The sequence below is a fragment of the Pseudorasbora parva genome, chromosome 10 (genome assembly GCF_024679245.1).
Source record: "Pseudorasbora parva isolate DD20220531a chromosome 10, ASM2467924v1, whole genome shotgun sequence".
NCBI lineage: Eukaryota > Metazoa > Chordata > Actinopteri > Cypriniformes > Gobionidae > Pseudorasbora > Pseudorasbora parva.
In genome coordinates this window covers 8,324,852-8,597,691 of record NC_090181.1, presented here as the reverse complement: position 1 = coordinate 8,597,691, position 272,840 = coordinate 8,324,852, and the positions used below count along the sequence as shown (strand labels likewise).

Genomic DNA, 272,840 nt, shown 5'->3' with positions numbered 1-272,840 from the left:
GCAAAGTTCGATATTCAGCATCATTCTATTCTTTTTTGGTGTCACATGATCCCTCAGATATCATTCTAATATGCAGATTATGTGCTCAGTAAACATTTCTTATTATTAACAGTGTTGAAAACAGTTGTACTGCTTAATATTTTTGAGAAAACACGTTGTTGTTGTTGTTTTTTTTTTTTGATGAATACATGCATCCAAAAAGGCACACTCAGACATTGAAATATTGTGAATAATATATAGTAGGCTACTTGCTCTGGCATCTTGACTTGTCCAGCTTCATTACCCATCTGAATCCGAGGACAAGATAAGCCTCAACATATGCCTTCTGCCAGACCGCCTTCCGTATTCAACTTACGGAAAAAGTGTACACTGTAACAAAAAGTCTGTAAAAATATATATAAAACTATATAAATATGAAGGAATTTTTACTTGTATTTTGATGTGTAAGGGTTAACGGAAATTTTTGTAAAATTACTGGATAATTGTCAGACACAGACGAGGACACAGAGGGTTAGTGCTAGTGCAAGGTTTATTAAACAGAGGTAACGGACACAGGGAATACTTAAGGTGAATCTTGACACAGAGACGATGGACGAGGATGGTGATCACAGTGACGATGAAGAGGATGAAGAAGACGATGAGGATGACGAAGAAGGATAATGATCAGGCTTCAGGTAGGGACAGGTAGTCGTGGTGTTGATCGCTGCTAGACCAGACGAGGACTGTGAGGATGAGGAGTGTCTTTATGTGTTGCTGGTGATGGTGCACAGGTGACTAGTATTCTGGTGATTGTGAACGAGGGGGTGTGGTGTGAGTGTCCGTGTCCGTGTCAGAAGGGCTGTGCAGCCATGAAAATAATGTACTGGCAGAAAATTACCAGTACATTTTCCATTTTTATTTTTTACAGTGTAACTGGCGCAACGCATGATATCAGACATAAGCATTTTGAACTGCGTGAGGTGTAAGTTGAATACTGAAGCCGTCTGGTAAAAGCTGGATACTTCATACAACTTTACTTCATAAAGTTGTAGGTGGCCTTAAGTAATAAGTACTTACATCAAAAAATAAGTACAATGTACTTACTGTGTTCAAATTGTATAGCAAATAATTTTTGCTGATATTCAGGTAGGAAAGGGGTAGCGTTAGGCACAGGTGTGGTGGTGTGGGTCAGTTTGGTTTAAGGGAAGTGTGAACTGTGTAATTACAAATGTAACTACAGAAAGTAATTAAAGACGTAATTACATGCAGGTATTTTTTCAAATGTAAGTACAATGCAAAAACATGTATGTACACAATAAGTGCATTGTATCAAATGATTAATTACAATGTTAGTACATAGTAGTTAAGGCCACCTAATATAAAGTGGGTCCATATTAATATTTTTCTTACACAAACCCCTCAAATCGCTGCAGAAGGCCTTCATTAACCCTCAGAGCTGTGTGCATTACTTTTATAATGGATGGATACACTTTTTTGGGATTAAAATGTTGGGCTACCTTTCACTGCCAGGACTTGGATTAGCCAGGACATTTTTTAATATAACTCTGATTAAATGTGCCTAAAATAAGAATGTCATATTCACCTAGGATGACTTGAGGGTGAGTAAATCATGGGGTAATGTTCATTTTTGGGTGAACTATCCCTTTAAGTGCTATCAAAATAGATTGTAAAATCTTTCGGATGAGACGTTAAACCGAGGTCCCGACTCTCTGTGGTCATTAAAAATCCCAGGATGTCCTTCGATAAAGAGTAGGGGTGTAACCAAATTTGCCCAATGACCTCTGTCCAACATGGCCTCCTAATAAATCCCATATCCTGATTGGCTTAATCACTCGGTCTCCTCTCCACCAATCAGCTGGTGTGTGGTGAGCGTTCTGGCGCAATATGGCTGCCGTCGCATCATCCAGGTGGATGCACATTGGTGGTGGATGAGGAGATTCCCCCCTTCAATGTAAAGCGCTTTGAGTGCCTAGAAAAACTCTATATAAATGTTATGAATTATTATTATTATTATTTTATTATTATAAGATTTTAATTGACAACTCCAAAGTAAAGCCATGTTTATTGTACTATATTATATTACATCTTCATTTGCAAAAAAGTTTGCCCAAAAATAAAAAAATCTAGTTTGACTCACAAGTGCCAAATTCTTAAAAATTTACTATTTGAATTCATGCGGCTTTGATAGTTTTTGGAGTCAAAACTGTAAGGTGTATTTGAGCAAGGCACCAAAACCCCAATCGCTCCCCAGGTGCCACACAGAATCGCTGCCCACTGCTCCGGGTGTGTGTGTCCATGGTTTGCAGAGTGTGTGTGTGTTCACTGCTCCTAATGTGTGTGCAGAGTTACTAAATGCAGAGGACAAATTCTGAGTAAGAGTTACCATACTGGCCTGCACGTCACTTAACCATCAAATGAAATGTATTTTCTTTACTCCTTGAATACATGTGAGTGTCATATCTGAATCATTATTTTTTATAACAGATTTAAAATATACATAAGATAAAACTTTTCTTTTAACAAATATCAATTAATTATTAATGTATTATTATTATGTTAATGTATTAAGCATTTCTAGTGCTATTGGGATTTGAACTCGTAAACTTTGGTGTGTACCTTGCATCTCACTGTTTATGCTACAGACATAAATGATATATCAAATTATGTGGTTTGCTTAGAAGTGTGCTATTACTTTCATAAGCGACATCTACTACATACATGAAGTTCAATTTAATACGTTCAGGCTTCCTCTGTGATGAACGGTTTCTGCAGGTGCACAGGGGCGGAGAGCTGGCAGAGAGAGATTGTGGGGGGAGTTGGAGAAGTAATTGCGAATATGCCTTACCTTACATTCATTCTAAGAAAGGACAGAAGTTCCAGAGCTATAAAAAAATACCATAGCTGACAGGTCTCAAGACAGTATAATGGCCTCATAAGCAGTTATCCTGAAATATGCACACACATTTCCATTTCCTAACATTTAAAGATGACTAAAAAAAGATTTTTCCTCCAGGAAGATGGTGAATTTCAAGGTCATACAAGTTGGGGAACGAAAGTGCTTTTAAAAATTTGATTTCTCATAGTAAGAATTAATTTATAACTCACAAGAACCTACGTTGAGGCCTGCTCGTAACTACATAAAATGCACTGCAGTTTCCAGCTCAAATGAGCATTACAGTAACAGTAAAACATAAGTAATTAGCCTGATAAAGACTTGTTTTGCATGGTTCCTTGCACAGCCTCAAAACAGTTCCATCATAGATCAAATACATTTTGACATTTGCATCACAAAACTAGCTCCATATGGCTTTTCTGTTTTCTGATTAAATACACTTGCTCGTAGATCACTTGGTACTCTACATCATTGCACTCGGGTACAAATCCTGTGAAACATGAGTCATGATAACTGAGCTCAAAGAGAAGCAATCATCTAATGGGAAGATGATTAACTTTATTTAATTCTGTTTTAATTTCAGTTTTTGGTAATGTAAAGTAAAGTATGTACGATTTTGTTTGCTTCTTGAAAGTTTGCTTTTTTTTCCTCCTCTTTGGATGACCGAATAAACTAATAAACTAAACTAAAAGCTAAATTACATAGGCGTAGAGTACACTGCACTTTTTTTTGGGGGGGGGGGGGGGGGGGATGTGTTCATGTATACTCGTAGAGGTTTCAGTTTAATGTCAGTTTAAAGTCAGTTTAATCTTTAAATTGAAATTAATTTTTTTTACAGTGTGTGGTAGGGATGGCTCGATACCACAATTTTGGCTTCGGTACGGTACCACAATCTAATACCGAAGTACCGATATTAAATCGATACCACACAGTCTAATATTAGCGCGGGTTTATTGCACGCGAATGAGAACAATTATGCACGTTTTGAGTTTATAAAGTGGGAAATTACCACAAATGTTTATTAGTAAATTAATTAGCAAAGCTTATCACATCAAATCAGTCATTTGAAAACTTTCTTGTGAGAAATAATTTCAGCAAAAATCTCTCAAAATTAGCAAAATGCTTCTGGTTTCAAAAGACATCCCACTACACTAAAGCAATCTGCATAATCCGATTCAACATTTCACGCTCGTCTCGGGATGGAGAACGGAAATCATTTGAACACGCAAGAGATTTTATAGCATTTCGTAAGTTACAGGAGATATGAGCTCATACGACACACACACACACACACACACACACACACACACACCTGTCACTTAGTCACGCTCGCACATTACACATTAAGTTTCCTTAAACAGTTAAATACACAGAATTATGTACAAATGTCCGTCTTTAGTGAGTATTCACATAAACACAGGCGGTTGTGTCTAACGCGAATGTAAATAGTGCAATAGTACGCGTGCAAATATAATGAGATCTAAATGTCATTGGTTGAAACAAACGCTGGAGATTGTGATATTCGATCTTATGTTAGGCTATGTATGTGCGTTGATCAGTGTTAAAAGAAAATAAATGTCTAAATGAGATGGTTTGAATGATTCACTGACCTGTCGATCTCTTCAGAAGTCTTAAAGTCAGGATAGTGACAGATGCTTCTTGGCTAGGTTTGATGGTTCTTCATCAGTTTTATAAGCAAAGTCATTACAAATGTCACTTCTACTCCTCTCTTTATTAATTCGTTTTGGGCATCTTGAGTGAGATTCAACTGCTTTATCCATTTTGTCCGTCTATGTTGTTGTCACATTTGCCGGTTGTTTCGGGTCAGTTTGGGTAGAGCGCTGCCATCTAGCGGTGAACTTCGGAAAAGCAGCATATACCGAAATGTGCCAAATCATGATATAGTACCGTTTTAAATAAAATATATACCGGTATTTTTCCAGTACCGGTATATCGCGCATCCCTAGTGTGTGGTCTGTTTTAGTCTTATCCAAAAACTGGTAGGCTACTGTTAACATTATGTAATAGAGTGCTAAACAATCTAGCCTTATGTATTTTCCATTCATACTCAAAGCCAGAGGGCGCTGTCGTGCAGAGAGTTAATAACTTATGACGTTCCAGGAAATCCTTAGTATCGACACAGGCATTCAGCTATCACTGTAGCTGTTAGGGATAATTATAAAGCCGAATAGCTACCTTGTTTGGAAAGCCATGGATAATGGCTTCAAAGTGAATAATGAATTCTACCGAATAATAGGACAAATATTTGGCAGACACAGTCGCTCCTTGTGTTGGCTGGATGAATAAGGTGAGTCGGGGATCATAGCACGATATTATACATAAACCTCTAAAATCACTATGCAAAAATGAGTGTATTAAGTGAATGAGGGTAAACGTTATGAATTAAATGAACAGCACGATCGCAAATCAAATTGCCGTGTTTCTGTTGAGCATATCTCAGAAATCAGAGCTTTGACAAGACTGATAATAACTAGCATCATATATTGTCTACTAGGCCCACATGATATGTTTATTTAAATGTTTTAAACCTTGTATGATATATGTTTCTCTCTCTCACTCTCTCCAAGAGAGCATCTATGTATCCTATTCTTTATCATTTGTTCAGATTTGCATTATTACAAATTTTGTATGCATAGTAAAAGCTGTTTGAAGAATTTTCCACCAATATTTTCTTTAAACTTCCATGTTTAACCAACTCTAATCAGCTATTTTATATATTGTCTTTTTATTTGATGATGTAGACAATTGTCCTGACTATAATTCGGTAGGCTACATAAAGTTTCTTTGGAACGTTCTTATTTAACGAACTTCCAGTTAAAGCCACGCCCACTTCGGGAATTATCCTAAGGCAAATGATTTTGAGACTGTTACAGATATAGATATTGGCACACCCATATTGACACACCCCTAGTAGCTGAATAAAAAGCAGACACGTTTTTGACTGATGAAACGTGAAGCCAATAAACACACAATCGCGATAATATATGGTTTATGCAATTTTAAAGTCATTGGTATTTTCATAACAATAAAGCAGACATATTACATCATCTGTCTTATTCTGTGATTTTTTTTTTTTTACATTGTATACATTTTCTTATGTGTTTGTAGTACATAAACCATACAATTCTCATTAGGAAAATATAGGAAAAAATATATAATACAGATAATTGGCTTTTGGTTCAGCAGTATATTTCATTTCTTAGCCATTAAAAAGCAACAGATAAGAAAAAATAAAACCTGACAATTAGACAAAGGTCAGAAACTGGTATTACCCTTGACATTTCAGTCCCCCTCACTTCTGAAATGATGTCTGAACTTTCACAATTCATTTAACAGATAAAACTGACCTCACTTTTACATCCACTCACTGGACAATTTCAAAAGTGTGCAAGAAGCAACGTAATGTTGTTGTTGTTGTTGTTTTTGGAAAGGTTGCCACAGACTTTTTTTCCAATTAACCTGGTTGGCTGTTTCACCCATAAATGCATTACATCATGGAAGTAAAATGGTTTGCAACTCACCATTTTAGTGGTTACCATTCAGCATTACAGATGTTAAAATGTTTAAAGTGAAAATATGAAACTATACCTTGAGTTTGGCATCACATTGGCATGGTCTCATCAGATCCAAATCCATCATTTCTTTAGATCCATTACCATCCAAGATGCCTATTTGCTGTTACTAACTCTGGCTTTTCCTGGATTGTCTTTCTCCACCTCCACTACCTTTTCTTCTATTGCCCCCTCATCCATCATTCCAGTAGTGGGAGAGGCAGGGGGTGTTCAGTTTGACCTTAGAGACTTCTAAATATGTTATAACTCCTCATACCCTCCAACTAAAGGTGTGTTCAACTGAGGAGACAGCTGCCAACAACAGCATCATGTAACCCTCCTTGTACACAATGAGATCCATGAGATTAAAATGTATAATTCCTATCCAGTGTGTACAGAACTCCAACTCTGCATAGTATCTGTCCTGTTTCCTTTCAACAATGTGCATCAACATCTGGGGAGTGAGGCTCATTTTGTGGTCTTAACATAATTGTAATGTTGCAGTATGACCATGGGGTTGTAAAAAAATAAATAAAGAAACTGCATAAACTTTTGTTATCACAAAATTAGCCCTACAACGATGTCTAATGTTTCCCTACTGGTTTTGGTAAAAGTAAGCAAAGCAAATTCTCGTTGTATACAGTTCCAAAGGATGAGATTGTGAAGAGTCACATTGATACTACAACAGTACAACTCCTGCGTTTTGTTCTGTTTGACTGCTTCTCAAATCTTGGTGAGTTCAACATGGGGTTTGTGAATGCTTATCCACCTAACTCCAATCCTTATCCACCATATTGACGCTTGGTCAGGACCCTTCGCCGTCACTTTATTCGGACCAGCTTGCTGCTCTGAATTACAACCTGTAAGTTTGATTAATTATTAATGTATATATTTTTTACTAAGTGCTCAAAATATATTCAAACCCGATTCCAAAAAAATTGGGACACTGTACAAATTGTGAATAAAAACAGAATGCAATGATGTGGAAGTTTCAAATTTCAATATTTTTACAACTTAGATGACATATCAAATGTTTAAATTGAGAAAATGTATAATTTTAAGGAAAAAAATACATTGAATTTATATTTCATGTCATCAGCACATCTCAAAAAAATTGGGACAATTCCCCTCTTACTTTTTTAACAGTCTGCAAACATCTGGGGACTGAGGAGACAAGTTGCTCAAGTTTAGGAATAGGAATATTGTCCCATTCTTGGCTTCTAGTTGTTCAACTGTCTTATGTCTTCTTTGTTGCATCTTCCTCTTTATGATGCGTCAAATGTTGTCTATGGGTGAAAGATCTGGACTGCAGGCTGGCCATTTCAGTACCCAGATCCTTCTTACGCAGCCATAATGTTGTAATCGATGCAGTTTGTAGTCTGGCATTGTCATGTTGGAAAATGCAAGGTCTTCCCTGAAAGAGATGACATCTGGATGGGAGCATATGTTGTTCTAGAACTTGGATATACCTTTTTAGCATTGATGGTGCCTTTCCAGATGTGTAAGCTGCTCATGCCACATGCACTCATGAAACCCCATACCATCAGAGATGCAGGCTTCTGAACTGAGCGTTGATAGCAACTTGGGTTGTCCTTGTCCTCTTCAGTCCGGATGACAAGGTGTCCCAAAAAAAAACTTCTAATTTTGATTTGTCTGACCACAGAACAGTTATCCACTTTGCCCCAGTCCATTTTAAATGAGCTTTAGCCCAGAGAAAACGCCTGCGCTTCTGGATCGTGTTTAGATAGGGCTTCTTTTTTGACCTATAGAGCTTTAGCTGGCAACGGCGAATAGCACGGTGGATTGTGTTTACAGATAATTTTTTCGGGAAATATTCCTGAGCCCATGTTGTGATTTCCATTACAGTAGCATTGGAGGCCTGAAGATCACAGGCATCCAGTATGGTTTTCTGCCCTTGACCCTTACGCACAGAGATCCAGATTCCAGATTCTGTAAATCTTTGGATGATATTATACACTGTAGATGATGATAACTTCAAACTCTTTGCAATTTTCTCTAAGAAACTCCTTTCTGATATTGCTCCAGTATTTTTCGCTGCAGTATTGGAGGAATTGGTGATCCTCTGCCCATCTTGACTACTGAGAGACACTGGCACTCTGAGAGGCTCTTTTTATACCAAATCATGTTGCCAATTTACCTTATAAATTGCAAATTGGTCCTCAAGCTGTTCCTTATATTTACATTGAATTTTTTTGGCCTCTTATTGCTACCTGTCCCAACTTTTTTGGAATGTGTAGCTCTCATGAAATCCAAAATGAGCCAATATCTGGCATGACATTTAAAAATGTCTTACTTTCAACATTTAACATGTTATCCATATTCTATTGTGAATAACATATACGTTTATGAGATTTGTAAATTATTGCATTCCTTTTTTATTCACAATTTGTACAGCGTCCCAACTTTTTTGGAATCGGGTTTGTAGTTTTTTTGCGTTTTACATTGTGTACACTTAGTGCACAGCTGTACGTCTCTGCTAACCAAGAGTAGGCAGAAGGAGGGATTTAGAGAGACCAAATCTTCAAACAAACTGTTTCAGACAGTTGTTTTTGACGAGCAGAAGATGAACAATAGTCTTATGGGTTTTGGAACGTGTGTAATTGATGATGGAATTTACATTTTTGGGTGAACTAACCCTTTAAAGTCTATCTAAACATGGAGAGAAAGGAACATTTAAGAGAAATGACCCATATGCAAAACTGGCCGCGTTCACACAGAAGCAGAGTATGGTTGTCAGTCTTGAGTCCTTAATATCGTTACGTTCACACACAATACAGTTTTTTACGGGAGTGACAACCGCATTCTATAACCAAACTCACACCCATACGTTTTTATTAGGACTCACAACTGCATTCTCGCAAATAGCTTGCTATTGCTCCAGCTGGCGTGTTTACATGGAAGCTTCTGTCGGTTAATGAAGACTTCACAGGTAAACTCACAGCTCAATTGGATTATTGTGTCAAAAGCAATACCTTTCAGTTTTATAGACATCACCATCTTTGATATCACTGTCGCTACAGGCTTGATCCGTTGCATGTTCAATCAGACAATTACTGTAAGTTACTGTGTGAACGGAACAAGACTGACACCTGTAAGTAAAAGCGATTGTCAATCCCAAAAATGAATAGTGTGAACATAGCCTGTCTAAATAAAGTTGCCTGTACAATTCATTTCCTACATTTGCAAGATTTATATTGCTCTTGGAAGAGCTGCAGGCACTAAGAAGCAACATGCTCTAAAGTGCTTGTAGGTTCGAGGAAAGGAAAGAGCCATTCAGGGCTTTCATTCAAATCCCCATAGGAATTCATAAAAGGTTTAAAATCACAGCTGTTTCTTCTCCCTATCCTTGTTGTGTCCACCAGATTGCTGACCTGTACACAACAGTAAAAGACAACCCATCTGAACAACATGATTTTTTTTGTTTGGGAAGTTTTCCAAACTAAAGGCCATTTTCGATGATAAGCTACTGCTGTTCTGTTGGTTTAAGGCACACTGTAATAGTCACTAATGTCAACATGCAGCTAAAAGTACACATCTCAGGTCTTGTATTGCACAATTCATAAAAATTGATGGTAAATGTTTGTCTGCCTCTGAAACGGCTTTTATTTTCGTCTGACATCATCTACGCTGCACAGATTATTGGCCATTACCTAATTGCCATCTGGATTTTTAGGCATGCTATGTGCTGGCTTCCATTGTAGCCAGTTAAACCATCAAGACATCCATCCATAGTCAACCAGATTTGTTAACATAAATGCTGAAACAGCAGATAGACAAGAAAAAACAGCTGGGCGATGATCTATGGCATGGGTTATTCCCTCAGTCAGATCATTCATGCAGACCTTCACTGTCCATGAAGCAAAGCGTCAGTTTTTGATGTATTCGAAGATGATTGGCTAGCATGTGAATAATGCATAATTCTGAGACGTTTCTTCAACGTTCCTCAATATTATTTAAAGCTACACTGTGTAACTTTTAGTTTATTCTTAGCTAAAAACACTTAGTTCTTTCAAAAATATATGTGCTCATTAATGTATACTTACTTCTTTCAAGTAATAAAGTATTCTCGTAAGTTTATAATATGCCATTGAAAATACATACGGGTGAGGGGTTCGAATGGTTCGAATGCTGGTCGCCATGTTGCCCCTCCATCTTGAAAGTACATTAACCAAAGAGGGACATACCCGTAAATTCAAGCTTCGCCTTTCGCGTTTTAACACTCGATGCCACCGTGTCATGTTAATCTTGTACTAAATCGGCCACCATAGGAGTTAAAACGAAATCAGAATTGAGAGGAACAGAAACTATTATTCACTGGCTGGTCATATACCTTTACACCGCTAGATGGGGGGAAATATCACACAGTGTAGCTTTAAAGGGGGGATGAAGCACTCAGTTTCAGTCAATCTCATGTCAATCTTGAGTACCTATAGAGTAGTATTGCATCCTTCATATCTCCGAAAAGTCTTTAGTTTTATTATATTTATAAAAGAAATATAGGCTGTACCGAGTCTTTCCAGAAAAAAACTGAGCGCCTGGAGGAGTATCGTGTGGGCGGAGCTAAAGAATGACGAGCGCACACAAGGCGGTGACGTCCTCAAGCGTGGAGAAGAAAACGTTACCCTAAATAAATCATGGCTATCCGATTCATATATGATCCAGAATCCAGAAAAAAAATTGAACAGGAGAAACAGCAACTGCAGGACGTCCGTCTCTGTGGTATGTACTGTATTTAGTGGCCTGTCAACATTTGCGTTTGTTTACTCGCAGTTTATGAGGACATGATTCGGTTTATGGACTATTGTATGCGACTAGCAGTACCTTAGCAGTAGCAAGCAAAACGGTTTTGCACGTCAGACTAGTGTAACGTTATACATAGAACAACAATGGAGTAACGTTAGCGCATTTGAATGACGAAGCACGCTTTGTGAGAACGCTAAGTTTATGTTTGGGTGGTTTTACAATAATCAAACTGACACCTATATTGGTCAGCTAAACAAATGTATTTAAACACACACCATAGATCGCATGCTCCATTGATAAATTAACTAACGTTATACACGATTGTATCGTTTACTGATGTTTACTCACGTGACGATAGCCAACAACAGACATTTGAAGCAGTTTTACTCACTGGCTGTTTCCAAAGCAGGACCGTGAACCTTTATCGTTGGGACCGCTCTGTCAAAAACACACTTCTTTGGTAAGTTAACTGTTGATTTCGTGAAGTCCTGACAGCAGAGACCGTGGAAATCCACTTTTGTGACCGAAGCGTATGTTGTGACGCTTCCCGTCATTTCTGCGTTCAAATCGGTTCAAATGCAGCGCTGCCTTCCCGGAATGCTGTGCTGAAGTGTTGAAGTCGCTTGATGTCACCCATAGGAATAAAGTGGAGCGTGGCGTGACAGAAGTGTTCACGGACGACTGGATCTGCTGCACCTGAAAGCAGTGTGAGCGGCGTGCATCTAGCCACGCGCGCGCACCCTTCCGGGAGAAGAGCCTGTACGGCCCTTACAAGGACCTTCCGCTCTATTAACGTCAAGCCGAGCCATACTCGAAAAAACTCTCCGAAACTTGTGAGAAACCGGAAGGAGTATTTTTGACAAAGAAATACTCCATCAAACGTCCAACTTAGTTTTTGAAACTTTGTCTATGTTTAGGATGGGAATCCAAGTCTTTAACAGTGTAAAAAGCTCAGTATGCATGAAACAGCATTTCACCCCCCCCCCCCCCCCCCCCCCCTTTAAGTGGAGGACAGCATTTAGGATCTGCATTGAGGACATACAGAAGGCAGAACACTTGTCTTTCAGAGAACTTTGTCTTTATGTGCATAATTTAAAGTATCTTGCCCACTATTTAAAAGCTTGTTCAATCTTACATGAAAGCACACTATAGGGCATGAGATGGAACTTTGATGCATTAACTGAGAGTAACACGGCATAATATCAGAATAACTGTCGTAAACAAACAACACCCAGGGACAGCGAGGGGATAGGAGTCTCTCCAATTATAATATTAAGAATGAGACAGGTTACTCTTTATATTATAAGGTACTGTCATCAAATAATAATAATAATAATAATAATAATAATGTTAGGGACAATGTTCTTATTGTGTTCGTGTTGTATTGCAAAACACAGTACTGTTACACTATTTTAAGGTGACATTGTTACAGTGTAATTACACAAATAAGTACTGACACGTGAACTATAGATTATTGATGATTTGGCAGTGTGTTACTGTGTCACATGTTGTGACGATGCCATTCTGAGTATTCATTCATTTGCAGCAATCAAAGTTTTTATGTTCTTTCCACTGTAGCCATGCTGATGCTAAACTAATAGACTTGAGTTCATTATAACTTTACATTAACCAAACTAAACTAGTGTGCTTAAGTTGACTATAGGAATTCATCTGGAATGGTTAATTGCAGTGTTAAAATTATATGAGACTGCAATGGCAGTTTATTTTACCATAATTTTTAACTTATATTAATTTATATATCATTGAACAATCATATGAGTGGCCTATACTCTGCAGCAATATATTTTGTAATCAGCTTTTTTTTCACACAGAAATCATTGCTCTAAGTTTGCATTGTTAGTCTATGTACATACTGTATGTCATATTTTCTTTTAACACATGTATATGTGGGTCAGGGATAATGATTAAATTAGTTATTTTTTAAATGTTATTTTATATTGTATTTAAATAACATTGTATTAAAGAAAATATATATGGCCACGGCTGACTTTAAAAAAAAATCAATGAGCATTTATTCCTCTTGTTTCACTCACTGCCCTTTATCAGCCATGCATAACTCTTGTCTGAGTGGATCAATACACCCCAAAATACCCCTGTCTGTCTTCTGGCACACCTCGAGGCATTATCCCAATGGCTCTTTACAATCACACCATGATGTATTTAATTAAAACCATACATTGCTACTATCTGTGTGTGCAAGTAGCCACACATATTAAATATTAATTTTATCACTGACCTTTGTTGGTTTCCTTGCCATAAAATGAACGTCCTGAGAGGGAAAAAAAACATAAAGAGGTAAGAGGTTTGTTCAAATTCCTAACCATATGAAGAAATATGAATGCTTGCCTTAACAAATGTCATTAATACATGTAAAATCTCTGCCTAAAAACATTCCCATTCTCTCTATAGCAGCTGAGCGTTATCTTTAGCACACATATTTATTCCAGCTGGAGGTGTCTGTGAAGACACTGATCGTGAAGGTGACCCAACAGGTCTGGGAAAGAGAGAAGAGACACTTCAGGTTACGGCTCTCCTTCAAGTGTCCCTGTACATGAAATTTTAGCCATACTGTATGACAGATATTAAATCCTCATAGTCGATACACGTGACGTCAGACAGCTGAAGTCAACAGAAGACGTTCTATGTAATGCATACATACGCTTGGAAATTGAATATAATGAAAAGCACAGCAATGCATTCCTGAATTTGCATAAATCATGTGAGGGCTGACTGATTAGAAAGGTTTGCCTGATTCATTTGCCTAAAAAGATTGCTTATTCAATATACAATGGCCCTGACAGTTCTAAATATAGAGGCTTAACAGCCACCTGCCTCATTAACCATGATAGCTTTGACCGAGGAACATGCTATTGGCTCCTGGAATCAATGAAAGTTGATTTTTAATCTCCTCACATTAGCGTTTTAGTCAAGTGCAAAAGAAGGGCGTATTTAGAGCTGATTATTTGAGCAGAGTTGTGATCTAATGCTAGTACTACAAAGAAAGCTATATTGTGAAGAAAAGAAAAAACCTATGTGCCCGTGGTGACATTTCTGTAAAATAATAGCACCTTTCTTGCACTACACTTTCAAATGATATAGGTAACGATAAAAACATGTTCTATGGCAATGTTTTATTATATCACAACAGTTCAGAAATTAAATGTCTGTTGAGTGGCTCTAGAAGGTTAATGCTTTCTCATTTGTAAATAATGTATCAATTACACTAAACCCATTTACCTGATGCACTAAACCCAGCATGTGTTGAAAACACATTTGCTGAAGCAACCATGGCATTTTATCTTGCTTCTACAAGTCTTTGAGGTTTTTTATTGTGACTAGTGTTTCATGGGAACCTTTACCCGAGGATCAAAAGTACAACCCTGTACATGGTAAGCTACAGGTTAAAGGTAGAGTAGGCAATTTCGGAGCAGCTAGCAATAGCAAGTTAGCTTTGAAAGCATGAGATCCCACCCTCAAAGCGTCTCCAAAGCCACGCCTCCTCCAAAACACATCAACACACACACAGCAGAGTTTGCAAAGCGGCACGAGACGAGGCAGCATTAGACTTTGAGTATAACGTCACAGGTTTTCATCTCTTCCAAATTACAGTAGCCTAGTTATGGCGTGAACGCAGCATAAGCTTATTATTTTTGTTCAGGAGGAACTGTAATAGGCTGCTTTTCGGTTGCAGATGCTCGGTGACTGACGTCTTTCTTAAGCCCATTTCGGACGGGATTAGTTTAACATGGAGAGCTGGGTTAAAGTAATTATTACCAGAGCTTCTCAGGGATTTTAGTCCCGTCCGAATGTGCCATCTCAGTAATCATTACGGACAATGTCAGACTTTTACCTTCTGGAAAAAGGTCCGGAAAAACAACCTCAGGTAATACTAATCCTGTAAGAACAGACCAGCTGTAAATATGGACATAAATATTTCCTGTTTAATAGTTTTTGTGTGTTTTTTCAAGTGTGGAAAAGCTTGAAAAGCATTCAGTCTGGTTCTAGGCAGAGGGACAAGTCTGTGGCAAACCTTAAGTGTTTTCTGCTTGAGGTCACACTTGTTAGAGGCACAACACTTCTTTTAGCTTTAGGTAAGTGCCTATTACCAACAGAATCCAATCAGAATTTAATTAATAAATAATTCAAACAGACCTATCTGTTTTTCATAGGTTATATAAAGATTATATTTGTTTGAGCACATGATATCAGGAAGCAAGTTGATACACATGACAACAGGGAGGTGACGACGGTGCGTAAATCAAGTTAGCCCACCCACTTCTGATAGTTTTACTGAGATGTATTTTCCTGTGCAAATTGGCCATTAATTACAGATGTCCTGTGGTAAAATTACAGTGCCTTGCGAAAGTATTCGGCCCTCTTGAACTTTGCGACCTTTTGCCACATTTCAGGCTTCAAACATAAAGACATAAAACTGTAATTTTTTGTGAAGATTCAACAACAAATGGGACACAATCATGAAGTGGAATGAAATTTATTGGATATTTCAAACAATTTGTTTTTAACAAATCAAAATGTTGACCTAAATGACTAATGATGATAAACAGAATCCACCTGTGTGTAAACAAGTCTCTGTATAAATGCACCTGCACTGTGATAGTCTCAGGGGTCCGTTTAAAGCGCAGAGAGCATCATGAAGAACAAGGAACACACCAGGCAGGTCCGAAAAAGATTTCCCAAGCTTTAAACATCCCAAGGAGCACTGTGCAAGCGATAATATTGAAATGGAAGGAGTATCAGACCACTGCAAATCTACCAAGACCTGGCCGTCCCTCTAAACTTTCAGCTCATACAAGGAGAAGACTGATCAGAGATACAGCCAAGAGGCCCATGATCACTCTGGATGAACTGCAGAGATCTACAGCTGAGGTGGGAGACTCTGTCCATAGGACAACAATATACAATATCGTATACTGCACAAATCTGGCCTTTATGGAAGAGTGGCAAGAAGAAAAAAAGTGTTGTTTAAAGTTTGCCACAAGCCACCTGGGAGACACACCAAACATGTGGAAGAAGATGGTCAGATGAAACCAAAATTGAACTTTTTGGCAACAATGCAAAACGTTATGTTTGGCGTAAAAGCAACACAGCTCATCACCCTGAACACACCATCCCCACTGTCAAACATGGTGGCGGCAGCATCATGGTTTGGGCCTGCTTTTCTTCAGCAGGGACAGGGAAGATGGTTAAAATTGATGGGAAGATGGATGGAGCCAAATACAGGACCATTCTGGAAGAAAACCTGATGGAGTCTGCAAGAGACCTGAGACTGGGTCGGAGATTTGTCTTCCAACAAGACAATGATCCAAAACAAAGGAAAATCTACAATGGAATGGTTCAAAAATAAACATATCCAGGTGTTAGAATGGCCAAGTCAAAGTCCAGACCTGAATCCAATCGAGAATCTGTGGAAAGAACTGAAAACTGCTGTTCACAAACGCTCTCCATCCAAACTCACTGAGCTCCAGCTGTTCTGCAAGGAAGAATAGGCAAAAATTTCAGTCTCTCGATGTGTAAAACTGATAGAGACATACCCCAAGCGACTTACAGCTGTAATCGCAGCAAAAGGTGGCGCTACAAAGGGTTAACTTAAGGGGGCCGAATAATTTTGCACACCCAATTTTTCAGTTTTTGATTTGTTAAAAAAGTTTGAAATATATCCAATATATATATCCAACAGCAACCTGTCCTCCAACCAATAGGTTTATAATAGCTGTCAACATTGAACACTGAAAATAAGGGAGATTTCCCGGAATCCATCCCCCAAATAAGGGATTTTTTAAAACACGATTTTTACCCACAAACTTAACAAACAAAAAAAGCATTATTATAATCATTATAACAGTCTAAAGAGTTTATAACTACACAATATATTACAGAATGACAGACCAATGGATATGTTTAAAGTGCTTTATTTATGAACAAAGTAAACTTTTCCCTCCATGACCAACACTGAAATTAAAATGACAAATTTTGTAGAAGGCATAATTTGGACCTATGGCTGCTTGCCCCCGGGTATGTGGTGTGACAGGCAGCGGGGCGAGGGACCGCGAGAGCGGGCCGGTGATTAATGTTGACAAGTGCCAGCTGCGTGGCACACCGGTCTCGTCTCGCGGCCATGTGACGGGAGCATAAAAGGAGGAACAAGAGCTGCGGAAGACGAGAGAGGACCAGGCCTGGATTGTATGTTATGTTTTGTTTGTGTGTTTGTGGGCAGACGTCCGTGAGGGGCTGCCCACGTTTTATTTTGTGTGTGTTTGCGGGCAGTCGTCCGTGAGGGGCTGCCCGCGGTTTTACTTTCATTTTGTTTATTTATTTTGAATAAATGTTTGTTGAACGTTCGCCGGTTCCCGCCTCCTTCCTTCCCATGAACGAACTGCGTTACACTCCCGTATTTTAACCTGCGTTATTAAAAAATAATAATACCGGAGTAAAAATACAAAAAAACATTTCCAATCTGAGCTCTGTAACTAGCCTCGCGATAACTGCCATCTGCAATACCCTACAGGTGGCCGTTGTTGCGAGGTTATAGTGTGTGAGGTCAGATGACGACAAGTGACAACGCGGGGAAAAACTAAACAGAGACGGATGATGGACGTAACTAACGATAGAGACGGAAGGCACTCCTGCCAATAAACCCAAACCCTCGTGTAAATACCGTGATCAATGGGACAGCGAATTTAATTTTCTGAAGAGGAGCAGGTGGGGGACAGTCACGCGTTTTGTAAGTTTTGTAACTGCGACTTCATCATGTGCGACAGCGGAAGATCTTTTAAAGTGACAGTATTCACTTATAATGTCAATGTAAAGAACAAAAGTAACTTCAGTCCCTTTAATAAGGATTAATCTATATATAATTCATAACTTATGCAGTGCAAACTGATAACAATTTATATATATTTCCCACTTGTTAAGTTGTTATACAGAAGAGCACAGGTACAAATAAAATGTATTATTATTATTATGGGTTTATGTGAGGATTTAAAACCCCCCCCCCCCCCCCCCCCAATACTGGATTTTGATACCCAAAAGTTGACAGGTATGGTATATTTCCCTTGTTCAGTGTCAGATGTTTCACTGTAGATGCTCTGTTCCTGGTTTCCCAGTGTGCTCCAGCTCTGTCTTTACCCATGTTTGCTGATAAACCTAATCTGCATGGATCCACCTCATCCTGCTTGTTATACAGCTGACCTAGCATTGCACCGATATACTTTAAGAGAAATTAAAGAATAGACTGGTGTGATAATTTCGAACAAAATCAGGCAAAAATGCACTTTGTTTGAAGTTTGGGAATTTGAAACAGCTTGCCAAAGCGAACTTTCCGGAAAAGTTTGCCAAGAGGCTAAATCAAATCAAAAATCAGCGTAATCTCAGACTTTCATAAGTAGTTTCTCTCTCACTAATTTAATTGGAATCAATGTAATGTTACTTCCGTATCTCATTACAATCTCTCTCTCTCTCTCTCTCTCTCTCTCTCTCTCTCTCTCTCTCTCTCTCTCTCTCTCTCTCTCTCTCTCTCTCTGACAGAATATCCTTCCTGCGACAGCTGGACAGACATCTCAGGCTCCAGTCACGCACTGACTGTCTGTTGATTTTTTTTATCCTTTCCCTCAGAGGGCAAATGTCAAAAAAAAGAAGAAATGAAAAAGAAAGAGCAGCTGAACTCTATTGCCTTCGAATAGATACAATATACCTAACCCATCTAGTAAGTTCACAGGGTGTTGGCGGCCTAGTGATTTATTGACAAAACCATGTCTCTTCTCTGGGCAGAGAATCCATGGTGAGCGAAGAGGACAGTCATTTACGTCCAACCTTTATTATCATGCTGAAGACCTCTTTACTGAAGCAATCTCTCTGACAGCACTCTTACAAAACAGACCAGAAAACCACTATTTCTGATTACTGCTGTTACTTTACACTTTTTTTTTCTAACCGATTGAGGGAAAAAAAACTACAATAAATTGTGTTACCAACATTGATTCAATCTAAATCACATCAAACTGTGCAAATTATTATTACTGTTATACTTTGATCTCAAATTGTTAATGTTAACAACATCAGCATTGTGTATTTGGGGGCGGCAGTGGCTCAGTGGTTCATGTAGGTTGTCTACAAACCAGAAGGTTGGTGGTTCGATCCCCGGTTCCACCTGACCAAGTGTCGAAGTGTCCATGAGCAAGACACCTAACCCCAGCTGCTCCCGACGAGCTGGATGGCGCCTTACATGGCTGACATCGCCGTCGGTGTATGAATGGGTGAATGTGAGGCAAAAATGTAAAGCGCTTTGGATAAAAGCGCTATATAAATGCAGTCCATTTATATAAATGCAGTCCATGTATTTAGAGTGCATTAGCGTTACCTGTAGATAAGAACAGTCTAATATTTTGCTTTTGACTGCGGGTAAATCTCCAGTTGTCACTGATAATTGTCATTTGGACCTTTCAGGAATACAAAAGGCTATAAATGATCCCCCACCTGCAGCATCCTCACATGCGATATAGCTTACTAGACCTGACGTGATGTAATGACACAAAGCTCGAATTTCCCAGGGCAAGCTACCAGTAAGGTAAGGAGATAGTTTTGAAAACTAGCTGGTTATGTACTTGTTCAAAAAATATTTTGGATCATTTTTAATCAAAAATATTTACAGACTGCAGCTTTAACTCATTTAATGCATCATCCATTTTTCGATCATCCTTTGGCTATAGCGTTACATTATATGATCACGCTTTTATTCGTGAATATGCTTTTAAACCATTCAAGCATGACAAAATAGAATACACTGTTTGGGAATGTCCCATCTATGTGACACACACAGCACACTAATGGCGAACCAGAATCAAGTTCACTTTTGCGCTTTAAAAAACAATAACACACTAGCCTGGATGCCAGCCGAACTTAGCCCCGACCACAGCATTTGAGAAGTTTTGTCTGGACTTGATCCACTGTGGAGCAACTATGCTCAAACAAATGCTGTTTGGACCAATCAAATTGTCAGGGCGGGCTTTATACAATGATTGACAAATGATCAACAGTAACATAATCATTTAAAGGGATAGTTCACTTAGAAATTAAATTTTGATATGTTTTAGCTTACCTCATGGGCATCCGAGATGTAGGAGTATTTGTTTTCCTAGTAGTTTCATTTTTTATCATTTTAGGTCAAACCGTTCTTGTCTGTGCCTCACATAATGCAGGTCTATGGTCACCCCCTCAAAGAGCATACACAGAGAAGTCCAAATTAAACAATCCTGAAGAAAACTACCAGTATTTATATAGTTTCTGTACACCACAGGAAACACGCACGTGCGCCCTCGGATCAGACGGACGTAGTGGTGTACAAGAGGTAAAAACGATATAAATACTGTTCGTATTCTCACACAAACCGCTCGTTTTGTGTCTTAGGCCATCAGTGTGTACTTACGATGGGGGATTGTTTAATTTGGACTTCTCTGTGTATGCTCTTTGAGGTGGTGACCATAGACTTATGTGAGGCACAGACAAGAACGGTTTGACCTAAAATGATTAAAATTGAAACTACTGGGGAAACAAATACTCCTACATCTCGGATGCCCATGAGGTAAGCTAAAACATATCAAAATTTAATTTCAAAGTGAACTATCCCTTTAAGTCACCAAAGATTGCTTGGATTGAATTCGTTCTAATTCATTCTTTACACTTATCTTCTTCTTCTACTTCTTCCAGTGTGCGTGCAGTAGAGTTCTGTAGACAACTATGCGTTAGTGATGTGTCGTTCATGAACTATTCAGGAGGATTCGAGTTTGGTTTAATTATGCCTAATTTATATACTATTTATTGGCTATGCAAAAAGTGAGCTTGGATGGAATATATATTTGAATGGTGCAGAAAAGTTCTGGGCTTGAGTGTTATAAGTTGCTGTTTTGGCCACTAAACAAGCACAACAAGTGTGAAGAATGGTACGAGACAGAGATGGCATATAGCAGGCTGGAAGGAGAACAAAAGGAAACAAAGCATTGTGCAGGGCAGATTGGTTTAGCCAAGAGTGAGGGAAGCGCATGCAGCTTATAGAGTCTGGCACTGTAATTGGGCCACATATGAAACTCAGCATGTGTCCTTCTCTCACAGAAAATCCGAGAGCACCGTGAGAAAATTCTCCTCCCTGTGCCGGAGATCGATTTCACACAAAGTGCTAAGGATTTGCTGCAGAACCATAGAGAAGTCACTTAAATAGACTTGGCTTGTGATATTGGACTGGGTTTGGCCTAAACCTCAGCACTTTTACTGGATGTTCTGGGCAAAAAGCATTGCTTTTGAGCAGAGGTGCTCGAAGCTGAGACCAGCAACTCAAAATTTGCATTCAGAGGCAATTTATAGTGCTTCACTCTAGATTTGAAGTTATGTTCCTACTTACTGGCATGGGAGAGATCCAAACTGTGAGGCTAAACAGAAGTGATAACACTTTACAACAACAAATGTGCCTCTGTGGTTATAGCTAAAACATGAATTAGACATTATTATCACTCACATTAACAATCAGGAGTGGAGAAATTACCCTTGAATGCAGATTACGGGAAGCTATAGCCGAATCTAATTTTCTTGGGCAAAATAGCCTTGTGGCACCATCTCAGAGCTACTACTCTCAAAGCCTCATAAATATTTGAAGAAAACAATAAATAGACACAGCCGCATGCCACTAAAGTATTAAAGTGTAACATATGTGCACTAAAACAGAGAGAGAGCTTTTCAAGCAAGGAATGGACAAACACTATCTATCTATCTATCTATCTATCTATCTATCTATCTATCTATCTATCTATCTATCTATCTATCTATCTATCTATCTATCTATCTATCCATCCATCCATCCATCCATCCATCCATCCATCCATCTATCCTCAAAATAATTCTGGGTTAAAAATAACCCAAGTTGGATTAATTATGGAAAAACCCAGCAATTGGGTTGTTTTGACCCACTAGTTGGGTTAATTGTTTGACCCAACCTGCTGGGTAAGGTTATTTAACTCAATGGTTGTTTAAAAAATACTGTCTTGCTTGCTTAAAATGAACCCAAAATAGGTTAAAAATGTACATTTATTAATATGTTTAATATATATTATCATTTATTCACAAGTAAAAATAAATAAATAAAAACTTAAATAATAAACATTTATTAAAGCTGCAGTTCCTAACTTTTTTGGGTTAAAAATATTTATTTGTTGGCATATGACGATTAGAAATTAGAATGCACAGAAATGGAAACTGAACTACAGGTGGCCCTGACGTTACACATTAAATTAGACAATGCTGATGTTAACTAACAATTTCAAACACGGTCGATCGTTAGATTTAAATTAATCATCCTGATTTATTCAGGTGCTGTTTTCCCTCTTAGTTGGGCACAACAAATGTGGATGTTAGCTACTTAATTGTTCAGATGACATTATGTAGGTCGTACTTTCATACTCTGTGATTCTGAATGAGTCCGTATCCACAGGGCTGGTGACTGACAGCCGCACATTCTCCTCAAAACATTGGATTCCTTCGCACTGTGCCTTGTTTAGGCACAACTCACTCATGTAAAGAGATGGTGACAAAGAGGAAAAACTACGGACTGCAGCTTTAAATTGCTTATTGATAAATGTTCACATTTTTATAGCTATGCTGTTGCCTCATGTGTCTGATTTTTAATTTCCAAACTATTTTTTGGTTCTTTTTATGTCAGCCATATAGTAATTTTAAACAATAGTTGAGTAAAATAAAACTGCCTAGCAGGTTGGTCAAACATTAACCCAACTGCTGGGACAAAACAACCCAATCGCTGAGTTTGTTCATTTTTAACCCATGCAACTTGGGTTGTTTTCAACCCCAAATTGTTAAAATCCATCCATCCATCCATCCAGACACAGTGATTAGCCAAGTAGACATCTTCATGGATCAAACTATTTTTTGAATAATATTGTTCAAAAATGTAGTATTAACCCTATCCCTAAACATAACCCCATACATTATCCCTAAAACCAGAGGGAAATGATAGTTGGATAACATGGGCATCAGAATTAACTTAACTTGACATAACCTGTAAACGTGTCCCTCAAATCTGATTGTTTGACTGAAAATTTGATCCAGGAACATGTTTTTCTTGGGTGAATCACCTTATCCATCCATCCATCCATCCATCCTTCAGTTCCATCCATCCGACCGTCTATTCCCCCACTATAACACAATGTTCACTGACATATCCACTTTTTCATTCCCACATTTTCTGTAGGCCCACTGATTATTTCAATGACTCCATAAGTCTTTAAGATTACAACCTAGCCTACCACTAGTTGTCATGCAATAGTAATGCAGATCATGATTTGTCACTGCATGATCAATGAACGCTGACATATTTTAGGGAGAAGACCAATCTCGTAACTCGTGTCTCCTCTTTTGTAGTAACGACTGCACTTCACTGCGTCCACTTCACCGTGATATCCGAATGTCTAGAGAATTGTTCTTTCGAACAGGTTATTTTAAATGATTCATTCGAACCGAATCGCACAACGTTTGTAAATCACATGAGTGAAACTGTGAGGTAGCTGACAGAGTCGTCGAAACACAGATAAGCCGTAAAAATGGAGTGACTAAAAATCAATTAACCACAAAAATAAAACGAGGATAAGTACTGTAGCGGTTCACTCACTGAAACGAACCGCTTAAATGAATCGGACCTCCCAGTGCTTCTACCATCTGTTCGGAGCGAGCATCGTGACGCCCTCTGCTGTCTGATGCACGAAAGGCGCCGGGCAAGTTTCACAACCCCGAGCGACTCCTCAAAGCAACGTGTGTTGGAATTTGATTCGGGTGATGCTTTCAGCAGCGTGTTTCGTATGGTTATCGCTTGTGACCTGATAGCTGCCGTTTTGCCCGTTCTGAGGTAAAATGAGCAGCACGGAGATCCAGGAGTTGGGAGAGGAGCCCTGCTTTCGCCTGGAGCACCTACCGGGCAAGAGCCCGCACCTAGCGGACAAGGCGTCTCCGCAGGTGAACAGCAGCTGGGATGCGCCTCAAGTGACGGCCAACGGGGTGCATGACATTGAGGATCGGATTTTACGAATTACAGGCTATTACGGTTATAACCCCGGGTACTCCAGCCACAGAAGTAAGTGTTTAAAAACACACGCAATAACATGTGATAGTAATGGTGTCGAGATCAAGTCTCGGCTGTCTGCTCACTGGTGGCCTTGAACGATGAGTCTATACGATGTGAATGAGGAAGAAACACATGCTGTGTGGACGGTCTCATTTTCTTTGTAGGTGCTTTGTGTACAAGTTATGTGCTTGCTGCATAAATTTGATCAACACGTTGAATTATTGGGTAAAACTTTCTAAGTTTTAGAACAAGATTGAATGTAGAATAAAACAGAATCGGTCCTGATTGACTGAAATAACACAGAGACAGACAGACAGACAGACAGACAGATAGATAGATAGATAGATAGATAGATAGATAGATAGATAGATAGATAGATAGATAGATAGGGAAAAGTTTGATTTGCGAAATCAGATTAAGACAAAAAAAGTAATAGTGTAAATATATTACTAAAATGCCACTTTGCTTTATAGATAGTAGATCCATCAGTGAAGTAATTTATGTCAACAAATATAAATATCTTACAAATGTCGGCAGACGATTGGTGATATAGGCTAAATGTACTTTTATTGGCTTATGAAATCATATAGCAATGATAATAAGCCATTGTGCAAACAAGTAAACAAACAATCCCGAGCTTTTAAAGCAAGATGTGTTGTCAGAAAATGCAACCGTAGAAGACACTGATTTACTGAACATTTATTAAAATGACAACGTGAAGGGAGTCATGATTGGACCCTAATTTAGGCTGTGCCTTTCCTGAATTTCAATACCCTCAGACTATTGCGATACAATCGACAGTCTTGACACAGGACAGATTTAAGGTTCCGCTTTTGTTAACAGCATGCAGTGTTTTAATTTAATACACGAGCTGTGGTGTAGCCTGTGTCTCTGGTGTGCCGTTATTACACTGCTGCAGTATGTAAGTACATGAATCACGTCTAATGAATATTAGTATGTATGTGTGCATGCTTTCGTGTCCCTGAGGACGATGGATGGTAACCATAACTATACTGCATTCATTGTCATGTGCATTACACATAATGGGCTGTGCCAGATATGCCAATTATAGCAAAAAAACAATGGGCACAATCATATTGAAATGGTTTTCAAATTAAGAAGTTGATTCACACACATACACACAAGTTATTTTTTATGAGCACTTAAAATGACTGTGCTCAGCCAAATATCACCTGAAAAGGGGTTTCAGAAGGGGTTTTTTTTATGCGAAAGGTGTCACGTTGATATGTTTCCTCTGAGTCTATGCTCATCACTGTTTTAAAACCTGACTCAGCACCAGTGTTAAAGAAAGTTACTTTGGTAGCACTTTATTTTACAGTCCTGTTCCCCATGTACATACGATGTACTTATAATAAGAATTAGAATAACTGGGTAACAACTATAGGTACAAATCCTGAACCTACAACTAAATCTAACCCATGTTATATTACCCAGTACTTTCTATACTTGCAAAATCAAGTACAACTGTCACTTTTTAAAAGTAATGTGTTAAAATATTGTGTTAATCCCTAAAAGTAACTAAGTACTATAATTAGTTACTTTTTTGTTGTTGTTGTTGTTGTTGATGCTGCTTTTTCTCAAGTGGGCTGGGCTTGTTAGTTGAACTGTTGAACATCAACTGAAAAATCAAATTGACATATAAGAGGTAATCATACTATAATGGCTTGTTTCCACCGAGCGGTGTTTCCATTGTCAGAAGTTGTGAATCGGACCCTAGCACAGTAGTCTGGTACTAGAGGGTGGAGTCTAGACTGCAGAACGTTAATTGGTTGACAGATAACTTTTCTTTGCAGCCTGCAGCCTTGGCTCAAACTAAGTGTCTTCTTCTTGTGACCACATCCACATGCCGAGAAGCAAGAACAAGATCTGCTGCATGTCCTTCATTGTTGTTTACTGTGTCGCTTTTTTCTTCGCACGAGAATGAAGTCGATCACTACACCAAGCTTATTTAAGGGTAATGTTCGTGATTTCACCGGAAAAAAATAGAAAGTCTCTGCAACGATGTTAAAGGGGGGGTGAAATGCTGTTTCATGCATACTGAGCTTTTTACACTGTTAAAGTCTTGGATTCCCATCCTAAACATAGTCAAAGTTTCAAAAACTAATGTTGGACGTTTGATAGAGTATTTCTGTGTCAAAAATACTCCTTCCGGTTTCTCACAAGTTTCGGAGAGTTTTTTTCGAGTATGGGTCTAGTTGACGTTAATAGATCGGAAGGTCCTTGTAAGGGCCGTATGGGCTCTTCTCCCGGTAGGGTGCGCGCACGCGTGACTAGAGCGAGAGAGGAAATGCACGCTGTAAACAGTAAACTGCTCTCAGCTGCAGATCCAGTCGTCCGTGAACACTAATTTCGGTTATAGTCCGCGCCGCACTCCACTTCATTCCTCCACTTTGACATTAGGCGACTTCAACGCTTCAGCACAGCCTTCCGGGAAGGCAGCGCTGCATTTGGACCGATTTGAACGCAGAAATGCTTCAGTCGCATCGCAAAGTGGATCTCCACACTCCAAGAAGTGTGTTTTTGACGGAGCCGTCCCAGCGATAAAGGTTCGGTCCTGCTTTGGAAGCAGCCTGTAAGTAAAACTGCTTCAAATGTCTGTGCTGTGCTTATCGTCGCGGATGTAAACATCAGTAAATGACACGATCGCGTGCTTCGTCATTCAAATGCACTAACGGACTTCATTGCTGTTCTATGTAACTTATAACGTTACACTACTCTGACGTGCAAAACCGTTTTGCTTGCTACTAAGGTTTGGTCGCATACAATAGTCCATAAACCGAATCATGTCATGTTGACAGGCCTCTAAATACAGTACATACCACAGAGACGGACGTCCTGCTGTTGCTGTTTCTATTTCAGCCTCCGAATTAGATTCTGGATCATATCTGTATTAGCTGAGATAGCGATGGGTTTCTCCACGCTTAAGGACGTCACCACTTTGCGCATATATCATTCTTTAGCTCCGCCCACACGATACGCCTCCAGGCGCTCGGTTTTTTCCGGAAAGACTCGGTACAGCCCATATTTCTTTTACAAATATAATAAAACGAAAGACTTTTGGGAGATATGAAGGATGCAATACTACTCTATAGGTATTCAAGATTGACATGAGATTGACTGAAACTGAGTGTTTCACCCCCCCTTTAAGCGATCGCCTCTTATTTAACAAACAAATGAAATGATGCTCTTCTAGTTAACCAGAGATGTTTTGTTTGTAGGTTCATCCGTGCAGCAAGATGTTTTAAAAAGTGGTGGGGACATGTCCCACCCGTCCCAGCCCGCAAATTACGCCGGTCAACTTCACATTGTTTCTCTTAGTAGGATAAAAATAATCTGTTTTTTAAACTGTGATTAAATTATATATAGAAAGCAAACAAAGAACGCTCCCATTGCAATTGCTGGAGCTGTCAATCGCACCAAAACTCCTGTTATAATCAACAAATCTCTTATTTTCATTGTGTTTGCATTGTTAGTTATGACGAAAGCATTTCGTTAGTGTGGAGTAATTGACAAGAACGCTGCATTCATGCACTCATCATGTTATAATGGTCACCACTGCACCTTTCACGATCATAGTTAACCTTTTAGAGTTGTAATAGTAAAAACGTGCTAAAAGTTTTTCGAGAGAGTTCAACATGTAACACTTAGCTTTCAATGGGCGTTTACACTGAAGTCTTACAGTAGACATGACCCTTTGCAGAGCATTCAAATCAGGGCTAAAATCAGGGTGTGAAAAATGTATTTTATTTCTAAATGATGACCTTTTTGATGTACAAAAATCATACTCGCATTATAAGCGCACCACAGGAAACATAAAACAATGCAGGCGGTTTGACTGGAACATGGAGGTCAAGAGCATCTCAAATAAAAATGTGATGGATATTTTCTTTTTTCAGTAGAAATTCATATTCCAGTTGTATTTGGTGATTGCAGTTTCAAAAAGCAACATTTGTGTATATACAGATATACTATAATTTATATGTATTTTTTTTATTAATTTACAAGTTAAACCTTTATTAATTAACATAATTTTCTGTGGATAATGTTCTCATTCAGTTCATTTTAAAGAATTAAAGCTAACTAAAATGCTAAGTATTAGATTGGCCAATTTGTGTGGGTGACACTCATAATTTCATAATGTAATATATGTGCATAGCTACACTACCCTGCAAAAGTTTGGAAAGGCCCCAGGCAAAAGTGGGATTTTGGACAACATCAGCATAAATACTTTTTTGTGAGGACTTTACATCGATAAGGGGCAACACCAACTATGATGTTTAATAACCATTTTATAAAAATAAAAAAAAGAGCTATTGATAAATCATCTCTCAACTGTGTTCTGATTGGTCTGTTGTCTACTAACTTCAATTGGAAAACAATCAGTTAAGCTATAAAGGTCTGTGACTCAAGATTTATTCTGACCAGTTGTCATTTTCTGAAGAAAAAATGGTCTTAATGAAAATATATTTAGTTGTCAGTAGTTAAAACATTACTCAGTAAAAACATTACTCAAACAGATACATATAAATAATATATCCAGAGAAACTGCACATTTTTAGTGTTCTCTTATTTTTTTTCAGAGCTGTATATATAACTCAATAGGATTTCTCCAGTGGCTTTTGGATTATACAAAATAAGCACACTGACCAGCAAAAGTTTACAATTCTTACGTGTTTTTCTTATTATGAAAATCTTTACAAATCTACACAACTTTTATGAATGTAAAAGCCTAAATATAATCGGCAGAAGTAAAAAGCTAAATGTAGGTAGGCTATAAACAAACTACACCATAGTTTCATGACTTGAGCGTCACCACAATTACACTTCCAACAACTTTCAACTGTTCAAGTTTTTATTTAATGACCATTTAATGACATTTAACTCCTGACTCCCTGAAAACCTCTGTGGTTCCATTACCAGCCACTTATTTGCAAAAAGTGAAAGCTTTAAAGAAAACATCACAAGAGAGTATCACCAGGACTTTAATTTGTTGAGGAACAAGCATAAATATATCTATATCTTGAGGGAGCTTGTTGTGATGGACTTATTTGTGGACAACATTTCATTAAACGCTACAAGGATACACAGAAGAACTGATGAAAGAGATTATATGGTGGGAGTAATAATTTGGAACAACACCGACAGTATTCAACTCTTATATATCTTAGTATTCTAAAGGTCATAAATGACTGTGACTAAAGTTTAAACTTCTGAATTCCTGACCTGGCTTAAAGGTGCTGTATGTAATTTTTTTGACTGTACTAAACTGACTTAGTCACTTGGGTTTAATGTTCGCTATATCAGAATTTATTTAGTAAATGCATTTCCATCTCTCATTTTTCCCGTGAACTCTTTTTCGCACAAGTCAAAACACCTCAAGCAGACGTAAAATCTTTTTTGCGAATTAAGAGTTTTTTAGTTTTTTATTTGCCATTTCCATCATTCCTTTTTAATGGGATACTTCAAAATGCACATAAAAACAGGGTGATGGAAACATAGTTATACAAACCCGATTCCAAAAAAGTTGGGACACTGTACAAATTGTGTTTCAGGGTGCGTTCACACTTTGGTTCGATCATGTTTGGTTCGATTAAAACGAACCCTGGTGCGATTGCTCGGTTAGTGTTGTTCATTTGAACACATGTGAACGCTGCCATCCGAACCCTGGTGTGATTGCTCGGTTAGTGCGGTTCATTTAAATAAGTGTAACGGCTGCCATCCGAACCCTGGTGTGATTGCTCGGTTAGTGCGGTTCATTTAAATAAGTGTAACGGCTGCCATCTGAACCCTGGTGCGCACCAAACAAGCGGACCGAGACCACTGAAAAGATGGGTCTTGGTCCGCTTCCAAACGAACTCTATATATATGAACGCAACACGGACCAAAGACGTGTAAACGAACCAAAAACGGGACGTGATGTCACAATGCGACACATAGTCAGCCGATTTGACGACGTGGAAAGATCAGTGTATCCAAAATAAATAACGTTAACGTTAGAGGGCAAACGCAGAACAATGAGGAAGTGCTTCATCAATATTTGGTGCAACGAGCATATTTCGAAAATGCTAGAAAAAACGCATAAAAAGCATACCTGGTTCTTCTCATCAAAGGACCTGTGTTGCCCATTTGTCGGTACAGACGACGGAACGGCCGTCTTTTTTCTGCACAACGGAGGAAATCCTAGTGCTGCTTTGAATGTTTTGAACATTTCATGAGCTCTTCATGAGTTCTCAGCTGGTAAAAATAATGCCATATGAACACGCATAAAATGATGGCGTTTAATCCAGCACACAGCATTGTTTTGAATGTTCGGTAAGCGAGCTCCTACGTCATATAAGCCGACCAATCAGGTTGTGAGCGTCTCCCTATGCCTTTGGTTCGGTAACTTTAGGGACGCTGTTAAAAATGCCAGTGTGAACGCTAAGCGAACCAGTACTATATGTTTTGTTTTTGTTTTTTGTTCTAGACCAAACTAACCGAACTACAAGTGTGGACACACCCTCAAATTCTGTACGATGATGCCTTTCCAGATGTGTAAGCTGCTCATGCCACACGCACTCATGTAACCCCATACCATCAGAGATGCAGGCTTCTGAACTGAGTGCTGATAACAACTTGGGTTGTCCTTGTCCTCTTTGGTCTGAATGACATGGTGTCCTAGTTTTCCAAAAAGAACTTCAAATTTTGATTCGTCTGACCACAGAACAGTTTTCCACTTTGCCACAGTCCATTTTAAATGAGCCTTGGCCCAGAGATAACGCCTGCGCTTCTGGATCATGATTAGATAGGGCTTCTTTTTTGACCTATAGAGTTTAGCTGGCAATGGCAAATGGCACGGTGGATTGTGTTTAATGTTTTAGAGATAATGATAATGTTTTCTGGAAATATTCCTGAGCCCATGTTGTGATTTCCATTACAGTAGCATTCCTGTATGTGATGCAGTGCCGTCTAAGGGCCCGAAGATCACAGGCATCCAGTATGGTTTTCTGCCCTTGACCCTTACACACAGAGATTGTTCCAGATTCTCTGAATCTTTGGATGATATTATGCACTGTAGATGATGAAAACTTCAAACTCTTTGCAATTTTTTCTCTGAGAAACTCCTTTCTGATATTGCTCCAGTATTTTTCGCTGCAGTATTGGGGGAATTGGTGATCCTCTGCCCATCTTGACTACTGAGAGACACTGCTATTCTGAGATGCTCTTTTTATACCCAATCATGTTGCCAATTTACCTAATAAGTTGCCAATTTAACTTTTCTGGCCTCTTATTGCTACCTGTCCCAACTTTTTTGGAATGTGTAGCTCTCATGAAATCCAAAATGAGCCGATATCTGGCATGAAATTTAAAAATGTCTTACTTTCAACATTTGATATGTTATCTATATTCTATTGTGTATAAAATATAAGTTTATGAGATTTGTAAATTATTGCATTCTTTTTTATTCACAATTTGTACAGCGTCCCAACTTTTTTGGAATCGGGTTTGTAGTATAAAAGAATGTTAGTCCTCCTTGGTCCATTCGGAAAAGGCACATTTATTTTAAATTGCCCGAGACCTGAGGCCATTAATACATTTTAGACCTCGAGTTTCCAGATCTAAGTGGTCCTGTGAAGACCAGAAACAACCCTCTCCAATATTTTGAATTTGGACTGCAGTACCAATTTCAACCACTAGCTGTCAATATTACAAACTGTGCATTTAAAAAATATTGCCATGGTGTCTCTTTGTTCCAGGACCTCAGAATTTAAAAATTAAGCACTGAGCATTCCCAATGTATTTTATGATGAAGAATAAAACGTGAAAATATCTTGAGCTTGTGTTAACCACAGGCCTTAATTCAAGCATAAGCCTCTTCAAAAACCTTTTGACTTTAGGATGATGGACCCAGAAGTGCTCTCATAAGTTCAGTGCTAGGGGAGTTTAGCTGATGTGTAACGGGAAGATTGAGCAGTGTACTGTGAACAAATGAGTCCCAGCAGCTCCTAACCAACCCATGATGATGCTTCTCTACCAGCTGGATGTAATTCGGATCAGACTGGCTGAAATAACCGCTGAAGCTGTATGCCTTCTTGCACAGATCCTACAAAGCTTGTGCTCTGGAAACTTTCTGCCGTTTGCTAATTGCCCGAAAAAAAACATTTTGTATAAGAGCATGAAAGAATCATCCCGCATAGCTTTTACCAGAAACAGTCTGTCTGTGTCATCTGTTGTCTTCTGACCTCTCATAGTGTACATGGAGATGCCAGAGTCAATGTGACCCAGTCATCTAAATGTATCTGCAGCGGGGCGCTCTGACTGCAGACCACCTCGCCTAGAGAGCTATTTTTAGCTACAGGGCTAATGGGACTCTTCTCATCTACTTAGCCAGAGAGGTGCTGTTGACTGTGAGCTCACATGGGAGCTTGACAGACTTCAGAAAAGACAGCTGACGTAGGTAATCGTCCTTGAGGCATTAACAACCCCCCGAAAAAAGAAGAAAAAAAACGTTTAGTCTGTATTATTTTAGTGGCATTCGCATCATATTTTATCATATTTTATAAGATACACTTTACAATAAGGTTTCATTAGTTAATTAAGTTAACCTGAACTAAGAATGAGCAATATTTCTACAGCATTTATTAATCTTAGTTAATTTTTCAACATTTACTAATAGATTAAAATAAAAAGTTGTATTTGTTACCATCAGTTAATGCACTGAGATTAATTAACAAGATTAATAAATTTTGTAACAAATGTTTTAACAAAAGCTTTACTCACTGTTTCACTATTTCGTGTTAGTTAATGCATTAACTAATGTTAACAAATGACCTTAGTGTAAAGTATCATTAAGGTTAATACACAACAGACCAATCAGAACAAAGTTTAGAGATGATTCATAAATAGCTCTAGTATTTTCAGTGTTGTAAATTCATTTCTACGTAATAAAATGTTTGCAAAATTTGCTTTATCCCTGGTTCATGCAAAGTCTTCACAAAAGGATGAGGATTCATGCTGATGTTGTCCAAAATCCCACTTTGCCTGGGGCCTTTCCAAACTTGACATCTCTGTAAACTTACAGTCTTTGACTTTTTCAGACATGTTTCTAACTTTTGTGGGTCAGTGAAGGTGATCTCAAGCCATTATCACAAAACCTCTGAAATCATTTTCAGTCTTAGTAAATCTTTGATAATAGATTATGTTCATATGCTGCAAGATCAGCACAAAACTGGCTGAAAGCACTCTTCTGCTGCCCCCATCTGGTCATTTGACATATATTTATTCAATCGTTCATTCATTCATTCATTCAGACAGACTGATGTAGTGATGATCCTTCTGACATGGACATATTGTGAGCCATTTTATGTCATATTTTACTTCATATGTGGCTGATTCTACTCTCAGAATCAGCCACATATGTAGTAAAATATGACATAAAATGGCTCACAATATGTCCATGTAATCTGCACATTTGCTGCTACCAAGGATCATTTAATGGTTAGCATTAGGGTTCGGCGATGACTATCTGGCCACATTAAATCATAAGGTTTGAGTTCAGAGAAGAGCTGCAACCCCTTTGCCTGGACACAAGGTGTCACTCTTCTCTTTTTACAGTGGTTGTACAGAGGTATAATTTTGGCAGAACTGTTATTCTAATTTGTGCAGCTCATAGACATGGGCGTTTTTGTTCATGGGCACTTTTTTGGTGATCTTATCACCTGAGCAATAAATATGATATATTATTTTTGCCTGTATTGTGCTGTAGTTACACCTGAAGGTAGAGTAGGCAATTTCGGAGGGCTAGCAATAGCAGTTTAGCTTTTGAGATCCCACCCCCCTTCACTCTCGCCTCCAAAGCCACGCCTCCTTCAAAACACATGAACACACAGATTCTGCAAAGTCACGAGAGACAGCTTTAAAGGTCCCGTTCTTCGCGTGTTTTTGAAGCTTTGATTATGTTTAAAGTGTGCAATATAACATGAGTTCATGTTTCGCGTGTAAAAAAACTGTATTTTTCACACAATTGACTTATCTGTACAGCGCTGTTTTTCTCTGTCCTAAAAACGGCCTGATGATTTCCTTGTTCTATGAAGTCCCTCCTTCAGAAACACGTAACGAGTTCTGATTGGGCCAGCGCTTCCCGTGTTGTGATTGGACAGCAGCTTAGCGCACTTTGCCCGGAAAGGTCCCGCCTCTTACCATAACGGGAAGATGCAAGCGCTGAATGCGCGCTCTTCTCCACGTGGGAGAGCAACAAGACCACGACCCCTATTTTGCGTGTTCTTGTGGGCGGAGGGTTAGTCAACAAATGGTTCTAGTGATGTCATTACATCCCTACACTTCCTGCTGTAGTCCAAACCGGCCGTTCGCTGTAGGCTTTGAAAGGGAACTACTGTTAAATAAAATAACTCGTTTGGCATTGAACTTTGAGCTTTATAATTTTACAGGTATTATTTATGCTCTAACAGCAACATTACACACTAACTAAAGTTTGAAAGATGAAATTGCGAAGAACGGGACCTTTAAAATACCTCATGTCTCGAAGCACATGTCAGTAATAATGAATGTAAATGAGAGAACTTGGACATGTACCATCTGACTGCTGCAGATTTATTTCAGCATTGATTAGTGTTGAACAAATCAAAAAAGATAGTTGTCCATTTAAACAGGACATTTTAAACTCAACATTAAGTCTTTTCATGTGCTCGAAGTAGATCGATCGGTCATTCACTTGTCCAAGTTAAAAAATTATTTTTTTGTGTCGTAAATATAACGAATTATCATTTATTCTTTTAAATTCTTAAATTTGATCAATAATTTTAATTAGAATAATAAGACACTATAGGGCTGTTACCAATCCAATTAAATTATTTACAACTGAAAAAAATTACAACTGCATTAAAAAATGTTATGAGATTGTTTTGAATATTTTTCTTAATATACAAATAAGACATTTTTGAAAGAATGATACTTTTAAGGAGGAAACTAAACCGCCAGTAGGTAGCGGCAGTCTAAATGAGTCATTCAATCAAACGATGAAATGAAATCAGTCCGCATCCTGGTCGTGTGATGTGGCTTAATTGTATCATATGTTAAAAATATAAAATCTCCACATTTTGAATTTTTTTCCGCAGTAAGTTAACTGAGTTTCTTTGTGCGAGCTGCTTCACTAGCAATCACCACTTACACTTAATGAATGCAGAATCATTCTCACGTTTTGGTGATTCCCTAGTTATTTTTTGTTATTGGTGTTTTAATCAGGCTACTTGTCCGGCTGGGCAAATAAAAATTATCTTTCACGTGCCCCTTAAAAAAATACACTTGTCCTGGACAAGTGTTAAAGGTGCACTATGTAGTATTTTTTCAGTAAATATCCAAAAACCACTAGGCCAGTGTTATATATTTTGTTCAGTTGTGTACTTATATCCCAAATGTTTCCAACTATTTGTAAATTGTGAGAAAACTGCTATTTTAACTAAGGACTGGGACGTTTCAGCATTGCGTCTGAGGAAGTCGGCTGTCAATTGCGTCATATCTGCGTTACCCTCGGTGTCGTGTTTTATTTCACTCTCTTAGCAGTGTGAACAAGTGAACGCACAGAGTACCGTCATAACATCATTTTCATCACACTTAAATGTATCTAATATGATAAACAGTGCTGCATTACCTCATAATCATAACCGGAAGAGCGGAAATACTGCAGGCGCCCGGCGAATGTATCCCTTCCCGTCATAATAAAAGTCCTGGTGTTTGCGAGGCGGTTATTTGTATAACAATGACTCCAGCGGCCGTGCTCAGGTCCACAACACTCGGTCCTGCTCTGCTTCACACTACAGTAACGTTAATAACTGCATCCATGAACATGATTTCTGCCAGAGTCCTATCCTGACTCTTTTCCACCGGCTGTGAGGTGAAGACCACATATCACCAAGATGCTGCGCTCAAACTTGATGTCATCAAACTACGCCTTTGTTTTGAATAGGTGCCCTCTAGTGGACGGAAAGTTGCATAGTGCACCTTTAATGTTGAGACCTGATTTAAAACTCATATTAATGAACATAAATATACGATTAGGAGATGGGATGTCAATTCGCCAATTGCTAGACATTTTCACAACCATAATCATTAAATTAAAGATTTTACTTGTATTGGTATTGAGGTGGGAAAAAAAACTTTTACAACGAGTCAAGAATACTGTATATACTGGATAATACTTTATACTGGATGTATTAATTAAAAACTATGGGCCCTATTTTAACGATCTGAGCACATAGATCTGTGCACTTGTCCGAATTTAGCTAGTTTAACAACAACAAAAAACAGTCGGCGTGCCAGAGTCATGGTCTAAAATAGTTGTATCTAGTCTCTTATTGAGTCATGGGTGTGTTGTAGGTGTAACGTGCAATAAACCAATCAGATTCATCTTTCATTTCCTTTAAAAGCTAGTTGCACTTGCACCATGGCGGGGAAAAAAATTGCCTACCTTAATTTTAACTACTGAAACTAACCGGCTGAACATTGACCTCCCACACATCCAATTTACTGATTCAAACCGCATGATGTTTTGATAGCTAATTATCAGAAAATTCAAGATATATCCAGCTACAGAACCACAGCACCAGCAGAACAGCAGCCACATGGAAGTGGGGATGGAGCTCATACAGTCCTAATAGAGTTGTGCTACCTAAGTTCCTACGCAAGCTATTTTAATATGGATTTTGATTGGATTGATATTTACAATATTTAATGACAAAGACAATACTTTTAAATGAGGTCACTTTTCAATTCTTACAAAGATATCATGATGTACAATGAGCATTATTTTAAAATCATGGTACAAAAACAATAGTTTGTGGCTAGTTCATTTAAAGTTTTGATATTAATAAATGTGTAACTGTATTGTAAAATGTATCCCGATTGACTGTATTATGTGATGTTATGTGTTGTTACAAATAATACGTAAAGACAGAGTATGGACATTTATTTAATCTCAAATATACTGCATTTATTCATATAAAAAATATTAAATAAACATTTAATGCAAACCCTCTATATGAAAACATTTGACAACAAGTATGAAAATTCAGATTAAAGGGCATAAAGTCTTAATTATGAGATACTAAGAGATAAACAAGTATTAAATAAAAAGTCAAACAATGTTGTCATAATTATGACTTAGTATCTCATAATTTAGAATTTGTATCTCATAATTGAATTAGTACATCATATTCTTGATCTCATAATGATGACTTATGTCATCATTTTGACTTTTTATACCATGTTGATTATTAGGGCATAAAAAGTCAAAATTATGAGATACTAAAAGATGCTAAGGTAACAATTATTACATAAAAGGTTGAACAATGTTGACATACTTATGACTTAGTATCTCATAAATTCAACTTTTTGTCATATTTGTCTTTTTACTCATAATTATTTCATCTAATAATAATTTGTATGCCATCATTTTGACTTTATAAATAGGACTTGGTATGTCTTCATTTTGGACTTTTTATCAAAAGAAATGTATGCGGCACATATTTATGGACAGGGTGGCGTCCAAACAGCGGAAGTCTGACCTTGAGAATTTCTTTGTGAAATCTTTAACAGTTAGTCTAAATTGATAAAGACAAGAAAGTTCATATTTATGAAAGTCATGCAGCTCCTCAGCAGTTTATATTTATGTAAATCACACAGCTCTTCGGCTCTTGTGAGTCTTTTATGGAGTTTTGACGGATTCGTTATGAAGTGTGTGTAACACTTATAGCGTGTGGGTGTACTATTCTACTCTCGTCTCATCTTGTCTCGCTGTCGTTTCAGAGAACGCAGCTAACAGACGTGGATAAAAGACGCAGCAGGTCTGTGGACAATGGTGGAGGAACATGGCACTGATCTAAATGACAAAGGTGCTGAATGGGGCCGTGTGGCAATGTTGAAGGTGGAACACAAGGGCCAGGCGTTGCTATGGCAGGGGTGCAAGAAGAGGGGGCGCTGGGACGAAACAACAGGCATCTCAAATGGCAGGTGTCCGTTTGAAAAAGAGAGGTTGAAAACCTCTCCTGAGTATAGGTCCATGTGTGTGCTTTTTATTTTTCATACAGGAGTGCATGAATTCTGTCGCTTAATGGAAGTAGATTATAGTTTAGTGACCGCAATATATTACTGTAATAATAAATCAGTACGAGAAAAGTGAAGTCATTAAAAATAGCTGTGGGTTCATTTTCTCCTTGACATCACAAAATACGCAGTCCTGACACAAAATCCATCATCAAGTATATGTGAATATGCAATATAAGCCTATACTTGAACTGTGGAAATATAATCTGTCTTTTAAGATTTCTCTCTCTATGCACTGCTGGGGTTTATAGTTTACAGTCTCTGGCTGTGAAGAGCTGAAAACACAGGAAAGATATTGATGTACATGATTGAATGCAAACTCGACTGACTGGAGGGAAAGGGTTTTATATGCAGAATGCAGAAGCGGCTCATGGACCAAAACATTTAGTTTAGGGTCCAATTCTTACTATGAACTAGTTGCTTATTTGCATATTACTAGAATATTGGATGTTTATTAGTACTTATAAAGCACATATTAATGCCTTATTCTGCATGACCATATTCTACATCCCTTAATCCTACCCAATACCTAAACATACAACTACCTTACTTAAGCCCCTTTCACACAGCACGTCGGACCCGCAATATTCCCATAGACAGTAAAAGAAATGGACAGAGCTATCCCATTGACTTCTACGGCGTTAAGTGAAGTCAGTAAACGAGCACTCACTTCCTGATGGCTGAGCGAACTGCGCAGGTTCAGACTGAGCTTGCCGACGTAGATGTGCCATAAGCAACCTGTCTGACAGCTGTAGGTCTTCTAGTAGATGTGGAAAGTGAAAGCTGAATCACGTTGTTTAAATATTTTCTCCCGTTGCTTTTGGCTCACTATGGGCTTCTCTCCATTCTTCTCCCTTGACTTTATCAAACTTTATGTCTCCACGTCCCCCCGACTGTCTCATAGACAGTAAAAGATTGCCTGCGAGCGTCTCCTCAGGTCTATACGGTAATTTCTCAACTGTGCGACAGAGTCGCGTTGTTTATGACGCAATAGTTAGTAGCCTATTTTTACAAAAACAGCTTCTGCGGGGCGATAGTGTAAGATACAAGGCAACGGAGCCTTTTATGCATTGTCGTGTTTCTTTAGAAATAAACAATGGACAAATTGAGTCTTTAAACGTCTCAGATGTAAAGTTATTCACTGTCAAAGTGACTCGGAGTCAATGGGATGCTAACAGCAGGTGATGGCTTGGTTAGCAATGGCCGCCCCTATGGGTGGAACTGTGTGCTAGATTACCCCCTTGAATATTCCCGGAACATTGCCGGGTCGCCTTCTGTGTGAAAGCAACCACGTCCCGGGATTGATTACCGAATTCAACCCGGGTCGGGGACCTAGTAATATTGCGGGATTCGACCCGGGATGAGCGCTGTGTGAACAAAAGCCAAAACTAATGCCGCAACGTGTACGAAGTTATCGTGCGACTCCTAGAGCTTGTTTTTTCAATAATACAACCCTGCAGTGCTAGAAGAGCTAGTCAGTGTTTTAAACGCAGAGAGTGTTCGTATACGAAAGAAACTAAAATTAAACAAGCAGAAATGTGTGCAAACTGGACACAAGTCGAGACCACGGAGCTCCTTACTATCCGCGCTGAAGCTGAGATCGCTCGCCATTATACGTCACATCAGGATGTCACGTGTCAACTCAACCTGGGACCGTTAAGCTTTATGACCGTAAAGCACACATATTACGGTTTTTCGCTGGCAGTGAGAATGGACCAAATCTAGCGGCCCGGGAACAAATGCCGGGTCGCATTATCCGTGTATTTGCCGGAATCGCAGTGTGAAAGGGGCTTAACTATTAATAAGCAGTAATTAGGCATTTATTGAGGCAAAAGTCAGTTGCTTAATAAGGATTGGAGTCTAAACTAAAGTGTGAGCAAACATTTTTGTTGAATTATGCTAAAGTGGCCCAAAAATCTATTTGGACCTTTATGATATAAAAAAAATATTTAAATGTCATTGCACTGATAACCAAGCCCACTGAAAGCTTATTCTTAGCTAAAAACACTTAGTTCTTTCAAATATATGTGCTCATTAATGTATATTTACTTCTTTCAAGTAATAAAGTATTCTCGTAGGTTTATGATATGCCATTGAAAATACATACGAGTGAGGGGTTCGAATGCTGGTCGCCATGTTGCCCCTCCATCTTGAAAGTACACTAGCAACAAGCAGAAAAGTATGCAAGCTTCGGGACATACTCCTTCGCCATCTTTAACGGACTCTGTCGCTTAGTTACGTGCATCCCGTCATCGTTTATCTGCCCTGTCAATCATCGTCAGATTCGTCACAGTTCAAATCCTCCACATTCAGATTAATCTCCTACCGTATCGGAGAGAAATGTAGCCGCACGTTGATCTGCCATGTGTGGGTCTTTAATGCAGAGACTCTCCTCATGTGTTTGCAGTAGAAATAAAATGATGAATTTAAAAGTTAATGGCCAAACGTGTCATTAAAAAAGTTCACAATGCTGCTGCAGGTGAAATATAATGTGGACAACACTGAATAAATATATTTTTGTCAGGTTAAATATTGATAGTTGGTCACTCAAACCCCTTTATCTAAACTTCTCTACTTAACCGTCGGACACACACATCTGTCATGTTTGTAGTTTTTTAACGCTTTTTATCCGCGTTTGTAGTTCTAATCGAATCCCCGTCCACCTGGCAGTGGGTTGTGGGCAATATCAGCCGTTAGAGTGCACATCGATCCATACTTCAGATTCGGACCGGAAATAGTAAAGCATCCGGGTATCTTTGGAATACTTTTTTCAACATACTACGATTTGGGACATACCAATTCTATTTTCGAATAATATTTAGTATGGATAGAATGCGAATTGGGACGCAGGGTAATAGTCACTGGATATTATAATATTCACTGGGGGAAAATATCAGTGTAGCTTTAAACAAATGACAAAAATATTCAGGCAAATTAATACAGTTGTCTAATTTCACCATTTAGAATTGAAAATGGCCATGCAAAGTGATTCATAATGTAATTAACAAGAAATATAAACAAAGCCGTTTTCTTCAGATTAGGCAAAGCCTAAGATTAATAATGAATGTGTAGGCTACATATTGTAAATTAATACAATTTAATTTGTAGCCTTCAGTAAATAAAAAAGTTCACATTTTTCAGCCTGTATTGAGCATAAGATTAGTAAAGAATATGTGCCTATTGTGAATTAATTTACTAAACATAAGTACTTTACTGTTAGCCTTCTGTACATTTTTTCAAGTTTTTCAAAAATGTTTAAGTTCTGTAATGGATCGAGCCCCACGCTGTACGCGGTAGAGCAGTCACAACAGACTGGCTGTTACGACCCAAAATTGGGACCAACATAAGAGCCATTCAGAAAGGTATATAAACCCAAATCACAAAGGCCATGGTAGTAAAAAAAAAGATTTATTTACAACAAATTAAAAACAAACAAACATACAAAACTTAAAGTAAGGACTGGTGAGCTAATCTAAACTACAACTCAGAGTTAATTATTTCCTAACTCCCGAGAAACACAAAAGAAAATACATAAAAAATATAACTAAACAAACAAAACTCACCATCTTGTACAAAAGAAACCTGAAACACAAACAACAGGTTTCCAGAGGTAGGCTGAAAAAACTGAAGTTTCACCAGCAGCTTTTAAATAGGCAGAGGCCTCAGGTGTTAGGCTCCGCCCCCATCCAATTGGCAGCTATCCTCAGACAGGAAAGAAAACAAGAGAAAGAGTAGGGGCTCGTAACACTGGGCCATCTGACCAATCAGAGCAGAGTAGCTCTCAGAAAGAAGGGATCTAGGCTACGTCTACACTAATCCGGCTAAATTTAAAAACGGAGTTTTCGTCTAAAAACGCTCCACGTCCACACTATCATTTTTAATCGTTTTCCAAAAAAATGTTCATCTACATTGAAACGTCTTATAACGCTTAGATCTCCGTACTGCGCATGAGCAAATCCAAGACGCTTCGACTTGCGTCATTTCCGCTACTCGTTTATTTACTCTTTGAAATTTTGAGTTTTTTAACAGTATGTACAAACTGACATTAATATTTAACAAGGCTGTCAAAACAGAAAGCATACAAAACAACTGCTGTACAATGTCGTTCACCATCTTGGCTGAATTGGTCATATGACTGCATCACATGGCTAAATGAGTCATCGTATTAAAAAGCCTCCGTTTTCACAGTCCACACTACGACGCGAAGACAGCGTTTTCAAATGTATCCGCTTTGGAGAGCGTTTTCAAAACGATATACGTTTTCAGGGACTTAAAACGCGGTCTCAGTTTGGACGGAAGGCCAAAACGGAGACAAAAATATACATTTTCAAATGAAAACGTATAAGTGTGGACATGGCCTTAGAGAGACTATTCATCCATCAAGTCATTTGCAAATCATTGAACATTGTGATGATGTGCATTGTATATTAGGAGAAAATGAAATTAGGAGAAAATGAATATTAGGAGATGTTTTTTTGACCTATGATATATGTAAAGACCTCCAAAACAAAATTAGGAAACTTTAACATAGCATAATAGGGGCACTTTAAAATAGAGAACAGTTATTTAAAATTGTAATAATAATATTTTTTGTTGTTTATTTGTTTATTTTATCAAATTAATAATGGAGCCTTGGTGTGTTTAGACATTTTATGGTTGTCTTACTGAAACATACCCATACTAGAATTACCTACACCTGTGGTTACTTTAGGACACCTGTGTGTGAACTGAAGAGGAGTTGACATAGTACATCCACTGAAAACCACCTTGGGAGCAGTTTACAAAAAGGAGAAAAGTTAGACCCAAAGTCTAGCATCATTTGTTTGCAGATGCAATGATTCAGATACAGAATGCAATGAAATCCACACATTTTCTTTTATTGGCTTTTGGCTGAAATATCTGTTCAGATACCTCTGGGGGCCACAGGTTTTTGTTCTCTCGTTTTTTTTTTTTTTTACAGTCTACTCTCAGTTCAATGTCATTTTTGACATAGTGCCAGATTTTTTGACACTAATGGAACTATCTGTTTCAAACTAGTCAAATGTGTGATACATTTCCCAGTCAGACTGCAGCAGTAGGTTCAGTGTTAGGCAGCAGAAGAAGCACTTGAGTTAACAGTAGTTGAGTGGGTGAGTGTATGTGGTTGTGGGTGTATGTTGAAATGTGTGATCTGTTATGTGGTTCAGCCAATGGTCTCGACTAAATAAATAATGACTACATAAATATTATTAATGTATTTAATAATTTTATATATTTTGTGTAATTTATATTTAACGCTTTATATATTTTAATTATTCGCAGATTTAATAATATAATATTCATTTATTATACTCTCAGCAGCCACTTTATTAGGTACACCTTACTAGTACGAGGTTGAAACCCCTTTTGCCTTCAGAACTGCCTTAATTCTTAATGGCACAGATTCATTAAGGTGCTGGAAACATTCCTCAGAGATTTCGGTCCATATTGACAGGAGAGCATCACGCAGTTGCTGCAGATTTGTCGTCTGCACATCCATGAAGTGAAGCTCCCTTTCCAGCATTTATTAAAAATGCTCTATTGGGTTGAGATCTGGTAACTGTGGAGGCCATTTTAGTACATTGAACTCATTGTCATGTTCAAGAAACCAATTTGAGATTATTTGAGCTTTGTGACATGACGCATTATCCTGCTGAAGTAGCCATTAAAAGATGTGTAAACTGTGGTCATAAAAGGATGGACATGGTCAGCAACAAAACTAAAAGGTAGGCTGTGATGTTTAAATAATGCTCAGTTGGTACTAAGGGGCCCAATGTGTGGTAAGAAAATATATAACACACCATTACACACCACCGCCAGACTGAACCATTGATACAAGGCAAGACGGCTCTATGCTTTCTTGTTGTTTACACCAAATTTTGACCCTCATCTGAATGATACAGCAGAAATCGAAACTCATCAGTCCAGGAAATGTTTTTCCAATCTTCTATTGTTTAATCTTGGTCAGTTTGCTGTTCTCAGCTGACAGGAGTGTCACTGGTGTGTCTGTAGCTCGTCTGCTTCAAGGTTGGATTGCGTTCAGAGATGTTCTTCTGCAGACCTCGGTTGTGTCGAGTGCTTATTTGAGTTACTGTTGCCTTTCTATCAGCTGAACCAGTCTGGCCATTTTCCTCTGACCTCTGGCAAGAACAAGGCATCTCCACCCACAGAACTGACGCTCACTGGATATTTTCTCTTTTCAGACGATTCTCTATAATCCTAGAGATGGTTGTGTGTGAAAATCCCAGTAGATCAGCAGTTTCTGAAATACTCAGACCAGCCCGTCTGGCACCAAAAAACATGCCACGTCACTTAGTCACTTAAATCACCTTTCTTTCCCATTCTGATGCTCAGTTTGAACTTCAACCGATTGTTTTGACCATGTCTGCCTAAATGCTTTGATTTGCTGACATGTGATTGGCTGATTAGATATTTGCATTAACAAGCAGTTGAACAGGTGTAGCTATGAATGGTGAAGGAAAGGAGGCCAACTTGTCATGTCAATTTTGCAAATGGAGCTTAAGGTAAGTAGTTTTAAGTTTTAGCGGCATGTCGGGTCAGTAGACGTAGGTCGCAGAAGCAAACACACTGTGAGATGATCATGCTAAATTTCTGACACTGTCAGAAGATTATCGCATTATATCTTTGGTTGTATGACCGTGACAACAGCCGCCTTTGAACCTCTCTCACTGTGATGTAGGACCGCCATTCGGGAGCTACAACAACAGAAACAGCACAACTGGTCATCTTTTTCCTGGGACAGCCCAAAATCATACAATGTGTACCGTGCATTTAACACAATGCCAGCAAAGCACATTTCCTGGCCCCGAACAGCCAGAGCTGCTGTTTGGTGACACGCTCTTAGCTCATCTGAGAAATATGACTTTTCTTCAAAACTTGCTGCACATTTGCCAGTATAATAAGTGCTGGCTAAGCAAAGAAGCTTTGTTTGAGTTCTTGAGTATGCAGTGGACCTTAATGCAGTACTAGAGGCAGTGCATGCTTGCTTGTCTGGTGTTAAACAAAGCCCAGAATAATGAATGAATGAGATGCAGAAAGCTTGGATGTGTGACTATGGAAGATAAAGATGTAGGTGTGTGTGGGTGTATCGCTAATCGAGTGTATACCTGGGGCCACTGACACAAGCATCATTGAGATATTAAATGCAAGGCCATAAAAACCACAGACAAAGGCAGTGTGTAATGGACTCCGACCAGGCAGGCCTGCTAAAGGTCTGCTCGATACTTAAATCGCTCTGTGATTTGAAGACTCCCTTTAGTACGATAACATCTCAGCACAGCACAGCTCACAGAATACAGCAACTTTATGGGATAGTTCCCACACAAAAAAAACTGTTATAGTTTACTCACCTTTAAAACATTTCAAATCTCTTGGAGCACAAAAGGAGGTACTTTGTTAAATGTTTAAGCTGCTCTTTCCCATGAAACAAAATTCTAAACATTGGAATGTCAAACATTCACGTCCACGGTGACCACAAAGTGGATGGGAATGTTTGGCATGAAAATTCAGTCAGATTTTCACATATGATGAAAATACACTCTTTGACAGTAGTTGGCGCTTCTGGACAAGCAGAAATACCATGGTTACTCTGGTACACAAAGCACTACGAAACTTTCAGTTTCCGATACCTTCTTTTCACGGATAATTCAAACAGTAATTACATGTTTTCTAACAGAAAATCTTATTGGTTGGCCAGCATTTTTTTGCAATGCAATGGGACAGAGATTAAAGCAATCACATTAATGAACGCAAATATTCATGTCTGTCTGAAAAGGCGCATTTACAGCCATTTATTCAAATTAAAATGTTTATCACACAAAATGTTCACATCTAAAATCCTTCTTAGTGTAAACATGCAAACCCTCAAATCTTACTATCCTAACTAAAATTATGCTAGTTTTTATTTTAACTTTTTCCTCACCAGCGTTTTCGAAAAAAGTTGCCAGCAGCATTTTTGATAATTTGTACAATATTTTCATGGCAACTAGAATATTTTGTTGTATGAATGAGGCCAATTGTTGTTTGTGTATGAAAGCTGAGAAATTGCGTTTTTGTCAACACCCCTAATGTTTCACAGTCCAATAGGTCATCCTCAACATTTAATTTGGTAACGTTAGGCCGTTTTGATATCGTGTTATTTTATACATGCATCTGCGTACATATGCTATCACTTGGTACTGCTTCTTTTTTACCTGTTTTTTATTTTTTAATCAGGAGATTCTGTATTCTCAGAAGATGTGTAATAGCGCCCCCCTACCATATAACAGTGAAAACATGGAAAGCCGGAACGCTCTATCAATGGCAGGAAATTCATTTTATTCAGTAAAAATACGGTGAATTCTCATTAACCTTGTTTTGGGTTTGTTGTATGTAAAAGACCAGCTCTGACATTGTGTATAATTTTTCCTTTTGTATTCCACTGAAAAAAGAAAGCCGGATTGGTTATGGTCAATTTATCCTTACATAATATGGAAAAGAACAGCATTAACATTCTTCAAAAATCGTTTTTATATCCCAAAATCTAAAATTAAATCTCGCTTAAACAACAGAACAGATCCCAGACTCCTACTTCCTGTCACTTTGATTGATTATGCGGAGGGATTGGATTGTTCCATCCAGGAACACAGAATTTTTAGAGACTTTTTATGGAGTCCCCCAAGGCTCTGTACTCGGTTTTATTAGCATAACACGACAGAGACTCAGACAGAAAGACAAGACCTCTGCTAAAGCAAGCAGTGAAGGGCCTTCAAGTGCAGCACAAGTGCTGATGAAGAAAGGAAAAAGCGTGATTGGACAAGGAGAGAGAGCTAGAAAAAGAAAAAAAATCTACTTTTTTAAACTACTAAATCACTTATCTTCATCATACTGCTTTTATCAAGCTGCTGGATGCTGCAGATATAGAACTGACTTAAAAAAAGGCAGATTGTAAAAGCAGAAAGCGCAAAGGGTTGAAAGAGAAAAGGGGGAGAGGGGCCAATGCAGCATAATTAGACCGAGCTGCTTGGTTACCTTCCAAACACAGCAAAGGATACTCTGAGCAGGAGAAGAGGCGGGGACAGGGAGAGAGGGAGAGAGAGAGAACGAGAGAGATATGAAGGGGATGATTGCATTCCACACACACTTGAAGCTCAGTCTCCCTAGGAGACGCAGGATAGCAGCATGACACTGCAGCATCTACACTAGAGCAAAACTGTGCGATTTTATGTCACGCTGAGAGTGTTTGAGAGCCAGAGAGAAAGAGAAGTTTGTCAGTTAGCAGAGAGAGCAAAGTAACAGCTGGAGAACAGCAAAGTAAAAGATATCAAGAGGAACAAGACTGTGGGAGTGTCAGGAGAGATGCGCGTGGGGATGAAGTGGGTTTGTCGGAGGAGTTGAGCCGTGCTGCTCACACACACACACACACCACACACACACACTTCCAAAAGCTCAGGAAGGAGGAGAGAATGAAGAAACACTCGGCCCGTGTGGCCCCTCTCAGCTCCTATAGCGCCCAGGTGCTTACCTGCCCCATCTCTGAAGGTAAAATGCAATGTTTGTGTGTTTTGGAATACAAAATTGTCCCCAGAAATGAGCTAAATCTGAGAAAACCTTCCTTTAGAGATGCTCAGGGATATCCTTAAAGTTAAAACATTTTCAAAGATGTGTGTTTGTTTTATTCTAAACCTTTTTAAAAAGTTATATTTTAGGACTAGTGTGAGAGTTTGAGTAATGGTTAGTCTTGTGATTATAATTACTCTATATTCTCATTTAGATGGCTAAACTAGTGCATGTTTGAGTAAAGACCCTTGTGTACGCAAGAAAGAGAAAAATTAACGTATGCGCAAAATTGTAAGTTAGCTTAGTGTGAAATGTCGTGTGTGTGTGTGTGTGTGTGTGTGTGTGTGTGTGTGTGTGTGTGTGCGCGCGTGTGTGTGTGTTCGTGTGTTTGCAGCCAAGCAGAAAAGGAGCCACCTCAGCAGTTTATATATTACATTTTCAGTATTAAATTACTGTTTATTTAATGACGTATGGTTTGTTTATTTGAGTATGATATGGGTTTCACGGTGCTGCTGTGTTTTCAGAGTAACACTTTGCAATAAGATCTCATTTGTTAACATTGGTTAGTGTATTAACCAACTTTAACAGTGAGGTTTTTTTATCATCTTTGATTAGTGTTAAATACCTTTAGGCTAAAAGGTACAAACAGGAAGTATTAACGATTAGCAAGCAATTATAATTCACTTTCAGTGTTTGTTTTCATCATTAATCTACATTTATGATATTAGAATAGAAAACTATTTCTGTCAATGTCTGTGTTTAAATGATAATGTGCTTATGATTGGGTGAATCATACCGTTTCCTGCCTGTGTGCTTGTGTTTGGTTAAGCGTTAAATAAACAGTCCAATCCTAAGGGATACTGTTCTAAAGATGTGGTTTTACCACACAAGAGTCCATTAGGATGTCTGATTACTTTCCAGTTGTGTTTTGGTGTTGGTTGTAGAAGCATAGCATGCAGCACATTTGCATTATGGGATTGTGATGTTTCTGGTCGCAATTTTTTAAACTTCCTGGTTGTGGTGTTACACAAATCTGAAGTAACAGCCCAATTTACAATACCTGATGTTTTAAAAAAAAATTAATTCTAAATATTTGATACATACAGGATTGATCTCATACAAGCTAACTGCTACTACGTCTATATAGGTTCAGATTTAAATTAAAATATCGATGTATAGTAACAGATAAGCAACATTATGATCTAATATTGTGTTGGTCCCTTTTTGCTGCCAAAACAGCCCTGTCTCGTCTCGTTGACTCCACTAGACCCCTGAAGGTGTGCTGTGGTATCTGGCACCAAGATGTTAGCAGCAGATTCTTTAAGTCCTGTAAGTTGCGATTTGGGGGATTTGGAGGCCAAATCAACACTTCAAACTCGTGCTCCTCAAACCATGACCATTTTTGTTTTGTGGCAGGAGCATTATCCTGCTGGAAGAGGTCATAGCCACCAGGGAATACTGTTTCCATGAAAAGGTATAGATGGTCTGCAACAATGCTAGGTATTTGGAACATGTCAAAGTAACATCCTCATGGATGGCAGGGCCCAAGATTTCCCAAAGCATCTCTCTTTTTTGCCAGCTTGCCTTCTCATATTGCATCCTGGTGCCATGTGTTCTCCAGGTAAGCGACCCACACATCAGACTGTTCCCCTGATTCTTCAGACAAGGCCACCTTCTTCCATTGCTCCGTGGTCCAGTTCTGATGCTCATATGCTCACTGTTGACACTTTCGCCGATGGACAGGGGTCAGCATGGGCACCCTGACTGGTCTGCAGCAATGCAGCCCCATACGCAACAAACTGAGATGCACTGTGTATTTTGACACCTTCTATCAGAGCCAGCATTAACTTCTTGAGCAATTTGATCTACAGTAACTCATCTGTCTGGTTGGACCACACAAGCCAATCTTTGCTCCCCATGTGTATCAATGTGCCTTGGCCGCCCATGACCCTGTCGCCGGTTCACCACTGTTCCTTCCTTGGAGCACTTTTAATAGATACTGACCACTGCAGACCGGGAACACCTCACAAGAGCTGCAGTTTTTGGAGATGCTTTGACCCAGTCAATCATAAACTCATTATAAACTCACCATCATGTCGTCCTAAACCTTTTCTTAAAGTCTTTTCTTAGGCTTTCAAGCATGAAAAAATAAATAAAAACACCATTCAACTGTTATTACCCCCGTTTTCACAGTCAAGGCTTAAGCTAGTCCCAGACTAAAATGCACATTTGAGCTGTTTTAACTGAAAGAAACTTGCACTGATATGTATGTGCCATTGTTTTGTCTCAAGATGCCCACCAGTAATGTTTTTCTCTGGATCGTTTTTAAAAGCTACTTAAATATCCTAATTGAAGTCCTTTTAATCTAAGCCTTGTCTGTGAAACTGAGCCTAAAAGTGTTTTTGGATAGCCTGGATGCCAGCCGAACTTAGCCCCACCCACAACATTTTTAGGTCGGGCAGTTCCATAGACAGTAAAAGAAATGGACCGAGCGGCCCCATTGACGTCAACGGCGAAATAATGAAGTCAACCTAGGGGCACGCACTTCCTGATGGCTGAGCGAACTGCGCAGGCTCAGACTGAGCTTGACGACGTAGATGTGACGTGAGCCTCCTGTCTGACAGCTGTAGGTCTTCTAGTAGATGTGGAAAGTAAAAGCTGAATCACGTTGTTTAAATATTTTCTCCCGTTGCTTTTGGCTCATGGGCTTCTCTCCATTCTTCTCCCTTGACTTTATCAGACTTTATGTCTCCACGTCCCCCCGACTGTCTCATAGACAGTAAAAGATTGCTTGCGAGCGTCTCCTCAGGTCTATACGGTAATTTCTCAACTGTGCGACAGAGTCGCGTTGGTTATGACGCAATCGTTAGCCTATTTTTACAAAAACAGCTTCTGCGGGGCGATAGTGTAAGATACAAGGTAACGGAGCCTTTTATACATTGTCGTGTTTCTTTAGAAATAAACAATGGACAAATGGAGTCTTTAAACGCCTCAGATGTAAAGTTATTCACTGTCAAAGTGACTCAAAAATGAATGGGAGTCAATGGGATGCTAACAGCAGGTGATGGCTTAGTTAGCAATGGCAGCCCCTAGGCGTGGAACGCTTTCTGAGCGCTAGATTACCCCCTTGGGCAGTTCGGTCTGGCCTCGCTCCATAGAGGAGTAATCATCTCCGAACAGAAACTGTTCGGACCAATGAAATCATCAGGGCGGGCTTTAGACGATGACGGACAGATGATCAACAGTAACGTAATCATGCACGTCATCAAAGGGGCTTGGATTATATTTGTTCAAATCCTAAACGGAGAGCTTTCTTGTATCTGCATTCACTTTCACTATTTCTCTCAGAAATGATCATGTTGGGTAAGTACTCTGTGTATCAATAAATTATTTAATTTTTTTACAACACCGGCAAAGATCGTTTATTCCAGCGCACGTGCAGACATGGTTGCCAAGTTTTTACAACAAAACCCGCCAACCACTAGCCCTAAACAATAGCTTCTCGGGGGGTGTTTGGGGGTAAAATGTGTGTTATTTTGGCAAGGTTGCCTGCTAAATTTCGCATTCATGGGTCTATATATCACATAATAGTCGCTTTAACCCGCGGACATAGAAAACAACCCGAGGGGAAAAAAACGCGGACTTGGCAGCATAGTGCAGTTGAACTCTGTTGATATTTGACAATGCGTCGCTTCATTGCTCTGATTGGTTGTCGGTCTGTCCAATTGATGTCTTTCCTGGTTCGGTTGAAACACGCCCCATAATCACAGCCCAATGGACCAGTTTCAGACTCATATTCTGACTAGAATTGAGTATGACCACGTCAGGCTAGTTTTTGGACTGACATAAAGGTGAAAAAAAAGTGACAGAATTTAAATTTGTTGGGTGTAAACTATTCCTGTTCCTTTTAAAAATACAAATATTAGGATGTCATAGGAGCTAATAAAGTAAGCATTACTAAAAACTGCTTGAGATGTCCTGTCAACAGCCAAACTGCTCATCATAAATGAGTTTATATTACCAACCCCTCCCTCAAATGTCTTGTTGTGAAATTATGCTTTTGAATCTGTAAAATAGCTGTAAAATAACAATAGCATTTTGCGCAGCGCTGTGTAAATATGTAGGGGCGGTAAACCAGGGATTTACCATTGATGTGACATTTCTGTGCCTCCGCATCTTGGACCTGCGGTTCCCTGGTATATTGTTGGTTTCTGCAGGTTGTTAAGCTATCCAGTCAAGCTATCCGCAGGATATAAAAAGTCTGTCAGTGTGGGTGCACACTGTGGGAGCCCTTTTATCAGCCCAAAATATGTCCAAAAAGTTGTCAGGTAGGGTTTTTTCTCTTTAAAAATGACATCATTTGAGTTGGGTTGTTATTTAGATGCAACTACGTCAGAAAATCTGGTATTGCTTAACATCAGACAGGACATATTGAATGTACTGAAGTACATCTTTCAATATATAAATGCACTTTTGTGGCATGTTGCAGGGATTCATATAGGCTCTTAGAACACCACTGAATTAGCATACCTTTTTGTCTGAAAGGTTTAGGATATGACAATCAATAATGCAAAATGAGGCCAGTGTCTTGTTTACTGGAAGTATCCAAGGACTTGAGTCAGTGGCTTTCCCTAATGCTGTCGATCTGAAAGAACTCTATACCATCATTTCAAAAAAGAATCATTACATTTTAGGGAGTCACATGACTTATAGAGCACACAATCATGAAGGTCTCTATGATGTCATTTCCTGTTTTTTGTTTTGTTTTGTTGGATGACTCTGCATATTGCGCCACATGATTTGGTGACAAATGTTGGCATATTCAAGTTGAATGTATGAATACCAGTTTAAATTAATTTTTATTCATATTATGTCATTGATCTGAACATAAATCTAATAATTTTTAAAAATCAGTTATAAAGGTTTTTTCCCTGTACTTCAATCAGAGTGAGATACATGGCTTGATAGCAAGATAACAACGACAGTGTGGCTTTGTGAGTGTTAGTGTGTGTATGTGTGTGTGTGCACGCACTTGCTGACTCAGTACACTGCAAGATAGTGACCATGGGCCAGCGCATGTCATCTTTTATTCCTGGTCTGGTGTAAATTGATCACTCTGAGTCTACAGCAGATCTTGGCTTTGTGATACTTGCACTCTTCCCCTCTATTCAGTCTCCCACCACCTCCCATTCACTACTGCTCTATCTATCTATCTATCTATCTATCTATCTATCTATCTATCTATCTATCTATCTATCTATCTATCTATCTATCTATCTATCTATCTATCTATCTATCTATCTATCTATCTATCTATCTATCTATCTATCTATCTATCTATCTATCTATCTATCTATCTATCTATCTATCTATCTCTGTCTGTGTGTCTGTCTGTCTGTCTGTCTGTCTGTCTGTCTGTCTGTCTAGCTGCTACTATGATGTAGCCTGACATGGTCATACTCAGTTCTAGTCAGAATATGAGTCTGAAACATAGACTGTAAAAAAATATGGACGTAGTGTCCGTGACGTCACCCATCGGATTCTGATAAGCCGTTCTGAAGCTTAAAGTATGGGCGAGCTGGGCACTGCCATCTTGTGAGCGAGTCAACGCGTGTCACTCCCGGATAACAGAAAATGGGCAAAAAGGCGGGATGTGCGCGGAGCTGAGGTGACGCAATAACTATAGACGGCGGATAAATGGCTATCCACTTGTAACCACGCCTTTAATTATGCAGAACTTTAAGGCTTTATATAACGTAAACAAATGAGTTATAAAAAAATTCACCCCCCTCAGAGTTGTCATGAAGATCAAAATTAGCCTTATAAGCCAAAACCACAATTTGTACCAGGCTGTAAACATGTTTTTTTCTGCTTTAAAGTTGAGAATTTTAACATGGGGCTCAATGAGATTCTGCTCCCTTCTGGAGCCTGCCCCTAGTGGCCAGTTGAGGAATTGCAGTTTACATTACTTCCGTATTGGCTTCAAGAGAGATCGCGGGAGGTTGCCGCTTGGTCTGAAACTGCTCCATTGGGCTGTGATTATGGGGCGTGTTTCAACCGAGCCAGGAAAGACATCAATTGGATAGACCAACAACCAATCAGAGCAACGAAGCGACGCATTGTCAAATGTCAACAGAGCTCAACTGCACCCGCCGGTTGTTTTCTATGTCCGCGGGTTGAAGCGACTTTTATGTGATATATAGACCCATGAATGCGAATTTTAGCAGGCAACCTTGCCAAAATAAAACACATTTTACCCCCAAACACCACAACCGCCCGAGAAGCTATTGTTTAGGGCTAGTAGTTGGCGGGTTTTGTTGTAAAAACTTGGCAACCCTGTCTGCACGCACGCTGGAATACACGATCTTTGCCGGTGTTGTAAAAAAAAAAATAATAATTTAATGATACACAGAGTACTTACCCAACATGATCATCATTTCTGAGAGAAATAGTGAAGGTGAATGCAGATACAAACAAGCTCTCCATTTAGGATTTGAACAAATATAATCCAAGCCCCTTTGATGACGTGCATGATTACGTTACTGTTGATCATCTGTCCGTCATCGTCTAAAGCCCGCCCTGATGATTTCATTGGTCCAAAACAGTTTCTGTTCGGAGATAATTACTCCTCTATGGAGCGAGGCCAGACCGAACTGGCCGACCAAAACATTTTGTGGGTGGGGCTAAGTTCGGCTGGCATCCAGGCTAACTATGATGTGCAAAAATGACTAAATGTTGTGGAGGTTGAACTAACTGTTGAGCAAATGTAAATAGTGATGTGAGAAATGCACCAAAGCGACTGATAAAAACTGTAAACCACTAATACAGTTAATTGAATCGTTATTGTGGTTACTGTGGTTGTCTGACTATCACCAGACCAAGCTCAATCTTTTAAGAATGAACCTTAGTCTGGGGAGCCTGCTATATATTTTCTACTGCACAAGAGGCGTGATCAACGAGCATAACTGAAATGACTCTGTATGCAACTGGATAGTCCTTCAACCAATCAGACCACAAGAGGTGTGATTAACGGACATCGCTCCATTGCTTCTCTATCCGTCATTGTATTAAACCTGCCAATAGCGTGCCAGGTGGATAAGCCAGTCTGTGATTGGTTCCCACAAATGTGTAACAGAAGCAGGATTAATTAATGTACAGGTTTTCAGACTGAGCTGCAGGGCGAAATCAAATCACCGGCAGATCATAATGAGCTTATCCAGTCTATTATTCTGGTGCAATGATTGAATGAGTGCACTTGATGATGTCCACTATGGTTTCGGACACCACTACAAATGGCTGTCCCCTCAAATAATGTTCTATTTAAGGGAATAGGGGCCAATTTCGGATTCAACCCCTGAGAAAAACACATTGTCCGTGGGCGTAATGTCTGAGGCTGAGACTATAAATCACGTAACTGGTATGCCGTGTGTTAGTTGGGAAGGTTGAGAATTTGCATGCAGGTATGATGTTCGTTCTGTTCATCAGGAGCAGTTCCCATGTTTCATAAACAGTTCATGTTAGTATTGTGTATTTACCACGCAACTGTTGTTTCCATAACCCCAAAATGACACTTTATTGTCACTTTGTGTTATTTGTATATTTTTAAATGACTGTGGTGGTTCATACCAACTTTACTGTATTACAGTTGTTCTCAGTCACTTTGGTGCATTTCTCACATCACTATTTACATTTGCTCAACAGTTAGTTCAACCTCCTCAACATTGTCATTTTTGCACATCATAGTAGCAGCTTCTCATTTCTTCCAACATATTGCAAATGCTTTTGTTTTGGACATGCATCAATTGCTTTCATACAACTCTCTGCTGTTTTATAACATTATCATTTGCTTATGTCATGTCAGTCAAAATTAACTATACTTGTGAATGCTGAATAGTCATTCCATATAAAACTAATAGTCCTCATTTCATTGCTTGAGTCATTAAATACAAAAATGTTGAACTAGTTGTCAAAATCTGTCAAGCAAATGTTACACATTTAAAAAAGTTCAGTTACAATATGTGGTCCCCACTTTTCAAAAGGCTTATAAATCATACAGGATGATTTTTTTTGAGAAAGTAAAAATGCAGAATGTTTCCTATGATAGGTAGGTTCAGGGGTAGGGGCAGTGTAGGGGGATAGAATGTACAGTTTGTACAGTATAAAAACCATTACGCCTATGGTCCCCACAAAGATACTGAACCAGACGTGTGTAGGTGCGTGTGTGTGTATGGTCAACATTTTTTGTGACTAAATTTGACTTATATATATATATATATATGGTTCCTATGGCCAAAAAAAACAGAACCACTGTTTTAATTGTTACTACTTTTTTTCAGAAGGTTCAAAGTAATGTAACTTCCCATAATGGTCAAATTTAACCTGCCTGTGTGTTTACTGACAAAATTCCTTCAGCATACTAAGGTGTAATGTTGTCAGTACAGCTTCTATGATGGAGGTCATGACTGATGACAGACAGGATGTATTCTGATTGGCTGATGTATTTGAGGGCGCCCTGTGGTGTCAGGTTTCTATGTATATCCCACCAGATCTAAATGGTCTCTGTGTTTCTCCATGACCCCGTGAAGCTATTTTTGACAGAGGCTTGACTTTGCGACGTAGGCAGATTTTAAACGCTGTCCAGCATTAGTGCTTCACCTGCAGGTAACTGACACTGTCAGCTACTGATCAATACATCCGTATACGTACCACAGAGAAACATCAGGGCCAGCCGCACGAGGAAGTGTCGGTGAATTTCTCATGAATAAAACACGCCAACAAAGCACATAATTAGCATTTACTAAACCTATCTAAAAATAGTCAGTACCGTGTTCCAATATTTGACCAAATAAAAGACAGGAACAGAACATTTTCACTATACTGCAGGTAAGAACAGATAGATGAAAGAAAGTACAATTGCATTTCCTGCAGTTAATGCCAGTGTTTGTGAAGCAATTACAATTTTGTATTAGAGAGGTGATTTTGAAGTCTAATTGGGAGAATAAAATGAAATGAAAACTTTTCTAGCTTTAACTAGCTAGTTCAGTAAATGCTACCTTGCTAACACAATGCTTTAATGGCATTACTTGCCATATGAGTACAGCAATATAAAACATTTAACAAACTGAACTAACATAGCAATACATTAAACACTAAATCGCCACCTTAACATTAATCTTGCACAAAAAAATACTATATAACACTTAATTTGAACAGTTATTCTTCCCCATGCTGGGAAATAGAAAGCCCAGCCCAGTTTCAGTTTCAGTTTGTCTAAATGAAGAGTCAATACAATTCAAAACAATGAAACAATTCAGATTACATGTGTCAATTTTGTGAACTAAAAAGAAAAATAAAGTTCTTAATACTCATAAAAGGTAATTTGATTGAACTAATTTGTTTATTTGAGTTGGCTCTACTCAAACCAATTCATTATTTTGAGCGTTACAGTGTACCAAAAACAAGTCAATTTAAAACCAAGCAGCTTTCTGTTGGTCAATCCCATTTAAGACAACGTTCTCCTCACTTTTCATACTTTTATTTGTAACATTCTAAGAATGCCTATTTAGCAAATATTAATATTATGAGGAACATTTAAAGAACGCTTTTTCTTAACATTATAAACAACATCTTAAAGATGTTCTGAGAATATTGTTCTAAGAATGTTTTCGCTCAAAATCACAAGAATACATGTCAAATATGAATGTTATAAGAACAATAAATAAATGTTATAAATAATATATAAACATATTCGCAAAAGATTGTTGGGAATATTCCTTGTTAGCTGGGAAATTATCTACAGAATAACATTTGCATGGGCTTTGTTAAGCACAGTTTGAGCTGCAGAACAAAAATAAAACACAAGGGATTCCATAATCCAGATTTATTACCAGGGATATAATGAGGCAAGGAGGTATAATGTGTGCTGTAATGGTGCAATACTGATCTCTGTGTTGCAGGAGAGGAGGGCTCAGAATCGCACGCAGAGACTCCAGGCAGTGAAACCAGTGGAGATCCCAGCGCATATCAGACCTGTGCCAACACAGTGCTCAAGGTGCTGGGGGGTTTGCTGGTGGTGCTGTGCATCTCCTCGTCCTGGGTGGGCACCACACAAGTGGTTCAGCTCACGTTCAAATCCTTCTCCTGCCCCTTTTTCATCACATGGTTCAGCACCAACTGGAACATTCTCTTCTTCCCCCTCTACTACTCTGGGCACTTGGCCACCACCAGAGAAAAACAGACACCCATTCAGAAATTCAGGTGAAGTCAGAATGAATGAAAGCCTTTTGGTTGGAGGTACAATAGCAGCTGACAGGCAACTTTACTGTACCTATTACAGAGACAGATCCCCTAGAGCAGAGCAGGGATGGGCAATTCCAGTCCTGGAGGGCCATCGTCCTGCAGAGTTTAGCTCTAGGCATAGCCTTGTAGTTTTCTAGCACTCCTGAAGACTTTGGCTAGAATTTGTATGCATGTATGATTGGGGATGAGCTAAATTCTGCAGGACAATGACACTCCTGAGTTGCACATCCCTCAGGGTCAGTAGAAACAATTCAGTCCAATTTATTGAAAGTGTCCTACTCAAGAAATTATTTAGACAAATCGAACATCTCTACTCTACTTATTAATGGATATCTTATGGGATTTTCAATGATTTTCAGCAAATAATTAATAACATTTCTGTTTATTCCACACAAATATAATGTATGACTTTAAAAGATTTGGAATACAGAAACAAGAGCAACACTTTATTTTAGGGTCCAGTTCTCACTATTAACTAGCTGCTTATACGCATACACATTACTATTATTTTGATATTGGCTATTGATATTGGCTAAAGCACATATTAATGCTTTATTCTGTATGACTATATTCTACATCTCTTAATCCTACCCAATACTTAAACTTAACACTTAAACTTACTAACTATTCATAAGCAGTAATTAGCAGTTTATTGAGGCAAAAGTCATAGTTAATAGTGATAATTGGACCCTAAACTAAGGTGTGACCACAACGAGTTGTATGGAGCACTTTAAAGGCACAGTGTGTAAGATTTTTGGATTAATATATATCCAAAAATCACTAGAACAATGCAATATATTGGTGGCTTGTGTACTTACATCATTGTTCCCATGAATGTGTAAATCTAGAGAAATCCGCAATTATAACCAGGACACAGACTGATGCCTATAATGACATCATACTCACGTCACCCTCGATGTCCAATATTATTTTGTAGAAATCATGGAAACACATCAGACACTTTAAAATATGTGTTAGGTGAGCAACTGTTTAGATTCATTGATCGACAGAAAACTATTTATTGTTAAATATCTTAACACATCGTTTTGTAGATCAACACAATTAATCTGTTTTTTATTTTTTATTTACCATGTTTTACCATGCCTGATATCGATCTAGCTTACTGCATTGTGCAACAAGTGTCTCACAGTATCCGCCAAGTGAACGCACAGAGTAGCATTGTAACATAACTTTCAACACACTCAAATAATGTGTCTAATATGAGAAAACAGCTCTGCATTGTCCCATATACACATGAGCACAAGAAGCGGAATCGCTTGTGTACGGCATAATAAAAGCTCCACTTCTCTCGAGCCGTGTTGCGTTTGTCTCTCATTAGCAGTCATGCAAGCGGCCTCGTTCCGCTCCAATGGCTTTCAGCCCCACCCTGCTTCATACTAAAGTAACGTTAAATAATCTTTAATATATTAGCTCATCCATGAATATGATTTATGTTGGATTATTTTCCACCGGCTGTAGAGGTGAAGACGACAACTCCCATGATTCTGCGAAATTAAGGCATTATCAAGCTACGCCTTTTTTTAAAATAAGCGACCTCTAGTGGAGAAAATTACATATTGTGCCTTTAATGATACTTTTATGATCTTTTTGGATCTTTTTTAAAGATTGAAAATCTCAGTTTCCTTTTAATTGTAATGTCATGTTAAAAGTGGCCAGTGCCAATCCTGTACTAGTAACAATTCCAACGTCATCACTTGTAAAATAAAATTACGAACTGCCATGAGAGTATGTTGAACAATTCTATTTTAATTAGCATTTTAGAGTGCCTCTCTGAAGCTTCATGCCATATACCTCATAGTTCATTTCATTTGTACTTCTGCACATTTAAAGTTTGCGTGCATGTCACAACACTTGAGAACCAGCTTTATCATCGTTGACATCAAACCTAGTTTGAACGTTTAACTACCCTACAGATATATCTTACAGTGCTGCATTATCAGAGGAAGCTAAACATTTTCCTCTCATTTCATGATGTAGGGAATGTAGTCGGTTGTTTGGAGAGGATGGAATGTCTCTGAAGGTGTTTCTCAAGAGAACGGCGCCTTTCTCCATCTTGTGGACGCTGACTAACTACCTGTACCTGTTAGCACTGAGAAAACTAACCGCCACAGACGTCTCAGCGCTCTACTGCTGCCACAAGGCCTTTGTCTTCCTCTTGTCATGGATTGTCCTCAAAGATCGTTTCATGGGTGTGCGGGTAGGTGGTATATAAACCCTGACTGTTTAACAGCTGCATTTCAGCTGCAGAATTTCATGTATATTTACTAATTAGCGGTCCAAGCATCAACAGCATTCTTACCTCAGCAATCAAGAAAGTTTAAATTGCAGTGCTTTTAAATTCATTCAAAATCTGTACAATATTTTTTATTGTTGTGCAAGGTAATTAAAGCAACTGTTTTTTAATAACGGAAGAATATGTATGGAATTTGGGGCAAAAGACACCATAATAAACATGATAATAAACAGCTGACTTTTCCATCCAGTTCACAGTTTAGATTAAATTAGCTGCATATCTAGAAACTTTCAAGACAAAAAAAATATGACTGATTTGTTTTTTGTGCCTGCAATATCCAAATACTTTAACTTTGTGCACATGGTACACCAGAACAATGTCACATGTCATTTATTTCTAATTTTACTGGCCATATTAACTTAAGAAACTCCTCAAAGCTATACAACAACGTGCAGGGAATTAAAAAAATGGCACATCAAAACAATTCCACGGGATCTATTTTTTCTAATTTAGCTATTTTGATCATGTTATCCAAACAAGTGCCTGGACCCCAATAATTGCCACTAGCTGCTGTACTTTATTTGGTGAGTAGCCATTTAATTAACAGGCCTTTAATCACAAAATAAACCCTTTTGGGTTTTACAGGACCTCGATGCTTTTGGATTGGGGTCCTGCTCATCCTGTCAGGACTTATTTTTTGGCACTGACTGGCTGCCTTCACATTATCCTTTACATAGTATACACAGTCACACCCATTAGGATGTATGAATGAATCAACATGATCATTATTACAGTAAATGTACTGTAGTAAGTTGCGTAAGACACATTACCTGTTGATATATAAAATTATTCATGACACTGGATTTAAACAGCTTGATAATTATAGAGAAATGGGACAAGTGATGCAGTGCTTATTTTTAACAGATATTCAGATACAAATGGTGAGTCAATGAGAATAAAAGCTGTTATCGTGCTTACATCAGAATACTTCATCGCATTTAATGTTTCATTGAATGATCTGGATTCAAAACGTCTTTATATGCTAATTACTTTCTAGTTTCAGCTATCCAGCTCACATATGAAAGCAGGCAAGTGCAATAAACTTCTATAGTTTTTTAAGGATTAATACATTTGTAATCTTTCCCTTTAGATTGTGGCTGCCATTATGGCCATCACAGGCATTGTGATGATGGCGTACGCGGATGGTTTCCATGGGGATTCCTTTATGGGTGTGGCCTTAGCAGTCGGCTCCGCCTCCACTTCTGCTCTCTACAAGGTCAGAGCTGTTAGTTTTCCTGCTGAGCTGAAAATACTGATTCCCAGAAGACCCTTGATAAGCATTAAGACTCCTTAAGTATTGATATCCTTTTACTGCAAAACCTCTCTATCACTCAGGTGCTGTTTAAGATGTTCCTCGGCAGTGCCAATTTGGGAGAGGCTGCTCATTTCTTCTCCACGATGGGTTTTTTCAATCTCATCTTCATCTCCTGTGTTCCCCTCATCCTGTACTTCACCAGAGTGGAGCACTGGGGTTCTCTCTCATCCTTGCCCTGGGGTTACCTCTGCGGCGTGGCCGGCCTTTGGCTAGGTAATATGGAATTATGGAAATAACTGATTCTTCACGAGGTCCTGTCTTAAAAACATTACTGGCCTTAACTACATTTTACTTTCAATAATACATTGTACAATACATATGTAATCTACAATAATCTAATAAAATATTTGTGGTTTTGGACACTGGTAAACATAATGAAATATAAGAGATATACTACACTACTGTTTAAAGGTTTGGGGTCAGTAAAGTTTTTTATTTATTTATTTTGTAATACGTTTATTCAGCTACTATGCATTAATTGTGACTGGAAACTGTTTTAAATTGGTTTTGACTTTTTATTCATCATAGAATCCTGAGAAACAACTATCACAGGTTCCACAAAAATATTAACAAACACTTTATATATAGGAAGACACTCCAATTACTTCTGAATGGGAAAAAGTGCAACGGCCAGTATGACGAATAAGCCCCGCCTTCTAAATGAAAGAGCCAATCATTGATTAGTAAAGTCATCGTGTCACTGCAGCTGCTGCTCAGTGTTCTGAGAAGCCGGTTTAGGACTGTACATTTTTTATGTTTCCCCATTCAAACAGATAGGAGTTGCACTTGTATGCCTGAGAGGCGTTTCAAAGATGGCCGCCGCGTGAAATTACTAGACTTAAAGTAACTTTGCTATTAAGCAGTACACTGTTTTCAGCATTGATAAAAATCTTTCTTGGTCAGAGCTATAGCCATGTGGGCATGTGATTCGACATTTGCACTCGAGGCTACATCTACAATAATCCGGATACACTTGAAAACAACTCAAATGCTATTTTCAGATTTATTCACTTGGAAATGTGTTTTTAAAAAGCTAAATTTTTCCCAGGACAAAAACGGCATCTCGGTGTGGACAGAAGGCCAAAACGGAGGGGAAAAAAAAGTGTTTTCAAACAAAAACGTATTAGTGTGGACAGGATGATTTGAGTTTGAACCTCAGTTCGAGGTCCAATTCCCCTCGCTCCTCTCCCATGATTTCCTGATGTCCACTATCTAAGTAAAAGCAAAAAGGCCCAAAAATATAATAATATAATATATATTGTGCAGCAAATCAGTATATTAGAGTGATAGATCAAAAACATTTTTAAAAAATCCATTGACCCCAAACTTTGGAACAATGTATATTCCAAGTGTTACTTGCAAAAACAATAGAAAAAGATGTTGTAGCCACCAAAATGTGGTTGTTATGATATCTATAATAATAACTGGTCAATGCTAACCAGCCAAACCTTGACCCCTTGGTCTGAGCGAGCAACCATAAATGAAGGGCGGAGCTTAACAAATACATTTTACTAATGTACATAATAACTACATAACTCTTGCAATGACATCTCTTCTCTGATGACATGTTTACTGGCTTGGGCGGGGCAACCTGTCACTCACATGAGATCCACCAATAGCAAACCACAACCATCCAATGATCCAATCAACTCCTGATGGACAAAATCATGTCCCACCCTGGACTCTTTCCTTGTTCGAAAAGCTGTTTCACTTGGATATAATATACATAGGGAAGAAAAGAATATTGCAACTTCCGTTTCAAGTCAACTTTAAGTTTGTACACAGTTACTGGCGGTAAATCCTGCTGATGGCTTCCCACTTGATCCCTGCTGGTTCAGATGTGAGTTAGTGTTGTAGTAGACCAAATACAACCCTTGAGTACACTTCCAAGAGTGCTTTATGTGCTTAGTAAGCGAGAGAAATCAGGTTAGAATCATCAATTTACACCTCGATGTAGCATTTCTAAGATATCCAATATGTGCTGCGTCAGACTGTGTAAAGCTTGATAGTAACCGATTTACTGTATATTTGAGCTGAAGCGGAGCTCTGTGTCTCTAGGGTGTATAAAGGATAATATGATATCCATTAATTTTTGTCACTTGTCCAAAATCACGTGATGTTCTCTGTGTATTTAGCCACTTGGAGAGGACTGAATGACAAAAGATTCTATATGACCAAACAAGCCATTACATAAAGTTCCTGTTCCTCTCTTTCTCTCTGTCTTGTAGTATTTAACATCCTGGTCAATGTAGGAGTGGTACTCACATATCCTATTCTCATATCCATCGGGACGTTACTCAGTGTTCCAGGCAATGCAGGTGCGTGAGTCTATGCTGTACACCACATACCAAAACATGATGAAATATTATTGGAATTTGACTAAAGCGCTCAATTTATATGGATTCGTTTTACGATCACTTTATGAACTTTTTGAGGCATCAAAGTGTCAGTTTGCGTAATTCAATTTTATCTAAAAGATCTTTTTTTGTATTCTGAAGATGAATGAAAGACTTTTGTCGTTTGAAACGACATGGGGGCGAGTAAATCATGACAGGATTTTCATTTTTGGGTGTACTAAGCATTTAAAGAATGAATCTTATAAAACCTCTATTTTCTATAATTATATTCTGGAAGTAAAAAAAAAAAAATGAAGCATTTAATTTTTGGGACGATTAAGAACTTAAGAATGGGAAATCTCCAAAAACACAAATTTAACTATATATTCAAATCCAGCTAAAAAAAATTTATTGAAAGTGTTGAAAAGTGAACTTGGGAATTCACAAGCCCCTCCATAGAGACCTCTAGTGGATTACACCCATGGTTGCATAATTTCTTAAATAATTCCAAAAGAGGGCGCTAATCTGTCTTCAACAAAAATTTTTTTTGAAGGACTAGTCTCTATTTTAACCTAAAATACTGCAATAAATGAAATAAAAAATAAAAAAAAAAATGTTTTTTTCAATTATTTTATAATTTTAAATGGCAAAAATAGACAATAATTATTGCATAAATATTAAAAAATACCATCAAATCATCTCAAAATACAAAATTAAAAAGAAAAAATATTATAGAAGAAAAATAAATTGCATTGGTTTTACTGGGGTGGAGGAAGTTTAATTTTTAGGTGTCTGGTCACTTATGACCGGGAAGACAACCAATGTAACCCCTAAACGAAGAGCACCAGAAAGACTTTATTTCTATCTTTTGCTCGTGTGTCAGTAGGAAATATCAGTTTACATTTTCATACATCCCATTTGCCATTAATTGTAATAATCCAGTGAGATTAGAGTCTGACAACAGCTGGTTTGATCTGATGTCACCATCATCGAGTCTGTCTGGGATTACATGAAGAAGCAGAAATAACTGAGACAGACTAAATACAGAAGATCTGCTTGAAGAAACCAACCTGAAAAGCTACAGTACTGTGATCAGTTTTAGACTGTAATACTATAAAGTGAGGATGCTTTCTAAAATAATGACATAAATAGATTCCATGTCTCAATTAACTTATATTAACTAAATCAAATCGATATTTGGTGTGACCACCCTTTGTGTTTAAAACAGCTTTTGTCCTATTGGTACACTTATTTTTTCAGGTAGCTTTGCAGGAAGGTTTCTTCGAGCGTATTTGGCACAGTACTGTATTTACTGTTTTTGTGAGATTCGCCCTACTAGAAGTACAGCAGAGCAAATCCCTCACCCTTCGCTAAAACTAAATATGAAACTCAACAATAACTGGGAGTCTTCAGTCAAAGCAAACAACTGCACCATAACAAAGGGGTGGTGAGGTTGCCAAGGCAACACTAAATGCTTTTAGATGGTGCTTTCAAGGTCAGTGTGTTAAATTGTGTGTGGCTTTTCTTGAGTTTGTGGCTCCATGATTCACTTGCAACAAATTGTATGATTCATTTGTTCTTTATGCTACATTCTTTATACAAAATGTGTACTACATTTGTAAGGGATTGTGAATGTGAATGTTTAGTTACATTCTATTATTAAAACCATTTCACATTTTCATAGCTAATTAGGAACCAAAAGCTATTAACTTTTTAGATTCTTGCCTTCATTAGCACAAATTGTAAAATTTCATATTTATTTTGAAGTCAGCAAACGGGCACTGGAGAACTCGCTCTAAAATATTAGCATCTAATGCTGAGCATTTCCTTATTAACAGTAATGAATTTGAGTTAATTGGTTGCGCAGCAGAGAGGACTTTGCCAGAGTCAATAAGTCTCACACACTGTTTAGACAGTGTGGGCACAAGGTCACATCTGACTTGTAGAAACTCTTATGTAGTTAAGTAATTAATAGGGATTTCCAGAAGTTGTATTTGAAAAATTGTAGTCCACCTAATCAAATGCAACCAACATGCAGAGACATGCAGGGGGGAAAGCATAAGATAGAAAATTATATCATAGAGAGGACTTTAGATCCTCATGACTGTCTGTCGAGGACAGTTATTAATATTATATATATATATATATATATATATATATATATATATATTTTTTTTTTTTTTTTTTTTTTTTACCTTGTTATGACAAAGCAAAGTTAGTTCATGTCATATACACCATGAAACCTTAAAGACACAATGATATTTAACAAGAAACAGCAAACTGATAAATATTGGTTAAAAAAAAATTGATGCATTCACATGTATTCAAGTTGTAAAGAATATATGTTATTACTTGTTTGTTTGTGTTTTGTTGATTCATTTGTTTCTTGTGATGTGTATGCAAATGTATACATCTTTATAAATCATCTATGAATTATTTGTTCATGTTTTTGCAGTACCCAAAATAGGGCCAGATTTACTAACCGCTTGCGTCAGCACAAAACCTCTTTTGTCGTTAAAAACGACTATCAGGATTTTACTAAAGACACGCAGTGATAAATTAGCGCTGAAAAAGCATGGACAGGGTTATTTTTGTAGCTGACCTTATTGCATATGTATTTGGAGTTTCCCTTTCAGATGCAAAATGTATGAGAGGAGAGTATTTAAATGAATCATGCGAGGTGATTTACTAAGGTTTGCGTGTCAATGTACTGTGTTTGCGCCATTATTCAATGGACAAAAAGGTCTGTTTTAAACCAGATGCTAATTTACACTACTCTTGGTAGATAGCATTGGTCATTATGGTCAAAATGCTATTAAAAAGTAAAGTTAGTTCATATGTCATATACACAATAAAACCTCAGTTAAAGGGATAGTTCACCCAAAAATGAAAATGACCCCATGATTTACTCACCCTCAAGTCATCCTAGGTGTAGATGACTTTCTTCTTTCAGATGAACACAATCGGACTTACATTAAAAAATGTCCTGGCTAATTGTAACGACCGCTCTGAGACAGAGCGAATGAATGAAAGGGTAATCCACAATCGTCCAAAAACAGGCAAGAGGTCATAGCAGGAAATCAGTCCAATCAAGCAAACAAAACCGAGACAGGCAAAAGAGTGATCCACGGAGAAGGCAAGAAATCCAAGACCAAGATACATGAACCAGTAGAAACGCTTAGGAAGGCAGTTGTTACACAAACAAGACTTTACAGTGAATGACAGAGTAAACATGGTATAAATAGGCAGAGGTAATGAGGTGATGAGACACAGGTGTAAACAGTGAGTGCTAATGAGTCCGGGAAACGATTATGGTTAATGTAGTCTTTGACAGAGAGAGACAGTCCGGAGTGGAGTGCCCTCTGGTGGTAATCAGGGGCACTCTCACTGGTGAATCGTGACACTAAGCTTTATAATGGCAGTGAATGGGAGCCTGAAATTTTTAGTCCAAAAAAGCACATCCATCCATTATAAAAGTACTCCACACAGCTCCAGGGGGTTAATAAAGGCCTTCTGAAGTGAATCCATACGCTTGTGTGAGAGAAAAAAATCAATATGTAACACATTATATAGTAAAATGTCTAGCTTCCGCCAGACTGCCTTCCGTATTCAACTTACGGAAAACGCGTAACTGGGGCGGCGATGATTTTGGACGTAGCGTAAGCGTTTTGAACTGCGAGAGGTGTTACACTTTACACGCGCAAGTCAAATATGTTATCGATTCACTTCAGAATGGTTCTATTAAAGGGTTAGATCGCGAAAACATGAAAATTCTCTCATTAATAACTCACTCTCATGTCGTTCAACACCCGTCAGACCTCCGTTCATCTTCAGAACACAAATGAAGATATTTTTGTTGAAATCCGAGGCTCAGAAAGGCCTTCATTGACACCAATGTCATTTCCACTCTCAAGACCCATGAGCTCAAAAACTATTCTTGTCACTTCCTAAAATGATTGTAGAGCCGCTGTAGTGAGATGGGCTTTGTAACGACGTCTTTAGTGCCTTTATGGGTCTTGAGAGAGGAAATGACTTTGGTGTCAATGAAGGCCTGTCTGAGCCATCGGATTTCAACAAAAATATCTTAATTTGTGTTCTGAAGATGAACGAAGGTCTTACGGGTTCTGAACGACATGAGAGTAAGTAATTAATGAGAGAATTTTCATTTTGGGGTGATCTAACCCTTTAATACAAAAAGTAAATCTTGCACATGAATTTTAAACTGTTTGTTTAAAAAAAATTTTTTTTAAAAAATTTGTTTTTATATTTAAAATGTTTTTGCTTCTCTGTGCGGCGAGCAGCCATTGACGTCCTGAAGCACGAGGTCATCTTCAGCGTGGTGCGTCTGGCTGCCACCTGCATCATCTGCCTGGGCTTCCTGCTGCTGCTGCTCCCCGAGGAGTGGGACACGGTCACCCTGCGCTTCCTCACCACCCTGGCCGACAAGAAGACGGAGGAGCACGGCGAGGAGCTCACAGAATCCAGCGTCCACACGCGCAGCCGGAGTAGAGCCAACGGGGCCGTGTCCATCCCAATGGCATGACCTTTGACCTGTGAATGAGCAGCCAACGATCAGCGTTGATCCACCAAGTGGCAGCCTTTCAGAAAAAAAGAACAGTTTGATTGTATTTAAAGGGTTAGTTCACCCAAAAATCAAAATTATGTCATTAATGACTCATCATTCGACACCCATAAGAGCTCCGTTCATCTTCGGAGCACAGTTTAAGATATTTTAGATTTAGTCCGAGAGCTTTCTGTTCCTCAATTGAAAATTAAATACTGTCCCTTTCCAGATAGGGAATAAAAACATCATCAAAGTAGTCTATATGTGACATGAGTGGGTTAGTTAGAATTTTTTTAATCATCAAAAATACATTTTGGTCCAAAAATAACAAAAACTACGACTTTATTCAGCATTGTCTTCTGTGTTTGTTTTAAATGTGCGTTGGCGACTGCGCAGTGACACTGCTGACGTGTTATCTGGTTGATCTGAGCTTCGTTTATAGTCTGAGAGAGACTGTGCAGTCGCAAACACGGATTGAAAACAGGCCAGGAAGAGAAGACAATGCTGAATAAAGTTGTAGTTTTTGTTATTTTTGGACCAAAATGTATTTTCGATGCTTCAAGAGATACTTTAACCAACTGATTAACCAACTGATGTCACATATAGACTACTGTGATGATGTTTTTATTCCCCTTCTGGACATGGACAGTATAGTGTGCATACACTTACATACGCTCTCAGACTAAATATATAATATCTTAAGCTGTGTTCTGAAGATGAACGGAGGTGTTACGGGTGTGGACCGACATTAGGGTGAGTCATTAATTACATCATTTTCCTTTTTGGGTGAACTAACCCTTTAAGGTTGTGGAAAGAAGACAAAAGAGAAAGTGAAGCGAAGCGAAGGAAAGGTATTTTCTTTAATAATAACCCAACAGAAAGATAAGAACAGGCTGTCTTGCCTTTAATAGAGTTGACAGTGGAGGCTTGAGTGTTCTGAGAATAGCATCCCGTTAAAACAGGGATATTTACTGACAGTATTTTTTTATTTTACAGAAGGGATCTAGTATTCTCTTCCCTGCCGTTTCTATGGGAAGATACGCATCCATTCCATAGAAATGGACTTTCAGACTTTGGTTTCCCTCTGCACGCCATCCCTGCACCCCTGCACCCCTCCGCTAGCCCTCCCCATGGAATGTATTCTATGAATATAGACTCTGTCAGGGCCAGTTCGGCTCACTGTACACATGAATGCATTCAGAGGTCAGATATATATGTATATGAAATATGAAGATTATTTGCATTGTACGTAGTAGTGTAATATACGTAGGAGAACAGTATTATGCTTTAATGAATAAGCCTTTCTTTTTCCTTTTATAATAAAACACAAAAATAAAGATCTGCTTTGAAAACTGCCTGTCATGGTATTATTTTGGACACATGGGCATTTAGTGCAACAGTCACATTCAATATTCAAACATAAAATATATAGGTCTGGCTTTACAGACAGGGTTTAGATTAAACCGGAACTAGGCCATAATTAAATTAGGGCATATACGTAGTTTTTAAGGGTGCGATGTTGCCCATCACAGTTCGGTACAGGCATCAGAACCGTGCTTTCTCACAGCAGATCTTCGTTTGTGTGTGTGACGGAGGGATTCCTGCCACTGTTTTGACTTTTTTACTAATTTTATAAGCGTTTCACGAGTTCTCAGCTGGTCAAAATACCATTGTATGTAGATGGTATAGAGCTCCGGAGGTTGACGTCACGCAGCCTAAACGTCGCCATTTTGGCAGGCAATCGGACTGGCTGTAGCATTGGTATCTATAAAATAATTTAAATCCAGACTGTTTAAACCTTTATTATTATTTCAACATGATGGACAGCTGATTTGCGCCAGGATGTCAGAAAAGACAGGGAAAAGCAAATGAGAAAAAATACTTTTGCCTCAAATACCTAATGATAAAAATAAGTTCCCATTAAATACAATAGGCTACTTAAAGGGTTACTTCACCGCTTTTTTATATTAAACTGTTATTCCCTTAACTAAGACGAGTTGATACATACCTCTGTCATCTCAGCGCGTGCACTTAATCTCTCTGACGCGCGGTGACGATCTGATAGCATTTAGCTTAGCCCACTAAGCCCAGTTCATTCACTATGGTACCAAACAGAGATCAAGTTAGAAGCGACCAAACACCTCCACGTTTTCCCTATTTAAATACAGTTACACTAATAGTTAAACGATCAAGTATGGTGACAAAATAAAACGTTGCGCTTTTCTAAGCAGACTAAAAAGGAGAACTATAATGTATGGTGGAATAGCACTTCTGAGAGTACTTCGACTCTGCGCAGTAAAAAGTCCCGGCTGAAAAATCCTCACATCTCCCTCTCACCCTCTCATTTCTGTCAATAGGGGGGAGGGGGAGATGTGAGGGAGGATGTTTCAGCGGGGACTTTTTACTGTGCAGAGTTTGCAAGCACATTATAATAATGATTAACATGAATAACTTAAAGAGCTCTGACCTGTATCACCTGACTGCTGCAGATTCCTTTAGCCATTAATAGTGTTGCCATTGAAAAGCGTAAATTTAAGTCACAAAACTCTCTTCCAAATGACTAGTTATGGTGTGAACGCAGCATAAGCTGGTTGTTTGTTTTAGGAGGAACGATAAAAGGCTGCTGTTTTGGATGAAGTGCTCAGTGACGTCTGTCTAACTCTGCATATGAAACGCACTGATTGAAATATATACGCTTACAGGCAGTTAGGACATCGTATTTGGACCGAATGCAATGATTGGACAAACATTTTATGATCCTACTCCTTCCACAGGTAAGATATATACATTAAGACATTTAGACCACTTAACTTAGTGACCGCTATCAGGATGTGAAGAGACTTTCAACGAACATAGTAAAAACATTTTCTGGAACAAATCACCTTCCCTAACAGATATCTCCGAATATTCTGACTAGAATTGAGTATGACCACGTCAGGCTACAGGGTAGGCCTGACGTGGTCATACCATAGACTGTAAAAAAATATGGCCGTAGTGTCCGTGACGTCACCCATAGGATTCCGATAAGCCGTTCTGAAGCTTAAAGTAGAGACGAGCTGGGCGTTGCCATCTTGTGAGCGAGTCATCGCGTGTCACTCCCGGATAACAGAAAATGGGCAAAAAGGCGGGATGTGCGCGGAGCTGAGGTGACGCAATAAAGACGGCGGATAAATGGCTATACACTTGTAACCACGCCCTTAATTATGCAGAACTTTAAGGCTTTATGTAACGTAAACGAATGAGTTATAAAAAAAATCACCTCCCTCACAGTTGTCATGAAGATCAAAATTAGCCGTATAGACCAAAACCACAATTTGTACCAGGCTGTAAACATGTTTTTTTCTGCTGTAAAGTTGAGAATTTTAAAATGGGGCTCAATGAGATTATGCTCCCTTCTGGAGCCTGTCCCTAGTGGCCAGTTGAGGAATTGCAGTTTACATTACTTCTGTATTGGCTTCAAGAGAGATTACGGGAGGTTGCCGCTTGGGTCATACTTAATTGTAGTCAGAATATGTATGAGTTTGAAACTGCTCCATTGGGCTGTGATTATGGGGCGTGTTTCAACCGAACCAGGAAAGACCTCAATTGGATAGACCGACAACCAATCAGAGCAATGAAGCGACGCATTGTCAAATGTCAACAGAGCTCAACTGCACTATGTTGCCAAGTCCGCGTTTCCTAATGTTTTCTTCCGCGGGTTGTTTTCTATGTCCAAGTGTTGAAGCGACTATTATGTGATATATAGACCCATGAGTGCGAATTTTAGCAGGCAACCTTACTAAAATAACACACATTTTACCCCCCAAACACCATTTTTTGTTCGGAGATGATTACTCCTCTATGGATCGAGGCCAGACTGAACAGCCCGACCTAATGATTTTGTGGGCGGGGCTAAGTTCGGCTGCCATCCAGGCTACCCACCCTGCCTTTCAGCCTTAATTATCTGTGAAATTGGGGATAGACATTTCAAGAGACCTTACCTGAGCTTTGAGTTTGTTAAGTGGTCTTATATATTTTGGTAGAACAAGACCCAAGTGTTTAATAGCCAAATAAATTCCAAATAAAGAACCCCACCTATAATTCTGAAGAGATCCTCCAATCAGAGAAGTCGCTGATAGAATGGAGACGGAAATTGGAAAACTCAATTTACATGAGGTAATCTACATATCTGCATACCTAGACTTTCAAACAACATATATTTGAATATTTTGCGTTAAATTGCAAAAAATAAATTAATAAATTTTTTCAGCAAGGATACATTAAACTTTATATTTTATTATTTCAAATAAATGCTGTTCTAAGAAATACGAAATATTTCTTGAGCACAAAATCATGATATTTGAATGAAGGATCATGTGACACTGAAGACTGGAGTAATGATAATGAAAAGTTTTTACATTCAAGAAAATTAAATTATTCCACAGTATTACTGTTAGTACTGTATTTTTGATCAAATAAATGCATCCTAGGTGAGCCGAAGAGACTTCTGTCAAAAAACATTTTACCGACGTGATATTTTGAACAGTAGCGTACATTGTTTTTAGACATATGGTGTCAGAGTATTTGTATTTAATATAACAAGCAATTGTAGCAGCAGTATTATGAAGCTGTGATAAATAATTATGACAAAGGTCAGATGTGTCTGAGAAAGTCTTGTGGCCCTCTGAGCAGTGATTGTAAAGTCAAGGGATTTCCATCAAACAACAGATGGCTGTGAAAGACCAAAGAATGAATGAATGAATGAGTGAGGCATTTATATAGCGCTTTCAAATGTACTACTGTACACCCAAAGCGCTTCACACTCATATCAGGGGCCTCTCCTCAACCACCACCAGTGTGCAGCATCCACTTGGATGATGCGACGGCAGCCACAGTACAACGGCGCCAGTGCGCTCACCACACACCAGCGATAAGTGGAGAGGAGAGAGGGTGATAGAAGATATCAAATCATTATTAAGAGGTGTGAAATAAATACATATGACTCGTGGAGGCATCTTGCTTCTGGGAAAGGGTTGTTTGTCCTTGGAAAAGGTTAAAATAAAGATTATTTGGGCCTCTTGCCTCTGGGAAAGGGTTGATTATCAACTGCCAAGAATCCACAAGTAGAGAGAAAGACAGGAGGAGTAAGATTTGACCGTGGGAAACAAGTGAGGTGGTTGCATGGTCATTGCCAAACAGCAGATAAGAAAAATCTATAAGAATTGCACCCTGGCCAGAAACAAATTCAGGTGCGGTGACTGACATCTCAACTTTTGCTTTGTTCAGTAAAGTCTTATTTGACTTCTTGAAACTTGATATGACTGCGGATTTAAACCTGCACCCCGTGAGCTTAAACCCCCTATAGTTTGAGCATATGTGAATGTGAGAATGAGAATGTCCACAGCTCTGACCGTGATACATACCATAATACAGGAAAACAAATCATTCTCTAATTTTCCCCTGCTGTAAACTCTGGGACACCTTCACAGTCCTGCGACAGCTGCTCTTTGTGAATGCATATAACGACTTTGCTTTCTTGGAAATGTAATGAGACATTAGCTGAGTGGACAGGCTGAACATCTTCAGAGCGCTGGAGAAGCCCATTAAATCAAATGAGGCAGAGAAAGGAAGTGAAGGGTAACAGGAGGGCAGGTATACAGAGAATGGAGGAAGTCTTTAAATCCACATTATGGGGCCCAGTTTGTTCACCCTGGGACGTGCCGATAACACTCCATATGCTGACACAGTTCAACAGAAGATTTACAGTATTTATTAGGACCTATACTGCCGTTCAGACGTTTGGGGTCGGTAAGGTATTTCAAATGTTGTTGTTTTTAAAGAAGCCTCTTATGCTCACCAAGGCTGAATTCATTGGATCAAAAATACAAAGACAACTGTAAAATGTTGTTCATATTTAAAATAACTCCTTAATATTTTCTACTTTATGTCATTCTAATATACTGAATTAGTGATCAAGAAACATTTCTTATCATCATCATCACAGTTGTTTGAACTGCTGTATTTATTTGTGGAAACCCTGATAAATAAATTTAAAAATCAGGATTATTTTGCAACACTTTGCCATCACTTTTGATCAGATCTTAGGTCCTTCTCAAAAAATTAGCATATGTGATAAAGTTCATTATTTTCCATAATGTAATGATAAAAATTTAAAAATTAAACTTTCATATATTTTAGATTCATTGCACACCAACTGAAATATTTCAGGTCTTTTATTGTTTTAACACTGATGATTTTGGCATACAGCTCATGAAAAACCAAAATTTAAAGTTATTAAACGTAATTTCGGGAGGAGTACGCCCATCTAATCTTTCAATTAATACCAAGGTATAAAACCAGCAGCTTACCTCTTCCCCTTTTTAGTTCCTGCAGCATCCCTCCTCCTCCTCTGCTCCTTCTTTTGTACAATCGGAGCTCGGGTAGAATATCCTCTCCGAGCCCCTCTATAGCAGACAGCAAGCCAAATCTGTTTACCACTTTCACCAAGATTATTTGGGCACACAAACTCGTGAAATATATATATATATATATATATATATATATATATATATATATATATATATATATATATATATATATATATATACACACACACCGATATCAGGCATAACATTACTGACAGGTGAAGTTTCCCTGAGCTCCTGAGAGCGATCCGTTCTTTCACAGATGTTTGTAGAAGCGTCTGCATGTCTAGGGCTTGATTTTATACACCTGTGGCCATGGAAGTGATTTGAAAACCTGAATTCAATGATTTGGAGGGGTGTCCAAATACTTGTGGAAATATAGTGTATATATATATATATATATATATATATATATATATATATATATATATATATATATATATATACAGTATTGTTCAAAATAATAGCAGTACAATGTGACTAACCAGAATAATCAAGGTTTTTCGTATATTTTTTTATTGCTACGTGGCAAACAAGTTACCAGTAGGTTCAGTAGATTCTCAGAAAACAAATGAGACCCAGCATTCATGATATGCACGCTCTTAAGGCTGTGCAATTGGGCAATTAGTTGAATTAGTTTAAAGGGGTGTGTTCAAAAAAATAGCAGTGTGGCATTCAATCACTGAGGTCATCAATTTTGTGAAGAAACAGGTGTGAATCAGGTGGCCCCTATTTAAGGATGAAGCCAACACTTGTTGAACATGCATTTGAAAGCTGAGGAAAATGGGTCGTTCAAGACATTGTACAGAAGAACAGCGTACTTTGATTAAAAAGTTGATTAGAGAGGGGAAAACCTATAAAGAGGTGCAAAAAATGATAGGCTGTTCAGCTAAAATGATCTCCAATGCCTTAAAATGGAGAGCAAAACCAGAGAGACGTGGAAGAAAACGGAAGACAACCATCAAAATGGATAGAAGAATAACCAGAATGGCAAAGGCTCAGCCAATGATCACCTCCAGGATGATCAAAGACAGTCTGGAGTTACCTGTAAGTACTGTGACAGTTAGAAGACGTCTGTGTGAAGCTAATCTATTTTCAAGAATCCCCTGCAAAGTCCCTCTGTTAAAAAAAAGGCATGTGCAGAAGAGGTTGCAATATGCCAAAGAACACATCAACTGGCCTAAAGAGAAATGGAGGAACATTTTGTGGACTGATGAGAGTAAAATTGTTCTTTTTGGGTCCAAGGGCCACAGGCAGTTTGTGAGACGACCCCCAAACTCTGAATTCAAGCCACAGTACACAGTGAAGACAGTGAAGCATGGAGGTGCAAGCATCATGATATGGGCATGTTTCTCCTACTATGGTGTTGGGCCTATTTATCGCATACCAGGGATCATGGATCAGTTTGCATATGTTAAAATACTTGAAGAGGTCATGTTGCCCTATGCTGAAGAGGACATGCCCTTGAAATGGTTGTTTCAACAAGACAATGACCCAAAACACTAGTAAACGGGCAAAGTCTTGGTTCCAAACCAACAAAATTAATGTTATGGAGTGGCCAGCCCAATCTCCAGACCTTAATCCAATTGAGAACTTGTGGGGTGATATCAAAAATGCTGTTTCTGAAGCAAAACCAAGAAATGTGAATGAATTGTGGAATGTTGTTAAAGAATCATGGAGTGGAATAACAGCTGAGAGGTGCCACAAGTTGGTTGACTGCATGCCACACAGATGTCAAGCAGTTTTAAAAAACTGTGGTCATACAACTAAATATTAGTTTAGTGATTCACAGGATTGCTAAATCCCAGAAAGAAAAAAAAATGTTTGTACAAAATAGTTTTGAGTTTGTACAGTCAAAGGTAGACACTGCTATTTTTTTGAACACACCCCTTTCAACTAATTGCCCAATTGCACAGCCTTAAGAGCGTGCATATCATGAATGCTGGGTCTTGTTTGTTTTCTGACAATCTACTGAACCTACTGGTAACTTGTTTGCCACGTAGCAATAAAAATATACTAAAAACCTTGATTATTCTGGTTAGTCACATTGTACTGCTATTATTTTGAACAATACTGTATATATATATATATATATATATATATATATATATATATATATATATATATATATATATAGTCATAAAGATGAGGATCAATCTGAGATCATAGCAGGGATAAGTTGTTATTTACTGAAAGAAAAACAAAATTTGTGCTACAAATTGGCACAACTTATATTGCTGTGTAATAATTGCAAACCAGCCAGGTTGATTTTCTCTAAAGTCAAATTATACCTGCTGTAATCAGACATACAGAAAACTGACACTAATTCTGTCAATCATGAAGCCTGGTTCCCTGAGCAGTCGCATGCCTGAACAATCAGTGGAGAGACGGGCCCTCTCACCGCCGCCCAAGCATTAACACACAGTTATAGAGTAACCTGTGGGGACAGTCACCATGGAAACTTACCTCATTACGCCAAAACCGAGAAATATAAAGCAAGAGAGGGGGGCATGCACCTGCCATTTCACTACACAACTTAGCCAGAGTTTCTGTTTGTACAGTTAAACAGCACTGAGGGCGAATACTCTTTGGTTAGGTTATGTCAAAGCTCAACCTTATGGATTCAACCTGGATACAACATTCAGATGGAGAGAAGAGTTAGGCATGGATTACGCCTTTGAAAGCAGCTCAAGAAATGGAGACTAATGTGGTTCCCTGAGATAAAATATTTTGGTATATATTTTGAAACAAAACTTATCTTAGCTGGAAGTATAAATGGACCATGGGGAACAGCAGCAACTCCAGGCCAAAGATTTGTCAGGTTGCACCATCTCTTGGTCAACCAATGGAGGATGAGCCTTCCCTGCTCCCAACCTCACCATGGATGATAACTGCTGTTAAAGGAACAGAGAGCCAAGAGAAAGGGATTGTGGGACAGAAGACCAACCATCTGCCTCCTTTGACTGGAAGACATGAAGTGCCTCATATTGTTCATTTAGAACCAGGTCAGTGCTGTGATAATTAGACTTTATGTTTAGTACTAATTATGAACAATATTATTCTATAAATCATGCAATATGCTGCAAAGCACATTTGACATTTGAATTTCAGTGTCGACTCTATTTATGACATTGCTAAACCAATGTTCAGACAGAAGATTTACAAAGTGCATTACATTTTTAAGGGCCATTCACACCAAAAATTATAACTATAAAGATAAAAATAAAGATATCATTCTAAAAATAGTTCTCAATATTAAAGAATATAAGATATAACAAAACCGTTAGAATCATTTTCAGATTTCATTGACAGCCAATCTGAATCCATCCTGTAACAAGCTCAGTCATTTCAAATGACAGACAAGCAAGCGCTTATAATAAACAGAAAGATATTGTCCGCTAGTGTGGACGCTAAAATAATTATCTTTATAGTTGTCATTCATGGTGCGGATGGGTATTATTTATCCATTTAAAGTGTGATGTTTCCATATTCAAATGATTTATCATATCTTAGTAGGCTATAAGGGTACATTTTGAATAATAAACTAGTGTATTACTTTCACGTTAGGGTGTAGTAAAGTAGTAAGCTAATCTGAATTCAACCTGGGTAAGCAATTTTCAAGGGCCTTACATAGGCCTTGTTTCTTTTCATTCATGCTTGTGTTGTTGTGATGTCACCCACAGGATCTCAAAGTGTCTGTGATAAAAGCATTATTAAGTCTCATCCACCACAGCCAGCAAAGGTCTGAGCATGCTGTAGTTACTGCACTGTATTATTACTTTGAAGTTATTCATAGTATCCTTCAGTTTATTCAATATAGTTGTGATCCTAATTATGAACATCATTGAACTCACAGGGATGGCAAACAATGGCCCTTGCCCCAGGGGCTGATGTGAATCCTGCCAAACATGCACTCACGGCATACAAAACGACTGAGTCTGAGGTCTTTCACTGTTCTTCCACCTTCTCTGAATAGTTTGAGAGAACGAATCACTTAAAAGTTCTAAAGAGGGCAAATCTGAGGGCAGCTAATGTCTTGACTTTTAATGAACATCATGCGTTTTGCTTTTGTCAGGACAAGGAATGGAGCGATGGGCCTGTCCATTGCTATTCCACTCCCAGCCTGGGAGAGGACTGTGGCACAAGCAACACACTACAGGTATACAACTCTTTTCTGCGTGGACACAAAACGCATTGTCTGTCTCCGAAAACACATACTCTCTTGAATAATTACTTCACGACAAAAAATGTATTTGTATAGACTCAATGTATTCTGGACATACTACATTTGCCATGTTGTCATTATCATGTGACCTACCAGCGGCAGTTTCGTCACTTCACTGCAATTCATAAATCCTCTTCTGTGGCCTCAGGGGTAAGCAAAGTGTCCATCATATGCACAATTCAGAATCTCTCACCAGAAGAAAGTTCTAAAGGTACTTTTTCGACATAATTATTTTGTCACATACTGCTTTTCACTTATTGTATAATAGGGAAGTATGCAATTTCGGATGCGGCCAGTATCACAAAAACAAATCTCCCAAGGTTAGCAAAAAAATCATGACACCTGCGAACGCTGTGGTGCGCATGGCCAGAGGTCTTTTTTAATGGATATCAATGGAGGCTTTACTGTGCAAAATAAACTGCTTTTGTGGGAAAGTGGCGTGTTTAATGAATCAACAGCCTATTGGTTAATCTTCAGAATATTAGCTTTTAAACATTTATTTTGGAGTGACGTATCTTTACAGTTTACGCCCCCAAAAAAATATTTTATAAGAGGAGTCACTGACAATTGCGCGACAGGTGTGATTCAGTTTACGCACTTCTCCTTCTTTTCTATGGCATCTGCAAATTGACAGATTGACCGATTGCATCTGATTGACTGTCGCGCAACTATGGACAAAATCCATCGATGTCAGAGCTATGTGATTGGTTATTAAGGTATACATGATCCAAGTTGGCCGTGGACCTTGTATCTCCCAATAATAAAACCATGGTGGACATTTAAAAATTAAATATTTGTGAAACCGAAAACACTTTCCTAGAACCTTCTTAAAGTAACAGCTGTTTGCACTATTAAGATTCATTGATGGGTTTAGTAGTTTGTAATGGATAATGTGCAGTCAACTGGTCAATATAAACCTCCAGGATATCCATGACACCAAGCCTCAGCCCCTGGAAGCATTGGTGTAATCCAAACACTGATCCTTCTCTTGCATGTAGAACATTATTCAAATAGAGGTGCAGTCAGATATATTCTGAAAGATGGGGTTTGTGACAACTCAGGAACCGAGAGTTTGTGATGGTGTTTCAAGACTAAAAGATGTAGATAAAGAGGGAGAAGACTGACAGCTGGTGAGCACTGAGCCTTGCCCTGTGGTCCCACTAGATCTGATTACAGTGTTGCTGGAGTGGAAAGTATGCTGGGGTGCAGCCATGGTACCTTCATCTCTAGGATCCATCATCAGGGTACAGGGAACGGGAGTAGATCCCTTCTCCACACTCAATAAATCCCAGTGTCGTCAACACCAAAAGTGTTGAAAAGTGAAAGTGGGAGAAAGAAGGGTTGAGAAACCAAACGTTCCAATTAATTTTAATTGCACATTTGCATTATACAAGCAAGTACTGAGCCAAATGATGTCCAGCACCCTCTCTGGATTTAATGGGTGACCAAGATATGTTTAGGAATATGTTATGGTTAGAGCATAGCTGGAATTTCAAGCTCCACCATTACAAAGTAGAGCACTTTCTGTTGAGTCTTTCATACTTTTCTTTTAAAGTGTTATGATAAAACTTACAAATACAAGTTGATTATACAGCAATGTGTGTTGGTAGTGACTGTATACAACCATCCTATAATGATAAAAATCCATCAAGTGTTTTTTTTTTTTAAATCAAGCCGTTTGACGTGTGACGTCACACGGTCGGACACCCCTCCTACGACTGTTGATTGACAGCAGCGTTTCAGCTCAGACCCGCCCTGAGAGCGCAAGCTGTCGTCCGCCATTGTGGATACGCTGGAGGAGAATGGCGTCTAAGCGATTGTGGTGTTCTGTTCTTGGGTGTAATAATGAACACAGCAGTCATTTTGATGTTGATATATCTGATAGATCTAATTGATACGGTTGAACTTGCACAGATGTGTCCTGAGAGACTCGCGTTGTCAAACTTTCTCCTGTTGTCTAAGCAACGCTTCACACTCAAAGCCCCCACGGAACAGAGGGGCGGTGTGAGCAAAGCTCATTAGCATAAAAGGCACATGCACAGAAACGGCTTGCCGAAAACAGAGCTGTTTTTCACCAGGTTAAATGAGTGATTTCTTAGAATACTAAATAGAATTTTTTATTAAAGTTTATTACAATGTTTTAATTTAACTTGTTACTTGTTATTAACTTGTACAAAAATGGCATATGACCCCTTTAACACATTGAGGCTATTCTTAGGTGGATCATTTAAGCATTCTTGACCTTAGCAGGGACACACGAAAGGTCTTCTGCTGGCACAGACGATGCTCCATCACCAAGCAACCAAGAAGCGGCAAGCTCAGCAGAGGTGCTTTAGGGAAAGACAAGGGAAATCGAAGAGAATGCGTACCTCTTCTGGTGAGTCCCTCAGTTTGAACACTTTTGCCCAAATGGTCCTTTTCCCTTTCATTGTGTACTTGAGCTCATTGAGGTCTTTTCTTATCTATCAGTGGAAGGAGAAGAGAAGGAAAGAAGTCAGAGGGTCCGGCTTGTGTCCAGGCCAATGCAACAAAACATCTTCTGTGATGAGTTTGAGGGACAGATTCTGAATGTAAGGGAGCTGCTGCAGCCAAGTCCACAGCTGCCAGACCCAAACGTGGGAGACACGATGAGCGACAAACCGCTAATGGCAAATGGAATCCTGACAGAGGTAGAAGACCAAATATTTGAAGGTCTGGGGAAGAAAAGTCACCATGAGGACTTCCTGCATTCTCCAAAGAGCAGAGCAAATCTGGACCCAGAATTGATAGAAACTGTGCAACGGTGACCTTGACTTGAGAAACAGCATGAATCTGAAAATGCACAATTTTCCACAAGTTGGGGGCATGGACAGTACTCTAGGTCATGCATGAAAATATATCTAAAGAACTGAGAAAAACTGGAATTAGCAAGAGGCCTTCCTTCCAGGCAGTCTTCGAAAAGCAGTTAGTCTCGGTGGATGAAAGCACAAGGTGAAGTCTTTGTACTGTGGTATGCTGTTAGTTAGAAAGTCAACATTAATTAATTCTTCAGTTCATAAATGATTGGCAAGTTTCATTACAGCAGTACACTTCTATTAGGCCTACAACTTCTAGCAAAGCAAGCAGACCATACCTGCTTTTAACTCCAGTGGTCAAGTCGACTCAACAGTGCTTTACAGATACACTTTGACCCTTCCAAGTGTTGCTAAATATTTTCCTGCAAATACCAATTGGAATGAACCAAATGAACTTTTTCTGCAAGCCATGACAAGTTGAAAGATTGAATATATGGGAGGAACTAGAACAAATAATAAATTAAAAAAACACACCAACATGCAAACTCTAGGCAGAAACTAGGAATGTTCTTAGTGTGAGATCTATTCTTCAATCCCAATCACCAGAAACCCAGAAATTGAAGTCACCAGACCATAGTCCTCCTTTATTGTGCCACCTACAACATAAGGACCCGGTTTCACAGACAGGGCTTAGATTGAGTCAGGATTAGGCTTTAGTTCAATTAGGATATTTAAGTAGCTTTTAAAATTTTGCCCTAGATAAAAAAGACAAAACAATGGCACTGATATATTTTAAGATATGTCAGTGCAAGTTGCTTTCAGTTAAACCAGTTTAAAACATGTATTTTAGTTTGTGAAACTGGCCAAAGGTGTTCCAATGACATGTAAAATTTATATCATCATTTTTTTGACCCTGCAGGAATTGGTCTTTTCTAGCTGGGCAAAAATGAGAGATTTGGAAAAACCAAGGACCAAATGTAAACACGTAACTTGGGAAACATGTATAATACTGAATTTAAAAGTGGTATAAACTGTTACACATGACATTGAATGATTATGCAAAACAAGAAAGACATGAGATGCAAAATCATGCCATTCGCCTGCAGATCATGTCTGTATGTAGTCTGAGGAATAAAATAAAAATCGTGTCATGTAAATCAGTCTTGTGCAATTATGTTAAACAAAACATTGTAGTGGTTTTGAGTACAGCTGCCTCCTCTTGACAACAAAAATAAATTTGAACAGATTTAAATTAGTGTAATTACACACACAAATTAACAGCAATGTATAATCAAGTACCGCAGCCGCTGTAAATAACTCCATGAACTGCTGCATATGAAGACAGCTGATGTCCAAGCCAGTGTCCCTTCTGCTGTGGTGGCCTTTTTAAACTCAAGTAAGCAAGGTTTAAAGGTCAAGTTTGTAATTGCTGCACCACTATCAGCATCAAACAGAACTTGGAAAATAATGACGTTGCAAAGAACTTACAAACAGTTCTCCGGCTGCCATTATTCAAAGATGTTGTTTTGCCCCCTCAAAAAAGAAAAACTAATATTATAATCTGCACAGACGGCAGTTCTGTTTGGTGCCACATAATAGTGGCACACAAGTAACCTTTAATTGTTATTGAATTCAAATCATTTAACATTCCAAAGTTTGCTTTCCCAGCCCTCCTTTCAGAAAAAACAAACTACTACATTTGCTTAAAAATCAAATAATTTATTTATAATTTTTAAACCAGGTCTGTTGTCCACTTGAAAACAAAGAAACTTTTGCAAGACATTTTGTCAGGGGTGAAAGTGGGAGAAAGAAGGGTGGAGAAAATTTTCATCAACATGCAAACGGTTGCTCTTCCCCCAACAAAATGGATCCATGTTTGAGGTGCAGATCTCACTCGTCCAAATCATCAGCTGAAAGTACAAGAGTTACACTAACTACAACATAAACTCCACCGTTTACAAGGGTGATATTTAGCCACAAGTGCAGATTCAAAATTAGTCCCATCACTGAAATAGTCCCCAAAAACAGAAGCCAGTCAGTCAGATTGGTGTCCACATCATGTAAAAATGTGATCTTACCCAGCTAGAACCTGCCAGCTGCTCGGTCTAAAGCGGTTATTAATGGCCTAAACTTAGATGGACAGCTTACAGTAATAAACCACAAAAGTCAGATATTGGCAGTGCAAAAAAACATCATTGTGCCAACCACCAGTATTTCTCCAATATGAAAATATGAGCAGCATAGAATGGCAACATTGGCATCTTGTGAGAAGCTTTGAATTTTATTAAAGGATAGTTCACCAAAACAGAAAATTGTCTTTATTTACCAACCCTCATGTCATTCCGAATTTGTATGACTTCCTTTCTTCTGCAGAACACAATGCTTCAAACCATATATCAAAATGTATTCTAGTGTGATCTACAGAAGACGACAATACAAAGTCTTAGAAAGACACAAGGGTGAGCAAATGATAATGTGAACAATCCCTGAATTTCAAGCTAAATTTACGTCTGCCATCTAAAAGACTGAAAACTACTCAAATTTCCATTTTAACATCGACCGTCCACACAAATTAAGAATCAAAGACAAGTTGGCTGTTAATAACCACTGGGTCCTTGAAAGGAGCGCCTGACTATTGAAAGGAGAAATGAATAGAAAGCAAACACCTGAGCCGTACTGACATAGGGGATTGGTGGGACCGTTACATTTCTGGGAGATGTACTACAATTTGGGCTTAAAAAAAGGCAATTAAAAAGAAAACAATCAAAAGATGCATAAATTCCTCTTCCCATAAATCCATCAGCAATATCAGTGTATTCAAGCGCAAATTTATAAAGCAACCCATTCATCTTCTCGACAATTGAGAGCAGCAGCTCTATGGGAACTTTTCTGATGACAATCAAAAACAACAAATCAAACTTCCATATGTACATTTAGCAAATCAAAGAAACTGTTTCCCACTCCAAACACTCCCAAGAACAACTCATGAGCCAGCAGCAAAGCAAAACGGGGGTCTATTGGCAACGACATAGAAACACTTACATACAACGTGGGTGATGGTACAGCCTGCCACAGCACACTACTGTTAAACACAAACCCATAAAAACAACAACCTCTGGAAATTTCCTCCATTCAATTTTAAAAACACCTCTAAACATTGTCGTCTTGCGTATAAATCAACCTGTATCATACGGTAGCTCGTTTCCACCACGGAATTAAAATTAAAAAAATAATTGCAACTTTTTCATCTCACAATTCTAAAAGGAATTCAGAATTGCGTGATATAAAGGCGCAACTGCGAGAAATTAAGTCAGAATTTCAAGAACTTGTAACGTCTCACAATTCGATCTTGCAATTCTAACTTTATAACTCACAATTCTGACAAAACTCGCAATTGTGAGGAAAAAGAAAATACTTTTTTATAGCTTATATTAAAATTGTATTAAAGTTTATATCGCAATTCTGAGAAATAAAGAATCAACTCACTATAACTCACATTTCTGAAATTATAACTTGAAACTGCAAGAAATAAAGCAATGACTCTCACAATTGCGAGTTTAATAATTGCAAGTTTTAAAGTCTGACTTTTTATATCGCACAATTCTGACTTTATAACTCAGAATTGCGTGTTATAAAGACAGAATTGCAACACTGTAAAAAGTGATCCGTTGACATCTGTAAGTGAGCAAACCCGTTGCCTTAAAATTAAGTCATGAACTGTGACTCATGCGCAATTGAAAAAGATAAGTTGTGAACTTGCACAATTTTTTCAATTACACACGGTATATTTACTTAATTTTAAGGCAAAGGGTTTACTCACTTAAGGTAACTTAAGTCAACTAATCAGGTGTTACATCAACAATACAAACTAGAAATCGGAGGAAAAAAGTCCGAATTGTGACTTTATACCAGGAAATTCTGAGAAAGATAAAATTACGAGATGTAAACTCGAATTTGCGATAAATTTGAAATTTTTGTTCCATGGTGGAAACGAGCTTCCATATTTTCATGACTTAATAGCAACTATTTGCATGAGTCCAATGGAGCAACTGAGCTGGTGAAATCTGTAGTCCGACCCCAACTGGTCCACTAAAGCAGTGGCGGACAAGGGAACTACACAGAGCATTAATTCCCTAATCTAATCAGTGCAAAAATGAGAAGTGCGTCTGCTTGAGGTTCATTTCTCTAGTTCAGCATATCTGAATAGCCAAACATTGTATCAGGCATGGAAAGGGAGTATCTATGATGAAGACTGTGGTAAAAAGTACTGAAAAAACAGGGAATACTCTCCTTTTAAACCCATTTAGAAATTCATTTCCATTCATTTTAATTTAGTTGTACAAAACACTTATGTCAGAATCACCAGCCACATAAACCAATATGGCATAACGTGAGCTAATATGACCAACTTAAAAGAGCGGAGATCGGGTTAAAGTGTTTCTGTATGTTAGTTTGTCATAGATCAAACTCCTAAAGCAGACAAAGCTCTGCTCCGTGTTTTCAAAAAAACATAAAAAAAACACATAAAATAAACCACAGACCCCCGTACGCACAAAAACGCAAAGTCGCAGGCCCGATCGCAACCTGCAATGCTCCCGTGCACCCTCTTTCAGGAAGAAGAGAAGAGAAAAAAAACAACAGTAAAACAAAAATTGATTTGAGTAGTTTCGTTGAGTCGGTTTCAAAACATTTTCATCCTTCGCGTTGTGATTGTTCATGAAAAAAAAAAAAAATGAGGCGCACTGTTTGCTTTCGGCACGATTCATTCCGCCAATGCCATCGACACATTCAGCCCATCCGTCTCCACCTCCTGACGCAAATACACAGAGGTCTTAAGCCAGGCTATTGACACCTGAATGTCGAAGCCACCACGTGTTTTTCTATTCGGTGTCATATTAGTACCTGACTTTGCTCATCTTTTTCTTTTCTGCAATGACCTCTCTTTTGTTTACACAAAAAGTTCTTAAAACACTTTATTATGATTGGTTGAAATTTCCCTCAGAGTTTCCCCTTTGTGGCTCAGCAGAGGTCGAGTGTCTTTCTATTGATGGGAAGTCAGGTGATCTGAGCCAAAGGACTGGGGCAGAGGAAGAGGAGGCCAAAGGGATGGAGAAAGAGTTGAGGGACCCCGTAGTTTGATTTAGCGAAGCCAGAGTTTAAGCCGAAGTGCGTCCACTCCGTTTAAATAATATCTAAACAGCCGCTTGTCTCTGACAAAGCCCAGGTTCTCATAGAGTTTCAGAGCTGATTTGTTGGTGATTTCCGTCTCTAGCACCACCTGAGGATGAAAATAAAGCATAAAGAAACAATGGGCATAGCACAGGTTTTGAAATACATTATTACAAATAAACCATAGGTGAGGGGAACATAGAAGTCATGGCATATTTGGAATGGTGTAGTACCACATACGCTTTGGGCCTGTTTACACCTGGTCGTGCTTTTTTTACTGATCGGGTAGCGGATTTGTTGAAATGGTTACATTTACACTTGGCCACATAAACACGTCTCAGCAAGAGTAAAATAAATCAAATCCTAAATTGCCACGCTATAAGAAATTTGAATCAGCTTTGCGTCAACGAATGCAACATATATGAGCTGTAGTGTTGTCAAGATAATGTAATTACCAACTTCGATACGATACCTTGAAAAAATATTGATATTCACTTTCGATACCACAGAGAAAACTGCCATATTTACCACCATACAGAGATTCTCATAATTCTCAAATCTTTTGAGTTTGATTATTTGGGTTTTTTTTTTTTGTAATAGCTGAGCACAAGCTTTATTTCAATCATTAAACTAGATTTACAATGAAAAGAAAAAAGTGAAGAACAATGAAAAGAAAAAATGAAAAGTTAACAGCCAGTCATAAAATAAGAACAAAATTGCAAACGATGGCACAAATAAATACAACAGAATAAAGAGACAAGAAATATGCATGGCTTTAAGTTTTTTAGGTGGGTTTACCAGTAGTTTTGCAGGTAAGAAATGCTACAGAAAGTAAAGTAGGCTTATCAAATGTAAAATAACACAGCCTTGATTGTAAAAATGAAATAGAGTAATGCTTATGACTAAACTTACAAAAGTTATTCAGTCAAGAGCAGCGAGTGATTTCTCTTTGTCTTTTGTTCTTTGATTAGAATGGTAGGAATATTAGACTGCTGTCACTTTAAGATCTTATGCACAGATCCTATATACTATTTATATTCCAAAACTGACTATTACATTTACCTGAATACTTGCCAAAATGGGCATTTTTGTGTATTTGACTGTTAAAGCGCAATAAACCACGAAAAAAGTAAATGTGATACTCGCGAGCTGTTTGAGACGCAGCTTTTGCGCTCCACTAATATAGATCAGCGATGCACGCGAGAAACCTGCGGGAATGCAGCAGCACTCCGTAAGGTCAATTCACCTCAATACTTTCAATGAAGATGATTGTTTTTTGAGCATCAGCTACTTATTATTCAGTGTCGTTTGAGGCAGTTTGCATTTGCATTCAGTGGTGAAGCATGTTGCAGGAGCGCTGTCGTATCAGGCTATAACATGTCATATAGCCAATAACACAATCTCAAATTAACATTTTGGGAGGAGTAAACTGTACATATGAGGTTTCAACAACCAGATGTATTTATGCTGGTTTCATTTGGAATGCGTCCCAGATCACCTCCTGAAGTGGTTTGAGAGATCGGATTTAAATCCGTCTTGAAAGTGTTTTGAGGGCATTTACGGCTGGTCTTTTCATGATCGGATAGCTATCCATTCAGAGAAACGCATGACGTGACCAGGTCTAAACAGGCCTTTAGTTAGAACGCAGGATGAATTTACACTACGGTTCAAAATATATGATAAATGCAGTTGTGTTAAGGAGCAAAAGACTTTTCAAAAACGTTAAAACTCTTGCCGACCTTAAACTTTTATACGGCCGTGTATTTGACAACAGTTAAAGTACAGTAAAAACAGTAATACTGAGAAAAATATTATATTTTTAAAGAACTTTATTTTTACTTATTTTTAAAAAGTAATTTATTCCTGTGATCAAAGCTGTATTTTCAGCATCTTTACTCTAGTCTTTAGTGTTAAATAATCCTTCAGAAATCATTCTGATATGAGGATTTGCTGCTCAAGAAACATTTCTTATAATAAGAAACGGAAAATTGCAAAACAAAAGTATTAACTATTTAAATGTTTGAATGGCACTGTACATATGCATTTGCAGAATACAAAAAAATATTTTTAGGAAATCAAATAAAAATGGTAAACAGTGATGAATAGAACGGTATAATATTTCCTCACTGGACAGAAAACACTATATAACATTTATACTGAATTAAATAAAAAATAAACTGCTAATTTGAATTCTAATTGCTCAGCACAATCACATTTAGAACAGTGAAAAGCATTCGTTTCTGAGATCCAACGTTAATACACATGACAACAATGTACCAAAAGGCAGTTGAACATCTAGAACTGTATAAATTACCATTTTAAAATTTAATTCATTATACCAATTTTAAATTAAATTCTAAGAACAATACTTTTAATGTTAATAACATAAGAGTCTTTTCCAACTAGCCTGGGAGAAACCATGTTTCTAAGTTTATCTCTACTATGTGTAACATGACGTATGTAGTAGTATTCCATTCCAAACATATCCGTTGCGTGAAATAATTACAAGACTAATCTCTTACCTCATCGCAATCCCCCTCCACCATAGCATAAATGGCCTTTTTCACAAGGTTAGTGCCTAACAAACAAGTACAGCTTTTAATCATTCATAGTACATTACATACGTGTAAAATATGATAAATACAAATATGAATGGAGAATACACACAGAATGATCATATTCCTCCACAAAGAGGCAAACCATTGATTCATAGCAGTTCAAAGCATTCAAAGACACTAAACGTATCCATGAGCTGACACTGAAGCAGATGTGTGTGTCCTATAAAAAGATCCGTTTCTGTTGCCATTCTGAGGAGAGGGCAACCATGCTAGCATGGCTCTTACCGATGCCTTTCCTGCGGAACTTGGAGTCGACGGCGAGCATGGCGATGTATCCTCGACGGAACATCTTCTTATGCATGTCTAGCTTACACACAATGGCACCAACACAGTCCTTCTCAACCATCGCCTGTGACATAAAGAAAGAGTCATCAAGACACTGCAATTACCCAAGCTTGTGGGCTGCGAACTATGAGCAAAACAATGACAAATATCTATATTATTAGGCTCAATTTGTGATGATAATTACACAACCCTGAACTTCTCGTGTTCATAAAGTTATAAATATACTTTGACACCTTAGAATGCACCATAATTCTGACATACTGCGGTACTTTTAATAAAACCAGTCGGTGAGCACAGGTGAAACCATGACATGGACTGCTCCACTTTACCATGGATAGATTTGGTTTTTGTTATGAAACTGCAATACTCACCATCCATTTAATAAAAATAACTCATACAAAATAGTGGTAGAGTGACGGCATATCCCACATTTCCACTGACTGATTACTATTGTATTAGTAGTATGTCAAAAAAGCATGGTACCTGTCCAGAAAATGTGTATAATGACACTTTTTGATACTCATCTGTTATGCAAGTATACATCCTCACTCACGAATAGATTATGTATATATTAAACATCATTCTTGCGAAAGATACAATAGATAATATTTAGTGTTATAACAGTAAATAGTCATATGGTTACATTGGAAATCACTTGAGTAATAGACATTTAAAAAAAGGACCATAACTAAAATCCATAACGAATACAAAACAAAATAGGTTTTATGGCCATGTCATGTTATATATTATATATTATATATATATATATATATATATATATATATATATATATATATATATATATATATATATATATATATATATAGTTTCCTTGGACATGGTCATATGACATAAGGTATTTTGTTTAGGGGTTTTGGAGACGTACCATAGTAATGTCATGTTTATTTTGAACAGTAATATCATGCGATTCTTTAAATAACATTGGAATATCATTTAAATAGCAAGACATACGAAACTGCTAATCGGTAACACTTTATACGTCAATGTACATGTCAGACATTTTGTTATATCGGAGATGAGGTAGAACGCTTCGATATTGATTCATCAACACTATCAAGAATAACTGAATGACACGATACATACCAGAAAACAGAGCTGAGGCCAGTTGTGAATAAAGTACCTATAGGTATATATAGAGTAGGGCTCAGATAAGTCTTTAGTTATGAGTCGGATTATATCGGGCATCTGGAGCTCTGACTCGTATCTCACATATCGGATGGACTCGTCGTGCTCCTCCAGCGCTAGTCTCGACATCGCAGCCGCCACCGGAGCGCTGTCAGCCGCAGCCTGCTCTACTCCAGCGCCCTGCGGGCCCGGGCCTGACCCAGCCCCGTCCATCAGCTCCGCCGCGGCCGCTCGAACCGGACCCACCGAAGCAGTCCTGCTACTTACATCGTTCTCCAATCGACAAGAGCTGCTTTCTGTTATCGTCATTCTATCCGTGCAGTTTATCCCGTTGTTCGGCGGCGATTGGCTCTGCGATATATCACTACATCGTTTATTTCTCGTTAAATTGTTGTTTTCCGTGTGATCGCCCTGTGTCTCACCAACTCCGTCCAAGTGGTGATCAGAAGCGGCGTTTTGATTGTCGGACGGCCGGTGTTGTTGGACGTGGTTCTGGAGGTGAGTGTGGTTGCACTGGACCCCGTTCAGCTGGGCTGTGTGGAACTGGGCGGCTGATGCATTGGGGTGCACGTTGTTCTGGTTGGATTTGACTATCGCCTTGTGGTCGCTGGCGTGCTGGTGTCCCTGGCCGGGGCTGACGATGTCCCGTCCCTCATCGTTGCCCAGTAAGGTGCAGCCGTCCACGGGCAGTGGTGTGATCTCGCTCGGGGATGAAGGCAGTGCGTTAGGCCCTGGCGGCACTTCAGCCATTCCACTGCATACAGTTACTATGATGACAGAAAAACGGGGTCGGAATCAGCCTCTCACAGCGAACGACGACAAAGACAGACGTCCGTGCGGCTCCCGGTACCTGATAAATGTAGGATTAATGTCAAGTTCGTGGACTATCTCGTGTCTGTTCCTGCCATTACTCAATTCACTCCACACTTGCTTAGTATCTGCCGTAAAGCACAGCAGATGATTTACGACACTATGTCGGCGACATGCAGTAAAAAGGTAGTAAGGATGCTGGGAAATGTAGTTTTTAATAAACTGATAGAAATTAGAAAAATAATTAGAATAGAAAATAATAAATAAATGTATTTCTATTAACCTTTTTTAAATTTATTTTTTCATTGCCTACTTCTTGATATGTAGCATATAATTATTTATTTCACTTAGTTACCAAGGCATGAAGATTTCTAACTGTATTAAAAATCCTAAAAGTTTTTACATTTATGAAAAGATTTTAGTCTTAATTGCTATTTTAGGCATGGCGCTGCCATGTTGACATCACACGACCAGTCCTTACCAATTTGTTTACAACTTACGTTTAAAAACAGCTGCTTTAACGTTCCAAATGTGAATAACTGTTAGTTATGCTAACAATGGAATTACGTTTTTTATTTAGGCTACTTCGAAACCGCCATTCTAAAAAGCTATACAATTCCAGAGGAGACCCGCCATCGCGAATTAGCCTTCTTGGTTACAAACTGACGTAATGAGTAGCCTAATGACTGATAGGCCTACCTATTTCCCCCAGGAAACATTTTGGTTTGTACTAAACCTATTTTCCAAGAGCCACTAGATGGACCTATACAGCCTACATTCAATTTTGACTGCCCCAGGCCAGAACACATCGGGTGTGTTCATTGTTGCAGGTTTCAACGTATGGTAGGCTATTGCTTTAGTGAAATAATAATGACACGCTTAAACATTCGTGTTGCCTGTTCACCAGACCAATTCAATAGATTGAATTGAACACAACTTCAATTCTAAAGGATTTAATGGGAATGTTCTTAATTCCCATTAAATCTTCATTCTTGTAATTTATTTTAGTATCATTGAGATATATTTTTATGAATATTCTGAATACTTTTTTATTTTCCATTTTTAATGGTTTTTATTATTATTTTAAAATATGTCTACAGTTTTTATTATTCTAGTTATCAAGCCTTAGCAACTGACTGGAATAAAAGAAGTTTAAGTTTTTTAGTTAGCTTTTTTCAGTTCATATTTATTTTATTTCAAGTAATGAAAATTTAGTTATCTATAATAACCCTGATTCCAACATGACAAAATTAATGATCTATTAGAACACATCATTCTCAATATCTCAACTTTGTTTCATTACCAATGTTTTAAAATGTCCAAACGACATACAATGAATTTAAAGGAAATCAATCAGGATGTGCAATTTTCTTCATCTGTACAGTATAAATACAATTAAAAACACATGATATCCAACAGAAGGCAAATGCTGTTTCCACTTTATATTATTAAGTGTCTTATTATGTACTAACATTTAAGATATACATATAAGTACCTCCATGGAAATGCACTGCTGACCTGACTCCTACTCTCTAAACCAAACATTGACTATTCTTTACCATCAGAACTGCATTTTTTCCCCAATTACAGTTAAAGGCATATAAATTCACACATGAATGCAAAAAGTGCAAATTTTTTTTTTGTATCGAAACTGTTCAAATTACCCAATGCAGTTAAACTGTTTAAACATAAAATAGATATAAAAACAAGGCTTCTGTGTTTTCTAAACACAGAAGAAAGTGAAATTTCTTTTTCAGTAACATCGAACCACAGAAAATATACTAATAATCTCATTTTAAAACAGCATAGAGATTTTAACAACTGGACTTAGCTAAACGAATAACAATGACGATTTGAATAAACGGACTAAAGGATTAGTTCACCCAAAAAATGAAAATTCTGTCATTAATTAATTATGTTGTTGGACACCCGTCAGACCTCTGTTCATCTTCAGACACAGATGAAGATATTAGTGTTTAAATCCGAGGCTCAGACAGGCCTTCATTGACACCAATGTCATTTCCTCTCTCAAGACCCATAAAGGCACTAAAGACGTCGTTACAAAGCCCATCTCACTACAGCGGCTCTACAATCATTTTATGAAGAGACAAGAATAGTGTTAGTGCGCAAAACAACTAAATAACGGCGTATATAGTGATGGGCTGATTTCAAAACAAAGTTTTGAACCGTTATGAATCAGTGAATCGATTCAGGATTTGGATTGCGTGTCAAACTGCTGAAATCACGTGACATTGGCGATCCGAATCATGAATCAATTCGCTGATTCATCACTGCTCTAATCTTTGTTCCCGACCGGAGAAGAATGGGAGGTCATTAAAGTTCCTGTGCATGTAAAAACAGGTGTCCTAAAACTTGTGGCAATATAGTGTAGCTAAAACATGTAATATAAACTGTGACCCACATTTTTATAAAACAATTAAACATCTTATTATTCAAATATCTTATTTAAATATCCTAATTATCACAGAAAATCCAATTGGAACCTTGAACACATTCCTTTAGAATTAGGACTAACTAGAAAACGTATGATGTCCAATGGCCCAAATGACTGCAGGAGCCGGTCAGACTAAGAGGAAGTGTGAAGTTCTCTTGTGAGAAGCTCTTTGAATACAGACAGACGCATTAAAGAAATGAAGAGGACCTGATTGGGGACTTGCCTCAGCCATAAGATTGATCACGCTCAGTGTTCTAGGAGGAAATCCTTGTGAGAATGCAGCCTAGCCTTGTTCTTGCAGAGACACAGCAAGGCAATCAGTCGACGTGGCAGACAATTAATCTCTCAGACAATGGTTTGCTTCAGTAGAGAGCTCTTATGTGGCTCCAGCTGAACTATCATCATCTCGCCGCCTTCTCCATGGGAATTCTCAGCCGGGATTGACAGCCAAATGCTACACAGCTGCTAAACATACATATGCAGAAATGACTGCTTGCTGCTCAAAACCATAAAAGGTGACAGAAATTATGCTTGTGTTTTTAGTTTTGAACATTTAGCCAAACTAGGATAGGCGTAATTGATTTTCGATTGTCCAATTAAAGAGCCGGAGTAAAGGGTCCTTTAGTTGCGAGGTGGATGACTGGTATTTTTAAGTCTCCATTAACTGTTTTTGTTGGGCAGGAGAGAGACGGAGACAAGCTTAAGTGGGACCTCTATGGGTCACTTTGGAAACTAATTAAGAACCTCTTTGGATACCAGTCTGGTATTTCTCTTTAACAATTGCCTTCTCTCCTTCTCTGCCATCAGAATACACTCCTTTCAACCTCATCAAACAAACACAGGGCCAAAGTCCTCCTGTGAATGAGCTCAAGGAGCCTCTATAAACCAGCTGAACAGCTAATATAGGGAAAACCGAAGAAAACCGAACAGCTGTAAACACTTAGGGACCAGTCTGAAGCTAAATAAAAGGACTGTTAATTGAATTTTTATTCTTCATTACTTCTTATTAGTTAAGACGAAAGAGCATTTGACTAAAAATGGCACAGATAAAATAACAAAAAAATAAAGGACATTATATTATAATGTTTTATCAGGTTCTCTCTGACCAATCATTCGTTATACATCAGCCCATTTTCAGCTAAATAAAGGAGTCATACACACTCTGAGATGCGGAATAATTTTATTTTGACAGATTAGAAAAACCATACAGTAAATGAAAGCTAACACTGTATGACAGCAACATTTGTCAGAGGCCACATTTAATATAAAACATAATTTATTAGTCTCTGATCATTTAATACCTGCAATGATTTATTAAGGCCAGTGTGTATTAATGAGATGATGTCAGAGCACCGTGAGTCCAGATGAGACGGGGGCGTCACCTGATGAGTTCCAAATGTAGTATTCTGAGGAGACCAGCTCTCGTGCTAGAGGGGGAAAGGTGGAGGTTCATTCTCATTGCTGATGTAATTATGATGTCAACCTTTTTTTTTGTCAAACTTATTTCAACATGTAATCACAGATCATCACCTGGAGTTATGAGTTATTTTACTATATATACTGTATATATATTTGAATAACTAAAACTAAAACTAAAAAAAAAAACACTATATACCGGTAGACATGTTTAAAAGAAAAACTAATTAAAAAAATACAAAAGCACTTTAGAAAACATACTTATACTTAAACTAAACTTAATTGATTTAGTTTAAGTATAAATATCTTTTGTAGTGTGCTTTTGTATTTTTAATTCATTTTTTCTTTTAAACATGTCTATATAGTTTTTTTAATTTTTAGTTTTAGTTATTAAAATTAAAAATTATTTTATTTAAATGAATTGCCAAGGCAACATTTATTAATATGGTAACACTTTGCAAAAAGGTTCCATTTATTAACATTAGTTAAAGGGATAGTTCACCCAAAAATGAAAATTCTGTCATCATTTACTCGCTTTCATGTCATTCCACACCTGTAAGACTTCATTCATCTTTGAAACACAAATTATTTTTACTAAGATCTGAGCGATTTCTGTCTCTCCATTGGCAGTCTACGCAACTAGCATTATGTGAATAAAAGCCTAAATTCAATCTGTTCATCATATAAAGCGATCGAGTCTCTTCAGAAATTTGGACTAAAGTGCTCAATTCATATGGATTAGTTTTATGATCTCTTTATGAACTTTTTGAAGCATCAGAGTGTCAGCTCTGTAGCTGTCAATGGAGGGACAGAAAGCTCTCAGATTTCATTAAAAATATTCATTTGTATTTTGAAGATGAACGAAAAAACTTACGGGTTTGGAACGACATGAAGGTGAGTAATTCATGAAAGAATTTTTGGGTGAACTAACCCTTTAACATTTACATTATTAAAATCAAACGTTGTACCTGGTTATATTATTTAATGGACTTGAGCTAACATGAACTAACAATGAACAGTAGTATTTTTGTTTAATTAATGTTAACAAAGATGAATAATCACTGTACTGTACTGTACTGTTTTGCTCATTGTTAGTTAATGCATTAACAATAACTAACATTAATAACTAATAGGACTTTATTTTGAAAGTGTTAACATTTATTTTTTATGTTTTTCCATTAGCGAAAATGATTTGAATAGTTTTGGTTTTATTTCCCAATAACAACCCTGTCACTGAATTACTCACTTGTGACAATCCGCGGTTTGGCAGATGAGTAAACCTGCACTGAGTGTTGGTCCACACAGCAACCAGACAAAGTCAGATCTGGCACACGGAAATAAAGCTGGAACGAATACAGTGACACCTGAACTGTTATTATGCACATTAATACAGGCATCTGGAACAATAAATTGACACTCAATATCTTATTATAGAAAGAATAAATTCATTTATCCTAAATTCACCCACTTTTATATATGTAGTGAGTCCTGTGCACAGAGGATCTGTCGGTCCAGCAACAGTCCCTGAAAAATGAATAGTCCCCTCCAGTGTTGCTTCACGAGACTTCGGAAACTTCTGACCTGAGAATTTACAAAGACAAATCTGTTATATAATTATAAATAATAAATATAGCTGCAAGCATAAATTAATAGGGCTGAGCACAATAAAAGTGCTCGAATTACGAATTATGCAAGCATAGCTTGTAATATCAGATCAACTGCAACAATGAGTACTTTGTTCTTTTCTTAGATTATTTGAGTCAAAATGGCTGAAAAATCATGAATTCATGACATCAATTTAATGCGTTATTTGAGAAAGGTTAACCAATCCATTAGCCTTTTTTGAAATTTCATCATAAATTACCACCACTTTCTAAATACATTCAGGGCATGGTGCCGATGACCCATATAGTGTTTTGTAATAGGCTAATGTGTTTATAAAATACAGCTTTTTATAAGAAACCCCACAAAATGCTCAACATGGGAAAAATGTGAATCGTTCCACTAAGTATGCTGCACTGAATCAAAAAAAGAGCAGTTTAATGATTTTTGGGCAAACCATTATACGCAGAAATAGCCATTTTTCTCCTGACCAGTAGGTAGCCTCAGGTCATGCTTATGATGAGGTATACGGGTGAAAATGAGCTCTTGAGCTAAAACCCGGTACTATGCATCTCTCCCTTTGAGGTTAATGTTTATTGTACGCTGTCCCTGTTTCTTAAATAAAAATAAAAAAATAAAAAAATACCAAGGCCAAATCCAAAATTGCCCCCTTATCTCTCAATCACCTTATTATCGCATGTTAATCCACTAAGAAACACAGTTCACTTGAAGGAGTGAATGGAAATGAGTGAGTGAATGTGAACAGCCGTTGTATGTACATCAGCTGGAATAGAATGAGTGCCACTACAAATGGCTGTCCCCTCAAATAATGCCCTATTTGAGGGTATAGCAGCGTGGAGATATAAGATATAGCCTCACCTCCATGTTGACATGCTCATCGCATCAGTTTGCGGGTTATTTGAAAACGGCTGGGTCTATCAGAAAGCTTTTAATAACCTTTTGCTAGCACTGTCGGAACATGATCGGAGCCAGATAAGGTGGATTTCTTATGACAGAAGATGATGTCATAGGGCACAATCAAATCATCTTGAGCCAATAAATCAGAGGGGAAAAATGGCTTTGTAGCCCTTAAGGTTCAAACGTAGCATAAATTGAAGTGCAACTTCGGACAGTTGGTGGCACTAGAGAAGGATTGAGTTAGAAACACCAATATTGCCTCATTAATCTGCAGACTGTCCTCTACCTGTGCCAAATTTCATCAATTTCTCGCAAGTGTTTCTATGGGCTTCCATAGACTCAAGAGCAGAAAAAGAAGAAGGAGAAGAAGAAGAAGAAGAAAAAGAAGCAGCTGAATAGTCAGAAGAAGCTGAAGAAATGAATAGTCCCCTCTAGTGTTGATTCGTGAGACTTTGCAAACAAAACAAGAAGAAGAAGAAGAAGAAGAAGAAGAAGAAGAAGAAGAAGAAGGAATAATAAGAGCAACACTAGTACCTAAGCACTCTCTGTGCTAGGCTCCTAAATAATTATAAACACATACGTGAAACATCATGCAATATTAAGATTAGACATACCAAGGACCCAAACCAGTAAGTTCTTCTCTTTCGACACCTCAAGCTGTCCTGAGCTCACTTTGACCTCCACACTTCCCATTAGATTCCTGTGAAGAAGCACACACAAGCACTATAACAGCCAATCTACTTTCTATAAGCACAAAAATACACAACCAGCTGAAGACAGTAAGACTGCTCCATAATGAGCCATTATAAATGACTGACTGCGAGTGTACATTCTTGCACCACACACCCTACACGTGTGGAGTATAAAATCAAGTGTTTTCCCTACAAATGTACATGACTTACTTGTTGAAAAATGGAAGGTGTGCCTCACAGTACTCAAAGCTGTTTTTGACACTTTCATGGAGCTTCAAGACGACATTAACCTTCAGATGATTCTCCTCTGCCTTCAGCTGGTAGGAGCCGAGAATTGGTGGCACGGGTACCTCAAAAAAGTCAGTTAAAGACACTGCAGCTTATCCTGTAGTGTGTACCATAGTTTTGGAGTCTGTATATGTTTTGTTGGTTTGTTTTTTGAAAGAAGTTAATACTTTTATTCAGCAAAGATGCATCAAATTGATCAAAAGTGATAAAAAAAGTCAATGTTTTCAGTGTTGATGACAAGAAATGTTTCTTGAGCAACAAATCCTCATATTAGAATGATTTCTAAAGGATTATGTGTCACTGAAGACTGGAGTAATGATGCTGAAAATTCAGCTTTGATCGCAGGAATACATCTCATTTTTGAAAACTGCTAAATTGTAATATTATTTTAAAGTATTATATTTTTTTTAAATACATGTTTACACCTGGTATTAAGATGTGTTTTGGTTGATTGGATCACAAGTGGATGACACTAAATACAAGTGTAAACGACGTCTAAAACGTTTTCAGCTTGTCCAACCTTCAGGAGGTAGTCAAAAACGCATTCGACCAGATTGCTTTTGCTCATGTGGTCAAATGTGTTCGAACAGCCTAAGTCTATTCTCCGCCTACTGATCCAATGCGTAAACTTTATGGGAAGCTCGCTAGCCAGACGGGATTTAAACATTGTCGACTGAAGACCCAAGTTTGGTTTGAAGATGGAAAATGTACCAGCACAATGTTCTCTCACCATTCCTGATTTCTAACATAAACTCACCATGTTCGGCTGGTGTTGCGGCTCTGCTCTTGCAGAAACGAAAGCAGATGCTCTTCATGTTTTGTCTGTCGTCTCCAGTCCATATGTTTTAGTACCATACTCCAGTAACATATGTTTCATATGTTATCGCGTGAGCTTATTTTGTTCGTTAGATCAAACGGCCCATATACTGTATTTACCCACCCCTCGAAAAAATCAGGGCAGAAGTGGTTGAAAGTAGACAAAAGATACAAATTAAAACAGCAGGTGTAAACGGATATGTGTCGACCTTGTCTACTTGTGATCCGATCAACCAAAACGCATCTTAGTATCAAGTGTAAACGGCCTTAGAGACGTGAAAAAGTACCTGTGAGGTGTAACTACACAGTCTGAAAAGCTCCAGAGGTGGTGAGAAAGGGAATTTGTAGGGCCCAGAAAAGGCGGAACTGTCATTCTCTTCCACACTGCAGGCAGTGAGAATGCTCGCATCCAGAGACGTCACGCAGGGATGGACAAGAATGTCCTGCAGGGGTGAACCATTGGGTGGGAGCGTGAGAGTGACGGTCACATTGGGCAGAACCCCTTCAACCTCACACTGAAAAACATGAAGTAGCAAATGTTATGCAATATTAATAACACAAATCAAACTATAAGTTCAGCATACACGATGGGACTAACTTTGCACATGACCATGCCATACACATCCCAGAGATCCTGTCGGCTACTCTTGCCGTACTGCATGGACCTCACCTTCTCGGTGAGGGCCACACTCACTACTGCCCTCCCTCGATGGACCCCTGCCTTCCAGGCTGGTTGTTTCTGAGCCCCCCCCGGGCTTGGTGCCACAGCAACAGGCACCGATCCAGCTGGAGGAGGGGTGTCCAGTGGCCTTCCCAAAGGGCAAACCTGCAAAAGCACAGAGGGAAGGGCAGCCAAACGGGAGGCCAGCACATCAGGCTCTGGTTTACCTCCAGGGCCACAAAGGAAATCCTGCAGACCTGACAAAAGAGCTAAGCCTTGAGAGACTGAGGCCAGGCTGGGGAGAGGAGGCCGAGGCTCAGGGGGTGCTTCCACTAGAGGAAGGCAGGCTAGGATTAACGCTCCCTGAGTGACGATGAGAACGGGCCAGAGGGTTCTCCCACCTGAGCCATCTACATGGAGTTCCACAGCCGGTGAACGGTGCTGACGGGCACAATCGTCCCGTGCATCTACGTAAGGTTTTTCAGCATCCACCTGGCCCAACTCTGTCAGCAGAAGCTGGGGTACAACACGGTCCTCCGGAACAGCCACATACTGAGCTCCAGCCAAGGATTTGGCACGAAACTCAACTGTTGGGAATCGTCTAAATGAAGAAAAAAATGATTCGACAAGTAAAACAGAAAAAATAGCACTTCCAAAACGCATGCTATCATTTCACTCAAACTACTGTAGTATGTATTGCTGTGCACAGTTTGTATTTTTTTTTTTTCATGGAAATCCTAGATAACTGAAAGTCACAATAAAATTAAAATTGACATTTCTTTTTGTATGTAATATTGGAGTATTTATTAAAATTATCTATCTTTGCTCATCAGTTTTTTTTTATTCATATGCCCTCGTATTTTTTTTTAATCAAAATAACTTCCCCTTCCTGTTGCAATGACATCTCTTCTCTGATGATTTGTCTACTGACGTGAGGGCGGGACAAACTGTCATGAGATTGACCAATAGCAAACCACAACAATCTAACGATCCAATCCATTCCCAAATGGACAAAATCAAGTCCTGTCCAACATTTTCTCTTGTCCGGTAGGCCACCAACGCGTCACAATAAGGAAGAAAAGACTATTGCAACTTCCATTTCAGGACGACTTTAAAGTTTCAAACAGTTGTATGCTAAACTGTTGTCACACAGAGACTTAATTCAGAGTGACATCAATCATATTGGAAATAAAAAGAGCTATTTTTTAATTTGAAATATTGTTGCCAATTTTATTTTATCTGTCCAATTAAATAATTAGTTAAAACCAGGTTAAAACGTAACCTAGGAAATGGAAGATCATGCTGACAACATTGCATTGTGGGCTAAAAAAATTACATGAGGTTGTGCTTGCACATTTTAAAATAATAGACAGTATACAGTATACTACGAACTATGCAAATATTCCAGTGTTCTTACCTGGAAAACCGAACTTTTGCAGAGTCACCCTTCTCGTGTGAGACAACCCATAGTGCTCGTATACTCATACTGCTGTTGTTCTGTCCCTATTAATGATGAGAGGGACTAATCTAATATGCCAAACATCTAACTTAACGTGTATGCAATTATTAGCTCACTCGGTAAGATATATATTTTTTAATTGTTCAAAGTTCAACACTAAGTAACCGACATAAAGTTAAAATACATGTTTAAAGAAAAGAAAGAGAAATAGAGGAACTCGCCTCTGTCATGTTATTCCCATCTGACAGCTTGTTCTTCCTGTTTGCCAGTGATCACGTGACATTTTGAGGCGTGGTCGAAAGATGTCCTGACGTAGGATCAGCCGTAGCAAACTACGCTGTTTTCAGTTGCGTTACAGTAGAATATCCGAACTGATCTCAGATCTGTTTTCAAGGACACAGCCCCCGTATACTCACCCCTTCTATTTCTATTTCCGCCCCGGTCATGGCAGCTCTATGCAGGAAGCAACTGTTTTCAGAATAGATATAAACAATTAGCAAATTATAGTTTCGAAAGCACTCTTTAAAGAGTATTTGCGGACTTATCTTTGCTTTCTGGCGCCGTGAAATATGGCTACGACAGCTCAGTTATTCGAGGTAAGTCTGTTTTTCCAAAGATGGCACGGTCTGCATTACAGCTTGTAGATAAACTGTTTTTATAGCTCTTGAAAGCGCGTCATTCGCGTTTTGACACATAATGACATGTTGTATGTTGGCAGTATTAGCTCTGGGGTGAAGCTAAACACCAAACTGTCACAAAAATACTCTGCCCAGCTGTTCTGTTCGTGTTGTCAGGCGACCTGTACATGCAAAATTATGAATAAAAGGTAGCTCTTTTAAAAAATAAATGGGGTTTTCAAACTTTAAGATGGCACACGGACATCATCTTCGTGTCATGGACCCCCATCCTAAAATGTAAGAGGCAGCTGGTGTTTGAATTTTTATATGTAAAAACCCAGTTTATTAATTAAAGGCAGGGGTAGGGTATTTGTTCCATAAATATTTGTTGTTATGCTGCTTGAAAGTCTCTTCACATCCTGATAGCAATCACTAAGTTAGGTGGTCTAAATGTGTATTATATCTCGTCTGTGGAAGTAGTATGACCATAAAATGTTTGTCCAATCTTTGCATTGCATAGGACTAACTGCCTGTCAGCGTATGTATTTCAGAGTTAAAGTCCTTAATGAAATTGACCCTATTTACTTTGTTGGGCATATATTACAGGGCTTGGGGTGAACAATTAATCTGTGCAAGTTAATACAAAGAAAAAAATAGTTTGCCGTGGTAATCTTTAATCATAATCTGAAAAGTTACTTCAAACTTGGTGAATTCTTATTCACATCACATGACGACATGTGACCAGTAGAATATTAATACATCATGGCATGATTTTGCTTACTTAAAAAAAAAAAAAGTATTAATATTTGTTATATATTGAATTCATGTTTATAAAAACATGCTCAAAGTCTAGTATGACTTCATTGTGGTCTAGTTTAGACTGACATCAGTCTCCGAGCAAACAAAACTGAATCAGCAGCCGCCTTTTACAAATCTTCCTGAAACAAAATGATGAGCATATGCTGCATTCTTGCCATAACTACAGTAATTTGGAAGAGTTGGAAACCTGTAACTTTATACTATATATATTTAGTATATATATTGATATATTTTTGTGTTTCATTTGCAATACTATCAACAGCGAATTGAATCTGCAGCAGTCAGGTGGTAGAGGCCAGAGCTAGTCTCTCTTGTGACTCTTGTGTTTTTAGCTCCTTGCTGTGTTCATGTGTTTTGAAGGAGACGTGGCTTTGGAGATGCTCTGAATGAAGGGTGGACAGGACTTATGCTTTCAAAGCTAGCTTGCTATTGCTAGCCTTTCTGAAAATTACCTATCCTAGCTTTAAAGTATTATAGAAAATATTTAGATTTCACTACATTATTGTTTTACTCAGTACTGTACAGTTATAAGGGACTCCCAGAGGAGGACAGGTTATGTTCTGTATGTGATTTATGTGTGGTGGAGGATGAATTTCATTTTATGTTTTATTGCCCACTGTATAATAATTTAAGAATTGGTTTGTATAATTTGATGCAGCAGAAAAACCCAGATTTGTTTTATTTGCCTGAAGGTGAAATTATGTTTTGGTTATTTGAAAATGAAATTTTTTGTATGGCAACTTTTGTTGAGAAGGCATGGACATTATGACAAAAGACTTTGTACCCTGACTATTTATTTAGTTAAAATATATTTTTTATGATTTTTTTTCCACTTTTCCACACATTATTTGTCTGTGCATAACATTAGCAATTACATTTTTGTTTATTAATCTTTATTATTTTCATAATTTCTATCTTACCAGGAGCCATTTGATGCTGATGAGTATATAGAGAGACTGGCATGGAGAACTCCTGGAGGAGGTTCCAAAGGAGGTGCAGAGGGATTCGACCCCAAAAAGTGAGTCACAAAATATTGGTGATTGTCAGAAACATACACCACTAGTCGTACGTTTTGGAATTCTTGACTTTGATTTTATCTTTCTCATGTTATTAAAAACCTTTTGATCTAAAGGCTTATGCTTAAATGTTTGAAATTAGTTTTGTAGACAAACATACATTTGCTTATGTATGAATTTCTTCTTAAAATGGTGTTGTCAGATATAGTAAATCAAAACAAGAGGGCCAGTGTATGTGGAAACTTCTTCAGTGCTGTGTAAAGCAAATTTCTAGATGCACATCATGAAATCAGTTAAGAGAAGACCAGAATGTGCAGAGCTTTTTTAAAAAGTTGGGCATTTTATAGAAGCTGAAATAGAAGATATTTTTGATTTAAACATATATTGATATTATTTAATAAACACCTTTTGATAGACATACTAGTAGAGCGAGAGAGGTGAATGGAATGGGAACAATTTAATTTGTCTTCTTATCTCATAATTTTATTACTATTGTTCAAAATGTTTATAATCATAAAGAATGTATATTGTGGATACACTTTTGACTGAGCATACAGCTTTTAGATTTTAGTAATGTTGCCACTCTGCAGCTATATAAATCCATTTGACATTCTTTACAAATTAGGGCAGAAATGTCTGTCAGATTCTGAGCCTTCTGGGCCTAATTGTACATGCATACTATTCAGTATTTGGACGCTTAATCCACTCTTAAAATTAGTTTGAATATTGTTGCATTTATATGAAAACATATTAACCAAGTGACATTTATTTTAAAGAAATGTCACAAACATTTTTCAAGCAAAACATTTAAAAAATAATTTGCAATTAAATAAGGTTAAAATAATTAAACTATATATATATATATATATATATATATATATATATATATATATATATATATATATATATATATATATATAGTTTAATATTAATGCAAGAAGTATTTGGGCATTTTTTGGTTATTAAACATTGGACAACAGGTGGAGCATGTTCAAAACCCTTAAGACTTTCGTTCATCTTGGGAACACTAATTTAAAAGATTTCTGTCCCTCCATTAACAACTATGCAACAAACACTTTAACGCTTCAAAAAGTTTATAAAGAGATTGTAAAACTAATTCATATGGGTGCTTTAGAACATTTTCTAAAGAGACTTTTCACACTTTATATGATGAACAAATTTAATTTAGGCTTTTATTCACATTTAAACAGTCACCAACTCACACATCAGTTGTTGTAAACGGAAGATCAAGCATGTTCTCTTGACGTGCAAGAACAAATGAGGTTCATTCTCATGTTACACATCACTTTTGAGCTTCAGCGAGAACCAATGAGATTCATTCTTATGTTACGCATCACGTTTGAGCTTCAGCAAGAACCAATGAGGTTTGTTTTATTCAAGCAGTTTCGGTTATTCCTGATCAATGTTTATAAAGTGAATAAAAGCTTAAATTCCTTCTTTTCATCATATATAAAGTGATTTTATCTCTTCAGAAAGTTCAGGGAAACTGACTTCAAATCACCTTGAGATCAGTTAGTTAAAAGTAAAAAAAAACAAATTTCTCCAGAGAAAAGGTCTAGCAACATTTATTTGCAGATGACACTTGATTTACCACAGATGTCACGATTATATAGTTTTCTTGTTCAATGAAATTAATAACTTAATTGCCCAAAAGTTAAATCAAACTTTCCTTTTATAATAATAATAATAATAATAGTACAGTGTCCACAATCACAACTATTTTGAAAGTCATTTCACTTTCAGAGACAAAAGCATAAAAATACATGAAGTTTACTTTAACACACACAGACACAGCAAAAGTGCTTTTGACTGCCAGAGCAGAAACATCGCCCCAAATTTTACACCAAGCTCTCAAATAACCGACCATGAAGAGGCTGTTGTGAGCTGGGCAAACCATTGACTTACAAATGATGGAAGAGAACAAATTTGAGGGGAAAAGATGGAGAGGAAAAAGAACTTAAGCTGCCAGCAGCGTTTCGGGAATTACGGTGATATGAGATTATGTACTCATCACTTCAGAATGTTTTGCTACCACCCAGAGAATCCAAACTTGCTGAGTTGGAGCTTTTGACTTTGCTGTCCTACAAGTTCTTTGAAATGCAGCTGACGAAGCTTTTGGTTGTATGTGTGAGGTTTCCTAAATATTTACGCACACGCACAGCACGGAGAGGCTCTTTTTATGAAGAACCACAATTTATGGTAACAGGCCATTAGCTGATTTGCTGCCGAGGTAAGTGCTTATGTGATCTTGACAAATAAGATGCTCTCCCTGGATGCTTTTTTCACTTCACAGTTTGAGATCAGTCTCTCAGATTTTTTCAGAGTCTATTTGGAGACGTATTCATGAACGATAAATGAATCTCGGCCCAGCATATTCTGATCCCTGTCGTTGAGCTGGTTTCGGGATCTGGGAACAGAGCTTCAGGCATTTTCATATGATTGGTCAGGTTTTGTATAACATTTCCTCACAGATTACATGCTAGCCAAGCTAACCTAATTTGGGACGTAAGCCTGCATCTCGCAAATCAGACTGTGAAATGGATCCTTTTTCAGTGTTCTGTGGACACAAAGAGTGTTCTTTGGAACGCTCATCGAAGCTTCCACTCTAGTGTACTTTTCATGTATGAAAATGACTCCAGAGTTCTGGTTAAAATCTACTTTGTCAGCGATTCTCCTTCTTTTGGCCAGTAACTAGTATCCACATAACCCATCTGCACATTTTCAACATAAAGTAAGATCCAGAAGTTTGTGACCACTTGGAAAAGGCTTCTGTTTTGCTTTTCTTTATCTTTTTTCAAAATAAATTATATAGTAAGCATAACTATTTGATTGTAGCTTAATAAAAAATAAATTAAAAAAAGGTCAGAATTTTCGGAGAATTTGCAGGCGCATATCTGTAAAATCTGATGATTTTTATTCCAACATGATTTGTGAATGTTAAGAAGTGCATCATTATTAAAGCAAGTCTGATAAATTGTCCAAATTATTTGACTTTTTAATTGATAAGTCACCTAAAAAGTATAAATATATTTGTTAATTTTACATTCATTCGAATTTTCCAAAAACGTTCAACCTGTTTATTTCCATGTCTGAATTAATTAAAAAACAATTTTTTTACTCCACTAAATCAATAAAATTCATAATGATTAATGACAGTTACATATGCAGATTTTATTAATATTATGAGTTATTACCATATCCACAAAGAGAAATATAACATGGAAAACAGGACTTTTCTTGCTCTTTTAAAATAAGTGTTCATACACTACTGTTCAAAAGAACAGTATTTATTTGAAATATTTTTTGTAACAATGTAAAATTATCTACTCACTTTTGACCTCTTTATAACATTCTTGCTGAAGAAAAGTATTATTAGTATTTTTTTTAACTCTAAAATCTTATTGACCCCATACTTTTAAACAGTAGTGTACTTTTATATCACAAAATTAAGCTTAAAAAAACAGGTTGATCAGAATGTTGAAGTTAATATGACAAAACTACCAGTGCACTAGCATATGACTGCCCAGAATATCAACAGCACACTTACAAATTTTAAAATAAAGTGGTGTTGTGAAACTAAATTAAATTTTTGTTGCAAGAAGCCAAGAAAAACATTATAAGTGAACTTTAGGGACAAAAATAAATACTACAAACAAATATCTATTTTTTAAATTTTTAAAATGCTTGTCAAGTCAGAGAGTTTTGCTGCCTGCAGCTCTTTAAATGTCATGTCTTCGGTTTCAGGTTGCTGGAAGAGTTTGTGAACCACATTGAGGAACTAAAACAGCTGGATGAAAGGATCCAAAGGAAGGTGGAGAAGTTGGAGCAGCAATGCCATCGTGAAGCCAAGGAGTTTGCCCACAAGGTCCAAGACCTGCAGAGGAGCAACCAAGTCAGTGGCCTTTACATTTTTGCATTTATTCTAAAATGTCAAAAGGCAGTGAGCTTTGAGTCATTTGGGTAACATTGTGTTGCTTTACCATCAATTACATGTATAATCTTAAATTTCTTGTTATTCTCGTTTCACAGGTAGCTTTCCAGCACTTCCAGGAGTTGGATGAGCATATCAGTTACGTGGCCACCAAGGTTTGTCACCTGGGAGATCAGCTGGAAGGAGTCAATACACCAAGACAGAGGGCAGTGGAGGCTCAGAGGCTCATGACATACTTCAACGAGTTCCTGGATGGAGAGCTGCGCAGTGATGTCTTCAACAACCCTGAAAAGGTCAGATTTTGATCGACTTCCTAGCAACTTCAGAAGCCAAGAGGACCACATTCAGACCACATTCAAACCACAATAGATAGAGAGGACTGAAATTCTATATTGTTGTTACATTTTTTGGTGTAAATTTGTTTTTACCTATATCATTCAGAATCATGGACATGAGTAAATTCAATTGATGTGTGGCATCAGTCATAAAGCATTGTTGTACATGTGTCATCTTATGAGGATGGAAATTAATAGTGTTGTAAAATGCATGTATGGTGGGGAGGAACGGTACACAAACATGACGGTTCGGTACGGGTTTGGTACAGCGGGGGTAAAAACTAAACATAAAATTGCTTCTTTTTTCTTTATTAAACTTTCTCTGCTTTTAAATCAATTCCAATATATTAAAAATTGTCTTAATGATAAAACCAATCTTAGCTATTGCTGTAAACTATATAGGGAGCCCTTTTTTACACATTACTATAATATTGAAGGTTACAATTAACAACAGAACCCTTATTATTAAATTTGGTTGCTGTTTATTTTTAGATATAATATCAACACTCCAGTAAAATAAAATAAAAATCAATGTGAATTGCACATAATCATTTACACAGTGGCTGGCATTACTTGTTTTCATGAAAAATTTATTTAAACATTAAATAATCAAGACATTATTACCAGGTTAAGTAAATATAAAGAATAGGCTAATATAATGCGTATATGAAATGCTCCCCTCTAGAGTTTCTTTAGCAAAGGTTTATACCTGAGGTAAATGCAATGCTACATGAGATATTATTCTCAAGCTGTTTTATTGATATCTTTCTGTATTTGTCGTGTGACTGCATGCACAGAACCGTGACATCTGTACCGTGGCAGTTCAGGACAAATACATGTAACGTTAGACCCCTAGATCTGGTTAGCATAAATCATCCAAAGCTTTATGTTTGACACATTTGTACAGCGCTCTGTGCCCATTTCACATAGTCATGTGCTTTCCCTTCTTTGTCGTCATCATTTGTGGTACAAGAGATCATGCTATTTATGCTGATGACTACTTAAGAACTTATAACCAGCTCACGTCAGAGGCCGGTTGCACCAGCTTGGTTAAAGTTCTTTGCGATGTATATTTGCTCTAAGTTAAAATGTATTCATTAGCTTATTCACTTCTAAATGTTTTGCACCAACAGGACTTTCTAGACAGTGGTTTATGCTGAAGTTGTAACGGAGGCAACTGTTGCAAACAAAACTACTAAAATACTCAACAGTAATGCATACCGCAATAATGGATGCCTGAAGCTTATATATATATGAGGCCTTGTGTATATATGGTGCTTAAATGTTGATTTACGCCAACTTAATTAGAAATGACACTTTATAAATTAATCTCTCAAGTTACTCTGTAATGATGTGACCAACCCTGGGTGGCAAGTCTTACATCCTCTGATGCTATTAGCATAAGGCCACCAACAATCTTCTAGAGAGCCATGTGGGAATATACCCGCCAGACTTTTCAATATTTCTCAAGACGTACACACGCCTCCAGAAGAGAAAAGAGGGGAAGTGAGAGGAGCTGCCGGTGAATAGCTAAGGGGGGGAGTGAAGGGAAGGGAAATGGAAGGAACGAAGGCTGGGTTAATCCCTGTGAAAGGGAGGGCCAGGCCCAGGCAGCGAGGAGACAAGCGCTGGTAAAACCCCCTACTGCTGGGAGACGGCTACATCACTTACATGGGATTTAGCTAATCTTAGCTGGGGGACAGATACTTAGAAAACCTCAGCGAGGAGAGCGGAAAAGGGATGGATCCACCTCACGGGAGCACAATAATGATGTTAGCTGAGGCAGGCAGGAAAAGGAGAGTAGGAACAGAGGATATGTGGACGGCAGGGCCTTTTTCTTCTCCTCGTCCATCGGGCTAGAAGGGAGAGGTGGGGGGTTCTTGACAGGGTCCTGTTTTTGCCTAGACCTCCTACCTGCCTATGGGGACAGATTATGGGAGGTGATTTACTGAGGGATTAGCCATTGTCCATTCTTAATAGTCATGAGTGAACGTAAAGTGTTGGCTGAGCAGCAGCTGACGGACAGGGGCTAAGGTCTCATGCTGATGAGGTTCAGGTGTGCAGGGCTGAGCTAACTCTTATCATCCTCATGCTGGACAAGAAGAGCGAGGGATGCACACGAGAGGGACAGATTTACCGTAAGCCGATCCCTAGATTTAAGGGTGCTGCCTCTGGCCTGTCTGTCCTGTAGTGACCATTTTCTGTCTCTCACCACAGTCTCTTCTCATCCCAAACAGATAAAGGAAGCTGCAGACATCATTCAGAAGTTGCACCTGATTGCTCAGGAGCTGCCATTTGATAGGTAAGCGACCTGCAGATGGAGTTTTGGCCATATTTGAGGTTTGGGGCACGGCATAATAATGATGTAAAGTACAAGAGATCATATAAACAGTCAGCTTTGATAACTTGTTAACCGGCAAAAGTATACTTTGGTTTTTAACGTGTTTGCTTAGCATATGCGTACAGCTGAACACATTGCCTTTCAAAGTAGGGATGTCACAAGTTCTGGTACATCAGTACCGGTCGGTTCTGAAGTTTTGAAAATGTGACGATACCAGCATTTCTGTTCCAGTAGTACCGGGTATATTCGGTATACCACTAATAAGCACTTGCTTTCAGTCACTTCTGTGTTTACTAGGAGCTCTGTAGCCGATATATACTGGTGTCTCTGAATATTAAACCACAAAAAGACTATTTAACTGTTAATCCTGCATGTTCTGTTCCGTTTAAAAGTTTGGTTTAACTTATAGAACTGGACATAATTATAATATGTTACTTTTGCACAGTAGATTTAGCTATGCCTCAATGTAATAATACTAATAATAATAATACTATTACTTTCATTAATAACTATTATTATTTGGTATGCATAGAGGTGTATGTATATATATATATATATATATATATCAATCTCGAACTTGGCCCAGAGAACCGTACAATTGTAATGGTATTGGTACCAACTACTAGAATTTTGGTTTTGTACTGTTTCTCTCCAATAGTAATAAACACTTGTCAACATGGGTGTTTACTATTTTGGTATTGTTTATTTCCAGCCTTAACAACAGCCTTAGCCAGTGCTGCCACCTATAAAATAACAAATTGTGCAAAAATGTAATGAGAGTGAGCATACACAGCACGTACCATGAGATAAATGTTAGGCTTATTACGACACACGCACTATGCATAAACCTAGCCTATTCGTAAAAAAACGAAGTAAAGTTTGGGCTAAGAAGTGTGTAAGTTATGCGCAAATAGCTTCACCAAATGCAGCTGTAACAATATGCACAAACAATCCCCCATTTGCCTTGAAAATGCAACCGAACAAACTTCAAAGCATGCAAATGTTTTAATGCATTGGCCAAGACATAACAAATGAAAAATTATTTTTTTTTATTCCCAATGTTTGTTTTGACTGTCTGAGATCTAAGCACATAGTTCAAAGATGTTTGCTGTAATGTTCTCATGCTGATCATGAATAGTGTTTTGGTCTGAAAAGAGATTTGTTTTAAATTCCCCTGTTCTTCTCTCTTTCCCATGCTTGTTTTCCTCATTATGTACCTGTTCAGATTTTCTGATGTCAAGGCCAAGATAGCAAGTAAGCAGCTGTAAACTAAACAAGACTATGTTATTTACCCGTCTGCTAAATATGCAGTGTTAACATAAGCCCTGTGTTTGTTTGACAGGTAAATATCATGACCTTGAGCGTCAGTTGATCCAGGAGTTCACAGCAGCTCAGCGAAGGGGAGAGATCGGACGCATGCGTGAGGTGGCAGCAGTCCTGCTACATTTTAAGGTTTGTTGAGAGATACAATGAGAGCCCTCAAGTTCATACCATATTTTTTGGACATTTCTTACATGAATAATGCAAAGTTATTATTTCTTATCTTATTTGTTGTAGGGTTATGCCCACTGTGTGGATGTCTACATCAAGCAATGCCAAGAGGTATGTATTATTTGTGGATGTTCACTGTTTCTATTCTTTATATCCATCGAGAGTAAACTTGATTTTAGGCTCAGTGTTGATTCTGTTATATCACCATGTTCTTTTGATGTTTGTAGGGAGCGTATATGCGGACTGATGTATTTGAAGACATTGCTGTTCTGTGTCAGCGGGTTAATAAGCAGGTTGGAGAGGTCTTCTGTAGTCCAGAGACTGTCATGGCCAAACTCATTCAGAGCATATTTGAGAACAAGATACAGGTACATAATGCATATGTACACATTAACAAGTTATTAGTGCTGCTTGCTAAGGCTATTGCTGCTTTGTGTAAGGGATATGAACAAATCAATTTGGCCTGGATACGATTGAAAAAATCAGTAGACTTAAAGGAGGAAAATGATCCATACCAAGGTATTGGAATATAGTACAGACTTTGGGTGGGGCCAGTAAACATGATAGCTGTGAGTTTTGCATGGGCAAGTATTACACACATTTCCTTTCTTTCCTCTTCAACACTTCTGTACAAATCAAGTTGCATCTTGAATAAATAAATACAGTACAGGTCAAAAGTGTGGAAAAATTAAGGTTTTTTAATTGTATTGAAAGTAGTCTCTTAATCTCACCATGGCTGTACTTATTTGATCACAAAAACAGTGAAACAGTAACCAAAAATTATTGCAATTTAAATTCACTGGTTTCTGTTGTCATGTGTAAGTGTAATTTTTTTATTTCTGTGATTCAAAGCTAAATTTTTCAGCAAAATTACTCCAGTCTTCGGTGTCATAATATGATCTTTCAGAAATAATTTTTGTATACTGATTTGGTGCTTAAGAAATTGTATTATTACCTCAGAAATGTATTATTAATATTAACGCTAAACACCATTGTGCTGTTTAATATTTTTGTGGAAACTGAGAATTTTTGTCTGGATTTTTTGATTAAATAGAAAGTTCAAAAGAACAACTTGTATTATAAATATAACTTTTGTTGCAATATGTACAGTTGCAATCAAAATTATTTAACCCTCTTGACATGCAAGACATTTTTCTGCCAAGAACCGAATCAGTTGCATCAGTAAACTATTATAGGAAGTTTATTAAAACGCATTTGAGTGATTCTGAGAATTTAAAGTGTATCAAATTATTCAACCCCCAAGTCAAATTTTGTGCAAAATCTTTTACTCTTTATAACCTCCAATAAATGCTTCATGCAAGTGATTAGAAGCTTCTGTCACCTCTCTCCTGCAATCTTGCCCCATTCCTCGCTTGGAAAAACTGGATCACTAATAATATTTGCTTTTCACGTTACTTTCTTCAAATTCCACCAAATATTTTCAAAGAGATTATGATCTGAGAACTGTACAGACCACTCTAGAAAATTCTATGACTGATCCCTGAAACAAGCTTCAGTAGATTTGAATGTATTCTTTGAGATGGCTGTCCAGGAAAGTCCATTGATCATTTGATCATATGAATCTTCAGTCTCTGCTCCGAAGGCATCACCATTTTTGCCAAAATGTCTTGATACTTCAAAGAATTCATGATGTGCTTCGTGTTTGACCATGAAGACTGTGTTCTTCTGCTCATAAGCTTTGCCTTTTTGCACCTGACATACCACTGACACATGGGTCCAAAAAGGTCCAGTGTGGTCACATCACTCCATAACACATTCTTCCAACTCCACAGGTCTATCCAAATGAAATGTATCATATTCAGTTCAGCCTTTTTGGTCAAGAGTGGCATTCGGCAAGAAGTCTATACGTGTAGTGTTCATCTTATACTCTGAATTAAAATGTTTTTTTCTCCTTTCATCAGATCATCTTGCAATCTTTGCCAGTAAATTGAGGGGTTTTCCCAGTTGCTCTGAACTCTGATCAAACATTTTAGTACCCATTTTTTTGTAGCCATATACTTTCTAATGTAATAATACAGTTTGTTATAATAAAAGAAAATTGTTTTATCAAGGTTATTTACATCGTGTTTTCACTTAGTCGGTTATAATGGAAGCGCAAGGAATGGCTCTGATTGGCCGTTGCGTGCAATTTGGCATTGCTTACAGGAGCGCACACAAAAATATGTGGGAGACTATAAAAGCTGCTGCTTATTAAAAAGCGGGTATTAGCAATACTACAGAGAGAATGGTACTGTACATTTTTTTTGTTTGTTGTTTTGAGTGTTTGGTACCATGTTACACAAATTGCCCTTTATTCATCTGTCAGATTAGTTTATGTAAATATAGTGCATAGCCAGAAATAGACACTTTTGATATATCTAAACCAAATTGGCTCAAATGGTCCCTTTTTATGCTTTTAGGCTCATGTCAAAGAAAAACTAGACGAGACCCGCAACTCTGATGTGGAGCAATACCTCAAGAACCTCTATGACCTCTATACACGGTATCCATCAGTTTTTCGTTATTATTATTTAATTATAATAGTTCACTTTGCTCTCATTAAACCCTGTTTTTACATTTAAACCCTGTTCTTTTTGTCTTAAATGTTTGTCAAGTTCATGATGTGCTTTACTGAACACCAATTTTGGTGTTGTAACCCCCTTATTTTTTTAGGACAACGGCATTGGCTGCTAAACTCACAGACTTCAACTTGGGCTCAGACAAGCACACATTTCTATCTAAGCTGATAAAGAATATCTTCTCCTGTTATCTGGAGAGCTACATAGACATGGAGCGTCAATATCTGCAAAACCGCAGCGGTATGATTCTTCAGCGCTATTACGACTCTAAGAACCACCAAAAACGCCCTGTAGGCACTGGAAGGTGAGGAACTGTTGATTTATTTTTTCTTTCCTTCTTTTTTCCAAAATTACTTTGAAAAATTAAGGCTGTTGAGTCAAATGCATGTCTTTTTATATACATCTTACCTTATCTTCCATTTCTTCTCATTTTGACAGTATCCAGGAGCTAAAAGAGAGAATTAGACAACGCACAAACCTGCCTCTAGGACCAAGTATTGACACGCATGGAGAGACTTTACTCTCACAAGAGGTTGTAGTCAACCTGCTACAGGAAACCCGGCATGCCTTTGAGAGATGCAACAAGGTATAGGAATCTTCAGCACTGATTTGTTACAAAAAACCTCAAACCCAATCACACACCCTGCGCAATGCGACGCTAACATTTTCACCTCTAGTTCCACGTTGTTTAAATAGCAAATGCACTCTATTGACCCATCTGAAAACAAGGTGTGTTCAGGCGCATTGTTGGTGTGTTGCTGAAAACGACTGTGCCACTGACTAACAAAAACCTGGTCTAAAGTCAACAGCGCAGTATTTTTTGTGTTATTTAAAGGGTGCAAAGTGCACAACGCACATACACTCTTGATTATTACACACACAGGGAAGCAGCAGCACACAAACATTTTTAAATATTAAAAATAAAAAGATTCGTCTGAAGAGGCGTTCAGTCTTTCTACTCGCAAATTCCGCCATGTAAATACCGAATCCGCCATGGTGCAAGCGCAGCTAGATTTTAAAGGGAATGGGAGATGAGATTCTGATTGGTTTATTGCACATTACGGCCAAAACACCCATGACTCATTAAAAGACTAGGGAGTAGGGACAACACTTTTAGAGCATGCACCTGGTGCGCCAACCAATTATTGGTTGGTCTTTAAACTAACTTCGGACACACCCTAAGTGCACCTGTGCCATGCGCTTCGGACCATGCGCTAGGATCGTTAAAACAGGGCCCAAAGTAATTTTTCAAAGCTGGAAGTTGTGGGCGATAAACATTATCATTATAGAGCCACTTTCTTTCTTTGTTGCAGTTGTCGGATCCAGCAGATCTACCAAAGAATGCCTTCTCCATCTTCCTGATTTTGGTGGAGTACCTGTGTGTGGACCATATAGACTACGCTCTTGAGATTGGGCTGTCAGGTATGGCAAACTCAAACCCCATCTAAAACAACAATAGTTGATAACATTATATTGCACATGATGTGAGCCAATATTTTCATTCAGTGCATGACCTCCATTGTAAAGTGTTGTTCATTCCTACTCCTGTATAGCTTCCTTCCTGAGTTTAGAAAAAAACAGGTTTGTTCAAATCAAGTTTATTATCAGAAACTAAACTGAAGACTAAATTAAAAAATAAACTAAAATAAATGCTCATGACTCTGAAATGTTTATTTAATTATAGATAAATATTTAATTTATAGTTTTGTCCTAAAACTATTACCTGCTACTGTAACATAAACATGCCACTAGAGGACGATGCTACACAGGTCTATTGACATGTTTGTGTTTGCAGCAGCAGTGTGAGAATTACTACCATCATGGGGAGAACCCAACTATCAAGGAACTTTAAAACTGTGTTTTTAGGCCTGGAAGAATAATGGAAATTATTACAATATTGAAAAGTCATGGAAGTTTTGATAACTTTTTAGTTTAGGGTCCAATTCTCACTATTAAGTAGGATTTTACTAGGATTTTGCCTGTTTATTATTGTTTATTTATTACATATAAAGCACATATTAATCTCTTATTCTGCATGGCCATATTCTATATCCATTTATCCTACTCAATACCTAAACTTACAACTACCTTAGTAACTATTAATTAGCAGTAACTAGGAGTTTTTTGGGGCAAACCCATTGTTAATAGTGAGATTTTGACCCTAATCTAAAGTGTGACTGAAATTTCTATTTTGGATATAAATGTTGTAGTTATGTTCTTCTCTGACATATATAAGCGGATAGATATTGCTCTGGTTTAGAGTTAAACTAGCTTGAAAGCCACAGTGATGTGTAATTGTATGCAACAACAACAAAAAATAGTTGGGGTGTTTTTTTTTAATTAGTCAAACCAGTTTATAAGTTTATCTGAATTAATTAATATTGAATCAGTCTGAAATTAAGTCAAAATAAGTTTGAATTCTTATTCAATATTTAATTCTAATCCAATTACCAAAGATGACCTCATTGAGAAGTCATACCATAACAATGTATTAAAAGAGTTGGAACTGTTATTTACATATTTTGGGAGTCCAGATACTGTATATGAGCCATTGCACAAATGTATATTTCCCCCATTCTCCATTTAAAGGGGCGGTAAAACACATTCTTTTGAAGCCTTGATTGTGCTTGCGGGGTGCACTGTAATATGTGTTAATGCTTTGTTTTTAAAAAAGTGCATTATTTTTCATATATTCTACACTGCTCTTTCCCTCCTTGTAAAAACGGTCTGATGGTTTCCGGATTCTATTAAGCCATTCCCTCAAAAATACACAATGGGCTCAGATTGGTTAGCTGGCCCAGTGTGCTGTGATTCACTAACAGCCTAGTGCACCAGTAGTCTGTAAAGACTGTGGATATATAGTGATTGCTAATGAATGGCACGTTTTTTAACTCTTGAACTTGAAAAATAAAACTCTTGAACTTTTGTATTTTTTGATCGATTATAGCCAAATATCTGTCGCAAGAACTATTAACCCAAAACGAACACTAAACATTGGCTTCACTTTAGTAGTCAATTCAAACACAGAACCATGTTTAGCATGCCTGTAGAAAAACAATACATAAAAGATCTAATCAAAGAATAATTTACACTAATTCCAAGCAAGTTCGCTGTTGAGATTTAAAGGGTTGGTTGCATGCGATTTCACTTTTTTAACTTTAGTTAGTGTGTAATGTTGCTGCTTGAGCATAAACAGTATCTGCAAAGTTACAGCTCTGAAAGTTTAATGCAAACAGAGATATTGTCTCTACAAAAAAAGCTGGTTTAGACTACAACTTCTTCCCGGGCTGGTGACATCATAAACCTTTGCTAGTCACCGCAGATGTGACTTCTGCCTGTAATGGTAAGGGGCGTGGTGTTTCCGGACAACCTTGTTGGCACTTCAGCCAATAACTATTAAGACACGTTGTACTGCGCCCCCTCAACACAACCAAGCCCAGAAAAAAAACACGGAACCACCCCTTTAAAAATGAAACTGATGTCATTAATGACTCTAATGTCGTTCCACACCAGTAAGACCTCCGTTCATCTTCAGAACACAGTTTAAGATATTTTATATTTAGATATTTATATTTTAGTCTGAGAGCGTATACAAGTGTATGCACACTATACTGTCCATGTCCAGAAAGGGAATAAAAACATCATCAAAGTAGTCCATATGGGACAGCAGTTAGTTAATTAGAATCTCTTGAAACATCGAAAATACATTTTGGTCCAAAAATAACAAAAACTACGACTTTATTCAGCATTGTCTTCTCTTCCTTGTTTGTGTTCAAACCTCAAATAAAGATTTAAACGGTTGTGAATCAGTGAATCGATAAATCAGTGAATCAATCTTAAACTGTGTTCTGAAGATGAACGGAGGTCTTACGGGTGTGGAACGACATTAGGGTGAGTCATTAAAGGTCCCGTTTTTCGCGGTTCCATCTTTCAAACTTTAGTTAGTGTGTAATGTTGCTGTTAGAGCATAAATAATACCTGTAAAATTATAAAGCTCAAAGTTCAATGCCAAGCGAGATATTTTTTTTAACAGAAGTTCCCTTTCAAAGCCTACAGCGAACGGCCGGTTTGGACTACAGCAGGAAGTGCAGGGATGTAATGACGTCACTAGAACCGTTTGTTGACTAACCCTCCGCCCACAAGTACACACAAAATCGGAGGTGTGGTCTTGTTGCTCTCCCACGTGGAGAAGAGCGCACATTTAGCGCTTGCATCTTCCCGTTATGGTAAGAGGCGGGACCTTTCCGGGCAAAGTGCGCTAAGCTGCTGTCCAATCACAACAAGGGAAGCGCTGGCCCAATCAGAACTCGTTACGTGTTTCTAAAGGAGGGACTACATAGAACATGGAAATCATCAGGCCGTTTTTAGGACAGAGGAAATAGTGCTCAACAGATAAGTAAATTGTGTGAAAAATACTGTGTTTACGCGAAACATGAACTCATGTTATATAGCACACTGTAAACATAATCAAAGCTTCGAAAACACACGAAGAACGGGACCTTTAATGGCATCAATTTCATTTTTGGGTGAACTAACCCTTTAAGTATGAATGAGCATTTAACAAAGGGGTTTGCAGAGCCAAACAGCGTTGTGATTTGTTTACTTCCTTGCTACAACCTACAAATAAGAATACAAACTATTACGGGAAAACACATCGATGAAAAATAAATTATTCTTACAGGTTGTTGTCCGTTTTTAAAGTTGGAACTGCTCCATCTTTCAGGACAAGCCGTTGTGCGAATCCTGCGTTGAACTCGCGAAGATTGTGGAAGCTTTCCCCTGTAAAATGTGCAGCACAGAGAGCGAGATTTGGGTAATAATTATGAGGGACAGAGATAAAAATAAATTTTAACCATTGATCCCCAACTCCCCCGTCCATAGGAAGGCTGAACAAAGTGGACCTGCAATCGGTGGGTGATGTCAGTAACCCTGGAGGAAAAGTCTGTAGTCCCTTCCGGCCATTTGCTGTAGTTTATATTTTTTTTAAACCAAATATGTCTACGGTTGCTTTAAACTTTGAACGTTGTATCTTTGCAGATGCTGTTTATGCTCAAACAGCAACAATACACACTAGCTAAAGTTAGAAAAGTGAAATCGTGTTTTAACACCCCTTTAATCCTTAATATAAAAATAAATACAAATTTATAATGTACAGAAAAGCTATACCTAAACTTGGTTTAAATGTGTTTGGAGTAAAATGTGACCCTTTTCTGTTACTTCTTGACAAAGACAGGTCGCTTTTAAGTGCAACATAATGAAAAACAAATGATACCCATTATTAGGTGTTTCATTGATTAGTGTATTTTATTATCATTTTGATGCTACAAACAATAATTGTAAATGTTGTTTGTTTGTGCAGTTCAGTCTGTCGGCTAATCATGGGTAACCTGGTTTATACAGGTTTATATCCTTAATATGGGTAACACACTTGTTCAATACATGGAGAGTTTCCACTGCCCACAAGCTGTGTCATCTGTGTGTGCCATTAGATTTGTGTAGTAAATTGTAACTGCCAAATATATTTGAAACAGTAGTGCTTTGCATTCACAAATCATGTAAAAAGAGCCAATGAAAGTTCATCTGAATTGTTCGCATACAAGCCACAATGTTTTGAACTCTAAAGTCTGAGCTCAAAGTGAAAATACTGAGTTTCTCACTAAGATATTACCATTCATGTGGTAAATACGATCATTCCTACATGACTTGAAGGCAGCATTAGTTCAAAGTCTAATCAAACAAATTTGCACCAAACGAATCTGAAGTGGACCATACATGACAATGCTCTCTTATTTGTCTTTTGACTTCGCAGCCATTCCATCTGCAGATGCCAAAAATGCCAACCTCTACTTTTTGGATGTGGTTCAGCAAGCCAACACAATCTTTCACCTCTTTGATAAGCAGTTTAACGATCATCTTATGCCTCTTATTAGGTGAGTTTGACCGACTTTGCTTCCCTAGCTTCTGACTCTTGACAGCTAACTGGTGACTTTCCTGTGATCTTTGTTTGAACTCTAACCCCTGTAGCTCCTCTCCTAAGTTGACGGAGTGCCTGCACAAGAAGAAGGAGGTGATCGAACAGATGGAGGTGAAGCTGGACACTGGGATTGATCGGTTGGTTCAAAACTCTCTGAAAGCTCTGTTTGAAGCAGCTTCTTCCTTAATCCAATCTTGGACTTCATCACGGTCATTAAATGCAATTTCTGTGACCTTTCTAATGTTTCCTTGTTTTAGGACACTAAATTGCATGATAGGCCAGATGAAGCACATCCTGGCAACTGAACAGAAGAAAACTGACTTCAAGCCAGAAGATGAGAACAATGTCATGATACAGTACACTACAGTAAGATCTTCAAATTAAAGTACTATATAATAATTGTGAAATTTTTGTCAGCGCAGTGAAAAGATTACTTTGAAATCATTAGAAAGATTTTTAGTAGTAGCCAAATTCTGCCTGATTCTACTGTCCTTTTTCTAATGTGTTATTTTTCCTGTGCTGTGCTCTTTCTTTAAGGCATGCTCAAAAGTGTGTGCCTATGTGAGCAAGCAGGTGGAGCGTGTGCGGAGGTCCATGGATGGTAAGAATGTGGACACTGTTTTGACCGAGCTGGGTGTGCGGTTCCACAGGCTGATCCATGAGCACCTGCAGCAGTTCAGCTACAGCTCCATGGGTGGCATGCTAGCCATCTGTGATGTGGCAGAATACCGCCGCAGCGCCAAAGATTTCAGGGTAAGGAGAGGTCAGAGGTCTTGTTTTTTTTCACCTTGTGGTATTATGTTTATTTTATAATGCCTTAAAGAGATATTTTGCAATTACTTGCCCTCATGTCGTTCCAAACCCATTAGACTTTTATTCATCTTCGAAACGCAAATGAAGATATTTTTAATGACCTCCTGAAAGATTTCTTTTCCTCCTTTGAAAGTGCATTCCTCCTAAACTTTGATACTTTAAAACGTTTCTAAAGACGTCGTAAAGGTAATTCTTATGAATCAAGCAGTGTAGTCAAAATCGTCTGAAGAGACTCACTTTAACATTTAATTTAGTCTTTAATTCACATATAAACATTGATCAGTCCACATGCATAGAGAGCTCATCATGTATGATAAAACCTCAACCATTTTTCTTTAACAAAATAGTAAAGATATGTATATCTAGGGCCAGATTTTTTAAACAGGGCAAATTAGTGTAAGAACAATTTTAAAAAGGTGGAGTGTAAAGTCTAGCGTGATCTACTGACGACGCACAAATTAAGGAACACACACTTTTTTAAGTTTTTTAAATTAAGGATAATTTCCACAATGACCAACAGAATTTACAAAGAGCAGCGCTAATTAGTAAATGTAATTCATTCCTGTGATGGCAGAGCTTAACTTTTCAGCATCATTACTCCAGTCTTCAGTTTCACATGATCCTTCAGAAATCATTCTAAAATCCTGATTTGCTGCTCAAGAAAACTGTATGATTATCAATCTTCACTATCTTCTGAGTCACTATTTTCTGCCTAACTGTTTTGTGCAAAGCATGATTTTTGTTTTGCAGGATTCTTTGAACAGAAATTTCAAGAGGATAGCATCTCTTTATATATATATAAGTGTATTTAGTTATTAATTGTGTGAGGTGACAGCATTGCAAAATATCCATAACAGCATTGTGATTAAAGAATTTTAATTTTAACATTATTTATGATGAATTCAAAAGTGCACTAGATTAACAGCTGCATCCAAACCCTCCACAGGTTCCTCTCGTGCTCCAGCTCTTTGACACGCTTCATGCTCTGTGTAACCTCCTGGTTGTTGCCCCGGACAACCTCAAACAGGTGTGCTCTGGAGAGCAGTTGACCAACCTTGACAGGAACCTCCTCCACGCTTTCGTTCAGCTGAGAGTAGACTATCGCGCCGCCCGACTGGGTCGGCATTTCAGCTAATGACTGGCAGGGCTCTCCCAATTACCACAGCCTACAGAACTGCCGTCCATTCAGAGCTGCGGGAAACACAAGTGGCCAATCTCGAGTGGCGTTTGAACTGTCTTTGTCAATGATTCAGTGTAGAAATTAAACTCTGCGTTTAAAAAAACAAAAGAGCAACTGTTTCAAAGCCCAACACTTCCCAGGTTGCTCCATTTTAAGTTCCACATGCACGTTTTAATGCGAGCATAGTGTTTCATCTCAGATGTGCTCATATTTTTTTGTTTTTGAAATGGTTTTAATAAGAAATAAGAGTAGAAGGATGATTTGTACATCTGGCTTCTACCGGAGAGAGGATGATGTTGGATGAACTGAGGTGGACCGCTCGAAGGGACTTGGGTGGTCAAGAGACTTCATTTTTATTTGCTTTTACTTTGATTGTGCCAAATCCATCCTCTGTGGCTCTTCTGGGACGGTTCAGCGCGCTGCTCTGGATCAATGAGTTGGTCCAGCTCATTTCACTCAGGCTCTTGTGCACACATAGGGCTTCACGGAGATGACAATTACTGTTTTGAGTTGAATAATGCAGATGTTATACAAATGTTCATTTCATTTCCTAAATTAATTTCATACTCTTACAAATGCCATTTACGATGGTTTTAAACATGAGTACATGAACTCATTTCGTTTTAAGGTTCATTTAGAGGTGTTTAAATGCTGAATCCTGTTTTCTGTTTCTGTTCGATAACCATGCAAACTTCCAAAGCTGACCTTTCCCGGTGTGCTCAGTGCTAAAATAATAACCTTACACGTGTAATACAAAATTTCTGAGATGTAAATGATAATTATTGCATCTGTGCTAACAACCCGCTGCTCACTAAAATCAAAGTAATATTCGCATACACTCACATAGCATTCACATAGTTAATGAAGAACTGATTGGCGCACAACACAATATGAGGCAAACAGCTTTGAGAGTCGTATGAGGTTTCAAAGGGCTCGGGTCACATGGTATTGGGTTTTTGGTCTGATTCTTTCTTTGCTTTTTGTATTCTGACATCTGTATGGATATTCTGAAGCTCAGTCACAAACCATTAATCTGAGAGTCTTTCATCTGACAGGGATGTGTTGAATGCAGTTGTGTCATATGACTAGTTGAACTAACCCTTAACCTCTGTTGAAGAGGCAGGGGTCAAGATCTGTGACCTCTAGGCTTGACCTAGGTATTAGACAGTTAGAAAGGATTAGATCATTCTGTTATACTGTACTGATTTCAAACATGAATTTGTCAAAATGATGCTACATATGAGCTGATTAATCTGTACAAGCTCCTCATTATGATAATCAGTTATTTCCAAAAATAAAAGTGTGAAACAATGAGACAAGTTTCTTTGAGGTTGGCCTCGAAACCCATGGATCATTACTAATACTTAACGCTTTGGGTACTAGAAAAGCGCTTTCTGAATAAACTGTATTATTATTATTATTATTAATAATAATAATAATAATAATAATATGCTGTACATATTTCTTTCCTGATCATGTATTTATTAGATAGATCCAAACTATTATCAAACAGAAAATATTATAGGTTGAAAAAAACAAACAATATCATGATCAAGTAAGCATATGGGTGAATTTTAAATAATTTCACTACTTTGGTTTGAGCAGATCTGCCATTTTTGCAGTCGCACAGGTGCAATGCAGCAATTTCTCAAATGGAAACAGTATATTATTAATAGTATAAAACTGGCAGTATATTATGAAAATGTACTTGTGATTCTTGATTTTTCTCTCTTGATTTTTTTCTTCAATCAGATTTTTCCAGACGTTTTTTTCTGGGAATATTGTATTAATTAGTAATCAATAAGACAATTTATAGAAATATATCCGTTTTTTTTTTTTTTTTTAAATGAAAACACGATTTAAAAAAAATATGACTAACATCACATTCTCGGGTTTACTGAGTGTTCACATAATCAATAAAAATGTTAAGAGAGAATGAAAGAGTATTAAAAATGGCATAACATTAGAATTTAGAATTTCATTGTGATCTCATATGCCATGTTTCACTTTAGTCACCTATATGCACTATTAAAAATAAAGGTTCCAAAAAGGGGTTTTAGCTGCAATGCCATTAAAGAAACATTTTGGGTTCCCCAAAAACATTTCAGTGAACAGTTCTTAAAAGACCTTAAAAGAGTGTAGAATATTTTAATAATTTAGATCTTAGATTAAATTCTCTAGAATAACTTTTTTTCCACTCTAAAGAAACTTTTGGGGAAAGAAAGGGTTCCATGAAGATAGAACCTTTATTTTTAAGAGTGTCAAGTGAAAAACGTGCACTATTAAAACATGTATTTATTGGCATTGATGGTTCCATGAATGGAATCTTTCTGTTGCACAAATGGTTCTTTATAGTAATTATTAAAATGTCCTTATTAACCCACATTAAAGGGTTAGTTCACCCATCCTAGGTGTATATGAACACAATTGGCCAAGACACAATTGGAGTTATATTAAAAGTATTTAGGCTATTCAAGCCTTATAATGGGAGTAAATGGTGCCTTCGATTTTGAAGCCCATAAACGGCTCCAGGGGGTTAATAAAGGTCTTCTGAAGAGAAGCCATGTGTTTTTGTAAGAAAAATATCTATATTTATAACTTCATAAGCTGGCTTCCAGTAATGGCTGTTCACAAGTCTAATTCCAGGTGAAGAGTGACCTCTGAGGCGATGCATGATGAATTGATGAACACACAAGATAGAGCAAAACAAAGCACTGGTCACAAATTAGAAGTCTAAAACAAGAGAAATTTTGGAAGAGCTTGAGTTTGTTGCCCAGCTCTATTTGTTTGAACCACGAGAGGCATCTACTCTCTCCTGAGCTTACCTACATGCCCCGGGTCAGAGGTCACTCTTCTGCCGGAAGAACTCTACTCGCATTTGCACTGCTTTCTAGGTCACAAAAAAAAAGAAGAAAAGAAAAAGGTTCCATTCACTCCCGTTATAAAGGTTGGAAGAGCCAGAATACTTTTAAATATAAATCTGATTTTATTTGGCTGAAGGAAGAAAGTCATATAGGCCTACACCTAAGATGGCTATACATTATGGGATATTTCATTTTTGAGTGAACTAACTTTTTAAGAACTAATCAAATGTTAATTAAGGGAACCAAATATGGTTCTTCTGTTCTATGCCATCACTGTGAAAACCCCGTTTTAAAACTTTTCTTTTTAAAGAGTGTGCACTAAGTAGGCTATAATCAATAAAGTTCATGAGTTTTAAATATTTAGAACAGACTTTGAAAAACTAGACTCTTCTCAAGGACTCATCGTGTATTCTTAACCATGAAGGTTTAGGGTAATATCTTCCCAAAGGAGGAAAATTATTCCCGCGACTTAAAAGACAAAATGGGAGACAACCGCAAAGCTTAACCACCCAGCAGTGTTTAAGATGTGTGCGGTCGTCACGGCCAGGAAAGGCCGAGAGAGATAGAAACGCTTCAGAGCTGAACTGAGCTTCTGTTTCCACCACAGTGTGCCGTTTCTACAATAGTAAACAGGCAAAGTTAAACAGCACTATTAATTAGGCTAATATGAATATGATCGCTGCCAGGGAAATTCAATTCTCTCAGCCCTAATCACGACTGGATAGCTTGTAAAAATTATTTTGTTAGGCCCTGGTGCAAACAGCGTGGCCTTTTCCAAACATTTGAGAACTATTTGTTTTGCATGGCGATTAGCGCTTTGCTCGTAGCACCGGAAGCGGAGGGGCAGCGATAACCGTTGAGAGAAGGGAACGCGCGGGCTCCCGCGGGAACGGCTGACTCAGGGCGAGTGTGAACGCGGGCCGCTGCTGTTGTTTATGGAGGCCTGTGTGTTTGAGCAGGTGGCGAGGATTAGCGGTGCTGTCAACACTGAACGCTGGATAAAGCCTCCGCTCGCTCACCCTTTCCTCAGTCTGCTCATTAGAGCTCATCATTTTACCCTCACACACATATCTGAAGAGGTAAGGTTTGTTTCGGGGAAGGAAAACGTTCACAGACGTATCCTCATGTGGAATGATGATCTTTCTCCAGTTGTGGATCAGCCAAAACTTTACTTTTTCCTCACATTTAGGAACAATGCACTTAAATTAGAACGCTTTCAAGGACAGTTCTCCATTACCATTAAATGTTAAACTATTTTGAATGTGGACGATTTAGATCTAGTAGCCTATTTCAATCTCAATCAACTGACACCCAAACAACATGTTTTACTTTGTGTTTTGTTTTTTAGTTTCTTTTTAGTTCACAAACCTTCTTCTTCTTCTTCTTCTTCTTCTTCTTCTTCTTCTTCTTCTTCTTCTTCTTCTTCTTCTTCTTCATTACATTACATTACGGTTTTAGCCTAGTGTTCAATAAGTGCTAAAGGCATTAAGGCAAAAGTCAACTTTTTAGGACAAAGTTTTGTCCACGAATGTCAAAATGAGTTTTAAATGTTATACAGTTGCACATTTTTTAATTTGAGGGGGAAAAATGGCCAAAACAAGGTTTTGATATTTTTGTTGCATGCTACCTCCTATGTTGTCAGATTAGTTCTGGTGTCTCATATGTGTATGTTTGTAAATTAAAGATACATTTTAGATAACTTTAGTTTTTTCATATCTTTGGAATAACACTCCTATATTACACTCCTATAATGCATTAAACATATGAAGATAAATTGCGTTATGAAATATAGGTAGCACTAGTTTAGGTTCCAATTCTCACTATTAAAGGCACAATATGTAATATTATTATCCAAAAACCACTAGAACAATGTTATATATTTTGTTTAATTGTGTATTTAAATTATCCATAATGTTTCCAAGAATGTTTTTAACCAAAAACATGCGTCACCTTAGCCTGACAAGCCAGATCCACATCAAGATGTTTGACACTTGCGGGCAGATTAAATTTGCTGCCGCTAGGGTGCGTCTAGATTTCTAGGCTAGCGTCACCTATCAATGTCATCAAACCGTGTTACCCTCGATTTCCGGTTTTATTTTGTAGAAACCATATGGAAACACCAAAGACGTTTCAATATATTATGTGTTTTATTTGAAAGGTGAGCGACTGTTTGAATACACTTATCGACAGAAAATCATTGTTATAGAGCTCAACACAGTTAGTCTTATTGTTTAAATTTCATTTTCTTGAGTACCATGTTGTACCATGCCTAATAACGATCTAGCTTGTGCAATAAGTGTCTAGCCGCTGAATGAACGCATAGAGTAGCATTGTAACATAATTTCTAATCTAATATAATAAGTAATGTGTAAGCATGACCGGAAAAAGCGGAAGTGGCATTATAAAAAGTGTCTAAATCTAAAGTGTGACCAAAATATACTAGCTTTTGGTCAATTTAGGCAGTTAACAACAATTATAATTATACACACCATCTAATTTGCAAAAACAAAAACAAAAAAAACAAGCATTGCAGAAGATATATCACATTCAATGTCTCTTAATCTTCTGTGCTTTGAACACTCACATAAAATATATTTACCTTAAACTATGTAAATATAAAATACAAATGCTAGTTGCTAAAAATTATACCTACTGCTCTTTTTTTTTATATACTACAGCTATTTAACAACAACAACAACAACATTTTTTTTTAAGTTGTTATAGCCAAATCCCAGCATCTGGTCTCTGGCAATTAGAATGTTCTTTACAATACACCAGGACTAAAACTGTGGCATATATGGTCTTTTTTTTTTTAAAGATGTAAGGAAACATCTTCTGATTATGGCACTGTTTCCAATATTTTGATGTCAATAGTATAATTTCTTATTTAAACCTGTAAAGCCTGACATAATAGTCAGAAAAATTATTCAATTGGAACAGTTTATTCAACTTTGAGACAAATATAAAGGAAAATCTAATTAAGTTTACATATGTTTTATATTTGTATCAAATTTGATACATCAGGCTTTAAAGTCGGCATGAAACGGAAGTTGCTGTCATCGTTTCTTCCCTATTGTGATGTACACTATATGGCCAAAAGTATTGGAACACCCCTCTTAATCATGTGTTCCAATCACTTCCATGGCCACATGTGTTAGTTTGACACCTCCATTCTTGAAATGTCTTCACTACTAAATATTCCACGGTCAACTCTTTGTGGTATTATAACAAAGTGAAAGCAATTGGGAATAACAGCAACTCAGCCATGAAGTGGTAGGCCACGTAAAATCACAGGACAGGGTCTACACATGCTGAGGCTCACAATGCCCAGAATTCGCCAACTTTCTGCAGAGTCAATAGCTACAGACCTCCAAACTTTGTGAGGCCTTCAGATTAGCTCAATAACAGGGCATAGAGAGCTTCATGGAATGGGTTTCCATGGCCAAACAACTCATCTAAGCCTTACATCACCAAGTGCAATACTAAGTGTCGGATGCAGAGGTGTAAAGCACACCGCGACTGGCAGTTACCAGGAGAATGGTACTTGCCTGATTGGATTGTGTCAAATGTAATGTTTGGTGGAGGGGGGATTATAGTGTGGGGTTGTTTATCAGGGGTTGGGCTTGGCCCTTTTCAGTGAAAGGAACTCTTAACATTTTGGACAATTTCATGTTCCCAACTTTGTGGGGACAGTTTGGGGATAGCCCCTTCCTGTTCCAAGATGACTGCATTAGTGCACAAACCACGGTCCATAAAGACATGGATGAGCGAGTTTGGTGTGGAGGAACATGACTGACCGGCACAGAGTCCTGACCTCAACCCAATAGAACAGCTTTGGGATGAATTAGAGCGGAGTTCTCGTCCAACATCAGTGCCTGACCTGACAAATGCGCTTCTAGAGGAATGGCCAAAAAACAAACATAAAACACACTCCTAAAAAAGCCTTCCCAGAAGAGTTGAAGCTGTTATAGCTGCAAAGGGTGGACCAACTCCATATTAAACCTGACGGATTAAGAATGAGATGTCATTAAAGTTCATGCGCATGCAAAGGCAGGCGTACCAAAACTTTTGGCATTACAGTGCATATGCGCATATTTAATTGCTTGGTTATATGAACAAAATTGTTGTTTTAACATTGGGGGTCAAAACATAATGCAATACAACTTATAAATGTTCCTCAAAAGCCTGATTTATTCTACATTCTAGTGATTTCTTTTCTTTTTTCTTTTTTTGTGTGGATAATCAAGTAACCCAAGTTGCTTCAGTCTAGTAAATGTTTATCTTGAAAATATTACCAATATAAAAGTTATTCTAATGTTTACTTTATCAAAATCATTAAAGATTTTACAACAAAAAGACGTGTGTTCCATGAACTGAAGGGGACGTTTTTAGAATGACTATATACTTGCTGAAAAAGTATAAATATGAGTAAGAGAAGAAGGCATGTAGTTTGCTGAAGAAACAGTTGTGCACAAAGTTCTTACAACTTTACTGTGGCTTGTGGTTACAGGAGCCTACCCACACATTTAATTAGTTATTAGATGGTAAATCCAGTATTGTTCGAAGTGTTATTAGTGCTCCCACAACCGTTCCTTTGGTCCACGCTCTGCCTCCAGTGCCCTCCAGTGTTATGGCAGCCCACAAATCCCAGCTTGAGCGCATCACTCTCTCAAATCGCCCTCTCTCTGCCTCCTGGAGCAGTGACAATACAGCATTACAGCACTCAATCCATGTCAACAGCAGCTTTGCTTAATGCCAGCTCAAAGCTTTTAAGCTAAATCTTCACCTAATGATGCTGAACGATTAGCCCTTTGCTCTTATGCCTGTCGATAGACTCGTATCAATTAGTGTTTTTGTTTGTTCATTGGAATATAGAGGCGAAGCTCTTACAGTACGTTACAGTATTCAAGCTTCAGGCACACCGTACAGTATGTTTGTACTGCAACATGTACAATTAAGAAAATATTTACCATTTAATTTGACTGAATATTTAATATGAATTTTCTTTGTAATTTTTTGGAGCTCAGTTTGCATTACAGTAGTGTTTCATTTCTGATCATCATTTTTTCTGCACACTTTTTTTGTGTTCATGAGGTTTTGTGTGTGTGTTTGTGTGTGTTTGTGTGTGTGTGTGTGTGTGTGTGTGTGTGTGTGCGCAGATGTCTCCTGTTGTGAAGCAGATGTTGCCCTCTGTTTTTACCCACCTGTGCTCCCTTTATGCCATGCCAAGCCCACAGAATCAATGGTGCCATGCGAAGTGAGGGACACAATGGATATGCAAAAATCCAGCAGAATACAGGTATGGACCTTGGGAAAGGTTGGTGTTTAATTTTGATTTATTTCTGATAATATCTTGTTCTGTGTGAGCTGTCTGAGTTTTCATGCCAAAATTCCATCTATTTAAAACTTATTTCTGACACTATATATCTGATAATATTTTTAGGAAATATAATGAAAGTTTACAAAATCACATACAGTTTTCTGTACATTTCAAAGGCTTAACAAATCAGGAACTGTTATTGTTGATTATATGATTCTTTAAAATCAACTAATTTTGTGATCTACATCTCTGTATATAAAAAATATAGTCATTCTTATTTGTTTTAAATATTTACTCAAAACACTCTAATAAGCATCAGTACAATTAATTTAACAATAAACTAGTGACAAATCAGTATAGAGGTTTTTCTACATTAAAAAATATTTTGTGGCCATCAAAAGGAATCTCTGTCCTGCAAAAGATTTATTTGATCATTTAAAGGGTTAGTTCACCCAAAAGTGTAAACTATCCCATCATTTACTCACCCTCAATCCATCTGTCAGAGGTCACTCTTCCGCTGGAACTCGGCTGTTCCCGGAAGCCACTGATTATAGTTTATAAGGGTGTAAAAATGTACATTTTTCTTATAAAAACGCATGGCTTCACTTCAGAAGGCCTTTATTAAATCCCCTGAGCACTGTGTGGGTTACTTTTATGATGAATCAATGCGCTTTTTTGGGGCATCATTCACTCATTATAAAGCTTAGAAGAGCCAGGATTCTTTTTAATATAACTCCTATTGTGTTTGGCTGAAAGAAGATAGTCTTGCAGAAAGAGGAAAGAAGAGCGTTTACGTTTACAGCTTGTTTTTGCTGCGCTGAGCAGCCATTCACAGACATATCTGTTGAGCGCATGAATACAATGGCCAATCAGATGTCTTTAAGTTATTTATAATCTGAGTTGAGTTTTTATTCAGCATGAGTTCTCCATGCCAGCAAATCCTTTCATTATAACCAACAAAGTATAAACAATGTCAATAAGAAATTCATTGCACAGCATGGACAGCTTCACTGATAATAACGAAAGCGATCTTTGCTTGCTTTCTGTATAATATAATAGATAATATATTCTTTATGCTGCTCACTACAAATCAAGCGTTTCTGGATTAACAACAATATTTAAATGCACAGTTGAAACTTATAACCATAGCATTGGACGAAACAATAACAATCTGATACTGTATGTCAAATGATCAGTGCTTTCAATTTTGGAGCGCAAATGCAATATAATTGACCTGCCTTTTTCTATGTAATGTTACTTTGTTGTTCATCATTTTATTACTAACTTTTTACATATACATTAACAGATTCTTAAATCTAAAATAATTCTAAGCACTTTATGATCTGTCCTGACAGTTTTTCATAAATAAATAGGATAAGTTTATTTATATGTTTATATATATATATATATATATATATATATATATATATATATATATATATATATATATATATATATATATATATATATATATATATAAAATTATGATACTATTATTTGACACGTGACTATTGCCTGAAGTGATTTTAAAAATGATCAATTCACATCCAATGCCAAAAGCAAATGCTCTTCATTTTGAATTCACTGTATAATGTGTTTCTTTGGTCTTAAAATAAAACAATATGTGGAATATTTTAAGCTTCTTGGCACTGATCAGGAATCCACTGAGCTGTTCTGAAACACACACTACCCGAGCCGCTCGGCTCTGAGGCTGCAGTAAACTTGACGGAAAGGCAGAGGGCAGTAGTGCACTAAAGCAGCCCCCCAACAAGCCCTCTCTCCCACACTCCCTCTTTCACAATGGAAGTGCGCCTGGGGGGGAAGTGTTGCTTTTTTAGGTCTATAAGCCCGTATCCCTTAATCCCTCGCCATGATTGACAATCATGATTTAGGGTATATGGTGTCCCATTCTAATCCAGCAGCACTGCTTTCATTTGCATACTTGCCGTGCGTGGCCTCATTTTCAGGGGAGGCATACTGCCTGCTGCCTTTGTAAGAGATGCAGAGAGAGGAGAGGAAAAGAGAGGGAGAGAGAGAGAGAACAAAAAGGGAAATAGGAGATAGAAAGAGAGCTGAGAGGAGAGAGAATTTAGAAAAAGAGAGTTGGCTGGCATTGAGGAGAGAGAGAGAAAGAGCAAGGGAGAGAATGATGAAAATTAGATTAGAGAGAGAGAGAGATTAGAAATTGGGAATGTTTGTGTATGTCTGCCAGGAGTGAGGATAACCGTGTGTGTGTGTGTGTGTGTGTGTGTGTGTGTGTGTGTGTGTGTGTGTGTGTGTGTGTGTGTGTGTGTGTGTGTGTGTGTGTGTGTGTGTGTGTGTGTGTGTGTGTGTGTGTGTGTGTGTGTGTACCAAAGTCAGTCCTTGCCATCTAGCCACTTCAGTATCTCTCAATTGCCCTCCAGCTCTAAAGACGCATCCCAAGGCACAGATGAGAGAGAGACAAGGAGAAAGGCTAAATTAGCATTAACTTAATTAATGAGGCATTTGCGATAACAACGTAGAATGTCATATGACACCTGCAAATAAAACTGACAGAAAAAATATAATTTTCAATTTTAACAAAATTGCAACCATTGGAAATCATTCGTCGGCTACTTCACAGCATGAAAAACAGGAAGCATTCAAAATAAATAAGAAAAATGAACATGGCAATGAACTCATAATATCACAGAGTAAGACATTTTCAAAAAATTGACTTGATACTGTAATAGTGTATACTATATAATATAATTGTGTCTGACCTTCATTTACTGTGTATATATTTTCAACTGCCTTTTTCCAGTGCATTGCAAAAATTTCATTTGCCAAACTCTTGTTTTCATACAGTGAAAACTTTTGTAATTTTGTATGATATCATTATGTGCGAAGAGAAGGTCAAACATTTACAGTCCAAACATTCAAACAGAAGGTCAAACATTTACAGTCCAAACATTCAAACAAAAGGTCAATCATTCAAACAGAACGTTTTGTTGTGACAGATTTATCAATTTAGTTTCACTGCCGTTTGAATAATAAAATGGAGATTTATGTTTTAAAACATCAAATAATCAGTTATTCAAAGTTACCAGTTTAATGTTGAGGCCAGAAAAGTTCAGAAACATATTGAATGTAGTAATATTGTTACATAAGTAATATAATATTTTGATCAATAAATAATAGTCGGCAATAATTTATACATTATTATTATAGTTATTATTGCATTATACATTTTTTTGTTATTTATGCATCATGATGTTTGGTCAAAAAACAATGGAATGATCTATTGGAATATATTAATCATTGAGTAAGAGTAGCCAATACAAACAAAAACAAAAAATATTATTATAATAATTTGAATTATGTTATAATATTTTATATTCATTTTTCATATTGATTATTTTAGGAAGATCTTTAGTCAAAGAACAATAGAATTAAAACAAATATAATATAGTAATTGTTAAATAAAATATAGCATGTACACATGTAATATAAATAATGTGAAACAATCACATAGTTATTGTAGTTAATATTGCATATTTATTTATTTAGGATAATCTTTGGTTAAAGAAAAATGGAATTAACACCAATATCATTAATTTTATACTATATAAATAACAGTAATTATAGCATATTATAAATTAATGAACAAATAATAATAATATCAATAATTGTGCATTCATTTATTTGTGTAGGATGATCTTTTGTCAAAGAACAAAGGGATAAAAAAAACAGCTAAATGACAAAGTGAATCAATGTGTGTCCTGATAAAGAAAAACAGAATATAAGAAGTGTGTGTGTGTGTGTGTGTGTGTGTGTGTGTGTGTGTGTGTGTGTGTGTGTGTCCTACAGATGCTGTGTGAAGTATGGTAAATCTGATCTGATTAATATCTGTCTGTGTAAGCCTTGGCTTCCCGTAACTTATCCAATGTTTACTAGACTAAGTGGTTTCATTTCTACGTACACTATCCACATAGCCGCACACATTAACACTTACCCAAATGGTTATTTACTAAAACTGAGTCTGTGTGCGTTTGCATTGTGTGCTTGTGTTGTGTGTGCGCATTATACAGCATATCTCTGAGTCTGAAGGAGACATGGGGAAAAAAGCCTTCACTTATTCCCCCATTTTGAGAAATTAAACTCTTGTACTTGATCCAGCTAACAGGATTTTCTTAAATTACTTTATAAAAGACCATCTTTTAACTTCCCTCTCTCACATGCAATCCATTCATTAGTAGGTCTGCCTGAAGGGCCTCCCCACATCAATTGCTTGGGTTAAAGTTACAAACTTAGGCAGCTCTGTGATGCTCAGCGCTCATGGTGGTTTGCGGAGGCGGGGGCCAGAATTATTAATTTCTCAAGTATTAGAAAAAATAACGAGATTGAATTAAGAGTATTGGCCCACTGTTATCCTGAGCGGCTAGCCTCGGGGTCCGACTGTGGTGGAGGACATTATGCAAATGCTTTCTTTCTATATCTGCACTCTCCCTCGCTTCCTTTCTCTGTCGTTTTTTCACTCTGCACTCTGTCTTCTGCTACTCCTATGGCTTTAGTTCAGTGTCTCATTCTTCTCATGCCCTTGTGTGTCTTTTTTTATTCACTTGTCCCTAAACTTCATACACTTTACAAGAATAGAATTCTCTGTTTCGTCCCATCTCTCCTCTCTGTTTCTCTAATCTCAGAGAAGGATGAGATTGTGACTGGTCCCATAAAAGAGACAGCTGTCAAAACACAGCCTGTTCCTGTCATCCCAGCCCTCCCTCTCTCCCTCTCTCCCTCTCCCTCTCTCTCTCTCTCTCTCTCTCTCTCTCTCTCTCTCTCTCTCTCTCTCTCTCTCTCTCTCTCTCTCTCTCTCTCTCTCTCTCTCTCTCTCTCTCTCTCTCTCTCTCTCTCTCTCTCTCTCTTTCTGAGGTACTGATGCTCCTGCAATCTCTGGATGTAAAATGAGAGAGGATAATCTGCATCTATGTCTGTGTCTGTCTCTGTTTCCTTTTCGCTCTCTTTTTTTCCTCTTCAGTTTCACTGTGACAGCTGAAAAAGCTCCAAGCTCGAACACATTGTGTTGCTCCTCGCTGCTCGCATAACATTCAGTATTAACAAAACTTTTTGTTTTCCAAATCAACGCTGGAATGACCGTTTTTTTAAAATGAGTTTACAGATTAGGTACAGACCTGGAGCCATAAAATAAAACCAAAATGAGTTTTACAGTCATAGTAGAAGCTTTGTCAGTTCCTTTCATGTAGGAGACTTTTTAGTTCTTATGCCTCAAGACAAAGGGTGTGTTCACATGTTTGGTTCGATTAAAACAAACCAATTTAAATAAGGGTGCGTTCACACATGCAGTTTGGTTTGTTTGGTCCGGACCCAAAAACAAAAAAATAGTCCAGGTCTGCTTAGTGTTCACACTGCCATTTTTAATAGCGAACCTAAAGTTACCGAATCAAAGGCATAGGGAGACAGTCTCCTGATTGGTACTGACATTTATGACGTACAGTACAGGCCAAAAGTTTGGACACATTACTAGTTGTAATGTTTTTGAAAGAAGTTTCTTCTGCTCATCAAGCCTGCATTTCTTTGATCAAAAATACAGAAAAAAATGTAATATTGTGATATATTATTACAATTTAAAAAAAATTGTTTTCAATTTATTATACTTTAAATGATCATTTATTTCTGTGATGCAAAGCTGAGTTTTCAGTATCATTCCTCCAGTCTTCAGTGATCATGATCCTTCAGAAATCATTCTCATATGATGATTAATTTTCAAAGTTGGAAACAGTTCTGCTGCTTAATGTTTTTTCATAACCTGTAATACTTTTTTTATAATACTTTGATGAATAAAAAGTAAAAAATAAATAAATAAATAAAGTTTTAAAATATAAATCTTTTGTAACAACAATATACACTACTGGTCAGTAATTTGGGGTCAGTCATTTTTTCATTTCTTTCTTCTTTTTTTTAAAATAAATCAATAATTTTATTCAGCAAGGATGTGTTAAATTATATATATATATATATATATATATATATATATATATATATATATATATATATATATATATATAAAATATAAAAAGTATTTTTAATCAAATAAATGCAGACTTGATGAGCAGAAGAAACTTCTTTCAAAAACATTACAAATGGTAATGTGTCCAAACTTTTGGCCTGTACTGTATATTTCGCAACGGAGCTCGCTTACCGAACATTCAAAACAATGCTGTGTGCTGGATTAAACGCCAGCATTTTATTCGTATACATATGGCATTATTTTTACCAGCTGAGAACTCAGGAAGAGCTCATAAAATGTTCAAAACATTCAAAACAGCACTAGGATTTCCTCCGTTGTCCAGAAATGAAGAACTGCTGCAAAGGGACTGCTGTATACTGACTAATGGGCAATACAGGTTATTTGATGAGAAGAACCAGGTATGCTTACATTATGTCCTTTCAAATAAAAGAATAAAGTACATCTTGACATCACGTCCTGTTTTTGGTTCGTTTACACGTCTTTGCTCCGTGTTGCGTTCATATATCAATCGAACCGCACCAGAGTTCGTTTGGAAGCGGACCGAGACCCATCTTTTCAGTAGTCTCGGTCCACTTCTTAGGTGCACACCAGGGTTCGGATGGCAGCTGTTACACTAATTTAAATGAACCACACTAACCGAGCAATCACACCAGGATTCGTATTAATCGAACCAAACATGACAAGTGTGAACGCTGCCATCCGAACCAAACAAGCGGACCTAGACGGCTGAAAAGATGGGTCTCGGTCCACTTCCAAACAAACTGCGCGGTTCGACTGAAATATGAACGCAACCAGACCAAAATACGAGACATGACAAAATGAGACACTAAAAAGGACACAATGCTCAAGTACAACCTGTTTTTCCTCATAGTCGCAATGTTGCCCATCACAGTTCGGTAAAGGCATCAGAACCGCGTCTCCTCACAGCAGATCTTCGTTTTGTGTTTGATGGAGGGATTCCTGTCGCTGTTTTGACTTTGAGTTCTCAGCTGGTCAAAATACAATCATGTGTAGGCTATGCACATACAACAAGCGCATTGTTTCTGTCGCAAAATATTCGTAATAAAAGCCTGATCAGGCTGATCAGTTCAGTGTTAAAATGCCCATGTGAATGGCAAGCGGGCCAGGGCTAAATGTTTTTTTGTTGTTGTTCTGGACTAAACGAAACAAGCAAACTCAACTACAAGTGTGAACAAATCCTGTGTTATAATTTTGTGACATCATCGAAGAACTTGTTCCTCTAATTCTGTAAATTTTTTAATGAAATCTTTGTTTACAATTAGGAAGATGAGATGGAAAAATGTGCATCATGATGCTAATTAAATGGGGGCTTTCAGGGGAGGGAGTACCAGTTTTTTGCCATGTTCACACCGCAGGACCCGGAATTGAATTTAGCTATATAAATGCATTTTACGGGGGCTAAAGGGGTTTTCATACCGGATACTGAATATTATGTTATTTCAGGAGCTCAGCTTTTCACAACTAGGACATTTTTCACAATTTTTGTTAAAATAAATATACATTTATAGAACATTTTGGAATATTTAGTTACATTTTGCACTTTCTTATCAACTAATATTTTTTTTATCTAAATTTTGTTTTTTGTTTTTTTAGTAAAACTGCCTAAAATCTATGCATATGAATTGATGAAATATTCACTAAATTTTAATATTCCTATTAAAAAACCTGACTAAAACAAAAAAACTGTGTAGAAATGAAGACTGATTATTGTTTTAACTTAAGTGCTTGTGATGTCATAGGAGAAGCTTTATCTTTTCCTGTGATGCTCATATTATGTAATTAAAAGACCTTTTATAGTTCCTGTGATGCCAGAAGAGGACCTTATCAAGTTACCCCCCCACAACCACCACCAGAAAACCTATATATTAGAGCCTCAAAGAACCCTGGAGGGCTTTACTTATCCACTATTAGTAGATAATACTTAGCAGTAGCACACTGATCAGAAGAACACATAATGTGACATGAAGGACTTAGATCTCCAAATAAATATATAGTCAACTCAAGAACCCTACATGTTAAAAATGGTTACTGATATGAAGAACCATTCAATTATTTTTGAAAGGGTTAGAAAAACTGTATGAAACTGACTTATCAGTGCTCAGGTTGTTGCTATGCAGTTAGCAGTTGGCTTGGGTGTGTTTTGGTGGGGGATAAGGGATTGCTTACTTGTAAAAGTCAAGTCTCTAGTTTTTGTTAGGGCTGTGCAATATATCGAAATATCGCAAATGTACATATCACAATATGTATATCGCAGCGGCATGCAATATCTGATTGATTTAAATAGGCTATTTCAACATTGTGAATATACACACACAGTTATGTCAAAACAGCTGTCTTGACGAGTATTCATGTAAACCCAGTCGGTTATGCTTTAAGTGAACGATATCAGTTAGTCAATAGGATCCGTGCATTAGGCCTTAAAGTGACAGCCTGCTAATACAGTAAACCTGCTGCTGTCTGTCACACAACAAAAGAAAAAGAGAAAATCATTCAGTGCTCTTGGCAGAATAACCTTTGTAGCTTTATGAAGTATCAGTGTATATTTAATTCATGTGAATACTACTGTTTTTCGATCTTATTTTTAATAACAAAGATAAATAATAATAACAAAAATAATTGTCCATCCCTATAGTTCATGACTCTTTGTTTATGTTCTTGATGTTAAAGGGGGGGTGAAACACTCAGTTTCAGTCAGTGTCATGTCAATCTTGAGTACCTATAGAGTAGCATTGCATCCTGCATATCTCCGAAAAGTCTTTATTTTTTTTATAATTATATAAGAAAGATGCGCTGTTCCGAGTCTTTCCGAAAAAAGCCGAGCGGGTGGGGGCGTGTCGTGTGAGCGGAGCTAAATAATGACGTGTGCAGCAGCGCGCTGCTATTGTGTTGAGTTGAGTCGAGTGCGTCGTAAAGCTGTCATCCCTAACAGCGGGAAAAAAACTTTATTCAAAATAAAAATATGGCTTTTAATCAGATACAGCCATACATCTATGATCCGGAATCAGACCCAGAGGCTGCAGTTGAACAGGAGCAGCAGCAAAAACGACTAGAGCAGGACGTCTGTATGTGGTACGATATACACTAACTATATAATATGCTTAGCGGCTTGTGTTATTTACATATTTATACTTGAATTATATCGTCGTATTTTTGTCTTTGAAGGTGTACATGTGGGAAGTGCAGTTGTGCACGTGTGTTTGTGTGTTTACGCGTGGTTTGTGTAGACAGGTTAAGTTAGTGTTTACATAGAAAGACACGGAATAGTAGCGCATTTGAATGAAGAAGCGTGCTTATTTAGTTCAACATATTTCCCCCCTCTTTGTGTATTGTTGAGTGCTTTTACAATACACAAACATAAAGTTACACATATAGTGGCCAGCTAAACAAATGTACACGCACTACACATCGCATGCTCCATTGATTAATTTCTATATATAGTAATATATATAGTAACTATACGTGATCATGTTTGGGCTACTTGATGAGCATAGACACAGACATTTGAAGCAGTCTAACTCACCGCCCGCGGTTCTAACGTTGGGACCTTTATTGTTGGGACTGCTCCATCATTCAGCATTAGGCGATTGGAAAATCCGGCGTCAAGCTGGGCCTTGTTTATGAAACAGTCGGCACCGAAATGCAGCGAACAGATATAAACATTCGCGCAACTCAGTTGCTGATCCGGAAAAGCAAATTACATCCACTGTTGCCTTACCGCGGGGTTTTGGGGGAATCTGTGCAGGACTGTCTTGGTCTGGCAACCAAAAACGCACTTTTTGATGTCATTGTTAATTGTGCACATTACCTGTGCAGCGCAGCCTACGAGCGCTTTGATGGGCATAGCCTGTTGCTTTCGCTCTCTCCCTCTCTCTCTCTCCCTCTCTCTCTCTCACACGCTTCCGGTAGAATTGTCCATAAGGCCCATACAAGGAAATTCCGCCCCCATTAACGTCAAAGGGGACGCATGATCGCAAAAAACTTGCCGAAACTTATGACTAACCGGAAGTAGTATTTTTGACAAAGAAATACTCCCATCAAACGTCCACCTTAACTTTTGAAACTTTGTCCATGTTTAGTATGGGATTCCAAGTCTTTAACAGTGTAAAAAGATCAGTATGCATGAAACAGCATTTCACCCCCCCTTTAAGTTTTAGGAAAATATATAAATATATTTTCCAAGTCAAGCAAAGAGATTTTGGTATTTAAATATTGGCATTACATTTTTTGTTTGTTTACATTGTAAATAATTTTGTCAGATTTATGGCATAAATATTATAAAACACTGCTGGTCAATTTCAGAATTTGTAGCTGCTTTCTTTTCCAAGAAAGAATGTGAAACCTAAATGGTATGTTCTAAGTTTAAAAAAAAATGTTTTAATAAATATAATTTAAATAGATTTTACACACTAATAGCAATATCATATTACATATTGAATATCGCATTATTTAACAAGATATTGCATATCGCATCTTTCTTCAATATCGCTCAGCCCGAGTTTTTGTGATATTATGGTCTCTAGATAAGAATTTTCAACTCAACTTGTGCAATGTACTGAACCAGGGCTTGGCAGTTCAACGTCAGAATGCCAGCTTGCCAATGGCTGAATCTTTTCACGTGAGCACCATGACGGATGCATGTGATCCTCACGCAGGAGCTAGCCAATGGTGAGCCGCCGTTCTGCCACAGAGCTCGGAAGTGTGGCACTGTATTTATTATGTCAACAGCATAGGAGAATGACACAGACGAGAAGAAATTGTTGAATAAAGTCGTTATTTTTGCATGTTTTGACTGTAGTCACACGGACTATTTTAATAATATCTTTACTACCTTTCTGGGCCTTAAAGGTAGGGTAGGTAAGAATTGGTTAAAAACCTTTTTTCCAAATTTGTTTAAACTTTCTTTATATATCAATACATAATTAAAAGTACTAAATTTGAGTGTCTGTAGACCTCTCACGACTGTTTTAAAGACAGCTCATTATTTCCATTCACTCCACCTTCTCCTTTCTGGGCTCTTTCTAAAGCCACGGCCCCAAAATACATGAACGCGCCTCACCGACCGCTCAGCTGGAAGATGCATTATTGAGCTGAGACGAGCAGTGTACATGTAGTGACATCATGTCAGAATCACATGAAATGAATGTGTACATTGAATGCAATGTAAGTCGCTTTGGATAAAAGCGTCTGCCAAATGCATAAATGTAAATGTAAATCACATGTAATAAAAAATCTAACTTTATCAGTATGAATATAAACAAATAAGATGTCTTTTAATACTCACTATCAAGCTAGAATACCGATACTGGTAAAGTTTAAAATATATTTTTGTTTGATTCGGTAACGAGCTAGTTATATTTATAAGGCAACGCTAAAAATTGGTAGCATTGATACATCTATTTCCAACAACATCAGTTATACTGTGATAAAGATGAATTTCGTGTAAGATTCATAACCTATACTGTGTTTTGCAAGAGAGTTTCCATGCTGAAAGCATTGTTGATTAGTAGTAGCTAAAGCTAACTTAGCTCTAAAAAAAGTTCCTGGATGCGGTGTACTAGCTTACACATGCATTTTGTTATCTAAAGTAAAATTTTGCGAAATTCAACACGACAGCGATCAACTATTTTAAAGTGTATAAAATTGTAACTTTATGCTAAGTAATGCTATGTTAGCTATAGTAGGCAGCTATGTGAAAACATGAACCAAAAAAATGTATAATCAAAATGAAAGATTACCTGACTGCAAAACTCGGTTTCATGGCAAATCGTGTTCGCCTGTGAAACGAATGCTTTTGCTCTTCCTAGGTTTCGTGCCGCAAGCATGTGGGCGGATCCTGTAGCGAAAGCGGTGGATGTCACACATTCATGTCTGAAAAATATTAAACAGAATTAGCCTAATCAATACAAAATAATGATATAGTTCACCCAAAAATTACAATTATGTCATTAATGACTCTAATGTCGTTCCACACCCGTAAGACCTCCGTTCATCTTCAGAACACAGCTTAAGATATTATATATTTAGTCCGAGAGCGTATGTAAGTGTATGCACACTATACTGTCCATGTCCAGAAAGAGAATAAAAACATCATCAAAGTAGTCTATATGAGACATCAGTGGGTTAATTAGAATCTCTTGAAGCATCGAAAATACATTTGGGTCTAAAAATAACAAAAACTACGACTTTCTTCAGCATTGTCTTTTCTTCTGCGTTTGTTTTCAATCCTCAAATAAAGATTAAACGGTTATGAATCAGCGTATCGATTTATGATTTTGACCACGTGTCAAACTGCTGAAATCATGTGACATTGGCGATCCGACTCATGAATCAATCCACTGATTCATAACCGTTTGAATCTTTATTTGAGGATTAAAAACAAACCCGGAAGAGAAGACAATGCTGAATAAAGTCGTTGTTTTTGTTATTTTTGGACCAAAATGTATTTTCGATGCTTCAAGAGATTCTTATTAACTAACTGCTGTCACATATGGACTACTTTGATGATGTTTTTATTACCTTTCTATGGACAGTATAGTGTGCATTCACTTGCATACGCTCTCGGTCTAAACATAAAATACTATGCCCTAATATGGAACGACATTAGGATGAGTCATAAATGTCATTTTTTGGTGAACTAGCACTTTAAATAGTAAACTAACTTCTTGGTTTTGATACTATAGTACAATCATCAGCTGGGAGTGTTCATGTGTCTTCCTCCAGCTTCAGATGAGAGTACGGACAGATCTGATGTCAGTAAATATTAGCTCTACACCTGCCACTACATTTGTATTTATATATGTTTCCTTGATTCCTTGACAAGCTGATTGCATATTCAGAGGCAGATGTTGCTGGAGTTGTAGCGCAGGAGAACGAGGGAGAGCGGCAGAAAGGAGGGGAGGGGGGCTCCTGTCAGAGGAGAAGGTAATTGGCCCCCAGGCGATGGCGGGTACAAAGAGAGAGTGCGAGAGAGGCAATAGCTCTCGTCCTCCGCTCCCCCTCGCCTTCTCTCATCTCTGGTTCTCGGCAGATCTGATAAAGATAAACGTGTGGCAAACGTGTCATTTGATGAAGGAGGCTCTGGGCAAACACAGGCGACATGATGAGCCTGTGATCTGCCTGCATGAGTGTCAGCAGGGGACGGGCCAGAGATCTCAATCCAGAGCCCCGCTCTCACTCTCCGATTCTCTGACACTCTCTTCTTCTGTACAATTGATAGTAGTGTTGTACATTAAACTAACATACTTTTACATTTATCTTGTGAATATTTTTATACAAGCATAAGTCACCTATATTGCCAAAAGTATTCCAGTCACTTCCATGGTCACAGGTGTATTAGATCAAGCACCTAGGCATGCAGACGCTTGTGAAAGACTGGCTCACTCTCAGGAGCTCTGGAGTGAATTGAAGCGTGATACAGTGATAGGTTGCCACCTGTGCGAAAAGTCAATTTGTGAAATTATAGGCACTACTAAATATTCCACAGTCAACTGATAGGCGTATTATAACAAAGTGTAAACAACTGGGAACAACAGCAACTCAGCCACGAAGTGGTAGGCCATGTAAAATCACAGGATGGGGTCAGCGCATGCAGAGGCGCATAATACACAGAAGTCGCCAACTTTCTGCAGAGTCAATAGCTACAGACCTCTAAACTTTGTGAGGCCTTCAGATTAGCTCAATAACAGTGTATAGAGAGCTTCATGGAGTGGGTTTCCATGGCCAAGCAGCTCATCCAAAGCCTTACACCACTAAGTGCAATGCAAAGCGCTGGATGCAGAGGTGTAAAGCACACAACCACTGGACACCAGTGGAATGGAGTGCAGTGAAGACCTGTTCTCTGGAGTGACCAATCACGCCTCTCTGTTTGGCAATCAGATGGACAAGTCTGGGTTTGATGGTTGCCAGGAGAACGGTACTTGCCTGACTGCATTGTGCCAAGTGTAATGCCCGTTTCACACATACTCCTTTTACAGTGCGTATGCAGTGCATATTTTTTTCTGTACTTGCGTATTACAGCTTTCACACTACATGCGGATGCGGTCCGGCGAGCCATTCCAGAAGCGGTGCATATACAGCAGTGCAGAGATAGCCGCACCGAGTCTATTTTTTGCTGTGCTGGATGTGCTGAATTAAAGTGACTGCATTGTTTGCATTAAAATAAACATGTATTGAGGGAAAATCTAGTCATTTCACCACAGATGCATATAATTTGAATATAATTTATAATTCTACTGTTTCAAAGTCATAACATGGCTTTTTTGCCTTGGGTAAAGCAAGGAAAACACCATACCTGGCATTTAGCTAAAAAAGGAGACATAATGGATAACACTCGTCCTTTCTTGGAGGTGGAAAAACAACGTTTTTAATGATCTGCTGGATTTCTTGTAAAAAATAAAAAAAAATTGTAGATTTTGAAATTTTGTCTTGGCCCCTACCATATGTTCCAATGTTTTGACATTTGCGTTGCCTGAGCAACGTAATATATACATCTAAAGGCTACATAAATATAAAGTAATTGGAATAAACAAATTTAATAAAACATTGTTTATATTTAGGTAGTGCTTTTAAGCGTGTCTTCTATGAAAGAGTGTATACAAGTGAATTGCAATAATGACAAGCCATGTTTAGTAGTCTTAACAACTTTTAAATTTGAAATAAAAAATAATGAATTAATGCTGTGTCTATGGTATACAGCCATGGATCAGTTATACACTGAAAATGCAGCATATGTAAATGCACAACAATGCGTGCAGCTCCTGCATCGCATACGCACTGCAGACGGAGTATGTGTGAAACTGGCGTAAAGTTTGGTGGAGGGGGATTATAGTGTGTGTGTTTTTTCAGGGGTTTGGCTTGTTCTGGTGAAAGGAACTCTTAATGCTACAGCATACCAAGTAGGGCTGGACAATAATTCAATATCAATATATATCGCGATATAATTTTTTTCAATAACGGTGATATGATTTTTAAACACATTTCCGATATTTCGATAAATACATTACAGCATTCCTCACTGACTGACGTTCAGGGCGCAGCCGTCAGAAAGAGCAGAACATGATTGGCTACTTGCGTGATGACGTACACCACAGAAACGCAGTCAGTGCTCAGCAGTAGTAGGCTGATAGATCCAACGCGGCAAGTTTAAGCTACAAAAAGAGTTTCCCTGACCGCAACACAAATGTGACTGAACGAACTTCCACAAGTAAGGAGAAAGAAATAGTTGATGAGAAGAAAGACTAACGTTAATTCAGTGGGGTGGAAGTGGTTCGGCGTGTCCCCCGCACTTTTAATAAAGTGTATTTTCATCCCCCGCACTTTTACTGGGTCTCACCGGTCCTAGTCAACCCGCTCCGAGCGGGATTCAAAACGGCGTTATCTGGAGCCAAGGGGGTAATCTAGCACTCGGAAAGCGTTCCACCCCTAGGGGCTGCCATTGCTAACCAAGCCATCACCTGCTGTTAGCATCCCATTGACTCCCATTCATTTTTGAGTCACTTTGACAGTTAATAACTTTACATCTGAGGCGTTTAAAGACTCCATTTGTCCATTGTTTATTTCTAAAGAAACACGACAATGCATATAAGGCTCCGTTACCTTGTATCTTACACTATCGCCCCGCAGAAGCTGTTTTTGTAAAAATAGGCTAACGATTGCGTCATAACCAACGCGACTCTGTCGCACAGTTGAGAAATTACCGTATAGACCTGAGGAGACACTCGCAGGCAATCTTTTACTGTCTATGAGACACTCGGGGGGGCGTGGAGACATAAAGTCTGATAAAGTCAAGGGGGAAGAATGGGGAGAAGCCCATAGTGAGCCAAAAGCAACAGGAGAAAATATTTAAACAACGTGATTCAGCTTTCACGTTCCACAACTACTAGAAGACCTACAGCTGTCAGACAGGAGGCTCACGTCACATCTACGTCGTCAAGCTCAGTCTGAGCCGGCGCAGTTCGCTCAGCCATCAGGAAGTGAGTGCCCCTAGGTTGACTTCATTATTTCGCCGTAGACGTCATTGGGGTCGCTGTGGCCATTTCTTTTACTGTCTATGTCTGGAGCGAGGGCAAGCGGGCAAGAAGAACGTGAACCTGAAGAAGATCCATCCGCTAGAATAGGCTGAATCCTGGCTGAAGACCTTTTGTTTAATCTTTATTAAGAATAATATAATCAGCCTATGTTATAGTTTAAACTTAAAGATATTAATATTAATAAAGTGAGAGTCTTATGTTTATTTGATGTTGATTTCACATTTCTTTTTCATATAAAGGCTAAATACAAATAAAAGGTGAACATTAATTTATTTGTACTGGTTTTATTTCTAAAATATTATATCGTTTTATAGGAGGACTATTCATAGACTTGGCAAATACCTTTGTGGCAGTTCATAGTAGTTTTTTCTAAAGCTTTTATATAGTTCATATCGATATCGGAATTATATCGTATCAACCGAAATTAAGAAAAATATCGTGATATGAATTTTGGCCATATCGTCCAGCCCTAATACCAAGACATGTTAGACAATTTAATGCTCCCAAATTTGTTGGAACAGATTGGGGATGACCCCTTCCTGTTGACTGCACACCAGGGCACAAAGCAAGGTCCATAAAGACATGGATGAGCGAGTTTGGTGTGGAGGAACTTGACTGGCCTGCACAGAGTCCTGACCTCAGCCCTTTGGGATGAAGAGCAGAGACTGTGAGCCAGACCTTCTCATCCAACATCAGTGCCTGACCTCACAAATGCGGTTCTAGAAGAATGGTCTAAAATTCCCATAAACATACTAAAAACCTAAACCTCGTGGAAAGCCTTCCCAGAAGAGTTGAAGTGGTTACAGCTGCAAAGGGTGGACCAACTCAATAGTAAACTCTACGGATTAAGAATGGGATGCCATTAATTATAGTATAGTATAGTATAGTATAGTATAGTATAGTATAGTATAGTATAGTATAGTATAGTATAGTATAGTATAGTATAAAGTATAGTATAGTATAGTATAGTATAGTATAGTATAGTATAGTATAGTAATTAATTTTCTCTTGATGTGGAAGCCATGCCTCCAATCACACTTTTGCTGTTGTTTATGCATTTATAAAATGTTTTTATTCAGCCTGTCATCCTATTGATCTTATATATTAATTAATCCATGCATTGGTTAATGTTTTTTTTTTACCTTAAAGTGAAACAACAGACTTTTCTCTGTTGATGTATGCCAGATTTCTCCAATCCCTTTGTTTGTATAAACCCTGCCCCTTTTTTTAAATCAACTCAAAGCTTACATTAAGACTCTAATCAATAACTGATTGACAGAAGTCCCCACCCTACATTTTTTCTTTTTATAATCAGCCTGATTTGAATGTACTTCACAATACAGAAAATATCTGTCGTTGCTTGTTTCATCATGACTTTAAGGATATATTGGTTTTATTTTCAATAGGGCTGTCAATCGATTAAAATATTTAATCGCGATTAATCACATATTGTCATGAGTTAACTCATGATTAATCGCAATTTAAGCGCACATTTTTATCAATTCTAAATGTACCTTAAATTATTTAGTGTCAAGTTTTTAATACTCTAATCGACATGGGTATGGACAAATATGCATGCTTTATGCAAATGTACATTTATTATGAGTGAAACCATAATCAGAGCATGAAGACTAGACATGTATCAAAGGTCACTGAGGTTTTTCTCTTAAGCCTAAGCTTTAAAATTCAAGATAAGCAGTGATTTCTCTCATTTTTAAGAAAATAAATAAAGGGAGTTTTTACACTGGTAGTTTAATTCAGAACAGGGCACAGTTCGTATGAAAAATTGGTAATGTGAAAGCCGTCATGCGATCCTGGGAGCGCACCAGTACCACACCATGCCTGGAGGAGGACCAAACTGTATTGATCTGAGGCTCCATGCAAGATCTCACCCTGTGGGGTCAAAATGATCACAAGAATGGTGAGCAAAAATCCCAGACCAACACATCCCAGACCTAGTGAATGACCTGCAGAGAGCTGGGACCAAAGTAACAAGGGCTACCATCAGTGACACACTACGCCCATAGGGACTCAAATCCTCCAGTGCCATACGTGTTCCCCTGCATAAGCCAGTACAAGTCCGGGCCCGTCTGAAGTTGGCTAGAGAGCATTTGGATGATCCAGAAGAGGATTGGGATAATGTCATTAGGTTGTGATGAAACCAAAATATAACTCTTTGGTAAAAACTCAACTTTTCATGTTTGGAGGAGAAAGAATGCTGAGTTGCACCATACCTACTGTGAAGCAGGGGGTAGGAAAAATCATGCTTTAGTGCTGTTTTTCTGTAAAGGGACAAGGACGACTGATCCGTGTAAAAGAAAGATTGAATGGGGCCATGTATCATGAGATTTTGAGTAAAAACCTCCTTCCATTAGCAAGGGCATTGAAGATGAAACCTGGCTGGGTCTTTCAGCATGATAATGATCCCAAACACACCGCCTGGGTAACGAAGGAGTGTCTTCGTAAGAAGCATTTCAATGTCCTGGAGTCTCCAAAACTCAATCCCATAGAAAATCTTTGGAGGGAGTTGAAAATCCGTGTTGCCCCGCGGCAGCCCCAAAACACTGCTCTAGAGGAGATCTGCATGGAGGAATGGGCCACCAGCAACAGTGTGTAAAAATCTTGTGGTGACATACAGAAAATGTTTGACCTCTATCATTGCCAACAAAGGGTACACTCACCTAAAGGATTATTAGGGACACCTGTTTAATTTCTCATTAATGCAATTATCTAATCAAACAATCATATGGCAGTTGCTTCAGTGCATTTAGGGGTGTGGTCCTGGTCAAGACAATCCCCTGAACTCCAAACTGAATGTCAGAATGGGAAAGAAAGGTGATTAAAGGCAATTGCCACTGCCTACCTGATCATTGTTTCTGACCATGTCCATCCCTTTATGACCACATTTATGTACCCATCCTCTGATAGCTACTTCCAGCAGGATAATGCACCATGTCACAAAGCTCTAATAATTTCAAATTGGTTTCTTGAACATGACAATGAGTTCACTGTACTAAAATGGCCCCCACAGTCACCAGATCTCAACCCAATAGAGCATCTTTGGGATGTGGTGGAACGGGAGCTTCGTGCACTGGATGTGCATCCCACAAATCTCCAACTGCAAGATGCTATCTGAAGGCAAAAGGGGGTCAAACAAAGTATTAGTATGGTGTTCCTAATAATCCTTTAGGTGAGTGTATTTAACAAAGTATTGAGATTATCTTGTTATTGACCAAATACTTATTTTCCACCATCATTTGCAAATAAATTCTTTAAAAATCAGACAATGTGATTTTCTGTTTTTTTTTTTCTCATTCTGTCTCTCATCGTTGAAGTGTACCGATGATGAAAATTACAGACCTCTCTTATCTTTTAAGTGGGAGAACTTGCACATTTGGTGGCTGACTAAATATTTTTTTGTTTGCCCCGCTGTATGCTCAGTCTGGGTCCTGAAACAAAACCAGCTGAGAACCACTGATCCAAAGCATTGACATAGCACAGAAAACAGGAAGTAGGACCCATGAGAACATTTTTGGACTACCTCTATTAAATGAATTATGTGCATATCATATTTGAGTGAAAGAGAGCAAAGAGCTTTGTCAATGGAGCATATTTCTCTGTCTCTGTCTCTCTCTCTCTCTCTCTCCATCTCTCTCAGTGTGTGTGTGTGTGTGTGTGTGTGTGCGCGCGCATGCACTCACGTCACCCAGCTTTGAAAGCCAAGCCCCCTGGGCAAGGGCTGTGAAGAGCTCGAATGAGACATGCACAATCAGTTCCACTCTTTAAACCTCTCTCAGAAGCATATCTACTGCCACAGTACTGTCTTCATGGGCCTCTCCATCAGTTAGTGGGCTGTGATCTGGCACCCTGCTCTGGCATATTCTTCTTGGTTTCAATAAGGTGCAGATGAAGACTCTTTTGCCTTAATATCTCTTCTTATTATTTTTAATGGTATCATTACTCAATTCACACTATTCTATCTTAATTTCTACTGGCAAATTGTTTCTTTTTGGAGGAAATATATTAGATTTTCATCTCTCTTGGAGATTTTTCTGAAAAAACAATTTCTGTTCTCTTCCTCCTTTCTAGTTAGTTTTTTATTTATTTATACTGATTTCCATCCAACTTAGAAAGTCGAAAGAAGAGAAAGTGCAATAGCCACTTAATAGTCACTCTAGTCAGAGTTTCTACATTAAATGTTAGCATACATGTGTAGGTGTGTAAAACAGGGAAAAGTCTTCTTATTATATATAAATCTAATTGTGAAAGAATGATAAGCTGAGTGACAGAAAAATTACCTGTTTACAATCTACAAAAAAAACGTTGTGTAAGTTTTCTATTGATTATTACAAAAATAATTCTACAAATGATGATATAAACATTATAATCAGGTATGTGTCCAGATTCACAGTGTAGCCAAGCACACTCAGCTTTTTAAAGAGCTGAATCAGGTGCTTGGTGTCCCAGTGAAGTTTGGGAGGTTGCAGTGGTTTGTTGCATTCAGTGTAGCACTAAGAACCAGTGCCAATAAATGACTCTATTGACAAGCTATGTATTGCAAGATAATTTGTTCATCAACATATCACATGACCAATTGCACCATTATGCAGAAACACGCAGGTCCGCTGACATGCGTTTAGGGGTGGATTGTGGGAGGAGGGAAGGGTGGTGCGTTTGCAGGGTGCCCCTCCGGGGGTCACCATGTTTGACTCTTCCCACAATCCCCTTAGAACAAAGGCGTCATTGACAGGAGGAATGTGCCAGGCCACCAGCTAACATGCTAACACCCTCCTCGAGCTCCCTCCCCCTAAACACGCGGGGTCTAACCAAGTGATTAGTTGGGGATTAAAATATTTGCTGTGCAAATACCTGCCGTGGCTGTCCGAATCAACGCCACAGTGTAGTTCAAAGACACTTGTTGAACTCGAGCGAGACCTTTAAACTCATGCCTCAGACCCACCAAGACAGCTTCTCAACGAACCTCTAGACATCTACTAATGATGGAACCCTAGTCACCTTTGAAAGACACAAACAATAGTCCTTCTAAAGGAAAAATGTTCACCCAAAATTGTTTAATTCTGTCATCTTTTACTTTTCTTCCTCCCTTGTATGCATTTCTTTCTTCAGTGAAACACAAAAGAAGATATTTTCTAAAATTGTTGGTAACCAAACAGTTTTGGCAACCATTGATTTCCAATGTATGGACAAAAATCATTTCTCAGAATATCTTCTTTTATCTTCCACAGAAGAAAGTCCTGCAGCCAGCACTGTTTATATATTTGAGCTACAGCAGGTTTGGGGGTGTAGATGACCTACTGTTCCGAGCTCTTTGTCAAAGTATATGCTGTACATGATACAAAAAGTACCGGTAGTTGAATACACGACACAGTCTTTTGAAGCTTGTATGCTAATTGTAACTTGTATGCATGCTGGATAAAGATGCAAATTTTGTAGGTAAAACAGGTCCTGTCAATTGTCATTGTAGCGATACATGCAACACGGCAAATTCACATGACTATCTTAGGGAATTTTTTTCCCTCTCACAAAATTCATAATTGTATAGATTCTTATCCACCTTATTTTTCAATGCACAAGTAAGCTATTTTCTGTGAATGTGCAAGACTTCTGATTCATTAAGGTGTTGGCCAATGTCAGGCCCAGTTTTTGAGGTGTGTTCCTTTTGGCACTAGTTGGACAACCATTGGTCAAATGTTGATTTGGAGTCATGGAGACAGATCACTCTAAGGTGCGTTTCCAAAATGCATAATTTACCAACTATGGTTGCAAGTTCCGTCATTATCAACGTAGTTCAACGAGTCTGTGTTTCCCGATACCATTGTTCCAAGGAACATTCACAAACATTATCGCAAAGTTGAGTGGTTGGAACAACAGCTCTCGGCCTGTGATTAGAAGCATTGTTTCTTGTTTATATGACTTGGACTTAAAGAGGTCATATAATGGTACATACACTTTTAGAAGTTGATTTTATGGAAATGTGTGTTGGCAGTGCAGGTACACGACCATCCTATAATGATACAAATCCATCCAGTGTTTTTTTTTTTTAAATCTCCTTATATGTTTTCCAGTCTCAAATCGAGCCATGTGACGCCTCATGGTCGGACTCCCGCCCACGATTGTTAACTGACAGCAAAGTTTCAACTCATACCCACCCTGAGCGAGCTGTCATCATAGTCCGCCATTGTTGATACGCTGGAGCAGAATGGCGTCGAAGCCATTGTGGTGTTCTGTTCTTGGGTTTAATAACGAACACAGCAGTCATTCTGATGTTCCTAAATCCGAACCGCTGAAGAGGCAATGGCTGAGTTTTGTTTTCGAAGGGAATATTCCCCCCAATCAACATCAATGCTTTCATGTTTTTCGCGAATCATTTCTCACCAGACTGCTTTTTAAACGACAGTCAGTATAAAGCAGGTTTTGCTAAGAAGCAGCTCCTGAAAAAAGGATCGGTACCAACTATTCGTGTTCCTGCTGCACTTCCAGAAAAAGTGAGTGTAACATTTTTATTAACCTTTATATTAATCTTTGCACGAACCAAGAGTGCACGTGCGCACGTGCTCCTAGTAGGTAAGAACAAGCCTATAGGCCTGTGCACACTGGGATAATTATTGTGCACTTAACGGCAGCGCTTTTCAAGACGTTTTTGTGCTGAGTGAATGTGCAAATTCAGTAGATGGCGCTCCCAGTGCACAAAGTGGTGCTGGCCACTTCTGACACTCACTTGTCACAATGTATCAATGTGTGCTCAACAAAACAATTTTTGTACTTGAGCACCATCAAGTGTTTTACTGTAACAGCAGCTCCAGGCATGTGAACAAAAGCACCAATCTCATTGGTCACTCATGACGCTTTTACATCTCATGGTTTGCCATAGCATCGATGTGCACACTCACATTGGTGCCCTTTGTTTTGTCACAAGGCATTAAACGTAGGTGATAAACACGCACAAATTACAAACATATACTCACCTAAAGGATTATAAGGAACACCATACTAATATTGTGTTTGACCCCCTTTCGCCTTCAGAACTGCCTTAATTCTACGTGGCATTGATTCAACAAGGTGCTGAAAGCATTCTTTAGAAATGTTGGCCCATATTGATAGGATAGCATCTTGCAGTTGATGGAGATTTGTGGGATGCACATCCAGGGCACGAAGCTCCCGTTCCACCACATCCCAAAGATGCTCTATTGGGTTGAGATCTGGTGACTCTGGGGGCCATTTTAGTACAGTGAACTCAATGTCATTTTCAAGAAAATAATTTGAAATGGTTTGAGCTTTGTGACATGGTGCATTATCCTGCTGGAAGTAGCCATCAGAGGATGGGTACATGGTGGTCATAAAGGGATGGACATGGTCAGAAACAATGCTCAGGTAGGCCATGGCATTTAAACGATGCCCAACTGTGACTAAGGGGCAAAGTGTCCCAAGAAAACATCCCCCACACCATTACACCACCACCACCAGCCTGCAAAGTGATAACAAGGCATGATGGATCCATTTTCTCCTTCTGTTTAGCCAAATTGAGACTCTACCATCTGAATGTCTCAACAGAAATTGAGACTCATCAGACCAGGCAACATTTTTCCAGTCTTCAACTGTCCAATTTTGGTAGCCTCTTTTTCCTATTTGTAGTGGAGATGAGTGGTACCCGGTGGGGTCTTCTGAGGTTGTAGCCCGTCCGGCTCAAGGTTGTGCGTGATGTGGCTTCACAAATGCTTTGCTGCATAACTCGGTTGTAATGAGTGGTTATTTCAGTCAAAGTTGCTCTTCTATCAGCTTGAATCAGTCGGCCCATTCTCCTCTGACCTCGAGCATCCACAAGGCATTTTTGCCCACAGGACTGCCGCATACTGGTAAACCCTAGAAATGGTTGTGCGTGAAAATCCCAGTAACTGAGCAGATTGTGAAATACTGAGACTGGCCCGTCTGGCACCAACAACAATGCCACCCTCAAAACATTCAGTTTGGAGTTCAGGGGATTGTCTTGACCAGGACCACACCCCTAAATGCATTGAAGCAACTGCCATGTGATTGGTTGATTAGATAATTGCATTAATGAGAAATTGAACAGGTGTTCCTAATATTCCTTTAGGTGTGTGTGTGTGTGTGTGTGTGTGTGTGTGTATGTATGTATGTGTGTGTATATATATATATATATATATATATATATATATATATATATATATATATATATATATATATATATATATATACACACACTTGAAAGTTCTTTTGTTTAGAACAATATTGTAATCAACATGTCTAATTTTTTTCCTTGTTTGTTATTATGAACAGCTGTTATTTAACAAAGAACTTTCATAAAAAACAATTTCTTGCGCACACAAGCTGCCAAATGCATTATGACTCCATGGGTTGAAACAAACCTGACTGTACACACACACAAACCCCAAACCATCAGTCCGACCACAACCTGTGCCTACAACAATGTGACCTGTTCTTGTTTTTTGCCATCTTGTGCAGTTCCTTTATTAAAGGAGCCCTAACCCCTACGACTCCAACCTTTAGTATTATATTTAGCCTCCAGCAGTCATTTGGCACCAGTTTCTCTTGATTTTCGGCTGCCTCCCTCCACACACCTTTTCATCACGCTGCATTTACTTATGTGCGGCTGGTTGTTGAAGCAAAGATTTAATTACTTTCTGTTAAATTAATTTGAGAAGGAAAATAAACAGGCTGGTGGTAGGTCTGAGGAACAAAAGGCAGGAGATGCTGGGAGCGAGAGCAGAGAGTGAGCGTTTCTGAATGAGGTGAGGCACGCGGGGAAAGGGGAAAAAAGCTGGACTCCGACAGGTTTCAATTAAACAGACCCCTAGCAGCTCAGACCAATGCTACCTGCAGCCCTTCAGAAACTTATTGATGCTGACCATATATAAACATCAATCACTGTCAGGCATCAGGGCCACCTTGCGCTCCTTCAGCCACACCACTGTAACCGTGTGTGCATTTATTAAGATTTAAGGTCCACTGTTTAATTAGTCAGTCCCCAGTTACTTAAAGGGATGGGTCGCTTAAATAATTCTGTCATTGTTTACTCACCCTTATATCTTTCTAAACCCATGACTTTCGTTCTTTTGTGAAACACAAAATAAGATTGTTTTTACAGTATACAGGTCTTTCACTCTATACACTGTATACACTCTTTTATTCTTTTTCACTCTTTTCCATGAAAATATAATGAATAGAGGCTGCGGCTTTCAAAAAGCAAAAAAGCACCTTAAACACATTATAACATTAGTAATACAACCCATGCAATATATTCCACGTCTTTTGAAGCCAACGATAGCTTTGTGTGATAAATAGGCCATTATTGACTAAAAACCTCTTCAGGTATTTAAAAAAAATATATATGTTCGTTTGGTTTCTAAGACTGTTTTAAATCATTTATTAGGGTTTAGGACAGATTGATTTAAAGTATAAACACAATGCCAGCTAAATGCTGTACAGAAGACGGGACATTTTGACCAATCAGATGCAAGGGCCGATTTAGTGCCACCCAGATGTGCGAATAAAATATTGAAGCCATAAACCGATTTGTAAACCACAAAAAGAAAAGGATTTTGTTAAACAAAACAAAGCTAAAATGAACCGTCTTATCCTCTCCTGGTATTCCTTTCCTAATGAAAAATGAAACCTTTTCATTTGGGGGTCATCTTCTTTCATTATGATCTTTTTTCTCCTTTTAGAATGTGAATCATTATATTGTTGTATGTAATATTTCATCCATAGTGACACAACACAACTTATTTTAGTGTTGACATAATTTTAAACAAATTAGATTTCGTTAGATTAGATTTGTGATGACAAAATACTGTTATTGAGTCACAATAAACATAGAAGTTGCTTTTGCAAAGGAGATTCTTCCTGTAGATGTCAGAGGAACTTGTTACAACCCTTGAAACGTACGGCTAAATGAAAGTCAACATATAAGATGCTCTGAATTTAATGAATACTGTGCATTTTCACTTTTTTAGTTGTGAACACGTTTATTTTCCTCTTTTAACCTTGCATTGCATATTTTGCAGTACATAGACAAACTTCACAGTGAATCGACATTCTTACACTGTAAAAAACAAAAACGTTTTCCATTAGGTCTGTCCTAATTTGTCGATGGCATTAACAGGGCTGTGAGGTTAGTGAGGTGAGTCAGCACTATGTACAGGGCCTGTTTTTAATGCCTTATTTTGGACTCACTCCAGGGTTTTTAAGAATACCACTCCCCCCCACATCTCACATCCATCACCACTGTGACCACACACATGTCGTTCTTCATATTTAGAGCATTTTCAGAACTGTTGGAGGGAGGTGGCACCCATGTCATGTTGATTATTTTCCAGTGACTTTGCTGCCGCCTTAAATACTATATATATTAAAAAAACATTTATTCCTCGCATGCAGCTTTTAATACACCTGAAGTCACACACACATACGCACACAGTATATATTCCAGTGAAAATTTGCCAATGTGATCATAAATACCATTGATCAATATTCAAATACTAATTTAGAGGTATTAAAACTAGAACTTAATTTACATTAAATAAATGTTATGTCTGAAACGGATACAAATAGAAGTGTTTCTCATTCGGTTATATATTCGTGCCAGAAAAAAAAGTTTCCAGAGCAAAACAACAGATGTTTTTTATTTTTTTATTTTTTTTAACTACGTATAAAATAAACATTTTTAAAAAGTGTTTAACTGTCACATGACCCGAACAGCTTCCGGGTGGTCACAGTTGTGTCTCTCAGCTATGTCTGCCCACCCACAGAACGTAGGTGTTGGTAAATGAGTGGAAAATTTGGATGGGGGAAAGAGTGTGTGAGATTCTCTGTAGCCCTCAGCAGACTAAACCCATTATGCTACCTCCACAAGATCTGTGTGATGTCAATGTAGTGGAGGTGGTTTGCCAACAAATTATCCATTTCACATGCATCTTGTTGGTTTGAGAATTTCAACTCTCTCTAATGTAAACAGTCACGTGTACTGAAGCACAAGCACACATGATGATATCCATGAGTGCACACATCTACTCGTGTGCATACATATACCACTAAACATCTCCAGACCTAGCCAAAAGGTGTCTACTCACTGGGCTAATACAGCAAAGTCACCAACATACGTGTTTTTTTTTTTTTATCTCTTAAACTGACTATCAGTCAGGGGTAGTGAAGCATAGCCTGTAATCTATAACGGATGTGTTTAAAAGGACCCCATGAGCTCTCTTAATCACTTTATCAAGTTGTAAGATCAATAAAGCTTAGTGTCTAGGCTGTTTTATTAAAGATGGGCAAAACTGAGGCAGTGTACTCGGCAAACATTCTTCCTGGCACTTGTGCATTTTCTGCACTAAAATTAAGTAGGATTAAGTAAGTTAGTTGTGTGTGTGTTGCTTAATGGAATGCTGTGTTCACGCCATGTCGTAATTACCGTAAATAAGAGATGACAGCACGTGACGCTGTACTTGGAGCTGTTCGCATCCTCGGATTCGGACATTTCTCTTGCATTATTAAATCCCAAATAAATCTGCAGTAGTTGCACGGTTCAAGTCGTGGACTTGTAAATTTCGTAAAGTTGCAATTACAAGTTCTAGGATCACGTGAATGCTTTTTACAAATCAGAATAGTTATGGTAATTACAACTGAATGCACCAGAAGTTCAGCATGGATCCCTGAGGCTTTGGGTCATGTGACGATTGCTAAATAGGCCCTGTGACCAACTGCAGGCAATTTAATACCACACACACACATATACATATGCATTTACTTATTTTAAATGACAAAATATGTAACATTAATGATGCCTTAAATTAAACCATTATCATTTTTTTTTTAACTTTAGTTTTTTAACATTACAATAACATACTATTCATATATATTGTAGTATGCTGTTAAATCAACAGTGGAAAACAGTAAAAAAAAATTCTTTATAAGACCTAGATCTATATATTTTTTTACCTTTATTTTTATTATAACAGATTTTCCACAATTTTGTAAGATGTATATTTAAAAATAAGAAAATAAATTGTAAGCTGTAACATTTCTAATCAAAGTATACGTTCAGTATCCACTCTAGTTGTGATAGTGTTTAGTTAATTTGTTAGTGTCATTATTTCATTGCACACCAATTTTAACATTGCAAGAATGTTTTTTTTCCAACCAGCATTTGATAACACTCCACTGAAATCCCTTGTTTCAACTGAAGTGTGCTCAATTATTCCCACTTTAATTAAGTCAAGTTCCGGAACACTAGAAATCAATTCAGTTTCTGTTGATTTGTGTTCTTTTGTAAAAATGTTTTCTGTTTCAGTGTTTTTCTATGATCTATAAGCCCTGTTAAGAAATTGAAAATTTTCTGGTGTGTGTTAAAGACACAAAAAGAGGGAGATAGAGGACAAGAGATATACAAACTCAGAGAATGTGATGTCTGTAACTGTGGGTGGCATGAGGAGCAGGCTACCTAATCTGCTGTGCCTCACTACACCCTAAACAAGGATTAGACACCATGGCCAGGCCTCATGACTGCCCTGCTGCCGTAGCACACACACAGACCGCATTTGTGTTTGCGTCAACTTCTAATCCATATTAAATAAGTTTACACAGCCTTAACAAGGCTTTTGGCCAACTGAATGGCATGACAGCCCTCACTTCTCCAAGTAGGCAGTTTACACGATGCTGAAGTAATTCCTAATCACATAAATAATTTGGTTGTCTAGAACATTAATTCATTCATTCACTCACTCACTCACTTACTCAATGTAATATAATTTTGTATGGAAACAGCCTTTATCACAAAACGTCATCAGAATGTAAATGTGTGGCCAACACCTCATGCTTGGAGATGGATGGATGGATGGATGGATGGATGGATGGATGGATGGATGGAAGGCCAACAGCTATAGTTTTAAGGGTTTGGGTGTCTTTTAGAATAATTATTGATAGAAGATTGAAATGTCTGGATTTTGTCACTAGACTGTATTCAATGACACAGACCAACCATTTTTCTGCATACACATTTGATGCTTTCCTAAGATTTTTTTTTGCTTGTGCCCATCAAAAGAGCATCTAGGTCGAAGATTTGTGTTTTCTCTGAAAAATTACTTGTCTTGAGTCATCAGCTCAAGTCCAAGTAGTAAGCAATTGCAACAAAATCAAAGTGAAGTCTCAAGTATTCTAATATTTACCAAGTCAAGTCATCAAGACTTCAAAATTGCGATTTGAGTCTCACCCGGGTCCACATATGAGATAGATGCATATACAGATAGATTTCCTCATGGGGAAAATTAGTTAGACTAATGCATTACTTTTCCCGTCCTAGTTAGTAGAGTGTAATGGAAGAATTAATTGCTTTTGCTGCAAGTATCCAAACCATGTGGAGAGGTGCATTTCTGATAGAAAATATAAGTTCCAGAGCAAGTGTGTCTCCTGGAAGAGTGAAATCCTCCCCATGAGAGCTATTTGTCAGGGTGCCTGCCTACTCTCTTTGCCATCTCTGTTCGGTGTAAATATTCATGAGGATTTGAGCAGTATAAATAGCAGAGGTGTCCACACTGCCACAACGCTCTCTATCTATGCAGAGAAAAAAAGACAGCTTAATGGGCTTATTATGAGGCACATTACATCACCAATGCCCAATTAAAAATCTCCATAAGAGGAGAGGAGGCAGCTTATGCTGGTAAACTTTGAACAGTGTGCTTTAAAAGTTGAAAGTAAAGGCAACTTGTGACTGTGAATTTGGGAGCGTGCTCAAATGAGTGATGTTATTAGAAGCCCTTGAGACTATAAATAAAGGCAACCAAGGTCACTTTTTTGAATCTAGAATGTCATTTTATGCTCTTCGTGTATTGTGGGTACAAACGTCTGCGTACCATTCAAAAATGGGTGTTTGGTTTTGTTGCTTGGGTCATCTAAATGTGCTGAACAAGCTGTATGTTGGCAGAGATTGATGGGTAGTTTGAAAAAGTCTGCGCACCACTTTAGAGGACACAAAACAAAGTCAAGGATTCCTGATGTCTTTTTAATTCACGATTTATAGCTTGTTCTTCAAACCCACGGAAATATAATACTTAAGATTGTTTACTTGTCCAATGATGTCACAATCAACATTTAATATTGAATAATAAAGTTCTGGGTGTGTGGAGAATAACAGAAGCAGGTCAGATTTTCGAGATAAAGAAGGTGGGGCCATGCGGTGTGGGGTATATGTAAAGTTAAGTTAATAGGTTTTGTAGGGGAGCTCGAAGATCACCTAGAATGTGCAACACATTTCTGAGAACATGTCATGGATGCCTGCAACTTGTGTTATAAACAAATACAGCTGCAATGGCAGGTGGGCAGGTGTGAAAGAGATGGGAGCGAAGATGTAGAACAGCAATCTCATGATGAGGCCATCTCTGATAGCGAAGTAGGGATTGGGCTCAGTCAGGACCTAGAAGACGACAGGAAAGACGAGGAAAGGGATGCAGAGAAATACTAGAGGACAAAAGTCAGCAGGCAATAGCAGCAGGCAACCCCTAAGGACTGGAAGCACCCTGTTCTCCAAGGCCTCCCCTTACTGGGTGCTGGTCCAGATGCAGATGTGGAAAAGGGAGAGACAATCGGCCGGGCAGCACGATGGGCATGAAGGGAGGGAAATGGGGAGAGAAAAAGAGAGGGGGAACAAGTACCATCCCCGCCGCTTTTTATCGCAGCCATTGATCGTGGCATGTGTGCATTGATCCAAGTCGACCATCTGCTAGAGTTAGATAAGCATGTGAGGGTCTGGGCATTGTACTGTCACTCAGAGAGAGAAAGAGAGAGGGAAAGTGAGAGATGGGGGTAAAAAAGGGAGAGAGACGGCGAGAGATTAAGCGGAGAAATAGTGAGACAGTGCGAAAGACAGCGAGAGAGAATGTTAGAGACAGAGGAATAAAGAGATAGGGTAGAGTCAGAGAGAGAGGAGAGAAGTGATGATGATGGGGAGAGAGGGAGGGAGGGATGGATGGGGGTTTGCTTCTGCTGCAGGGAATTACGGAGGCAGGATTAGCCTCTTCACTCCCAGGAAACTGAATTTTAAACGGCTGTCTCCTGGCTCTTTCCCTTTCTCTGTCTCTTTCACTCTCTCCCGTGCTAACCCTACCCTCACAGTGCCTCTTTCTCTCTCTCAACTGTACCTCGTCAGATCTGTACCTCATCAGAGTTTGGATCCCCTATGTTCAAAGTGATGGAGTCCCTACTAGGCAATAACATCATATTTACCCTGAAGGTCTACAGAGTCATCAAAGTTCCCCCCAGACTCTTTGTCTGTCTCCTGGTCTCAAATCTCCCATGTAAAGAAGTGTTCTCTGGCCTACCCTTGTCTTCCAACTTTTTCCAATCACTGCCTACTACATAGAGAGCCACAGAAATGCAAGCACTTTGCGTATATATTAGATTGACATTAAAGGGGAAATGCCCTCCTCTTTCAGAATAGTGGTTGACCAGTATTCAATAATAAATTCTTAAACTATTACATTTGGTCTACCCCAATCTTGGATATTTAGTTGTAGTCTTAATGCAAACAGTCTTAACCTTCTCTTTGTTGACCTTCAGCAAAACTTTTGCCTAGGAGATCTTCCAATTCTAAAGATACATGTACTAATACTAGTGATAACAACTGTTGTAACGTCCGCTCTAATTGTTATTGAAGTAAAAACCTAGATTTCTCTAAAGATGACCTTTTATCATTTGGGGAGTTTCATACTCCTGCATGAGTAAGGCCCCCTCTTTGCCCTTGTTTTGGAGTCTTATTTGGGAGATGAATACTAAGGTTTTGAGGGAGTCTCACGGCATACCCTGTTGCCAAGGAGCCCACAAAAGAGCAACAACAGCTTTCCGAGGGACACAAGGTATTCTGCCACCCACACCTCCTTTAGCCTTCTCCGCCCTCTGTCCTTCCATCCCGCACTTCATTCTCCCTGTTGTGGCAACTTTTTACTTCACTTCATTTTCCTCTTTAGAATGTGCACATTGGGGTCTGACTCCCAGTTAGGACTGTGCCATTGTTGAGGTGTGTGTGGGGGGGAGGTTCCATTGGGTATGGGGGGGATTAGCGAGGCTGGTTGGATCATCTTACAGCCGCCAACCCCCTTCCCGACCAGACCCACGGACAATGGGGATTAAACTTCTCTTATTCTTCCCCCCAAATCGACGGGATGACAAAGACGGTATTCCTCTGGGCCTTTTAACACCGGGCTGCACAGCTGAAGTTACGGTCGGGGGTGGCTAGGGACCGCAAGAGGGGGTGTGGGGGCGCCTTGAAGAAAATTAATCCTATGGAATTTTCTCCCTCACCTCTCCTTCTCCTGTTCATTGCAAATGGAGCTTTGTGGCCCCTCTCTGCTATCTTGGCCCACCAATCACAATGAACGAACACACACGTAAGTTGGTGAAAGGGGCACAAGAAGGATAACACTGACACCTTGGTCCGTATTTAACACCCTAAAAGAGAAACCAGCAGACGCCAGCCTGGAAAGCTTTGAGTAAAGACCGATAAAGATCTCCGTGAACTGGCGTGGCAGCACAGGCCGACGTGTCAATAAGCTCGTTTGGCAGTTGACAGTGATAGCTTTAATTAAGTTTCTTATACACCGGTCTCCCGCTGGACATCCACTTAGTTTAATCACCATATGTCATTCAGAGGCGGCCTACACGCGTAATAGCCTTTTGAGTGCCTCTCACATCACTTCCACACCATTGCAGCTTGTTCCCACTGTATTTGTGCTGGACTGGAAGTGCAGCGTGTACTGCAGGTACAATGAGACCAAGGAAAGACCAGAAAAGACAGCTTTAGTGATTTCAATAGTTTGTTGTTACAGCATCATTTCAAAATGAGCATCAGATTTAAGTCCACTGGTACTTGTTTACCACCAAGGTCTTGTTGGCCAGCATGTTCTTTTTGGTGCAACTTATTGGCCAAGGAGTCTCACAAGTTATGAACCCTGGTCTGGCTGGTGAACTAGCATAGCTATACTATTCAGCAGCAAACTGAGTTAGTGTAACTGATTGCCTAGAATAGTCTTTCTTGTTTGACAAGTAATGTTAGCTTTAATGTCTGGTGAGGGCACCTGCATACTATCATCCAATGTTATTATGCTGATGACCAGAAATGCAATTTTTATTTTATTTTTTGCTAGGAAATCTGACCTGTGGAAATTAAAATAAAACTATAAAGCAGCTTTCCAGTGTGTTCAAGTTTTTACTCACATCTGACCTCAATGGACTTAAAGCCTGTGGCACATCAAGCCGACTTCAAAGAACTAGCAATGGCAAAAACCGATGGCGCCTGGAACAAAAACCTGTGCTTGAACACACAGCACAGACTACAGCAGAATGCAAAATAGCATGCGTGTTCTTGCGTCTGCGTGTCTATATCAGCAGGTATTAATATTCGTCAGTCAAAATGAGAAACCGAAACGAGGATATACGAAATATACACAGATATACAAAACATAAACAAAGCAACGCTTGCATACCATTTTAAATATCAGTTATGTTAATAACTTTCTTCATTTTAAGAGGCTCATGTTATGAAAATATTCCCATTTTGGAATGCTCTGGTAGGCTAACATTAGATCCGCCTTCTGTTTGCGTGATATTGACTTGCTTGTTCTCTTTCATCACTTTTCCTTTAATTTTCATGCACTAACTCGTTGGCTAAACTGAACATCCAATCAGAGTTCCCACTCTCACCAACATGCTCGAATTGATCTGGTGTGAGCCCAATGAGAGCCAACGTGTGGAACGCACTGCATAAACTAGCCCGGCAGATGCTTGCTGACGGCCAACATTGGCCGACTTTCGGCTAGGCCTGGCCTTAAAAGAAGAAATGAAGTGGAGAGGAATTCCACATCAAAGAACAAATAGCACCAGAGCACACCTATTTATTATGTAATAACCACGGACCAATGGTTGTTTGAAGGCTTCAAATAACTTGAATTTATAAAATAATAAATTAGTTTGCGGGACGTGCCTTTCCAGAAAGTTTACTTTGGCAAGCTGTTTCGAACTTCCGTTACATTCTGCCCTTAATTGTGGACATGAACCTGCTATTGATGTTTATGTGTATGTTTGTGCTCACTCACTTTCTTGATTGGACTGACACACTGGCTATAAGATGTAAATTTATATCTAATTTCTACTGGCCTCCAGCAAAAATGGACCCCCGCTGTCTTTGGAACCTCTGCAGTACTCTTGCAGTAGAAAAGAAAGTTCATAAGTGTGGCAAGCAACACTATCCATTTTAGCCTCGTCCAGCACCGTCCTAACCTAGCAACAGGGGCAAATAGCTGCTGTTTTGACGATTCAAGCATACCGTTGTTCTGACCCAAGAAATACAGGTATGAACAGAATCCAGAAATCAAACCAAGTGTGAAAGAACCTAAAAACAACCCACTTAATCATTTAGTGTTCACTTAAAGGTGCACTATGCAACTTTTCCGTCCACTAGAGGGCACCTATTCAAAACAAAGGCGTAGTTTGACGACGCCCAAGCTTGAGCGCAGGATCTTGGGACATGTGGTCTTCACCTCACAGCCAGTGGAAAAGAGTCAGGATAGGACTCTGGCAGAAATCAAGTTGATGGATGCAGTTATTAACGTTACTGTAGTGTGAAGCAGAGCAGGACCGAGTGTTGTGGAGCAGAGCAAGGCCGCTGGTGAGATTGTTAATGAGATGAACAACACACGCCTCACGAGCAGCAGGACTTTTATTATAACTGGCGCTATTTCCGCTTTTCCAGTCACGAGTATGAGGTAACGCAGCTTTGTTTATCATGTTAGATACATTTAAGTGTGTTTAAAAGGATGTTATGACGTTAGTCTGTGCGTTCACTCAGCTGCTGCTGTGACGCTTGTTGCACACTGCTAAGAGTAAAGCGCTTCTGCAGAATAAAGCCGCTAACGCAGATTTAACACAATTGAAAGGCAACTCCCTCAGATGCTATGCTCAGACGTCCCGGCTTCTTAATTAAAATAGCAATTTTCTCACAATTTACAATTAGTTGGAAACATTTGGGATGTTGTAGGTAGTCAAATGAACCAAATATATAACACTGGCCTAATGGTTTTTGGATATTTTACTGCAAAAAATAGTGCACCTTTAATCCGTCACATTTAAATGCATAAACATTTTTGCTTTTTTATAATTTCAACAATTCATGACCTCAAGTCTCAGAGGGCCAGTTGCAGGGCCAAACTGATTGACTTTGGGATATCTTTGCACCATGTTGTTTCCAAGGCCATCGCAGTTGTTCAATGTCAAGCCATTAACATGCACTAATGATCGGTAACCACAGTTGTTTCACTAGGGGTGGTGAATGTCGGCCTTCAAACAACAAATGACAACCTTTCACACACACAATACAAGCTGAATGATTTGCCTCATAAAAATGCATCTTTTACTTATTAGGGTGAGGACATGCAAAATGTTTGCACGTTATCTTGTTCTTTTCACCCTAGCCTCTCTCTCACCCCTCCCCTCCTAGCTCTCAGTTCCTCTCTCTCACTCCCACTCTCAAACAAGCATGTTTTCTCCCTCCCTCACTCTTCCTCTCTCCGCAGTAAATAAAAGATTAAATGAGTGTTCTAAAAACACACACTGGTCACCAGAAGATAATTGTTTCAGCTTTGTTTACTGTGCGTGAGTGTTTTCTCTCTCTCTTCTCTCCTCCCCCTTCTTTTTTTTTCTCTTTTTCATTGTGCACCATAATTAAAATTCCTTTATTTTCAAAGCAGTTTTATAAGAAGAAGCAAAATTGCCTTTTTTGTATTTATGCTGCTGTCATTAGCTCACAGTCGTATTTTAGGAAGAATGAGAATGGGGAGAGAGAGAGTGAGTGAGAGAGAGAGAGAGAGACTCCGAATGTCCTTGGAAAAGACAGGAAGATCCACTTCATAGCATGTTTATTCAGTTCATGCTGTCCTTTAACCAATCTCTCCTCTATTGCAACCCATCTCCTCTCCTCTCTCACTCTTTTTAGAAAAGATCAGCTCAAAGTCATTTTGTCTCAAGGGTTTGAACCTCTTCTGATGTGCTGAAATTAGAACTGTACTCATTTGTTGCATTGTTGATGATCCTAATTGACACTATGCGTTATGCCGAATTTTTTAGATTGGCAAATCTGCACATATAACGAAGGCCATGGATGTAATGATTCCCTAATGGGTCTGAATGCTCTATGCTTAACCATGCCTATCAGCTAGCAAACACAATAAATATGAATTTCCGGAGCGTGTAAGAATGGTGTCATGGATGTTCCGCAATCACCCTCCCTTTCCGGGATATTCTATTTTCCCCGAACACTACATTTGGAAGACAGACAGGGAGCTTGTTATTAAAAAGGTGACAATGAGATTTTGAGCTAAAATTTGCCACGTCTCTTTCATAACCCATGCACGATCAAGGCCATCTGACACAAGCTGACTGAATTGTCACCAGAGTCCTGATGCCACCACTGCAGAAAAGGAAACATTCTGTAGACATTCAACTATTGCCAGGAATAGAAATACAGCATTTCAGTGGCAGTAAAAACAGTTCCTAAAAACAGGGTTTTTTTTCAAACACTGAACATTTTTATGCTAAATACGTATGGCGATGATCACAGATTAGAAACATTATTGAAGTCGCCATGAAACAAGTTGCAATAGTCTTTTCTTGTCTGTTGTAACATATCAGAGTGAAACGACTTCATGGACAAGATTGAGAATTGATTGTATGGTTGTGGTTTACTCTAGGTGGATCTCATTTGAGTGACAGGTTTAATTCGTTAACTACATGTACTGACTATAGGGTTAGGGTTTGGTTTAGGGTTAGTTGCATGTAATTATGAATAGTTTACTTTTATTACTATTACATGTAACATACAGTCTTGTTCAAAATAATAGCAGTACAATGTGACTAACCAGAATAATCAAGGTTTTTCGTATATTTTTTTTATTGCTACGTGGCAAACAAGTTACCAGTAGGTTCAGTAGATTCTCAGAAAACAAATGAGACCCAGCATTCATGATATGCACGCTCTTAAGGCTGTGCAATTGGGCAATTAGTTGAATTAGTTGAAAGGGGTGTGTTCAAAAAAATAGCAGTGTGGCATTCAATCACTGAGGTCATCAATTTTGTGAAGAAACAGGTGTGAATCAGGTGGCCCCTATTTAAGGATGAAGCCAACACTTGTTGAACATGCATTTGAAAGCTGAGGAAAATGGGTTGTTCAAGACATTGTTCAGAAGAACAGCGTACTTTGATTAAAAAGTTGATTAGAGAGGGGAAAACCTATAAAGAGGTGCAAAAAATGATAGGCTGTTCAGCTGAAATGATCTCCAATGCCTTAAAATGGAGAGCAAAACCAGAGAGACGTGGAAGAAAACGGAAGACAACCATCAAAATGGATAGAAGAATAACCAGAATGGCAAAGGCTCAGCCAATGATCACCTCCAGGATGATCAAAGACAGTCTGGAGTTACCTGTAAGTACTGTGACAGTTAGAAGACGTCTGTGTGAAGCTAATCTATTTTCAAGAATCCCCCGCAAAGTCCCTCTGTTAAAAAAAAGGCATGTGCAGAAGAGGTTACAATTTGCCAAAGAACACATCAACTGGCCTAAAGAGAAATGGAGGAACATTTTGTGGACTGATGAGAGTAAAATTGTTCTTTTTGGGTCCAAGGGCCACAGGCAGTTTGTGAGACGACCCCCAAACTCTGAATTCAAGCCACAGTACACAGTGAAGACAGTGAAGCATGGAGGTGCAAGCATCATGATATGGGCATGTTTCTCCTACTATGGTGTTGGGCCTATTTATCGCATACCAGGGATCATGGATCAGTTTGCATATGTTAAAATACTTGAAGAGGTCATGTTGCCCTATGCTGAAGAGGACATGCCCTTGAAACGGTTGTTTCAACAAGACAATGACCCAAAACACACTAGTAAACGGGCAAAGTCTTGGTTCCAAACCAACAAAATTAATGTTATGGAGTGGCCAGCCCAATCTCCAGACCTTAATCCAATTGAGAACTTGTGGGGTGATATCAAAAATGCTGTTTCTGAAGCAAAACCAAGAAATGTGAATGAATTGTGGAATGTTGTTAAAGAATCATGGAGTGGAATAACAGCTGAGAGGTGCCACAAGTTGGTTGACTCCATGCCACACAGATGTCAAGCAGTTTTAAAAAACTGTGGTCATACAACTAAATATTAGTTTAGTGATTCACAGGATTGCTAAATCCCAGAAAAAAAAAAATGTTTGTACAAAATAGTTTTGAGTTTGTACAGTCAAAGGTAGACACTGCTATTTTTTTGAACAAACCCCTTTCAACTAATTGCCCAATTGCACAGCCTTAAGAGCGTGCATATCATGAATGCTGGGTCTCATTTGTTTTCTGACAATCTACTGAACCTACTGGTAACTTGTTTGCCACGTAGCAATAAAAAATATACTAAAAACCTTGATTATTCTGGTTAGTCACATTGTACTGCTATTATTTTGAACAAGACTGTATGTAACAAGGACACTGTAAAATAAAGTGTTGCTAAATAAAGTATAACCTATTAGAATTATTAATGTTTATGGTGATTTTTAAAGATGTTTTTGTAACTGTATTTTAGTGTCCTTGTTACACATTACATGTAGTTACTATAATAATTACTATAAATTGTGCATAATAATGCTAAACCACACCCTAATCCTAACCCTGTAGTATGTAGAAATTATTATTACTTACACTCTAAAAAATGCTGGGTTTGTCCATTTTCAGCCTAACTTGGGTTGTTTTTAACCCAACATTTTTTTAGAGTGTAGTACTTAAATGTATAACTACACTGTAACAATGACACCTTAAAATGAAGTGTAACCAAGTAGCCATGGCCTTGTGTTAAGAGCACATGTTCTGACTCTGAGCTGTGCTGTTTATACGGACGATGATGCGAGTTTGTATTTGCCTTGTATTTACAAAAAATGCCTTTTGTATTTCAGCCTCTATGACACACACACACACACACACCTCTGTTTCGATCAAGCCTTCCTTCTGCTTTTGCTTTTGCTTAGCCAGGCACTCATAATTGAATCTCAGGTTAAGATTACTTCTAGCAGCCACACTTGACTCGGTCAAAAACAACTATTACAAAGATCCAATGTTTTTTTTACACGGCTCTTCACATTGATTAGGCAATGTGCTGCCATGAGAAATGCACTGGATTCTAAATGACAGTCATTTGCATTAAATAAGGAGCGCGGGCACTGGGGACCTCGCCTGCCTGAATCATATTGGAACTAGAAGTATATTCACACAGCGCTGTGGGTTTCATTCACTGTGTGTTATAGTCAACACACGTGTGAGTCGAACATGTTCTCATCAACTGTTCTGTATTACGAATACTGAAATTGAAAATGTTTTTTTGTAAACAGCGAGGACCCCCCCCCCCCCCTTTCTTTTCCATTAATTCTCTGTAGCTTACAATTGGATTCTACTTGACTCATCTAACATTAGTCAGCTAACAAGAAAACTATTTAGCCATGATTCATTGACATAGTAATTCAATTTTTAATGTCTCTGAAAGTTTTGTTTTGGTAACGCTTACATTTACAGTGTCCTTGTTACATGTAATTAATTTAAGTAATAACTATAAATTGTTCATAATTACATGCAACTAACCTTAAACCAAACCTAGTAAGTACATCCAGTTAATTATTATTACTCAGTACTTAAAACATATGTAACAATGACACCTTAAAATAAGGGGTAACCCTTTATTTTACACTGTCATTGTTACATATGTTACATGTACTTACCATAGTATAAACTGATTAATAAACTACTAACTTTGTATCCTTTATTAGGATAAAGGATTAACTAACTCTAATCCTGCCCTAACCCTATAGTAAGTACACATAGATACTAAATATTACTTAGTGCTTAAATATATAATTACACTGTAACAATGACACCTTAAAATAAAGTAACTGTTTTTCCTCGTATTTTTGTACACCCTTTAAGTTTAATATTTTGTTTTTTTTCTACGTTGAAAGTTACTTACAGAAAATTAAGATATTGTACAATAAACTAATTTTAATATATTTTTAGGAATTAAAATTAAATGGATGTTTTCTTCCTTCATAGCACTGAACATATGGTATTTGATGAACTGCTCAGTGTTTCTTAGACTAGGTTCCCCACTGAAAGATTTAACCAGCATGCATTTTTATGCTCACACAGGTTCATTTGTACTTGTTAGTTTTGATGTTGGTCTAAATGGGGGACCAGCATTGCCCTAAATGTTCATTGTTCACACTTCAACACTTACTGGTGAAGCAGGCTGCCCAAAGTAGCCTTGCTGGACAAGTTAGCTAAGAAGCCCGGTGATCACACCAGCATTGCGTGCTAGAGGACCAGCATCCAAAACACAACATATGCTGGTGACCAGCTATACGGGTCCTTTCAGCAGGGTTGGAGTTCTAAGAAAAGCATATAATAAATAGTTGAAAATCAGCTGTACCTGACTGGCATTACAAGACAATAACACGAACAAGTTTAAAATAGTGCTTGAACTACAACAACCGTTAATGACTTGGACTTTTTTTGAATTTCTTCCTAGGTTTTGATGGTGTTTTCTTTTCCCACTCTCCATCATTTAACCTCCCGGTCACAGCAGAAAAACAGAGGGTGCTGGGAAAGGAGGGGTGAGTGAGGTAAGAAAGAAAGGAGGTCTCTAAAAAAATAGGGAAAAAAAATCTTTTTTATTTTCAAATGAAAGGCCAAAAAACGTTTTGCTTGCCTCCTCCTGAAGCGCTGTCAAACTCAATCAGCGGTGAGGACTGCTGATGGCTGTTCATTGGCCAGACTCTAGTTGGGGACAATGGAGTTTCCTGTGAGCCACGGCGCACACACATACTGCACCGTGCTCGCAGCCAATCACGGCTCTCTTAGAACAAGCCTGTCAGAGAACAGTGAACAAAACCCCAAAGACACGTATTTACCGCATAAACAGAAAGGCATAAACATTCGCCACTTTCGCTGAAACCATTGTTGGGCATAAAAGAGAAATTCAAAAAAGAGAAACTGAGACAATTTAGCTAAATAACAACATTACGGCCACCTGCTACAGTGCTGCTTCGCATTCCCGATGCACAGCAAAATAAAAACTCCACCGTAATCAGAATTATAAATATAACACCTCCATAAAACAGACGCACGAATCCACTTGTGCACACGAATAAAAATGGGCCTATAATATGAGTGGGGTAAAATGGCCTTGAGCCTCGAGCCCTTTGCTCAGAACCCAAAAAGGCCTTGAATAGACAAGCCTCAAATCACATTGTCGAACAAATCTGGTATTAAGAAGAGGAAGAGAAGACTTTGCCCCAATTTACCGTCTCTGAAGACTTTAGTTAAGCTAGTTACTCTGGAGCTTAGGTGGAGATGAGGGGGCTATGTTAGTGTGTGTGTGTGTGTGTGTGTGTGTGTGTGTGTGTGTGTGTATAAATCCCTCTTCGTGTTTCGGGGACTGGGAGAAGGGGCCACTGGTCGCCAGACACCCAGAGTCTGACACTCCTTCAACTTGAACCCCCCTCTTGCCAAGTCTGTGTTTACCCGCACCAAACAATAGGCCTGCTATTGGCAATTAAATGGCATTTGGAGATCCCTGGTGCAAGTTAATGGTATTACTGTTGTGATTCTTTCTCTGAATGGTGTGAGGGATTTCTTTCTGCACCAATAAAACACAGCTCACCGTCTTACCAGCATTACATAGCTTACCTAAGGCTTATGATTCACGGCTGCGTGATTACCGTTTGACTGTTTCTTTAAACGGCATAGTCACAGCTATGGCTGCCGGGCCAGTCTGCTGGATTGCCTCATGTAGCCTCATTACCCATTTCATTTGTCTCGCCATTTTGCCTGTTGGTTGCGAGTTTCTGTTAATCTCCAAATTGAAATACGTCAAATGCAGTCCTATGTGACACTGCATTATTCTTCTGAGTTTTTTGGTTTTCATTTTTCATGATAAATTATAGCACTTTGGTGTAATACAAGTATTTTGCCTTAGATTCCCCTTGTTTTAAAGTTTTTGGGATGTCCGCGCACCACCTTATTTATTCTCCAGAGTTCCTCAGACCCAAAGAAGACTTACAGAGAAAAATAACAATTCAATGAAATATACATCGGACCCAAAAAGTATGTGGACGCATTAGGCATAAGTAAAAATGTATGAATGTCATTTGAATTATTAAAAAAAAATTTTTTTAATTCTCTATCATTTGTTTATGAATGACACTCATTTTAAATGTGTTATTTACTCGTTGGAAATTGGTGAGGGTATGTGTATTAAGTATGAAATAGTAAAACACAATTTTTTAGGCAAAACATTTCAGAAATAGATTTTCACATTTTTATTAGACATATCATGGGGGAAGATGCCCCCCTTAACAACAACAATGTGCATTTACTTTTAAATAGCAACGTATTTAGATAAAAAATTACCATGTGCAGGATGATGATGCATCAGCTCATGTATTTTTATAGGAGATAAATAAAACAGGAAAGATTTGCTAAATTAAATGTTATAGCAAAAGATGTAAAATTGTTCAAATTTAGTTTACCACTACCCTGTACAGAATGACTAAATGACACTTAATATAATTCTTATAATTATTTATATATATATAGATTTATATATAGATTTTTAAGTGTCATTAATGTACTAAATCAACTATTCTATTTAAAGAATTTTCAATTTAGTTGAATAATTGAATAATCAATGACAGACAAAGAAGAATCCCTGTAAAAGAGATTTATCTGAAAGTTAAAATGACTCTATGACTTGTAGACAGGCATATGCATATTTACATATTTAATTGCCCTTTTTTTCTTGAATATCAAGTCATGTTAACCCAATTATCAAAAAAAATGTTTTACTTCAAAATAAAAACTATAGCTAAGTTTAAATCCACAAATCTAAAAATCATAAATGTTTCCACAAATCCCTAATTATCAAATAGACACAAAAAAACTTTGATAATCAACATAATACAATGTAATAGATCACTATTTTCCAGTGACACAAAATTAAGTGGATCATGTTCATGGTTAATGTGATGAATTGCATGTACAAGTGGATAAAATTATTGAGCTAAAAAAAGTCAATAAAAAAAGGCAAATAAAAAATAGCCTATATTTACTGCCTTTCTTCATGTGGCTATAAATGGCATTTTTAAATATATATATATTATTAATGCAAAGAAATCCATAGGTTTTTGGTGACTTTATTTTAAAAACGCTTTCTTTTGTTTCACTCGTAAGCCATTGATCACCCCAACAGCTTTTTTTTTTTTTTTTTTGCTGGTTTCATTTCTTGATTCTGAGGATGGATCGTTTTTCTTCACTAACACCAAAAAATAACACTCAATATATGTACAGCACAAAAAAGAGCAGTTATTACTCCACTTTTTTACTTCTTGGTCTACGAATCCTTTAACAATGTCTGCTATAGCTCCCACCCTCCACTCTCGCCCTCTCTGCACCTCGTCACTTGTTTGCCCAGAGATCCTGTTTAGTGTGTCTTTTTCTCCCAGACAAGGGGCTTTGAGAGGAATATGAAAAGACAGATTTAAAGGTGAGAGGTGCTGGGGGGAGGGAGGAGGGAGCGGGGGGCTGTACTATAATAGCTCTCCTGCTACATTCAGATACTTCGCTTTTTATCAACTGGCAGAGGAGGGGTTCACCGATATAAAAAATCCTCCACAAGCAAAGGTCAAGTTTCTGAGGAGAGAGGAATTGAGCAGGGAAGAAAAATTCTAACTATGTTTAACTGGCTAAATGATTTTTACCCAAAAGATGAGACAGCGTTGACCCTCAAAGTACAGATATCTTCTTTATTAACTGAGAGAGTGTTTAATATTCTAGTCACTATGCGACGCGAATGTAGCTTAGCATATAAGAGCACAGCATGCAGTCCTGTTTCTAAATACATGCAGTTATCTAATATTCTACCTTTTTATAAAGAGTTTTGTATTATTTTATAGACTTGTTATAATTATAATTGGTTACAATGTATAAAAAACTTAAAACACTTTACAATAAGGTTTTATTAGTTAACTACGTACATTGTTGATGATGAACTACATGGTGATGCACTGCGTTTATTAATTTTTAATGTTTATTTCAACATTATTAAAATCAAAAGTTGTGTTTGTTAATATTAGTTAATGCACGGTGAAGTAACATGAACAAACAATGAACAACTGGATTTTTATTAACTAACGTTAACAAAGATGAACAAATAATAAATGTATTACTGTAAAAAAAAAAAAAAAAATCATTGACTCAAAATTTTAAGCCAACCAAGTAACTTATTTTTTAAGTTAAATCAAAAATATTTTTTTACTGTTCATGTTAGTTAATACATTAACTAATGTTAACAAATTAAATCTTTTAGTAAAGTTTTGTAAACCTTATTTGTTATTTGTGTTATTTTATGTGTTTGATATTGCATTTGCACATTAATTCTTATTTAATTTTTTATTAGTGTTGGCAGGAATGATAGGATGGAGAACAAGATCAAGTACTGACACAAGTCCGATTCAAACTAATTTCTCAGAATGAGCACGACAGCTCATTGTGTCAGAGAATCAATGCTTTTTTTCAAGGCCATATCTCTAACTTCTCCATTTTTCTTTTCCTTTTTAAACCAAGAAATGCTGACATCTGTTTAAAGTTATCCCCAAACATGGCATCTAAATGTATCATCCTAAAAGGCGTAAAACTGTGGGTTTTAGAAGCCTGTGTAAAATTCCAGAGGGGATATAACAATCAAAATTGTACACGTGTCTAGTCAAAAGAGCCAATTAAGTAATGACATAGCGGGGGAGTCAGGATCAACACTGCCTGAGGAAAACCCATCGGAGAAACACACACACACACACACACACACACACACACACACACACACACACACACACACACACACACACACACACACACACACACACACACACACACACACACACACACACACACACACACACACACACACACACGCAGGGCTGTCATAGCCCCGGGCTCTTTCACCTCTCACATACTCAATAGCAGCTTAGTTGCATAAACCTTATACTGTATGGCATTATAGGGAATATTATTATTAACATTATCACTTTTTACCTGGTGAATGTGTCATTGAAAATGTGTAATGGGCTTCTGGATGCCACAAAATGTTATGATGTGTAAACGTGTAATGGGCAAAATTGATATTTTTGCATGGAACCACTGAGTACCATCTGTGGAATTTATCTTGTACACTTCACTGTGAAAAAAAAATATCTTCATGATTTATCACAACATTTTTTCTTTTGTCAAACCAACTAAGATCATTTCCATTGTATTAAAAAAAACAAAAAATTCAATTGGCTCAAAATTGTAAAGCAACCAGTTTACTTTAAAGCTGCAGTTTGTAATTTTTTTGTTGGTTAAAAATGATCCAAAATCAATTTTTAAATGTACTTATTTGTACTTACCATTTGTACTGAGGGATGTACTTACCTTAGCCCGATTGACAGCGTAAGCTTGTAATAATGTGTTATAATTTGAGTGGTACTGGTAGCTTTATGCAGGAAATACGAGCTTCCACCACTTGTCTTTGGGTCATTACGTCATGTCAATATAAGGAATCCGGGTTAGTAGGCTATATCGAGTGTGTGGATGCTGCAGGTGGCGGATCATTTGTGGCCTCTGCTTACAGCAGCTGGAATGTAATTAAACTTGTCATTTTGATGGCGGCTTGTAATCCACAAAGTTCAAAGTGATGATGATTGTTGACATCTGGTTTGTTGACAACCCACACATACTCCTAAAAACATTAGATTCTTCTGCATTGAGGAGCCGTGCTGATACACAACCAACGTAAAGAAACTCTGCTAATAACTGCAATTTCAGGGTTCAAACAGAGATGGTGACAGAGATTAAACTTACGATCTGCAGCTGTAAGTTAAACCAACAAATCTTTTTTACAGTGAGCGTTTCGCTGTAATTTAGACAATTTTTTTAAAGAAACTCATACTTTTATTCAGCAAGGACAATAAATTGATCAAATGTGACAGTGAAGACATCTATAATGTTACAAATGATTGTTGTTTTAAATTATAAATCAAATCAGCATGAGAATGATTTATGAAGGATCATGTGACAATGAAGACTGGAGTAAAAATGCTGAAAATTCAGCTTTGATCACAGGAATAAATTATATTTTAAAATCTACAAAAATATAACAAGTTATTTAAAATTTTAATAATAACTTAAATTTTACTGATGAATACAGACTTGGTGAGCATACGAGACTTCAGGACCCATCAGGGAATTATTGTAGAATTATGGACTTTAACTTGAACTTAAACTTAAATCGCCCTCATAAACAGACATACTCTATTCGAGTTAACGAATGCAAGTACTCAAGCTTACTACTTCTAGATATTCAATTTTATGCATTGTCTTATTCTTAAAAGTTACAGCGAATAGCCAGTATGTTGCATCCTCGGCATTGCCACAAGGGGCACTGTAGCAGGCATTAGTGTTAACGGTCTTCTTTAATGGTCATTTTTCTTTGTCAGGTCAAGTATTGTCATGGCAGAGCAACAGTTTGGAGAAAATCTTGCTTAGCAAGTAAAAGTTAGTTAAACTGTCAACATGTTTACGGACATTTGAAGGTAACTCTATAACCTCTTTGAGTACTAAGGCTCATTACAGCCACGATAATACCATAACATTTTAGGTATGTGAAAACATTACTGTCTGTGTTGGAGTAATTGAGTACATTAGCCTTAGATCAGTGATGAGCAAAATATAATTTAAGTTGATTTAATGACTACCATAATCAGTCAACTCAGACAAAACATTTTTGGTTAATCTAGTGGTTAGCACACATTATCTATAGCCTGGCTCTGCCCTCCTACGTACTTCCGCTCAATTTTCATTTTCCTTCAGTACTACGTCTGGGACTGCTGTGTTTTCTTAGGTTTTCTCAGAACAAATTTTTACCGGTCCAATCAGCGAACAGAGGGAGTGTCTGAGAATGATGGCGTTGATGTCGAGCGCTAGTTTGAGTTGTAGTTCAGTAATGGCGGCGGAGAAAGATGCAAACAAAACCATTCATTGCATTGTGGCACCGTTGCCGAATATCCAGAAGTTAAAGCCGGAGCAATAACAGTCTTTGCTGGGGTTTGTTGGTGGCCATGATGTTGTGGCCCTCCTCCCCAACAGGGGGAATTGGGGAAAAGTTTGATTTTCTAGCTCGCTCCGTTAGTGATGAAGGAATTGCTATTTTCGGACGATAACTGTTTCTCGTGGGGTCGGAAGGTATTGCCATCATTTAAGTTACAGGGACTGGTCAGTTATTTTATTGCCATCCGTCTCTCACCACCTATGTAAAAATCCCCGGCCGGGTACCGACTGCTTTTGACAAACGCAAGGTCGTGTGGTGATGTAATAGCTGTCCGAATCCACATCTCTGAGTTTTCAAGAATATATCACTTGAAAATTCACTGTTTATAATCATTTTTGACCACTGCAGAGCACTGTACGGTTGTGCTTTACTGTTATTTGGATGCATTTCTAGACTTGTATTTCTTTAAAATGCTGGCAAGTATTTACAAGAGCAATATATTTCATCACCGCTCAAATGAATTAAAATAAAAGCACTTAAACATTTGAATTGGTCTGTTATTTATAGCAGCATTTATTATTATAAGCATATGACATTTTATTTACAGCATACAATGATGTTACGGACCACGTGAGCAGCGCGTCCCGATCATAAAACTCTCCTCCACTGTGGCGTGAATAAATCACAATCCGATTGCACCAGTTTTAGGTTTTATCCTATGGTTTTATCACTGAGGTGGCATGCACAAGTGCACATTTATTTTGACAGATTTCCATCGGTGAAACAGGCGAAGGACGCATGACATACGTCACGACTAAACTTTAGCGATTGGTTATGGCAGATCCAGAGTGGCTCAGGGCAGATTTAATAGTTTTAAACCCCAACAGAGTACCCGACTTCGCGGAAATAAACCCTTGTCAATGGAGAGTGCCAGACTCTATGTACAAATGAAATGTACGAGAGTCTGGTAGGACCAAGCTACATTATCTAAGGCTGGGATGGACAACTTTGGTCCTGGCGGTCCACTGTCCTGCAGAATTTGGCTCTAACCCTAATCAAACACACCCTGAAAAGCTAATCAATGTCTTCAAGATTAGAACTCTACTGGCCAGTGAGTTTTTATCATGGTTGGAGCTAAACTCTGCAGGACAGTGGACATCCAGGACCAAAGTTATCCATCCCTGCCTTAGATAATGTGTGCTAACCACTAGATTAACCAAAAAATCGTGTCTGAGTTGATTAATTATGGTAGTCATCAAATCACCTTTTTATTATATTTATACAGTACAGATTGTTTCAAAGCAGCTTCACAGTAATAACAAGGATGCAATGATGCAGATTTCTTCAGATATGAGCTCTGAAAAGGACAATAGTCATTATTTAGCTTAATTCAGTGTTGATTCAGTTCAGTTCGATATCTGTGTAAAGTTAATCCATTATGAAACAAGTTCAATTCTGCATAAGCAGCTTTACACATGGCAACAGTGTCGTTTTTCAGCTCAAGTTCACGTTTTCTTCTCATGCGGTAGCGTGAGTGAAACACATTCTGACGCCTAACTCATCACATATTGACACTTGGTCAGGACCCTTTTTAACAGACATGGTAACCCTTTAGCGTAATTTTTCAACGTGCAGGGTACCCAAACCCATCCCTAAACCTACCCATTTTTGTATTATATGATATAAAACACAGGATATAACAGGCAGATACAATTTATTCAAAAAGTACAAATGTTTCAACAGAACAAATATTCCTCGGAAATGTTCCGAGGCCAAAAGATTGATTTGTGTAAATAAAATCCTGAAAAGCATCTCCATCCAACAAATATCATGCACGCATAAAAAAAATTGCCACCCGAAGAAACGTTATCAGCTTTAATAGTGAAATTGCATTGGCTTTCGTATGTCTCGTGGCCAATTGCGTCATTACGTCAGCTTTGATTGTAAAATTGAATTGCCGTTCACAGAGCATTCACGGAGTGGCGTTTTCATCATCTCCATGATTAAAACATTAAGATCAACGCTGTTCTTTACATGAAGACATTGTATGACTTCAGAAGACTTAGAATGCAACATGAGTTAATACTTTTATACTGTTTTTGGTTAGTTTTTGCAGTAAATACCTGTGACTGTACTTTTATTTGCCTGTTAACGTTACGTGTTTTATATTGTTGAGAAGTGTGTAGGTTTAGGGTAGGAGTGGGTTAATTGCTCTAAAATATAAAAGTAGCCTATAAATATTTATGAAATCATGTCTTCTTTTACAAATGCAAAGAATTTAATGCTCCTTGATCTGACGCAACAACTGAAATCAGCGCAAAATGACGCTAAAAGGCTACCCTGTGCTTTAAAAAGTGATGCAATGGCATTCTGAGTCTGACCAAGTGTCAATATGTGACTAGTTGTGTGTGAGAACGTGTTGTCAGTGCTGTAAAATTGATAATATTACTGAATATTTCAAGTCTTTTAAAACCCAAATAAGCAAGTCAAATGCAAGGAACCCAGACTCCATCAGATAACAGTAGTGGAGAGAAAAGAAAAGAAAAAACCTTGGGATGGGGCCAGTTCTCCACTTAGTCCACCTGAATAGTAGATTATTGCAATTATTGAGGGATTTTTTACATAATATTTAGGGACTGGCAACTCATAAGTCCATTTCTGTGCATCAAAGAGATGATGACTCTCACCTTTCCCTCTGATTTGGTGTCGTTTTTGTGATTTTTCCTATCTACACATGCCGCCTGCAAGGCTTTAACCTTGTCCATTACACACCCTTGTGATATCAAGTAATAACTATATCAATGAAAAACACATGAAGAAAACTGACGTAATCCAACCCACAGCTCTTTATTATGGCAAGATAACGAAATGATCAAGTAATACCATCCTCTCGACCTGCTGACTCCCAGTCACCTAATCCCTGACCCAGGCCCATATCCCGGACTATATGGGAAAAGAATATTCCCAGTCTCGCTTGATCCTCCCTCCTATCCTATCCCTTTCCCCAGGGACTCGTCTCCTGCAGCGCTGCAATTTAGAGCATTTCAGCCTTAGCTATGATCTTAATTAGCTACACCTCCATCAGTTTTCTCTCTCACTTTCCTCCCTCCCTTTCGATGTCTCTCGCTCCCTCTCTCTCTCTCTCTAATTAAGCTCGGAGTGATCCTTGGCCGAGGGCCTCCGTGCGGGTGAAGAGAGACAGAGAGAATCTGTTGGCCAGGGATTACAACCTTAAGCTAGGGCCACATCACAGGCAATCATCTCCCCCACCACCATCACCCCCCTCCAACATCCCGGAGTACCACTGCAGCATCAGCCTATGTTGTCCATTAATTTGCTTTGTATATTAAGCAGCCCCTTAACTCGAGTCAAAGAGGATTTCCCACTCTCAGGCAGACACTGTAATGAGACATGTCGGAAGAGGTGGTTTTAGTGTCCGACACAAATGAAAAGCCCTGCATTTAGGGTGCCCTTCCGCTTCCACTCGTGTCCTCGGGTTAACAGATGTTTTTGGGTCCATTTCAGCTCAAGGCAATTGAATTTATTGAGGGAAAAGTCATCGCAGCAAAAAAGATAAATGTGAAGGTGGAGTTCCAAAATTGATCAATTGTGAAATAAGATCAGGTTTTGCATGAAACATAATGTATTTATAGTAATAATGATGACACTAACTAGATAATTACCCTCGACTATCCCTAAACCTTAACTTAACCCATTGAGTTACCTTGCACTACTCATTTGTGGTGCAAGTCAATTTAAATTGCACATACTGTAAAATAAAGTACAACCTGAAATGCAATAAATGCTGTTCAGTGTAAATGAGAAGAAATTAAACTTAATCAGCTTACTTCATGCTAATAGTTATTCCCCTGGTTTCACAGACGAGGTTTAAACTTAGTCCTAGACTAAAATGCATGTTTTAACTGAAAGCAACTTGTACTGACAATTGTTTTTTCTGAGGCATGTTTATAAATGTTACTGAAATGTCCTAATTGAATTTAATCTAAGCCCTGTCTGTGAAACCGGGCTATTGGTATTTATTTTAACTAATGATATTTATTATCATAATAATAAGCTACTTACAAAAATGTTATTAATTTGACATTTACCACTGTATTCTTTTAACTACCTTAAGTATCACAAAAATGACATGGTATAAACATTTTGTAATTAGGAAGCACATTCATTGGATACACTGGACACTATTGGACATTTAAAACCGCATGAATGTAATCGAAAAATGCATTAGATTACAAAATATGAAAAAATAGCATCTGCAAACAAATTATGCCAGGCTGCTGACTTTTCTGAGCAATTACATTCAACCAGCAATTATCAATGGGATTTTTATATGTATGATGTTTTATATTAACTATATTAACCACATTAAATATGAGCATGTTTCAATTAAAGCGCATCCATATACTTTAAAGTATGCAGTTCAAATAAAAGAATTAACAGTATCCTATCAAAAAAAAAAAAATTGTGAAATGTTTTCCTTGTCTGCATAAGTGCATTATTTTTTTATCTTTATTTACTTAATTTCCTTATAGTTGTAGAAAGAAGCGCACAGCCATATTTAGAATTGTGTCTTTGAACTTCCGTTTTTGTGGTAGTTCTGTATATTTCTATGGCATCGCTGTCGAAGAGTTATTAGCTGGTGAAGTGGATTTACTTATTGTAGAGTTAACGAAAGGTATCATGAGCAATGTAATGTTTGAAGAGGATGTCAAAAATTTCAGCAGACCAGGAAAAATTTTAAACAAGCTGCTCATTCATAAATCCGTAATATCTTATCTTCATACTGTGGAAATAAAAACCAATAGACAGAACACAACGAGCACAGCGCTAAAAAGGGACGGGGCTACATAAGGTCCTATATTGCAAAATCCAGCATTTTTAAAAGTGACAAATACATTTTGGGGACTGTATATGATTTGCATATATATATAATATATATACAAATCATATACAATATATGATTATCATATACAGTACATGACAGTATATGATATACTGTATACAGTCCCCAAAATGTATTTTGCAATATAGGACCTTATGTAGCCCCATCCCTTTTTAGCGCTGTGCTCGTTGTGTTCTGTCTATTGGTTTTTAATTCCTACAGGATTATAAGGAACACCATACTAATATTGTGTTTGACCCCCTTTCGCCTTCAGAACTGCCTTAATTCTCCGTGGCATTGATTCAACAAGGTGCTGAAAGCATTCTTTAGAAATGTTGGCCCATATTGATAGGAAAGCATCTTGCAGTTGATGAAGATTTGTGGGATGCACATCCAGGGCACGAAGCTCCCGTTCCACCACATCCCAAAGATGCTCTATTGGGTTGAGATCTGGTGACTGTGGGGGCCATTTTAGTACAGTGAACTCATTGTCATGTTCAAGAAACCAATTTGAAATGATTCGAGCTTTGTGACATGGTGCATTATTACTGGAAGTAGCCATCAGAGGATGGGTACATGGTGGTCATAAAAGGATGGACATGGTCAGAAACAATGATCAGTATAGGCAGTGGCATTTAAACGATGCCCAATTGGCACTAAGGGGCCTAAAGTGTGCCAAGAAAACATCCCCACACCATTACACCACCTCCACCAGCCTGCACAGTGGTAACAGGGCATTATGGATCCATGTTCTCATTCTGTTTATGCCAAATTGAGACTCATCAGACCAGGCAACATTTTTCCAGTCTTCAGCTGTCCAATCTGCTTTAAGGTTGTGCGTGTTGTGGCTTCACAAATGCTTTGCTGCATAACTCGGTTGTAATGAATCGTTATTTCAGTCAAAGTTGCTCTTCTATCAGCTTGAATCATTCGGCTCATTCTCCTCTGACCTCAAGCATCAACAAGGCATTTTTACCCACAGCACTGCCGCATACTGGATGCTCTTCCCTTTTCACACCATTCTTTGTAAACCCTAGAAATGGTTCTGCGTGAAAATCCCAGTAACTGAGCAGATTGTGAAATACTCAGACCGGCCCGTCTGGCACCAACAACAATGCCTCAAAATTGCTTATATCACCTTTCTTTCCCTTTCTGACATTCAGTTTGGAGTTGAGGGGATTGTCTTGACCAGGACCACACCCCTAAATGCATTGAAGCATCTGCCATGTGATCGTTTGATTAGATAATTGCATTAATGAGAAATTGAGAAGGGGTTCTTAATAATCTTTTAGGTGTCTGTGTGTGTGTGTGTGTGTGTGTATGTATATATATATATATAAGAAAGGTTAATTTTAGACCCTGGTACACAGTATTTTTTTTTTTTGTAAAGGCAGCTCTCTCTCTCTCTCTCTCTCTCTCTCTCTCTCTCTCTCTCTCTCTCTCTCCCCCCCCTTCGATTTCCCTTTCTTCCTTACTCACTCTTACGATGAAAGTGCACTAGCCGCTGGTTCCACTCTTACCGAGAGGCAGGCCAGTGATTAGTGAGGCGGAAGGCCAGCGCAGCCCCTTTCATTTGGGCCCGAGTGGGGGGGACCAGCGAGGGGAGGGCCATGGTGGTGTATCTGTGGCTGACAATGGCGATTACCTTCCCCTTTATCTGGCCAAAAGAAGGGGCTTTGAGAGAGCAATCTGAGGAGTGGAGGAAATGGCACGACACGGGATTAGCCACACAACAGGATGGTAAATTAAATGTTGGAGATGAAAGAATGAGCTCTGACATGCATCAATAGAGAGCATTGGCTGCATTCTAATAATGCAGAGGAGAGAAATACCTGCAGAGATTAGTAAAGGGGGAAAGGGAGCGGGTGAGAGAAAGAGTGACACAGAGAGAGGATATGAAATCAAATGAATGGACGACCATAGCCGTGAGGTTAACCGTGTGTGTGTGTGTGTACATTAGTGTGTCACTGTGATCATAGATCATAGACATACTGTTGTATCATGCAAACAGCGTTTGAATGAAGTACACAGTTATTTTATTGAAATTTTGATGATTTTAAGCGGTCTGAGTGAACTTTATTCATCCATCATTACTCTTCAGCCAATGCACAGCCAACTCACACACCCTTTTCCATTAAGAGGGTGCCACTGATAGTGCCAGAGCCCAATCTGGAAGCGTTCCCAATGTCAGATCAGATTGACCAGTTCTGTTATGGCAGACGAGATGTTTTTTTTTTCTCATGAAGTACAGTTTAAAAATTGCAACAACAAAAAAACATTTTTGAAACTAATTTAGTTGTACAACATACCATCTGAAATCAAATTATTTTGTACTAATATCATGAATTATTAATTCATAAATCTCATTAGGTTTTCAAGGAGTCGTGCCACATGACATTTTATTAAAACAGACCTAGTCATGTCATAAAAAGGTAAATTTATCTGATATTTTATGAGCCATATTGAAGACTCACCGGACTTTAATTTAAGAAATACTGCAATAAGTACACAGGGTCCCCGCGCAGTCTTAAAAAGTCTTAAATTCGTGGAAGTATTGCGTTCTAGGTCTTAAATAATGTTAAACAGGTCTTAATTTTCCTACGTCCATGTAACGCTACCTCATTGAAACGCTATCGCCTGTCGCAGCACTTGTGTGCGTGCGTGTGTGTGTGTGTGTTTGTTCCGTGGTGTTTGTAGTTCTTTCTTTCGCTAGTCCAACTATTGTTCAATCTATTACAACTTCGAATTAGACAAGCATGCATCTTATATTGCAGCCAATCAGCTTTCATGTTATTGGGATGAGCCTGTTTCTGATTGTACCTCACAGACGCATAAAACAGATTTTATTCTTCATCTGACGGTTCTTCCAGTTCCGCAAACGTGAACGCGAAGGCAAATCTTTCTCAACATCTTGCACAATGGCCAAATAATATACCCGAATGCACTAAAAAGAGTTAATAACAGTGATGTAAAGGCAGAACTCCGATGTCAGACTGCGTGTTTGCTGCCTGTCAGCACTCACGCGAGTGAATGTGTTATTTCTAGGTTCATTAGCCTACTCTTGAGTGATCAAATAGCCTACACACATTATGCATATATCCATATCCTGACTAAAGTAAAAAAGTTTGGGACGTGTCAGTAAGTACTGGCATTAGTAAGTTCTCAAAGTAAAAGCAAACTAATATAGCTTAATAACAACACAAACGGGGAAAACGGCACTTACACTTAAAGCACTGTTTGTAGATATGCATCTTTGTTGTATTTATTCGTCCTATTGTCATTTGTTTAAGTATATATTTTATTACTGACCGTTTACTTGATTACGTAATTACATGAAAACTTTTCACTTATTGCTGTGGTTTACTTTTAAGATGTTGGTCGTATTTCCCACCCCAAGCGATCGTATTATTAAAGATAATATAGCGAACCACTGGACCAGCCTTTTTTTTCTTTCTTTTTTGTAATAGCCCTACCAAACAAGATTCATGCATTTTGTTTGTTTTATTGCCATTTGTGACTATTGTGCATCTAACATAATAATATGGTTATTGTGGCATCCTAATTATGAAAAAATGAAAATGTTTGCAAGTTTATGGACGTGACCACCACAAAATAAAAATAAAAATTATTTTGGTAAAAAATGAATAAATTTAATGTGTGTGTGTGTATATATACTGTGCAGGCCAACAGTTTGGGCACATTACTATTTGCAATACTGAAAATTCAGCTTTACATCACAGAAATAAATGATAATTTAAAGTATAATACATTGAAAACCTTAATATTTTAAATTGTAAATAATATATCACAATATTAAAATTATTTCTGTATTTTTGATCAAATAAATGCAGGCTAGTTGAGCAGAAGAAACTTCTTTCAAAAACATTACAAATAGTAGAGCTATGAATAATACGTTTACTAATATGTTGTTTAATTTAATTAAATTAAATAATATAAGTAATTTAGTGATTCTGCATTTCCTTTGCATGGTTTTTTTATTGCGTGATATAGGTCTTAAATTTAATTCATAATGGTCTTAAAAAGTCTTAAATTTGACTCGGTGAAGCCTGCATTTTTGACCACTTCCGGAGGTAGTCGAAAACGCATTCGAAAAGCCACAAAAGACCGTCTACTCTCCGCCTAATGACCGATTGTGTTATGGGAAGCGCGCTAGCCAGACAGGATTTAAATTTTATCGGCTGAAGTCCCAGGTTTAGTATAAAGATGAAAAACATACAAAACACAATGTTCTCTCACCATTCTACACCATTCATAGTTAAAAGTGGACAAAAGAGAGAATAAAACACCAGGTCTAAACAGGAATGTGTCTCCCTCGTCTACTTGTGATCCAATCAACCAAAACGCATCTTAATACCAGGTGTAAACAGGGCCTGAGATGAAACTGAATGCTCTTTGTGCCACACTCTTAAATGTGTCTCTGTGTCTGGGTTGTTTTTATTTAACTTACGACCACTGAACCAAAAGCAACTCCTGAAGGTATAACGATTCTGAATTAAATAACTTTATATGAATAAAACATTTTCTCAAAAGTAAGTTTGTTTGTGCATGTTATGTAGTAACATAGTTAGTGTCATTGTTCAGCAATTGTCAAGTCAGTGGAAACATGGACTAGTTCTGAAAGTGATTCAGCAATTGACCCCAGTTGAGCACCTGATCTGGTACGAGAATCATTTTGGTGTAAAAGGTGTAATAGACTTTAAAGATGTGATGAAATGGAATTAGTTACTGTATTGTGACACATTCAACTTTGTTGAAAAAGAAAAAATGCAGGGCTTGGTTTTATTGGTTTTTGATTGGATCGTGAAATGTGGGCATTGCACTCACAAATGGAGGCAGATGAACACAAGCTTGCAGGGGCAGAGTTTAAGTGGACTAAATGATCGAAGAAGTCCTGTGTACGTCACCACAGAGAAGTCGTTTTCACTGGAAGTGTCATGGGTACCGAACAAATAACTGGAGGAAAACAGGGCTCAAATACAGAACAAAAGAGCTAATTAACTGAGCAACAGGTGAACAGGATGATTCATCAAGGGAACAAACAGGCGGACAGACGCAGAATGTTTAAATGTTAATTTTTTATTTAAAACAAATTTTGGTAACCCATTATTTTTAATAGTCCACTTTTAGGTAGTGTCTGGGGAAAAACTGCACTTCCTGTGTGCTGACTGTCCCACTTCCTGTGTGTAAATGAGACAACAGTCTGTCTCTGCAGATATATTTGACGCTGTCCAACTAGAGCAGAACGGTGCGGAACACACTGAAAAAACTACACTCTAAAAAATGCTGGGTTAAAAACAACCCACGTTGGGTTGAAAATGGACAAACTTAGTAATTGGGTTGTTTTAACCCAGTGGTTTGGTTAAATGTTTGCCCAACGCACTGGGCAGTTTTATTTTTTAACCTAATTATTGTTTAAAAATTACTATATGGCTGGCTTAAAATGAACCCAAAATAGGACGGAAATTAAAAAATCAGACATAATTACTAGAGGCAACAATAAGTATCAAAAGGTGAACATTTATTAATAAGAAATTTAATAAATGTTTATTTTTGATAATTATTAATTTAACTTATTAAAGGTCCCGTTCTTCGCGTGTTTTCGAAGCTTTAATTATGTTTACAGTGTGCAATAAACATGAGTTCATGTTTCGCGTGTGAAAAAACACAGTATTTTTCACACAATTGACTTATCTGTACAGCGCTGTTTCCTCTGTCCTAAAAACGGCCTGATGATTTCCTTGTTCTATGAAGTCCCTCCTTCAGAAACATGTAACGAGTTCTGATTGGGCCAGCGCTTCCTGTGTTGTGATTGGACAGCAGCTTAGCGCACTTTGCCTGGAAAGGTCCCGCCTCTTACCATAACGGGAAGATGCAAGCGCTGAATGCGCGCTCTTCTCCACGTGGGAGAGCAACAAGACCACGACCCCTTTTTTGCGTGTTCTTGTGGGCGGAGGGTTAGTCAACAAATGGTTCTAGTGACGTCATTACATCCCTGCACTTCCTGCTGTAGTCCAAACCGGCCGTTCGCTGTAGGCTTTGAAAGGGAACTTCTGTTAAATAAAATATCTCACTTGGCATTGAACTTTGAGCTTTGAACATTATTTATGCTCTAACAGCAACATTACACACCAACTAAAGTTTTAAAGATGGAATTGCGAAGAACAGGACCTTTAATAATGTTTATTATTATTTGAATAAATAAAACATACTTTGGGTTAATTTTAGGCAAGCAATAAAAAACAAAAGTTGAGTTAAATAAAACTGAAAATTTACCAAACAAACATTTAACCCAACCACTGGATTAAAACAACCCCATTAACTGGGTTAAAACAACCCAATTGCTGGGTTTGTCCATTTTCAACCCAACTTGGGTTGTTTTTAACTCAGCATTTAGAGTGTACGTCGGCTGACGCTCAAAAATATTCCAGCGTTGCTGATCGTTGGCTTGGTGTGTCCCGGGCTTTAGACATTCTACTGGTTATAAATAACTTTGCCACTACATGTCAGATAGCAGTCATTAGAGTATTGGTAGACTGTCTGCTTAATATCTGCTAACACTTTATTTTGATGCTCCCTCAACAGACAACAACTTTTCAAGTAGTCTACAACTCTACATGTCAACTTATCATACTAACACTAACCTAACAGTCTACTAATATTCTAATGAGAGTTAGTTGACATGTAATTGGTATAGACATTATAGTTGGTAGAATGTCAAAAGTAGACTATCAAAATAGAGTGTAACCCAAATTTTAAGTATTTTCCATGATATTCAGCTGTCCCCTTTGCAAATGGCACTATCATCTCCCAAGAGCATTATAAAGCAGTTATTTGCCTAGAGTCTGTTTCACAAACAAGTACAATCACACATGAAACCTGGTTTGATGCAGCTGCTGTTGGAAAAAAGCATCCTCTAAATAACCACCACATAAACACCCTCATTAGTTTCTTCTCTCTTGACTGACAGGTATTAGCTGTGGAGAAAGACTGAGAGGAAAACAGAGGACGAGGCGAGAGGATGAATAAGGTAAGAGATGACAGTATTGGTGACAGATACACAGAGAGACAGACAGGCGAGTGAATGTGCCGGAAAAAAGAGATGATTCTATCAAAGTGATGCTTTATCAGTGTTATTAACCCAGCCAGTCAGGAAGATGAAGAGGGTTTGAGCTTAAGCCCCGCAACAATAGTGCGGAACAAAGGCACTCTTATGGGCCCTATCAGAGCCAAATATCAAATCAGCTCTCTCAGAACGATCCTGCCCAGTAGAACCGGAGGTTTGCTGAACCCGTGGCCCCAGTCTCACACACCTTCATGCAGTACATACTGGCTGATAAGGAAGCACTTACACACACCCAAATACATGCTGATAAGAGAACATTTCATTCTTCCCCGAACAGTGACACGTCCCTCGTTTCATTCCTCTTCATATTGCAATGCAGTGAGCCTCTGTCTTTTAGCACAATGCAGTGAATATGAAAGGAATTCTGCAAAGCTGATATGCAATGCTAGAAAATGAGATGTCAGAAAAACTCAATGAGTCTGAATGAGCAGTTACAGGGTCTGACGAAATATTCCCCACATGCACGTTATGGAGGCACAGCATAATTATGAATACGAATTGCATTATAAAACCGATAATTCAGGCTCTAGTTTGAAGTTGTAAAACTTAAAGAAGTTATTAAATAGCCAGTACATGAACCTGTGTGCACATCAGTTGAATTCAAAATATCATCTACTATTAGGCAAATAAACTAAATTAATTGTTGGAAGAACTTTTATAAATGTTAATTTATAAAATTTATAAAATTTCTGTTAAATGTTAATTTATATAAATATAAAATGTTTAAACATTGGTGTATTTTGTAATATTGCTGTTGTCAGCCTTTTATAAAAGTCCCTTAAGTCTGTGCATTACAGCGATTTCACAATGTAAAAAGTGTTTTTCCACCTTGAATCATGCCTACAAACTCTATTGCATGCATTTAATTGATCAAAGATTGTCAAAAGAAATCTGACAAAAATCTGTAAATGCTGTACTTTTGAATTTTCTATTCACCAAAAAATCCTGAGAATTCCACAATAGTATTAAGCAGCACTGTTTTCAACATTAAAAATAATAAAAAAAAAAGTTTCTTGAGCAGCAAATCAGCATATTAGAAAGATTTCTGAAAATGCTGAAAATTCACCTTTGCATGACAAGAATAAATGACTAAAATAGAAAACAGTTATATTAAATTGGAATATTTTGCAATATTCCTGTATTTTGATCAGATTGATGCAAAATAATAATTTAGCAATTCAGTTAAATGTACATATATAAGCCATTTAATTTCCATGACCATTGGCAGACATGATGGGTTGTAATGCTGTCTTTGTATTGATGTATATGTACATTGTTGTAGTGTAAAGAAGCATTTCTGCCTTGATAAATGTCTTTTTCCTCTGAAATGGAATAAAAGCAATTCAATACCTTTTTAGTTTTAGATAAATGTTTAGCAAATACTAAAAAGGTATACCAACATTAATTAACAATCATTTTAAACAATGCTCTCAGGACGCTTTTTTTATTTTTTAAAGATCGCCTTAATCTAGAATCTGTTTTTAGACCATTGGCTTGTTTCCTTGGCTGCTGTATTCTGGCAAAAACCATCTGTCTACATTTAATAAAGGTTCATGATAAATTTCCTCAGGCAAAAAAAAAAAAAAGTAACTATGAATGTGTCATACAGAATTTAATACCAAGTGCTTGTTTCCTAGTGCGGTTAAACAAAGTAGGAGTAGAGGCATGTGACTGTATTTGTCAGAGGACAATTCAGTCAGTGTGCACGCCAACACGTAAAACTATTTCAGTTCCTGCGGTGGCATGAAAAATCACCTCATCCGAGCAGTCGCCTCACCTCTCCTGAGAGCCACGCCACACATTGTCACCTTTGAACTCTCAGAGACAAAACCACACACTCCCTCTCCTCGCCATATGGCGGAGGACTCAGAGTAAAACGTCCTTGTGCCGAATGGCACTTGGCAGAGAGCGAAAGACACCAGCAATTTCATTATCCCACAATGACAGGCTAATTATTGTGTTTGTTTGCCACAAATCACTGTACAACAGACAGCATGTCCGTGTCCTGTTTTCAGCATCTTAATTACTTCCTCTCGTCCATCCCTCCTTCGCTCTGTTGCCTTGCCGCTGCTGTTTGTTTGCATATAAAAGGCAGTAGCTAATTGTCTGGTCTATAAATATTCGGTGTGCAATTAGCAGGCTGGCCTGCCTTTGCTGAGTGTTATCACCCCAGCGTTTGGAGCACTGAGAGAGCCATGCGCTCAATTCTCCGTATCTAATGGCAGTTTGATAGCGGCAAAAGGCCCTTTTGTTTTCCGGAACAAACAACAGCCTGATGTTGCCCTTTCTGAAGTCTCCTAGTTCCATGCTGTTTACTCTGCGAAACGAATTTAGAGACATTTTCATGGGGGAAATTGTGTTTGACTGAGAGCGACTTGTTTAACACAGGTAGCTGAGCTTCAAGGTGAAGGGTCTACAAGGCTTGTTCATAGTAAGGTCTTAAGGTCTTCCTGAGGTATAGTTTGTGTTTTTCTTTTTTATGTGCTTTGATAACTCTTGTAATTGTATTATGCTATATTTATCAATATTTAGGCCCTGGTATTAAATAGACGAGTGAGACACATTCCTGTTTCCACCTGGTGTTTAAATCCAACTCTTTTGTCCACTTTCAACCACTTCTGTCCTGGTTTCTTCAAGGGGAGGGTCTGTGGACAGGTAAATGATTGGGCTTTTTCAGATCTTCTGATCTAATGGAGAAAATAAGCTCATGCAATTTACATATGAATGCACACGGAGATGGCGGAAAAATAAACGGAGAACATCAGCTTTCGTTTCTGCTCTTAGAGCCGAAAGAGTGCTAGAAATCAGAAATGGTGAGAAAACAATGTGCTTGGTACGTTTTTAGTCTTTAAACCAAACTTGGGTCTTCAATTGACAAAGTTTAAATCCCGTCTGTCTAGCGTGCTTCCCATAATGTTTACACATTAGGTCAGTGGAGAGTAGGCGGTCTCAGTGGCTTTTGATCACATGAGCGTTTACACTTCGAAAGCAATCCGTTTAAGGTGTTTTCGACCTCTGGAAATGGTCGAAAGTGGACAGGCTCAAAGCATTTTAGACTCCATTCACACCTGTATTTAGTGTCGTCCACTTGCGATTCGATCGATTCGATTCAGTCCTAATACCAGGTGTGAACAGGGCCTAAAAGATAAATGTGATTCCAGTTTCAATTTGGATGGTTCAGGATGGTTTATTTACATACTGTTGTCATCAACTGGATTTCTCAGCACAGTTAACTCATGCCTTTAGTGATATTTCATTGGTTTTCTTGTATAGTATAGTATTTTTGTACACTTATTTTTTTGTCAGCTAGGTGTAAATGTTTGTGAAAGAAGTCTCTTATTTTCATCAAGACTGCATTTATTTATTAACATTAGAGTTTACATAGTAATATTGTGAAATATTTTTGCAACTACTTGTCACCTAACTCTCTTTAGGATATTTGTAGACTCTTAGGTTAGGGTTCGGGTTCGGGTTAGTAGAATAAGTTGCAAAGTTATAGTAAGTAAAATGTCTGTTGGGGAGCATCAAAATAAAATGTTAGCAGATATTAAGCTGTCAGTCTACTAATACTTTAATGACTGCTAGCTGACATGTAATGGCAAAGTTAACTACTAGAATGTATAAATTGGACCATAGAAATAATGTGTCCTGGCATAAAAGTATTGAATGGAAGTGGACGTTTGAATGGTAGTGTAAGCTAAATGTAATATGTCAATATTACTCAGATAATATTATGTCAATAAATGTCCTTTGTAGCTAGCCTGAACTTTTAGCATTTATATGATGTCATCATCCTCCATAACATGTTTACTCTAGTATTTACCCTACAATACCACGCCATCGGCAACTGTTGCATCACTGAGGTGAACGTATTCTAATCCTGATTTCGTAGCACCACAGTGGAAAAAGAAACCGCAGTCATGCCAACTGGCCTGGAACGGTAACGGACTGGTTTCCATTCGGCCTGATGGTGGAAAAGTGTCTTTTGTGATTGTACTGTAGCGCAATAACATACCGTCCAACAAACATACTCTCTGCAAAAGGTGAACGTGTGTTATTGTGACCTAAATGGAATGTTCTGAGTTCAATGCAAGTTCTATCAACAGCATTTGATAACCAAAGAAGATTATAATTGTGGTTAGATTAAAACACTTATAATGCCAGTAAACTAATAGACAGATTTTAAACATTAGATTTGTATTATTATTCAGTATTGCCAAATTCAGTAATCATTGTTTAAATGTTCTAGATCAATAAATGTTTGTTGTGTTACTGATAAACCCTAATCACTTTGATATATATGGTAAACCTAGAGCTCACAGTCTGAAAAAAGCAACAGAGAGAAAAACAGATAGAGATAGGAGTGTGAGAATGTAACTTAAAGGGCAATTTAGTTCAAGAGAAAGAGGGTCTCTTCACGGATGAGTGCTGCTCAACTTGACCTGCTAAAGTGAAGACATGAAGTCTTTCATCTACCCTAAGCATGACTCTTCACCGAGCAAATGAACCTGTCCACGCACACACACACACACACTTGCAAGCATTCTGCACTTTTACACACTACTCTATGAGCAATGAAGTGTGAAAAAGCACAGCCTGGGAAAGTCTGGACCATCTTTACCAAAGACAAAAATGTCCAAATTTACTCTCCTTAAACTGTCAAGTCCTTGCAACTAACGTTTTCTTTTAAGTGCAATGGACTTTCATTAATATTTGAGTAAAAAGAACAACCATCAGCATCTATTTCGTGATTTTTTTTGAAAATCAAAAAAATGTATTTATTTATTTTAATCTGTTTCAATATAATATATTGAGAAGAGAATAATTCAGAATAATGTCATAGAGTTCATTCATTCAAGTTTATTGGTGTAGAACCGAGCATGTGCACACTTTGGTCAGAGCAGTAATAATGTGATCAAGGTGTTTGCTTTCCTGTTTATTGCGTTTAAAATCAGCAAACGCCACATAGTTTAATGCGAATATGGTTACTACGATTATAAACATCGAAGCATTAAGTTTAATGAGGTAAAGATTTAACGCAATATTGTCAAATTCCCATTATGAGGGTGCATGAAAACACTGAATGGAAACGCATTTTAATGTAGGGATTTAAACTATCCTTTTGCTTAGTAACTTTTTTGTCCATAATGTATAGCACTATTATACCCTTACGAAAATTAACCATCATCTTATTATAGTAAAATGTTTTGGTGTATAGATTAGCTTTTGTATAACCACACAAAGGCCATAATTAAACTATGGATTTGAATCGAAACCATGGTTCATTTGTGGTAACCATTTTGCATGGAATAACTACAACAACCGTTTTATTTCTTTTACATTATAATTTTTGTAAGGGTATGTATGTTTTCATAGCACTAAGCTGACACTTTGTTTGAAGGACAGGATCAGGCAGGATATGGATTATGTGTGTTTTGTGAACAAAAAAAAAAGATTAATCGATTAATTAAAAAAAATTGTTTTAATCAAAAATAATCATTAGTTGCAGTCCAACATTCATATATACAGCCTTGGTTTACTCCACTATAACCCTGCAGCATGGGATTAAAACTGTTCATTCTGCTACACCCACTGTGTTGGAAAAAGTAGCTCTTTACTGGAAAAACTACTCTATTTTGAAAACAGCTGAGGTACTGTCATGCCACTGTGTTAGTAGCATCGCTACTTTTTGTCCGTTACTCCCCCAACACTTGGATAAACAATTAGAGGACACCAGTTTGCTCACACAAGCATTGGAGAGAAGGAAACTGGCAGTGAGAAAAAGGAGAGATAGCAATGTCAAACTAGAGGTTAACATGTACCAAAGACATTTTAGAGAAGGCTTCTAGTTGCAAAGACTTGTGGGAGTAGGGCAGCTGAAGAAGAGGACTATGGGTAAGGGCAGTGGATGAAGGAGTTTGCTAATTAGACTAGCTATGATCCTCTGGTCTGGGGGAAATACAGAGGAAGAGCTAGTTGTTTGGACTTCTAAAGTCACATGAAAGGTGCAGTAAAGGATCACTGTACGCTAATAAGATTATTAAGTAGCTTAATTCACGAGTCGTGGCACATATCAGTGGCCACTCGGGCTCCATGTTACAGGCTGGCGGAGAGATTAGCCTCAGTCGTCAGTAACCAAAACATGATTACCCTCCAGAAAAGAAGTCTGCCTGCCTCACAGGGTCCTGACAGAGTCCTGCCGCACACAAGACACTCGGATTAAGAAAACAGGGTGCGTGCACTAATCATCAGTGACAGCGCTCGGATACCAAAAGTTGAGCATTGGATGGTGCTGAAGTCCCGCGTACTAGCACCATCACATGCTTAACTTTTGGTATCTGAGCGCTGTCACCTCTCTGTGCCAAACCTAGAGGGATTAGAACGTTGAGATGTTTATGCTCTATCCACAAGACCTGCGGTTTATTACTGTACAATTAATAAATCATAGCTATGTCATTAGCATGTAATTACAGTGCTATTAATGTTACGGTGACCAGACGTCCTGTATTTCAGCTCTATTTTTAGTGTCCTATTGTGAAAAAATCGTGTTTTGTCCCATATTTCTCCTTTCCTGAATGGTTTTTGCTAGGTGATCATAAAAGTGAGTAATAGTCTTCTGTCATGCGAGAATGGATACCTTTGATTAGGCCAATCTCATCATAGTGTATGTTGGAGATTTAAAAAAATCCAATCACAATTCGTTATATTGTTATTCATTATACAATATTATATTAACTTGCGGTTCGTGAGAGAGCATGGAGGAAATCAATTCAGATGCGAATAGGGTTGGGTATCATTCAGGTTTTTTATGATACCGGTGCCAAACCAATATTTTAAAGCGGTACTGCTGCCTGAACCGATACTTTAGAGCCACAAAACGTCTGTGGATGATATTAAAGAATGGCTGTTTTTGTTATTCTTTACATTGAACAATATATCAAAAGTTTAAAGTATACTTACATATCTAATTATAAGTAAATACAAAACACAACAATTTGACATAAATTCACAATAAAACCTAAGCCACCTAACCCAACTACAATAATCTAACAGACACTAAATAACAGGTACAGTACTAATACTGTACCAAATATTAGTGAATTATCACACTATTATATGCTTTAAACCATCAAAAACATTTCACTCTTGTCATTAAACAAACTCATCGATAAACAAACTCACTTGGTCATGTCATATTATTTCCATGGCGATGTGTCTCACGTGACACCGCAGCCACAATAGCACTGTATGACAGATGTATCGCTTTCAAAGTCAAGGCCCGTTTATTTATATAGCACATTTAAAAAACACTGAGAGTATGCCAAAGTGCTGTACATATACAAAGAGAAAAATCCAAAAAGCGCATCAATCATTCAAACACAATAAAACATACACAAATACATTTCATTCAAACGCCAAGGAATACAGGTACGTCTTCAGGCGGATTTAAAACAGAAAAGGAAAGTGCAGATCTAATTTCCTGAGGTATGCTATTCCATAATCTAGGACCGGCTACAGAAAAAAGGCAGATCCCCTTTAAATTTCAAGCGAGAGCGAGGTATATGCAGGTAAAGTTTGTCAGAAGATCTGAGAGAGCGGGAGGATTACTGATGTGATAACTGAGAAGTTCAGACAAGTATGATGGAGCTAGACCATTTAACGCTTTATACACAATTAATAAAACCTTAAAATGGATCCTATGCTGCACCGGTAACCATTGAAGAGATTCTAGGACTAGACCCTGCGTTCTGGACCATTTGCAAGCGATTTAGGCCTCATTTACACTGCATGGTTCAAGTGACCCAATTCCGATTTTTTTTTTCCTCTCCTGGCACAGATCGGATATGAGATGTGAACGTGTAAGCAGTAAAAAAAATGCATGAATTCCGATATCCTCAGATCGGATTCAGGCCTCACTGATATGTAGTAATAAATCCGATATGAATCGGATACGTGCATTTGGTTCTGCCATGTAAGCGGTCAAATCGGATATTCCCCAGTAAATACGAGTCGTACGTCATTGAAAAAGGGACAAGGCAAATGACGTCAACTGTGATCAAGTGCTCTTTTTCTCCACCTCACGAGATGAATTTTTTTCTGACCTTTAAAGAAAGTGGGGAAAGCAAAACATTGAATAATCATTTTGTGTGATTCCATTGAATATCGTGCCGTTTTACTTCCTTTTCCGGTTAAAAACGTCTTGGGCTGTTTTGCCAGTGTACAGTGTAAATGCAAATAATGGATATAGGTCGCTTTTAAAAGATGGCGTAAATGCGGCCTTAATGATTGATTGAGACACATATAAAGGTGCATTGCAATAATAAAGTCTGGAAGTGATGAAGGCATAAGGAACTATCTCTAAATCCTTGAGAGAGAGCATAGATTTGAATTTGGCTATTTGCCTTAGTTGAAAGAAGCCGCTCTTTCCCACAGCACTTATCTGTTTATCAAAATTCAGGTCTGGGTCAAAAATTACACCTAGCTTTGAATGGGTGAAAAGGATGAATGTTTGATGACGCAGAATCTACATTAATAAGGATTTCAGAGACAGCACTGGGGGGTCCAAAACAATCTCAGTTTTGCTCATTTTGTTTCTGCTAGTCCAGCATTTTAAAAAAATCAGAAGGTCGTAATGAGAGGAATCAGAACTAAGAGGAATATAGATCTGAGTATCATCATAACAATTGTATGAGATATTATATTTTATCATAATCGAACCCAAGGGGAGCATATACAAACAAAATAAAACAGGCCCCAAGAGGGACCCCTGAGGTACTGAGCGGTGCAGAGGAAGAGTTTCCAATCGTCACCTTAACTGATCTATCCGAGAGGTTTGATGAGAACCAATCCAGAGCTGTGCCCCTAATGCCAACCTTATCCATTAGACAATATCACCTGAGTCAAATGCAGAACTAAGATCAAGTAACATTAAAATAGCAGGTTTACCAGAGTCCAAAGCAAGGAGTAGATGGTCGACACCTTGAGCAGTACAGTCTCGGTGCTATGACGGGCTCTAAAACCAGACTGAAATTTGTCTAAAATATTATTTTGTGAGATAAATGAGGATAACTTATTAAAAACAACTTTCGCTTAAATTGTTGATACGAATGGCAACTAAATTGTTTAGATTGATTAGATCTAAATTTGGCTTCTTAAGAAGGGGCTTGATCACCGCTTGTTTGAGGCATAGAGGAACACGACCACTATTCAAATTACTATTCAAATTTTAAATAAAAATCCATTCATGAAATGCTGAACTGTTTCTGAACGGTTCTTATAATAGCAACTCAAAAATATAATATTAGATGTCATGTGGTAATCATAAAAACATCCAATTCGTTCACATTTTGTGAAAGTAGCTGACTTTATTTTTACCCATTGCAAATGATAGGTTTCCGGGTCCCTAAACTACTTCTAAAATAAAAATGAATTCACTGTCTTCATCTTCACTGAGCCAGTAAATCAATTATGACATTCATTCCCACCACATCAGTATCTGTCCACGTTTCCCATATTGATGATGACACTTCAAGAATAAGCCCAACATTATAAAATATATTTTACAATATGGTTAAATTTAAGGTTTTCATTCGTTTATAACATTAGTTAACATGAACTAACAATAAAAAAATACTTATAAAGCATTTAATAATCTTAATTCATGCTATTTGTTGATATTTCTTAATACATAATTAAAATCAAAAGTTGCATCTGTTAATGTTATTTAATAGACCAGAGCTTAAATCAACTGAAATTAACAGTTGTATTTGTATTAACATTTATTTTATCAAAATTAATAAATACTGTAACAAATGTAATGCTAATGGTTAGTTATTGCATTATCTAATGATATCTAATGGAACCTTATTGTAAAGTGTTACCTATTTCTTCTCTCAAGAGAAGTCGAAATATTTACTGTCTAGCCGAATGTTGCTGACTTCCCTTGTACACGTCTAAAACAAGATCCTTCATTATCATGGGCCACTTGTTCTTTGACTGATGTTTGTAAATTGCTCGACGGTCTCTACCTCACCAAAAGGCAAAGAGCCTGTTTACCCTTGAAAGCCTGTAACTTTTACATTTCCTGTTGGCGTGCCGCTGCTGCAGGCCCATTATCCAACATGACTATGCAGACACATGGACCAGTAATGAGATACGTTGAGTCAACATGTCCTACCGTCCAAACACCGCTGGATGGTTCAACCCAACACTCAAATTCTTCTGTCTCCTGTAGGGACACCCCATATATGCATACCTCTGTATCCTTAATAGAGATAGTGTATATCTATAAAACATGTATATTTTTGTATACCACATATATCCCTCTGTTATTCCTTGGACACCTTTAATAATTTCAGAGGCATGCTTAGATATATTTCACTTTCTGCAGTAACACAACTCTGTAAAAAATATTGCAATTCTTATTCCTTAACTGTGAGATACTTTACTATCCTTTACTTTACTATTAATATATATATATATATATATATATATATATAGAGAGAGAGAGAGAGAGAGAGAGAGAGAGAGAGAGAGAGAGAGAGAGAGAGAGAGAGAGAGAGAGGGAGAGTATATGCAGTATGTATATAATGTAAAATACATTAATGTTTGTTAACAAATGCATTAACTAATACAATCTTATTGTAAAGTGTTACCGGATGTACAATCTATACTCATAGCACTCAGTATATATTCAATAGCAAAATATAAATTTTAGAGAAAAAGGTTTTGTGAGTGTGTGTGTGTGTGTGTGTGTGTGTGTGTGTGTGTGTGTGTGTGTGTGTGTGTGTGTGTGTGTGTGTGTGTGTGTGTATGCAAAGTAACTTTGCACCTACATGTGAACTAGCAGTAATTATGCCTATGATACACAGGGCAATTTTGCCAAGCGATATTGCTGTGGGCAATTTCCCATTGAGAATGGGCAACACATTTCTTTTTGGATATCCAGATAGAAATTTGTTGCCCATGTTCACTAGGAAAGTGCTCAAGCAACATTGCTCAAAAAGTTGCCCTGCCCCATGTATCCTCAGCTTTTAGAGTATTATTAGACTGTTTGCTTAATATCTGCTAACACTTTTTGATGCTCCCTCAACAGAAATTGTACTGATTATTAGTAACTTTGCAACTACATGTCAACTTCTTCTACTAACAGTCTTAGTCTACTCATACTTTAGTTGCAAAGTTGTCTAAGAATGTCTAAAGTGGAAAATATAAGTGTAACTGCCCGTTTTTTAAACGGGCAAAATTAAAACAAAATTAATATGATACATGTATATAAATGAGATAGCCAGGACACCAGGAGATAATACCTTTGTTTCTCTTTTACAATGAAGATCTGCCTGCGATCTGCGACAGTTTTGACAGTCTTACCGCAGGTCATTAAAATAGAGAAAGATCTGGTGCTTTGACATAAGAACTTGCTGTATGTATTCTCAGATCTTTGATTCTAATGAGCACTGGAAAATGTAATGTGCCTGCTTTTATCTAAGTCAAAGACTAATAAATGAGCAACCTTTCTGAGAGTCTCCATTTATCAGAGACAAGCACACTATCTAAATACTCCAGCTACTTATTAGAGGACTTACTAAACTTCCTGCAGCAGTTAAAATAAGGCCCTTTTTTATTACTTTGACAGTTTATTTTTGAATTAGGGCAAGTGCCAGAGTATTTTAAAATAGTGCAATGACTTGACTTTCTTGGGTTTTAAATTCTAAGAAATGAAGTATTTGGATGCTTTGGTTGTCCAATGTTAGCAAAATATGTCCATAGTGTAATGTGATAACTTTACACTGAGAAAAGGTTTGTTTCTTTTTTGATGACACATTGACTATATTCTAATGTAATTAAATGTTTATTGCTTCCAGAAACCACTGCATATGTCATAGGCTATTATAAAGTTCATCTATTATTTTATTATTTACTTTAATCGCAGCTTTTAGTAAACTTGAACTTATGTACCAGTGGCACTTTCTGCCTCATAAATGCTGGATTTTGCTTGAATATGCTCGTGTGTCTGCGATCGTATTGTCGCTCACTTCAGTGACGGTTAAAGACTCGTTCATTTCCACACCGTATGGAGCATCTAAATCTCCTCAGTCTGTTTCAAGTGTCAGCTCACAAAACATGTCCAACAAGTAAGATACTATACTCCTAATATATGTTTCTTTCCTCTTTTCATGATCTATATAACCTTCCGGTCACTGTAATATGTCGTTAGTTGGACTGTCTTGCTCGTGCACTATCGAGTTGTTCATGAGAACGGTTTGTTTTTTGTGATCACTATAACTCTAATCTGGTCATAATTGTAATATGTTGTTAGTTGGGCTATCGAAATTGTGTAGCTACTATCGAGCTGTTCATGAGAATGGTTTGTGTTTTTGTGATGGAAGGGATTACTTTTTTATTGAATAATCGACCTAGATTAGTAACACACAGATTCGGCCATAGTCGTTGCCTGGGTTACATACATACATATGTGTGGGGCGGAGCTATCAAAATAGGGCCGAGACCCTTTTGGGGGGTAGGTTTTTGTTTGTTTTGGGGATTATGAAATTACAACAAAGGTTAGCAGATAGCACTTACCCCACCTTTAAATAATGTTGGTTAATGGCTTTAGCAAAAAGCATGTACCATTGATCAACAAACTCAGAGCTCACAGTATGACTTTTTAATGATTTATAAGTTATTGTTAAAAATCTAGTTCCTGTGGACAAAATGAATGCCGTTTTTACTTTCAGAACCCAACTATTGCACTCTATAGTTTGCTGTAAGCATGTTGCAAATATAAAAATGGTTCACTGTTCTAGAATTCATTTAAAGATGCAGTAAGTGATTTCTGAGAAACTTAACTACTCTGCCCCCAAAATAATGAACATGCAATGTAAGATTGAATAAATGTAAGATGGCTAAATCAAAGCAGAAAACATAATGAACGGACGACAAGGAAGAACAAAAACTGATCATGCAGTACACAAGAGTATATAGAAGCAAGAGATGGTTGTTGGTCACCAGCAGCTCCGGACAAACAATGACACCTAAATCTGTGCTGTTACTAGAGCTAACATTACAACAACAGCATATCTTGCTTCTGGGAAACAGAAAAAAACAATGTTACTCACTGCAGCAATGTTTAAAGTTTATGGAAGAAGGAGTTGGGAACTGGCTAAAGTTCAAAATAAACTCTAAACTAGGCCTGTCGCGATAGTCGATAAATCAATTTATCGCTCGATAAAAAAATGTGCTCGATAATTTTTCCGGCAGCGATCATTTCCATTTGCAATTTTTTGTTTTCCTCGTCTCCTTTGTTGACTGCGCGCGCCTCGGCCATTTGGGGAGGTCTTTATACTCGACACGCAGACCGGGTGCAGCGTGATGAGACGTCATTCTCGGCCAGCAGATTCATCTGGTGGAACTCATAGCTCTTTGGTTGTGGAGCCACACGCAAAGTTATGAAATTTGACATGTACAACGGCAAGCGAAATGGGGTCTCGCGCACTCCGCGTCGACGTCAACGCGTCGTGTATAAACGAGGCTTAAAGCTACACTGAAGTTTGATAAACTCAAGTTAATTCTTCAGTTCAATCTTTGTGTGCTAAAAGGCACAAGTTCCTGTAGAGATAGCAATACACATTCTCCTTTTTTGGCCAAATAAATGAAAAGCATGTCATGTCAATGTCTTCTCTCTCGCTGTATCAAAATCTCACTTTCCTCAGAGATGGTCAAGTTCAGTTTGCGCATGATTAGGCTATGAACATAAAGTCCTGGCCTGTTCCTCTCTTGTCCTTCACTGTCATCACTCCTCCTTTTCTCCTTTCAGAGCTTCTCCTTGAGACTTGAGACGGTTCATTAATACTTTGCACCACCGACCTCACTTCTTTCCCATAACTCTCGGCCTCACCCTACTTGTCACATTCATCTATGCAACAGAAACAAACAGCACTGGAAAGCTCTTCTATTATTAACTCAGGTCCTAAAGCTCTTGCCTGATCATAACCCTTCTTTTTCAAGTGATATTCCTCTGAGCTTTTCTCTTTTGTAATGTCTCTCAGCCATCTCTCTTTCTACAGTCTTTCTTCAACTCTCCCTCTCTTCTCCCCCATCATGAGTGGATACTCCCCCTGCTGCTGATATGCTACAAGTGCTCAGTCCGATCCACTTTAAACACTGTTTCTCAGAAATCGCTTCCTGCACCTTTAAAACAAATAACATTAAATGCAGGGCAGAATTCAAGCTCTTTATACTGTAAATGATTTACAGTCTTTCTGTTATCACCTCACTGTCTCTCCAGACAGTCGGCCCGTCTGCCTGCCCATGCCTGCCTGGTAATTAAACATCCATGCCATCAGGCAGGCAGCTGGCAGCCCTCCCTTGAGAATGCCAATTAAGTTTGTAAAATATTTAGGCTACAAAACTGTACAAGGGGAGCCATCGTGGTGCGCAATTCATTCGCAGAGCTCTGTGGAGGCCCGTGGACTGACTTCCCCAGTGGCCCCCCCATCTGTGATACATAGAGAAATATCACCTATACACACTGCACACTCCCCTGAGGCAGAGACTTACGATCAGAGTGCATTAACATTAGATCAAAGTAATAATTATGTAATGGCAAGGCTTAATATACACAAATATTAGCAGTCAGCCGGTCCTGCATTACACATCGCAGCAGGGTTGCATTTAGTCTAATTTGTTTCAGTTGTAAACAACTCATAGATAGTATTAAAAAAAGTGCAATATTTTCAAAAAGAAACAAATAAAATGTTTTATATTTGTAAAAAACATTCATAGAAATTATATTTATAAAAACATTGTGCATATAATCCATGTCAAAAATGGATTGTGTATATAGGTCTGTCCTCCTGAAAAGTTCATATATATGTTGGACGAACATTACAATCAAATAAAAATTGGTCAGAGCAAGATGGTGACTTATGTTTATTTCATAAAATTCTACAAGATTTTTAATCTACAGAATGATGAATAAACAATGTGCATTGGCTGTATTTGCTATTTCACGTTTTATTCAATTTATGAAGGTGCTGTAAATTGAATCATTATATATTCTATCATAATTTTACAATGGTATTTTGTACATGCAACTATTATTAATTAATAATAAAGAGTTTACCATTCATAATTACGACTTTGTGGTGACGTGTGCGTACGTTAAACTTGTAAATGCGCCATGATATGTATGATACACCAATAAAACATTTTATTGATGTGGATTGTTTAAAAGTAGTAAGAAAACTTCGAGTAAGAAAAAGGGGAAATGAGATCAGAAAATGATCTGGACTCAAACCACTACATTTCCTATACAAACTACTAAAAATACTAAATGTTTATTGACATACTCAAAAATAAATTGGTAGAAAAGGCCTATTTAAACATAAAATTATGCACATAATATAACTGAATTATTACACACAAAATGTGCTTATCTCCTCGTACATAATAGCAGAACCCTGGGTCATTATCCTTCTTAAATGATTTTTCATTCTCGCACATTATGGCTCTATCTGATGACCTCACTGCCCTGGTGGGAGCACATATGAGAGGCAGACTGCTTTGAGAACAGCGTGAATATCATTTCCATTTTATGCTTTTTAGAATGATCACTTCAGCCAGTGTAATTGGACAATCCAAAGTACAGAGTCATGGAGAAAGGTCAGCTAATTGAATGGACCAAAAGTAGAAATTAAAGACACATTATTCTGACTTAAAGATACAGGACACTTCCTAATGGGAAACTTTAAACGGGAATACGTATTAAACATGTCTGTGTCAGCTGTAAATACATGTGTATATTAAAATATTTGCTCTCTATAGTTTGTTGGTTAACACCATGAAAGAGTTTTCTGCAAATATTGAGTTCCGATGTTATGACATACATGGAATTATGCATTGTTATACAATTGTATGTGTAAATGTATAATTTTGCATAGTTTTATCTTTGTTTTTCCAAACTATCTGCGCTGACAGACTTTTATATCAACTAATGTCATTCACAAACAACAAAATGCAAATGTGCATCTGCACACATAAACACATATGTATGTGTCTGTGTATATGTAATGATGAGTTTTATGAATATCCACCAACTGCATCTTGACTGGAAATCACACAGACTAATGAGATCCTCTGTGTACAATGAAGAACATTAATATATATGTAAATTAGCAGAGGAACAGGCTGTCATTGCTATAGCACTTTCTCTCTTTCTCTCTCTCTCTCTCCATCTAACGACTAAGTCTTATTCATACTTCCACCGTTTGCATTGGTGTGTTTATAACACAAAGAAAATTATAAAGATTTAAAAATAGCAAAACACACCCTTTTTTGCACATTGACCATTCCACCTGGTTATTGAGAAAATTGGTATGTTTAGTAATTAAGGCAAGACACCATAAAAGAAAGTCATTTTCAATACAACTATTACTGTTGGGAAAAAAAGTGTTTTGTTTTTTTGCATGCCACAACCCGACCTCTAAAGATGACCTGGATTCAGAACAAAACTCTCTAATCCTTATATGTGACTTATTCTGTGGACGCCACTGTTCCCAGATCAGTTGCTGAGAAGGCGAGGCAGCAGAGGGGAGGGGCCAGCTGTGAGGCGGGGGTTTGTGTTTAAGGGCCGCAGGTCGGTTGTTCAAAGCAAACTCTGTGCATTGTTGGGCGGCGGAGGATTAGATCTCTCCAGCCCAGCAGAATTTGCCTTCTAATTAAAAGGGATAAAGAGGTAGGAAAATAGAGGGGCACTGTTGGGTGGAAAAGAAAAAGAAGGGGGTGAAAGGTTGGTTCAAAATACACTGATTGTAAGAGTATTTACCAGCTCAGCAGTATATGGTATAGGGCGGATTCAATGTCTTGTAGCCAGTATTAGGCCATCATCATTGTACTAGTTCACCCTCTTCCACTAAAAAGAGCAGCGGGGGTCAATACAGTTTCAACCCGAGGCACTCGGTGTACCAATTTACTTTAAACACAACACTTCAGGACTAAACTGATGCAGCTAATAGTTGTTGGCATATTTTAGTCTTGGAAAAAAGACAAAACAGAACATTCTTTCAGTGTAATGGTCATTTCAAATAAGCTTGAATAGATCTTGATGAGAGAACTTTACATTTCAATGGTTTCATCTTCTGATGCATGAGTTTTTAACCATTTATGGTCTGATGTTACATCCAGACCACCAAGGTGATCCTTTAACCCTTATTCTATATCAAAGTTCTCTTTATGTTTCTCTATTAGTTTATAACATCCTATCTTCAAATATGAAAGTAGTTAAGCAACCAGTTTCTCTAGAAAATGTACCGCTACCTTTATGCAGAGGACAAATGTCCACTATATATCATTTTGAAGGAAAAAGGACTAAGAAAGAGTATGTAAATTAATGCAATGTTATGAATTACACAATTTTATGTATAGAAGTACACTACTGTTCAAATGTTTGGGGTCAGTAAGATATTTTATCTTTGTTGAAATAAATTAATACTTAATTTATTAAGCTTTGCATCACAGGAATAAATTCAATTTTAATATATTGTACATTAGACAACTTTTATTTTAAATTATAACATTTCAAAATATCAAACTTTTACTGTATTTATTAATCAAATAAATGTAGCCTTGATGAGTCTTCTTTCAAAAACATTTGAAAATAGATCTTACTCACCCCATACATTTGAATGGAAGTATATATATTTGCATAACCAGACCACCATGGGTGATTTTGTATATAACAAAAATTCTGTATATAATTTTGAAACTATAATACAATATAATCCTTGAAAAATTCCAATATTTTTTCTTGAGATTTAAAAATGCCTGCATTAGAGGATGTTCTAACGTCCACCTCAAGATGGATTTAGTTTTGGTTAGGAGTTGTGCAATGTTAGAAGCCCTGGCCAAAAGCACTTTATTTAGTAGAAAACAACAGTGCGCTATTGATAATGTAGATGTTGGGTTGTTGTTATATAAGTTATTTACTGTTGTACAGACTTTAACTCCAAATCTGAATTTAGATGACCAGATTAGTCCAACTCTTGGGCAAGTCACATTACCTGTATTAGATTACTTTAGTAATCCAGCTCTTTGTGCAAAGTTTTGTCAATACATGCATCTATGATAGTGTTTGTGCAACCTCTGAACAATAAGTACCAGTAATAAACAACACTTGTTTCAGCGCCTCTGGATCGCTCTTTAGGGGACATGGTTGTAGGCCTCTGCCCAAGGGGGACCCCCGACCCTCAGGGTGTTTTTGTTTAAGTCTCCCCCTCTCCTCCTCCCTCTTCTCATCCAGTCCCTCCCCTCTCGTCAACCCACTGCTGTTTTGGAAGCCCATTTCCAGGCATGGGGTCTGCCTCCCCCCGGGGGTCCCACAAACAAATGCTCCATGCTCTAAGCTCCCACAGCAGCTCCGATTCTCCCCACAGACCCGGGAGGTTAACGACGTGCCAGTGGAAAACATGACCACCTCCCCACCCCCTTATTCTCTCTCAACCTACCTCTCAATCTTTATTTATCCCAGTCAATCCTCGTGCTTGGCAACCAGTGAACCACTCACACAGAAGTAAAGTGTGCAACTTTTGACTAATTTTGAAGTCTTAAAGAGATAGCCAAAAGTGAAAGTCATGTCGCACCAAACCTGTATGGCTTTCTTTCTTCTGTAGAACACAAAATAACTTTTTTTTAGATAGCACACTTTAGATTAGTGTCCAATTATTTTCCCTCAATAAACATCTAGTTGGATTATTAATAGTTAGTAAGGTAGTTGTTAAGTTTGTTATTGGGTAGGATTAAGGGATGTACAATATAGTAATGCAGAATAAGGCATTAATATGTGCTTTATAAGTACTAATAAACAGAAAATATCCTAGTAATATCCAAGTTAATAAGCTACTAGTTATTAGTGAGAATTGGACCCTAAACTAAAGAGTTACCTATATTTTGAATATGTTTCAACCGTTTTTGTACTTACAATGAATGTCAAAATGGATCCAAAACAACTTTTTTTTTAAATATATATATATATATATGGAAAACATTTATATATGAGGGTGAATAAATGATGACAGCCTTACAGCCAAAAAAAGTTATGTTCTCACTCATTTACTCATAGGTGTAAGTCTCTAAATGTCCTGAAACTTACACTAGAGTCTCAAATACTGACTGTAAACATGCAACGGGAGTCAAGCCCGTATTCTCTGACCAGTAACCACGACAGTGCCCAAAGTAATATCAAAGATGGTGACGTCCATAAAACTGAAAAGTCTTATCACTTTTGACACGACAAGAGTCCAACTGAGCCGTAAGTTCATCTATCAAATCTTCATTAGCCGACAACATCTTTTATATCTGTATGGAAAGCGAGCATTTGGGTCGCGTGTAGAACACAACACTGACAGGACCGGCTCCGGTGGAGAACCGTGACTAGATCTAAAACCTTCAGATGGCACACAGCTCAAATCTCCATCACTGCATGTTATTGAAACCACACATGAAAACCTGCAACCTGTGTGTGGTAGCGCAGAGCAGCTCTCACTCTCTCACTGTATGACACTGAGTTCAGTTCTAGAATTTGGTTGTCACTCCCATTAATAACCGTATTGTGTGCAAGCATAGCCATTTTTTGACATTTGTTCTAATTAGCTTTAAACTGTAAATTCAGAGCTTCAGTGGTTGTATTACTCACCTAATACTTTACAATTTAAATCATGTACAATTAGTTTATCAAAAAACTACAACAACCCTATTTCAGTTGTAAAGGATGCCCAAGAAACAAAAATGCAATTTGACATAGCATGGTATAAAAATAACATGATATAAAAATAGCATAAAGTCTGTCTATATCTAATTACTGGAGATAAATAATAAAGCATCCGCATACTGAAGATTAAAGCGTGCTGCCATTTTGGAGCTTGCGTTGACAATTAACCTTTCTCGTTTGGTGATTTGTAACACAAGCAAATCCTGTTATCAGCAAATATAGCACATGGCTCACACACACTCAACTCCAACCCCAAACAGCAGCGTAAGTGGTGTTTATGGTCTGTAACGAGAACAACAAAATAAACACTGGGTAGATTGCACCGGTACACACAGCCAAGCTGAGGGAGTGAGCGAGTGAGTGAGAGACTAATAGAGAGAGAGATTTTACAGCAACTGGCTACAAACTTTGTTTTTGATTTTTCCAGAAGTCATTTCCAATCTTAATAGCACCACAGTGTTTCATTAAAGACAGAGCGGCCCTTGACTGAAGTATCATAGTGATCTAATGTCAGTCCTCATGTGACCCATGTGCTTCCACTGGGGCTGAACCTGTTATCCACAATGTCTACATCACACCCAAATTCCCAGTCTTTGGCATGATTCCCACTCACATTGTGCCGAATCATGTGGGCCTGCTGCTGTTGCCATGGGGACATGGTAACCTTGCCTCAGACCTGGGGGTGGTGGAGAGATTGAGGTTGTCATCCCTGACAGTATGCAGAGCTGAAAATAATGGCGAGATGATGCATCAGATGATATCTCGGAACGAAACAATAGAGGAATGCACTGAACAATTACTGGCAGACGAGTTTGGGAAAGACGTTGTCGACTTGGCAAGTCAAAACCACAAACTGACAAACAGACAATGGCACTGACAAGCACACGCAGGCAATGATAGAAAAAAAACATACGAGTAGCACTTGCGTTGTAAACTTGACCTGGACTCCAAATTGATCTCTGGGAACGACAGAAGTCTTTGGGTCTACAGGGAGATGGTTTGCTCTGTGACCAGATTTTTTGCACTATTCATCGCAATCTTCCATACTTTATCTGCTACGGATTCAATTTGTTGAAAAATCTACAGCGTATCCTTAAACTAAATTAACATCAAGTGCTTTTAAATACAACCTTCCCCACTACTGAAAGGAATCTTGAAACTATTCACATTTTGTACATTTAATATATTTATTTGTCAAAAAAAACCACACTTTATTTTAAGGTGACATAGCCAACCCCTAACTGTAACTTTATAATAAGTACATGAAGTTAATTATTATTACTCAGTACTTATGCGAGTAAGTACAATGTAACTAAGTCACCTTAAAATAAACTGTAACCAAAAATCCTTTATATGTCCGATATAAATCCCCATCACCGTTTCGCCAACTTACCACATTTTAATTAGAATAAAAGTAAATAAATAGACAAATATTACTCTAAAACAACAAACATGTAAAATGTATTCAACATCAATAAAATATGTGCCAACGATTCAAAAACAACAGAGAATTATACAGTTAAAAAGAAGACCTACAGGTTTTGACAACATTAGAGTAAGTAAATAATGATAGAAATTTCATTTTGCATTGAACTTACCTTTAAAAAGTACATTTAGAGAGTTAACAAATCCTGGTTACCGCAGTCACCCACTCATTTACTACCAGGGAAACAAAAACAAATCGTATTGAGTGCACAGTTGCAGATTTATAAAATGAATCTGCAATGTATATAAGATCCAATAGAGATTTGACATTTGATATGGACTCTTGGCATGACTTAACCCTGTAAAACCTAACATAAGAAATAATAATCAGTTTGCAAATGTCCTTTTCTTTTTCTTAATAATCATATTTGATAGGTTTTATGGCTCATATAGTATGAGAATATGGATTTCATATTTGAGTAGGGGAAAGCACCTCAGTTTTATTCAGAGGCCCAAACTGAGCAAAATATGTCATGTTGAATCTGCGTATCAGATATGATACAGTAGGTTTAAGATGTGCTCTTTTTTGACCAATAAGAATAACTGAATGGTGTAGTATTCTGACTTCACAGTCATCCACACTAAACACACCATCAGGCACAGTGTGCCGAGCTTATGGAGTGATCAGTCAGTCAGTCCCTCACACTACAGAGGTTGCTCTGATGGGGCGAATCAGTTTGGGCCTGGGCCATACAGTTGGGTGGGGGTTGGAAGTGGGGGGGCGGGGTTGTTGGCAAGGTGAGGTTGGGAGGCTCCAGTTGGTCCACTGGAGGCTGGCTGACTGATGGGCAGAGGGGGGGACATAGCCAGTCTGGCCTGGGCAAGGAGGAGAGGCTGGTGGGAATGGCGGAGGGGTGCTGGACCCTGGCCCAGAGTGGTGACTGCCTGTCTGTCCAGCCTGCTTCCCCAGGCTCCTACCCCTGAGTGGGCATTTCAAAGGGATATGCCTGCCCTCTCTCTTTCAATCACACGTTTGCCCTTGCTCTCTTTCCCTCCTTTCCCTTGCAATTTCTCCGTCTTTATCACCGACTTGTTCCTTCGCTTATGCTCCCCATCTATCTGGCTCTTTATTGGCATTTAGGGTTCTACGAAGAACCTTTAACAGAACATTTCCATTAAACAACAGGTTTTTATGATTCGCTCTAAGACAGCACGTGGTTCTTTTGAGTAAACGGTTCACTGAAAGGTTCTTTGGGGAACCCAGAATGTTCTGTCTATGGTATCACAGTAAAAAACGTGGTTTTGGAATCTTTATTTTTGAAGAGTGTGGTAATTGATTCGCCAATCACAATTGACACATACCGCATGAATACGTCCTGCTGTGCTTTGTTGGACTTTTCCTGTGCAGTAACCTTCCCGATCTGTTTGATTCCGGCCGATTCATCAGACTCCGAGCAGTCGCACTGTGGGGCAGAAAGCTAGAAAGAGAGAAGTATAGAGTGGAGAGGAGGAGGGATGGAGTTGTACCGCTACACTGGACCCATCTGCCCGATGTCTTCCCCTGCTGCGGAGCATGATGTTGCTCCATGACTCGATGGCTCCACCATGGTGCTGACCATTATGCTGCTGCTTTATTGAACTGTGCCCCAGAAGCTCCACAGCAGAGACCACATTGATTTCAAAGCAACTGAGCTGCTCTTCCCCATCGCCACATTTGTAGATGGAATGTCATTTTATATGCTTATGACTCCATATGAGTCACATTAGATACAATTATACAATAAAATATTTATAGAAAATATTTTCATAAAAAGACAAAGGTTTATTTAACAAAATCCAATATAATTGGAGTTTATAATTTTATTAAACAACCCTCTTATTAAAAGAAAAGATATTATATTATTGAAATTATTTTTAAACATCAAAAGTTTCTTCTCAATAAAAGATTAAAAATCTTCAAAACCATGTGTAGATGTATTTTTAAGGCAATTTACAGCAAGTCTTCATTGCAATCATATCAGCATCATTAGAATATTATTTTGTTAAATAATTATTTTGTTGTTTTTTACAAATAACCACAAAGAAAGGGTTTTTATAGTTAAGTAGGATTTTATTTAAAGCATTACTAAAAGAGATATATATATATAAAACTATTCTCCTCAAAATTATTAGTTTGCATTCTTGCTTTCAAGACAAATGCTCATCCTGCAAATGACATTGACGCGACAGTAAATATATCAAGCTGCAATTGATTTGACTGCTCTATTTTTCTATTGAGCTTCTGTCAGTTCCTGAGCTACCTATCCACCACCTCCCCTGCCAACAATTAATGTGACTCGTCCACACCCTCTGTCCGCTCCTCGTCTCCCACCTGGCATTTTCCGGGCAGTAGGTCTAGTGAAATTCCTGCATCCCTATTGCCAGCCGCAAGGCGGTAACCACTGGGGTTTCTGAGAGTGTTCCCACCCCCAGCACACACAGTCAAGCGCGCGCACACACACACACACACTCCGTTCTGTCCCAGTCTGCAACTCTGGCAGACTACATTCTTTTCAGCAGTACTGGTACCCCATAGTAACCAGGAGAGGGGCGAGTGGTGACCTGTCATTTTAATGTCCAAAAAACAAACACTTTTTTACTGAAATATGTCCAATTCAATGCAGCATATACGCCAAATATTTCCTCAGTATAAATATCTAGAAACTCCACAAACAAAATTAAATATAAATATCTTTCCTTTCAAATCTACAGAAGATACAACTAACATCCTTTTTTTATGTTTATGTATATAATTTTACATTAATTTTTTTACATTTTTAGTAGTATATTTATGCCAAAATAATCCAATGTAGAGTTGAGAGACGTCTATACTGTTAAAAGTGTAATAATTTGGCGATCAAAATCTAGGCATTGTTTTATCACTGGAGGGGAGTTTTAGGCGACAGTTTGTGAACTTTTTACAAGCACATACACATGCACACACACACAGACGGGTCTTGTGTTTACTCTCCTAATTGGAGGGGAGGGTTCCAGTTGACAGACAAGCCCTTAGAGATACACAAAAAAAAAACAGCTGCCAGCCTGTGGCTGGAAGGGTAGCTGACTACAGGCTGGAGCCGGGACAAGAACATGGCAGGAACGTGAAGAGAACGTAATGGAAACATCCAACTGACAGAATTATGAGAGGAGTCCCCAACAGGCTGCCTCCACTTCCCCGAAAGAGATATTAACGGTTAAGAGGGACTGGCATTAAAAAAAAATCTAATTAGTGTAAGATTTTCAGTTGACTAAAATTATACATTTGCATAAAACCTGATGAAACATGTTTAGGGAGAGAGATGTGTGTGAACTGGCAGTGTGTAAGACGGCACAATTTGGAGGCTGTGTATTGGTGTATGAACAAGAGTGCCAGAATGTCACTCAAAACAAAGTGGGGTTTGGACGGGGCACATGCAAGGAATGCTCACCCCATATGGGGGCTCGTCCTCGACTCGCATGCCTTTCGAACTGGGAGCAGGGTTAATTATATCACATAATTAAAGACTCCATAATGTTAACATGCATATTTGAGGATAGGTGCAAATATTTGGCTTGGGGACAAAAAAACAAATAATTATGTCACTTCTTAAAGGGATAGTTCAGCCAAAAAAAATTATAATTCATAAATCAATTACTTGCCTCACATTCATGTTATTCCAAATGTATGACTTTCTGTCCTCTTAAAATATTTTGAAAAATGTTTCTGCGCATACAGTGAAAAACGGGCATTTGGACATTTTCCAAAATATCTTCCACAGAAGAAAGTCATATTATGAGAATACGTAAATGATGACAGAATTACATTTTTGGACTATTCATTTAATTAGACTGCTTCTGTGTCACAGAACCATAATAATCCTAAACTTGTAGTACTGAAAGTTTCAATAAGGGTGAGATTGTTGGATCATTGATTCTTTCATGTCCACGCTACTCGTGTTTGTAGCACTGTGAGTCTAAAAGTGATGCATAAACAGACACACCTTTACCCGGAAGGCAAGATGGAAAGGAAAAATATGGCCGTGATCATAAATAGCCATTGCTTGTGCCTGTTTGGTGAATTTATTATGGGGATTTCACAGGCAACCTCACAATAGAACATTTCCTAAATGTGATCTTAGGGCCTTGCAGACTACAAGAAAGACATCCAAGCATTTACCACATAAAGCCTGAATAAATCCGACCCTCTCAGTTCCTGTGCCTTTGAACTCTGAGAGAGGCGAGAGGAGAGAAGCCCACACTGCAGGGCAGGATCCACCGTTCTCCACACACCTCACGCCAGTCACAAAACATACTACACCTTTTTTGCTTTATAATAACGCGTTGAATGGAGTTATCGCTATTCATTCGGAAAAGTTCATTTGAAACATTTGCACCGCAAATTCTTTGAAGATCTGTATTCGTAGATCTTTCGCCGAGTTCACCTTGAGGGTCTTTGTATTGTGTGTGTGTTGTGTGTGTGAGAAAGTGAGAGAGCAAGAGTGTAGCGAGAAAAGCATGTTTATGCATGACTGAAAGAACGTTTAGTGTCCCCTTGTGTGTACTTGTTTGTCCTTGTCAGTATGGTGGAGGGCTTACTTTGCCTCATATTGATGACTTGAAGGGAAGAATCGCTTTTAATTGAATCCATTTGTTTGCCGTTTGGCCCCTGTGTAAACAGCAGACAAACAATTACAGTAGTGATTAATAACCGTTAAATATTTCCAGAAGACACTAAATGCATCATACATATGCACATAATTGTGTCCTGGTTTGTGCCTTTTTCTGCTCTAGTGAGATATTCTAGAGCACGCTTGCGTACAACAAACATTGAAAATGGGTTACTCTGTCAAATAAAGTGTTGTTAAATAAAGTGTCCTTGATACATATGTTACATGTACTTACTATAGTAATATTAGTCAATTATGCATAATTACATGCAACTAAACAAACCCTAACCCTATAGTCAGTACATGCAGTTAATTATTATTACTCTGTACTTAAATATATAATTATACTGTAACAATGACACCTTAAAAAAAAAGTGTAACCCTTTATTTCACTGTCATTGTAACATGTTACATGTAGTTATTATAATAACGAAATTATGCATAATTACATGCAACTAAACCCAACCCTATAGTAAGTAGTTACTTCTTATTACCTAAATTAGAATGTTACAAGTGCAACCTTTTGGTAGCACTTAATTTTACAGTGACCTTGTTACACGTTGCATGTACAGTAATAACAGTACATTATGCATAATTACATGCACCTAAGTAAATACAAATATTTAATTATTATTACTCAGTACTGAAATGCATAATTACACTGTAACATGGACACATTGAAATAGTGTAACCACTTTTTTACAGTGTCCTTGTTACACATTACATGTAGTTACTGTTGTAATAACTATAAATTATGCATAATTACATGCAACTAACCCTAAACCAACCCTATAGTCAGTACATGTAGTTAATTAGTATTACACATTACTGAAATGCATAATTACACTGTAACAATGACGCTTTAAAATAAAGTGTAACCGCACTTTTTTTAAGGTCCTCGTTACAGTGTAATTATGCATTTAGGTACCGCCTAATATTAACTAACTATAGGGTTAGTTGCATGTAATTATGCAAAATATATAGTTATTATATTAACTTGGGTAACAAGGACATTTTAAAATAAAGTGTTAGTAAAACTTATTCGGGTGGGGGGGGGGGGGTATGTATAAGCATAATTATACAGACATGTTTTAAAATGTGATGTACAATATTGTTGCAGCACGAGTAACAGTACTGAGGAATGTGAATGTGCTTTCTCTCCTTCTCTTCATCCCTAGTCTCTATGTAGATTGCTGTAACCTAGTGATCTCCTGAAATACTGTGCAATCATCCTCTGTTTCCCCCACCCTACCTATCTGACATCCTTATTTTCTCGGACCGTGACGCGTAACATTTAACCCCATTTAAGTTTCCTGTACCTTACGGGAAGACGTGGCACACGGGAAATTATGAATGTCAATAAAGATCAAACGAGCTCTTTTATTCATAGTAATTACGTTGTGCAAATATACCTTCACATTCAAGTGTTCCTCTCATCAAAAAATGACTCCGTTATCGCATTCAAACACTGTCACAATTATGTCACATCAGAAACATTTGAGGGAATATTAAAGCAGGTTCATCATGCTAAATGATGGCCATTCAAGCATATATATAATTTAATCTAATCTCTAAACTCAACCTTGTGGAGAGAAGAAAAAAAACAATATATGTAACACAGACAAGTCAAACATTAACTGAAATGAATCAAACTATTTTAGAGCAAGTACAACACATGGTGTCATAATTGAAAAGCTACTAAAGATGTTCTAATCTTCAGAAACTGTGAAGAAACTGATCCACTCCTACTGTGCTCCTCCAAACATTCACACAAGATAACATCAGATAATGTCCACTTTGCTTTTACCCACCAGAGCTTGCAAAACACCGGGACCTGCAGGGGAGACAGACAGAGAGAGAGAGATTAGAGGTGCTCGAATTTTAACCATTTACTTCTATACAATGCTTTTAACATTTTTCTTTGTTTAATAAAAATAATAATGGATCAGTGCTATTGTTAATAATAAAATAATAACATTATTATTAATATAGACATTGTATTTTCCATTATCTGTTTTAGTAGGGTAATTGTAAAGTTACTTTTCAATCAAAAAAAAAAAAGGTAATGTCGTAGCAAATTACTAGATATTGATGCATGCTCTACATTATAACTGAAATAAACGTTTATGATTGGAGCTTGCCACTCAAGCAAAGTGGAGATTAAAGGGAAAGGGTGTCATTTACTGGGATTGCGCTGTTGTGGCCACAGGCGCGAACACGCATTGCTCTTTTTCACTTTGACAAACCACAATTCCTTTAAAGATGAGAGTTCCCTCCGGACGCGAGGCGTTTAGAATTTGATAAATAATTTAGCAGTTTAAACAGCGAGAGGCAACGCTGGGCGAGATCCCAGCGATAAAGGCACGCGGGATGGTGCTGGATGAAACGGCGTTTATTTATCACTGCGCGTTGCTAAATAAATTACACAGTGCGCTTTAATATAACGAGAAACACACCGTCCGCGTATAAAGAACTGCAGATGGGAACTTTTCAAGTGCCTGATCGTTTTTAAAACTTAAATGAAAAACCGCAACAACAAAAAAGAAACGAAAAAAAGAATATGTATCCAAGGTTTTTGAATGCTCTCTACAATTATCATTTTGGCTACTGCTCGACATGTAGCGACCTGTAGTTTTCGCCCCAAATGTGAGACTTGATCTCAAGCGAACGAGTTTAGAAGAGAAACGGCGTTCATTTTTCATTCACTTTCGAGCACAAAGAACTTCAGAAGCGCTGGCGCTGAAAGCCATTGTTTATGGAGTTTCACAACAGTACGCGGCAGGTGGATGTGGGGAAATATGAACAGGTAAATCACCAGGATAATGCTGGCTGTCATCATCCCATTCCACAATAGCAGGTGCACAACCGAAGCTTTCCATCGCGTCTTCAGGTGTAAAAGTTGTTCTTTCTGCATCTGTAACCCAGTGAAAGATCGTCCTCGATTAATGGAATGACATTCAGATCTCCATATGAAAGAACGTGTCCTTGATAAACACTTTATGGATAGGCTCGAACTGGAATGGAACAGTAGACTTTTCTTTAATTCTCTTTGCGTTTACGTGCTCAATGACGGCATTATTTAATGTCAGTGTAAATGTAAAATGAAGGGTCATCTTAAATTATTACTATTATTTAATATTATTATTATCATATCACTTTAGATATTGTTGTTTCTAGAATTTAATAGTAGAGTACTAAACAGGATAATGCTCTAACCTTAACTTTATATATAATATATATATATATATATATATATATATATATATATATATATATATATATATATATATGCTACACGCACACACCAACATTTGCTATAGTTTACAGTCCAATAATATCAAACAAAATGTTAGTTAGCCTATATTTAAACTGAGAAAAAAAAAGATTTAACGTAGGCTACTGATACTATTACAGTTTTGGATTTGAAATTCAACAACGACAATAATAATAATAATAAAAAAGCATAATCATAAATATGTATGTGTATTTATTTCAATAAACTATTTACATTTAGAATAAAAGTCGAATTTAATTTAAACACAAGTGTCCTGGATTAACTGAAATATATAAAAAGCATGCGTAAAATAAGAATGATATTTGTTATTAATATGTTGCTCACCGTTGTTGGTTTGTCCGCGCGTCTCGAGTCACTCGGGTGCTCGTCAGGTTCTCCACTTCTCAGGATGTCTTCAAATGTGGGCTACAGACTTAAAGCTGTTATGATACTGTCGGCTTTCCTCCCACACAGAAGAATCCCGATAGACATTTCTCGAAGTGGATATTGGCATGGTGTTGTTTGAAACATTTTTAAGATAGGCTACCTAATTCACCTCCTCGTTGCGCCACTCCACACTGGTTTCACGTGTATTCTACATCTACATCTTATAAAAGGCCTTAATCTAGCCCCATGGCAATGCGATGCACTCATCTCTTGATACATTTGGGTATATCAGCTTGAGCACTTGCAGTTTGAGCGTCATGTGGACGAGAGGACAGTTTTAAGGAATTAAGTCCCCGTAAATCCCTCCAGCTACGCAACAGAAATGCGAGAAGCGTCCGTAGTCAACATTTGTTTTCTCTTATATTTGTAAGATCAGTAAAAGACTGAGTCTGCAGTTTTCTTATGATTAATAATCATGCCTGAGATTATAAACTACCCCATTTGCAACTTTTTTGGAGTGGCAGACTATACAAACTATAGCGCACATTCACTATAGGGGCCAAATATAATGATTTCAAACCGAGATTGCAGTGTAACAATTAAGAAATGAATTCTCTTTCCACTTTATGAGTTAATGTTACAACATAAAATTACATTCCGATGACTCTCCGAGATGAGAATGTGCTCCGCGAGGGCCTCGCTCTCATTGGCTGGAGAGTTTGCATCAAAAAGTAGCTGTCGACATTTGTTTCCCTGCAAAGGGCCCTGCGAGAGACACAGACTCCAGTCCTGAGCTCTTCATTGGCCAGCGTGCTGTACAAATCAGACTCCAGCAACTTCAACCCAGAAGAGCAGCGAATCATAACCGTATGTGCTTAATCTCTCTAAACCATTCTATCCATTCTTCGTGTTTAGCTGTAGACGCTTCATCATTCACAACTCATTTGCTTCACGGTTTGATGAAAAGGATTTTATCTTGATGCCTTGAATATTTATTTGTAACGATTTAGATGTATATTTGCTATCGGACATAAAACTTTAACGGACTTCCAATTGAATCCAGTTATTCAGTAAGTATATCCCGCTTTATGTAGTCGTGCATGTGCAATATTATGAATGCATTTATGCATCATTTATGATAGCCTAGTATTATTATTATTGTCGTTGTTGTGCTCGTAAATTAATCTTAGTTTTTTTGTTGTTGTTGTTGTTGTTTTTTTTGGCCTTAACGTATTTTAATATCGCAACAAAAGTAGCCAATAGCCTGTTTAATGTGATCCTTCATTAAAAAAAAAAAATATATATATATATATAATAAAAATCGATATTAACCGATACATGTTTGACTTGTACGCTGTTCACAATTTTCATTTTCAAAAGTTAATTTAAATCTACGGCTGCTGTAAGTAGGCTAACTGGTCGTTTTTTGTGTGTGTGTTTTTTTTTTTTTGCGTGTGCCAGTTTCAACAATTTGAGTGCATTATAAATAATCAGCAAACAAAGAGGGATCATTTTGCACACTTGTCTTATTTCTGATTAATGCAGACATAGCCTACAACACACACACACACACTCGCTATTCTCCTCTGCCTTGCACAAGTAAAGATCTAATGCTTATAGTCTCAATACTTCTTTATTATTTCAGTAGTTTGTTCACGACGTTGCATTGAAGTGTCTGAGTGTGTGTGCGCGAGCGCGCACGCGTGTGATTTTTATTGTAGTCATGCACAGAATCAATGAGGCCAAACGTTCAGCTGAAAAGGTAGCGTCCAGTAATTAGGGGAGCGCGTGCCACACGGATTATCTCGTTAATTTATCAACAACAACATTTATCATAATTAATTCTTGGATGAGGTAATTACTATCGAGCGGCTGTGCAACTGGTAGACGAGGACTGTTTTAAGTGACAGATTGAGGGACGAAACCGTTGGATAAAAAAAAAAAAAACTTTCAGCATAATAAGCCTAAAGGTTTTGTTTAATAACGTCATAATTTATTCAGAAATTATTGTGATTTGGATGGTGCTAAACTTCAGATAATTTGAAGTTTTGCTTGACCTAATAGCGTATTATAAAACACTTTGATTTGGGCCTTTCATTCTCTTGATTTCTTTTAAATCATTATTCTAATAAACTACTATCTAAACTAATAAAACTACATCAACTGAACAAACAATCAACAGAGAACAAATGTTTAATGAAGCATCAAAAAGATTAAAGTTGGGCGTATTTGTTAGACTTCTTTCCACATAGAATTAACTGCGGACATTTCTGGAAATTACTAAAATTATAATTATACTTTTATAAACTGTTCTGACTGATGGAAAGGAGGAGGCTACTTTGGTCATTGTTACCAGTCCTCTGTCCTCTCCATTGGAGCTTTTGTTATCAGCATTAGTGATCAGGCTAACAGTGGCCTTTGTTTCCACCAATAGCTCCCAATCAATGCTCTTATGCCTGAGACAATTAGCCGGGTTCCTATGCAAATTGCGTTTCTGGCTTGTGTGCACATTTGAACGACTGAGTTTGGTCTTTGTGAAGACTTGTTGCAATTAATAGATGTTACTTTTTGGGGTTGGTGGGGAGAGGGGAGGAAGGGGAGGGACGGGGGGCGTTTGTCGAGATGAGCTTCGTTCATCTCATGAGGACAGCTGGAGGTCTGGAGCGGCTTTAAGAGCACGTTGCGGTGTGGACGTGGTTTATTCGTCTATAAGTCATCGCAGCTAGAGGAACCCGCGTTTCTATCAAATGACAATTACGTGAACATCTCTTTTTATCTCTGTGATTTTTTGAAAACAGGGTTTTTGGTTTCACATCCACTGCTGAAGACGTAAACAAGCTAAAAGCTGAATTTAGAAAAAGAGACGGAAGGAGCCGGTGTCCTGCTTTCCACATTTTCTCCAACTTTACCCCCCACAACCATCTTTAGCATGATGTCGTATCTCAAGCAACCACCTTACACGGTCAACGGGCTAAGTTTAACTACCTCCGGTATGGACCTCCTGCATCCTTCCGTTGGTTATCCAGGTGAGACAAGCTTCCGAATAAATCATTTGGTGTAAAATACGACTTGGAGGCTTAAACATACATTAAATATGGATTCAGGGATTATAACAGTAGTAATAGTTTTGCCCGCATGTGCATAAATGTAAATAGTAGGCCTGGCTATTTGATTTTCTGCGCTGGGTGAATATGCTTGCAGTAACCTAGTCTCAATTACACTTTCAACGTTTATTATTGTACAAATATGTGATTATTATAAATGTTTAAATATTCTGTCCATTTCACAATCTTTTGTAATCAAATTTTTAGATTAATTGCCAAATTGTACGAATTAAACACAATTGGTGAATTAAAAAATCAAACGGCGTCTATAATTCATATTTATTCTCAAAAGTAGGCTAGGTCTAGCTACATTGTTTTTATTATTATTATTATTATTATTATTATTTGTTTTTTTATAAAACTGTACCAACAATAGCACATGCTATAAGAAGGAGGGAAAAGTTCAAAGCATAAAAAAATCGAATAGTTTCCTTCTTTTTTTTACGATGTTCCAGGTGTAATACTATTTTAGTGTCGCATATTTATATTTATAACCTGCTTTTAAATTAAATCTATGCATGAAAGTTTTCGGATGAACAACCGTGTGATGCATTTGTTTATTTAAAACAGCGACTCCTCGAAAGCAGAGGCGGGAAAGGACAACATTTACTAGAGCGCAACTAGATGTGCTGGAGGCTTTATTCGCGAAAACGCGCTACCCGGATATTTTCATGCGTGAGGAGGTGGCCTTGAAAATCAACTTACCAGAGTCCCGTGTACAGGTAAGCCACGAGTGTTTTATTTAAAAAAAAAAAATCAAAACATGAAATGCATGGGCGTCTTTATGAACTAAAAAAAACGCACATCACAATAATGTTGTGCAACATGTAATTAAGCATTAAAAGGTTGTTCTGTCCCTTAAATTAAATTAGGTGACACTGTAAATGTTAATAAACCCTGTTTTCACCACGTCAGGTTTGGTTTAAAAACCGAAGGGCAAAGTGTCGCCAGCAGCAGCAACAACAACAAAACGGAGGCCAGAACAAGGTGCGACCTGCCAAAAAGAAAAGCTCTCCAGCGCGGGAAGCCAGTTCTGAGAGCGGGGCGAGTGGCCAGTTCACCCCGCCCTCCAGCACTTCAGTACCGGCAGTCTCAACCACAACCGCGCCGGTGTCCATTTGGAGCCCGGCCTCCATCTCGCCGCTGTCAGACCCCCTCTCTACCTCCTCCTCCTGCATGCAGCGATCATACCCCATGACCTATACTCAAGCGTCTGGATACAGCCAGGGCTACGCTGGTTCCACATCCTACTTTGGTGGCATGGACTGCGGTTCTTACTTGACGCCCATGCACCATCAGCTGACCGGGCCAGGATCCACCTTGAGCCCCATGAGCAGCAACGCAGTCACCAGTCACCTGAACCAGACTCCCGCGTCCCTTCCCACGCAAGGCTACGGTGCCTCGGGGCTCGGCTTCAACTCCACCGCGGATTGCTTGGATTATAAGGACCAAGCGTCCTCGTGGAAACTGAACTTTAATGCTGATTGCTTGGATTACAAAGACCAGACTTCCTCCTGGAAATTCCAGGTGTTGTGAAACTAACAAACCGTCTGCCATTCTGTCCTATCAACACACTAAAAGACCATAAATAAACGTTGTAGACCTGCCATTCTTCCAAAAACAGAAGTGTTCCGTGACGCGCGAACTCTCCGAGATGGATGGCTTGCATTGTGCCCGACAGCGCTTTTGAAGTTTGTCTTTGACATCAAATATCTATTTGAGCTACATGCACCCCTTGTGGCGTGCAAAGTATTTGAAGGGTGGTGAGTGCGTATAAACATAGGCCATCTGACCACAACCTGTTGTTTAAGGTATACAGGGAATCAAAGTGAATTTGTAATAAGTTATAGGTCAAAGCCACGGAACAAATCCTTACACAAGAAAAGAGGAGAAAAAACGACATGGCAAAAGGAGCCAATCTTTTGCTTAAGTGCTTGGAATGGGCAGGCTTTCTCTAAGCCTCTTACAGCACGCCGACCTATTTCAATGTTGGCAAGACGAGAGACACTTCCATCAGGAGGATGATAGAGAGGATGTGTGCGAGTGCGTGTGTACGTGTGCGTGCATGTGTGCTGAACGCCCCCGTGGCGACCTGGATGCACTACTTTATTTAAGAAAAGGTGTTTATAAGGAATCAATATGTAGTTTTTAAAAGACAATCAATGTGTGTCTTATATAAATGGTACATTTGTGTTTTTTTTATCTGTGCTAGCCTTCGAAACTGTGATCTGTTGTAACTGTATGCAATTTGTGAGCTCCGTCGCATCTGCGAAGACTCGGCTGTGATTTGAATAGATTTTAAACTTTTTTTTTTCTTTAAGAAAACACGACGGTAAATAAGTTAGTCACATGATTACTATTGGATTAAGACAAACGATCTCGAAAATACTTGGGACTCAAGAGAATGTGTAAGAAAGGAAATGTCTGTCCCCGTTCATTGATCTCCATATACCACACACATGTCTGGAGTGGTAATGTGGTCCCGCCACAAAAATATGAATAAACAATTTCAAATCTGACACAATATTTAAAGTTATTAAGTCTGGACGAGTTATTAAAATGTATTCTGAATTTTATGTGTGTGTTTGTGTTTTGTAGGTTAGCTACAACTGCTTGAAATCAAAAGGCTATATAAAGGTGAATATAAGACGATTTATGACTAAAAATAAAATTAACTCAACCGCCAAATTTTCTTGAGCGACAATGATGATTTATCAGGAAACTGCCAAACTATGGCGTGTGCATTAAAAGCATTTTAACATGTTAATTATTTCACAACGAACTTTATCCCAATTTCAAACTGAAGTGACAAGAGCAACTCCCATAATAAATATGAATGGCAATCTGCTGGTTGATTGATTTACAAGAATCTCTCTCAACTCCACGGTGTATTCCAATCAATTTTAATATTATGTACGTCAACAAGTGTTACTTGTCTTTAATAAAGTTTAGGCCTACTCAGAAACTTAAATTAAAAGGTAAAACTTGAAAAACACTGGCTTGTGTGTGTCTTGTAATTTGGCTTTTCAAAGATCAGGACACTTAAAGAAAATGTATCTTTGGCCTGAGCAAATTTTAATTATTTCTTATTTTCCCCGCCGGGTTTCCGGCCCTTTCGTTTTAAGAGTCACGGCACCAGGAATGCGCGGCTTGGGAAAGTCGCCCTAATCCGCGCCTCAAAGACCAGTTAATCCCAATATTTCACTGGCGGGGTTTCTTTAGGGCAGAGGGCAATTCAAACGTAACTCAAAGCCTACTTTAAAGACCGCCTTTTCTGAATGCGGCAGCTCCATTTTGGTCCGCGTTGCAGTTACGGGTGGTTTTTCACAATAGAATGTATGACGTGACAATTCTGCAAACTTAGAATTAGAATAATACTGTTGTGATTCGAATAAAAAAAAACAATTAAAAATCAACAATGGTGCAACAATAATTAAACCAAAAAAAATCTATTTATTTAAAAGGGCCTACATTAAACAACAAATCTAATTGGCTACTTTAATTCCAATTTTGATTTAAGCAGCTGTGAGGACAGAGCTAACACCCCGGAGTCCTCTGTGACTGAATGGAAAACTTTCACAAAGAGTGCCCTCGGTAAAGGGAAGGAGGGGTAGAGAGCAAACTGAGAACTTTACGGTTACCGACGGGTCCTGGAATAATTCTATTGTACGGGTCTGATTTGAGCGACATCGCATAATTACACTCGTTCACTTGGAGGCGGGGAGTCAGAATCGAATCTTTGAATTCTTCCATCATAATTGCGAGCAGTGGAACATTCAATTATCGCCCTTGACATTGCCAAATAATCCTTTTTCATTCACATCCTCTCTAAAGACAATTTAATGAATGGTGCGAAATGATCAAAACATTTTTAGGAATCTTAGACCATTTCCAAATGAAATTGAGACGAAATGAAGCTTACTAGAATTTTCAGTAGCTACTTACTTAAGTAATTTCTGGAAGAAAAAAATGTTCTGTGATATTTCCTTAAATATAGCCTATTGGGTTTTTGTTTGTTTGTTTGTTTTAAACGTATTTTACACCGTGTCTCAAACAGCGCGAACAACTAACAGAAAAAAGTGTGAGGCGTTAAACAACACTGTCTAAATATGTGACAGACAAATAAAATGTGGCAAATAGAGAAAAACAAAAATAACCAAGTTAAATACAATGATTAAAAAAAAAAACTACGCAGGAAAAAATGACTGAATGAATTAATGTCGCCTGACAGTAGCCTTTTTTTTTTAATTTTTTTAATTACACACATTTTGGAAGGACATTATTAATTAAATTCACTGACTCATTATTAATTGTTTTAAATAAATATATTTTTTTTATTTGTCTTCTAATATTGCTACGTTAGGCCTACTATTATTTGTAGAATTTTTTTTTTTAAGCAGCTTCATTTTCAGGCAAACTTTAGAAACTCAGTCAAGAGAAACTGATCATTTACATTCATGTTCTCTTTTTTAACCCCTAATGATTAGAGGCCATAGTGTTCTCTCCTCTTTCTGGAGCACGAAGGAATACATGCATGGTGTTATCAGGTGTTTTACCCAGAATAAATAACTGATCATTTTTTACTTCTAATCTAACCTTTACCGAGGATCGAGTCCAGTTTAGGCTTCTAACGCGTGTAAACCGTCCAAAACGGCTTCAAAAACAACAACAAACAAAACTTCTTGAATTTAGAAAATTAAGATGCTATTGGCCAACTGACACGTGGTAGGCATATACAGAAAAAAAAATAATGTTTTTTAAATAATATCTCAACGCGTTAATAAACTACCCATCATAAAATGCGCAATGTAAACGAATAAACAAAGAGAAAGAAATCAACAGTTTGCACTACAATAAATGTTTCAGGAGTTGCTGTGGCTTATAGTCCAGTCGTACTGATAAAGTAATCGCTTTATATAAGTGTTATAGCCTACAATTTCCTAAGATTGTTTTGAATACATTCATTAATTACATAAAACATATTAATAATAAATCTAATACATATACATCGCTACACAATGATGTATTGTTGTCCTAAATTAGGCTACTTACACATTAATCATTGTTTGTGCATTTTCATGATCTCACTATTTCAGGTTGAAGAGAAATCATATCACATCAACCGCACACTCTCTCATACAACAATATGGGCTTGGTTTTAATAACCCACATCATAATTCTCATTGCCATTTCATCCAACCGTCATATTGTGTCTGTAACCCTGAAGTGAGGAAATACTTTGGCTAAGTAGGTCAATTACGACAGTTACTGCCATTGTGGCGGACAGACGTGCCAGTTGCAACGACAGTTAATTGAATTTTACAGTTACGCGAAACTTTATGCCATTGTCTCCCACCCCCAGCACTCTGGGCATAGCTTTAACATCTTATAGGCAGGTACAAAACACGAGTGCATTTCTCTGTCTTGATTTATAGGCATATCACTGTAAATAACCCACCATTTTAGTAATGTTCTATAAATACTTCATGCAGTCATATTATATTGCACAATATATAGCCTTTAATGACAGTTATTATTTTAGCCCATATAGAGATGTACATAAATTGCCTGCTTGAGGGACACTCATGGACTGGATGTTATCGTTCATACGTTCTTACAGCCTATTATTAGTGTAAAATAACTAATAAATTAATAGCCTAATTAATTAATGTGTGCATAATACAAAGTTTTCAGTATTAACAAATATAATCCGGAATTTGGTATTTCTGGGTTTCATAGCTTTGCATCTCTTCAGGTGATGAACTAAGGCAGAGACTCTTGTAAAATTGCGTGAAAATGCTGCCAAACATGGAAATGCGCGTCATGTTGGAAGTTATTGAACATTTCTGAAATGAATTTAAAAAAATGATTATGGCTTTGGTAAGCCTTGGGTTTCAGAAATATTGATACTCAACTTCATGGAGATTAATGAAAGTGATGAAAGATAAATGCATTTAGACTAATGGGATTTCCCTTGATGCTGATCAGTTTAAGGGGCTTTGTGGCACTTATTTAGCCTCAGTTTTCCCCCTTTCAAACTTAACAGATGTACAGTGACGGTTATGGACATCAACGGTGTATGTGAGTAGATATCGACATTCAGACATTCGTGCATCTGAACTTGCTTGTGGAGGAAGAAAAGAGCAAGTACGAAGAGGAATAGATTTCCACTGTTTATTTTAAATATTTTCTTATGAAATCGTGTTTGAGAATAGCCTATATCTCCTATCCACTGTAATTAGTTAGGCTACTTACACTTAAAAAGTAGGCCTACAAAAAGTTAGCATTGTCTGTTATGAAAAGGTAGCTTATCACGTGACGCATGCAGAGAACGCGTTTGTTTAAAATGCGATTTTTAAACAATATATATATTTTTAATTATTGTTCGACAGTGTACAATGACTTCGCAACCATTCAATATAGCTATTACCTATTATGTAATAAATGCCATATTTGTCTGTGATGAACTGAAACCTAAGGAGAACGATTGGTCAATTTCCTAGTCCGAGGCTCTCGTTAATTTACGCACAGTTTACTGTTGGGAAACGTGTGGATACAGGCGCGACAATGTTTGAGAAACTCGGCCTGTTTATATGGAATATATTTAAAAGTTGTGTGCTGAAATATTTATTCCATCTCTGAGAGAAGTCCAAAATAATATTAGGAGGCAAAGTTGTTTCCATCCTTTCAGTTTCCTAAACCAGTTTCGTCCGTGATGTTTGGAACGACTCACTGTTTATTTACCGATAAACAGGGCGTGAAGGAAGCCCACAACAAGTGCGTACATGGTGCTGACTTTTAACAATGCTGTTACAGTCTGTTTCATATGTGTACAGGCATGCTCGGCCACACAGTAGGATGCACCAGGGGTTGTAACTTCGAATAGGGTGTTGTTTTAATAGTGCACAAGTCACTGAAAGATCAGACGCCTTGACGGTCATGAGCAAAACCAAGGGCCTCCATTCCTGCAGAGCGCATCTTTCTTTTTTAATTACGGGCAACGCAGCCCTGAAGTAACATATGGGACGGGCAGACGCCGTTCTAATCCGCACCCCGCGTTGGTCGATGTTAGGCTAAACAATGGGCTCTCTTTAACCATTCACGAGCCAGAGGCTTCTTATGCGCACAGGTTGCCTTGGCGCTTGGGATAGCACGGAAGTTTACTGGTCCCTTGACCACTCCACACTTCCGTGTCTGTCACGACAACATGTGCGTGGTTAGACAGCTTGCCTATAGGCTATTCATAGCACTGCTCTTACAATCGTATTGCTTAATTTTGCCAAACCAAATATCGGACATTATTAAACATTATCATTATGTATGCTTGTTAATTAGCCAAGAAAGTGTTTGAGTTACTGTATTAACATGCATATCATAAATTAGGCTTTCCCGTTAAAGGCTTTTTAGATCATTAAGATCTACATCTTTACCCTTAAATCACTTACTTTGATAAATAAAGATTATAATAATGTGGCCATCAAAGCTAATCAATGGAGCAGCGGGTTATATATTTTGTCCTGCTCATCCAGTCTAAGCTCACTTTTTGCACTATTTATTTAAGTTTGTGACATCATCAATGAATCTGATAATCTTGTCAAAGATTAAATTAAAAGGGTTTCGTGCCAGTAATAACAGATTTAGATGTTTTAAAAATGAAGTCTAAATGGATTGGGTTAAGAGCACCAAAAAGCATGTGATTTTAATTTCTCCGACAGCTCACATAAATCTGTGGATTTGTGGATATATGAAACTGATAATAGTTCTAACAGCCTGACAACTCTGGATGTCTGGTAATGTACAGGCCACACGCACAGAACAGACCAGCCTGCTGGCTTCCTTCCTCTTCCCTTTCAATTCCTAATCATTTAATCGTGATTCAAAATCATTTTGTACCCTGGAGGGATATTTTTTTTAACTATGTTCTGGGCTCAGTGGCTAGAACCTCAGCCATTGTCCTTCCAAGCCTTGGTCTCCTGTTTGGTCTTTGATCCTGGTATTAACTACCACAGTCCAAGTGAACAAGCAAGATTAAACAGAGCAATATTTGGTCATTTGGAATGGCGGAGAAAAAGAACTAAAACTAAAATGCGTAAGCTGATTATGAAGTCTCGACATATGCTGTGGTGAAACTGTGTGTTATAGCAGCGTCTACTGGTCAAGTTAATACCTATTTAGCTAATGCACACCCAAGGTCCGCATTCAGAGTCCATTTAGGCCCCCATGAGACTAAAGTTGTGGATTATGCTGGATGGCACAGCTACCCAACATCTAGCCTATTTCCACTGTTAGGCCTGTAGCCCATTAATGAAAAATCTCCTTAAAGGGACAAATGGAAATACTTTCACAGCGGATTATTCCGACTCTAATGGCAATGTTTTTAAATGTCCTACATGAACAGGCAGGGTAAGAGCAAACTGATAATCCCAAACACGAACAGTCATTCCCAGAACTTGGTCAACAGAAATCTACAAAGTGCCCCATGTAATGCATTCATAAATGTCTGTATTTTATCTAGTGCATGTGGTTTTCTACTGCTAACCTGTTGTGCATTTGCTCTTCTTCATTTTTAGTCTTTGTGCTCTACTACTGTGGCCAGAACTCATCCTGGTGAGCCGCTGTAGCTCCCTTCACTGCAAACCCTCTGGGGTCCATCATTAGCCCAATTAAGCAGGTGCACAAAGGAGGCCTTACCAATCATTTACACCTTTCCAATGAGCTCTCACTTGTGCTTAATCTCTCACAAATAAGGTGCACTTGTTAGAAAGAGTAATGGAGACCACTAATTAATTAGACGAAAACCAGATTATTGCTTTGAGACTCTCCTGAATGGACTGCACTTGATGCGGAGCCTGTATATTAGTGGAAAAAGAGAGAGTAGTCAGGATTTGTTATTCTGTCAGACCCTGCAGGTCAGTTTAGAGAGCATGACTCGCTTTTTATTTATTCAGCAATAATTATCTAATGAACTATATTTTAGCAAAGCATTTATTATTATGAATAATGACTGGTAATTGAACAGTGCTTTGGAGCGGTCAGTAATAATACACCATATTCACACAGCAGCAGAATACACTTCAGTCCTATATTTGAATGCTTAATTCAATTAGGTTCACACACAGTTCGGTTATTTACTTGAATTGACTTCTATAACCTCACTTTGTCATTTTTCAATACTTAAGGCTCGTAATTTTCATATTTACAAGTTGTGTTTACGATGTCAGGTGCGTTCATGTCACATTCATCAGAGGAAGGCGCTGTACCTTCTCTTAATGAAATACAGCAAGGTTTTTAACTCTTTACTTCAGGTTTTAACAAAGAATATGCATCAGGTGTGTTTTGCTTTTTTAAGTTTTTAATGAATTTATGAAGTAATTAAAAATGTTATTGTTTGTTATATTGTAATATTACAATTCTATCCTATTTTTGGAAAAGTCTGACAATATCACTGCTAAATACCTACTGTAGTAATCCGCCATGTTTCTCACTGACACACATCTGGGCTTAAAGAAAATTCTGAGCTTCCCACTTGTATTTACGACATTGTGGCAGCGTTCACGTGCATTCAACTTTTAAATAGGATCTTTCCGACATTACTTGAACGCACCATAATATTTATTCTTACCCTGATTCACTCAAAATCAAAATCTAGTCTTACCCTGAATCACTATGGTAAGCCTATGTTAAGTCTTTATATTTTAGACATAGCCAGGTGGTTTTTGTGGGAAATTGCATACATGTCACTCGCCAGTGTGTGTCTTATCATAACTGTAAATAGAGAATATTTGCCCTGGCTACTTTGACATGTATGGTGTGGTTAGTTGTCACAACGAAAGAAAAAAGGCTGATATGGAGGTCCAACCTCCATGGAATCACCCATTTTAAAGGCATGCTTCACCGCTTTTTCATATTAAACTATGTTATTCCCTTAAAGGTGCACTGTGTAGTATTTTTTCAGTAAAATATCCAAAAACCACTAGGCCAGTGTTATATATTTTGTTCAGTTGAGTACTTATAATATCCTAAATGTGTCCAACTATTTGTAAATTGTGAGAAAATTGCTATTTTAACTAAGGACCGGGACGTTTCAGCATAGCGTTTGAGCGAGTCGCCTGTCAATCGCGTCATATCTGCGTTACCCTCGGTTTTATTCTGCAGAAGCGCTTTACTCTTAGCAGTGTGAACATGTCACAGCAGCGCCGAGCGAACGCACAGAGGAACGTCATAACATCATTTTAAACACACTTAAATGTGTCTAATATGATAAAGAGAGCTGCTTTACTTATTTATGACCGGAAAAAGCGGAAGTGCGCATGCCCAGCGATGTGCTCAGCTCCACAACACTTGGTCCTGCTCTGCTTCACTCTACAGTAACGTTAATAACCGCATCCATGAACATGATTTCTGCCCGAGTCCTATTTTCCACCGACTGTGAGGTGAAGACCACATATCCCAAGATGCTGCGCTCACACTTGGCGTTATCAAACTACACCTTTGTTTAGAATAGGCGCCCTCCAGTGGACGGAAAGTTGCATAGTGCACCTTTAACTAAGATGAGTTGATACATACCTCTCTCATCTCAGTGCGTGCACTTAATCGTTCCGACGCGCGGTGCGATCTGATAGCATTTAGCTTAGCCCACTAAGCCCAGTTCATTCACTATGGTACCAAACAGAGGTCAAGTTAGAAACGACCAAACACCTCCACATTTTCCCTATTTAAATACAGTTACACAAATTGATGAACGACCAAGTATAGTGACATAAAATAAACGTGGCACTTTTCTAAGCAGATTAAAAAGGAGAACTATAATGTATGGCGGAATAGCACTTCTGAGAGTACTTCGACTCCGCGCAGTAAAAAGTCCCGGCTGAAACATCCTCCCTCACATCTTCCCCTCCCTCTCTCATTTCTGTCAATAGGGGTGAAGTATCCCTTTAAACAAATGCCGTACAGAGGACAGTATGCTGACAAAAAGAAAAAGAGACAGAGTTCATAATAAAACAAGAATCAACATTGGCTTGGCTTTTCGGAGATGTCGAGATCTGAGCGATTTGAAATGTACTTAGTGTCGTGGCGTTTTTAATACTCAACAGATGTGTAAGGTTTTCATTAAAGTTTAAGGTAAAGTATTATCAAATCCTAATGGACAAAATCAAGTCCTGTCCTACTTTTCTCTTATTGTTCGAGGAGCCGTTTCACTCAGATATTCGCACATTAGGGAAGAAAAGAATTGCAACTTCCGTTTCATGAATTTAAGGGCGATCATACTATACTTTAAGCATGCTAAATTTCTTCTGACACTTTAGATACTTTTGTAAGTTTTCTGTACAATCTGCTCTTATTTCTTAGCTTCTTATTTCATACAAATTCTACATTTAGATACACAAATCACATCCAACAATGTAAATTACTTATAAAATAGCTTCTCTTTAAATTGGGTTGTCCTATGACATATTAGGTAGAACAAAAGAAATAGAAGCAACGGAAGTGTGTTGTGTTTTTACCTTGCATCGCCTGTGTCTGTGCTTGAACACAGTGAAAACTAACCAACAAGTACACACATTCTGCGCCTGTGAGAGAGAAATAACTTTTCATACCAGCAAGTGGCAGTAGTCTGTATTCATCATTCAAAAAAGAGAAAGCAGAACTAGGACTGCAGATATACAAACTGTCAACAAAGTTGCTTTTACTTAGCATTTTAAATATGAATCATGTTGATCAGTTTGGTCACTTTTGTTTTATTTCAGACGGCCATGATGTAAAATTAGAAGAGCCTTCTGTATGTGCCCTCTTGACTTTGTCATCTTAAGCTGTTGCATGAAATGTTAAGAGTCACACCTGTTAAATATCCTGTTTTCAGTCCCAAACCCTGACTGAGTGAAAGCGGTCATATTAAAGACAGAAGCAATCAACATTATTTGTATTGTTCAAATGATTTTGGTGCTAGAATTTAAAGGTAGGGTATGCAGTAGAGCCCTGCACGGGCCTCAAATCTAGGCCCTAGCCCGGCCCGGGCCCGAGACGCTGAGGCCCTAGCCCGGCCCGTGTCCGACAGCTTATCAAAATTCTCGGCCCGAGTCCGACTGGAGCCCGTTTTTTTTTTTTTTTTTTTTTTTTTTTTTACATTGTTGCAGCCATTAAAATAGTTCTGTTTTGTTTTTAATGTCAAAGTAGTTATTTTTCGTTTCGTTTCTTTATTACGTTAATTTAGAAAAATGTTTAGAGCATTTTTTTGTTTGTTAAATTATAGTTTTAATTTTTTTAAGTGACGACCAAAAGCGGCCAGCGGCCGACAGTGAGTTAACCACATATTTAATTAATTTAGTCTCTCAAATCAACTCTTGACTTGTCTTGCCTATAATAAAATCCATAAAACACTTCAAGCATCACAATGTTAGTTAATTTCGCCAACTATTACCACCAGTAGCCTAAAAGGCATTTTTGATGAGCTGAGGCAGGCTGATTCTGCCCGCGGCTCTCGCAAACGGAGCTAAACAAATAAAATAAAAAAAGCACATGCAGGTTGTCTTATAGCCTACCTTACACCTACGCAAATGAATATAAATCCCATCTTCAATTCCCGGGGTATATGCTCATTTAACAGAGTTTACAGCAACGGAAGCAAAAGATTAAGATGCATTTTATTCAGCAGCTTATTTCAGATTCAAATACCACATAAGAGAGCGCGACGCACTGGTAAGATAATGATCTCATTCATCTTATTCATTTTTATTGAAGATGATGGTGTTTTTGACTATCTTAGACTTATTTTAAGTTTCATTTACGGCCATTTGCGTTGGCTTGCATTAGTCATTTGCGGCGATGCGTGCAGCGCCATCATATCTATCTGACTACAACATATAGCCCATAAAACATTGTGACACATAATGACATATGTTTGAAAGTCTGTAGGTTAACATAAATGCAGATAGGCCTAATTGTAATAATAAAAGACAACATAGCCTAATTATCGATTTTGAAATATTAAACCAGTCAATACAGAACGAATTATTCTGTAGCCTTTTGCCGTCAATACCATGGATATGGCATGGGCCGGCTACTGCCGAAGTTGTCTTTGCTGTATCAATAGGCAATATATTTATATTTAACATGAAGTATAGGGCTTCCCTGTACATTAATATCACCAGACGCCCCGCGGATGACACGCAACAGAAACGCCGCGCTCACACCACGCTTGCAGTGTGTCTCCGTGCTGAAGAAACGCGCGCTCCTGCTGGCGCGGACTCTGAACCTATGCTCTGAACACTGTGCGAGCCATCTTAACAGTTGCGTTAGCTATTATGGTCTCGTGTTGTTTCCACCAGCGCAGAACTCATTGTTCCTTTTAATTGATAAAATAAATATAAAACGAAGGAGAAGCCTATAAAAAGGCCCGAAGCCCGGCCCGCGTTTTAGGTATGACATGAAAATTGGCCCGAAGCCCGGCCCGAGGGGCGTAAAAAAGTCGGGGCCCGTCGGGCTCGGGCATAAATGCAGGGCTTTAGTATGCAGTGACTCACACATCAGAGTTGAAGACAGACAGTCACCGAATGCCACAAACAAACAGCAGCCACCTTTCACAGTTCCTCCTGAACCAAAACAACCAGCTTATGCTGCGTTCATGTCATGCCATAACTGTAATTACGCAATGGAACCCCGTGACGTTCTCAGACTCGGATTAATGCGTTTCTATGTCAACATTCTGTGTGTGTTCATGTGTTTTGAAGGAGGCAAGGGTTTGGAGATGCTCTGAAGGGAGGGTCACATCTCATGCTTTCAAAACTAGCTTGCTATTGCTCCGAAATTGCCTACTCTACCTTTAAATAAACTGACTATTGCTAGTTCCTTTTCATCTTCCATCATCGTTCAGGTCCCTTTCCTAAGCAGGGTAATTAGTCCTCCAAGGGCTCCTAATTGTTTGAGGATAAAGAGGTGATTTGCGCTTGGGAATACTTCATTATCCTAATCAAAGGCTGGAGAAATCGGAGCACTTGATTGAGCTCGTGAGCTCTCAGTCACTGCTCTGTGAGCGGCTGCACCATTGACCTCAGCGCCACTCAACTTTACTTCAGGTACTGCTCATTGTTTCCATGAATGAATCAGTCATTCAGATTCATTAGTTCATGTAATGGGCAACGATAAAAGATTTTGCTGCCTGCATGTATAATATATTCACCGAAATAGAGCAGTTTGACATGGGTTTTCCCAATTTAATTTGTAATATTGAGTCTCTGCCTGTATTTAAAAAATAAAACAAAGAATAATTTGTAAAAGATCTTGATCTAAACAAATGATGGCCCCACTTTATATAAGGTGACCTTAACTACTATGTACTCACATCAAAAAATAAATGCAATGTACTTATTGTGTTCATATTGTATTGCAAAAACACTCTTTCTGATACTGAGGTGGGATACGGGTAGAGTTAGGGACAGGTGTGGTGGGATGGGTCAGGTGTAAGGGAAGAGCCAATTAATAATGTAAGTACAGAAATTAATTACAGATGTAATTACATGCAGGTAATTAAAAAAATGTACAATGTAAAACATGTATGTGCACAATAAGTGCACAGAATCAAATTATTAATTAAAATGTTTGTACATAATTAAAGCCACCTAATATAAAGTGGGTCCCAAATGATCTTTTTTAGTAATAAATAGATAACACTTTACAATAAGGTTCAGTAGTTTACATGATCTATTAATGAACTACACTTCTATAGCATTTATTAATCTTTGTTAATGTTAATTTTAACATTTACTAATATTAAAATCAAAAGATGTCTTCGTTAATGCACTGTGAACTAACATAAACAGCTAGATTTTTATGAACCAACATTAATAAAGATGAATAAATACAGGAACAAACATACTGCATGTTGTTAGCTCATGTTAGTTATGAGCTAATGTTAACTAATGAGACCTTATTGTAAAGTGTTACCAAAATATATTGGCAAAAATAAATGGGGAACACACGTTATCTGGATTTGTGGGGTTTTTTTTCATGGCTTTCATCAGAAATGCATTGCTGAAACTTGAAAAAGATTGCAGATATTAGCATATCTAATAAATATTTCTCATTATAACACCACAGTTGTTATGTGTTAATGTACTTGTTGGGATGTAGGTACAAATCCCAGTGAGACCACTAGGTGTTGTTTGAAAGTTCAAATGAGCCAATCACGGTCACCTCAGAAGTTCCCATAGCAATAGGATACCCATGGGTTCTGGGTTAATCTGAAGGAAACAAAGTACATCTGATCACAGATTTGTGCTCATGGGTTGAAGTTGGAATTATGTAATATAAGAGTTTCTAAGAAACCCGGTTGAGTGATTGACAGCTTTAACTTCTCCCTGTTTTTGTCAATTTTTTTAAATTTTCCTCTACTTTGCGGTGTCTGCCCACCTGTTCAGTGCGCAAAGAAGCACAAAGCAAAGCACGTGCTACACCAGACACTCGGCCACTGGTTTTTGTCCCAGTCAGACAAAAGGGCTATTTAGGCTGGGTCACACAACCAAGGGCAGAATGTGGAACTTGAGGGGTGGGGGTAAGGGCATTATGGAGCAAATCTGCTGGGGTTTAGACTCCCTGGCCCCTGCGTGAGCTGTGTGCTTTGGGGGCAGCTGTTTGTACTTGTTTATTTGTGAGTTGTAAGTCTGCGCGTTTTCAAAGGATTCTCTGTAAATTCATACTTGCATCAAAACAAAGGACAATGGTGCAAATGTTGGAATTAAGAGGTCACTGACCATACAAGTGTTGAGATTAGGAAATGAGTTGTTTGTGTGAATACTCTCAGAGCATGAATCAAGGTCAGATCATCTGAACCCATATGTCCTCTAAGACATTGTTGCATAAGCGTCTGTTTAAAAAAAGAGGCTCTAATTTCTCTCTTATTTAACGCGGACTTAATGGTTCAGTGTAAATGTACATGGATTGAGTGGATTGTCCACTTGACTTGAGTTGATTGTCCAACATTGTACTCACAATAGCATTTTTATTGACTTCTCAGTCCCAGGGGACGAGCAGACGTGGATCACAGGGGTCAACACTGGAGTCCCCACGGAGGGCAGTGCTTTTAACCTCGCATGACACCTCACGTTATGGTGCATATATCGAACCGGACCATATTCTGTACCTGTGTTTAAGACAGTACAGATGGTTCTGGGTGAAATGAATGTTTGCAATTTTTTGTCTTGAAAAAATATAGATTTATATACAGTATGTTTTGCATTTGATCCAAATTCTATGGTATAATTTAAAGCAGAGAAATGATGGCATTATGACACATTGTCTAGACTGTACTGCGTCAGACTTAACGCGTTAGTGAGAGTTGTTTTTGTTTATTGTTTCCTTTGTCGTGGCGTTGGCGCTTCCGCGTCGAGACTGTGACCCACGACGGCCCTTCTGTTTGCCAGCAGTCGTTTGGCCTAGTTTCTAACAAACAACGCATCTATTTACTCTCCTTTCTCGCTGTCATTTTTATGTTAATAAAGAAGGATATATGGAACAGTGGCAATAAGGTTGCTGTTGTTGGGACTGTAGTTTGGCTTTTGGTGGAAAACAGACAAACAATTTTTCAATAACAAGGGATTTAATATTCACTGCAAACTACATATTAATTCCCAGCTTAAAAAACTCATAGTCAAAAAGGTTACATTTCACCTAATAATATGTTTGTATATAACAGGAGAAACTTCACTTGAACCACTTGAAAGAGAGAGAAATTCAGGTTAAATATCAATATATTGACTAAAACGCTCAAGTTGGTTGAACATTAAATGGTTTTTGTATTTGACATAATACATCACAGCCAACTTGCTGTCAGCTTGAGTGAACAGTTGAGCTCCTCCTTAGGACAGTGAAACATAAAACCTCCATAGTCTCCTAATGAGCCTCTAATTAGTAGTTTGGGGGGGGGGGGGGGGGTGTTTGTGAGACTGTTATAGAGGTTTACAGAAGCTTAGTTTCTGAATGTCTCTTTAGTGAAAAACGAAAGAAAAGCAATTTATTTGGAATCCGTATTATATTGAAATGGTGAAAGAATGAATTCATTTAGCATGTTCTAAGTCCATTTCCTTCTTACACAAATGCTAAAAAGGAAACAAAACAACTTTTATGTTAATCCTCTGATGCATGGTGTCCATTATAGTGAAAGATCTTTAAAAGCCATTTTATTATGTATTTAGGGTCTGATGTTTTATCCAAATCACCATGACTTTTAATTTGACATGACCACAAATCCTCTTTATATGTTGACAAAATACATTTTCAACATATACATTAATATATTTCATAATTTTGGTCATATATATTTATCAATTTTACTGGGGATGTATATATGAAATGTATTTATGTCATATAATTTACAATGATATTGATGATATGATATTGATATTGTTGCGCAATAGCTACATACATTTACACACTATCATTCAAACACTCGTCTTTAAGTAAAAACAGAAATATTGTGAAAAATGATTTAAATGTCTTTTTTTCCGAATTGTACGCATTTCATAATGTAACATTCCTGTGATCAAAGCTGAATTTTTCAGCATTACTCCAGTGACACATGATCCTTCAGAAATCAGTCTAATGCGGATTTGCAGCATTCTTTGATGAATATAAAGTTCAAAAGATCAGCATTTATTTGAGAAAAAAAGCATCCTTGCTGAATAAATGTATTAATTTCTTTCAAAATGTCAGACTCTCATCTGGGAAAATGTCATTGGGTTCCTCACTATCTCCAGGTATAGGCTATGTTTTAGGGCTTTTGCTCTCGTTTTATGGAATATGTGGGTATTAATTGTTCTGTAATGCTCAGCAGGTGTTTACGTGTACAGGCACACTTCCCGCACATGACCAGCATCAGAAGTGTGTGTGCATGTGTGTTTGGAGAGGTTATGCGGGGCGTTGGACCCCAGATGGGTTAATGGAAAGCTTAGCATCAAGATTACAATGCAACAGTGTCAGCTTCAGATCTGCCAATGATTGCCCCCAAGCCCACGCGCTGGACCACACGTTCAATACGACCCGCCGGGGGAGGGAGGGAGGGGTGGGAGGACAGGAGCAAAGAGCATAATATTAAGGGCTACACATTGTTCTTCAAGAAATACAACAGGCAGACCGCCGCAAAATGTCCCAGGCATTTGCCGTACTCAATTAGACCATCTAGCAGCTAAATAAATAATACATATAATTTTTTAGTTGAACAACAGGGACATTTACACACACGCACACACTCCCCCCACCCCAAACACGAGGCCTGTCCATCACAGGCCAAGCTGTTGCTGGAGGAGATTGGATGGTTAAGGGCAGAGACAACAGCCCCACTAATTAAATTCTGCCAGGTTAATCCCTCTGTGTCCCCGCTACTCACTCTCCATCCCAAACCGGGGTGGGGGGGGGAGGAGACGGATGACAAACAATCAACATTCATCATTAACAATGGCAACAAGAAATGGTGAAACATAAAAAAACTGAGAGAAATACAGTGGGTGAAATTAAGTCAACAATAGGCCATTGGATTGAGATGCCATTGTCATGAAAACAGAACAAAGTCGAGGCAGATGATAAAAAACAACAACAATAGCACACACCTGCTGCTCGAAACAAGTCAACTATTGTTTTAAGCATTAACAGTTGAGACCGTTTTCGCCTCATATAATAACCTCAATTCAGTTTTGAGGTTTATATCTACTTATTTATTTATGAATGCTTTGCATCAAGTTTGAATTAACTGACCACTAATGCTGATAATTAAATTGAACATTTTGAACATCAGTCTTGACACACCACGAAAGAGACGACAAAGACCTCCTCATAATCAAAAACACTAACATTTCACCTCCACACAGCCGGTGGTCTGAGACCCTCCGCCCGGCCCAGAGAGAGCGAGGCTGTCAGTCTGTCATTCTCCCAGCATGCACTGCTAATGAACTCACAGAGGTTCATTGCCCTCCGTGCCCTCTAGACCGCCTAGATGGTGAGGAATGGTGTTTTGATGACCTCTTTGACCTTTTACACAATATCTACATGACCCTCTCACTTTATTACATGGCCTACAGCAAATCTTGAGTGGGATACTTTAACAGCGCCTAAAGTGGGTAAAATAATCCAAGTGCTTGTGTAGTTTAATAACTAGTGCTAGCAACACCAAAGTTCAGGGTTTGGTGGAACATTAAACCGTATAGCTTTGAAGTATTCTCAGTAGCGACCTGTGTGTGTTGCTTCAATACATCTGCATTGTGCTTTATTATCCATTTATATAATTTCAATTATTTACTGTTGTTTTCTTTCCTTTTGATTTGGTATAATGACACTTGTTGGATTTGTTCTGCTCAGATGAAGTCCAGATGAAGAAAGGATGAAGTTCAAACAAAGGAACTAAGATTAATTAATAAGCTGTGCTCATTTGCTATAATCACTTTGTCTCATGCTTCTTGCCATTTCATGGCTTTCTTTTTCAATGGCTCTTGAGTAATTAGTTGCACGACATTTATGGTTCAGGTGACTGGCATTAAAAACTGTTTCTGGAAGTGCCCCTGAGCAAAAGTAGCACACCTCTGGGACTTCGGGTGTTAGCAGAGCAACTGCCATTGAGATGAGAATGGAATGATAATGTGTACATTTCTCATTGGTTTGACACTCAGGGTCTTGAGATCCCAAACAACATTGATGTAATATTGTTTGTGGAGGACCTTTGAAGCATGTTATTATATATTAATAATGTTGCATAAAATGTCTTCATTTACCCACCCTCTTGTTGTTCCAAACCTGTATGATTTTTCTTTCTTCTGCAGAACACAAAATACATTAAAAAAAAAAATGTCAGTGAACATCAGTTGGTGTCCAATTTTGTTTTGGACCTCATTGACTGTTCTTCAACATATCTTCTTTTGTTTTCCAAAAAAAGGAAGAAAATCATACAGGTTAGAACTATGGAAGCTTGTTTCCGCCACAAAATAAAAAAAAGGTAATTGTGACTTTTTGATCTCACAATTCTGACTTGTTTTCTTAAAATTGCATGATATAAAGTCAGTTATGAGTTTTAAAGTCTGAGATACATCTCAGATTTAAAGTCAACATTGTGAGATACAGTCAGAATTGTGTTATAAAGTCAGAATTGTGAGATATAGTCAGAATTGCGAGATATAAAATCATAATTGTGTTATAAAGTCAGAATTGTTATAAACTCGGAAATTCGAAAAAGTCAGAATTGTCTGTTATTAAGTCAGAATTGAGAGATATAGTCAGAATTGTTATTAAGTCAGAATTGCGAGATATAAAGTCAGAATTGTGTTTTATTAAGTCAGAACTGCGTTTTAATTAAGTCAGAATTGTGTGTTATTAAGTCAGAATTGTGTGTTATTAAGTCAGAATTGCGAGATATAAAGTCAGAATTGTGTTTTATTAAGTCAGAATTGCAAGATATAAAGTCAGAATTGCGAGATATAAAGTCAGAATTGTGTTTTATTAAGTCAGAATTGCAAGATATAAAGTCAGAACTGCAAGATATTAAGTCAGAATTGTGTGTTATTAAGTCAGAATTGCGAGATATAAAGTCAGAATTGCAAGATATAAAGTCAGAATTGTGTTTTATTAAGTCAGAATTGCAAGATATAAAGTCAGAACTGCAAGATATTAAGTCAGAATTGTGTGTTATTAAGTCAGAATTGCGAGATATAAAGTCAGAATTGCGAGATATAAAGTCAGAATTGCGAGATATAAAGTCAGAATTGCAAGATATAAAGTCTGAATTGTGTGTTATTAAGTCAGAATTGCGAGAAATAAAGTCAGAATTGCGAGAAATAAAGTCAGAATTGCGAGATATAAAGTCAGAATTGCGAGATATAAAGTCAGAATTGCGAGATAAAGTCAGAATTGCGAGATAAAGTCAGAATTGCGAGATAGTCAGAATTGTGTTTTATTAAGTCAGAATTGCAAGATATAAAGTCAGAATTGTGTTTTATTAAGTCAGAACTGCGTTTTAATTAAGTCAGAATTGCGAGATATAAAGTCAGAATTGTGTGTTATTAAGTCAGAATTGTGTTTTATTAAGTCAGAATTGCAAGATATAAAGTCAGAATTGTGTTTTATTAAGTCAGAACTGCGTTTTAATTAAGTCAGAATTGTGTGTTATTAAGTCAGAATTGTGTGTTATTAAGTCAGAATTGCGAGATATAAAGTCAGAATTGTGTGTTATTAAGTCAGAATTGTGTTTTATTAAGTCAGAACTGCGTTTTAATTAAGTCAGAATTGTGTGTTAAGTCAGAATTGTGTGTTATTAAGTCAGAATTGCGAGATATAAAGTCAGAATTGTGTGTTATTAAGTCAGAATTGTGTGTTATTAAGTCAGAATTGCGAGATATAAAGTCAGAATTGCGAGATATAAAGTCAGAATTGCGAGATATAAAGTCAGAATTGCGAGATATAAAGTCAGAATTGCGAGATATAAAGTCAGAATTGCAAGATATAAAGTCAGAATTGTGTTTTATTAAGTCAGAATTGCAAGATAAAGTCAGAATTGCGAGATATAAAGTCAGAATTGCAAGATATAGTCAGAATTGTGTGTTATTAAGTCAGAATTGTGTGTTAAGTCAGAATTGCGAGATATAAAGTCAGAATTGCGAGATATAAAGTCAGAATTGTGTGTTATTAAGTCAGAATTGCACGATATAAAGTCAGAATTGCGAGATATAAAGTCAGAATTGCGAGATATAAAGTCAGAATTGCAAGATATAAAGTCAGAATTGTGTTTTATTAAGTCAGAATTGCAAGATAAAGTCAGAATTGCGAGATATAAAGTCAGAATTGCAAGATATAGTCAGAATTGTGTGTTATTAAGTCAGAATTGTGTGTTATTAAGTCAGAATTGCGAGATATAAAGTCAGAATTGCAAGATATAAAGTCAGAATTGTGTGTTATTAAGTCAGAATTGCACGATATAAAGTCAGAATTGTGTGTTATTAAGTCAGAATTGCACGATATAAAGTCAGAATTGCGAGATATAAAGTCAGAATTGCGATATATATAAAGTCAGAATTGCGAGATATAAAGTCAGAATTGCGAGATATAAAGTCAGAATTGCGAGATATAAAGTCAGAATTGCGAGATATAAAGTCAGAATTGCGAGATATAAAGTCAGAATTGCGAGATATAAAGTCACAATTGCGAGATAGTCAGAATTGTGTTTTATTAAGTCAGAATTGCAAGATATAAAGTCAGAATTGTGTTTTATTAAGTCAGAACTGCGTTTTAATTAAGTCAGAATTGTGTGTTATTAAGTCAGAATTGTGTGTTATTAAGTCAGAATTGTGTGTTATTAAGTCAGAATTGCGTGTTATTAAGTCAGAATTGCGTGTTATTAAGTCAGAATTGCGAGAAATAAAGTCAGAATTGCGAGATATAAAGTCAGAATTGCAAGATATAAAGTCAGAATTGCGAGATAGTCAGAATTGTGTTTTATTAAGTCAGAATTGTGTGTTATTAAGTCAGAATTGTGTGTTATTAAGTCAGAATTGTGTTTTATTAAGTCAGAATTGCAAGATATAAAGTCAGAACTGCAAGATATTAAGTCAGAATTGTGTGTTATTAAGTCAGAATTGTGTGTTATTAAGTCAGAATTGCAAGATATAAAGTCAGAATTGTGTTTTATTAAGTCAGAACTGCGTTTTAATTAAGTCAGAATTGTGTGTTATTAAGTCAGAATTGTGTGTTATTAAGTCAGAATTGTGTTATTAAGTCAGAATTGTGTGTTATTAAGTCAGAATTGCAAGATATAAAGTCAGAATTGTGTTTTATTAAGTCAGAACTGCGTTTTAATTAAGTCAGAATTGTGTGTTATTAAGTCAGAATTGTGTGTTATTAAGTCAGAATTGTGTGTTATTAAGTCAGAATTGCGTGTTATTAAGTCAGAATTGCGTGTTATTAAGTCAGAATTGCGAGATATAAAGTCAGAATTGCGAGATATAAAGTCAGAATTGCGAGATATAAAGTCAGAATTGCGAGATAGTCAGAATTGTGTTTTATTAAGTCAGAATTGTGTGTTATTAAGTCAGAATTGTGTGTTATTAAGTCAGAATTGCGAGATATAAAGTCAGAATTGTGTTTTATTAAGTCAGAATTGCAAGATATAAAGTCAGAACTGCAAGATATTAAGTCAGAATTGTGTGTTATTAAGTCAGAATTGTGTGTTATTAAGTCAGAATTGTGTGTTATTAAGTCAGAATTGTGTGTTATTAAGTCAGAATTGTGTGTTATTAAGTCAGAATTGTGTGTTATTAAGTCAGAATTGCGAGATATAAAGTCAGAATTGTGTTTTATTAAGTCAGAATTGCAAGATATAAAGTCAGAACTGCAAGATATTAAGTCAGAATTGTGTGTTATTAAGTCAGAATTGTGTGTTATTAAGTCAGAATTGCAAGATATAAAGTCAGAATTGTGTTTTATTAAGTCAGAACTGCGTTTTAATTAAGTCAGAATTGTGTGTTATTAAGTCAGAATTGTGTGTTATTAAGTCAGAATTGTGTTATTAAGTCAGAATTGTGTGTTATTAAGTCAGAATTGCAAGATATAAAGTCAGAATTGTGTTTTATTAAGTCAGAACTGCGTTTTAATTAAGTCAGAATTGTGTGTTATTAAGTCAGAATTGTGTGTTATTAAGTCAGAATTGTGTGTTATTAAGTCAGAATTGCGTGTTATTAAGTCAGAATTGCGTGTTATTAAGTCAGAATTGCGAGAAATAAAGTCAGAATTGCGAGATATAAAGTCAGAATTGCGAGATATAAAGTCAGAATTGCGAGATAGTCAGAATTGTGTTTTATTAAGTCAGAATTGTGTGTTATTAAGTCAGAATTGTGTTTTATTAAGTCAGAATTGCAAGATATAAAGTCAGAACTGCAAGATATTAAGTCAGAATTGTGTGTTATTAAGTCAGAATTGTGTGTTATTAAGTCAGAATTGCGAGAAATAAAGTCAGAATTGCGAGAAATAAAGTCAGAATTGCGAGATATAAAGTCAGAATTGCGAGATATAAAGTCAGAATTGCGAGATAGTCAGAATTGTGTTTTATTAAGTCAGAATTGTGTTATTAAGTCAGAATTGCGAGATATAAAGTCAGAATTGTGTGTTATTAAGTCAGAATTGTGTGTTATTAAGTCAGAATTGAGAGATATAAAGTCAGAATTGAGAGATATAAAGTCAGAATTGCGAGAAATAAAGTCAAAATTGCGAGATATAAAGTCAGAATTGCGAGATATAAAGTCAGAATTGCGAGATATAAAGTCAGAATTGCGAGATATAAAGTCAGAATTGCGAGATATAAAGTCAGAATTGCGAGATATAAAGTCAGAATTGCGAGATATAAAGTCAGAATTGCGAGATAGTCAGAAGTGTGTTTTATTAAGTCAGAATTGTGTGTTATTAAGTCAGAATTGTGTGTTATTAAGTCAGAATTGCGAGAAATAAAGTCAGAATTGCGAGATATAAAGTCAGAATTGCGAGATATAAAGTCAGAATTGTGTGTTATTAAGTCAGAATTGTGTGTTATTAAGTCAGAATTGCGAGAAATAAAGTCAGAATTGGGAGATATAAAGTCAGAATTGCGAGATATAAAGTCAGAATTGTGTTTTATTAAGTCAGAATTGCAAGATATAAAGTCAGAACTGCAAGATATTAAGTCAGAATTGTGTGTTATTAAGTCAGAATTGTGTGTTATTAAGTCAGAATTGCGAGATATAAAGTCAGAATTGTGTGTTATTAAGTCAGAATTGCGAGAAATAAAGTCAGAATTGCGAGATGTAGTCAGAAGTGTGTTTTATTAAGTCAGAATTGCGAGATATAAAGTCAGAATTGCGAGATATAGTCAGAATTGTGTGTTATTAAGTCAGAATTGCGAGATATAAAGTCAGAATTGTGTGTTATTAAGTCAGAATTGCGAGATATAAAGTCAGAATTGCGAGATATAGTCAGAAGTGTGTTTTATTAAGTCAGAATTGCGAGAAATAAAGTCAGAATTGCGAGAAATAAAGTCAGAATTGCGAGATATAAAGTCAGAATTGCGAGATATAAAGTCAGAATTGCGAGATATAGTCAGAATTGTGTTTTATTAAGTCAGAACTGCAAGATATAAAGTCAGAATTGCGAGATATAAAGTCAGAATTGTGTTTTATTAAGTCAGAATTGCAAGATATAAAGTCAGAATTGCGAGATATAAAGTCAGAATTGCGAGATATAAAGTCAGAATTGCGAGATATAAAGTCAGAATTGCGAGATATAAAGTCAGAATTGCGAGATATAGTCAGAATTGTGTTTTATTAAGTCAGAACTGCAAGATATAAAGTCAGAATTGCGAGATATAAAGTCAGAATTGCGAGATATAAAGTCAGAATTGCGAGATATAAAGTCAGAATTGCGAGATATAAAGTCAGAATTGCGAGATAGTCAGAAGTGTGTTTTATTAAGTCAGAATTGTGTGTTATTAAGTCAGAATTGTGTGTTATTAAGTCAGAATTGCGAGAAATAAAGTCAGAATTGCGAGATATAAAGTCAGAATTGCGAGATATAAAGTCAGAATTGTGTGTTATTAAGTCAGAATTGTGTGTTATTAAGTCAGAATTGCGAGAAATAAAGTCAGAATTGCGAGATATAAAGTCAGAATTGCGAGATATAAAGTCAGAATTGTGTTTTATTAAGTCAGAATTGCGAGATATAAAGTCAGAATTGTGTTTTATTAAGTCAGAATTGCAAGATATAAAGTCAGAACTGCAAGATATTAAGTCAGAATTGTGTGTTATTAAGTCAGAATTGTGTGTTATTAAGTCAGAATTGCGAGAAATAAAGTCAGAATTGCGAGATATAGTCAGAAGTGTGTTTTATTAAGTCAGAATTGCGAGATATAAAGTCAGAATTGCGAGATATAGTCAGAATTGTGTGTTATTAAGTCAGAATTGCGAGATATAAAGTCAGAATTGTGTGTTATTAAGTCAGAATTGCGAGATATAAAGTCAGAATTGCGAGATATAGTCAGAAGTGTGTTTTATTAAGTCAGAATTGCGAGAAATAAAGTCAGAATTGCGAGAAATAAAGTCAGAATTGCGAGATATAAAGTCAGAATTGCGAGATATAAAGTCAGAATTGCGAGATATAGTCAGAATTGTGTTTTATTAAGTCAGAACTGCAAGATATAAAGTCAGAATTGCGAGATATAAAGTCAGAATTGTGTTTTATTAAGTCAGAATTGCAAGATATAAAGTCAGAATTGCGAGATATAAAGTCAGAATTGTGTTTTATTAAGTCAGAATTGCAAGATATAAAGTCAGAATTGCGTGTTATTAAGTCAGAATTGCGAGATAAAGTCAGAATTGCGAGAAAGTCAGAATTGTGTTTTAATTAAGTCAGAATTTTGTGTTAAGTCAGAATTGTGTGTGATTAAGTCAGAATTGTGTGTTATTAAGTCAGAATTGCGAGATATAAAGTCAGAATTGTGTGTTATTAAGTCAGAATTGTGTGTTATTAAGTCAGAATTGCGTGTTATTAAAGGGGGGGTGAAATGCTGTTTCATGCATACTGATCTTTTTACACTGTTAAAGACTTGGAATCCCATACTAAACATAGACAAAGTTTCAAAAGTTAAGGTGGACGTTTGATGGGAGTATTTCTTTGTCAAAAATACTACTTCCGGTTAGTCATAAGTTTCGGCAAGTTTTTTGAGATCATGCGTCCCCTTTGACGTTAATGGGGGCGGAATTTCCTTGTATGGGCCTTACGGACAATTCTACCGGAAGCGCGTGAGAGAGAGCGAGGGAAAGAGCGAAAGCAACAGGCTACGCCCATCAAAGCGCTGGCTTGTAGGATGCTAAACAGGTGATGTGCACATAACAATGTCACCAAAAAAGTGCGCTTTTGGTTGCCAGACCAAGACAGTCCTGCACAGATTCTCCAAAACCCCGCGTTAAGGCAACAGTGGATGTAATTTGCTTTTCCGGATCAGCAACTGAGTTGCGCGAATGTTTATATCTGTTCGCTGCATTTCGGTGCCGACTGTTTCATAAACAAGGCCCAGCTTGACGCCGGCTTTTCCAATCGCCTAATGCTGAAGGATGGAGCAGTCCCAACGATAAAGGTCCTAACGTTAGAACCGCAGGCTGTGAGTAAGAGTGCTTCAAATGTCTTTGCTCATCAAGTAGCCCAAACATGATCACGTATAGTTAATTGATCAATGGAGCATGCGATGTGTAGTGCGTGTACATTTGTTTAGCTGGCCACTACATGTGTAACTTTATGTTTGTGTATTGTAAAAGCACTCCAAACAACAATACACAAAGAGGGGAGAAATATGTTGAACTAAATAAGCGCGCTTCTTCATTCAAATGCGCTACTATTCCGTGTCTTTCTATGTAAACACTAGCCTGCAGTGCAAAACCAGTCCGCTTACTAACGTTACAATTGTCTACACAAACCACGCGTAAACACAAAAACACACGTGCACAACTGCACTTCCCACATGTACACCTTCAAAGACAAAAATACGACGATATAATTCAAGTATAAATATGTAAATAACACAAGCCGCTAAGCATATTATATAGTTAGTGTATAACTTGTACCACATAGAGACGTCCTGCTCTAGTTGTTTTTGCTGCTGCTCCTGTTCAACTGCAGCCTCTGGGTCTGATTCCGGATCATAGATGTATGGCTGTATCTGATTAAAAGCCATATTTTTATTTTGAATAAAGTTTTTTTCCCGCTGTTAGGGATGACAGCTTTACGACGCACTCGACTCAACACAAAAGCAGCAGCGGGCACACGTCATTATTTAGCTCCGCTCACACGACACGCCCCCACCCGCTCGGCTTTTTTCGGAAAGACTCGGAACAGCGCATCTTTCTTATATAATTATAAAAAAAATAAAGACTTTTCGGAGATATGCAGGATGCAATGCTACTCTATAGGTACTCAAGATTGACATGACACTGACTGAAACTGAGTGTTTCACCCCCCCTTTAAGTCAGAATTGCGAGATATAAAGTCAGAATTGCGAGATATAAAGTCAGAATTGCGAGATATAAAGTCAGAATTGCAAGATATAAAGTCAGAATTGCGAGATATAAAGTCAGAATTGCGAGATAGTCAGAATTGTGTTTTATTAAATAAACACAACTCTCCGTTGGCTTGTGTACTGGAAAAACCAAACTCTGGTCAGGCCAATCACATCGTGTATAGAGTCGGTGGGCGGGCTTAAGTGGCAGAGTTGCATGCTACTTAAAAACAAAGAAGCTGGTGAACAGCAGTCTTTCGAATCAACTTTGGTGCAACTCTGGAAGACTTGGAGTTAAGCTTTTCTTTGAGAAAAGAACAAAGAACGTCACTGAACACGTCTTCCTTTCTTAAGAATGACTTCAGAGTTTTGCCGACCGGATACGGCGAAGGTTTAATCTTTCAAATAGCTCTGCTTCCTCATCTTCGTTGCTCTGGTTGGTTGTAGCGTTATCCAATTGCGTGCAGAGGGAGTTTGAAAGACAACCGTTTATCCCGCCCCTCGGATTGAGCTGTCAATGGTGAGTTTCCAGACCAAACATCTTGATGTGGGTCTGGCTTGTCAGGCTAATAAAATGTTGCTATTATCGTTTAAGTTGCTGTATTCTGTTGCAGAAGAAGCTTCCATAAAGAACAATATGAGGAAAGAGCGAAAGCGTATTTTTAGGTGAACTGTTCCTTTTAGTATATTTATTGAATTGTTAAGGCTATTGGAGTCTTTCAGGGTTAAATACATACCAACTATATGCAGCATTAGTTGAACAACTTGTTGCCACAAAAATTGGGTATTATTGAAGTTAGTCTACAACAGTGAACTCACTGTTCAAATGACAGTCTTCAGGGACTCTTTTCCCATTAGACTACACAGAACGCCAATGGCATGCTTCAGAAAATATGATGACATGGCCCAGAATCATTAAAAATCCAATTGTTGCCTTTGGTTGACTGTTGTTGCCTTCATCACAAGCTCATTCTGAGAGGCCTGTTACAGCGTTTGCGCAGTATAGGCGTCACTAACACCACAGACGGGTGGGATGCTGGGAAAGTGAGTGAGCGTGAGCAGTTGGCGTGCCTCTGTCGCGGGCATGCTTAGAGGTGTAATGTCTGATTAGGGGATTACAGGGGAAGTGCTTCTTCGCAGTTCTCTGAGAAACAATTATTAACATGTTGGTGTCTCTAATCCTGGATAAATACAGCTTTTCAAGAACAACAGAGTCTCTCTCTCTTTCTTCACTCTCTCCTCTTCTCTTTTTAAATCCATCTCTAAACCCCCTTAGTCACTTGAACCCCAAAGCCTAACTAATACCGGTTGAGCAGATAGGGCATTGGTGTGAAACAGTGTCATTACGAGAATACCTTTTCCAGCATGTGTCGCGGCAGAAAGGATCCCTTCACCACAACAGACCAACAGGCAGTGTGAGAGAGAGAGTTTGGCTGTGGGGACGAGATGGAATAAGACTGCATTGTACTTCAGCAGCCTGGTTAAAGGGCATTGGGCTGAGGATGTCTACAGTCTGTAATCTTTTGTTGGTCTGTACACTTCTTCCATGTAATCTGCTTTCGGGTATTTGGAAAGAGATTTTCTGGAGTGTTGGGAATGCATGTCCCGGGTGGGACAGAGGCCGGTTGCGTTCTGTTACTGTACAGGTCCTTCTAAAAAAATTAGCATATTGTGATTAAGTTCATTATTTTCCTTAATGTAATGATAAAAATTAAACTTTCATATATTTTAGATTCATTGCACACCAACTGAAATATTTCAGGTCTTTTATTGTTTTAATACTGATGATTTTGGCATACAGCTCATGAAAACCCAAAATTCCTGTTTCAAAAAATATGCATATCATGAAAAGGTTCTCTAAACGAGCTATTAACCTAATCATCTGAATCAACAAATTAACTCTAAACACCTGCAAAAGATTCCTGATGCTTTTAAAAACTCCCAGCCTGGTTCATTACTTAAAACCGCAATCATGGGTAAGACTGCCGACCTGACTGCTGTCCACAAGGCCATCATTGACACCCTCAAGCGAGAGGGTAAGACGCAGAAAGAAATTTCTGAATGAATAGGCTGTTCCCAGAGTGCTGTATCAAGGCACCTCAGTGGGAAGTTTGTGGGAAGGAAAAAGTCTGGCAAAAAACGCTGCACAACGAGAAGAGGTGACCGGACCCTGAGGAAGATTGTGGAGAAGGACCGATTCCAGACCTTGGGGGACCTGCGGAAGCAGTGGACTGAGTCTGGAGTAGAAACATCCAGAGCCACCGTGCACAGTCGTGTGCAGGAAATAGGCTACAGGTGCCGCATTCCCCAGGTCAAGCCACTTTGGGCTACAGAGAAGCAGCACTGGACTGTTGCTCAGTGGTCCAAAGTACTTTTTTCAGATGAAAGCAAATTTTGCATGTCATTTGGAAATCAAGGTGCCAGAGTCTGGAGGAAGACTGGGGAGAAGGAAATGCCAAAATGCCTGAAGTCCAGTGTCAAGTACCCACAGTTAGTGATGGGTCAGCTGCTGGTGTTGGTCCACTGTGTTTTATCAAGGGCAGGGTCAATGCAACTATCAGGAGATTTTGGAGCGCTTCATGCGTCCATCTGCTGAAAATCTTTATGGAGATGAAGATTTGGTTTTTCAGCACGACCTGGCACCTGCTCACAGTGCCAAAACCACTGGCAAATGGTTTCCTGACCATGGTATTACTGTGCTCAATTGGCCTGCCAACTCTCCTGACCTGAACCCTATAGAGAATCTGTGGGACATTGTGAAGAGAAAGTTGAGACGCAAGACCCAACACTCTGGATGAGCTTAAGGCCGCTATCGAAGCATCCTGGGCCTCCATAACACCTCAGCAGTGCCACAGGCTGATCGCCTCCATGCCACGCCGCATTGAAGCAGTCATTGCTGCAAAAGGATTCCCGATCAAGTATTGAGTGCATAACTGAACATAATAATTTGAAGGTTCACTTTTTTTTGTATTAAAAACACTTTTCTTTTATTGGTTGGATGAAATATGCTAATTTTTTTTGATAGGAATTTTGGGTTTTCATGAGCTGTATGCCAAAATCATCAGTATTAAAACAATAAAAGACCTGAAATATTTCAGTTGGTGTGCAATGAATCTAAAATATATGAAAGTTAAATTTTTATCATAACATTATGGAAAATAATGAACTTTATCATAATATGCTAATTTTTTTAGAAGGACCTGTAGAAGATGTTATACAAAACATCGCTATTACTATTGCTCCTACATTAAGTATTGAACTTTTGTTATCTAACTTGTCCCTCACATTTGTAATATGGACATGAACAAGCGATGAGAGGTGAACCGTTTTGTATGCAATAAAAAAGGCCAAATCCATAGACTTGTATTGAAGATGTACTTGAGCAATATATGGAGATCAAGATAATATAAAAACTCACACTTAAAGGGATAGTTCCCCCAGAAATGAACATGAAAGAGTTGAAAGAGAGAAATGAAAGAGTTTCTTTCTTCTATTGAACACAAAAGTTGTCAGTTTATTTGTACGAAGTTGTTACACTCTAAAAAATGCTGGGTTAAAAACAACCCAAGTTGGGTTGAAAATGGACAATCCCAGAAATTGGGTTGCTTGAACCCATTGAATGGACCCATTCAAACAATCCAGTTTCTGGGTTTGTCCATTTTCAACCCAACTTGGGTTGTTTTTAACCCAGCATTTTTTTAAAGTGTAAGATGCTATCAGTGACCATGGTACTATGCAGTTGCTAGAGGGTCCTGGATTGTTGCTAAGGTGTTGCTAGGGTGTTCTGGGTTGTTGCTAAGGTGTTGTGGGTGGCTGTCAAAGGGATACAATTGTCATCTCTTTGTCATCTCACCCCCAACTTGTTTCAAATCTGCATGAGTTTCTCTCTTCTATTGAACACAAAAGGAGATATTTTAAAGAATGTTGGTAACCAGACAGTTGAGGGTAGCCAGTGATTTCCATAATATTAATTTATTGTAGTATTTTTTCCCTACTGTGTAACTCAGTGGCTACCGTTAACAGTCTGGTTACCAACATTCTTTAAAATATCTCCTTTTGTGTTCGCTTTAAATGGGTTAGCACCATCTGTCAGAGCTCTTACATGTGCACAAGTCTCGTAGGACTCTGAGGTCTTCTGACCAGTCTTTTTTAATTATTCAGAGAACTAGGTATAAGCGAAGGGGTGAGCGGCCCTTTGCTGTTGCAGCACCAAAGAGATGAAATAGTCTATGCCTCACATTAGACTTGCCCAAACTCTAAACTTTATCAAAAGACGTTTGAAGGTGTATCTTCTTTATCTAGCTTTTGAGACTGTAGTGTGTTGTGACAGTGACAGCCACTGTAGTGAGATGGACTTTGTAATGTCGTCTTTAGTGCCTTTTATAGGTCTTGTGAGTGGGTCAGTGGAAATGTACTGAATGCCAATGGAAGCCATTCTGAAGCCTTTCTCAGCCATCAGCTTTCAACAAAAATATCTTCATTTGTGTTCCAAAGATGAACGAAGGTGTTACGGGTGTCCATCGACATGAGGGTGAGTAATTAATGAAATAATTTTCATTTTGGGGTGAACTAACCCTTTAACATAGTGCTTTATAAATAAACTAATTTAGTTAGTTTTGGGTAAACTATCCCTTTGGACAGCCATCCAGAACACCCTAGCAACTGCATAGTACCATGGTCACTTATAACACCTTAGCAACCACGTAGAAATACACTGATACATGACCTATACATCATCTAGAGATATATGATAGAAGAGAATGGGCATTCTATACAAATAAACATCAGTAAAGTCAGCATGAAATGGATTCTAAATGTTGTTATTGTGAACAATTCCTCCAAGAATCAAATTGAATCAATTAAAATGTCATTATTTTATTTCACCTCTTAATTTTTTTAATTCAAATTGTAATAACTTGATCTTCCAGTGAAACAACAGACTTTTCTCTGGAGATGCATGACTTCTCAAAACATTTCGTCCATTTAAACCTGCCAAAAAAGTAGCGGAGATGAAAGTCGACTGTGTTGTCGCCTCTCGCCGGCTACATCTCAGCTAAAAAGCTGTGCTTGAACACACCAAAAGGACGAAAGCCAAATGCCACCTCGCACATGCTTTCTGCGCCTACATGTGGGTTAATATCTGTCTATATCAGCAGGTATCAATAGTAGGGCTGGGCACCGAACAGCGATACTTTTATGGCATCGAACGGAAAACTCAGATACTATGAGTATCACAAAAAAAAAATGTATCTTTCGGTGCCAAATTTCGGTTCCAAAAGCCAAGCGGCTGTGTTTGTGTGAGCCTGTAGCGTACTTGCATGTAAGGACCTTAAACACCGGTGATTGGCTGTCCACCACCACATGACGAGGAGCATTTCAGAAGATACTCTCAGTCTCACAACAAAAGTGTAGTTGTTTTTTCTCATGTGTTCTACTGCGTCATTTTACAGTGCCAAAGGTCTTAAGTGTGGCTACACTTTATAAAAGTGGATGCCGAGTCAGCAAAGTGCAACATATGTGATGAGTATTGCAAACAAAAGTGGCCGTGTACTCACACTAAGCGCTCTGAACTGTGCCCGTGCGCATTTCAGCCCCAAAGCCCAGTTTGTTTGACAAGTGTGAGCGCTCCATTCCGTGCCCTGGCACGGTTTATTTGGCCGGCTAAGGCCCGTTTGGAAGAGATGAGCCAGAGTGCGGTTCGGTCAGACCAGAGCGCGGTTCGGTCGGGCCAGAGCGCGGTTCGGTCGGGCCAGAGCGCGGTTCCCATGCTGTGCGAGCGCCAACTATGCCAGAACACGGTACAGCTGTGCGCTACTGTCGTCATTACGACACCAAACACCAAATTATTACTACTTACATTTTTTATTAAATCAATATATATTTAGGTTTATAACGTTCCTGGTTATCACCTTATTGATTAACATGAATTGTAGTTTGTTGGAAGAATATACAGCTTTACTCCCAAAGTCAGCTGCCTCCGTAATAATCTTCTGATATGTGCAGTGCAGTCAAGTAAAAAACTGCGCTTATGTCACAAGTTATGTCACTGCGCGGCATAAATGATAAATCTATTAGGCAGTCTATTAATAAAAGCGCTTTTCTTCTGTTCTTCTTCAAAACAAAAAGTTGCATCATGAATGACCTAAGCGTCCTCCGGCCCGGTATTTTAAATGGAACCAAAACTAAGACTGCAGATATACAAACTCTAAACAAATCAGCGCTCGCTTTACTATTTTGAATATTAGTCACGTTCTTCATTCCACTCGGCTCAAGTTATATTGAAAACATTTGTGTTGGCAAATGCTCAAAGATGATTTAAAAGATGTTAGAGAGTATTAGATAAAAAAAGCTGACCGATGCTCAAAAATTGCCAGACATTGTTTGATGGTCGACCGTCGGCTTGGTGCGTTCCGGCTTTTACAATCAACTGTAATCGATGATGAATAGAACTAAGACCTGTCGTACAGCTTTTTTCTCTTTTTGACAATCTGTTACACTCAAATGTACGTCACAATAAGAAATAACCGGTCTCTACTTCTGTTACAACTTGTGAAATATGCAATCTTTTCAACATTTATCCAATTTATGATAATCTGGCAAAAAATGCATAGACAACACCAATGCCATTAAGTTTGGAATGGCATGTCCAACCAATGGAAGACAGGGAAACCAGTTTGGAAACAGTCATTTGTTTTACTTTCAGTGGTGCAGAAATTACACTCTGTAGCTTTAAATAGTTTAAGCTTTTAAAGTAATGAAAAGTTGGAAGCAGGTTGCCATCCACACATCTGATCTAAAATGTGTCTGCCAGACCAGTTACACACACACACACACACACACACACACACACTCCATCTCCTATGGAATTGTAGCCTGCAGCTTTGAAATCAGACACAGACATGTGATCAAAACAACCCATTAGTGGCCATTGACACACTCTCACCTTCAGACACACTTATGCCTGCTGACTGGGCACATACACATCAAGTATGAGACACTTTGAAGACTTGCACTGCAGTGACTCTACATGCAAAGATGCAAGCATGTCTTCTGTTGATTTATGTGTGAAAAAGTAAAGTCTTTACTGGACTCATACCATGTCTCATTTTGATGACATAGATGGTTTTAGAAATGCCATGTGGTGTGACAATGTAAAACTTATATTATATTTACCTCTTATTAATCAGGAGAATATATAATAAAAATGTAAGCAAAATTACAATTTAAAAAACAATTTTTTTTAAGTTTGTCAAAAATCATGATAAAAATAAGAGACCCAAATATTGATGTTAACAAAAAAAATTCCATTGACTTGTTATGCATCATCCATCAAAGTATATGTTAGTATTTAGTTTTTATACAGTATATGTGCTCATATATTTTAAATGTGTATGTATTTATGAGCCAGTGAAAACACTGGGTTCAGGCTGATGTCACATAGAAATTAAAAAGAAACAATTACAAAAACAGAATGCATTATACAAACACTTTGCAGCACCCAAAAGCAATCAACCCAGCATACACACCTAACCACTGTTAATCCTCTAGACACTAGAAAGCACACACATGCACAAACACACAGGCACGCAGACACACACACTCAGCATCACTGTGTTTATCACTCCAACCCAGGCCACCAACACCCGTCAGTCTAATTCCGTTTGTCTGTTTAGATTCGTTTTGCTTTAATCTCTTCTTGTTTGTGCACATCTGCGAGAGCGACTGCACGAGAGAGGGGGAGGGGCCATCGCTGGTGAAAACGAGTGACAACAAGGGGTAGAAAGGAAACAGGTATTAGAAGAGAGGGCACTGTTTGAGCAAGGTACCGTAGTAATACTATAGTTTGACTCATTTATTTTGGATATGTACAATAGTAATACCTTATTTGAAGTACCAATACCATGGTAACAATATAATAATCATTCAGTACCATGATACAGAATGCTAAGTGTAAACTGTAAAGTCCTCGTGTTTTTTACCTCACGACAGCATAAATTAAAAACAGCTGGAATATTTACTACCATCTTTTTTTCAGTAGACAGAGGTGTAAAGGTAAGGTCACATTTACCGTTGCAAAAATTGTGCGGGCAAATTCCAGTCATACTAATGTAATGGACATAGGCCAGTAAAAGCTGCGAGGCTGTAAACCTCACTCCCCTGATTTTAAGAAGTGTTCTAGCGACTGATGCTAGGGGCTGCAATCTTGTTAACGTGCCCGCCTCCCACGCCAGAGCCCCCGGTCTGAATCCCCCTCAGAGTGAGTCAAGTATGACTTGTTGGTGCCGTGACCCAGATGGGAGTGAGGTTTGGGGGGGGGGGGGGGGGGGGGGGGGGGGGGTTCTGTTCTCCTCTGTTCTCAAGAAGCACTCTAGTGACTGATGCTGGGGGCTGTGGTCTTTGGGGGCTATGGCTAACCTCCATGTTAACATGTCCGCCTCCCACACCGGAGACCCCGGTTCGAATCCAGCCCAGAGCATGTCGAGTAGGACCAGTTTACATTTGCTGCCGTGACTTGGGTGATCTTAAAGGGTTAGTTCACCCAAAAATGAAAATTCTATCAATAATTACTTACCCTAATGTCGTTCGACACCCGACACACCTCCATTCATCTTCGGAACACAGTTTAAGATATTTTATATTTAGTCAAAAGCTTTCTGTTCCTCCATTGAATGTATGTACAGTATACTGTCCCTTTCCAGAAAGCTAATAAAAACTTCATCAAAGTAGTCCATATGTGACATTAGTTAGTTAATTAGAATCTCTTGAAGCATTGAAAATACATTTTGGTCCAAAAATAACACAAACTACAACTTTATTCAGCATTGTCTTCTCTTCCGTGTTTGTGTTCAATCCGCAAACAAAGATTCGAATGGTTATGAATCAGGGTATTGATTCAGAATTATTTAAGAGATTTACAAAATTAGGGTAAGTAATTATTGACAGAATTTCCACTTTTGGGTGAACTTATCCTTTAAAAGAGGCGCTCTAGCGACTGATGCGGGGGCCTTTAGTGTCATTGTTAGCGTGCCCGCCTCCCACGCCGGAGACCCTGGTTCGAATCCCACTCGCGGTGTATGGAGATATAAATGGCTTGTTCTAAGGTAATAAAAACATAACAGTTCACTATGTAAGGTCTTATACAGCACTGAAAACATAGTTATGTATAATATATTGCATTTCTGTCAATAGAGCCTCGTAAATACAAACACACTGCATCTCTAAGTAGATAGAAACAATAAGATAATCGTCCCTTTCTGATTAGTAACAGCTCCAAAACACCTGCCTGGAAGCTTCTCGTAATCCTGAACCTTGATTTGCTTGTTCAGGTGTGTTTAATTAGGATTGGAGCTAAACTATGCAGGACAGTGGCCCTCCAGAAACTGAGTTTGACACCCGTGATATAATACCACCACCATCCCATGATACCAACACAGTGCAGCACTAGAGAAACAAGTGCAAGCGGGACAAAAGCAATAGAGACATATGGAGAAAGACTGAAAATTTACAGTACAGACTCATTCAGTTCATTTTCTGTTCGAACCCACGTCTGAAACTGAAAAACAGATGGAGAACAGTAGGAACGGATGGGGCAAAAGATCAGAGGAGAGTCCATTCTGCACCACTTCAGCATGCCGAATTCCCTCCTCCTCCAAAAGGGTGAGAAAGACAGATCTTACTAGGAAGAGGTCTCTTGAGGCAGGCGCTGAGAGTCACAGCCAGGCCTTCGGGCTCTGGAAGTCTCACCAGTCAGTCACACAACTCATAGCACAGAGGCTTCACCACCAACACAACATTACAGGCCTCTTACACAGCATTACAGCACATCGTATTATCCCGCTCAACTCTCTTCATTAGCCCAATTGGATCCTGGGATTTCCATTTGTAAATGGGGAGCTTTTTAGATTAGCCGGTGTCTGCCCATTATGAAACATTTTCCCAATGTTCCCCCAATGCTGCGATTAGCTCCTGTCTGTCAGGGTGGAAATGTAAACTTTTCAGAACGTGATTCATCCGTTTAAGCCCTTCACAAATATTTTCCACAAGAAATGATGAAAAAGTGTCAACCAAGCAATCCCTGATTAAATGTTTGTTGCAATATGAATTGTAAACCAATGAAACTACAGTATGCAGTAACCTTCTAAGTTAATCCAATGATTGATCATCAGCATGGCTGTAATGAACAAGCTGGACTTGGTATTTTATTAAAACATGCTGTTTGGATCCAAACACGATTTAACATTCGGAGAGTTTAAAAGAATAGTTCGCCCAAAAATGAAAACTCTTCTGAAACTGATCATTCTCTCCCCCATAACTGCCTTTCATTTTCCAATGTTATTCGCACTTCTCATATTCAAAACTACCAATCGTCGCATCACCGTCCAGTAAATTAGAGAAAACATACTTGATATTGCAGCTACATATGAATATTGTTTCTCTTTCTCAGTGGATGGTGGCTGTTCCTCTTCCTCAGGCATGCATTCACAGCCACAGATGCAAGGGGATGCAAGCACATTGATGCAGCAAATTATGAAAATGTGGCTCTGTGTCCTCAATGGCGTCGCACTCCTTTAATGTGGCACAAAATTAGAACCGGAGGGAGAAGGAAGACAGGTCCGTTTAATTGGAAACACTGCTCTGGGCACACACACAAACACACATCCACTCACTTAGAGCAACTCATCACATGAAAGGTAAGATATCATCTCACCCTCTCTGAGGGCTTCTTCTGCACAATGAGACATCTTTTTTCAGAGCCTGCGGGCATTCATAAAGGTGTTTAATTTGTGAGTTTACCTCACCATTATTTAAATAGATCTATACAAGTATCAGAAAATGAGGCTATTCCTATGTTAAGCTGCAAAGCTAAGGATCTTTTATGAAACGGCTGTTGGTCATAGTTTCTTTAGTATCTTTTGATATTCCAAAAGGATCACAGTGGTCTTATCCCAGTGTGGCCTGTTGCTCAGCAGTACAAATGATTGAGTGTAGACAGATATTACTCATAAGCTGGTCTTAAACAGTATGCATGAGTGATATATGTTACAACTACGGTTGTTGTTGTTTGTTTGCTCATATGTGACTTGGATGGGTTTTTTTTTCTCCATAAATCACATGGGATTTGTTCTTTTCAATTCTGATTTCTTCAATTCTGAGTCATATCGCCATTCATGTGACCGTTACGTCACTCCAGATCAAGATTCATCACGGTTCTGCGCTGACGGGAGTCACTCCACAGATCTTACATACTGGTCGTACTCTGGTCACTCATTGAATATGGAAGATGGCCGTGAAGTTAGTCAGTTGAGGGATGGTGAGCTCTTAATACTCATAAGTATTACAGTGACAGCTGTATACAAGCAAAACTTGGAAAAACTTCATGAGAAAAACATTTCTCTTTTCTCCTCATTCACTGGCTTCAGCAGCACATCAACTTAAAAATGAATGCTTAAACGCTTCAGTAAGCTCCGTGTTTACTTATATATATGACAGCATGCCATCTTTGCTATTGTTCTTTTGCACGTCAGTCAGTTTAGGATTGTGACCTGTTCACACTTGATCTGATGTTCCACATTTAGAAAATAATCGAAACAGCCAAAACAATAGCGATCTTTTGACAGCTCTAGTCCTGTTACTAGGGCGTCTAAAGGTATTCTATGGTACGGTTTTATCCAGGGCTGTTCAACTGTGTTTTTTTGAAGGCCACTGTCCTTTAGACTTAAGCTTCAACTCCAATCAAACACACTTGATCAATGTCCTAAGGATTACTCGAAAATTACAAGCATGTGAGTTTTATCCGGGTTGGAAGTAAACTATGAAGGACAATGTCCCTCCAGCTGCAGAACAATTGTATAGTGCCAGGGAGAAGAAGGATCTACCTATACTACCAATATACAACTTCTGTCCTGGACCCTAAAAATCTAAGTTATGGGCCTTTTAGCAACTTAAGCCTTGTGCACACCTGGAGAATTATCACACGCTTTTTGCTGATGTTTTTAAGATGTTTTGATGCGTCTCTGTGTTCATACCCAAGTTATTTTCACTGGCGATGCTCTGAGTGAATGTGCAAATTATTGCGCTTATAGAAAAACAGAAATACTCCAGTACACATAATAATCGGCGAGAATCGCCCAGGTGTGCACGACCCTTTACGACGAAGAATTGATAAATGAAAAAACACAAGATAAACCTTGGTTCAGTACTCTACACTATAAAAATGTCTTTTGGGGAGTTAAAATCGGTTGAATGCAGTCGTCGCTCCTCGAAATGACCAAACTCTATAAGTTCAGAATCACATACAATACACAACATTGCCTATATTGAAACCATCAACAACAACAAAACAAGCTACTGTCTAATAGCACTCTAGCCAGTGGCCACCATTCATCTATTCCCTCAATGGCTCCTCCATGGCCTCATTCCTATCAGGGCTTTTCAAAGACACCAGGAGCACCACATACATGAGCTGCTCAGAGTCACCCCGGTACAGAAGCCCATAGTTTTCATCTCCCCCCGCACCTCTCAGCCATCTTCCAACAGCCCATCCGAGACAGTCAAACACAGCTATGTGGGTCCAAGGCCAGGGATTAAAACAGGTTCAAGAATCAATCCAGAGAAATGGAGACAATCTCTGCCTCAGCCTAATCCCTCTCATATCTCCTTCCATTGTTCCGAGGTTTAATGAAGAAAGATATGAGGGGATGGAGAAGGCAGATTTCAGGAAGAGGGATGATGGTGAGGCATATGACAGGTCTTTGGGGTTTGTTTGTAGGGTCAAAAACAGAAGAGTTATATTGTGGCGCAGTGAAAAGATAAGGGGCATCCTGGATTTCTTCTGACAGAAAGAGATTCAGCAGATTCTGAGATCTTGGTCGAGTTTCCAAATTACCAAATTTGTAAATTTCCAGTTACAAATTCACACACAGTCGTTGACTGACTGGGCAGCAAGACAGTGGCCTTCGGTTTCAGACACCATAAAAAAAGCATAAAACAGAGAACGATCTGCCATACTGGCAGTTTAAATTACTCCAGTCTGTAATGTGACATGCATTATAGCCAATTCCACATATTGTGTCTCCATCCCTTCTGTCCTCCTCCACTGTACTCCATCTCTTCCTCCACTCCCTCAGCAGGAGGAAGTAGAGGAGATTGGCCCGCAGCTAAAGCCCCCTTTTCAGGCCCGCTGCTGGCGAGGTCTATCGGCAAAGCACAGGGAGCGGAGGTGTCGCTTCTGCTATGGCATTTCGGACAGTATCTACTTCTCTCCGGGTGTGGAGGAGAAAGGAGAAACAGACGGGGTATTATCAGAGAGGGATGAGAGCAGCGAAGGCATTTTTGTCTTTTTATTCCCCTCCTAAGCCTCGGGCTTTGCTCCCAATCCGATTGGTCGATACAGCCAGGGATGTAAATGAAATGCAAAGAGGAATAAGGCTGGCTTCCCATGTTGTGTGTGTGTGTGTGTGTGTGTGTGTGTGTGTGTGTGTGTGTGTGTGTGTGTGTGTGTGTGTGTGTGTGTGTGTGTGTGTGTGTGTGTGTGTAACTGCACTGCTCTCTTTGGCTCCTTCTCTGAGTTTACCACCGTGGGCCTCTCTCTTACCTTCCCTCTTTTGTTTCCAAGTCCCTGCGCTGCGATTAAATTTCTGTCTTGTCAGTGTCCATTCGCCTCTTTCTAACACTTCCTGCCTAACTCAGTCCTATCGTGCCATATACACCATCCTATGTACTTATTACTTCTTGCTTGCTTGTCTTTGCTCCCTCTCCCTGGCTGGGTTCTCAGCTCTTATCTGCTCAGGCACCCCACATTCCAGTGTTGCCGTGGCTCCCTGCCTGCATCCACGGTCACGGCGATTCCATGGGTTCACACAATCCCTCAGATGAGAGAGAGGCAAAAACAGGGATGACTGAGAGTGACTGAGAGAAAGCAGCTCAGTTGAAGAAGAGATGAATGTACATGAGAAAGGGAGATGTTATATATATTATGATAAGGTGTAGCTGACATCCTGAATTTAGGATGAAACCTTTCTACAAGAATACAAAACCAGCTGATTGCCGCTGCCTTCCCATTAATAATCTATATCATTGTTTCTGTAGTGGTTTTGTCTTTTGCACTGGTCAGCAAGTACCGATATAACACGGTATCAAAATTGTTTATCTTACAAAGTTAACAAAAATGCAATAATTTAGAATCAGACAATAGTTGGCGGATATGTCCCTTCTGCGTTAAAGATAATTTAGCTGTTTTAAAAGATGACGGGGTAGAAAAAGGAGACGGGGAAAAGGATGCTGCATTTTCAAATCTGTCCCAGATTAATGGGTCATACTTAATCTCTTATGGTTGTGCCCAAAATTACCCACCACCCCCCTCAATCTCAATCTCAGGCCTTTGTGATCCTAAAGAGAGAGCTAGAGAGATGCATGACAGCAGGGGGGCAAAGCATAATTATTCAAAAAAAGAGAGAGAAAGATTGAGAGAGGTGGGATGAGTGGTTCAGCACACCTTTGATCATCAACTCAATGGATATTAACATTGAAAGTGTGACATTTTATTAAAAAAGAAACAGACACACACGCACTAACATTGCAAATTCTATTAAAGTTTTGTTCAGATTCATATCAAACGTTTGACTTCCTTACCTTCACTTTGTGTAGGACACAAATTGGCTAAGGCTAAAAATGACAAAGAAATAACAGCAGCATACTCTATAAAAAAAACAGTCTTGGTTGTTGAAATATAATGAATCCATGATTTTTGTATAACTGACCAATGAAATCATGACTGTAAACTAAATGAATGGTCGACTCTGCCGTTACAATGATGCAGTCATGGGTCAGTAGCTCATGCCCTACAATATAGTTCATTTTACTGTGAGAGGAATCAATCTAAAATAAACATCAAACATGTTTTTTTGTATTCTCTCTTAGCTCTCTATATTTTCAACCATCCCTCTTACCTGCTTGCGCTATCTACACCCGTGTGTCATAGGTGTTTTCAGTGTTTTGAAGTCTCTCAGACACTTTCGGTCACTTCCTGTCTCAACCCTTCCGCCTGTCTCTGAGTTTCTCCCGCTCTTTCATAAGGTGTGTGATGATGGAGCGGATGGCTTTGCTCTGGGGATCGGTGGGTTCTCTCTGAAGGTAGCGGCTGAAGTGGCGGATGCTGCGACTCAGAAGGGAATCTAGATCGTAACCTCTGCCCCCTGATTGCAGCAGACGTTCTGCGGCAAGAGCCAGGTTCTTATCCCAATTCGCTGGGTAGTCTACCTGGGCATCCACTATGTGACAATACAGCTGTTGATAAAAAGACCAACAAGATTTTAATTAATTTAACTTTTAAGATAATGTTGTCTATAATTTATGTTAACTGTTGACTCAGTGTTGTGTTTTAAAAACCTCTACATATTTGTATTAGATTTTTAGAACACAACATTGAGTCAACAGTTCACATAAATAATAGAGAAACTGTCATGTTTAAAAAAAATAAAAAACTGCATTTAGTCTACCAATAATCTCACATGACGCATCATGCTGACAAATCTCATTTTCATTTCCTAAAGGTAATAGCAGAGCTTTCAAGGTAGCAAAAGAAAAGTGTTAAAGGTTTTAGGTAAGCTTAGGTTTTAGGTTTTGATTCTGTGTATAATGCTGCATTAGTGCTGCTTTGCCGCTGTAATGGCGCTCAGTGCGCATTTTCTGTCATTAAAAACCTGAAAACATTTCTACTGGGGGAATTTTAGATGGTGAACATTTTTCAATGAACAGACTTTCAATCTTCAAACTTAAATTTCTTGATAAAATGTTTATTTACAAAAAAATTAAAATAACCTAACACTGAAATTATCAACAACAACAAAAAGAGTTTAAACCAAACTAAATTTAGTAACAAAAAAAGTCAAGAAAAAATGAAAGTAGCAACAGATTTTTTTTTCTATTGTTATGTTCATCCAAATACAACTATGGAAGCTTTTTATCGCCATGAAATAAAAACGTAAAAAATATGCGACTTTTTCTCTCATAATACTGAGTTATGAATTGTGTTATATCATTTCCCTCAGAATTTTGATAACTTGCAATTGCCACTTTATACCTTACAATTTTGAGAAAAGTGATAGGTCCAGTTATGACCATTTTTGAATAACGATTACAAGGTCAAAAAAAATACATATAACATGGATTTAGAAAATTAATTTATTCCATGCCGACTTTAAGAAAACATTAAATACAATGAAATATTTATATAGGGCTGTTTTGCAAGCACTGTAATTCCAAAAAATATGTGATGTAATTTCCTACTCACATAATAAGATAGCTCATAGAGACGGGCCTGCTGTTCTCTTTCCATGTTCTCAGCCAGGTCAAACAGGAAGAAGGCTGTCTTCATCCTAAAAAAGTGATGAGTAAAAGCATAAGTATTAAAATGTAGCTATACGCATATCTGGCATAACATTATGACCAGGTGAAGTGAATAACACTGACTATTTTTTCATCACGGCACCTGTTAGTGGATGGGATATATTAGGGACCAAGAAAAATTTGTCCTCAAAGTTGTGTTAGAAGCAGGAAAAATGGGCAAGCGTAAGAATTTAAGCGAGTTTGACAAGGGCCAAAATGTGATGGCTAGATGACTTGGTCAGAGCATCTCCAAAACTGCAGCTCTTGTGAGGTGTTCCTGGTCTGCAGTGGTCAGTATCTATCAAAAGTGCTCCAAGGAAGGAACAGTGGAGAACCGACAGGGTCATGGCTCATTGATGCATGTAGGGAGTGTAGGCTGGTTTGTGTGGTCCGATCAAACAGACGAGCTACTGTAGATCAAATTGCTCAAGAAGTTAATGCTGGCTCTGATAGAAAGATGTCAGAATACACAGTGCATCGCAGTTTGTTACGTATGGGGCTGCATAGTCGCAGACCAGTCAGGGTCCCCATGCTGACCCCTGTCCACCACCGGAATCACCAACAGTGGGCATGTGAGCATCAGAACTGGACCACAGAGCAATGGAAGAAGGTGCCCTGGTCTGATGAATCACATTTTCTTTTACATCACGTGGCTGGCCGGGTGTGTGTGCGTCGCTTACCTGGGGAACACATGGCCCCAGGATGCACTATGGGAAGAAGGCAAGCTGGCGGAGGCAGTGTGATGCTTTGGGCAATGTTCTGCTGGGAAACCTTGGGTCCTGCCATCCATGTGGAAGTTACTTTGACATGTACCACCTACCCAAGCATTGTCGCAGACCATGAACACCCTTTCATGGAAACGGTATTCTCTGGTGGCTGTGGCCTCTTTCCGCGGGATAATGCGCCCTGCCACAAAACAAAAATGGTTCAGGAATGATTTGAGGAGCACGAGTTTGAGGTGTTGAATTGGCCTCAAAATACTCCAGATCTCAATCGAGCATCTGTGGGATGTGCAGAACAAACAAGTCTGATCCATGGAGGGCCCACCTCGCAACTTAGAGGACTTAAAAGATCTGCTGCTAACATCTTGGTGCCAGATACCACAGCACACCTTCAGAGGTCCAGTGGAGTCCATGGCTTTTTTTCTAATGTTATTATAAGGTCATAATGTTCTGTGTATATGGAGGTGTGGCATGGTATACAATAGTAACCTGTGTATTACCTGGCCTGCCACATCTCCTCATTGGCAACTCTCTCCCAGGAGCCAGGATGGAAGCTGATAGGGTGGAATTAAACAGATAATCATTGTCATTTAATTTGCTATTTAGTTAAACTTTTGGATATTACATCAAATCTTGCTCTATATGATACGTTTTATAAAATAACCAAGTTGATGATGTGTAAAGAAAGAAATTATTTTATATACATTCAGATGGCATCAAAGCAGTCTTGTCGAGTACAGACTTGAAACACAAGTTTAAAACCAGCCAGTAATCCAGCGAATCGTATTTTGCATATCTTCAAACCATACAACAGCTGATCTTCAACCTTGCCTGTCTTTGGAAGCTCTCTCTCTGGTGAACGACCCATATATTTCTGCATTTCTTCCTTTTCACTACATCGCTCATAAACGTGCGGCCTCTCCTTCAAAGGAATATTTTAGCGTGTGACTTCCCCGCTAATATTTGGCTGGCAGGCAGGGATGGACACGCTTGTAGTGGGTGAGAGGAGAGTAATGTCACACCATTCAACCCCGATTAACTTGCTGAATACCAGCCGGCTGCAGAGAGCCTCAGTGCTGGAGACTAGAACTAATTTCACTTTATACACAGATATTGACACGCCGCAGTTTAGAAAGTCATTAGGGTGGGGTCAGCAGACTAATAACGACTTTGAAGCTGGAAACGAAGGCTGTCTGCACAGCATGGAGTCAGAGCAGTGTTTAAGTACACTTTAATATCGTTGAGAAGCAAAAACACTTCAGTGGAGAGGCATGAGGTATAAAAAGGGTGCTGGGGCGCACCTGGTAATGATGCTGGTAATGATGAACCTGACGGTTAATTGACTAGTATCATTTCAAACATTTATTTACATATACATTCAATGGACATATGCTTCATTTTATCGGTATGTACATACCCTTGGTATCAAACACATAACTTAAGCGTTGCTAGCCACAGGCTATACCAGTTCTCTACAGTACACTGCCCTAAAAAGGCAACAAGCTGAGCTGACATTGGAGTTGAGTTTTTTGGAACTGAATTTTGGTCAACATCAACTTGTTTGACAATGTTTAATTGATCATTTTGCATATGCAGGATACTAAACATCTGTGCATGCTAAGCCAAGGCCCATTTTAAACCTGGTATTAAGATGCGCCTTGGTTGATCGGATCACAAGTAGACGAAGGAAAAATTCAAGTTTAGACCTGGTGTTTTAAACCTTCTCTTTTGTCCACTTTCAACCACTTCTGTCCTGATTTCTTCGAGGGGAACGTCTATGGTCGGGTAAATGTGTGTTTTTTGATCTAATAAATAAAATAAGCTCACGCAATTTACATATGAATGCACCGAAGACATTGGAAAAACATACGAAGAGCATCAGTTTGCGTTTCTGCATTGATAGCCACTAAACCACACTGAACGCTGTGAGTGAGTTTAGCAAATCAAGAATAATGAGCAAACATTGTGCTCAGTGCGTTTTTCGTCTTCAAACCAAACTTGGGTCTTCAGTTGACAAAGTTTAAATTCCATCTGGCTAGAGCACTTCTCTACGGCCACGTCTTTCGTGGCTGTTCGAGCGCATTCGACCACATGAGCATTTATACAATTTTTGGACATGCACCATGGAAGTACCAACATTCATGTAAATGCTATGGTACATTAAAAAAGTCAATATTTAGTATCATGTTATATATTATCAACCCAGGCTGAAAACACTTGACTGCCTACATTGCCTCCAAGTAAATTTCTGCCCTTTTAAGGTGACAAACACATCCATAAGAGGTGTAATAAGTGATATAATTTGCAGATGACGGTTTATTAAACACCCTAGTGTCATGAACAGAAAAGTTTTACTTTGCAAAATGACATTGCGATGCTTCTAGCATGTTTTACAGCCCTTTCAAAGTGAAATGTCCAGTGGCTGGCAATAAATAGTTTGTTCCAATTTTTTTGACGTTACATCGGTTGTTGTACGTATCATGGAAGTTTGGACATTAAATGCCCGGGTAATTGGCCCTAAAAAGTTCATGCTCTGTCAAGTTTGAAATGATCATATCCTACCCTAAACCCAACTGATAGTGTTAACACAAGCAAAGTGAGATAAAAGTGCTTTTGCTGAACCAACCATGCAATTTTAACTTGCTTCTATGATGCTTTGCACTCTTTTGTGGAGTGTCATGACTTGTGTTTCAGACAGTGCTCTGTATTGTTGTACCATGTGAGCTAATGAGCAAGTTTACTATATCAGAAAAAATATATTATATATATAGATCAATAATCTGCTCCTTCAATCAAAATTAGTTTGAAACAAAAAAAAATGTTGGCAGTTTACTGCATCTAGTGTTCATTTTAGCTGCAAATATTTTAGTCTGCATATTAACAGAACATATTATGGCCTACAAGGTCATAAAAGTCATACCATAACTAAACAAACGACAGTAATGTGCTACCTGTCATGTGGCTGGCTCCAGTTGTAAAGGTCAAGTGTTTTTTGGGCCCATTTTTCAGGGTCAAAAGGGGTCTTAACAGGTACCAACTGCTCACAGACGCCCCAGGGCCAACGAGAGAAACTCCTCTCCCAGCTGGGGTCACCCTCAGTTAGACCGATGCATACAAACACAGGCCTGCTGTAGACAAAGCCAGAGCAAAAACTGACCATCAGTCATTGTGACATGGCATCACTCAGTGGGTAAAACGTCAGAGTAATCTTCATTAGTAAAACTATTATATACATTATATATTGCTTTACTGACCTAGTACATTCATATTGCAAATATATATTCATTATTAATAGTATACAAACCAAAGATCTCTTTATTTGGTATTTAATGTACATTAACACTGCTTGCTGTAATGTTACCAATTACCTAATTATTTGAAATGGCTGCTATAGTGTTTTGCTGATGTTTGTTACTGAACAGCATGTTTAATAGCACTCTTCTAGAAAACCTAATGTAATCTAATATAAATTTATACTTTCATTATCTGCATAATCCAGCCAAAATCCTGCAAAATAAAAACAATATTAAAACAGATTTTAAAAAAAACACGTACACGTTTATAGAAACAAGTACTAATACATGTCATATTATAAAAATGGAGTATTTGAAGAAAGTAGAACTGAGTAAAAGCTTCTAAGCCTGATCATCTTGAATCATGGGATACACCTGGCAGGATCATAAAACTGTCTCTCTTAACAAAACAAGCAGGTTGCTGCTTGTTTTTTTCTCAAGTATTTATTCCTTATTCTCTGTTCTGCTTCCCAGGGAAATGACTGTTGTGTTTATTGCCCCCTCTCAGAGTCCAGGG

At 38.0% G+C, this 272,840-nt stretch overlaps 7 protein-coding genes and 1 long non-coding RNA gene across 14 annotated transcripts in view; 4 read left to right on the top strand and 4 right to left on the bottom strand.

Annotated features, from left to right (window-relative positions):
- The first annotated feature begins 24,028 nt into the window (after positions 1–24,028).
- On the top strand, positions 24,029–69,156 carry slc35f4 (solute carrier family 35 member F4). Of its 3 annotated transcripts, XM_067454499.1 has the most exons (8): positions 24,259–24,394; positions 38,207–38,292; positions 58,036–58,336; positions 60,377–60,596; positions 61,783–61,908; positions 62,028–62,220; positions 64,236–64,325; positions 68,645–69,156. In XM_067454499.1, exons 2-8 carry the CDS (start codon positions 38,256–38,258, stop codon positions 68,884–68,886), a joined length of 1,209 nt encoding a protein of 402 aa, XP_067310600.1. In that variant the 5' UTR covers positions 24,259–24,394; positions 38,207–38,255; the 3' UTR covers positions 68,887–69,156. The 3 variants fall into 3 exon arrangements, with proteins under 3 accessions (XP_067310598.1, XP_067310600.1, XP_067310599.1); XM_067454497.1 differs by lacking the exon at positions 38,207–38,292 and having other exon boundaries at positions 24,029–24,394; positions 68,645–69,155; XM_067454498.1 differs by lacking the exons at positions 24,259–24,394; positions 38,207–38,292 and adding an exon at positions 47,679–48,061.
- Positions 69,157–77,470: 8,314 nt separating this feature from the next.
- Positions 77,471–83,776, top strand: LOC137090536 (uncharacterized). 2 transcript variants are annotated; one of them, XM_067454496.1, is made up of 6 exons: positions 77,471–78,316; positions 78,995–79,053; positions 79,168–79,254; positions 79,387–79,470; positions 81,787–81,913; positions 82,006–83,776. In XM_067454496.1, exons 1-6 carry the CDS (start codon positions 78,094–78,096, stop codon positions 82,320–82,322), a joined length of 897 nt encoding a protein of 298 aa, XP_067310597.1. In that variant the 5' UTR covers positions 77,471–78,093; the 3' UTR covers positions 82,323–83,776. The 2 variants fall into 2 exon arrangements, with proteins under 2 accessions (XP_067310597.1, XP_067310596.1); XM_067454495.1 differs by having other exon boundaries at positions 81,784–81,913.
- Positions 83,777–84,014: 238 nt separating this feature from the next.
- On the bottom strand, positions 84,015–92,496 carry naa30 (N-alpha-acetyltransferase 30, NatC catalytic subunit). The gene is made up of 4 exons (XM_067455047.1): positions 91,487–92,496; positions 90,323–90,446; positions 90,002–90,057; positions 84,015–87,588 (listed from the first exon to the last, which is right to left on the bottom strand). The coding sequence occupies exons 1-4, from the start codon at positions 92,276–92,278 to the stop codon at positions 87,451–87,453; spliced, it is 1,110 nt and encodes a 369-aa protein (XP_067311148.1). The 5' UTR covers positions 92,279–92,496; the 3' UTR covers positions 84,015–87,450.
- Positions 92,497–95,956: 3,460 nt separating this feature from the next.
- On the bottom strand, positions 95,957–102,906 carry ap5m1 (adaptor related protein complex 5 subunit mu 1). The gene is made up of 8 exons (XM_067455046.1): positions 102,604–102,906; positions 101,124–101,787; positions 100,813–101,040; positions 99,632–99,771; positions 99,344–99,429; positions 97,678–97,790; positions 97,456–97,552; positions 95,957–96,220 (listed from the first exon to the last, which is right to left on the bottom strand). Exons 1-8 carry the CDS (start codon positions 102,669–102,671, stop codon positions 96,138–96,140), a joined length of 1,479 nt encoding a protein of 492 aa, XP_067311147.1. The 5' UTR covers positions 102,672–102,906; the 3' UTR covers positions 95,957–96,137.
- A 151-nt stretch (positions 102,907–103,057) lies between these two features.
- Positions 103,058–125,073, top strand: exoc5 (exocyst complex component 5). Its single transcript, XM_067455045.1, has 18 exons — positions 103,058–103,241; positions 105,005–105,099; positions 108,863–109,010; positions 109,148–109,342; positions 111,622–111,686; positions 112,951–112,979; positions 113,068–113,177; positions 113,283–113,327; positions 113,444–113,584; positions 115,637–115,719; positions 115,890–116,099; positions 116,234–116,381; positions 117,109–117,217; positions 121,605–121,725; positions 121,820–121,906; positions 122,027–122,135; positions 122,307–122,522; positions 123,529–125,073. Exons 1-18 carry the CDS (start codon positions 103,215–103,217, stop codon positions 123,715–123,717), a joined length of 2,127 nt encoding a protein of 708 aa, XP_067311146.1. The 5' UTR covers positions 103,058–103,214; the 3' UTR covers positions 123,718–125,073.
- Positions 125,074–127,508: 2,435 nt separating this feature from the next.
- Positions 127,509–226,778, top strand: otx2b (orthodenticle homeobox 2b). Of its 3 annotated transcripts, XM_067455043.1 has the most exons (7): positions 127,509–127,705; positions 131,786–131,925; positions 172,648–172,741; positions 191,091–191,150; positions 223,581–223,808; positions 224,457–224,608; positions 224,802–226,778. In XM_067455043.1, exons 5-7 carry the CDS (start codon positions 223,712–223,714, stop codon positions 225,420–225,422), a joined length of 870 nt encoding a protein of 289 aa, XP_067311144.1. In that variant the 5' UTR covers positions 127,509–127,705; positions 131,786–131,925; positions 172,648–172,741; positions 191,091–191,150; positions 223,581–223,711; the 3' UTR covers positions 225,423–226,778. The 3 variants fall into 3 exon arrangements, with proteins under 3 accessions (XP_067311144.1, XP_067311143.1, XP_067311142.1); XM_067455042.1 differs by lacking the exons at positions 127,509–127,705; positions 131,786–131,925; positions 172,648–172,741; positions 191,091–191,150 and adding an exon at positions 221,548–221,649; XM_067455041.1 differs by lacking the exons at positions 127,509–127,705; positions 131,786–131,925; positions 172,648–172,741; positions 191,091–191,150 and adding an exon at positions 221,656–221,852.
- LOC137090992 (uncharacterized) lies at positions 218,112–221,103 on the bottom strand. Its single transcript, XR_010908006.1, has 3 exons — positions 220,741–221,103; positions 219,937–220,035; positions 218,112–218,955 (listed from the first exon to the last, which is right to left on the bottom strand). It is a non-coding gene; the product is annotated as an uncharacterized lncRNA (long non-coding RNA).
- A 39,667-nt stretch (positions 226,779–266,445) lies between the features above and the next one.
- The window catches only part of tmem260 (transmembrane protein 260), a 45,745-nt gene continuing 39,350 nt past the window's right edge, over positions 266,446–272,840 (bottom strand). For both annotated transcript variants that reach the window (XM_067455038.1, XM_067455039.1), the window contains exons 13-16: positions 271,982–272,158; positions 269,531–269,584; positions 268,214–268,298; positions 266,446–267,207 (exon numbers count right to left, since the gene is read on the bottom strand). In XM_067455038.1, the coding sequence (XP_067311139.1) occupies positions 266,953–267,207; positions 268,214–268,298; positions 269,531–269,584; positions 271,982–272,158 (571 nt within the window). In that variant the 3' untranslated portion in view covers positions 266,446–266,952. The remainder of the gene's footprint in view (positions 267,208–268,213; positions 268,299–269,530; positions 269,585–271,981; positions 272,159–272,840) is intronic.

Excerpts from the sequence above, each read along its gene's own strand:
- slc35f4 (XM_067454497.1), top strand. The coding sequence starts at position 24,175 with ATGAGCAGCACGGAGATCCAGGAGTTGGGAGAGGAGCCCTGCTTTCGC. Across the intron at positions 58,337-60,376 it reads ACACCCATTCAGAAATTCAG|GGAATGTAGTCGGTTGTTTG; the intron begins GTGAAGTCAGAA and ends TTCATGATGTAG. Across the intron at positions 64,326-68,644 it reads CAGTGTTCCAGGCAATGCAG|CCATTGACGTCCTGAAGCAC; the intron begins GTGCGTGAGTCT and ends TGCGGCGAGCAG.
- LOC137090536 (XM_067454495.1), top strand. The coding sequence starts at position 78,094 with ATGGGGAACAGCAGCAACTCCAGGCCAAAGATTTGTCAGGTTGCACCA. Across the intron at positions 79,054-79,167 it reads ATCCACCACAGCCAGCAAAG|GGATGGCAAACAATGGCCCT; the intron begins GTCTGAGCATGC and ends TTGAACTCACAG. Across the intron at positions 79,255-79,386 it reads ACAAAACGACTGAGTCTGAG|GACAAGGAATGGAGCGATGG; the intron begins GTCTTTCACTGT and ends TGCTTTTGTCAG.
- naa30 (XM_067455047.1), bottom strand. The coding sequence starts at position 92,278 with ATGGCTGAAGTGCCGCCAGGGCCTAACGCACTGCCTTCATCCCCGAGC. Across the intron at positions 90,447-91,486 it reads GGCCTCAGCTCTGTTTTCTG|GCGATGGTTGAGAAGGACTG; the intron begins GTATGTATCGTG and ends TTTATGTCACAG. Across the intron at positions 87,589-90,001 it reads TGGAGGGGGATTGCGATGAG|GTGGTGCTAGAGACGGAAAT; the intron begins GTAAGAGATTAG and ends TTTCATCCTCAG.
- ap5m1 (XM_067455046.1), bottom strand. The coding sequence starts at position 102,671 with ATGAGTATACGAGCACTATGGGTTGTCTCACACGAGAAGGGTGACTCT. Across the intron at positions 99,430-99,631 it reads CACCTTCCATTTTTCAACAA|GAATCTAATGGGAAGTGTGG; the intron begins GTAAGTCATGTA and ends GCTTCTTCACAG. Across the intron at positions 97,791-99,343 it reads CTTACTGGTTTGGGTCCTTG|GTCAGAAGTTTCCGAAGTCT; the intron begins GTATGTCTAATC and ends GTAAATTCTCAG.
- exoc5 (XM_067455045.1), top strand. The coding sequence starts at position 103,215 with ATGGCTACGACAGCTCAGTTATTCGAG. Across the intron at positions 112,980-113,067 it reads TGTCAAGGCCAAGATAGCAA|GTAAATATCATGACCTTGAG; the intron begins GTAAGCAGCTGT and ends TTTGTTTGACAG. Across the intron at positions 113,178-113,282 it reads CAGTCCTGCTACATTTTAAG|GGTTATGCCCACTGTGTGGA; the intron begins GTTTGTTGAGAG and ends TATTTGTTGTAG.
- otx2b (XM_067455043.1), top strand. The coding sequence starts at position 223,712 with ATGATGTCGTATCTCAAGCAACCACCTTACACGGTCAACGGGCTAAGT. Across the intron at positions 223,809-224,456 it reads TCCTTCCGTTGGTTATCCAG|CGACTCCTCGAAAGCAGAGG; the intron begins GTGAGACAAGCT and ends TATTTAAAACAG. Across the intron at positions 224,609-224,801 it reads TACCAGAGTCCCGTGTACAG|GTTTGGTTTAAAAACCGAAG; the intron begins GTAAGCCACGAG and ends TCACCACGTCAG.